Here is a 258,700-nt window from a genome sequence, read left to right on the forward strand (position 1 = left end):
CGCCCCCTAATTTAAATATGACCCACCTCTTCCTGTTTAAGACACGCCCTATCATCTGTAAACCACACCCCTTCGACTTTAGGCTCCACCTTTTCCTGTTAGAGCTCCGCCTCTTCCTCTCTGTACATTAGCACACTCACGCACCATTCACTCCATACGTACATCAATCAATCCAGTTGGCTCCTGTCTAAATTGTTGCCCTTACCATGTGTATGTATGAATGCGAGTTAGGGACTTTAGCTTGTAAGCTCCTTAAAGGGCAGGGACTGATGTGACCTCTGTACCCTCCCCGTACCTCTGTACCCTCCTCGCACCTCTGTACCCTCCCCGTACCTCTGTACCCTCCCCGCACCTCTGTACCCTCCTTATACCTCTGTACCCTCCCCGCATCTCTGTACCCTCCCCGCACCTCTGTACCCTCCCTGCAAGTCTGTACCCTCCCCATACCTCTGTACCCTCCCCGCACCTCTGTACCCTCCCCGTACCTCTGTACTCTCCCCGCACCTCTGTTTATGTCTGTACCCTCCCCGTACCGATGTACCCTCCCCGTACCTCTGTTTATCTCTGTACCCCCCCCCCCACACCTCTGTTTATGTCTGTACCCCTTCCTCTCGCACCTCTGTTTATCTCTGTACCCCCCCCTGCACCTCTGTTCCCACCACTCCCCCCCACACACACACACACACACATCTGTGTTCCCCCTCTGGACCCCTCCCCCAATATCTGTTCTCTCTGTACCCGCCTCTGGTATGACATGCACCCGGTATGGCCAATCACCGGCCGTTTAATACGGGTGTCAGTCGCTCCCTCCCTCCCCCTGGCCAAGTACGCCCATGTATGTTGCTAGCGCAGGTGCCACGCTACAGGCCGCCGCGCCGGGGGCTAAATTTATGGTTTTCAACATTTTTTATAAATAAATATGTGTAAAGTGTGGCGTGCATTTGTATTCGGCCCCCTTTACTCTGATACCCCTAACTAAAATCTAGCAGACCAGACAGGACAGGGATAAAGTTGGGGAGAAGTTTAAAGCAGGGTTAGGTTATAAAAAATATGCCAAGCTTTGAACATCGCATGAAGCACTGTTCAATCCATCATCTGAAAATGGAAAGCAAAAAGTGTAGCTGCTGACTTTTAATAATCGGACACTCACCTGTCCCAGGTTCCAACGATTTGGGCGTACAAAGAACTGCTCTTCTCCTCTCTGCGGTGCCGGCATCGTGGCTGCACAGCCGGGCACGCACTGTGCATGCGCGAGCCGTGCTGCACTCAGTGATTGGCCGGGCAATCATCTGGGACCTGTGATGTGTCACAGATGAGTTCCAAGAGGGAGGGTGGAGAGGTGAACTTCCTTCCGGTGCTGCAGAGCCCTGGGAGGAAGTGGGAGCCTCTAAAAAGAGGGTCCCCCTCCAAAAAGTGACATGCCAAATGTGGCATGTCAGGGTGTCACCTTCCCTTAAAGCAGAAGTTCCATTTTTGGGTGCAACTCCACTTTAATGCAGCAGAGAACAAAGATTATATGACCGCGTATGCAGAGTGGACACTGACACAGCCCACTATACTTTTTTAGCAGATCGTATAGGAGGTAGGACACAAGTTTGTTTACGTCTTCCACTACATAGAGGTGAATGGAGGGTCCAATTGGTCGGAATGTCGGACTGACCGCGTGAAAGGGGCCCAAGGCTGCTTTCACACTAATGCGCTGTGGTTTACCTGCACTGCGGGTGCAACACAGTGTACCTTTGGCTTTCCTGCACTTTGCAATAGACTTCTATTATATTCTGTAGGTTTGGTGCACTTTCAGAAAGCTCACCAAACTCGCAGGTAATAACAGAAGTCTATGGTTCAGTGCAGGTAACCCGCAGGTAAACTAATCTGCACCTGCGGATCAGTTTTAAAGTGGTTGTAAACCCTTACAGACCACTTAGACCTACAGGTAAGCCTAGATTAATGGTTACCTGTAGGTGCAACAAATATCTCCTAAACCTACACAGTTTAAGAGCTATTTGCAAAAGACATGCACCGATGTCTACGGCGCATGTGCCGTAGACAATGGCGCACTGAGCGTGGCGTTACTAATGGCGATCATGCCGTTAGTGGCGGCACGGGATTAACGTCATAACGTGATACGAGGAAGACACTCAGGGAAAGATGGCGGCGATGGAGGAGAGGAACGAGTATCGCTGTGGGGGCTTCGATCTCAGGTAAGTAATACATAATGAGCTAGTATGCTATGCATACTAGCTCATTATGCCTTTCTCTTGCAGGTTTTTTTTTTCAGAATTTTATTAAAGCGGGGGTTCACCCTATAAAAAAAAAAAAAAATAAATAATTCCTCTAGCATAAAATTAGGCATAGTAGCGCGAGCTACAATATGCCTGTATTTAATTTTTTAGCCCGGTACTCACTGTGCAATCGTATATTGAAGATTCCGACTCCCCGCTGGGAATGGGCGTTCCTATCCAGAGGGAAGGTGATTGTCGGCCCGCTCTGGCACGTCACGCTTCTCCGGAAATAGCCGAAATAGGACTTGGCTGTTCACGGCGCCTGCGCATAGTCTGTGCACAGGCGCCGTATAGCGCCGAGACCTACTCCGGCTGTCTTCGGGGAGCGTGAAGTGCCAGAGCCGGCCGTCAATCATCTTCCCTCTGGATAGGAACGCCCATTCCCCGCGGGGAGTCGGAATCTTCAATATACGATTGCACAGTGAGTACCGGGCTAAAAAAATAAATACAGGCATACTGTAGCTCGCGCTACTATGCCGAATTTTATGCTAAAATGTTGTTATGGAGGGTGAACCACCGCTTTAAGAGGGTTTACTTCCTCTTTAAAGTGGTTGTAAACCCTCTCTGACATGTTTTACCTACAGGTAAGCCTAGATTAAGGCTTACCTGTAGGCGTTTGCAATATCTCCTAAACCTACACGGTTTAGGAGATATTTGCCACAAACAATGCACCGTTGTCTACGGCGCATGCGCGCCATAGACAATGGCACAGGCGCACTGAGAATGCTGGTTTTCTGAATGGATAATGCCGGCTTTGACGGCTCTCGCGCATGCGTGGAGTGACGTCATCGCCGCTCCAGCCAATCAGAGCGCCGGAGCTGCGATACCCAGAAGTAACCTCCAGCAGAGATGTCTGCGGCCAGAGGGGAAGACGAGGACGGCTTCGGGGGCTTCGATCTAGGGTAAGTAATGCATAATGAGCTAGTATGCTAGTCATACTAGTTCATTATGTCTTTGTCTTGCAGGGTTTTTTTTGGGGGGGGGGTTTACAACCACTTTAACCTCCTGAGACCCGCGCTATAGCCGAATGACGGCTACAGCGCGGATCTGAATATCCAACTGGACGTCAATTGACGTCCGCCCCTTTGGGCGTTTCCCGCGCGCGCTCCAGAGCGCGCAGCAGGGAACTTCTGTGTTGGCCGTGTCCCTTGGACACAGCCAATTACAGATCGCCGTGAACGGCCAATCAGAGTGGCCGTTTGCGATGCGATCTGTGCGGCCAATGAGAGATGATCTCATATGTAAATATATGAGATCATCTCTCATTGCCGGCTCGCACAGAGACAGCGTCCTGTCTCTGGAGAGGAGACCGATCTGTGTCTCTTGTACATAGGGACACAGATCGGTCACCCCCCCACCTACAGTTAGAACACTATATAGCGAACATATTTAACCCCTTCCTCACCCCCGAGTGTTAACCCCTTCAATGCCAGTCACATTTATACAGTAATTAGTGCATATTCATAGCACTGATCGCAGTATAAATGTGAATGGCGCCAAAAATGTGTCAAAAATGTCCGATGTGTCCGCCATAACGTCGCAGTCCAAATAAAAATCGCAGATCGCCACCATTTCTAGTAAAAAAAAATAATAAAAAAAAATAATTCTGTCCCCTATTTTGTAGGCGCTATAACTTTTGCGCTTATTGCGATTTTTTTTTTACCAAAAATATGTAGAAGAATACGTATCGGCCTAAACTGAGAAAAAAAATGTGTTTTTTTTTTTAATTGGCATATTTATTATAGCAACAAGTAAAAAATATTGTATTTTTTTTCAAAATTGTCGCACTTTTTGGTTTATAGCGCAAAAAATAAAAACCGCACAGGCGATCAAATACCACCAAAAGAAAGCTCTACTTGTGGGGAAAAAAGGACGTCAATTTTGTTTGGGAGCCACGTCGCACGACCGCGCAATTGTCAGTTAAAACGACGCAGTGCCGGAAGCTGAAATTTCACCTGGGCAGGAGGGGGGTATATGTGCCCAGTAAGCAAGTGGTTAAAGCAGCCCAGCAACCACTGCAGAAAAGATATGCCCATATATACACTGATTTTTGTAATAAACTGACCTTAAATAACAGTATTCTATTCTATTCCAACCCAGAGCAGGAGGTCGCGGGCCACATCAGAGGGCTCCCCGGGCCACTGGTTGGGCACCCCTGTTTTACTAGGTGAGAGTTCACATATGCTTTAGTCCTGTTTAGACAATAATCATATTTATGTTTTATATAGGCTACCCTACAATCTGAGCAGAGGATCTTAGGAATTACAGATTATTTTACAGGGATCCTCTACACATGTGTATTTACATTACAGTCCTGAAAATATGGAGCAGAAGGCATGTCAAATCCCAAACTTCTGGATAACTCAGAATGTGTGCTCACATTTATGACCACAAGGTGGCGCTCTTTTATAGATGTCCGATGGCCCCAACTTGACTCCAATACATGCAGATCCAAACACAGGAATGATCAGCTAAAATGTGACAACATACAACACACCGGGTCATGTAAAATGTACCAATGTCAGCATAAATCGTTAAAAAAAACAAAAAAAAAAAACGAATCGGACATGTTTTTAGTACCGCAAACTTTAGCCTATCCTGAAATAAGTAAAAATGTTTCCTAATGAAATCGTGCCTGCTGAAGTTAATGGTGAGGATAGTGTGATCTCAGATCGTGTGTTTCCGATCATTGATCCCCCTGTACAGGAGACCCCATGTTTACACTCTTACACAGATGCTTTAAGAAGTCCCCTCCCCCTCCTCCTCGCCGGACACGCCCCCACCTGGAGAGCTCTCCCTGAGTCTTGGCTGAGTGGAGGATCCGGGAGAGCTGAACCTGGAATTGACGGGCTGATTGTTAGCTCCTTTGCCACACTCACCCACCGGATTGTACAGGAGGATCGGGGGGTCCCACCCTGAACCCCAACAGGTAATCTTCTCATAGATCCCAATCATGGCCATCCCTTATATACCGACCACTGTCTTCTGATGGTCCTTTCACTGACCATGGTCATAGATCAGGACCCCCAGTCCTATGTATAGCAAAGGGGGATTCCTCTCCTTTAATAGTTCCTATAGTACAGGTGGGGGGGTCACATATTGGGACAACTTTGCACACTTGGAGTTTGTATTCTATGGCTGGAAGTGTTGGCCAGATGGCAATGGAAGTCAGTGGAAGCCCCAGGTGATCGGCTTATCTTTGCTGGGGGGGGGGGGGGGGACTCTTTTGGCTGTTTGTGTAGTTATGCTTTGTATTTGTTTGTTATAGTAGGATGTTTATGTTATAGCATATATTGTAGCAAGGTTTGTGCTGTGCCATGGGCTTGTTTGCTGTGCCATGGGGCTTGTGTTCATGATTTGTATTGGCTATCAGTCTGTGCTTATTTGCTATGGGTGGGTGTTTGTGTGGTTGTGTGTTTTTTTTTTTTTTTTACTATTATTATTATTTTTTTTTTTTTTTTTATGCCTAACTTTTAGCAAATTGCAGCTAATTATCACGACTTAGGTTAGTAAACTTGTAATCCATTACTTAATTGCTCATTATCCATAGTAGTTTTGCCATTATAAATGCTCATTTTCATTGGACAGTAGAGTTAAAAGGCAAGATGATTCACTCTTCTGTGTGTAGAGATAAAGCTGACCACACACATTACAATCCTCTTTACAGCTCAGTTTTTATGCCTTGCAGAAAACATTGATGCCATTTCACCATAACAAACTTTTAGCTGTAAAAATAAATAAAAATAATGTAAGGTGATGAATATGCATTGAGACCTGACTGTACACTGCAACTGCCTGCTATTGATAACACTGCATTGAATTGTACAATCACACCGCAATACAAGTATAAATCTAATGACGCATGGCAAATTCTACGTTTCTGGCGGGCAGATGTCTTCACCTGGCTTTTCCATTTAGAATATCTCCTTTGGGTGATATCCATCTAGAAGGAGAGCAGATTTGACCTAATCATCACAGGCTGGAAATCGGGCGCTGTTATTGAGCCGGTCCTGTGCAGCCTTATTCAGTTTATGGATTGGTGACCCCCTCCCCCATACTGTACAATGCCAGTACAACCACCTTAAACTGGCCATAGATTAGTAGAGTTTTTAAACAAAAATTCTCAGGGGGGGGGGTTCTAAGAAAGTTTGGTTGTTTTTCTAACCGTTAGTGGCGGTCAAATTGACATTTTATTTTAGACAGTAGTGATGAAAAAATTGGAAGGCGCAGGATGGATGGAAACTTTCTAACAGTGTTGTTTGGTAAAGTCCATTTACTGCCAAAATATAATGTTTTAATGCAAACATCTTTCGAAGGACAAACGAATGTTCATATGAAATTCTATCTGTGGCCAGCTTTAGTTTGGTAACCTTTACAATCTATCTATTGTACCGTCCAATTGTAAACCTGACAATAAATAGCCCAAAATTTCGACTTTTTGGTTCAATATAAAAACATGCTATGATCTCTTGTTAATAAGCAGTGATATGTAAACGAGGACTCAACTGTGGCCCGGGGGCTGGATGCAGGCCTTTGCTTGCCTTTTATCTGGCCCTTGGGCCACTATTCCTTCCGCTGCCACCAATGACAGGCCACTATTCCTTCCACTGCCACCAATGACAGGCCACTATTCCTTCCACTGCCACCAATGACGGGCCACTATTCCTTCCACTGCCACCAATGACGGGCCACTATTCCTTCCGCTGCCACCAATGACGGGCCACTATTCCTTCCGCTGCCACCAATGACGGGCCACTATTCCTTCCGCTGCCACCAATGACGGGCCACTATTCCTTCCGCTGCCACCAATGACGGGCCACTATTCCTTCCGCTGCCACCAATGACGGGCCACTATTCCTTCCGCTGCCACCAATGACGGGCCACTATTCCTTCCGCTGCCACCAATGACGGGCCACTATTCCTTCCGCTGCCACCAATGACGGGCCACTATTCCTTCCGCTGCCACCAATGACGGGCCACTATTCCTTCCGCTGCCACCAATGACGGGCCACTATTCCTTCCGCTGCTACCAATGACGGGCCACTATTCCTCCTCCTCCTAATACCAAAGATGTGGCACTCCTGGATTAAAGTTTACTGTTCTAAACTATACATGGGTTTCATCAGATCTGCAGCTTGTAATTGTATTAGTCTTGATGTTGGATAAGTATTGTACACTTATGTGATAAAGTGGTTTTTGATGAAGTATCATTTTAAGAGAATAGGATAATGGGATCTAAATTAACTGTGTGTTCCAAAATGTCTGGTTTCCATATTGGAACCCTAATAAGTAAGCTGGTGTTCTTGTGGATCACAAAGAATACTGATGGTCATTGATGCTGTGCTGAGCCCAGATACATCTACATCTTGGCCTATGTGTGTGTAAAAAAAATATATATATATATATATATATATATATATATATATATATATATATATATATATATATATATATATATATATATATATATATATATATATATATATATATATATATATATATATATATATATATATATATACACACACACACATTTTTTTTTTTTAATGTCTCCCTGCCTGTTACCGCAGCGGCGTGTGGACTGTGCGAACACGCCGGAGCTCATCCCTAGTGGCCATACACTATACGAAAAATCTGCTGAAATTCGGTTTTTTAGACTGTTGCTTTGTTTTTTGAACAGTTAATGGGCACAAAATCGATAAACGTTGGGACGTTTTTGAGCCGAAAAACTAAGGACAAGTTTGGAAAATTTAAAAGGTTAATGTGTTTCCGTCCTATCTGCACTATGTATATGTTAAAAATATTTTTTTTTTTTTTTATGTCCACTGAACAATTTATTAGTCATTACATGATGGCACTATCGTTTGCGCTCACGGCCGAATGTTCGTTTATTCGAAAAATGGGTTTGACCGATTTTTCGTATAGTGTATGGCCAGCATTAGTACTGGTTAGGTTTCAGGTTTTAACAATTTGCACGCTTGGGACATAAAGAACTAGCAAGTTCTCAAATAGCTTCCATGGATACTTTATTGCATAATTGAACTGATCTTGTTTTATTTGTGTGTCCCAACTGCTTATCAGATTTGTTTTTACAAGGGAACTTTCCCTTCACTTAGTGAATGCAGTGAAAATTTAGTCGCCAAGAATATCTCATCGCCTCCAGGAAAAAAATAAATAATAAAAAGAACAGGTTGTTTTTTTTTTTCTTGTACATAATGAAATGATTTCAGTTTGAAGAACTTCACATGCTTCCTTAAGTTAAAGCTCAATTCTCTTAAAAAGTCAAAATTCTCTTGCAATGTGAGGATTCTCTACACAACCTATGTCAAACACAAAGCCAGTGGGCCGAATCCATCCCACCAGGCCTTATGTGGCCCTGGCTCTTGCCCTCCACTCCCTGCTGTCACTTGTAAACACAGAAGCCTTTTGTGTTTACAAACAACAGCTTCGCTCTCAGGGGCTTCCTGAATTAACAGACCCCCCCACGCATACACTGAAGGGCATGGCAGGGACAGATCTCCAGAATCTGAGAGAGATCAAAAACTCCTTGCAAGGAGAAGCAGAACCCCTCACAGGAATGTACTAGAGCTTGACCAGTAAGGTAATGATGTGAGGAAGCTTTTTGGGGGGGGGGGGGGGAGTGCGCACTCTTGAACTCTGCACTCTGTGTACGTAGCGCACTCTTGAACTCTGCACTCTGTGTACGTAGCGCACTCTTGAACTCTGCACTCTGTGTACGTAGCACACTCTTGAACTCTGCACTCTGTGTACGTAGCGCACTCTTGAACCCTGCACTCTGTGTACGTAGCGCACTCTTGAACCCTGCACTCTGCGTATGTAGCAACTAGCCCTTTGGGGACAACCATGCTGCTGATGTGGCATGCAATGAAATTGAGTTTGACACCCTTGCTCTACTCCTTTTGAAAGTCGGGGTCAGTACCAAAAATGCACAAAGAGGCATATTTATGTGCTTCTGGTCACAACTGAAATCGGGGGGTCTTTTTTTTAGGGACAACTCTCGGTTGTCCCCAGAATTCTGGGTTCTTTGGGAGCTATAAACTTGTATTAACGTACCAAAGCAAATAAGTTGTCATTTTATTGTATACACATTTGTGTTTGTATACTATGTAGTTTTGTGTTTTTGAGACCGCTTAGTTAACACATTCTGCTGATGTTTATTGTTTGGTAGATATTATGAAACTATTTCCAGGTTTTTCTTGAGTATTTTGTGTTTTACATGAGAGTTGGTAAGATATATTTCTGGGCCTTCCTTCTAGCCCTTTTCGTGTGAGGTTTACTTTTCTGAAGTTTTGTGATTTAATGTAGTTTATTAGGTAAAAATGTTCCCAATATTTTAGCAGGGTTTGACAAATTTGCTTGGAATCTAGGAGCCAGCTAAAAAAGTTAGGAGCCAGAAAACGCGCCCCGACGAGCTTGCACGCAGAAGCAAACACATACGTGATTAGCGCCCGCGTATGTAAATGGTATTCAAACCACACATGTGAGGTATCGCCGCGATCGTTAGAGCAAGAGCAATAATTCTAGCTCTAGACCTCCTCTGTAACTCAAAACATGCAACCTGTAGAATTTTTTTTAAACGTCGCCTATGTAGATTTTAAAGGGTAAAAGTTTGTCGGCATTCCACAAGCGGACGCAATTTTGAAGCGTGACATGTTGGATATCAATTTACTCGGCGTAACATTATCTTTCACAATATAAAAAATTTTTTAGATAACTTTACTGTCTTATTTTTTTCAATTAAAAAAGTGTATTTTTTCCCCAAAAAAGTGCGCTTGTAAGACCGCTGCGCAAATACGGCGTGACAAAGTATTGCAACGATCGCCATTTTATTCTCTAGGGTGTTAGACTAAACAATATATATAATGTTTGGGGGTTCTAATTGGAGGGAAGGAGATGGCAGTTAAACCAGTGAAAAATTACACATTAGAACTGGTTTTACTTGTAATGCCAATGGCCACCCCCAGATGGTGCCAGGTCACAGAAGGAAGCTTGGGACTTCACAAGGCCGCAAAGCCGTGGCCTCAATTCCCGCCGGGTGCGGGCGCCAGGTCACAATTTCTTGTCGCAATTGCGACCTGGCGCCCGGATTTTGTCGAGCCCTGTTTTATAGCAAGATGGGCCTTTATGTATGAAGTTGATCTTTATTTCCCATGCAGTTCTGATATTGATAATCCAATTTCAGTGTGCTCATCTGAGAAATGCAATGTTGTTTACTTTGTCATAAATATCGGCCTCCAAGCATTTTACTGTAAATGCATTTTGTGCAGTCTCTGGATTAAAAAGTGCCCTAGATATGAGGGTAGATGCCCATACAAACGCAGATGTCGGCCAACATTACCATGAATATAAACACACGGCTCAACCAAGCCTTCTTGTTGATGCTTACGCAGTGGGGAGGAGAGATCAGGTTTTGTAAACTTTGTAATTGACTGCAAAATGGAATGCAGGCGCAAAGTCAGTGTCTGGTGGACCCATAAACATTAGATTGCCGTTCAGTCTGATCGCGTGTGTGTGTATTCTGATTGGTCTATAGCAGTGATGGCGAACCTTGGCACCCCAGATGTTTTGTAACTACATTTCCCATGATGCTCATCTATACTGCTGAGTGTATGAGCATCATGGGAAATGTAGTTCCAAAACACCTGGGGTGCCGAGGTTTGCCATCACTGGTCTATAGTGTCCTTTTGTGAAAAAAACATGCTTTTTTTGCTGCAGTTAGTTATAAAACATGTGTCGGCCCCATTGGACTTTTTCTGTCTGCATTTCCGACAGCGGAAATTTGAGAGCTGTTTCTCAAATTTTCCTCAAAAAAACACGCATGCTCGGATTCAATTCGACACATGCTCGAAATCATTGAACTTAATTTTTCTCAGCTCGTTGTAGTGTTGTACGTCACCGTGTTCTTGACGGTCGGAATTTTGTGTGACCGTGTGGGTGCAACACAAGTTTAAGCCAACGTTTGAAAAAATCTCCGGTTTCTTGTCGGAATTTCCGATCATGTGTACGCATTAGGGAGTGGCCACCAAAACCTTTTGTGCCCATCACTTCTCACTCTTAAGAGAACTATCTCGGTGACAATGGTTATTACCAACAAAGTGATAAATCTTCCATAGTAGAGACTCAGACGACAATAGAACTTGGCAGAGGGTCTAAACCTTTCCCAATCTATCCAAAGAAAGTTTTGCCTTTCCAAGCACTTCAAAGTATATTTAAACCCAATTGAAAAAAATCTACAGGATACATCAACCCACATTACGCAGGCATGGTCATCCATAAAGAAAAAACGCACAGAAAATAATGAATAAAGAAAAAGTGTGGTGTGTGTGTGTGTGTGTGTGTGTGTTTTCTTGACAAACACACCACACCTTTTATTTATTATTTGTGTTTTTTTTTTATTTATTTTTTTCCTTCCTTGACAACAAATATATTTTATGTGGAATTTTTTACTTTTCATAGTTGACACTCAAGTTTGTCCTTGACCTGATAAGGGAGTCTCTTGACCTACTTTTAAGTTTCCTTCAACTATTACTATGTTATCTCATACAAGCCACTTCTAATTTTGACCATTTTTTTTTAAAAAAACTTTCTAAAATCAGGTTTCTCTTCAGTAATCTTATCTGTATCTGAAACTATTTGTTTGGTTTGGTTAATGAAAAACACATTTTAGTGGTCATATTGTTTCCAAGTTCTGGAGGCACATGTTGCTGAACAAGTCAGCTAGAGACTAGTTTTTTGTTTCAAGGCTTCTTTACTTTCAGCTTTTTTTTTTATTTTTATTTTTTTTTATTTTTTTTATAATGGAATATCGTAAAGGAAATGTTTGCAAAGAGGATTTTAAAGCAATTGGTGGCATCTCTTTCTGGAAATACTACTTGCCTGGCTCAATCTAATGAACCTCAGTGACTCAACGTGCTCATGCTAGAGAATAGCCACAACTTCCGAATGGCTATCATTTCCATGAGGAACTTCACAACATCCCCCTCTACTTCTTCTAGCCCCCCCCCCCCCAACACTTCTGCTTTTGGCATTTTTAACCACCTCTGGAGCCTATAACAGATTTACTGCTACGGGGCAACCCTCGTGTGTGTGTGTGTGTGTGTGTGTGTGTGTGTGTGTGTGTGTATATATATATATATATATATATATATATATATATATATATATATATATATATATATTTTATTCTGCACTTCTGCCTAGGGGGCACGTAATGCTTCTGCTGTGATCAATCACAGCAGAAGCCGATCTGCGTGTGCCAGGCACTGGTTTTCCACCGGCATCCGCCGAACGTCGTTAAAACGCACAGACTGGACATCAGCCTGACTGGGGAAGGGATGAATTTTGTGTCCCTGCAAGGCAGAGAATAAATTCCATCTTTTCTCCTAGTAAAAGCAGCACATGCAGTACACCCAGTCACTGGCTAAGCACACAGTTAACCCTTTGATTGCCCTAGATGTTTAACTCCTTCCCAGCTATGTCAATAGTACAGGGTCATAGTTTTGGTGTCAAAAGTGTCAGTGCCGATCACTGCCATTTTCTATTATTTAAAAAATCATAAAATTCCATAAATGTATACCATAGTTTAAGTCGGTGGTTCTCAACCTACCAGTGCCGTGACCCCTTGATAAAATTTCCCAAGTTGTAGGGACCCCTAACATTAAAATAATTTTTGTATGGTGGGTTCTCATCACCCAAAGCAAGACGAGTTAATTTGTGCCCCTAACCTATGGACATTTGGTAAAAAAAAAAAAACATGTAGCAGGATATGTATTGGCCTAAATTCATGAATAAATTACATTAATGTTTTATTAATTTTTGGATATGTTTTTGTTCTAAAAAAAATAAAAAATGCAGTGGTGATGAAATACCACCAAAAGAAAGCTCTAATTTGTAGGGGGGGGGGGGGAGGAATGACATAAATTTTATTTGGATACAGTGTTGCATGACCACGGGACCTCACTGCCCCTGAACTCTCCTCTGTTATCTTATCAGTACATGTACACAGGGTCGTTTATAGGCAGTTGATTTCAGAGGCTTTTTTTGCAATGCAAAAAAATGGGTTCAGAAGTGTAATTTAGAGGCATTTTAAGAGCCAAACGCTTCTCAACTTGGCAAAATACGGCAACTCGCATTTAGACGCGTTTCGTTTTTAATGCGTCTCATTTCATTTTTTTTGCAAAAAAGCAAAACGCTGTTAAACATCCATGTAAGCGCGGCAAAACAGACGTTTTAAACATGGGTTAATATCTGTCAAGTTAAAGCATTCAGGAAAGGTTGTAAAAACGTCCTGTGTACATGAAATCTAACTGTGTGTAAAAAATGGCCTGGTCATGAAGGGTCAAGTGGTTAAAACCTATAGTTTATTTGCATCTGGCTTTACACTACGCCATGACCATCCTTGAATCACATGCTACTGTGCAATTTTGTTTTAATTCGATGTCATAGGTAAATTACTGCCAGTAAAGAGTTTAATCGCTTAGTAATCTAGGAGCAGTGGTGGCCTGTGCATAGGGGGTGCACAGGGGGAAAAAAAGGGTCCTTTTTTCAGTGCACTGTGTTTGGGCACCAGACATGGTGCTCTATGGAAATCGTGACGTCTATGCAATCACGTGATTGCAGACGAGACGCTTCATTTGCAGGGTTTTGACCGGCCATGTGATGCAATGCATTGTATCAGAATACTTCTGACCCTTAGTATTACTGTGGGTGCCTTGTTTGTTTATTGGCACCGCCCTAGGACATGGGCGGTGTTTTCCCTCCAAGCTGCGACATCACTTCCGGCTTCCCTGTGCCAGTGATAAACCGGGAGTGACGTCGTCGGCTCCGTGGAACGCACAGCCCAAGTGGAGTTTTTTTATTCACAAATTGTTAAGACCGCCCACAGCCCTCCCTCCTCTCTACACTAACACCTCTGTTCCAGCCTGGAGCACGGGCAGCTATGGTTGGTTGCAGGATGTCCCTGAGCTGCTGGAGAGTCCAGACTCCGGACTCGGCCCCCCAAAGTCCTTGTCTTAGCCCTCTGATCAGGTGTCCGGCCAGACAGTGCGGGTGGTGAGTAGAGTCCTGTCTATGTACTACAGGTCATTGGGCTGTCTCATAAGAGCCTGCATAGATATAACATCATGGACTCTAGGAGGCACAAGGTGTACAAGGACACACTGTGTTACTGCAATATGATGTTCAATGATGATGTGATCATTGGTGATCAGTGATGCTATGATGATGATCAATAATGTGAACAGTGTTAAGTACACTGTGTTGTGAGTCTGGGGCCATATACTACTGACACTATGGGTGGAAGCAAGTTAAATACAGGGGACTGAGTGGGTGGATGCTGTAAGGGGTGGGGCTTATAAGTGGGAGGGATTAAAAAGGAGGGGTGGATCTGGCACCCCCCCCATTCTAAAACTTCACCAGCCGCCACTGTCTAGGAGTACATTTGCTTATCTAATTTAGTTGTTAGATTTTGATTAGTAAATGCTTGTTTTTTTTTCCATTTCAGTGAACCTTTTAATAAAGATTTATATTATTATTTTTATTTTTTTACACGTACACGAGATACTTGGGCAGATCTATTATTCTTGCAAAAGTTTAGCATTGAAATGCTGTATCGGCTTACAAATCTTTGTACCTTTTGGCCAGAAATAAGCTGAGCTGTCTGTCTGGTGTTGTCCAGAGGCGATTTATTTGATGTGTTTTTAGCATTCAGTCCTTCCCTTCTTTTTTTGCAATGTATTTTTCAGGCCTTGCATAAATATAATTCTAAAAATAGTTGGAGCAGAATGACCTTATAAGACTTCTGCGAAATCATTTTAGAAAAGTTTGGAACACGAGTTGTTTTTAATTGGAAGGCATTTATCCGTAGAGAATTGAGTTACATTTTGTTCATGTGTTTTAAATCCTTTCTTACGTGTCGGATGTGCCTTCAGGACAGTCCTATTGATTGTTTTATATACCAGTCAGATATTTTTGATCAATTTTTGTATGCTGTGTTGCTGTGTTTAAAAGAAAACAGCAATGCACATCCTGAGTAGCCGATATCTCGGCTGTCGTTAAATCCTAATGCTGGCCATAGATGAATTGTGCCAGCAGGCCGAATGGAAAAAAAAGAAAATGTTTTTTCCTTTTTATCCTCACAATCAAAGTGGCTAGAGGAATCCTTCTTGCTGAGATATTGGAGTTGATTTACTAAAACTAGAGAGGGCAAAATCTGGTGCAGCTGTGCATGGTAGCCAATCATCTACCAGCTTTTTTTTTTTTTTCAACACTTGAAGTACATTTAACGCAAATTTGAATGTAATTCTCCTGTGGATTGCAGGAGTGCCGTTCATTCTGCATTCAAGTGACCCTATTTTCAGCCGACAGCAGGCTAAACACCTCTGTCGGCTGATGTCAGAGCTGGTCCAAGCTCGGGAAGGACTGCTAAGAACCTGAGCCAGCTGCCCCCTCCACAGCCAAGCAATCCTGGGGGCAGAGCAGAGAGCCTGCGACTGACAGCCACCTTCTCTCTTCTCATGGAGCTGTGAGAAGCAATTGGCGGTGTTTGATCATTTGGACCAATGGTGCATCCACCTAGGTAGGTATGTTTCTTTAACCACTTGCTACCCAGGCCAATTCTGAGACTTCGCTCCTACGTGTAATAATCTTTTATTTTTTTCAGCAAAGACCCTAGGGAATAAAATGGTGGTCGTTGTAACTTTTTATCTTGCACGGCAAAAGTTGGCCCAATTGTTTTGCATAATTTAAAAGATGTTATGCTGAGTAAATGGATACCAAACATGATGCGCTTTGAAATTGTGCACACTCATGAAATGGCGCCAAATTTCACTATTTAAAAAATCCCCATAGGTGACACTTTAAAACCATTTTTTTTTTTTTTACAGGTTAACTGCTTAGAGTTACAGAGGAGGTCTAGTGCTATAATTATTGCTCTACCTCACATGTGTGATTTGAATGTTGTTTACATGTGGGCTAGACATGTGTATGCGTGAGCACACGTAGACAGGGGTGCTTTAAATGGTTTATTTTTCTATTTTGACACTTTTTTTTTCATTTATTTATATTCATTTTTATCACTTTTATTCCCATTACAAGAAATGTAAACATCCCTTGGAATAGTGCATGATGGGGTCCCCTTTACACCAATATTTGGGGTCAATAAGTCACCACATCTCGCCTCTAGGCTGGTAAAAATATATCCTAGCTTCCCAGCTGAGAGGGCGTCATTGTTTCAAATGCAGAGGCCAGGTGTGATGCCATAACATTGCGCCAGGCCTCTGAAAGATCATAGGACCATCTTCCATGTTAATATTGTTAGAAGTGGTTCTGTCCAATGGATTTGGGAAAACCAAAGAACTGCTGCCCCTACAGATACAGCCACCTAGGTCGAGTACAAGAATTGGTTTAAAAGAGATGTAGGCGTGGTGCTTTTCGTATGAGGTCTGGACGTTGCAGTCTGATTAAAATTAACCTGGAAGGTTTTATAAGGATTGGAGTGATCTGAAGTGACAAATGTTGGCACTCGACAACAAAATTAATGGATAATATTATACAAAATTAGATGGAAGTAAACGTGATGTGTATTTGTTGTTGCGTGCTGCAGCTTTGAATGAACCTTAACGTGATAAGTGCTTCAAGTACATATGTGTTGCACCCCCTGCAACACTGTGTATTTGTTCTTATGCTCCCAGTGAAGCAAATCTGTTCCTAAACCGATGGGAAGAAGAACAAATAAACAGTGTGAGAAGAAAAAAAACTCAAATGATACCGGAGGTACATAGACGACATTGTGATAATATGGGGAGGCACGGAAGAGGAACTACAGGCCTTTTTTGAAGAAATCAATCAAAACATCTATGGGATTACTTTAACAGGAAATTGGAGTAGACAAAGTATTTATTATTAAGACTTGCAGGTATAAAAAAAAAAAAAAAAATGGACATTTTGACACCAGGACAGTTTTTAAAACCACAGACAGGAATGGCTATATTCCCACTAATAGTCATCATCCACAATGGATAGGGAATATCCCAAAAGGTCATCTTATGCGACTGTATAGAAATTTTAGCAACCAAAAATATTATGAAGAACAATCAAACGTAATAGTTAACAGGTTTATCGAAAAGGGTACAAGAAAAAAGAACTGATGGCTTTAAAACAGAGATATGATGATAGAAATGAGCCATGACTAAGCACTGATCTATAGTGTGAAACGCGTAGGCTGCTATCCCCAATTTTTTTTTGCTTTATTTTGTAGTGCATTTTCCATCAGTTTTACAATAAAGACAACCTAAGGGTTTTTTTTAGAGTGCGGCTGTCCATTTTTTTAGCCTCAACAATTTGCCTTGTGCATTGCCGGCACCCTTGATCTCCTGAGAAGTTATTGATTGTTCAGCATACCCACCTGGAGCGGTAACTCCCTTTTCATGATAGAAATGAAGACTGAGAAAAAGAAAAAGCATATAGATATGTCTTTTCTCACGGGATATAATAAGCAATATAAATCCCTGGAGATGGTAATAAAGAAACATTGGCCAATCCTACAGTTTGATAAGGTCCTAAAGACAAACTTTCATCTATAGGAGAGCACTTTCCTTAAGAAACAGATTGGTGCATAATGCCCTAGATCCACCAAAACAAATAAAGATATTCAAGCACCTGAAAGGATTTTTCAAATGTGGAAAATGCCTCCCATGTAGAATTAGCAAGAAGAATAACAGAAAAATAACACGTTTTGCATCTACAACAACAGGAAAGGAATATAGCATTAGAGAACGCATAACATGCAACAGTACTCATGTAACTTGCATCATAGAATGTCCATGCCATAAACAATATGTTGGTAGAACGACGAGACCCCCTTTTTGTCAGACTCTGGGAATACATTAACAGACACTTCAGAGATTACCACAGAATGGATCCATCATGTATGTTTTTTTTATGCCATAAATAAAATATAAGGCCACTGCAAAGGTGAGAATAAGAAAATGAAAATCTCACAAAATGAGACTAAATGAATTTTCCAATTAGACACTCTTCAACCGGCAGGGTTAAATGTAGATTTTGACTTCAACGTTTCATCATCACATTTTTTAATACACCAACAGAAAATCACCTGTGGCTACATATACAGAAGATGTCATTATTGGAACACAGTTGGTATGTTACCTATAATATCCCTTGTATATTCACACACATGTAGAACTGGTAACATATTGGTTCTCAATAGATTTAAAAAAATGTATAGATTTTTTTTTTTACTTTGTTGTTATTTTAATTACATTTTAATCTCTATTTCTTAATGAAAAGTTTAACATCTAACATTCTGGGTTCCACCAAGTCCTCTGAAAGTGGAATATATGTATAAACATTTAAGGGCACCATTGCACATACGCTGGTACAGGAACTCGTAACCTACAGAAACGCACACTGTATATTGGACAATTGATGAGTCCACAAAAATAAGTGAAATTTCAAGTTCACATTAATTGACAGGTATAAGTCTTTGTTTCTCTAAATATATGCTGTACACCCCTCATTTTTAAACTCTGAGTAAACTACTCTCTTTTTTCTACTCTGGAAGTAATTTGTAATACATAATTTATATACAGTTGTGCTCATAAGTTTTCATACCCTGGCAGAATTTAGGCTTTTTTGGCCATTTTTCAGAGCATATGAATGATGACACACTTTTTTTTCACTCATGATTAGTCTTTGGCTAAAGCCATTTATTATCAATCAACTCTGTTTTAGTCTTTTTAAATCATGAAAACGGAAACTACCCAAATGACAATGATAAAAAGTTTACATACCCTGGTAATTTTGATCTACACAAGTTGACACAAAGGGGTTTAAATGCCTGTGATCTGTTTGCTTGTAATTGGGGGGTGTGTGTGTGTGTGTGTGTGTGTGTGTGTGTGTGTGTGTGTGTGTGTGTGTGTGTGTGTGTGTGTGTGTGTGTGTGTGTGTGTGTGTGTAATAAATATATATAGAAGGTCAATGAGTTTTTGGACTCCTGACAGACCCTTGCATCTTTCATCCAGTGCTGCACTGACGTTTCTGGATTCTGAGTCATGGGGAAAGCAAAAGAATTATCAAAGGATCTGCAGGAAAATATAGTTGAACTGTATAAAACAGGAAAGGGATATAAAAAGATATCCAAGGAATTGAGATTGCCAATCGGCAGTGCTCAAACTTTAGTCAAGAAGTAGAAAATGAGGGGTTCTGTTGAAACCAAACAGTCAGGTAGACCAACAAAAATATCAGCCACAACTGCCAGCAAAATTGTTAGAAATGCGACGAAAAACCTACACATAACTTCAGGTGAAATGCAGGAAAGATGGGCTGCATGGTCTAGTCGCCAGAAGAAAGCCATTAGTACACAAATGCCACAAAGTATCCTGTTTGCAATACGCCAATCAGCACAGATACAAGAATCAAAGCTTTTGGCACAGTCATTTGGAGTGATGAGACCAAAATTGAGCTTTTTGGCCACAACCATAAACGCTACTTTTGGAAAAAAGTCAACAAGGCCTATGATGAAAGATACACCATTCCTACTGTGAAACATGGAGGTGAATTGTTGATGTTTTGGGGATGTGTGATCTACAAAGGCACAATAAATGTAATTAAATTGATGAATGCAGTATGTTATCAAAAAAACAAACCATTTGCATTCATCAGCCAGGAAGCTGCGCATGGGATGTACTTGGACATTCCAACATGACAATGATCCAAAACACAAGGCCAAGTCGTCCTGTCATTGACTACAGCAGAATAAAGTGAAGGTTCTGGAGTAGTCATCTCCATCTCCTGACCTCAATATCATTGAGCCACTCTGGGGAGATCTCAATTAATTAATTTTAATTGTGCTAACATTTGTCACTTCAGATCACTGCAGTCCTCGTAAAACCTCCCCAGGTTAATTTTAATCGCACTGCCAACGCCTAAACTTCCGGCATGGACTGATTCCTTTCCCCTCTCATCAATCATATGGACGAGCCCGAGAAGGACCCAAGCGGCTGAACAGCTGTTATAATTCTTATGGTGCAGGAAATCACTGGCTCTAAAAAAAGATGACTGTAGCTGCAGGCATCATTCAGATATCCCCACTCAAAAGTCAACGACGTCATATGTTGTTGTTGGGCAGGAAGTGATTTAATAATAATAAAAAAAATAAAAAAATCCAATACTTCACGTTTAGGCCAAGTTCATATACGTGCGACCGTGGTTCCCAGCATGGGGAGTGTCCCTGTTCACCGGTTCAGGTGCAATTCATGTTCAACGTTTTGCTTGAATTTTCAACCTCAACTGAACCCAAAAAATAGTTTGCCCAGCTCTCCTGGATGCTTTTTCCTTCTGTTTTTATGTATATGGACGAGGAATCGTCAAACATGTCTTTGCATACTTGCCTTGCAGTTATGCTTCATACAAAGTTTCAGAACCCTTTCTCCTTTTAATACATTACCAGGGATGGAGGCAGATGAACTACCCACTCATTGCCTCAGTCCCAACTTCCTACCCCCCCCCCCTTGTTTCAACAGCAGATGGTAAGTCACCCACATTGCTTCAACACAGAGATGATGCTACATATAGTTTATACAGTGCTGACAGGAGATAAAGCAAATAGGTTGTGTAGCAGAATCTCTAACCTCTTCAGTCTAATGAGAACCTTTGAGGCCACAGACCGCTGACATCCTTCAATATGTAGTGGGTTGTGAGGCTTAGTGGGTACAAAGATGGTAAAAGTCATTGGGCGCAAGTTACTTCTTGGATGCAAAAGAGGTTTTATTTCTTTTAACGGTCCTTATATATTTTGCAAGGGAAAGAGGGTTATGGCCAAGACACCCTTAAATCGGTTGTATACCCGCAATAATTTTTATTTATTTTTACACCTGCAAGGCAAAAGGCATAATGAGCTAGTATGCACCGCATACTAGCTCATTATGAAATACTTACTTTGGAACGAGGTGTAGAGAACTTACCTGGTCCACGCCGAGCGAGATGTCATCTTGCCTCAGTGTGTCTTCCGGGTATCGCCGCTCCAGCGCTGTAATTGGCTGGAACGGCGATGTCGTCGCGCATGCGCGCGGGAGACTTCATTCCGGCAAGGTCCGGCGGCTGCCAGCCCTTTAGCCGAGGATCCCCGCTGCGAATGCGCCCCTGCAATCAGCGGCGCATTGCGAGGGGAATATCTCCTAATCCGTACAGGTTTAGGAGATATTTATACCTACAGGTAAGCCTTATTATAGGCTTACCTGTAAGTATAAGTTGTAGTAAAGAGTTTACTACCACTTTAAGTAGTTGCAATTTCCAAAGGCAGACTTCAACTTCAATAGGAGGACAGCCGTACAGGGAAAGGCCCCAGCAAGGTGCCACTTGTGCACATGCAGGTTTGCTGTCCCCTATGGCTAAAGTACTTGACAGTTCCTAAGGCTTTTGCGGTGGTATCTCCCTCAAGTGCCACCCATGCTTCCTCATGGGTCCCTAACTTGGCACTTCAGATACCTTCAAGGTTCACCCCTGCTGACCGGCTTGGTCCCTAGCTTGACACACAAGGCTGCTCTGCAAGCATCTCCTCCGCTGGTTAGGTCCCTGACTTGATCAACGCCTGAAATTTTCCGATTCTCCACCATGCCCGTTTGAGAATACTGCTCTGGTACTTGCTTCAGTTACTCACTGTGGTACCTTGTAAAGGCAGTTGGTCCCTTAGTGGCGACAGCTTCCCTTCTACGTCTGACCACGACATGTTCTCCGGCCGACGAAACCGTCACTTTTCGTTTGACTGCAACCCTGAGCTGCCCTCTTATTTCTGGATAGACCCTCACACAGCCTGGCAGCCAGTTCCCCTCTGGATAAGCCTAATCTCGGGTCTAACGACACACGTCCACCCAGACGGCAGTCCAGGTGACACAGAACAGAGATCACCCGACTCCACCCAAATATATAGGCTCTCCCAGCAGGCCAAGGGATTCAAGAAAACCCCTGCCCATTGGCTGAGATACTGCATATACCCATAACTTGACCTTGAGTTGTCCTTCTCATATCTAGTACCACTAAGTGCCCGGCCAATTAGTGGTAGAAAAGTACAACGAGGCCAAACATGGGTAGAAATTAATGGATCTCTAACAAATAAACAACGGTAGCTACCCCCGACAAGGCATTTGGTGAGGAGCCCCCTGACTAAACCCCGGGGCGCTATAGTTGTTTGCTCCATTGAGCAGTGTTGCTTATCCTACAGTTTTCTGCTGTAGAGGTAGGGATATAAAGGTTTACTTGAAGTCAGATGCCCCTGAAAGTCCCTTTATGCTCTTTATCTTTCTGCTGACAGGTGGTGGGGTTTTTTTTTATTTTTAGAGGTACCTGTGTGAAGAAACAGATTCACATAACACCCCAGCTGTGTGTACTTGCCATCTCTAAATTCGCCTTCCAGTTTGTTCAGCCACTGGGTTCTTTGAGAAATACCTGGTACTTCTGGGTATGGGTAACATGTGACTTGCTCTTCTTCCTGTAACATGACCACACTAGTGTGATTGGCCACTTGGGTAACCCTGTGGGGGTGGCAAGAGACTACTTGCAGTATGCCTGTCAGCGTGCACACAGGTCTTCCTCTATTCACTTCTGGCAGCCTAATGAAGCCATAGGAAAACAAAAGGAAGTGTGTGCAGCTTTGGCCTGCTTGGGGTAGACACAGCTTTAATAGATGGAAAGAAAATGACTCAAGTTCCGCTTTAATGAACATTACAGAGAACACAGTATTCTTCACTTTGTGATCAAATGAAGATATTAATAATTAATCGAAAGGATCTATTAAATAGCAGATTGATCAGAAGCAATGAATTCTACCACGGTTTTTGGGTTGTGATTATTGTTCAATTCGATTGGTCCCATTGAATGATCCATTGTATGATCACACTGGTTACGTGTATGGCCACCATAACTTGCATTATCAACATTTTGTCTGGTTAACTGCAGCTCTACTTGATAGTGTAGCTATGCTGATCTGACTTTGCATATGGGAGATGTTCTGCAGTGTCTGCTATAATAAAGATGCACAATAGTTACTATTAAGTTACACGGTGACAGAGTGTAAAAAATCGTGACCATGGACTTTAAATATTGCTTGGTAAGTTTTTTTTGCTTTTGACATTTTATGTTATTAAATCTTTTTCCTATAGACCTTCATGTTAATTAGTAGATGCTTGCAGTTGTCAGTAACGACAAATATTTTTAAAGCTTTTAGTAAGTGCTAATGCATGGAACAAAGGAAAATTTCCCATTGCTGCCGCACCCCAGAGCAGAGGCAACCATCCTAGGACCTGAACTGTATTGGTCCTTTTTAAAAGGAGCAGCTGTCTGTCTTGGCTGATCACATTACGTGTCTGTGAAATAGGTGACAGTCTGTTTGCCTTTGGGAATTAGAGATTAAGGTGGGGGGGGGGGGGGGGGGTTGGGCTATGAAAGGTCAAAGGTTCAGCCTTTTGTGTTTCCAGAAAGTACAGTACCCTGTTGTGTACATTCAAATTCTTCTCCCAAATGTATTTTATCAAGTATAGTACAAGTTAATTTCACTGTGTCATTTGGCGTTGATGTACGTGGTCAAGGGCCAGCAAGGCTGCAGGGTTCATAAGTGGTCATGGATGGATAGAAGTTCAGCAGGGTCCAGCCGACTTTCGATTCTTGTATGAGCGGGCTGGTTGTACACATGCTGAGCTATCGATTTTGACTTGTGTATAACCAGCCTGTTAAGTTTTCCCCGAATGATTAGTGGCACTGGCAACACTGATCAGTGTGTTCTGACAGCAGGAAAGGCTCCCCGCTGTCAGAATACAATAACTCAGTGGCGCTGATTTCCCCCCCATCCACACACTCTATATGGATGGAGGAAATTGGGTCGCCTTTTTGCAATCAACCCACTGAATGAACGAAAAAAAAGATAAATGTATGGCCTCCCTTTTAAGCTAGATACACACAATACAATTTTCTTAAGGTGTTTTTCCTTTAGTTTTACCAAAACCATATGATTTGAGGTCAAACGCTTCAATTTGTGTATGCAATCAGGCAGGCCCTTGCACTACATTGTTTTGGTAAATCTAAAGGGAGTCGAACAACAAAAGTTGTGTAGTGTATCCAGCTTTAAGCCTGGTGCACACTGTGTTTGTGTTTTTTTCTTTTTTTTTTCATTCAACCCAATGGACTGAAGAGCTCAGGAGGAGCTGCTGTACTAAGATCCAATGTTAGTACAGCGATCTCCCCTTCTGAGCTTTTTGTTTTCTGTCAGGGGGATGGCCCCCTGCCAGAACACGCCTGTCAGTGCTCTCAGCCATGAGCTGACTTTTTTTCAGTCATGCCTCTTCGACATAAGCTGGTCGAATGATCGCTTTCTGTCGAACTGGCTGCCCTACACACGGAATGAATGTCTGCCAGTTTTAATTGAACCATTTGCCCCATATGTACTAGGCTTAACTTGGGTGGTTCCAGACCTGTACTATAAAGACAGATTGACCAAATCTGCAGCAGAGGACCAGGACGGCCAATATCCATAGTGAGGATCAATGCGCATTTGGCTTTAAAGTTTAATTTCCACCTTTTTTAAGCCAAATTTGAGAAACCTCTGCTCTGTCTGTTGTGTTTCCATTCGTACAGCCTGTGTGTGTGTCATCCTCCATGAGCTACTGAACCTCTTCTTCTCGACCCCCCTTCCCCGCCTATTTTTAATTATTTAATCCCCCCCCCCTTCTCGCATTTGGAATGACCTGTGCGCAATTACGGTCATGTGCACTGATCTATGCATGCTATAAAACCCAAAGTTCCAATCCATCTTGGGAGTAAGCAAGAGAGGGTGGCTATGTTCCTTCACACAGTGGGACCATGGAGGACAAACCTAGCCATCCTATTTTGAGTAAAGAATCTATGCTCTAATAGAATTATTTTTTAAACCAGGGTTTAGTGTCTAAGCTCAGAGTTTTATATAATCTAGAACAGCCTTTCTTAACCTTTTTACCATGGAGGTACCCTCGAAATGACTACAGCTCATGGTACATTTAGCATGATGATTAGTAGGAAGAATGCCCCTTACATATAGCTGCAAAGATCATTGGTGTCAGTGATTACTTATCTGAGGGGTAGAAATTGCTAATTGTGCAAAGAACCCCAACAACTTTTGGAGAAACCCTAGAATTCCACAGAACCTTGGATGAAAGAGACTGGTCTATAACCATTGACGGCTGGTGCTCAAATTTTTTTGGGGGGCACAAACGAAAAAAAAAAGATTGCAGCCTCACTGTGCCATGCCATCAAACGCAGCCACTGTGCCATGCAATCAAACGCAGCCACTGTGCCATGCCATCAAACGCAGCCAATGTGCCTTGTAAAATGCACACAACCCCCCCCCCCCCCCCCCGCCCGGCACTTACCTTTCTGGGGCCAGCCATAATGCTTCCACCGTCCCTCGATGACGCTTCAGCCAATCGGGTTACCCGTAACCAGAATCGGTGAACCTGATTGGCTGAGACGCCTGTCGGTGTTAGCCAGGGAACGCACCCCCCCGTGTGACCCCTGGATAACTATTTGGAAGCCGATTACAGCCTATCGGAGCCGTAGGCACTTCCAAAGCCAACAAGCTGCCGTTACTCAGATGGCCGACGTTCACCAGGGGGCCGACCATCTGAATAGTGGGCGGCAGCGACAATACATTCATGCAATGCATGAATCTATGTATTGTTGAAGTGGCGGTGCAGGAGAGGGAGGGGGCGGCACTCCTGCGCCCTCTATGGATGCACCGCCACTGTCTATAACATTATTATTTGCCAGTAGGTTTTTCTAGCTTGCATAAGATATGAAAACTGGCTGGTGTCTGCCAGACCTTTCAAGCAGCGAATTGCTGGGTCAACATAAAAAGTTCCCGTACTGAATTAAGGAGGATGCCAAAAACTTTTATTTACTGAATACAACCCTTTTGTACCTTACTTTTTAGGTGTATCTACTAGAAATACCAGATTGGTTAGTAGATCAACTGTTAAAGGGAAACAAGCACGTTATTGCCGTATTTATCTGGAGGTTTTTTTTTTTTTTTTTCGTGTACCGTTTCTGTATTAAATTGAGAGATTGGTAGATTAAAATCAAGAAGGGATGCTCCTTTTATTTAACTCCACTTTGTTTTCCCTGTATGATAATGATAATAATACAATTTTTAGAAGTAATTAATAAAAAGAAACTTGGGTAGCTTCTGAACAACTGTTAAGATAAATCATTGGCTACTAAGAGAGTGCATTGTTTTAAGTGATGTGGCTAACTAATAGACTTACATTGTAAGTAGTATTTGTATTAAATATGGCTTGTCCCCATGTGCACAGATTGTTACAAACAAAGCTCTTATATATATTTTTTTTTTCAACACGTTGTAGCATTATATGCCTAACACTGATCTATTTTACATGTATATTTAAGAATGAAAGTGAATGTGAACCATTAGCTTGTAAAACACATTCTGTTCTTTATGCGTCATCACATTTGTTTTCAGCTGCACAAACAAATACACTAATCTGGGTGAATGGCATGGTGTGTGTCATGGCCCCTTCAGGACAGGCAAGCTGTGTTCCCAACACAGTTAGAAAACTGACCACGCTAGAATGAATATGTGTTAATGTCTAGAGTGGTCAGTTTTAAAATTAAAAAGCTAAGGTACTGGCCGAAACGCCAGGTATTTTACACAAAGGAAACGACACAAAGTCCCCCTCCTGGATTAGCTCTTTTAATAGACATTGCACGTCCCGGCATTGAACAGTGTGCTCTCTATTAATGGAGCCAGTCCAGGAGGCTAGACTTTGTGTGAGTGAGAGCACCGGGCAATTCAAATCAAAGCTGTCAAAGCGGGCATATGTGTTCTTTGTGATAAACCGGCCTGCTCTAGTCTTCCTTTCCTCTTAGGCCTCGTACACACCATGTCCGCTGCCGGATTTCTGTCTGATGGTTGTACACACCATCAGACAGAAATCCGCGCAGAGCCGAGTGATACAGTCGGCGGCTATAGTCACGGCTGTATCACGGGAGTGCGCCTGCAAGAGCTTTTAACCATGCAGGCTCGCTCGCATGAAGGTGGAAAGCTCTTGTGGGGGGGGGGGGGGGAGCCGAGGCAGCCGCAGAGAGACCCCAGAAGACGTGGATCGTGGCCACTGCGTGAAAAACGATATATTTTTACTTTTAGTGATGCTTTAAGGCACCAGTAGTTGCATTAAATAATAATTACATTTTCATTAAACACAAATCATAAACTGTCAATACAGGCTATTTTAACATTGTGTTCATGCTCACTCATCCTCCAGAGCATTTATTTTCTGCAGACTGCAAAAAAAAAAACACAAAAAAAAAGATTAATCATGCTGTTCATTGTCCTTCACTCCTTGTCCGTGTGTCCACGCTGCAGCCTGAAATTGTGTAGACCAGCTGTTAAAATCTAATGAGCATTCTCTAGTTTCAGTTCCCTTCTAAGCTGTTCATTTGCTCCTTTATTATCTGTGCAGCCAATGTTGGTATAGGAGTCGCACGTGTTGGCGTATACACAGTGGTAAATGACACTCCCTTCCCTCCCTTTTCATATTGCTAAACATTATGGGGGTGGAATGTAAGCTGGTTGTTATTAGAGGCTTCACCTCCCTGATGGTAACAGCACATAGACACAGGCTGGAGGGGTGTGACCTAGCCTGTGATTGGCAGAACCTCCTTACAGTGGGAACAAAGTGAAAGCTGTTGTTAGCCAACCTAAACTCTACCTATACCTAGTTATTGCAAAATAAATACCAGCATATAACACGCACCCCAATTTTAAGAGGAAAGTTTCAGGAAAAAAACATATTTTTGAAATAAACAACTTTGAAGCAAAGTCCTCCAATGCAGCACAAATAAAGTCCTCAATGCCTTTTTGAACTAATATCATTTGCAGTCTCACCATCTCCCACACCAGCAGCCTGAATCAGGAAATCACTGAGCCATCATCTACTCGGCTCTCATGTTACTTACACACACACACACACACACACACACACAGTCCCGCCTCCGCCATCGGCATTGGACCAGCTACTGTGATAGGCAGAACACTGGTCCAATGGCGGAGGCGGGACTGTGTGTGTGTGTGTGTGTGTGTGTGTGTGTATAAAGTGAAAGCAGAGGAGCCTAACGGAGAGGAGATGACAGCTCTGAGGTACGCTATCAGCGTATAACGCACACCCCTGCTTTATCCCCGATATTCAGGGGAAAAAAGTGTGTGTTATACGCCGATGAATACGGTAAATAATTGCTTTTAAAATATAGATTAGTATGAAGCTTAAAGCGGTGGTTCACCCTGCTGAACAACATTTCAGCATAAAATTCGGCATCGTAGCGCGAGCTACAGTATGCCGGTCTTACATTTTTTATCCCCGTACTCACTGTTTAATCGTACATAGACGATTCCGTCTGCCGCGGGGAATGGGCGTGCCTATGGAGAGGGAGGATGATTGACGGCCGACTCTGGCACGTCACGCTCCCCGAAGACAGCCGGAGTAGGTCTCGGCTCTTCACGGCGCCTGCGCACAGGCTATGCGCAGGCGCCGTGAAGAGCCAAGCCTATTTCGGCTATTTCCGGAGAAGCGTGGCGCGCCAGAGCCGGCCGTCAATCACTTTCCGTCTGGATTGGAACGTTAATTCTCTGAAGCCCCTTCTTTTTTTGGGGTGTCATGTGACTGGCACAGCACCAGTCAACATTGTGCAGGCATATATTTATACATCAGCATGTACTGTAAACTCCTCTGTCAGACCTTTCCTAAGGACAGGAAACACCTGAGAATTGTCATCCCAGATAGGATAACTTGCCAATATAAATGATGGCAGTGTTGAATTGTAAGTCTGTTAACTTGCTGCACATTTTCACTGGCAAGTTGTGCACTTGAAGTTCTAGTTGACGCTTTCCCAATTTGTAGCAAATTTGCATGGCAAGTCTCTAGCAAGAGCAAAGTTGCAATGGCGAGTCTACAGCAGGAGCTCTGCAAATCTACAGCATGAAAATTCAACTACAGTGACCCCTGTGGTGGGATGACTATTGCACAACATAGCGAACCAGAACTTGCAGAAGGTTTGCAAAGAAAGTTGATCTGGAGTCATGCAATGTGGACTTGCTGCAATTGTGCAACAAACTTGTGAATGTCAAGTCATTTTTTTGGTAGAAACAAAAAATAAAAATAAATTGGCATTAATTACTATTACAATCTTTCTTTTACATGGTAATGTAGATATGGATTTGATTCTATCCCCTATCATATGACGATATAATCCCGTTTCACAATTTAAAGTGGCATTTTTCTTTGGTTCATAAGATTTTACATTTTGTCATGACTAATCCTGGGCAGCTAGTTTTGGTTTGAAACATTCAAAAATTCGGAAGGCCATCTGTCCTGCTTTTTGCTAATTCTCTTAAAGATGAGCTCCAGGCTCCTGCAGAAAAAATTAGATATGGGGCTCAGGTAAGTAATAGGGAGTGCAGGGCAGGGGGGGGGGGGGAGGAGAGAGGGTGTTTGCACACAAAAGGCTTTTTATCTTCATGCATTAAGATAAACTTCTGCCTTTACAACCCCTTTAGGTCAGCAGTTACAAATACTGTAGCTGCTGCTGACTTTTAATATTGGGACATTTTACCTGTGTAGGATTTCAGCAGCGTCTTCACCCGAGCTGATTTTTCAGTCGGCTATCGAGTGATGCCGCTGCCATCTCCACTAAGGGAAATCGGCAGCGAAGCCTTGTGCCTTAATTTGTAGCCGGTTCCCTACTGCTAATGCGTGAATCGTGCTGCGCTCTGAGTAGGCTGGCTGCAGGGGGAGGGGGGCCAAAATGTCAAACAGGTACCCCCCCCCTCCAAATGTACCAAATGTGGCTGGGGGGGGAGGGAGATGAGCGAAGCTTTCCCTTTTGGGTGAAGCTCCTCTTTAAGCTGGCCATACATGGTTTGTTTTTGTATTTTTCGTTCAGCCCGGGACAGAAAAACTGAACTGCTTTGCCCATGTACACATTCAAGGTGTATAGAATACATAGATAGTGCTGCAGCTACTGATTGAGCAGCATTTACCCAACAGGGCAGTTAAATAAAAGTCGATCGGTAGAATGAACTGCAGTTGCAACACCTTGATCCAAATTTGGCTATGCAACCGGATGAATTCCATTCCCTCTATGGCCACCTGTAGTTGCCCCTTTTTTATTGTAATCTAACAATGGCTTCTTAACCTTCCTTGTTAACCACTTCAGCCCCGGACCATATTGCTGGTCAATTACCGGGCCACTTTTTGCGATTCGGCACTGCGTCGCTTTAACTGACAATTGCGCAGTCATGCCACGTGGCTCCCAAACAAAATTGGCGTCCTTTTTTCCCCACAAAGCTTTCTTTTGATGGTATTTGATCACCTCTGCGGTTTTTATTTTTTTGCGCTATAAACAAAAACAGCGACAATTTTGAAAAAAAATGAATATTTACTTTTTGCTGTAATAAATATCCCCAAAAATATATAAAAAAACGATTTTATTTCCTCAGTTTAGGCCGATACGTATTCTTCTACATATTTTTCGTAAAAAAAAAAATCGCAATAAGCGCTTGATTGGTTTGTGCAAAAGTTATAGCACGCGCCCCTATTGGCTGATTCGCGAGATGACGTAGATCTACGTGATCTCGCGCAGGCGAGCCGACCTGCCACCGTATAACTGCGGCGGCTGGTCGGCAAGTAGTTCATCTTGGATTCAAATGAAAAGGGCAGCCTGAAGCAGCAACTTCCCGAAAAAACTCCCAATAATTTACTTTAGACGAGTTTGCAAAGTGAATGTTATGCTGGGTATCCACTACTAGATTTTTATTTTATTTTTTTGTGTTGCAGGGGATTTTGACCGGCTCTCTAAAGAACCGGTTTACATATCTCCGCTGTGGCTTCTGTGTGAATTTGCACAGGAGCCCTGTGCATCTTTTGGTCCATTTCGGGTGCAAATTCAGGCTAAAATCGAACCTGAAACAGTGAACGGGGACCCACCGGGCCCCTGCTGTGAGCCGCAAGCCAAGATAGTGTCAACCTAGTCTTATTTTTTGTGTGTGCTTTTCATTCAAGAAGTTTACCTTCATTTCAGAATCGTTGAAAGCAAGCAAAGTTTTGAACTACTATTGCCTTACCTTTTTTATAAAGTCATCAAAAGTACTGAGAATTTTTGTAAGAATCTCTGAAGTTCAAACAAACTTTTGTTTGAAAATTTGTTACCCCTGGTTCACATCTATGCGGTTTCTGATGGCTGAGCTTGCCCAGGATTTGAATGTGCTACTGTATCTTGTCAAATCGCAGGGAAAATGTTCCTTGAACTTTTTCCAAAACGGCCATGGGAAAACCGCATAGTGCATATCCCAGTACTGGAACCTGCTCTGCGGTTTTTGTGTGCGTAGAGGTGCTATTGGAATTAATGGTACCCCCCCAAATTACACTTTGCTACAATGTAAAGAAGTGAGTGTACAGCTTGTATAACAGTGTAAATTTGCTGTCCCCTCAAAATAACTCATCACACCATTAATGTCTAAACCGCTGGCAACAAAAGTGAGTACACCTCTAAGTAAAAATGTCAAATTTGTACCCAATTAACCATTTTCCCTTCCCAGTGTCATGTGACTTATTAGTGTTACAAGGTCTCAGGTGTGAATGGGTAGCAGGTGGGTTAAATTTGGTGGTATCGCTCTCTCATACTGGTCACTGGAAGTTCAACATGGCACCTCATGGCGAAGAACTCTCTTAGGCTCTGAAAAAGAGTTGTTGCTTTACATAAAGATGGCCTAGGCTATAAGAAGATTGCTAATACCCTGAAACAAAGCTGCAGCATGGTGGCCAAGACCATACCGCGGGTTAACAGGACAGGTTCTACTCGGAACAGGCCTTGCCATGGTCGATCAAAGAAGTTGAGTGCAAATGCTCAGCGTCATATCCAGAATTTGTTTTTGGGGAAATGGACGTATGAGTGCTGCCAGCATTTCTGCAGAGGTTGAAGGGTCGGGGGGTCAGCCTGTCAGATTTCAGACTATACACAACACACTTTATCAAATTGGTCTGCATGGCTGTCGTCCCAGAAGGAAGCCTCTTCTAAAGATGATGCACAAGAAAGCCTGCAAACAGTTTGCTGAAGACAAGCAGACTAAGGACATGGATTACGTCCTGTGGTGTGTGTGTAGTGGCAACCGGGTGAGGAGTACAAAGACAAGTGTGTGTGTTGTCTACAGTCAAGCATGGTGCTGGTAGTGTTATGGTCTAGGGCTGCATGAGTGCTGCTGGCGCCGGGGAGCTACAGTTCATTGAGGGAACCATGAATGCCAACATGTACTGTGACTGGAATGCTAGTCATGTTGCTTTTTCAGATGCTCCTAAACGGCTGTTACAACTGACACATTTTCTTTCTTTTATAGGTCTGGATTTCTGCTAATTGGACCGGTAATATAACCAATAACGGTAAGTAATTTTCAAAACTTTTATGCAAATTCGTTACCATATGCCAGCATTCCATGTGTGTTGGGCGGGGACATTTCATGCCCCTCCCTTCACATTTAATACTGAAGCAGAGCATGATCCCCTCCCTTCGGAGACTGGGCCGCAGGGCAGCATTTCAACAGAACGACCCTAAACGCACCTCCAAGACAACCACTGCCTTGCTAAAGAATTTGCGGGTAAAGGTGATGAACTGACCAAGCATGTTTAGAGACCTAAGCCCCTTTTGCACATCTCTGGGTCATCCTCTAACAGAAGGTGGAGGAGCGCAAGGTCTCTTAACATCCACCAGCTCTGTGATGTTGTCATGGAGGAGTGGAAGAAGACTCCAGTGGCAATTTGTGAAGCTCTGGTTAACTCCATACCCAAGAGGGTTAAGGCAGTGCTAGGAAAATAATGGTCACAGAAGATTTTGACACTATGGGCCCAATTTTGGACATTTTTTACTTAGGGGTGTACTCAATTTTCTTGCCAGCGTTTTAGACATTAATGGCTGTTGAGTTGTTTTGAGGGGCAGCAAATTTACACTCACTACTTTACATTGTAGCATAGTGTAATTTCTTCAGTGTTGTCACATGAAAAGATATAAATTCAAATATTTTCAAAAATGTGAGGGGTGTACTGACTGACTGCCATTTCTTGAGACTTTAAATTGCCAGGACACAGTACAAATCCCCTTCCACAAATAACCCATCTTTGGAAAGTTTGCAGTCTGAGGCATTTAGTAAGAGGCATAGAAAGTCATTTGAAGTTGTGTGTGTTGGTTGGTTGTAGTTTTTTTTTTTTTTTTGTTCCTTGCATACTGTCACCACTGCAGTACAGCATGATCGTATGACTGGTATGGAGGTAATCCGGTACGATATATGGACTGTTGATAGAATGTTTAATAAATATATATAATTACACTTTTTCTTTTATTATTAATGAAGGACAGATGTGGACAGAGCAATGACCTGTTATAAAAATGGCAGAGTTAGAAGTAGATCTGTTGTCCATAGCAACCACAGGTGTATGGGGTCTTCTATGCTTCTATGACTATTGTACACTCCTGCACATTGGTGCATTAGAAAAAGGTCCTTCTTGTTTAACGCTTGTAGCAAACTGCTACATCTTTTAATGAAAATGTGTATTTAAAAAGCATCACAAAACTCGCTGCAACTTTAATTCAAACATGAGATATACGCGTCTTAATTTCCCTGAATTAGAATCTGCAATTATGTTTTGTTTGGGCCAAATTGTAATGCTGTTTTTGTTTGCCAAAGGTTTTTCTAATGTTTGTTTCGGATTCTGCAAGTGACTGTATTTCCTGGACTGCTGCTGAGGAAAATGACATTCCTTTTATACTTGATGTGCTAATTGGATTAAAAACAGTAAGCCAGAATTTCCACATCTTTGTGTTACACGGTCTTCCTCACTGACTTTTGTTAAACATTCCTGGTCAGTTCTAGTTCAACCTGGTGTGGTGGTTTTGCATAAGTAATGAGGATTAGGGGCTGGGATTGCTTCGTGCCTTTTGAGTTCTGTCTTTGTTTTCAAGCTACAAGACCTGCTGAGATAAACACAATCTTCTCTGGACTTACTATTTTCTAGACTGGAGAGCTATGGTAACATCCCCCCCATTGCATCTGCTTGGTTACTAAGGCAACAGGTTCTTAAGAACCTGATATCGTCATTGCAAATGTTTTGGCTCTACTTGTAGGTACTCGCTTTTGAGATAATTATTTGTAGGCTATAGTACATTTTATACGCTGTGTCCCTGAACTATAGTTGGTTCTCCAGCTTAGTTTAGGCTGGTTATGACTGACTCGGCTTTCTGCCCTAGTATGTCAAATGTCTTACTTTTTTGTTTTTGAAACCATTTTCTTACTAATAGTTGTCCCATGATTGTTTTTTTTTAGGACAGGCTAGCTATCGTGAACAATGCATCCGACCTTGGTGCTACACTTTACAAAGGGATGTCTTTCTAACATACAGTATATTCCTCCTAGATTAAAGCCCTGTGTGATTTAATGTACATTGCCCAACGCATGTTCATTGCCATTGTTCACTATAGGGCTCATTCACACTCGTGCACTGTATTACCCATATATCATTGGAAAAAATACTTCAGGTCATTTTTGGCACATCAATATATGCTTTTGGTCATATAGGCTTCAATAGCGGTGCTAGACCGCTCCAAAAGTTTTGCTAGCAGCATCTTTGGAGCGGTGTGTTTACCGCTCCTTCCCATTGAAAGCAATGGGAAACCGCGGTAATACGCCAGTGGTATTAACCCTTTTTCAGCCACTAGCGGGGGGTTAAATCTGCACCGCTAGCGGCCGAATACCGCTGCAATTCCAATGGTATAGCGCCGCTATACCGTCGGTGCACCTCCCGCCCCAGTTTGAAAGGGGGCCTTACTAGTAAACCACCATTTACCACTTTGTATAATGTCAAGACCTGCACATTTGCTTTGCTTCAATGCTCGTGGTGCTCCAGTAGGATGCATTAAGGTGAAAAAATGCAAGGGTTTACAACCCCTTTAAAAGCGCCTCTGCCAAGGCGCTTTGCAGGTGCTGGCCATTAACAGCGCCTCAAAGAAGTGGCTTGCAGGACTTTATTTGACGACCTGCAGTCGCAGCGCCCGAGTGTGAAAGCACGCTGACTCTAAGGGACAGTTCACACCAGACGCAGTTCCGTTTGCTTTTTTTCTGCACAAAATGCACGCACAGTGTTTTCCATGTATTCCAATGGCTCTAGTTCACACCATGCAGTCAGTTTCTGCACCAGAAGCTGACCGCATAGTGTGAACTAAAGCCATTGGAATACATGGAAAACCCTGTGCATGCATTTTTAGTGCAGACAAAAGGCACACGAAACTGTACGGAACTGCGTCTGGTGTGAACTGGCCGTAAAGCCCAGTACACACTATAAGAAAATCGGACGGACGATCATCTGTGTTTTTCTCTGTGTCACAGCAGGTTCGAATTTGAGGATGGTACTAAGTTTACAAAAATTCTCTAAGCTTTTTTTTTTGTTATTGTTGTGTTATGGTTTCTGATCATGTGTTTTTTCTCATACAAAATCAGTACACATTAAATGAAAATTGGTGGTTCTGTTCACATACGAGAAATTTTTGAGTTTGTCCCATTTTCAATTTGGAATGGCTGAATCGGACATCGAAAGTTGTGTACACGCTATATGAAAAACAAGTTATCGTGCCTTGTATGGAATTTTTTATTTGGATTTTCTAATGGTGTGTACCCCACTTAATGCCTAACCCTTCTATCATCCAAATCCTAAAATTAAGCCCGAACCACAAAAATAAATTCTTCAGGTAAACCTGTCGCATTGGCTTTACCCATGGCAAAATAAAAGGTTCGCCTTTACCGAAGTTTTCACCACAGAGCAACTTTGCAAATAATTTTTAGGACTTTGGAGAACTCTTATTAAAACCAGTCAATTTTATTTCAATAAATTAGTGGTTGGTAGGTGTAATGCAACCCATACAGTGGTAATCAGAATGCCACCCTTACAGAGAGCTAAAATTAAAATTGGTATGATGCTGCTGACTTTGCAAAGGGACATGACCCTGGAACAATGCAGGCATCAGTTAGGTCAATCAACTACCACTCAAAGAATCCCTAGCAACATCTGGAGGAACTGTAGGATTCTACAGAACCCTGATTTGAGAATGGCTGGTCTATACCTTCCAACCCCACTTCCCCCTTTTTTTTGTTTTTTCTTGTAAAATATTTGGTACCTCCAGGTAAGTAGGGGGTGTTATTTGACACTGTCCCCTTCCTCTTAGTGATTGTTGACCTACTAGTGGATAGCCAAAGCTTATTAGTCTCTCTCTCCTGCTCAGATCTGCCAGGCCCAACATTTCTAGGCTGAGAACCACTGAAATATGGTGCCCTGCTCCCTTTGAGGCTCTCCTTACATAATGCTGACCCAAATAGTTATTTGTATTTTTATGTCCTGAAAAACATCTTGCTCTTTTCCCCAGAATCTCTTCAATTGCTGTTCAACCACAAACGAAAGCGACTACACTGGGAAAAAATGTGATTCAGTTCATGGAAATATATTTAGAGACGACTTTTTTTTTTTTTTTGCTAGTCGGTTATTGGTACAAAGTATAGTCAGAAATCACAGTTCTTATCAATCGACTTTGTTGCTCTTTGAAGCCTTGGCTAGGATACTGCAGCTTCACTCATTCAGAGCTCACCTGGCATGCACTCCATTCAGAGCTCACCTGGCATGCACTCCATTCAGAGTTTACCTGGCATGCACTCCATTCAGAGTTTACCTGGCATGCACTCCATTCAGAGTTTACCTGGCATGCACTCCATTCAGAGCTCACCTGGCATGCACTCCATTCAGAGCTCACCTGGCATGCACTCCATTCAGAGCTCACCTGGCATGCACTCCATTCAGAGCTCACCTGGCATGCACTTAAATCAGGGCTCACCTGGCATGCACTCTATTCAGAGCTCACCCGGCATGCACTCCATTCGGGGCTCACCTGGCATGCACTCCATTCAGGGCTCACCTGGCATGCACTTAATTCAGAGCTCACCTGGCATGCACTCTATTCAGGGCTCACCTAGCATGCACTCTATTCAGAGCTCACCCGGCATGCACTCCATTCGGGGCTCATCTGGCATGCACTCCATTCGGGGCTCATCTGGCATGCACTCCATTCGGGGCTCATCTGGCATGCACTCCATTCGGGGCTCATCTGGCATGCACTCCATTCGGGGCTCATCTGGCATGCACTCCATTCGGGGCTCACCTGGCATGCACTCCATTCGGGGCTCACCTGGCATGCACTCCATTCGGGGCTCACCTGGCATGCACTCCATTCGGGGCTCACCTGGCATGCACTCCATTCGGGGCTCACCTGGCATGCACTCCATTCGGGGCTCACCTGGCATGCACTCCATTCGGGGCTCACCTGGCATGCACTCCATTCAGGGCTCACCTGGCATGCACTCAGGTACACAGTGTATAGACTTGTCCACAGCTATTGTGTGGGCTGAACATATTATTTCGTAATACATTCATCTTTCACTGTGCAGGGCTAAATATGTTGGTGTGCTTGGCTCCGCAACAAGCTTACATTTTTTTTTTTTTTTTGCTGCTTTGTAAAAAATGAAACCTTTTTAGTAGGTGTAACGCCCTCACATTTCATGCTATTCTTGTAGTCAAAGTGATAAACGTAGAGTTATATATGTGTATAGATAGAGCAAGCGACCTATACAGTACACAACTTGATAAAAAAATGTAATTTTTGTTTTCTACTTTACATTTCACAGAAACTGACTTATTTGTGTGTGTGTGTGTGTGTGTGTGTGTGTTTTTTTTTTCCAGTGCAGTTGAGCTTGCCTTGACAGAAGGCAATGGCAGGTCTAGGTGGCTTTTTCGGTCATTTCTTTCCTTTTGGCAAGGAGGATAATTGAAGTGTGTGAATAAAGATGGTAAAATTGCTAGCTAGCAGTAAATATCTGTCATGGTGATTTAGCATTATCAAGTTCTATCGGGATATTTTCATATGTATTTTTAAAAGGGTGACCCCACTGTTGGAGTATTTGTAAAGGACGGGCGAGGGGTTTCCCACTGTTGGGCTATTTGTAAAGGAGGGTGGGGATTTCTTGGGGTAAAAATGTTGGTTTCCTTTGTTGTAAACTATATAAAATTCAATAAATTGTATGTGATTTAAAAATAAATGTAGGCACTTTACAAAGAATCTAAAAAGCTACCGCCAAAATTAGAACCGCAAACTAGTAGGAATTTGTCTACAAATTCCTTCAGGGAAATTTAATTTCTCAGTGCATAGCAACAAAACCAGTCATATAAAACAAATCTGGTCTAAATATTCATTTGAAGGAAATTTTCCATCTGTATTGTAGGCTGATTGACGCTAACTTAAAAAGTTTAATTATGAAGTCCAGAGAAACCATGAAATGTACATATATGAAATACAAATTTGGGAACGGTTTTACTTGGCAATAGCTTTATATTAATCCTGTTCCAGTTTTGAGAATTATACAACTCAACTACCCAGTACAATAATCTCTGGCCAGGCAAAAGCATACTTTCCAACTTTCTGCTGTAAGAAAAACGGTGTGCACCTTCTAGTACCTATGTATATGAATATAAAGGTTAAATGTAAAGCAATCCATATAGAAGCTCATTAAAGGTCTATAAATTGACAAAAAATACAAGGTCATTAATGGGTTCCGCCCATAGTGTTGGTTATACCCAGAAAAGTTTTTATATATATTTTTTTTTTTTCCCCAGCTTTAATTTTCTTTTTAACTGTAGGTTGTGTTTATGTTGAACAGTGTAGCTCAATGCACATGGTATGAACGAACCCTTATGGATTGATCTTTGCAGGTGGTAGCATTTGAGTTTTTGTGCTTGTGGTACTTTTGCTATTTGTTGCCAACATTTATATATATATATATATATATATAAAAAAAATTTGGTACAATTTTTTCTAGTCTATATTACTATGTGATGTCCTTGGTGAAGAAAAGCTTTGTATTTTTTTTTTTCTTACTATTTACGGCTTTCTGCCTCACACCCTGCCATTTTATACATGTTTTTTCTTTTTAAATTGTTTGCAGTCTTTTTTTCCACAAGAGGGGGGGGGGGGGTTTAAAAGATTGATTCTGGGATTGTTTAATATCTTTCTAGTGTCAAGCCAGGCTGCACTTGGCATCACAGGTACAGCATGTTCCAGTGTGATAAGAGGTGAAGAGATCATATACAAGTGGACTTTATTTTTTAGCTGACGTATCGGGCAGGATAATTCATCCTTTTTTCTCCTTCTTTTTTTTTTCATATTTTATGGCAGACAGTGAAAATATAAAGTACATTGTACAAAATGTACCTCTCTTTAGATAAGGGTTGCGTTTTCTTTATAAGCCTGTATCGTAAGAGAACAACATGAGCTGAAGTACAAATTAATCATTTTAAGCATAACTTGGCTGTGTCAGTAGGATAGATGGAGTCATTCTTGCCTCAATATGCTGCTAAAATTATTTTTGGAAAGGAACACTCCTGTGTGGGATGGACAGTTTCATTCATAGGGTATTGCAACACTTTAGAGCTTAAAATATAGAGGGTGTGTTTTTTTGTTTTTTTTACCTGTGATAAAGAATGTTTCACATCATGCAAGCAGCTTGATCCTGTAGATGTCCTATTTTTGGGGCCGCCCAGTCCTCTTCCTATGAACTACTGGCACTGTGGGGGTTAAAGGATTTGGGATCTAGCCGGAGCTGCTGTTAAAGTTCTTGATGAGGATCTGCCCTATTCTCATCCACTAAAAAAATCTTCTTGTTCTTCTTTCTTTTTTGTTTTTTTCTGCCTGTAACATGAACATTGGGGTAGAGAATCCTGAAAAGACTGTCCCCCACTTACAGATAGTGTTATAGGCCGTGAAATCAAAACTTTCACAGTGGAGGAGAGGGGGTGGGTCCTCGTTTGGAATATGGCAGCTCGGCCAAGAGCCTAAAGTTGTTGACTTCATGTAGTACAGAGAGCCAGGAAGAGGACCAACATCCCTTCAGTAAAGATTTCACAACCTAGGACATATTTCATTATAGGGAAGTAATGTGATTAAAGCTGTAAACAAAAAATAAATAACTGTAGGCTCTAAAATTATATGTAAACCTTTAACAACTTTTCTTATTTGATCCCTTTTTGCTCTGTTGAATAGAACAATGAAAATGCATCTGTTGTACAAAAACTAGCTGTTGATCATGTCAGAAATTCTGAGTTGTCCTGTGTTATCTCAAGAAGTTGAATTGGTCCTACTTTGTTCTAATTTTGAAGTGCAAAATACTTTAAAGACTTTACACTTAATATTCCTGATATGTGCCTGCTGTACCATGTACTTGTATGAGAAAGTATCCTGTTCTTTGTATGGTTTTCTTTGTGGGAAATTCCTGATGTTCCTACTAGTCCCCTTGCTTCCCTATTAAAAACTGACTATGCTAAGCAGGAGAGCACACTGTGGTCAGTTCTCTAGTAGGGACGAGCTTCGTGTTCGAGTCAAACTCACGTCCTGGACAACGTGTTGCTGAGGCTTCAGTCACAGAAGGAGCAGTGGAGAAGGTGGCCGTCTGAGCGATGCGTTCAGACAATTTTTTTTAGTCCGCAGCCCCAAGGTATGACCGGTTCCAGCAACCATCGCCAGCGTCTGTTTTACATGGTGCAGGAATACCTAGGGGCAAGATCAGACTTAGACACCTTTCCCACCGAAAATCCTCTGGCTTACTGGGTCTTGAGGGTGGATCACTGGCCAGAGCTTGCACAGTATGCAATTGAACTACTGGCTTGTCCTGCAACCAGCATTCTTTCAGAACGCACATTCAGTGCTGCTGGAGACTTTGTAACCGATTCACAGGGTGCACCTCTCCACCGACTCAGTCGATCGACTGACCTTCATAAAAATAAATCAGGCTTGGATCACCACCAGCTACCAAGCACCTAATGCTGATGTAACGGAATAATTTTTTTTGACATGTAAGATCCTTCAAGACTGCCTATGCTGAGTGACTATCCTGTTATGCTGAGTGACTATCCTTTTCCTCCTCAATGATCATGCTGATAGCTTGTAAGAACATTTTTGGTTCTGGGCACCAGTGCCTAAGGCCCATTGTTTCTGCCCCTGTTTAACAGGGGCGTGTAATTACAATTTTTTGATGCAATACTTTGCAGGGGGCTCATTCCTGCGCTCCAACTAGAGTATCTGTGAGGGGTTGCAGTGTTGTGGCACCACCACCACCAACAAAGGACCATTTTTTTGCCCCTGTTCAACAGGGGCATGTAATTACAATTCTTGATCTAATATTTCACAGCAGGGCCCATTCCTGCGCCCACCAAGAGTAACTTGGTGGCAACACCAACACCTAGGGCCCAAATTTATGCAGAGTATATATGGCAGGCCCCTACTTTCAAACATCCAACTTACAAATGACTCCTATTTGCAAACGGAAGGAGACAACGGGAAGTGAGAGGAAATCTACCCCTAGGAAGGCAAATTCTCTTCTGTAAAAGGTGTCTCCTGTCCACTGATGCTTAATCAACAATCCTTGTTTCACTAAAAAACCCAAATTTTCAAAAAATCATTTGTCATTGGGACAGAAAGTGAATTGCAATATTCTGAACAGATGCACACAGACAGCAAAACAAATGTTACAGGGGTGATAACCCTTCTCTGTTTTCAGAAAAGCTTAAAAATAGATTTTATGGCTGGAGCCATGTAGCAGTTCACAAACAGATTCTACTTAACAACAAACCTACAGTCCCTGTCTTGTTTGCACCGCCTATATACTGCTGTTCAAAGTATATAGGACCAAAGGGGCTTGTAATGACCTGGGGGGGAGTTGGGGGAAACCCATGCTATTTTTCTCAATGATTTTCATCCATATTGCAGGGACCAGACATTACATTAAAGCCACAAGCAGTTTTAAATTACTTTTTTCTTATAGTAATCTCATTTTGTGCAGGGACAGAACTAAACACGTGCCACTTCACAGGAATACTATAGACACCCAGCAGGTACGATATTTAAAGGAATTTTTTATTTATTTTTTCACTTTAAGCATCCTTAAAATCACTGCTCCGTTTTTTAAAACTTTTTTTTCCATTGGTAGACGTCAATGGGGTTCTAAATGTTCGCGCACACGTTCGGTCCGTTCGAAGGTTGTGGTGCGAACCAAACGGGGGGGTGTTCGGCTCATCCCTATTCTCTAACTATGCTGGGGACTCGGTGTACTCAACTCCAATGATTAGACTTGACCTGACGCGCCCCCACTGCACAGCCATTGACTGTGAACCTCAGTTCACTGCTGCTTCTCCTCTCCCAGCTCTTATGCAGCTGGGAACAGAGGGAATGTGATCACATTTTATTTCACTGAACAATAGGAGAATTGCTCAGAGCTGGATTAACTCTGTGTGGCAAGACTGGGCACAGATGATAGGAAATCTTGTACTGTACATTGTGACAGCAAAATAAAAAAAATTAAATTTCGGGTTTACATCCACATTTTTAAAAAAATAAATAAAAATTCATATGCATTACAGCTTTGTCTGTACAATACAAAGTGACCCTTATTTTTGATGCTGCTTCTACTGTTGGCTCCCATTCTTTGTGCTGCCATGAGATGCATGGCCCTAACACCTCACCAACACTCATTACATAACCATGCGTGTGCAGTCTTCTCTTTAACTCAGCATTCTGCAATTTAATCTTCTGAAGTGAGGGAGTGGACTGTGCTTACATGATTAAAAAAAAAGTATGGGAATTGGAAAAATAAACCTTGTACTCCCCTAGATAGCGGCAGCAACAATCGCAGTTGCAGCTGTCACTCACTGCTTCGAAGACCAAGAACTGAACAATAAAACATTGCTGATCGCTCAGCTCTTGGTCTTCAGCCTGCAGAGAGCTGGTGAGTGTCAACTGGAGTGTTGGGCTGTGCAGAGGGCATGAGCAGCTGGCTCAGGCTTTCAGTGGCTCACCAAGAGGCTGTGTCAGCTGCTGGTCCAGGCCTCCCTTTTTTTTAATCCAACACTTTTTTTTTAATGAAAGATGCATCATCATGCAAATGTAAGACTCGGCGGGAATACACCCGTCCCCAAAGTCAATGTTAACAAACCATTAAGCTTGGTGATACAATAGACAGTGCCGTTTTAATCTAACCAGCAGAAAGTTTTACTTGTTGCAAAAAGACAAGATATCCCTTCACAATCAGTCTAGTAATACACCATGCAGAGATGCACCTAATCCGCCGTCATTAAGCCAAAGCAGTCTATTCATGGGTAAAATCCACCATGGTGCCCATAGACTCTCAGATTTATGCTTGTTTACCCCATGTTGGTATATAAGCTTTTCCAGTGTTAACAGCTCACCACACTCCTTCACAGTAAGGGGAGCATCTGACTTCCAGTGAACCCTAATCTGTTTGCCTGCCTGGAACAAAACTCTGAGGACGGCCTCCCTAGTACACACTTCCCAGTCATCCTCATCCACCACGCCCATTAAGCAGGCTTTTGGGTCTATGGGAATGGCCACCTGAAATACAGAATTGATCCTTTGTACCACCCCTGACTAGTAGGAGTGTAGTTTCGGGCATCGCCACAAAAGGTGTATTGGGTCACCATGGATATATATATATATATATATATATATATATATATAATATTTTTTTATTTTTTTTTACCCCGACTTACTTTTAAAGTGGAATAGGTTAGTTTGTTCCCATTCATTGCTGAACAAATTTGCCATACAATATTTTAATCTGCTGCTAATGTGTGCTCCCTTTTTTTATTATTATTTATTTATTTAATATATGCTGCTGGCCCCCATTGGCAGGATTTCTACACTTCTTTTTTTCTAGGTACTATTTCTCCCATCCACAGAAATGTACTTCTTACTTTAACCTATCTCTGGTAATTCATAATATTGGGTAAACCACTTTGTGGTGCTATAGTCAGGGCTCAAAATTTCAAGTCCTGAGCTACTAGCCAGGCCTCAAGAGTTACTCGCCACCAGTTGCCCCACCTAATTCATACACTGCCCTGCGCCTAATTGCACCTGTAAACACGCCCTCATAGATTATCTCATAGAATGACAATGTTTTATGCAGAATCAAGTTACAAAATTAAATATTACCAACAACAACTTTAACAAAATGGGACAGGGCACTGGGGGCAGACCAGAGGGGCAGGGCACTGGGGGCAGATCAGAGGGAGAGGACACTGGGGGCAGACCAGAGGGACAGGGCACTGGGGCAGACCAGAGGGACAGGGCACTAGAACTGGGTCTCTCCCCCATTCTCTTGCTGTCTCCTCTGCAACTCCCATCCATCCTCTCTCTCCCATTCATCTCATCATCAGGAGCCTGTGTGTGCGGCTCCACGCTTGCATGTCCCCACTTCCCCCTTTTATTCAGGCTGGCAGAGAGGAGAGGAGCTGCAGCACAGCGGAGGGAGTACAATCCAGCGCTGAGATCCACACAACTGCACAGCCATTGACACCATAGCACAGCGCACACTGACAGCGCACAGCACACATTGAGACCAGTCTGTTCACAGTGCTCAGGCTAAACTGTTGGACACTTACATAGAGCACAAGGAGAAGAAAACGGCACAAACTAGAAGGCTGCCGCTCTCATGTCAGGGCAACTTTCAGTGAGTGCTGCACCGGAGTGGTAATTTTTGCAATCCTCCACCTCACTCATTACTTTCTGCTCTCCAGCTACATTGGTCGGGGCCCGGGGGAGGGGGGCAGGCTCAGAGAGGTCATACTGTTGGGTCCCATGGCTTAATGAGAATTGTAAGTAGAGCACCTGTGTACTGCTCTGCCTGTGCGCGGCTCAACAGACTACTTTTCCCGAGCATGCACGTTTCCTCTTCGGCCGCCAATCTCATCGGGACTCTAAGTGTAGGCACAGATTGGAGGGAGATTGGTCATGCAGCCCTGTCATCACTCGCCCCCAGCTTAAATCCACTCGCCAAATGCTAGTAGGCGAGTGGAAATTTTGAGGGCTGCTATAGTGAGTCACAAAGTAAGAGGCTACATCACAGGCTGATCTTTGGACATTTTGTGACACAACCCGTGGTTGAAGGAAAGGGAACCGAGTCACCTATGGGCTGCTTTACCCTATGAATTTAACTTGATGAGTGGATATTGGCTCCAGCATCTAACCCCCGGAAACATGGCTCACTACATAACCCTATATTTATTTTTTCGTACTCTTGAATTAAGCTCAATATCTTATAGTTGCTTCTTTCTTTTTTTAAATAAACATTTCATGAAGAAAAAAAAAAAGGCCCACCATTGCTCACCTGTTCTGAAATGCTAGGTGAATGGCTACTATGTAGACTTGCTGATCTGGTATAAACATGCAATAACGAGTCTAAAGCCAGAAGACCTTATCTGCATGCTTATTCTGGATTGGTGGCTTTATTAAATCCTACAAGGGTGATCTGATATGTCTGTCTGATAATGCTTGACAGGCAGCTTGCACATTTAATTTTGTCTTCACTCTTTATCCCAATAATAACTTTCCCTATCAGATCTGTCTGTGGCAATCCCCAAGCAATAGAATAGCTTGTTTTTGTTGTCTTTTGTATAGATATGTTAAACATGTAGAAGTCAGTGGTTGTGTGCACGTGCGTTTCAGGCCTCTAATTCTTTATTTTTTTCTTATATCAAAACATGCTGCTTTATATTTCCTTGATTCGTATTTCATCTACCACTATGTAGACTTTTCCTTGGTGCATGGACTTTTCAAACCTTGTGGGGTGTGGTTTTTTTTTGCCTTTTTTTTTTAGGAATAAGGCATGCACTCGCATCTGGTCATAAGAGGGCTTCCTCTGGGAACCCACTAAAATATGAACCAGATCTAAAGCCCATGTTCTGACACAAATCCAATTGGACATTTTATTAAATGCAAATGTATTTTGAACTATACAGCCTGCAGTCTGATGTGTGTTCCCTTATAGAGCACATGTGTACAAGCTAGGTTCTGTATCTGAAGTTCCATCTCCAGCTGAATGCTCTTGGTTATAAGGTAAATAGTGCTGGCGTACTGATTGCAGTTATAAGGCGATAGCCTTGCATTGTCTATAATCACTGGAAAGCTCTGTTTGTTGGCTATATCTTCAAACATCTGTTATCAGCCCACCTGTCCGTTGTGGGATCTTGCATGAGATAAGAATTTTTACAAAATCTTTCATTTGTTTTCTCCTTTCACTTTAATCTATGTTGGAGGATCTGTGATTTGAAACGTGAAATACAATAGAAAGTTTTTTTTTTATGGTATAATGTATACGTTTCAAGACACCAAGCAATGATAAATTATGCTGCATGGGTGGTTTAATGCAGATTTACAAAAATGTCTTGTGGCACTATCAGTGCATTAAAGTGATTTTTTTTTTTTTTTTTTTTTAATTTTTTTAATTTTTTTTTTATCCAAAGGTTATTAAAGTGATACTAAATGCACACTGTTTAATTTACATTGGCCTTTTTTGTCTGTATGTGGATAATGGCACTGTAATTGTAAAAAAAAAAAAATGGTGCCTTTCATAATCGATATACAGCTGTCACATGTCTTCCCCTGCTTGTTTGCAAGGCAACATAAGCAGGAGCAGCTTCTAGTCCTCTACTGGTCACATGTTTAAAGCGGAGGTCCACACAAAAAGTGAACCTCCGCTTTTCGGAACCCCCCCTCCTTCAGTTTCGCATTTGGCACCTTTCAGGGGGGAGGGGGTGCAAATACCTGTATAATACAGGTATTTGCACCCACTTCCGTGCATAGATTCCTGCGGGGGTGACTTCCCTTACCCTCCCACCCACTGTCTTCTGGGAAACACAGGTCCCAGAACACAGCGGGGACATGCGCAGTGCGACTCGCGAATGCGCAGTAGGGAACTGAAGCCGCAATGCTTCACTTCCTGATTCCCTCACCGAGGATGGCGGCGGGGGCAGCCGAGAGATGAGCGATTTGCTTGGCTTTGGCTGCCGACATTGCGGGCACCCCGGACAGGTAAGTGTCCATTTATTAAAAGTCAGCAGCTGCAGTATTTGTAGCTGCTGGCTTTTAATATTTTATTTTTGTAGGTGGACCTCCGCTTTAAGAATACAGAGTAAAAGTCAATAATACAGTAAAACCTTGGATTGCGAGCATAATTCGTTATAGAAACATGCTTGTAATCCAAAACACTTGTATAACAAAGCGAATTTCCCCATAAGAAATAATGGAAACTCAAATGATTCGTTCCACAACTATTTATTCATAAGTCCTTCAGTCTATAGTCCATATTAAAAGATGTGGTGGGTTGTGTAACCATAAAATGTCCATCCACAAGGGGATTGGAAGGAAAAATCATGGGATTCCCCCCCCCCCCCCCCCCCCAGAGATCTGCTTTAAACATTTTTTTTGTCTTGCAAAACACTCTCAAGCCACAGGTTTAATGTATAAATAAACTGTTTTAATTTTGTCATTCAAATATATATTTGAAATCAAATGTTTATTTTGTGGCATTAATGTGGTGTGGGCGAATTTTTGCCAGTCACAGGCTGTGGCACGTCCCTCCAGCTTGTGCGTACGAATAAGAGGAAGGTGAAGCCTCCATTATCTACATGTAATATCCCATTCCCAGTGTGTTTAGCTGGTCAGTGGGCATAGAGGAGGGAAGGAGTGAGCTTTCATTTACCACTGTGTCTATGCCCACATGTTTGACTCTGTAGTCACATGGGCTACTCGTATGTGATAGGGAGGATATGTTCAGCATGAAAACTCGCTGAAAACTGAGCATGGGCAGAGTTGCTGCCACAGCTGAAAAATCCCTAGCGGAATTGAGGACATGGAGGGGGTGATGGAGAACAGCAGGATCAACCAGTTTTTTTTGCAGAATATAGAAAACAAATCCCATAGTGACTGAGCATGAACAGCATGCAATACTCCATTTATTGTTTTTTTTTTTTTTTTTTTTTTTTTTTTATGAGGAGGTTTGGTTTAGTGTGACGCCTTAACCAGGACTTCTGCCTTTTTGGAGGGTGTTGTTCCATGAATGGATTTTTAAGCATGTTGAAAAATCTTTGCCACCACCTTTTTGTTAATGAAAAATAATATTAAAATCATTAGTGTCATAAGCTTGTACAGACAGGTGACCCTGTTGTATAGCCCGGTACACACTGCAAGTTTTTTTTTTTCTTTTTCATTCTACCCAGTGGATTGAATGAAAAAAATCTGATATATTACAGTACCAACACGAGATATTGGGGCGACCACCCCCCACTATGCTATTGTTGGGGCTGCCCCCCCACCAGAATACGTTGATCAGCGCTTGCAGCCATTGGTTGCAAGCACTAATCGGATGCTGATTTTACAGCATTCCCCTTTTAACAAAACCGATTTATTAGACTGTCAAACACATAAGAAAAACTACGCTGAACATCAAAGGAGCAACTCTTCTGTGAGATATGGCACATCCCCAAAGCAAATGTTAAATGTTATAAAAAAAAAAAAATTGTGCTGTATTTAAAGATAAAACTACTCCAAGCACCAGTGATCAAATAAATCCAAATATGAAGCATTTGTTCTTCTAGCGATAGCCACACCATCCACCACCGTAAAATTTGTGATTCTTCAGATGGAGTGCTCGCTTGCCAGCTTGACAGACCTCTTATCGCAGAACGTCGGTGACACTTGTGGCTTCAAACCCAGCCAGGGCCTTTACATTCTCCGGAGAACTCCTTGTAGACATGCGGCCCACCCGTCCAGGAAACAATAGGGTCCCAAAAATACAAAAGGCTCACCATAGCCTAAAATCTCCAACTTTTATTAGAGTATACAAAGTATTGCATGTGCATCAAACGAATTGTATATGCGCCTTAAAACGAAATTTGGGCTGGCCGAAATATCAGCATCTGTCCTTCCGGGACTCGAGAGTTTCAGTGACATCAGCACATCGCTCCATGTCACCCATCCCTTTAACAAAACCTGTCATTTGTCATTAGACTGCCTTTTGTCAAAATGCTGTATGCGTGGACCAAAAGTCGACTGTTTTTTGAGTCATTTGTAAGTGCTGTAAAAAGTATTGTAAATAATATAGAATTGCAGTTATTTTTTTTTTTTTTTTAAGAAGTACCGTACTTGTTTTCACTCTCTCCTTGCATCTGTGGTGCTGGTCCCCTGCAGCCTCATTCTAGCCACTTCTTGTCTACACATATGCACTTTATTGATGGTTGCATGACATTTCTTGGGGGAGGTTTTCTGATGGTGCCAACAGTGTGACAAGTCTTTATAATGTGTGCAGTATTGAAATAGTCACTTGTAGTCTCTATAGGGCGCTCATGACACTGTATGAGTGCAGTGGAGAGATGGGGACAAAGCGTTGTCACCTTGTAACCAGAAGTGCCTGAACAATGCCCTTTATGTCAGGATTACAGAGTATTCTTCAAATTAAAACTACATATTTTGAAGGCTTTTAAAATGACTTTACCATGTTAAAGCTTGTATGGGAATTTGGTAACTGGCTGTAGATAGACTTTGCACTTAATTTGATTATACCTGGAAAAGAAAAACTTGATCTGACAGTAAGGCCCCGTACACACGGTCGTTCCAAACCGATGAGAATGGTCCGACGGGCCATTTCCATCGGTTCACCGATGAAGTGGTCTGATATGCGTACACACCATCGTTCCAAAAACCGATCGGGTCAGAACGCGGTGACGTCAAACACACGACGTGCTGAATAAAACGAAGTTCAATGCTTCCAAGCATGCGCCGACTTGATTCTGAGCATGCATGGGTTTTGAACCGATGCTTTCTGTACTGACCATCGGTTTGGACTGATCGGGCATCGGTTCGGTTTTGAAGCATGTTTTAAAATTTTGGACCGAAGGAAAACAGACTGATGGGCTATACACACGGTCGGTTTGGACCGATGAAACTGAACCTCGGTCCATTCTCATCGGTTTTGTCCGACCGTGTGTACAAATGTGATCAGTGTTTTATGTGGTTCTATCCGCTGTTCATGGCTTTCTATACTAGCAGCATCTGTAACCTATTTGTGCAGAAAATAGGTGCCGCTGAGGCAGATATCTACCGTACTTCTAAAATGTTAGTTACTTAGATGTAATGCTGTTATAATTAAAGTTTGGCCAGTAAAGGTACATAGAGGTCCCCTGCATGCCCTTTGCACTTTTCTGCTATTACAGCAATATTTTGTCTCCATTGCTTACTTTAACATCACTGATTTGGCTTTAGCCCTCCCCACGTGCCTGTTTACCTGTTCACACGCAGAGCAGATTGACCTAGCAGTGTGGGTCATGTCAAAAAAAATATTTAAGGTCAAGATTTTAACTATTAGCTTTACTGTAAAATTTCAGATCACTTTTTAAGTTTGTGTGTAAAAAAAAAAAATATATATATTTATATTTATATATATATATTTATATTTATATTTATATATATATATATATATATATATATATATATATATATATATATATATATATATATATATATATAATTACAAACACTTTTTTTTAAACACATAAGATTAAGGTGAATCAATTAATTGAAAGGAAAGACACCTTAAAGCGGATGTGCCATGGGAACAAAATATTAAAAGTCAGCAGCTACAAATACTGCAGCTGCTGACTTTTAATATTAGGACACTTACCTGTCCTGGAGTCCAGCGACGATCGCAGCAGAGCACGAGCGATCGCTCGTCACTCTGCTGCTCCCCCCGCCATCCACGCTGAGGGAACCAGGAAGTGAAGCGCTGCGGCTTCACTGCCCGGTTCCCTACGGCGCATGCGCGAGTCGCGCTGCGCCCGCCGATTGGCTCACACGCTGTGTGCTGGGAGCCGAGTGTTCCCAGCACACAACGGGCGACAGACGGGATGTGACGGAATGCCCGTCTTTCGCCCGTAGCGTGTGGCCGGAAGTGGGTGCAAATACCTGTCTTTAGACAGGTGTCTGCACCCCCCTCCCCCCTGAAAGGTGTCAAATGTGACACCGGAGGGGGGGAGGGTTCCGATCAGCGGGACTCCACTTTAGGGTGGAGGACCGCTTTAAAAGCTGCATGAGGAGAGTAAAGCCAGCCATAAATAGTGTGATTTTTATTTTTTCTCCAACCACGTTCTGTTGATGGGGGAATCCCTCCTGTAGAGCTATTGTGTACTCCCAGCAGGGAACGGCTGTCCCGGCTGGGTGAACACAGAAATTATTGCTAACGGGTATAGCTGCTGGCAAAAAATCGCATGAAAAATCTAACAGGCTGGTTGTACCCAAGTTGTTCAATCACGCCCAGTCGCTGCTGAACGGTCTATGGCCAGCTTAATGCTTAGCAAACCACTTGTAGATTTTTTTTTTTCAGCCCCCATCCATGCTAAATGGTGTGGATGGATGAATCTGCACTGCCAGCTATTGTACACTGCTCAAAAAAATTAAAGGATCACTTTTGGAAAACATATCAGATCTCATCAAAAATCTCATGCTGGATATCTGTACTGATATAGACTGGGTAATGTGTTAGGACTGAAAGGATGGCACATCCTTTGATGGAAATGAAAATTATCCATTCAAAGACACTCCGAAAATCAAAGTGGAAAAATTATGCAGCAAGCTAGTCCATTTCGCTGAAATTTCATTGCAACAACTCAAAATGGTCCTCAGTAATTTGTATGGCCCCCAAGTGCTTGTATGCATGCCTGACAACATCGGGGTATACTCCTAATGAGACGACGGATGGTGTCCTGGTGTGTTTCCTCCCAGATCTGGACCAGAGCATCACTGAGCTCTTGAACAGACTGAGGTGAAACCTGGTGGCACCGGATGGACCGAAATATATCGTCCCAGAAGTGTTCTTTTGGATTTAGGTCAGGCGAGTGTGGGGGCCATTCAATGGTATCAATTTCTTCATCCTCCAGGAACTGGCTGCATGCTCTCGCCACATGAGGCCGGGCATTGTCATGCACCAGGAGGAACCCAGGTCCCACTGCGCCAGCGTAGGGTCTGACAATGGGTCCAAGAATTTCATCCCGACACCTAATGGCAGTCGTGGTGCCATTGTGTAGCCTGTAGAGGTTTGTGCGTCCCTCCATGGATATGCCTCCCCAAACCATCACTGACCTGCCACCAAACCGGTCATGCCGAACGATGTTACAGGCAGCATAAAGTTCTCCGCTGCTTCTTCAGACCCTTTCATGTCCGTCACATATGCTCAAGGTGAACCTGCTTTCATCTGAAAAGCATGGGGCACCAGTGGTGGACCTGCCAAATTCTGGTGTTCAATGGAAAATGCCAATCGAGCTCCACATTGTCCGGCAGTGAGCACAGAGCACACTAGAGGATGTCTGGTCCTCAGGCCACCCCCATGATTGTTTAGTCGGAGACATTCACACCAGTGGCCTGCTGGAGGTCCTTTTGTAGGGCTCTGGCAGTGCTCCTCCTGTTCCTCTTTGCACAAAGGAGCAGATACCAGTCCCGCTGATGGGGTAAGGACCTTCTACGGCTCTGTCCAGCTCTTCTAGAGTAACTGCCTGTCTCCTGCAATCTCCTCCATGCTCTTGAGACTGTGCTGGGAGACACAGCAAACCTTCTGTAAATGACATGTATTGATGTGCCATCCTGGAGGAGTTGGACTGCCTGTGCAACCTTCATAGGGTCCAAGTATCGCCTCGTGCTACCAGTAGTGACACTGAAAAAAGAGGATATGTGGCGCATGATCCAATAGAGCAAACACAATGGGCTGAGGTATATAAAAGTCTAATAAAAGAGTCCAAAAATAATGTCCATGAAAGTCCTGGATTAAAATAATATGACTGGCTGTAAGGGACACTTGGCGGCAGCACCTAAAGCAGAAGCGATGCTCTGAAAGATTCAAAGAAGGGACAAGATGCGCCAATCTAAGTGCAATAAGCCCAAATTTAATGGAGAATACAAATAAAATAAGTATACATGTGCAATGCCTATTTACAAACGGAGGTAGATAGTAGGCACAGAACCGGAATGGAGAGATGCAGATGATCGGTGATGAGATGCGTGCCTGGAGTCATTCGGTAAGCACGACTAGCGGGTGTCCAAATCGCGGGCAGCAGCAGGCTGATGATATTCGATGTCCGGGGATAGGAACACTGGAAAGGCCACAGAGATTCGGCGTGCGCTTCACCGTGGAGCGCAGCGTCCCGCCGTCGCACCGGAAGTGACGTGGGAGTCCAGGCCAGCCAATGGGATTACGCGTTTCACAGCGTCAGCTGTTTCTTTAGATCCATCTAAGTAGTGACACTGACCCTAGCCAAATGCAAAATTAGTGAAAAACGGTCAGAAAAGATGAGTAGGGGGGGAAAAAAATGTCAGACACCTCCTCCTGAAAAAACATTCCTGTTTTGGAGGTAGTCTCATTGTTGCCCATCTAGTGCACCTGTTGTTAATTTCAATTAACAGCAAAGCAGCTGTAACTTTTTAACAACCCCCTCTGTATACACCCCTCCCCCTCTGCTACTTAACTGACCAGATCAATATCCCAGGAGTTCTGATTCAAAAGTGTTCCTTTAATTTTTTTAAGCAGTGTATTTATACAGCTGCAACAGCATTGGCTGTCTAAATACTCAGTTACGGCCTCTGAAGTTTTTTGAGCCAGTTGGTGCTGACAGGATCTGCCTTGGCTCTAATTTTGTCTAGTAAGGAATAACAGAAATAAAAAAACACCACTCCTAATATTAGAGGTGCACCGAAATGGAAATTTCAGAACCGAAACGAAACTGAAATAAAAATAAGTCAGGCCGAAACCAAAAATTACCCATACCAAAAATGACAGTATATATTTTAAATAAAATGTATCAAGGCTTTTTACCAGTGATCTAAATCAAATCCACCCCACAAGTCGCAGCCTATTGCCGACAATCGCACTGTTCAAATTGGTGCGACACCGACTTTGCGGCGGCACACCGATTTGAGAAAATAGTTCCTGCACTACTTTTGACGATTTCAGGTTAGTTACAGAAAAGCACTTTTTTTTTTTAATTATTTTTTTTAGCACTTTTGAAGAATATATATTATAATCAACACCATAAGGACCAGTAAAATTGTATGGACATACATAGTAAAAGCAGGGAAGGCACATCCTGACCTCATTTTTATAGGTAAAAAGACCAGGTGAGCATATAGTGGTGAAGAAAAGTGGCACATGAGGTGATTCACAGTCTTAAAAGGTGGAGCTAGCCTTTAAGACACCTATGGCATTCCCTGTAAAGATCACAGTGGATGTGACAGCAAAGCATGCATCTATATACAGCACTGCACAGGACAGTCCATCCATATACACACATACACTACCCCTCCATACCTGGGCAGAGCCGAGCACTCTCCCACCTGTCAGTCACAGAGGAGCCCCGGGCCACACACACCAACCTCCGACCCAGCACTGCCGCCATGATCACCCGATACACAGGTACAGCACAACCCTCCAGTGACAGCACTCAGCCTTGTCCTCTGCACAAGCATGAGAATGTCACTAGCCGCTTCCTGTACGCTAGCTAAAGCTTCCCTCCAGAAACATTCCGTGTAACAAGAGTTCCGAGTTCAGCGTACGGAACGCTCTCACTCTGAGGGGCGCGCCGGGATAATACACGTGCGGCACCCAGCGGGATGACCCGCCCCTTTTTCGGCACCATTATCGGCAACATTTTCTGTTTCGGCAAAGTGGAGAAAACACAATTTTCGGCAGATATGTTGCGGCGGCTGAAGTTTCGGTGCATCCCTACCTAAAATATATTTGCATTTGCCAAGAAAAGACAAATTGGAATAGTCAGGAACTAGGTTTTAACATAAGCAACCAAATTTGGTTTGCAGACTTTGTCTGGATACTTGTTTTGGGTCAATGGCCCACAGGAGCTCTCCTGCCTGTTACCTGCATGTTTTGGGTGAAAAATCCAGCTGTAAAGAACTCAAAGACCAACACTTCTCCATCTCATCTGCCAGCTGCCTGAATTGGAAAAAAAAATTAGTCCATGGCAATGGCTTGATCTTGCAGATATAGGCCCAGATTCACGTAGGAGGGCACATCTTTGTGCAGGCGTAACGTATTCTATTTACGTTACGCCTCCGGAACTTTGACAGGCATGTGCTGTATTCACAAACCAAAGTTGCGGCTTTGTAGCGTAAATAGGCCGGCGTAAGCCCGCCTAATTCAAATGTGGAAGATGTGGGCGTGTGTTATGTAAATTTAATGTGACCCCACGTAAATTACGCTTTTTACGAACGGCGAATGCGCCGTCCGTGAAAGTATCCCAGTGCGCATGCTCCAAATTAACGCGCAAAAAGCCAATGCTTTTGACGCCCAGCCCTATTGGCGCAAACGACTTGCGCAAACGACGTAAAACGTAAAAAAAAATTGACGCTGTTCCGACGTCCATACCTAACATTGGTATGCCTCATCTACGCTTCATAGAGCAGGGGTAACTTTACGCCGGAAAAAGCGTTACGTAAATGGTGTACTGCGACGGCCGGGCGTACGTTCGTGAATAGGCGTATCTAGCTTATTTACATATTTCTAGGCGTAAATCAGCGTACACGCCCCTAGCAGCCAGTGTAAATATGCAGTTAAGATACGACGGCGTAGGAGACTTGCGCTGGTCGTATCTTATACAAATTCTGGCGTATCTGATTCTTTGAATCAGGCGCCAAGATACGATGGCTCAGACTATACGACGGCGCATCTGGAGATACGTCGTCGTATCTCCTACGTGAATCTGGGCCATAGTGTTTAGTGTGGGTGTGAATTATTATTGCAAAACGTATAATAATTGTACGTATGAGGCCTTGCCCATCTATTTTTTTAGTTATTGCAGCCTTGTGACGTCCTTTCAAATTATCGTCATTCACAGGCCAACTATCGGTTTCTAGAGTATATTTTTCTGCAGAGAATTGTCACTTCTATGGGCACGTTAAGAGCAGATATTAAAATAGTATGCGATATGCTGCCCTTGGTAAGATATGATTGCTCAGGTTTGTGTTTGCTTCTATTGTATAAATTCAGAGTTTAGAAAGACAATGCTGAGCAAATATTTTGTGTGGGAGCATGACGGTAACTGGTCAGGGTCAGAGCAAGGCTGATAAACACTCTAGGTCATAGAGTCCCTGGCTCTAGGATTAAATGGAACTTCCCGGCATACAGCACAAAGTTCCTTAAATTCAGTGGCCTTTAAAAGCCAACACTTATCAAAAGGTTGCACTATGTTAAATTTATGTGTGGCATGAGATGCATTTCTATGTCATTAATATACAGACTATGCTGATAATAAAAAAAAATAATAACTTTTAAAGGGTTTTTTTTGTTCAAGAAATCCCTTCTTGCATAATGTTGTGTTCCGAGTTAAGTTTCTAGTATTCGCCATGTGTCAAATCTATTCACCACACTCTACTGCCTCACCTGACCAACAAATGCTGAATACCTGAAAATGTTTTACTTAATGGCTGACAGTAGTGTTTAGCATAGCGAGCCAAACAGGGGGCAGGATGCTGCCTTTCTTTTAAAAAGGGACGAAGATATGGGGGTCCTGCTTTAAGGCGCTGGAGTCGCGTAGCCCTGAGTTCTCCTGTTTCCCTGTGCAGAAAAGGAACTCTGGTTGCATTGGCAGTTGGACTTCGACCCTGCCCACTGGAAAGGAGGATGTTCTGGGAACAATGTGTGACAGGAAGTGACCAGCAAAACCCACAGTAAGCAGAGAGAGCTGTTGGGGAGACCTTGGAGAAAACGGCCCCCTTAGATGAATCATGCAAGTGGTAAGCAAGGCTCTCCTAAGACTTTTAGTTTAGTGCCACTGCTGCTGACCTCTCGTGTGTGTGTGTGTGTGTTTGTTTGTTTTTTTTCTCACATGAACTGTTATTTGGTCTCCTACACATAATCGTATGAGGCCATGTACGATGTAAATATGGCAGATGCCAGAAAAGTGCAGGTGTTGCATTCAACTTCCCAGACATGAATGGTTGTGAGTGGCTGGATATTTGTGTATGTTGTTGACTGTGACATATGTTACTGTGTAGGCTTAAGTTTAAGTCACTCCCAATATTCGCACAGTTTTTTACCAGACCTATAATTTTCAGTGGAGCGTACCATCTTATAGTTACGCTTTGGGTGCCCAAGGATGGATCCCTGGCCACAATAAAATTAATGGTATGATGGACCTATAAGCTTCAAGGGCTCAGTTCTTGGATTCAATCCCATGAAGTAGGTTTTTTCTTCTTGTATTTGCATGAATTGCTCCCAGGTGATATAGTTTCCTTCCATGTTCCAAAAACATGCTACTAGGTTAGTTTCCGCCCACATATTTCTGGGTTTGTTTGTCTGACTGGTTTAGACAATAAATAATCAGTTCCTGGGTCAGAGATGGACATGAATATATAATAAAGTGTTGGTGAGGTATAATAAAATACATTATCAACACTTGGTTTGGTGGCTTTAAAGGGGTTGTAAAGGTTTGTTTTTATTTTCTAAATAGATTTCTTTAAGCTAGTGCATTGTTGGTTCACTTACCCTGTCCTTCGATTTCCCTTCTAAATGTTTTTTTTCTTTGTCTGAATGTCTCACTTCCTGTTCCTCCTCGGTAAGCTTGATGGGGGCAAGCTTACTGAGGAGGAACAGGAAGTGAGAAATTCAGACAATGAGGGGGAAAAAAACCTTTTTAAAGCCTCACCCAAAATGTTTATTTTTTCGCCAAAGCAAAAGGTGTGTGTTTTTGTCTTAATTTAGATGATTTTATCTGAGTGCATGCAGTACCTAACTAGTTTTAGTCCCTCTATCACAAACCAGCAGGAATTCTTGAAGATTTCTGGGAGCACCTATACATTAAGTCATCGTGACCTGAACTTGTATGGAGTAAAACAAGATCATGCTATTCATGTTATCTGGTTAGAGAGGAAATGTCTTTATGATTTTTATATTGGTCTTTGCTTTTATAAAGTAGGGAAAGTGTATTATGCCAGCAGTGTTTATTGGATGTGCACGCAAATCTTATGTAAATGCCATTGACAAGGGGCCAGTGGGTTTTATCAAATTTTGATGTTAAACCTTAATGGAGAACCTGACACTCGTACAATAATAGGAGATGACGCAACATGCTCCGAATACTCAGCGTTCAAGAGAGAAATTCAAAGGCTTTCTAAAGGCTTTTTTTAAATTGTCAGGTTGTCAATGTATACTCAGTTTTACCCTGTTTCCTTGTCTGTGCTGATCTTAAGGATTTAAATTCCAAAATGTAAATTTTTGTTTACCAGCCTTTTAAAACCTCTGCATTTGCTTTAATTGTATTAAGAATGTGAACCACCCTTCTTTTGATATGCTAATTGACTATCTGTAAGAACAAAACTAAGCATTTACTGTTGTGATGAATGACTGGCCTACAGTGATGGATGAGATAATCAGGATGGCTTTACACTGTAAATCTTCATGAAGGTTAATTGCCATTTGGGAGGCTAATAACGTACAATGATTAGCAAATATCTGCTAAAAAAAAATACTTTTAGAAATGAGACTTGGTTCAAAATCTATGTAGCAAGCCAATGGTTAATTCCTTCATGTTTAATGCAGGAAATGTAATTTCACTAGAAGAACTGGCCTTCCTCCTAGCCGTATATAAAGAAGGTGTTGCCTTTTAAGAATACTACTTGCCTGGCTGAATCTGACTTGCATACTTTCTTAGTTATTGACTTAGAATTTGAATGAAGATCACAGTGAAGCTTGAACTTCAGATCTCAAACATTAGATCAGTTATCATAACATTTTCAAAATGGGTCAGAAATTGTGGCTAGTTGTGATTTCCCCTTTCTTTTAAAGCTGTGTGTTTTGTGGGAATTTACTGTATCTCCAGTAGAAGTTCTGTTTTGAGCCATCAAAGACTTATGAGGCTGCACTCTGGGAATCTCCAGTCTTGGAGTACTGTACCATACAAGATAACTTAAAAAAAAAAAAAAAAAAAATAAAAATAAAATAAAAAAAAAAATATATAATATATATATATATATATATATATATATATATATATATATATATATATATATATATATATATATATATATATATATATATATATATATATATATATATATATATAATGTGTGTGTGTATGTATATAATTTTTTTTTTTTCTCATTTTATACCAAAAAAACTAAGGTTCCAGATGCTTCACCAACTAAACTGATTTGCAGGATCTGTAGAATGAGCATTCACCTATCGACCTGTTAAATTAGTTGGAAGAACAGATATTTTTTTGGCTGTTACAATTACAGAAAACTGCTGTGAAATGCGATTTTGTTATTTTCAGGACCAGTGATCTATTCAGTATTGTACAGTGGACAATATTTTTCAGGTTCCTGAGTAGCTGTAGTGTTTTACATTTTCCTTTTTGGTAAATTTGCTACCCTTAAAGTTTTTTTATATTTTTTGCCTTTAAAAGTGTAAGATGTAAAATTTTACTTTTTTACCTTTTTTTATTATCTAAATCTTTCATGGTTTATTTCTCTAAAAAAAATTAACGTGGCTTTAAACTATTTTAAAGGCAAAAATTCAACTTTTTTTTTACAAAAGATTATCAGTTTTGCTGCAGTAACAGTACGTTTTGTAAAGCCGCAATTGAACTGTTTCTAGAAGATTTATTTCGGAGCATTTTAAAGCTTCTAGGAGATCATCAGAACATTTCTTGGACTTTATTCCTTTTTCTCATAGCACATATACTGTTATCAATTGTTTTACGAACTTCAGTTGCCAGAGCTCACAGTGAATATTTGAGGCTCATGGCCGCGACTTGACCCCCTTTTTGTAGGTGTGCTTTCTTATAACGTGCAATGACTCCATTTTAAGACTTCACTTTCATTACTAAATGACTTTCACTGAAGAATAGGCTATTTAGATTATCTTAACTTGGTCACAGGCTCATCAATGCTTTGAGTGTCACTAATTTAGAGATGTTTTATAGCAGGCCCGTAACTTAATGATTATGGCTTTTTCATATGACAGAATAAGTGTTTTTTTTTTTTTTTCTTTTTCCTCCCCTCCTTTCAGCCTAGGGCTGATCTGCTATTTAGCCTCCCAAGCCTAGAGAATTTTATGGGCTAGATCTAGTAATGGCATTCAGATGGAATGTCACCGTCTTTTGTTGACTGGGAATGAACTCATACAGGAGCACTCTGCAGGTAGTCAAGATGGTAAAGGATTTAGGACATGACCTCACACCCCAGTGCCTAATTAACTCCCTGTAACTATTTTTGCTATTTTGAGAGAGAGGGTAACCTTTGCTAAATGGGGGTAACAGATTCCTGTGGTATAGTTCCAGGAGGATTTGGAGTATGGGTCACATCAGTTTTGTGGTAGTTAAGAATAATAGTATTCATTGTTTTAAGAATTTGTATGGGCTAATCATGTATTCAATTAAATTATAAATCCTGTTTTTTTTTTTTTTTTTTCATAAAAGGAATTTTAGGAATCAAAATGATCATCCTCAACCAAATTTAATCAGATAATTGCCCAAATGCTTTATACAAAGTGTTGGACCAATGTTCTCCAAATTTTTTTTTTTTGTTTTGTTTTTTGCTTTTTATCATATATTGTGTTTGGAAGAATGTCTGTCTGAAAATTAACTAGAACAAAACATATATGGTTCTTTAAGTTAAAAATGATCGCTACGCCATCTAAACCATTAATGTGAATTTATGTAAACATTTTGATATCAAGCTTTGGTCAACAAAATAAAAAAAATCTGTTGTGATGGAAATAGAGCTGATCTAGGCAGGAAATGCAGGCACTAATTGTTTTTTAGGTTCCACTTTTGTGATCGATATGTGCACCAATGTTGCTGCACCGAGCTAAAGATGCTTCTGGGCTTAATGAACATTTATGACTTGGTGTAAGTTAGACTAATGGAGGATACTGGTTTGCATTTACAGTGTCTTAAAGTTTTTGGGTAAATGTTTATCCTACAGAGTAACTATATGGTTGTAATATTTTCTCTTCTTATTTAGAATAGTTGGTGTACAGCAAACTAGATTTTGACAATTTTATATATTTTGCCTTTTTTTAGGCCTTAGTGTCCCTGATGGCTTCTTGACCTTGGCCAATCAATAAATCAACTTATAGTTAACAAATAACGATTGATTTTGAAGGGCAAACAAATACGTTATTTTAATAGTATCTAACACACCAATATTGATTTTAAGTCTGAAGGGTGTGTTTTATGGAAGAGCGCTGAAACTAGGCTGGATTAATACAAATAATTGTATAACTAACTGAATTTTAGTGGTAGGTTAATAAGACGGTATCAAAACTGACTTTGTGTATATATCAGCATTGTATCAAATATTCCACACCTACTCTATTGCATGGCAGTCTATTTTCTTATAGCTAATAGTAATTTAACTTACTCAGAACTTTAGTAACTGACACGAGTACTCGGACATTAGATGATCAATTGTGTTGGGGTGGGATTATATGTAAATTGCCATAGGGCATCATTGGATGCTGTATGACCAGTCATTCACACAAGAGAATAGTTCATCCACTGAGTCAAATATTCCAGACCTGTGGTTACTCTCTATATACAAATTAGTTGGTTATCTGTATCTGTATAATTATCACAATTGACCGCCCTGTTGATCAAAAGGTGTAGTTTGCCAAAAAAATGTAATGTTTTCCTTCCGTTTGAGAACTGTTCGAGCGATTTATTCGCAAATGGAAGAAACCTGAAATAACCATCAATCGCCCTCTTTCTGGAGCTCCTTGCAAGATTTTGCCTCATAGGGTAAGGATGATCATGTGAAAAGTGAGACATCCGCACAGAACTACACAGGCGGTGCTTGTGAATGATCTGAAAGGCAGTTGGGACCACAATCACCAAATCACCAAGTCACAGGTAACGCCATACACCACCATGGACTGAAATCCTGAAGTGCCTGCAAGGTCCTCCTCAAGAAGGCACATGTACAGGCCCCCTCTGAAGTCTGCCAATGAACATATGAATGATTCAGCGAAGGATTGGGAAAAAGTGCTGTGGTCAGATGAGACCAAATTAAGCTCTTTGGCATTCATTCGACTCGCCGTGTTTGGCAAAAAAAAAATGCTGACTATGACTAAAGGTACATTTTGACTTTGCCGCATTTAGGGGCCATGTTTTGTAAAATCTTGGCTGAGAACCTTCTTCCTTCAGCCAGAACACTGAAGATGGGTCGTGGGTGGGTCTTCCAGCATGACAATGGCCCAAAACATACCACCAAGGCAACAAAGTGGCTCAAGAAGAAGCACATTAAGGACATAATGTGGCTTAGTCAGTCTCCAGACCTTCATCCTAAAGAAAATTTATGGAGGGAGCTGAAGCTTCGAGTTGCCAAGCGACAGCCAAGAAACCTTAAGGATTTAGAGAAGATCTGTAAAGAAGAGTAGACCAAAATCCCTCCTGAGATAAAAATACACCTATGATAAAAATGATAGACCCTTTTATTTCTTTGTAAGTGGACAGACTTACAGAATCTCCAGGGGATCAAATAATGTTCTCCACTGTGTGCTGCTTTTGTTTTTGATTAACAAATCCAGACCGCAGTAAAGGTAGTTTTCTTTAGGAAAGCTGTTACCTATCTCCAATCTGGCATTTTCAAGCTACCACTGCAGAGCGCAACTTCTGAAAGTTAATACGCATGTGTGAAAGGGGAAGATTTCAACGTCCAGTTTTAACAGTTCAGTCACTTTTCTTTATTTATTTTTTTTATCCATCAACGAATGGATGAAAAATGGCGAAGCAGGGGAGGCCGTCCCAGCTGGGAGAACACACACTGATTATTACTGCTGACAATAAATGCTTTAAAAATCTGACAAGCTGGTTGCATCTAAGTTTATTAGTTTGATGAACTTGAGATTTGAACCACGTAAGGGCAGGCTGACTGTACTCATCTGGTCCCTGTTGAACCGGCTGAGATTTGAACAGTCTTTGGCTGGCTTAAAGCGGAGTTCCACCCCAAAATAGAACTTCCGCTTATCCCACTCCTCACCCCCTTACATGCCACATTTGGCATGTAATTTTTTTTGGGGGGTGAGTGGTGGTTTCAGGAGGAGTGGGACTTCCTGTCCCACTTCCTCCTTCCGCCGAGGGGCTGGTAGGCGATCGCCTTCTTGCAGCCCCTCCCTGTAGGCGATCGCCTAGGACACGTGACAGGTCCTAGGCGATCGCCTGTCCAATCAAACAGCGCAGCGCTGGGCCGCATGCGCAGTTCCGCTCGCGCACGCGCAGTGGGTTGCCCGGCCGTGAAGCCGAAAGCTGTCACGGCCGGGTGCCCACAGTGACAATGAAGATGCCGGCCGGGGAGGGGGGGAGAGGAGCGGAGCCCCGGCCGGTGCGTCGCTGGAGCAGGTAAGTGTCTGTTTATTAAAAGCCAGCAGCTACACTTTTTGTAGCTGCTGACTTTTAATAAACATAAATATTGGCTGGAACACCCCTTTTAAGTGTTATTTCTGACTGCTGCCTCGTTCCTTTGTTACCTGCATGAATCACTTCTGACAAGTTTTCCTGACACCAAGAGAATAAAGGTGACAGGGGAGGGTGCTCCAGCTGATTGACAGCCTTCACTCTGTTCCTGTGTGCTGTGTAAAGGGGGGGTCTCTCTCATCCTCCTCCCCCTCCAATCCGCTTTCAGAGCACTCTTCACTGAGCTCTGCAGCTCTCCATCCCCTTTTTTTCTGAACGTTGAGACCATTTTATAGATTCTGAACAGATTTAGAGATGAGAAGACTGCTGATACAGGTACAACTTATGTAGGAGGATTTGTTTTACCTCCATGCATCACCTGAGGCCAGTCACTTCACTGGGTATATGTAAGGGTTTGCAACTACTTTAATCACTGATCTGGTCAGTTCTGCTGCCATGCAATGCAGCATGTCCAGAAGAAGGGCAGCCTGCATATTTCCTTTAGCACAGGTGGAATCACTGATCAGTCGGCATTGTTGCTAGGCATTTAGTATTTTCAGATTTGAGAGCAGCTTGCATATTTCTTTTTTAGCACAGCTTCTCTTTCAATACAGCTGCCAAGGTCATGTGGTCGCTGTAAGCAGTAACATGCATGGCTAACCCATAAATGATGGGAACAGTATTGGGTTGAGTGTATTGTACTTGGTTCTGTGTCAGGTTGTACTGACATGGCTGTGACGCTACACCGAATTTCTATTTAAACACCTTGTCTGTTAATGGATATATCAGGAGATTTTTTTTTTCTTTTCTTGCTTTCTCAACAGTTTCTGTGCACTTATTACAGAATTATTCAGTTCTTGATCTGGTTTGATGTTCATTATGCATCTTGGTTATGGAGATACTGCTTTCTGAGGCTCTGAAATGTTTTCTTCTTTAAACTATCATCCAAAATGTTTAAATGTTTTAATTTGAACTCGCTGAAAGGGAAAGGATTTATGAAGGCTGTAATGTGAACTTTTTTTTTTTTTTGAGGATGGTAGATATCTGGCTTTCTTGCTGATTCTTAAAGCGGATGTTCACCCGTACAATATACTTTTTCCCCTTAGCTTCCTGCTCGTTTTGTCTGGGGGAATCGGCTAGTTTTAAAATATGAGCTGTACTTACGGTTTACGAGATGCATCCTCTCCGTCGCTTCCGGGTATGGGCTGCGGGACTGGGCGTTCCTATTTTGATTGACAGTCATCCGAGAGGCTTCCGACGGTCGCATCCATCGCGTCAAGATTTTCCGAAAGAAGCCGAACGTCGGTGCGCAGGCGCAGTATAGAGCCGCACCGACGTTCGGCTTCTTTCGGCTACTAGTGACGCGATGGATGCGACCGTCGGAAGCCTCTCGGAAGACTGTCAATCAAGAAGGAACGCCCGCTCCCGAAGACCCATACCCGGAAGCGACGGAGAGGATGCATCTCGTAAACCGTAAGTACAGCTCATATTTTAAAACAACTAGCCGATTCCCCTAGACAAAACGAGCATTAATCTAGGGGGATTGTTTAAAAAAAATAGATTAATGGGTGAACTCCCGCTTTAAGATTCAATACTGTCTGAGTAGCCAGCAGCGAAAAGGCATTATTCTGGGTGTGTGACTCCAAAAGTACTGCAGACAAGCAAGCAGGCTGGTGATGGCAGCCCATACTTCTTATGATACGTTCACTTTAAAAGGAAAATCTGCTGTTTTATTTGTTATACAGTGTTCCACGCCACAGTGTACCAAACAATATGAGTCCAATTACTCAATTTTTTTTAATGTTTTTGTTTTTTTTTAAAGAAAATCCAGTCACTTGATCAAATAGATTTTGTTCTTTTATGCAAATTGTTTGCTGTTGAGCAAAGGATCCCTTAAAATGCAACTACACTGCATCGAAGCACCAAAAAACAAAAACGCAATTTCATTCATTCAAAGTTAATTCATCCATCCATGTATCAATGCTTTATTTTTCTGAGAAAACATTTTGAAAGAATACCCTCTAGCATTTATGATTGTCGGCATCTTGAGTAAGGATAGATAAATTGTGTAGCATTTACTTCTGGAATTCATCTGTCCTTAACTCACGCATGCAGAGAGGAGGGTTTGCTTAGTGGTGAAAGCTCCACCTTCTCTCCTGAAGACTCCTGGGATGCGTGACGACATTTGCCTAGGCCTGGAAACCAGGAAGCAATTGAAGGAAAAAAAATAAAAGTTTAAACCAGTAACTATGATATACTAGACTATCTATTTACTGATGCTAGCGGCATAAGGACTAAAACTAATAGTTGCGGATTAAAGGTTAAAGGGGTTGTAAAGGTAAATGTTTTTTCACCTTAATGCATCCTATGCATTAAGGTGGAAAAACATCCGACTGTACCGGTACCCCTCGAAAGTCCCGCACGCGTCCGTGTGATCTTCTTCGGTTCCCAGCCTGGCCGTTGATTGGCTAGGCTGGACGGATTGATGGCAGCGCAGCCATTGGCTGGCGCTGCTGTCAATCACATCCAATGACACGCCACGCCGGGGGCGGGGCCGAGTGATAGTCGGCAGCTATGCCCCCGCCGCTGGATCACGGGAGCGCGCCCGCAAAAGCTTTCCACCATGGCTCGCATGAAGGTGGAAAGCTTTTGCAAGGAGGAGCCGAGACACAGCCACCGAGGGACCCCAGAAGACTGGATTCGGGGACACTCTGTGCAAAACGAGCTGCACAGTGGAGGTAAGTATAACATGTTTGTTATTTAAAAAAAAAAAAAAAATTCTGCCTTTAGTGTCCGTTTAAGTTCACCTTTGGGAACATGTTGCACCCGATTTTAGGCTGGAACATGTTCCCAGTGTTGCAGCTGCTGCCCTACTTCCCTGTGGTAGCATTATGGGGAGAAGTTTCCCCATACCAGCTGTCACTGTTGAAAAGCAGCACAACCATTTGGGGGCTTCGCCCACATGGCCGTGTCATTCATACGCACAGCTGCATGTGTGAATGAGCTTCAAGCCCCAACATCCTTTGTGGCTGTCAGCTTGTAGTTCTCTATGAACTACCACAGCGCTATGGTAGTTGATGGAGTCTTCCTGTCATTGAGTCTTTTTGTCAGCGAGTATCGGCTTGCCCGTACGGGATGGACCGGGAAGAATATACATGGACGGTGTACAGGAAAGCTGCATGGCATCGGTGATCTGCTGATCACGGATTCAGTGCTTTACAGGCCCCTACTACAAAAAATGAATCCTCTTAACCTGCAAAAAGATGTGCACTTATTTTTATTAAATTTTTTTTCCGAGAGGGGAACATATAATTTTAAGAGAGTGAAGTTCCACTTTAAAAATTATGGACCAGACCCCTTCTTGCTCTTCATTCCCTTCTCGCTGCTCCCTAGTAACAATCACAGTAAATTAAAAATGTTATGACCCAAGAAGATGCAGTAACCAGAAGATCCTTCCTGTCAAATGGACAGAGAAGCTAATGATGACCAATGTAGAGATGCCTCCCTGCACTTGATCATGTGACATAACAATTCTCATGACATTACCAGGTGCAAGGGAAATGCAGTGAAACATTGTCTGTGCTTTGTGCCTGTCGTCAGCAGCTATGCCATTGGATATCCATGGAGCGGAGTCTCCTAGCCTAGTCACTTGAAAGATAAAGTAACTTTAAAGAACAGTAAAAGCTTAGGCGGTGTCCCCATAAGTCTACTGCAATTGGCTGCAGGCCAGATGAGTGAAGATTTCACCTGGAAACTTTTTGAAGATTCTTGAAGGCTTTGTTTACCCTCAGCTTAGACTAACCTGAAATAGATAGATGGTGATGAGGGAGAGAGGTGTGGGGGAGAGTGGTGTGGGGCGTGGGGGAGATTTGTACTACAGCCCAGGAGGGCAAGGCCAAAAAAGATGACTTAATCTGAAAAATGTTGTTTTTAACTTGCGCTTTACAAACTGACATGTACTTACTGAGCATATTGATTGTCAAAGCAATTAGTAGATGCAGATATTTTAGACAACTGATTTGCTAGGAGGAAAAAAACTACCAAGATTAACATGTCAAAAGTTGTTTGGCCTCACCCTTCCCTTTTCATCGGCCTCACTGTCGGTCCTTTTTATGTGGTTAGTGGCCTCACTAACCAGTAGGGAGGCTTTTTAGAGGTGGAATGGGGCTGGACCAAACTAGACTTTGACAGAAATAGAAGATATACATATACTTCTTCCAATATCTCTAGATCTATCTATTACTGACAAGACCATGTCATAGCTGGTTCATAGACCTTAGAGGTTTGCTGCCTGTTCCAGCCAATGCCTGGAGCTTATGGCAAACGTTCCTGACTGACTTAATTAAATTGGGGGGGGGGGGAATGGTGATTCTGTGTGTGTGTTTTGGTACATTTAGTTTTCTGTAAACTGGTGCCAAAGAGTATTTACCTACCTGCGTTGGGTTAAATGCTTGCTCCTTGGCGATCCAAGAGGTTTTTATTTTATTACATTGCATCTAATGTTTTCTAATTTTGCCTGCGTATTTGGCCATCCTTTTTGTCTGTGTAATGTTTTTGTTTTATTTATTTTTTTAGCTTTTGTAACAGTCTGCACTGGAGCTTTTGTTAGATCCTGTGTGCATTCATGGGGTTTTTCTAGGAAGTTGACCTTCAGTTGAAAAGTGAGCTTGGTCACCCAATAGTCTTTATCTGGCCTTGATTTGTGATAGGGTTCTGTCTTCACCATTGTTTGATTTCTGCCTTTGAAAGGTTTATGGTTGCAGTGTCAGTCAGGACACCCTCTGAAGGCAGTTCCTGGAGATGTTATCTGGTGCTCACTCACCACAGTATATGTTCTCTTCTATGAGCATCTGTCACTCCAGGCTTTACAAGATGGATGAGTCTTGAGTGAACTGCTGCTGCCAGCAAATGGTGATACAGGAAGCATTGGTGATTGGTTGAGTGGCTGTGGAACAGACAAGGCTATACTGTTAGAAATCAAGAGTAGGCAGTTTAGCTTGGAAAAGAACAAAGATGGATCGCGTGTCCTATTCTAAAGGTCATGAAAAGTGAGATAGTCATTTGCTTCTTCTGTCAAGGTGGTCCTTTTCCATTATTTTCAATTTTAGGTTTTACAGTTCACTTTTTTTATTTTTGTTTTTTTATTGGGGGTTCTCTTTAAAATTTGTGCATATAGGATGTTTTTTTTCCCATTAGGGTCTTATGCATGTCCTCACACAGCTAATTTGAGAATCATTATTTTTTTTTTTTATATTAATTTTTTTTGCTGTATTTACATATTCTTTTATAATTGGTGTTGTAGCATTATTTACAGTTTCTTAAATTTAGGTTAATTGATTTATTGTGTTCTTAATCCTAACAGTCTGCTTTGATGTGGTAGATATTTGCTGTGTATTGTGTTACTAAGCAGCTTATACCCCATACGCGTGGCAAGCAATGCCACACAGATGTCTGGCTGCCCTTTTTAAATGCTGTGTTCAGAATGAATGAAACACAACTAAGGATTTGCTGCTAGTATAATGCTTTAAATAATAGATGAAAGAGCAAGTGACAACAAAGGGGATCCGGACATTTAGGAAAATGTGCTGTCAATGAAGCCCTGTGGCCCAAGGGCCAAAGGTCATTGTGTATTTTCATCTGATTACACCGAATACTAATATCTCCACTAGCAGGTGAAGTGTGCAGCACGTGTCAAGGGGTAAAAATGCTCATTTAGGCCCCTGAATGGCAGGATTGGATTACAGTTGTTGCAGATTTGGAATCATTAAGATCTTTGTGAAAGCCCACTGTTTTTTCTAAGAAGCAATATACTTTTGACCTTGTTGGCCATCTGTGATCATCTTCATGTTTGTAGAGAGGCAAGACCACCCATTGCATGGCAGAATGCAGGTCTACAGAGAATTCCACGAATAGATTTTCCTTTTTTATTTGAGGAATTGATTTAGGTGCATTTGGTGCAGCTACAATGTTTTTTAGCTCTTATTTGGCTAATTTGTTGTCACCTCAAGGGGTTGGACTGCTTTCTAGTTGTGTGTGTGTGTGTGTGTGTGTGTGTGTTTTTTTTTTTTTTTTTTTAGATTAAGAACTGAGAAAAATGTCCACCTATTTTTTTTTTGCTCGTAGAAGGATACGGGCTAAAAAAAAACAGTTGGATTATACTGTTGCAAAAAAAAAAAAACTGCCATTGGCTAAAAAAGGTAGCAGTTTTTCAGGATTTCGTGGGCCAAACTGCAGCCTTGATTGCAGACTCTGATCTTGGCGGCCATAAGCCCAGTGTTCGGCACAAGTAGGAGGCAAAGATGTGGTCAATAAACAGAAGGGCTAGTCCAGACAGACAGAAAAGGTTGTCCAAAAGACCACAGTCGGTCCAGGCAGCAGGCGGAAACCTGGTCACCAACAGCTTGCAAGTTGGGGTCAGGCAAAGCAGTTAGTGAGGCACATGAGTCCAGTAATGGGGTGTGGTTTAAATTGGGCTCTAACAGAACACCGGCTAATGTGCAATCTGGAAACATGGGCTGCAGTCCTTAATGGAAACAGGACTCGGCATGCATGACCTGTAGTGTCCACAGTGGAACACCATGAAGTGAGCTGATCAGCCTGGGACTCTGCAGCAGATGAGTTTGACAAGTTAAAGCAGTAGTAAATCGCCACAGAAAGGAAAAAAAAACAAGACTTTATTTTAAGTCAAAATGTACTAGTATGCACCGGATACTAGCACATTTTGGACCGACTTACTTGCACATTGATCCCTCAAGTGCAGCGGTGTCACTGCTCCCCGGTGCTTCTATCTTCATTCTGTCTGTCCAGGTTTGTGGGCTCCAGCTCTATGAATGGCTGAGGCCGCAATGACGTCGCTCCAATGCATGCAGAGCACAGTGTATGCCTTGAAAGCAGAGCATCAATGTGCGTGCACAGATGATGTCGTAGGCTATTGCCGAGGTGACTTTCTCCTAAACGATGTACATTTTAGGAGATGATCATTGTACCTACAGGTAAGCCTTGTTGTAATATGACCTGTAGGCAAAAGTTAACAAAATAGTTTACTACAAGTTTAAGTCTTTACACAAACTGCCCCACCTTCCAGGGCCAAGAAGAATTCCTTTTTGAGAGAGAAGATCACCGCTCAAGGTAGGTCTATTGTAGGGTCGTTTCAAAAATATAGGACTCCAAGGGTGCAGGCAATGCACTAAGGCAAATATTGGTAAAAAGATGAGGGATGGACAGCCGCACTCCAAACCAAGCAGGTTGTCTTTATTCAAATCAACAGCAAGAACACAGCAGATCACAGCAATAGGAACAGGAGAATACCGACGTTTCGCACTGGCTTCAGTGCTTATTCATGGCTCATGAAGCCAGTGCGAAACGTCGGTATTCTCCTGTTCCTATTGCTGTGATCTGCTGTGTTCTTGCTGTTGATTTGAATAAAGACAACCTGTTTGGTTTGGAGTGCGGCTGTCCATCCCTCATCTTTTTACCAAGAATTCCTTTTTGTTCCTCAGGTCTTAACCTAACTGTGTGGTAAATGCGCCCCAATCTTTGAAAATAGGTCCTTTGCAAACCCTAATATGTCTGAGTGCCTGACCTATCAATTCCTAAATTCCATTGGTAATTTTCTTTATATTGGACTAATGTGGGCTTACACTGGCTGAAAATTAACAGCATATTTATAATTGGTGTTTATGTGCATATGAGACCTGAATCTGCTTTTTTTTCGTATATGAAAGCCAAACGCCACCAAAAACATTTTGTTTTGGGCAGTCTTTTATTCATGAAATTGCTTCTGTATTTTTATTTTTTTTAACATAATGGTATGGCAGAACTTGCTAATATGTATACTCTTGCCACTTTTTTTTATTCTCAGGGCATGACAAAGAGCCTTTAGCAAACCCAGAACTAAGGAATCATGACAGTCCTTTTGCTCAAGTGAAACCACAAAGGTAGTTATAAAATTAGATATTGTTGTATATCCTGTATTGTGACCCGTAGGTTTATCGTTTGTGAACATGCATTGTATATTATAATAAGCACACTTCGTAAACTCTTTAAGACATTGGCATCAGGTAAAGCTTTAGGCCTCATGCACACTTTGGGTTTGGCCCCTCTTCCTCAGATCCCAGCATTTCTGTGTGCCTGAAAGGCAGAGGTGCACTGTCCAGCTTCACTACCAGCAGCATGTAAAAATCTGTTTTACTATTCAGTGGCTGGAGGTTGTGCTGTGCGGTACAAATGTTTAGGGTCATGTCCTTCCAGCTATAATACCCAGATCACTGCATGCATGGTCACAAGATCAAAAGATGAGGGTGAATAATCTGATGGGCATAAAAGGTTTTCTTGACAGCTGTGTAGGGCTAGGTTCACGTGTCCCGTGCACATTTCCCCTCAGTTTCCACAGCAAATCGCCAAAGCAGCGGTGCAGCTGCAATTTAGATGTGGTTCAGATGCAAAACTTTTTGAACAATAAAAAAATTGTAAAAAAAAAAAAACACGTGGGAGCAACCCCCACATTATCCATACCAGGCCCTTTCGGGTCTGGTACAGATTGTAAGAGGAATCCCACAGCAAAGTGAAACCCCCCACCCAAAATCCTTACCAGACCCTTATCTGAGCATGCAGTATGGTAGGCCAGGAAAGTGGGGGGGACTAGCACCCATCCTCCACCCAAAATCACCTGTCCCGATGTTGGGGACAAGGGCCTCTTCCCCACAACCCTTGCTGGTGGTTGTGGAGGTGTCAGAATCTGGAAGCCTAGATCCTGGCCCCCTTCCCCCTATGTGAATGAGTACATTGTGTCCAAAAAGAAAAAAAAACTGCCTGTTTTTGACAATTCCTTTTATTGAAATGATGTCCCCTGGTATAGATCCAGCGTCAATAACTATGAACGCTGCCGCTGACCCCCAAAAAAATAAAGAGCTATGCAGCTGTCGCTGGCTCTTACCATCAGCCCACACTGCTGTCTGACATTTCTTAACAAGCTGATGGGCCTTTTTCAGAGTTTATGCAGTGGTGCCCCTGTAGGGGCTGTTAAATATTGTGGTCCACCTGTCGCCCTGCCCAGCCTGGCATTCACTTCCCAGTCACTCTTGAGAAAATGAACAGTCCGTATGTTTGTTTTGGTCATATTGAGGGATTTTGAACTTGGATGGTGTAGGGAAAATTATGGGATGCCCAAAGACAAAGCTCCACCTCTTTCCCTCCTTCCTTCTAGAATTCTCTAGAAGCAGAGCTTACAGCTAGGCCAGATTAAATTTACCTGCATTTACAAAAACCTACTTCTAGCACGTACCTAATGTAGAGGGTGCTACAGTTAAAACATTTTGCAAACGGGTAATTTTTCTCCTTAACTGTGGCTGCACTGGTAGGTAGAAACGATGGGCACTGATAGGAAGCACAGTTGGGGCTGCACTGATAATCAGTTCCTTGACTATCAGTGTGGATGTCCCTTTCACAAAAGCTGGTTATTGTCGCTCCTCTGCTCGCGCTGTCAGCGCGAGGAAGGGAATGCAGATAACAACCAGTTTGTGTTTACATCGTGATCAGCTGTCAATGGCTGATGACGCGGTAAATTGCCGATGTGATTGGTCCTTTACACGGATCTGTGATCAGCTGTGTCCTAAGGATGTAGCAAACACAGAGCGCACTGCCAGACAGCACATTAACAGGAGGACATCCATGGACGCCCTCCCGGCAATGGATGGACGGTAAGCCCACACTGTAGCCATCTTTCGGCTATAGCGTGAGTGGGAAAATGTTAATGACTGTAACCCCCAGATATTAAGTCTGTATTAAGCCTATCCTCCTATAGTGTGTACTGGGCTCAATCCAGAGCTCTCATTTTTGTATTGTGAAATGCTTTTATGAAGATATGCTATAATGAAGGTAGTTTTATCAGATGTACGGCTAGACAGAATTTTTTCTACACTTTAAACACTGTTACGGACAGGGCTAGCACCTTGTTGGTGTGATAGTAAAGGTGAAACAGGAGACCAAGCTGGAGAGTTTCTAATCTTTCTTTTGGTGACAGATTTGTTTTAGCTTTTTCGCGAGCAGATCATTTTTTAATTATGTTGTTTGTAACCCACTAGAATTAATTTTTATTTTTGCATTTGTTGCTTCAGGGGGTCTCTTGATCTGAAATGTTCATTCCCCAAAATCTTTAGTAGCAATAGCAATGAGGGCACATTTTTGGTTAATCGTAGCTGCAGACATCTTTGCCTTCTGAGAGAAGTCAGTGTTAAAACAAACTTTGTCCTATCTTTTCATTTTAACCTCTTCATTGGCTGGTTTCCCATTTTGATGTGTGTTCTGTATTATCTGCTGAACAGGATCACAGTGTCCTTGGGTCACATACATTCTTGGTCTACACATTTGTAAGAGGGTTGAAGGTTGTTTGCTTCAATAGATTCCCTCTCGCTAATCCCTATGATGTACTTTTTTTTTTTTTTTAAACGGTTGTAGCCCCCTAATTATATTTAGTTTGTGTTGGTTTGGAAAGGTTGTATCAGCATGACTGGCTTATGATTGGCCATGTAACCTGAATCCTAGCCATGAATAAACTTATTTTAGTCTGTTATTCAGCTGACTAAACAAAATACCCATTTTCCTAATACATGGCTTGGCACATGGGATGTTTGCAGACATTTTTGCTGACGAACTTGTGAATTTTTTTTGTGTCTGCTGCGATTTGATATCTTTTGAAATATTATTAAAAGTAATCCTATATACCAGTGGCGGCTTGTGCTCTTCTTTTATTTTTATTTTTTGCAAACCTAATGAGCCTCTCTGTTGCTCGTCCATTCGCCTGCCCACCAGCCCCGCACTTATGCCATCAAGGTAGCGGGCAGCTTCGTAGCTTCCCCCTGTGTCTCCTCCTTTGTGCTTTCCCCCCTGCTTCTGCTCCCAGTTGGCCAATACTATCGCTTCTCCTCTTGGCCAATCGGGTCCTAAGACCCGCTTATTGAATGGCCGGGGGAGAAGCAGGCAGACAATGGCGAATATTAATTCTATATTATAATTCTATTAATATTAAACTGGGTGGGCTCTGCACACTGAGCCCGTCCTTTTTTAAGCCAATTAGAGCTTCAGGCTCTAATCATGTGCTTAAAAAATTAATAAAAAATAAACATTTGAAATCCATGTGTCTGACACCCTGCATGTAGAATGGTGGCCAGAAGCATGGATTGGGAGGAAGACACCACTAATGGAGCGCCTGCCACTACAATGTACAGTGATCTTATGACTCTGCTATTATTCAGTACTGGTTTTTATTGAATTTTATATGCTCCGTGGCCAGAAAAACAGAAACCCTGCAGAGGTGGACAAAGTGGGTGCTGAAGTTGAATTATATTTTCTTTTTGAAGGCAGAGAACATTGTTTTCTCATCAAATTCTTTGATCTATACTGATTATATTTGAGAAACGAAAACATTCTCCATCTATTCTAGACCATCCTTTGTCAACCTTTTCAACACAGAGGAACCCTTGAAATTTTCGGTCTCAGTGAACCCCTGCTATAAATTGGTAATCGCTACAACTCATGATACAATAGTGTGATGGTCAGTGTAAAGAATGCTTCTTACACTTGTGGTGAATTTCCCACCTACAGGTCTCTAAAAATCAGTGGTGTCAGTGGGAACTTATTTGAGAGGCAGACATTTCCTATTTGCTCAAGGAACCCCTACTAACCTTGAGGAACCCTAGTTGAGAAACTCTGTTCTATACCAACCTTGGTTAATTTGCTTTCTGTGTGCAATAGCAACCTTTTCACCTTCTTGATGATAGCCCTAATAATTCTCATTTTACTAGAGTTTAGAACGAAAATGTAAATCCACAGTAGTACCATGTTGCAGGGGAGAGTCCAGGGCCATGTTACTAGAGTGGTGCTATGTTTTACGTGTGATACCTTTTGTTGAATGCTGTACATTATACAGCATCACATAGATGGCATGATGTAACATTGCCTGTGGTGTACAGTGATTTTATTTATTGCAGAGTCAGGTCACTTGAGCATTGATGCGCTACCCCCGATAGGACAATAGGTAGTCTGCTTCCACTAGTAGAGAAGTTCTTCGGAAAATGTCATGTATATGGCCTACTGTTGGCTTCTGATTGTTATATCAGTTATATCATCCAGTTGTCATAGTAGGGTCAATTTGCCATGCATTCTCTTTAACGTTTGATTGTTGAAAATGTGATTTCAGTTTACTAAAGGATTTGTTGCATTGGTCAGAAAAACTTATTACAGATGTAAATCTCCCATGCAGAGGTAAACGTGAACGTTTCCCTGATGCAATCTTGAGGGGCCATGCATTTGGCATGTATGCTGAAAGTTGGCTTTCATTTCTGCCCCCCTCAAACTATCTGTGATTCTCTTTTAGTTTGACTTGGTTTCACATGTCAAAACTGAACGTCATCAAAACTGCTGAACCAACAGGACAATATAAAGTGGGTTTTGTTTAGTCCTGAATTCTTTTGTAGATCTTTTTGTGAAAACTTTTACGATGCTAAGCTATAAGCACTGATTTATTTTAGTCTTTCTTTTTCTGTTTAGAAACCGATAAACTTTTGCCAAATATCCTGCAGTTAATATTGTGCTCTTGATGTAGAATGCAGCAACAGATGAAAAGCAAATCCACTTTCCTTTAGCCAATTTGGCTGTAGTAATTCAGTATTGCCTAATGTAATGTTACTGAATATTCCAGACCTTCAGAACTGTAAGTTCTGGACAAGAACATTTTTACTTGTACGGCTTAACTGTGTTTTTTTTTTTTTTTAAAGCAAAATGATTCTACGTGTTTGTTGGAACATTAAACCAAGTGATGCCTTTCCCACTAAGTTGTTTTGTTGATTCAAGAAGTAATCATAGCAGCTGTTGCAAACTTTGACATCCGTCCTGCATTTCCAGCTCAACTAATGCCTAGAACTTTGGAAATCTAGAATTTTATGTTCTCTTTTTAGCATTGACTGACTGAGGAATCATTGTCACGGTCAAGGGCTGCTGGATATAAGAATGGAAGCAAAGGTCATACCCTGTAGCAGGGAGGCGGAAGAAAGTATATATTGTGGAAATGCTTTTTCAACAGTCTTTCTGAGGTTTCTGCCACCGTGACCCCTTGTTCTTATCTGGCCAATCCCTAGTGCATTAGTCAGATATTGTGCAACATAGTGAATAAGTAACACAATGGCTAGAATGACAAAACCCAACAGTATAAATGTTCTTCGAAGCTCGTATTTGTAGAACTTTGTGATGTTTCTTAGAAACGGTGAATGGACTCCTAAGATGGAATATATTAATCTAGTCGAACACTGCATACACTAAAATGCTTCTTCAGTCTGTACCTGAATTCTGTGGGCTTTTATATATTAATCTGTGTCTGCAATACACAAGCATGGAGGGTACTTTGTTTTTCATTCATCAGAACTGGCACCTCATTGTCTATTGTAAATGGTGTTTATGTCTAAAGCTTCTATTGTCACACTCTCTGTACTACTGCAACCCCCTTTCTGGTCATTTCAAGCAGGCTGTCAATGCTTGTTGTACAACAGGTTTACTGTACATGTATGCATGCCTTGTAAGTGTTTTCAAATTATTAAGGCCTCATGCACACTGGACGTTTTACAGCTGCTCCTTAGCATCTGGCATTTTTCTTTTATTATTTTTTTTTTTCCCCTGCCTCTAAACACCCCTGCAAGTTAGCTTGTGTCCATGCACACATAGGCTTTAAGCAGCTTTTAGGGGCAGGAGCTTTCGGGTGAAAAAAATCCGCCCCACTATTAGTGCGTCCATGAGCAGCAGAGTCTGGGCAGAAGAAACGCTCAACACTGCTAAAAGATGTTAAACATGCCTAAAAGCAAAATTATTTATTCTTGCCAATGAAATGAATTTGCGCCCAAGAGCTTGACATCAGTAAAAAGCTCCTAAAAGTTTGTAAAAGCTTTAGACCCTTTTACAAGAGTCAGGCATTTTTTTCTGCAAAAATGCTGCTGGCTTCTAGAAGAGTTAAACGTCCTGCATGCATAATGTCTAATACTACAAACGCAGAGTACCTACGGTAATTGCTGTACATCATGTTTTTGCAATTTGAAACAGTAAATTGGTGGCTTTTAAAATATGCAGTCAAAAGCAATATCAACAGTTTTTTTTAATAATTCATAATTGGTAGATGTATGATCTCTACAACAGGCTTAAGTGGGGATTTGTCAGAATGTTACTGTGCCCCTATGAGAAGGTATAGTAAGAGTTGAAGTAAGAAAAGGCTAGACTTTTTTTTTTTTGTGGTGAGGTATTAGACCCACAATTAGATCTTTATTGCTCTGTGTCCTTGTTGGGGAGATTTAAACTGATCGTAATTTGGCCAGTTTTTTCAGCGACTAGCACTGATCATTCTGCAAAAACCCAACAGACTGGTTTGTATATAAATTGATTGATCGACGTGTGTACAACCACCTAGCCCATGCATGGATTGTAATTTGGCCGGTAGCTGCTAAACTGGATGAATTTCTATCCATGACTTGCATGCAACCAGTACGCTCCCCTACTCTTCTGCTCTTGTCTCCTCCCTATACTTTATGTATACTTCATGTAAGGGACCCATGTCTTACGGTACCTCTCATCTTGGTCCTTCAACGTCAGAGTGAGATTCTCCATTTGTTGGATATCTGCAATTCTTGCTAACCACTGTACTTTTGATGGGGAGCTCTCACACTTCCACAGAACAGGGATGCATGCCCTCGCTGCCACCAGCAGATGTCTCAATAGGGAATTTGTATATTTCTCCAGTGACATAGGGATATCCAGCAATAAATATACAGCCGGGTTCTCTCCTAACGCTACTCCTGTTATCACTTTAATTGTTTCTGCTACCATTCTCCAGAATTACTTTATTCTCACACATTCCCAGAAAATATGCATTATAGTCCCTTCAAATTCCTTACATCCCTAGCAGATTTCTGATATATGCAGTGTAAAACCGCCGGTGTTCTATACCATCTGGTGAGGATTTTATATCTCCCCTCTTGATATCTGCTCGCTACTGATGCTTTTTGATTGAACACCAGAATCCTTTTTATCTGTTCTTGGGAAAATCTTACTCCCAGGTGCTTCTCCCATTCCCGTAGGAAAGAAATCTCTTGCAGCGTTTCCAATTCCGTTAACGTCGCATAAAAATGTGAGAGTGGATGCTTTAGTGTTTCCCCTTTCAGGCATGTCTCTTCGAACCTTGTCAATGCCCTGACTTCGGCATATATATATTTAACTTCTAATAAAAGCATCTAGTTGAATCCTCCTTAGGAAATCTAAGTCTGGTATTAAATCTCTCTTAATCTCTTTTATTGTCATTAACTGGTTATTTATGGAAACATTAATTATCCTATTGATGACTGTTCTAAGAAGGGTTTTCCCGAACATTGGAAAGATATCCTCCAACCAGTTGGCAGGAAGGACCGGAAGTGAAGGGAAATCTTCATAATGGGACACAGATAATTAGGTGGGGAAAAACCCCTTCCCTATGTTCTCTAAAAATGGGGGGGGGGGGGATTTGTGTCTTCTTTTTTTAGAGATACTTTAAGGCCACCCTCATCATGTTTGAAAGTGTTAGGTTTCTCAATCCAGACTTAACATGTGTGCAGCAAACTGGGGAAGGTAAAGTTCCTTATCTTCCTACTGTGCTTTTCGCTCTTGTTGCATTACGGCTGGTGCAAAATACCAGATTTGTTACTTTTAAAGCTCTAATTGCATAAAGGGGTGATTAAAACAGGTGGTTGAACCATGCTTTTACTGACCACCTAAAAGAGAATATTGAGCTAGAAGGGGCTGTAAACATCCGCAGCAGGGGCCACGATTACCTAGCCTGTCGTGTTAGACAGGTGCCCCTGCCTGTCAAACTTGCCCATAGATCTTGCAGTTGCAATGTGATAATCCCATTCAATATCCTCATTCTGGGGAAATAAAAACAACCAAAATGCAAACCAGCATTTGGGAGCATATCGCCTCCTGAAAGCCGCTGTTGTACCCCTTCTGTTGAATAATCCTTCATGCTGATGCATATTTTTAAAGGGCCATTTTGCTATTTAAATTAGACCAGTATGATCCTAAGACTGTTGAAAGTGGGGCATTAAAGCAAACCTGTTGCTTTGCCCTTCATGTGTGAAGCACAAATTTGCTTTAAGGCAGAATATCTTTCAAAATTGGATTTGTCCACAAAATGCGTTGAGGTGCCCTGGGCCTCCTACAACTTGATTCATATCTGATTTGCACAATAATGATACAAGCACAATAATATACCGGTTATAAGATATATGTTCTGATGGGCTCTTTATGGAGGTTTGAATAAAAGTAAACAACTTTTTTAATGTCAGTTATTTGCACCATTGTATTTATCATGAAAGTCCCACTGTGTTTAATTAGTTTTTGGTTAAAATGTTTCCATTATTGGCTCTGCATCACTGTATAGAATAGATTGTTAATGCGCTTGATGAAAAATCAGTTAAGACCCCTTTTTAAAATGGGCTCTATTTTGTCTTTATTAGATACAAAGTTGTGGTGTAAGGCGTGGTTCACCTTTTTTACTTAGTACAAACCATAATGTACTCTATAGTAGCCTTTTAGTTGTCCTACATTCTACAATCCTGTCAAGTCACCACTTCATCAACCTAGCTACTATTTGGTCTCCTCTGTGGGTTAGGTCATGTTTTGTTTAGGAAGGTTAATGGTTCAGTCCCTTTGCCTCTGCATGTTTATTTTGACACTTCCAGTTCACATTGGCCTTTATGGTACGCTGGATTTGGCATGCCAAGTGCCAGCAGTTAGCACCAGGCTCTGTACATTCTTGCCTGTGCGGTTTACTTTGCAGAAGAAATTATGGTATGTCATTTTTTGGACAAATAATTTTTTTTTGACCCCTGGCATGTGACGGTTTTGTAAGGTAAATGGATTTATTTAATTGTAGCACATTCATAGCATACATATAATGTATTAGGCCAATTAGCCATAGATTGGATGGCATCAAGCAATCTTTAACTCCAAATGCTCCTTTGACGCAACAAATATAATTTATTTGAATTCGGTTGGGTTTTCCATTTAGACTGGGTGCATTAGATCATGATGTATGTTTTCACAAATATATATATTTGCGGCTATCATATGTAGCCAATTATATTTTATATATACATTTTGTGTATGTATTGTGGTGGGTACCATTTTTTTTTTCTCTCTCAAGATTTTGGCATACGTTTTGTTTCTATACACCCAGTTTGGACCATGTTGTCTTTTTTTTTCAGTATTACTTTTTATATATCATTTCATAGTAAGCTATTACTAGGCAATACATTGAGGTCATTGGCCAGTTTTTTTATATACATATATTTATTCAGAAACATTGGAAGATCTTTTCAATCAGCCTGTAAAGTATTACAGCATCTATTTATTTTTTATTTTTTTACAGAAATATTATATACCTATTTGCTGTACAACCAAATCTGCAAGACCTGGATATTGGGTATACAAATGTATATAGATAGGTCAATAATCAGAACACCCTATTTTTTATTTATTTTTTATTTTTGAAGCAATCTTTGATTCCATATTTTATGTGATTAGTTCCATGTGATCCAGTGGCATGTTGAGGTTTGATGATGGCTGAGGCCAGCTCCTTGATTGTATGCCACGTGGCCTGGTTCACACCCATGACCTTTTTTAGTGCACCATGCAGCAATACGTTACTGTCTATTTAACATGGTTTTCTATAGGATACATTCACATCTTCCTTTTTCTTTCTTTTTTTCAAACTTAGCCGCTACATTTTTTTAAAGGGTCAGGGAATTTTTACGTCTAGGCTCACACCTGTGTGGCCATGTGGGATGTGGTTTGTGTGGGCACAAGGGCCCATTCGTTTAAATGGACTGCTGTGCCCCGCAGGAAAGAAGTCCTTGCACTCTTTTTGAAATCTCAGCCCACATGGGAACCAAGGTTCCCAGTACGGGTGCAATTTCCAGTGCGGATGGCGTGCCATTAGGATTGATGGCACCCTCCTGCGGTTCCCCCATTTTCTGTGTGGGTTGTTGCAACTGCTGGTATTCAGGTTCTGCAGCTGCACCACCTGCACAGATGTGAACCTAGCCTTTAACAGAAAATGGTCCTTTTTCGATTCAATATTGGTCAATGGAGAAGCTGCAGAAAGACATGTAGTGCGATTTGTTTTTGTTTTGCCATGATTTTGCTCCATTTTTGCACAAGAAATGCAAAAAGCACTGCAGAATTTGATCAAAAGCAAACTGCATAGGTGTGAACCAGCTTTAAAAAGATTCTAATCGCATATCCTGGATCCACCGCTTAGACACCACTGTCAAATTGTAATAGATGGACTTTCTTCCAGTAATCCAGCCTCAAGTGGGTGACTCCCCCCCCCCCCCCCCCAGACTGATCTTTGACATATCCAGTCTGCAACAGCCAGGTAACCATCATGCCTCAGTGAGCATCCTGTCAGATACATTTGGAAATTAACTGATGTATTGTGATCGAACATTCTTTACAATCCAACAAATTCTCAATCTGCAAGCCAGCACTCGCACATATTCAGTTGTAAATGCACACCTCCCCTTTTTGGTTCTTAGGAACTTTGGAAGGATAACTTTTCAAGGTCCAACAAGCCCAACGATTCAATGTCTTAGATAATGGACCAAACTGGAAGTGTGATTAAATGAATGGGTGCGAGCGCAGCTGCGATTTTCCTTATTATGACAACGTTGTTTTTTTAATGTTGTTTTAGAAGGTTATTTACTGAATTTTTTGTTGTGATTTTGAAGGTGCATTTTTTTTTCTACAATAATTTTTCTTTTATTTTTATTCTGTGGTGTGCCACTGAAGTGACCTTCTTGGTAGGCTTTCCTCCGTTTTTGTTTATAGGTGTGAACCAGGGTTGGTTCACGCAGTTATGTGCACGTTCCTGTGTGATTCCAGCGCATTTCCCTGCTTTTGCAGTCTGACAACTCCCTGATATGCAGAAAAAGTAGTGCAAGCCCTAGTTTTTTTTAACATTTTGTGAAAGTAATTTGCACTACAGTAAATATTCAATCTACAAGCACATCTAGTGTGTATGAAAATCAGAAATTGTGTGTGCAATCTTGCTGCGCTAACCATTTAAATCAAAGGACAGTATGCATATACAGTACAAAATGTCTATTAGGAAACAAAATGTATATCAAAATAAATATAAATAAATATATATATATATATATATATATATATATATATCTATCCTAAACAATCTCTATCCTAAACAAACAATCTATCTCCACCTAAAAAATGCACTGCAGCCAACTGTTCACACAGTTCATGGCTGCGGTTTAATTTCTAGGACAAAGTGACAATTGTATGAGTTTCAGTCAGAGACTTTACCAGGGTTATAAGTTTTGCCCTTCTACTTTGTGGCTATGACAGACCTTTTCAGATTATTTATATGTTTATTACAAGTGTATCAGGTAGTGGGTTGTCTGACGCCCGGTGTTTGCCTTGGCAACACTGGCTGCTAAAGACAAATTGCCAACAATCGACTGCAGCAAAAAGGCTAATGCCCTGCTACACATGGTAACTGAGGAGGTTGCTGTGCTAACTATGTGATACTACAGCGATCTCCCCACTGTGCTATTGTGTTCTAACAGGGGGACCGCTTAAACCCCATCCGCCCCTCAAACGTACAGATCAGCCATTGGGTGCCAGAGCTCATCTGATGTCGATTGGCTGCTGTTTTTCAAGCATGCTCGTTCGTCCCAAGCTGGGCGTGACATCGACTTCTGTACACATGGGTTAATTTTTACTGTACCAGATTAAGTAAATAGCTGTAGCTACTTTTTTTTTATTTTTCTGTATGTGGAGTGAAAACAATTTATCAGGTGAACTACTGACCCAAAGTCTGTGTTTTTTAGTGACCAAGCAGTTGAAATCCTACATCTGTTGTAAGTTGATTCTGTTAAAACAGATCATTTTAGAAATGGATTTATCCACATTGAGCTGTAAGGTATAGATTGGCCAACATCTGCTGTTCATGATGAGGTCTGACAGATTACCTTTGTGTCTAGGCAGTGATGGAAATGTTTTTATCATGACTAGTTGGATCTCAGTGTAGGTTATTTTTTAGTTTTGTGTTTTATAAAGGAGCATACATAGAGCATCACACTGATATATTGTCATTTAGCACAGTAATGTAGTGTATCAACAGTGTAAAGCTCTACAGCCAAGAAAAGCTCCAGTGTGTTTAGCTCAGTCATTGCTGGAGCTGTTGGAGATCTTTAAGAAGTCATGACATTTATGTAAATTAGGCTGGGATTTGCGAACAGCTGTGCAACAAAAAGGTTTGAAGAGTTTTCTGACAAGTCCCCTGTGATGCCCTTTACCACATCACACGTGCCTCCTCCTCCGTACTTACCAAATCTTTGTTTGTCCTGTTTAGCTTGGATTCATTATCTCGCCTTGTGTTGCTCATTATTGTGACATATCCCCTGGCTTCTTTTTGCTGACCACCTGCCCAGTATTAAGAAACACAATTCCCCATCTCCACCTACAACTAACAGATGGGGCTCGATGCAGAGGGCTGACGTCTGCCTGGGTAATATGATTTATTTTATTTATTTATTTTTAAAACTTTGCCAACCTAATTTTCAGACTTGCTGTAGAAATTGGTATCGACATTTAATTTAATTAAAAAAAGACCCTTTATAGTGCCTTGATTTTCCACACTTTGTCATGTTACAACCAAAAACGTTAATGTATTTATTGGGATTTTATGTGATAGACCAACACAAAGTGGCACTTGGTTGTGTAGTAGAAGGAAAATGATAAATGGTTTTTCGTTTTTTTTCCTTTCTTTTTACAAATATGTGAAAAGTGTGGTGTGCATTTGTATTCAACCTCACTGAGTCAATACTTTATAACCCCCCCCTCCCCCTTTTCGTTGCAATTACAGCTGCAAATCTTTTTGGGTATGTCTCTACAAGCTTTGCACATCTAGTGTGAGATTTTTTCCCATTCTTATTTACAAAATAGCTCAAGCCCTGTCGGATTGGATGGGAGTGTCTGAACAGCAATTTTCAAGTCTTTCCACAGATTCTCAATTGGATTTAGGTATGGATTTTGACTGGGCCATTCTAATCCAACATGGATTCTCGCAAACTGAAAACGGGACTTCCTATGGCTTTCTTTCAACAATGGCTTTCTTCTTGCCACTCTTCCATAAAAGCCAGATTTGTGGAGGGCACGGCTAATAGTTGTCTTGTGGAAAGATTCTCCCACCTGAGCTGTGGATTTCTGTAGCTCCTCAAGAGTTACCATGGGCCTCTTGACTACTTCTCTGATGAGAGCTCTCCTTGCCCGGCCTGTAATTTTTAGGTGGACGGCCATGTCTTGGTAGGTTTGCAGTTGTGCCATACTTTTTTCCATTTTCAGATGATGGATTGAACAGTGCTCCAAGAGATGTTTAAAACTTGGGATGTTTTTTTTATAACCTGTCCCTGTTTTAAACTTTTACACAACTCTATCCCTGACCTGTCCGTTGTGTTCCTTGTCCTTCACAATGCTGTTTGTTCACTAAGGTTCTTTAACAAACCACCTGAGGGCTTCACAGAACAGCTGTATTTATACTGAGATTGAATTACAGGTTGACTCTATTTACTAATTAGGTGACTTCTGAAGGCAATTGGCTCTACTAGATTTTGGTTAGGGGTATTAGAGTAAAGGGACTCAATACAAATGCACGCCACACTTTACACATATTTATTTGTAAAATACAAAAGAAAACGTATTTTCCTTTCACGTCACAATTATGTGCCACTTTGTGTTGGTCTATCGCATAAAATACATTTACGTTTTTGGTTGTAACATGACAGAATTTGGAAAATGTAAAGGGATAATGAATACTTTTTCAAGGCACTTTAGATTAGAGGTCAGAATTTGAAGTGTATCAAAACCCCAACAGGCTGATTGTACACAAATTGATCGATAAATCGACTATACAACTAGCTAGTCCATACACAAAATTCGGATGAATCCTCTGCTGAACTTTTAATCCATGTATTTGACATGTTTGTTTATTTAATTTTTTACATGCTTTAGTGGGGAGTAGGGACAAGCAAATCTATCCAGGCGGTTTGTCGACTCTTGTGCACAACCTGAGCTTAAAATTGAACTCTATGGGGCGCGTCTTGATACTATTGCTACAGTTTTCTGGCATTGGATATTTTTAAGATTGACTTGTATATCAGCAGTACCTCAATCTGATCAATTACAACTTGGCAGGAGAGGTAGTTTTTGCTGTGACACCTGATTTTTTTTTTTTAAAGGATAAAATTGAATGGTAGAACTAGCAGGCAAAAAAATCTAAAAGTTTTAGAGGAAAGAAAAATTGCTTAACTTTATAGAGATTGGCTAGTGTCACCAGTTTTTAGAAGTATAGTTCTAAAAGGGAGAGTATAGCCTCAATTAGAACTGATAAATAATGTATCAATGTGCCATCATCCCGAATATATGATTGAAAAAGATGTATAGTTCTGTTGTGAGCTTCTTTTTTCACTGTCGAAAGACATGGCAGGTTTTGTCTTGCAATACAAATTAGAGTGTATTATCTGGGAGGCAATAGGCACAAATATTGTTCAGTGGCTAAATAATAAGTTACAGCTTGTCTGGGTTGCAATATAGGAAATAAATACAAGGCAGTTTTTATCTTGCAATAAATATTAGATTTTATTATTTTTGAGACAGTAACCACAAACTTTGTAAAGTGGCTGGACAGTTCAGCTTCAGATGGCAGCAGTTATCAGCTGCCATATGTAACTGCAATAAAAGCTACATTATAGCCATTGCCGAATTTGGCAGTCTGAGCCCCACTTTTTCAGAATATGAAGAGTAGGAGCAAATGGGTTAGGTGTCAAATTCAGTATTTTTTATTAATTTTTTTTCATTTCAGGGGGATAAACCCTATGGCCATTGGCTGCCTGCCTTTCTACAACCGAGGTGAGGGCGAAAATAATATCCCAGGGGAAGAGCGGGCAGCTGCAAAAATTTAAAAGAAGAATCTTTTGGTCTTTGGCTGCCCACCCTTCCCAAATAGTCGAAGTATGGGTGTTACCTGTTGTTAAAACAGTGCTGGATTTGGGGGACCTGGGACACGTCAAGTTCTGGGGTCCCTCAACATAGAAATTGAATTATATGACAAAAATGCAACTGAAATGAATAATCACATTTGTTATATTAAAAAAAAAAAAAAAAAAAAAGATGGATAGGAAGAATAAACTTGCCCCCCCCCCCCTTCATTTTATTGAATGGAAGAATACACTTTACCTAGGTAATTAGAGCAGGCAATTCGAACATCAGTTATGCATCACACTACAATATTTACAAAAAGTCTTTCTTTCTGCACTTTGTATCTACAGAATCTTTAGAGGAGCGCCAGTCTTCCCCAAAAAAATTAGTTGGCAGATTACAAATACTGTCGCTGCTGACTTTGAACATTGGGACACTTAACCTTTTCAGGGATCCAGCGATAAACAATCGGCTCAATTGCCGACAGTCGGCTTTCGGTGCTGGTGCCAGGGAAACACACTTAAGCCGTGTACACACGATCGGTTTGTCCGATGAAAACGGACTGTTTTCATCAGACAAACCGATCATGTGTGGGCCCCATCAGTCTTTTTTCCATCGGTGTTAAAAAAAAAAAAAAAATAGAACATGTTTTAAATTTTTCCTATGGGTAAAAAACCGATCGTCTGTGTGGAACTCCATCGGATAAAAATCCACGCATGCTCAGAATCAAGTCGACGCATGCTTGGAAGCATTAAACTTCATTTATTTTCGGCTCGTCGTAGTGTTTCAAGTCACTGCGTTTTGGCACGGTCGGATTTTTGACTGATGGTGTATAGGCAAGACTGATGAAAGTCGGCTTCATCGGATATCCGACGAAACAATCCATTGGATTAGATTCCATCAGATATCCGATCTTGTGTACAGGGCTTAAGTCTTTCATGGGTCATTGTGCTTCTCAGATAATTCTTTATCAGTGCCAATTGCTGAAAGACCTTTCCCCTGTAGAACTAGTGACAATTTCAAACATGTTCTAAGAACCACATTAACACCTGGAAAAGTATCAGCAAGCCCTTCATTATGTAATAAAACTGCCTATTGAGATGGAGAGAGACACGACTGGAGCTTGGTAAAGGCTGCAAACTGGACTATTCCCTCAGCGAATATGTTACAGAAGTCTCAAGTGCAAATAAAATGGGTTTCATTTCTAAAAAAATAAGTCTAGGGCCCACTTTGGCATGGGCGCCCGGGGCAACTTACCTTTTCCCCCTTATAAATTTGGCACTGGCTATTGTTGAACCTATCCTATATCACACTGCAGAGGATAAAGCCATGTAAAAGTGGCCAACATCAGGGCAATTTTAGTCAAAATAATGGGCCTGACTAGTGTTTCCCTGACTGTCTATAGTGATGTAATGTGGTTAAAGTTCATGTCCTTGTTTGAGAACTTTATTTTATGCTGTGACAACGCTCTGCCCCATTCCTCCACTGTGTTCATTGTCAGAGACTGGGTGTAAAGCGGCTGTGAAAAAGTTGAAAGCAGTCAAAATGATTGAGAAAATTTGCCCTGTGAAACGCATGCAGACTGTTATCGGCTTTGGTCATGTGGAAAGGAAAAGGTTTTAAAGGTGTAAAAAAAAATTCAGTTGCAGCCAGCAACAATTAAGAAATGTGCCCTTTGAAAAAACACATGCAACCTGCTATCCGTGTTGGAGAACACATCTGACTGTCCAGTGAGTTTTATGTTTACTAAAACTGACCTGCAGATATTAATAACCTCACCGGTCGCCAGTATAGCAGCACTAGAAGTGGGAGCTAGTGGGTCACAGCTCGTTCTTAATCACTCTGCTGTATGTGCCAAACCATTAAAACAAATCTAACAGAAGAAAGTCAAATCAGCAGAAGAATGACATTGTTGGCTTATTTTTGGCCAAAAAAAAAACACTCCTAGCCTATTGAGTTGACTGTTGCAGTAGTAGTTGAGGACCTGACTATTTTTTTATACAGTGATGCCTGGATCAGAAAACAGGGTGCTCAGAATGAATCCCATATATGTAGTCATGCTTTGTATTTAGCTACTTTACTGTAGTTAAAATTCATTTTTAAATTCAGATTTACATTTTGACAACGTTTCTTCTAACAGGTCATGGGGAACTCATATGCAGGGCAGCTAAAATCTGCCCAGTTTGAGGAAGCTCTTCACAATTCCATAGAAGCCTCTCTAAGATGTAACAGTGTAGTACCACGACCAGTGTTCTCACAGCTTTATCTCAATGCAGACAACTCCACGTTCACTCCAGAAGGTAGGTACCAAAGAGGGGTGTAGCTATGCAGTCGTTTATTTACTAGCATTCAAAGCATTACTAGTACGGTTTGTGCGATTTTGAAATAACTTTAAATCAAAGAGCTGATTGGCATCAGGTGGTATATTGTAACTAGCCCCCCCCCTTCCTTTTTTAAAGTATTGGGTAAGGAAGGGTTAAAACATTTGCCAGTTTGTTTTTCTTTGTGTCTGTGTGTCCATTGTTGACATTTCCTTTTACTTCCTCTCCCAGTGACCACAATTAAGTGAGCCACAGTTGTCAATACAATGTTTTGGTGAATAATCTGAGTCTTTTTTACTGTTTTAGCTTCATCCTATTCCATGTGGGCTGCTACTACATAAAAATGTTCCAGCACTCCTGATAAGTGTACCATTTCTGTTAAAATCAAGGTTTTTTTTTTTGTTTACTTTACATTAACATTCTCCTTTAAAATTTGTAAAAAAAACATATATATAAAAAAAAAAAAATTACTTCCCAGAAATGCCTGTTGCTAGGCAGTCTTCCTAATCTGCCACTTCCTACTCCACAGAGCCCCTTGTTTTCTTTTGTGACCTGTGTGTGTCCCAGAATACAGCCGGACATTCACAAAGCGTTGCGCGACTCGCGCATGCGCAGTAGGAAACGGGCAGTGAAGCCGCAAGCTTCCACTGCCTGTTTACCTTAGTTAGGATGGCGGCATCGGCACCCGATCCGATGGACGGATCGGCCTCGGGGGGGGGGGGGCGACATTGCGGGCTCTCTGGACAGGTAAGTGTCCTCTATACAAACACTGTAGCTGCTGACTTAAAAAATGGGGCCTTACAGGGACCTACATGATAAATTAAGTGCTCCTGCTGGAAAAACAAAAGGGGTAGGAAAAAATTACAGCTGATTCATGGTTATGGTAATATTTAATTGGCTCATCCCATACTTCTATAAATTACCCTTGTAGTATTACAGCAGCCAAGTATGCAGGCTACGATCAAAGCTTCTAAAAGTGTGTCAAATCCTCTCCAAAAAATGGGTTATGTTGTCTGAATAATGGTTTATTATTTATTAATAATATAAATAATTAGTAGTAGTAGTAGTAGTAGTAGTAGTATGTTTTTTTTTTTTTTTTTTTTTTTATGAAATCGTTTTTTTATAATCCGTTGTTTTTGTTCGTCATAAGGTGTTGATGTCAAGCCTAAATTGGAAGAACTAGATAAGGATTATGCCCAGCGGTACACTCAGAATGGTAGTGTTGATTTCTCAAACAGCCAGACCGTGTGTGAAATGGAAGATGACGATGATGATGACATATCTGATACGAATAGTCCTCCATTACCTTACATCCAGAAGCCACCTCCAGAGGGTTCTTGTACTGTAGATGGTAAGGTCCTGTCTATCAGAAGATGTACTATAATATATGCTGCTCTCTCTGTGGCCTGAGCGTTCTGTAACCTAACAGATGTTCTACTGCTTCTTGCTTGAATTCCATTTTAATCCCATTGTACTGATTTTAAAACTCCTGCCTTTTTTTGTCACATTTGCTGGGGGGCGATCCACTAGCATGGAGGAACTGCATAACTTGACAGTTTTTCATAATTCTTTAAGTGTTTGCATGGTAATACCACGTAATTAGAGTTGGCTCCTACCTACGCCCGGAGACCAGCTTGCTACTCTAGGCCCCATACCTGAATAATTATTTCTTCCCACCAGTGAAACTTGTCCTGGCACTGACTACAAAAATATTTTGAAAGACATAGCCTGAAACATTGATCTTCCTCCAAAAAATCTTAACACGTTACATGTTAAAATTTATTCACTTATGTACTTGTTGAGGTCTTGCGCACCCCAGCCCATAGGAGGTTTCTGCTACTCAGCAGGCCCTAACTTACGTTCTCTACCGCTAGAAGGGTAGCCGATACAGCTACTAATCTACTCCTCAGACAGAACCTCTGTCACCGGCCTACACAACGAAAACCAATGCCTCCACAGACCAAACGGCAACTACACTAAAGCCTGCCAACCCCAGCAGTTCCACGCAGAAACTCACAACCGCAGTACACCACTATTACAATTGGCACATGCCTACATGTTGCTTATGTGTCATGGTGGTTAAGTTGCCTTTATTTTATAATATACACCCCATAGAGTTTAACGCTTTGCAGCAAGCTTTAGTCTCTGTTGTGTTAAAGCATAACCCTCTAAGCATGATTTATATTTTATGCTGGTCTCATAACACAAGGCCGATACTTTTTTAATGAAAACACTTATATCCAGTTCCAATGATTAGGAATTTGGAAAAGTGTTAAATTAGGACCCATTCAGTCTAATGGCTGAGCTGGTCTAAACCAGATAACTCTGCTTTCATAATGCAGTTGGAGATTTCCTTCTTTTTCGATATACAGCTAGGTTGTCCACATAATTTGGATGCTAGACACCACACTAGCAGGTTGTCCGTTTGTTAAACTTGATATTGCTAACAGTAGGTAAAAGTGTTGGTTTTACCTAAAGCCAGTTTATGTTCCTTTTTATAAGCACTGTGACATACAAAATTATTATTTTTTTCCCCCACATCATACAGTTTTTTTTTTTTATCATCTCTGTGCTATGGATCTTCTCCAGCCTCTTGTATTCTTTCCCTGGTTAGATGCACTCTCTCCATGGTTGACTGCACATCATTGCTCAGGCCCAACTTCCTGATTATGACAACAGTGAATTATTCCAGCAAGGTGTGTTTACCTAGCCGCTTGCAGTTCCAACCAAGGGTGTTTGTGACAGAATGATAACGCAAGAGCATTGGAGACCATGACAATAAATTACTAAATGAGGACGACGTTGGTAGATCATTGGTATTTCATGAAAACTGAAGATTTAGATTGAAAACAACTTTTGATTATATTAAAGTGGTTGTAAAGGCATTTAAAAAACAAAAAAAAACTGTCCTACTTGCCTGCTCTGTGCAATGGAATCGCACAGAGCGACCTCGAACCTTCTCTTCTCGTGTCCCCCGCCGGCACTCCTCCTCTGTCCAGTGCCCTCTGTTAGCGAAATCAGGCTGTACGCAGAGCACACAGCCAAATCTCCAGTGCTAATAAGCACATATTTTGTCTTCATAATATAATGCATCTTGCCAATCATTTGATTTCCCATTCATTCAAGTAAAAATACGTCACCATCCTATGTTCTCGGTCCCGCCAACATGATTGTCTCAGACTAGCCAGCTTGGGCTTTTTATTCCCAAATCACAGAAGCTTTCCTAAACAGGAAGTGATGGCTCCTCCATGGGAAGTGAGGTCACAGGGTGTGACCTCCACACAGAAAATTTACCATATAAGAATACCCTGCCACGGGATGTGTTAAATACAGCTAAAGGATTCAATACAATACAATAAATGAATACTACAACAAAAGAAGGTGGTGTCTTCACAGACAGCCAATCAAACATTTGTATTCTTTCAAAAGAACCAATCGGACATGAATACACTCAAATAGACTAGCAGTGACGTGTGCAAACGATCATGTGCAGGGCTATGCTTTCTGTGAGACAAAGGAACACTAGATAGCTGGCTCTGCACAAGACCGTGTGCAAACCAACTAAATGCTTCCAATGGCACAAACTATCGTGGCCAAGTGGGCCATAATTTTCGTATGGTTATGCTATAGTTCCCATGAATGCAGATCTGTTTTCTTGGAGTCCATTAATGCAGTCGACAATAAGTGGCCAGTCTCTTGGTGAGGCATAAATGAACATCCCTAAAAAGAGCGAGCAAATCTGCTGTATCCACAGGAAGGTTTTCGCGCCACCGGTCTTCCACCAACGTCTGTATGTGCGAATACGCTCACATGAGCGCATTAGAGCAAAACCGACACTGGGGGACATCTGACAACATACATTTATAAAAGTTTCGACAACACCTAATAGGAATCTGCTTCTCATGGGGGGCACTTGTGCGTGCTCGCACCTGAGCTTCACTGCTACATCCATTGACAGTGGGACTCATCCTCGCCTCCCGCTTCCTCATTACTGGCTTTGATTGACCGCAGTGGGAGCTACCCCAGCAAGGCCCCTCAGACCCAGAAGTGACAGAAGAGCTGTAGAAGTGCACAGCACTGGATCAAATGAAGGGCTCGGTTAAGTAGAAGGGGCCAAGTGGATACTGATGCCAATTTTTTTTTTTCCATAATGCACGAAATGGTAAAAAAAAAAATTAAGTATTGGAACCACTTTAACATGTTAAAGCGTTAAGATTGGGTTTAGATGAATTATAATAAGACTAACTATATTATATTATACCCCTTTTCTTGCATGTCATGTTGTTCTCTGGTTAATTTGTTTTAAAGTTTTGTGTCTGCATAAATTAAAAGAAACTTTGTGTGTGTATATATGTATATGTGTGTGTATATGTATGTGTATGTGTGTGTGTATGTGTGTGTGTATATGTATATATATATATATATATATATATATATATATATATATATATATATATATATATATATATATTGTGTGTGTGTGTATGAACTACAGCTTTCTATTCACTAGAACTGAGTGGAATGATCACTCCCAGCATAGACCATACCCCTGTACCATATTGCTCTGATGTCTGGGGATCCTCCTGATATTTTGAGTTTGTGTGGCTATGTATCATATCAGTCTGGATGTAGACTGAGTACCTTACAGACGCTTACTGAAACATCTCTAGCCTAGAACACACCTCTCTATAGTCTTTCAGTCTGTGCAAATGATGTACAGTGCTATGAAAAAAATGTCATACCCCTTGAACTTTTCCACATTTTGTCATGTTGCAACCAAAACTTAAATGTATTTAATTGGGATTTTATGTGATGGACCAACATAAAGTGTAAGGAAAATTATTAGGCCCCGTACACACGACCAAACATGTCTGCTGAAACTGGTCCGCGGGCCAGTTTCAGCAGACATGTTCGGTCGTGTGTAGGCCCGAGCGTGCAGGATTCCAGCAAACATTTGCCCGCCGGGCCTTTTCCCAGCGGACAAATATTCCTGGACTTGTTTTAAAACAGTCCGCTGGAATCCTGCCCGCTCGGACATGTTCGGTCGTCTGTACAGACCTACCGTATGTCCGAGCGCCCGCCATCCCTCGCATGCGTCGAATGACTTCGACGCATGCGTGGAAGCATTTAACTGGCAGGCCCGCCCACGTCGCCGCGTCGTCGCGGCGACACCGCGGACACGCCCCGCGTATTGTTTACGCGCGGATTTCTGTACGATGGTTAGTACAGCCATCGTACAGAAATCCCCGGCCAGACGTGTACGGTGAAAACGGTCCGGCGGACCGCCTTGATCGTACATGTTTGGTCGTCTGTACGCGGCCTTAATGTTTTTCAAAATTTTAGAAAAAAAAAATCTGAAAAGTGTTGTGTGCATTTAATTAAGCCCCCTTTACGCTGATACCCCTAACTAAAATCTAGTGGAACCAATTGCCTTCAGAAGTCACCTAAGTAGTAAATAGAGTCAAATATGTTAAACAAAAATAACATAGATAATGACCAAATGACAGTAGACAGTACAACGCAAGTCAAGTATCCAGTGCATGTTCACATAAAATTCTGGGTGAAATACTAACACATGGCTATCTTTTGAGATCTAGAGGGTAAAACCTTCACATTTTGTAGTGAGACTTATTAGAGTTTGGGAGTAAAACATCTGGGTATGGGATGAGCAGATATAGTGGTGGAATAAAGAATGAAAGGGAGAGGAGGAGTAAAGAGGGGAGGAGGGGGGGGGTTAAGGTGTAGTGTAGGATGGGAGAGGGTCAGAAGGGAATTGCGCAAATCTTGGTGCAAAAAACCTGTGTGATGGATCAGGAGGTGTTTCAGAGTTGGCTACGGGGTGTCAGAATAGCTTTCAGGGAGTCCCAGGTAGAGTAATTGATCCAAATGAGCCATAGAACCATAGATTTTTCAAAGGTGTCATTGTCTAGGGCTAGCATCTCTTTCATATGCAATAAGTCATTGACCACTGAAACCCATACGGACAAAGGGTGGGTGGTAGTTGTTTTCCAAAATAGGGGTATAAGCTGTCTGGTGGCTGACAAGAAAAAGCTCAGTAAAGTGCGTTTTTGGGAGGCTATAGAGCCTGGAAGCAAAGATAATAAAGCTATCTCCAGGGTGGGTGCTTGTGGCCATTCAAATAAGCTGCTATATATGGTAAAAACCTGCAACCAGAGGGGTTGTATTCCCATACAGTTCCACCAAATGTGTAAATGGCTGCCCTCGGCCGAGCCGCATCTCCAACACAAGGGAGGAACTGATGGGAATATTTCATGTAGAGATTGAGTGTCCCTGTACCATCTGGAGTCGAGTTTAACGTTTTTTTTTTTCCTGGGTGTAGCAGGATATAGAGGATTTGTGTGTGAAGTGGAATGACTTTTGCCAGTTGACTAAAGAGAACTTGATTCAGTGTGATTTTTTTTTTCTCTTTTAATCTCTGTATAAATACAGCTGTTCTGTGAAGCCCTCAGCGGTTTGTTAGGGAACCTTAGTAAACAAACTGTCACGAAGGCCAAGGAACACACCAGACAGCTCAGGGATAAAGGTGTGGAGAAGTTTTAAAGCAGACACTGGGGTTGTGATTTATTTACATGCACAATGCATCTGTTTTAGGGAGCAAAAGCTGGAGTTCTTCTTTAAATAGTGTTGTCATCCTTGCCTGAGCTCTTCCTTGCTTTTCCACAGAACAATTTCTCCGAACATTGTGGAAATAAGGAAATGGTAGTCAAGCACGGAAAGTAATAGAGTTGATAATACTGCTTAGAATTTTTAGTGCAGTGAAGGCACGATGCTGTCAGTTTAAACGGGCATGTAGGAGAACACTGGATTTTTGGTGGATCAACAGATAAATAGATATTTTTCTTTAAGCGCATATATTTCAAAGGAACTTTTTAATGTGCATGTATTGCAATGATGAACTGATTTAAAAAAAAAAAATTGGCCAGTTATACACTTTAATAAAACTCATTTATGGAACTTGTCTTAATGTTGTTCTCTGATGAATTTCAGGGTTCTGCCAAGCAGGGAAAGATTTGCGATTGGTGTCACTCTGCAAAGAACACGTTGAGCTTCCGACAGGATTTCTATTAGTTGGGGTGAAGAACCCATCTCTGCCTGATCATATACTTGTCTGTGCAGTAGATAAAAGATTTCTTCCCGATGATGATGGCAAAAATGCACTTTTAGGTAGGTATTGCTGAGGTCCAGGTACTACAGTGTGACACAAACCAAAAAATCTGTTTAATTTATTTTTAATATTCAAAGTAAACCACGTGTCTGTTTTATTTTTTGAGAAATAACTTTGAAAAACACCCCCTTGCTTTTCTGGTCTTAAGAGCAGATGATGTAGCTTTCACTGTACTTCCTGTAATCCATCTGCCATTAGCTTAGGCATGCAGAAAGGAGGGTGTGCTTAGCTGAGAACCCCCCCCCCCCTTTCTGAAGAGGTCATTAAAACCAATGTTTCACTTTAAAACTTTGAGAAAATAAAACTGTAGACCACAATTGTCGGTCCGGTTCTGTTATACATTTCTGTGATACAGTTTAGAATGGCAAGGGAGCCATCTGACAATAAGTGCATGGTGCTTAGGTCCAGGGGGTTAGGTTTGGCCCAATATTGCCAGGATTACTGAGACAGGCAAGGATAACATAACTAGAGGTGCTTACTGGTAGGCAAGGTATTTAATTTATAAATTTGAGACCTACATTTATATCGTAACAAGACCCCCATGCCTCTCCTGCCCTATGCTTACCTTTTCCCCCCCAACTCTGCAACATATTAGTGGCTAGATTGCACAACCAATTGTCAAAATCTTCCAAGATGTGCAGTGTAAATGTGTGGGCTCAGCCAAGTGGATTTTGACAAATGGTTTTGCAACCTACATAACAATAACTTGGAAGCAAATATAATTGCAGTTTCAAAGTCTCCCTAGTTTGGCCTAATACTTTTTAAAATTTCAGCATACTAATGTCATTGCAGTCTCCTAAAATTAATGATTTGTCAAATGTTTTTGTTGCATGAAGGACTTGAAATGTAGCCAAATTATACTGAGCCTCTGGTTTGCTATGGCTATAGTTAAAACCTTGGATTACTGAGTCTTTGTAGGTTCTCCTTTTTACCTTCAGCCGTTCATTATATTTTTTTAACCAGACCCAAAGTAAATAAAAAAGTAGTTGCATGTTTTCTGGTAGATGTTTATTGCATATGTATGTGTTTTAAAGGTTTCTCCGGAAATTGTGTTGGATGCGGAGAGCGTGGTTTCAGGTATTTTACGGAGTTTTCAAACCACATAAACCTGAAACTTACAACTCAACCAAAGAAGCAAAAGCACTTAAAATGTTACCTAGGGAGGAACTCCCAGGGGTTACTCTGTAAAGGACCACTTATATGCTGGAAAGGTAAGTCCAATGTTTGTTTTAGATAATGGGTAAAGCCTAGTAGACACAATGAGATTATCGGACAAATGATCGTCTTTTTTTTTTTTTTGAATGCTAGTTTCCATATCAAATGTGATTAGGTTACTGTGATGTATTTGTGTTGTATTTTCAGACAAAAATTTTACTGAATTAAGTGACAATCGTACGAGAATATTTGTGATTTTTCCCCTCGGAACATTTTGGATGGCAGCTGTGTACTAATGATCAGATTATTGTACGCTCGCGTCGAAAGTGGATTTTTTTTCTCATTGTGTGTATGAGGCTTAGGGGTTAGACTTTGCTTTATTACTGCCTTTATTGGGAAGTTTGGGGAAGCAGGGAGTCACAATGAATATAAGTGAGGGATAATCCGTAAGCCGTAAAAACATGACTGAGGTTTTATGCTTTTTGCAATCTATTAAGCCCCCATTCACATCTAGGCGTTTTAACGCCTGTAGTCCTACGCCGCCGCCGCCAGAGGGATGAAAACACATGTCCCTCTATGGAGATGGTTCACATCTCCACGCTGAACGCCGGACGCCTGCCGCCTGAAAAAAGGTCCCGGACCTTTTTTTCAGGCGGCGTTCGGCTAGGAGATGGGAACCAATCTGGGGCACATCTAGGCGGACAATACCGGCGTTTTGTCGCCGCAAATCGCGGTACAAAACGCCGCTATTTGTACCGCGATTTGCAGCGACAAAACGCCGCGAATTTGTCTGCCTAGTTGTGAATGGAGCCTTAAAGGATGCTTTTGATAATAATTATATTTCTGTTGGAATAATTTTCCACCATTCCCTGTCCTAGTGGGCAGAAAATCCAAAAGTGGTCCTGTCCCTTCACTACTCTATCCAAGCTAATGTTTTCGGTGTATTTCAAATTTTATAAGCTGTCCTCAGTCATGTATGTCATATTAGAACTATTGTCACTATTATCTGAATATTTGTCATGTAGAACCTCGAAGTCGACCATTTTCTGCTCCAGTTGTTAAGCCAATCACTCCCATCTCAGAGAACGGAAACACTAATGGATACAAGTCCAGATTCTCTCCTTCAGGTAAACTAAAAGATAATGAGATCTTTGTAAACTAATCTTCTTGCCCTGATTTTCTTTTTTTTTTTAACCTTTTAACTATCAATGTATTTCATTATGGATCACTTCAATCCTGCTCGTAATATAACCATTGATGAAGTGTTTCATAAGTGAAGTATTATTGGTGATTAAACCTCTCTAGTGATGGCCATACGCACTTCGATTACGATCACGTGTATCGTTTTTAAGAAGTCTTCTGTTTTTGCAATTTGCAATAACTATTGGCTATGCAGCACACATGATAGAAACTCATATGCCACGTGCACACGATCTGGCTTTTGCCCGGCCAAATCACATCGAAATTCCGACGGAATTCTCTTGGAAAAAATAGAACATGTTCTATATCTAAACTCCGATGGAATTCATCGGAATTTCCGATAAAAAAACTCTGATGGGGCTACACACGATCGGAAAATCCAATGGAAATAGTCCATTGGACTTTTTCCATCAGAAATTCTGATCGTGTGTACAGGGCAATAGAACTGTTGTTGAAGCACATCCAGCACACCAAGTACAACTGGGACAACTGTAGCTATCTAGAAGCAGTGTCTCTTCTGCTTGGATTGCAGCTCTGTTAACAATACCAAGTATTGTTAGGCTTCGTGTACACGGGACGTTTTTACAACTGCTTCTAAATGATTAAACTTGACGGATAGTAAACCATGTTAAAACATTAGTTTTGGCGCTTTTACATGCCGCGTTTGCATTTAGAAGCGTTTAAAAAAAAAAACCTGTGTTTTTTTTTTTTAAATGGGCAAAAAACGCCTATAATCGAAACATGGGTTACCGTGTTTAGTCGCGTTTGGCGTCTGAAGCGTGGAAATCTTCTGCGTCTGAACCCATTTTTTTTGCTTTTAAAGAAACGTTGTTAAGCGCAACTGCCTAAAAACTTCAATAAACGAGACTGTGTACATGGTCACATAGGATAACATTGAATGAGTTCAGGGTCAGTTGAAAAAATCGTCCAACTGCCTCTGAACGTACGTTTAGCAGCGTCCCATGTACATGGGGCCTAACACATGCGAATGGGACAGCCGTGCAAAACTTGCATTATATTAAAAAGAAATGACCACTCTTGGTTAATTCAGTTAGAGCGAGAATAATTTACCACATGAACCACTTGTTGATCCAACAATTATTTGCTTCCGCTTCACCTAAACCTTGGACTGATGAAAAATTGCATGGAAGTGATGAACAAGGAAGATGAAGGTCTTTGTTATTTCAGACAGATGTTTCCAAGAATAACTGATGCCAAGATTAAGGAAGGAATTTTTCTTGGTCCATAGATCAGATACATTAACGACCAGCAGTTTGATCTGTTAGTGGAAATCTCCTGGAAAGTATTTAAGAATGTCATTGAGAATTTTCCTGACAACTGCAGTGGACCAAACTACATTCAGCTGGTTGCCAAACTTTTTAAAGGGACACTAAAGGTTCCTTGTTATTTAAAAAAAAAAAAATGTATACTTGGCTCTTGTTCTGTGCAGTAGGTTTTGCACAGAGTGGTCCCAATCCTAATCTTCTGGGGTCCCTCTGCTTTTGCTCCTGGATTCCCCCCGCACTGAGTGAGCCCTCGGAGAAGCACTGTCCTTCAGGGTACCTGCTCCTGTGTCCTGCTTCCATAGACACTTTGGAGTGATTTCCTCCCACTTCCTATTTTGGTTATTGGACAGGAAGTGAAGGAAAATTTCCCCAATGAGACATAGATGGCAAAAACAAACCTGACAGGGGTTATAACCCTCCCTCATGCTATCCAAAATGGGGGGGGGGGGTTGTCTATAGTTCTACTTTAATTTCAGATTTCTATGATGGGCGGTCAAAAGGATCCTTTCCTGAACACGATTCTTTCTCGTTCAGGAGAGGGACGTTGAACCGCGCCTAACTGCAGCAGCTCATAAACACTGGTAAATGCCTGTACATTGACACATTGACGCTTTTATGGAGTTGTTTAGAAGCTTTGGAGAAAAGAATGCCAAAAGCTAAAGTTTAGGAGCTGCTAATGTACATGAAGCCATTTGACTTATGTACATACAGACTAGGTTGCTGCAATTTTACTGTGACTTTGCTGCATTTTGCGGATAAAACGGTCCTATCCTGAATACTGTAGGAGTTAAGACTCAATGCAGGGACACACCAAGTGTCTTTAGGAAAACACGTTTAATGCACAGGATATTTCCAAACAGATGAAAAAAGGGCATCTTGCCATCAACCAAACAAAAATAAACTTCTGCTCTACCGAGCCTTACTGACCAATTCCATGGTTTTGTAGCAAGTGTCCTTACAATCGCAAATACTTATATCCAAAGTCAGGGATAAGCAGCCATGCTAAAATATGCCTCCTCACATGGAGTCTGTCTGTTTGTCCCACCCAGATCTCTATCAGACTCCCAATAAAAGCAGCACAGGGTAAAGAACTATTCATCTTTACCCTGAAGTCTCTGATGATATTATCTTAGATTATAAATGTAAGAATTTGTGGAGGAACATATATCCCATCAATTACTTTTCCTGTCATTTTAACTTGTTTCACAGGCAACCCGCTACAACGCGATCTTTCCGCGTTCAGAAGAGGGAGGTTGAGCCTCCCCCCTAACTGCAGCAGCTTCTAAACTCTTGTAAAAGCCTATGTGTGCATGGGCACATAGTCTTTTATGGCATTGAGTTTAGGAGCTTTTGCCATTTTTTTTTGTTTTTTTTGCCAAAGCTCCTAAACTCAAGTTTAGAAGTTGTAGTGTACATGAGCCCTTCGTGTGTTTATAACGATGTGTTTGCACATTTTCTATCTTCAGACATACAGTCTTTAGCCTTTGCCAAAGCTCCTACTGCTCTTCATTCAAGTACCCCTCAGGATCTGTCTCGAAATAAGAGCATCGTTAAGCCTTTGCCACTGCCAGTGCACCCCTTGGGAAAGTCCTATCCTGGTAAGATCATAAGTTTTCATACAGTGTGTTCATTGTGAAAATAATACAGTATATTCAAACATTTATATCTCGATCCATTTCTTTCAGCACCTATTTTATTTCAATCGCCAGAAACCAATGGAACCACAAGTGTAGCAAGGGGCACTTTGCTAACTCCTGCACCTTCTCAAACTTTTTCTCAGTCAACTTCAAGTCCTAGCAGCAATAGTGGAGAAAATGGTATGTAGCTACCCCACACTTAAATTCCAGGTTTGGGGTCTGAAATGCCCCATGATTCATGTACTGTTAAAGTGACTCTTCATAATCAGGGTTCCCTTTATTTTAAACAACTTGTGAAAAGCTGGACAGAAATATGATTACTTGTCCTAACATTTTAAAATTAAATGAGAACTAAGTCAAATGTAAGGGGTTGAGTAGGAATTTCTTCTTCCCTTTGTTTTTTTTTTCTTTTTCTCCAATACTGCTTTTTAATTGAACATTATAAACAATGTAAATATAGCATACACAACATGCCATTGGAACAGAATACAATTCCAAGATGTCAAAAATCTATTCTTGTCACCATCCCAAAGTTAACATATACATAGAAGTAGGATAACACCGTGGTGTATTTTTGGTTTTGTGGTGCCCTAGGCAAGACTAAAATCGGGGCCAGCCAGGGTACACCGTTCTGGTCTTGGAGTCTGATGGGGAAGCTAGCCGTTCAGTGAACAGCTGCAGCTTCCTCAGACCCTCCGTGCCATATATAGAATTACTGCCCATGATGATGCCTCACTTGTGTGGTATGATCACTGTTTGCATGTGTGCGAGACTGACACGGGAGGACGGCTGCATTTTATTTCTTTGCTTTTTATTAAATTTTAAAATTTATTTATTTTTACACTGATTTTGTTTATAATTTTTTATTTTTTTAATCACGTTTATTGCTTTCACAAGGAATGTAAATATTCTAGTGACAGAAAATAAGCGTGAGACAGGTACTCTTTATGGACAGATCTGGGGGCCAGATCCCTTCTCTTCACTTAAAAGCATTCAAAACGCCAAGATTGATTGTTTTTGAATGCTTTCGATTTTTAAAAACTGGGGCCAATGGTTTTAAAGTAAACCAAAATGTCATGATCAATTTGGGTTTACTGTTACAAATAGCCTTTGCTTTGTTGTCCGGCCAGCCAGCAGGAGATCTTGAGAGAGCTGCGGGAGGGGGGGGATCATCCCCTCCCACTACTTGCCATAGCAATTGAGCAGCTAGAAGACTGCTCCTATTGCTATTACAAGAGAGCCGGCTCTAAAACAAACAAAAAAAAAAGCTGCAGGCACCATCCTAGTACAGCCATTGAAAAGGCGGGAAGTCGTTGCTGCCCCCCTGTACACTGTAATACAAATTCCCCTTTTGTTGGAGCCCTTACAAAAAAAAGAAAAGTGTTCTCCACAAAGCATCTGCGTGCGGTAATCCAATGAGTATTTGCTACAATGAGCACATAATGACACAAGAGAAATCTATGTAAATTCTCTGCCTTATAGAGAACATATTCCTCTGTACATTGGTCAGAATCTTACAGAACGTTATAACGCAAATGGAAATAAAACATGAGGTCTCGGGTAACTCACAAGTATTGAATAGTTTTGAATGTATTGAATAGTTTTATTCCAGGGCCCCAGATTTTATAGAATTTTATGAGGGCATTGCCTAGCTTCATATGTCGGCTTATAAAGCGGAAAAACATGATCAAATTCTTCCACAAGTTATTCTGAATGACTTCCTGGTGTATCCATTGTAACATCACAAATCTATTTCCTCCAACACTCCTAATATGCACCACTTTGGAATACAGATGTTGGTAAAGTCAAAGCGTGTAGCAATAAAATGAGTTACTTTAGACCTAAAGGGACCAATTTTGTTGCAAACCCAAAGCATATGGAGCAAATCTCCCAAATATGTATTACATTTTTGGAGATCAGCCCTCCTACGCATCTTACACAATCAAAGTGGTGTATAATATATCCCATGAAATACACATTTTTGAAATAAGCATGAAGGATCTCATCCCAATTTCGGCCGAAAGATCTGGAATATCATGCGACCAGTTAGCCCTTAATTTACTTCTCATTTACAGATATGTGGGGTTGCCTTGTTATAGTATTTATAGTAGTAAACTATAAAAGGAGGAGATTGACTTGGAGTGTATGGGATATAACGGGACCTTTTTCAAGTACAGAGTTCTGGGGGTGAATTTCTGTAGTCCCTAGCTGAGCTGCAGCTGTGTGTTTCTTTTTTTTTTTACATAAATAATTTTATTCATTTTTTCACAAAACAATACAATTAATACAACATAAAATCAGTATACAGACTGACATATATGGTCTCGATATGTACCCCTTTCATTAAAAATAATGAAAAAACAAATACAAAAAGAAAACTGTATCTTCTTCTACCAATACTATATACCACTCCTGGGTTTCTCCACCACGTTCACCCCAGGGCCGATCCTTCCCCCTCCACTCTCCCGGGGAGACAGGGTCACACCACCTATACCCTATACCCACAGTGAGTGGAGGGGGGGGAAGAACATAAGGAAAGAGAGAGAGAGAGAGGAGAGAGAGAGAAGGAGAGGGAGGGAGACAGAGAGAGGGGAAGAGAGAAAAAAAAAAAAAAGGGGGGGGGGGGAGGCTTTCCCCTATGAAAACCAAATGAAAAATACTGAGTCCTACAAAAATATAGTGAAAAATATAGGGGTTAATTCCCCTTATTGTGTATTTACTTAAATATACAAAAACACCAGTGAATATATGAAAGAAAAAGAAAAAAAGTGAGAAATATAGGGGTTAATTCCCCTTATTGTGTATTTACTTAAGTGTACATAAACAACAAAAAAAAAAAAAGCTGCGTGTTTCAATTGGAGGCATCGAAAATGTCAGGAAGTCGAGATATTAAATTCTTGTTGGAGATGGGAAAAGGGTTTAAAAGAGCCTCGGTCATACAGCTGATAGATGTATTTCAGATGTTTTTGCACCCAGAGGCAGGCATCAGGCAACATAAAAAAAAATGGACAAAGATGGGGTTAAACCAAATTGGTTGATTGGGGCAGATAGACTGGGAGGAGTTAGCCAGCAGGGATAAACATTGACTTTATATTTTCAAGTAAACTTTAAGGATGGTTACCCCATCAGTAGGGTGGAGAGACCTCCTATAAATAAAGTTGGTCAAAGTTTTAAAGGAAGAAACTAGGGCCACAACCCTGGCTACATTATTTAATTGTGGGAAAAGCCACCAATGTATGTATCTATACCAGTTGGGAGGCATAATAATACAATCAATTTGGTAAAGCTAAACCACCCTGGGAAGTTGGCAACTACAGAGTAGAGATGAGCTCCGGCGTGTTTGCTCAGTCCATGTGCAGAGCTCACCAGGAAGTCGGCACAGCGCTGCGCTAATCACAGGCAGTGCGACATTGTCCCGATGCTCGGCTGCAGAGATCGGGAAATGTCTCCCTGCCTGTGATTAGCGCAGCACCGCGCCAACTTCCTGGCGGGCTCTGCACATGGACTGTGCAAACACGCTGGAGCTCATCCCTACTGCAGGGTAGCTAAAACGTTTCTTTGATTCTAAAGCTGGATACACATGATACCATTTTCTGTAGATTTTTATTCTTCAAATTTACCAAAACCTTATAATATGAGGTCAAACCTTAAGAGTTTCACTTTATATGCAATCGGGCAGGCCCTTGCACTACATGCCACCGCTTGGTAAATCTAAAGAAAATGGGGCAACAAAGTTGTATAGTGTGTATGAGGTCTTAAGCCCCATACACAATATTAGATTTTCTACAGATTTTTGTCTTCAGATTTACTAAAACCTTGTAGTGCAAGGGCCTGCCTGATTGCATACAAATTGAAACTCCTAAGTTTTGTCCTCAGTATTATATGGTTTTGGTAAATCTGCAGAAAATCCAATAGTGTGTATGGGGCTATAGAGTACCATAAGTTGTGTGGGTATTTCAGTGATCTGGTGTGTAGATACCATTTAGCATGCTTCCTCATTTTACTGTATAATTTTCTGTCCTTCTCCATCTTCTCAGTTAGGATATCGCACATTGGCTTTAGACATTTAATATTCTTTGTTATTGAAGCTGTCTTAATAAAATATTATTTACGGTACTTTAGAAGATGTGATCTATTTAACGTTGTGAATTAAAGGGGAGTTTTTTTTTTTTTGCATTCCAGCAGTTATTACATTTTCTGGACCACCAAAAAAACGACATCGGGGATGGCCTCCAAGTTCACCACTTCAGACACCTGTTTTGGCCTTCCCTGCACCTCCTATGCGCCCTATAACAAGACCAGGTATAGAGTAAAATCTGAGCAATTCTATAGGTTTTTAGCATCTGCAGACCTTTAATAGATTTTTTTCTTGGAACATTCAGTGGCTGAATTACACATAGACAGCTAATGGTTGATATCTGTATCCAAGCATGTTGCCTGTAGCAACTAATCAGATTTTCTATCGTACCACTGAACGTTTTTAGATATCTGCAACATATTTTACAGTTTTTTTTCCTACCTTGATTCTTCTGCTATGCATATATACTGTATTCTGATACATTGTATAATGGTATACTGTCCCAGTCTATTATGTCTGCTTACCTAACCAAAATAAAGTTAGGGCTGGTCGTGGTGTGACCCCTGGGCAGCGCGATGGGCAGTCAGTTTACATTTCGACCCTAAAGGATAACTAAAACCATAAACAATGTTGTATAGATCGGCTTACCAGTTTTGTAGTAGCTGCAATGTATACAATTTTAGTTCTCATTAGTTTTCCCTTTTTAGGCGAAGAAGATTTTTGGCAACTACCGAAAATGCCTGTTGATCTTGACTCAAATGCAGTGTTCTTGTAACTTGCTATCAGATGAACAGAAGGCACAAGCAAATGTCTTTCATTTGTTACTGCCAACTTTATCAACTCCCATGGAGTTACAAAGGCAGACATGTTTGAAGTCCAGCCTGGATGACAACCATGGCTCTCTCCATAGATAAAGTTGAGAAGTAAACCTAGCCACCAAGGGAGAGGAAGTGTTATTTGCAGGATTACTAGGTTAAAATAAAGAGATAATAGGCAGAAAAAAAGTAAACTGATGCAACAGCCACCACAAGTAAGATCTGTTAAGCTGCAATATATTAAATTTTAATTTTTAAGTATGTAACCAGTGGTCATTGACTCAAAGCAGCATGATGATCAACTAGATTTTTCAGTGAAATCAACCATGGCAGCCTGCAAATTTCTTTTAAAACAAGTTTCCTTTTTAAAAGTAAAACTCCAGGATGCTACATTTTAATTCAGTTGTGCACGCCTTTAAAATAACTACATTTATTTTTACTTACAAATAGCATTATTACCTGACTTGTATCCACTTTTGTCTTCTCCCACAATTATGGGGGAGCTAGAAGCGATGACCTCATTAATCTACTGCTGCTCCTTCTCTGTCCAGTCAGCAGGCTGGCTGCAGAAAGAGGACACCATGGTATTCCTTAACTATAACCGAGAAAGTGGCATCACCCTCTTTGCTTTCTTATCTGACCGAGGTGCAGGAAACACAAAAGTGGCTGGAAAGAAAAATGACCAAACTTTTGGCAATTAAGACAGGTTTATGTGAACCATCCCTGGCTGAAGCCTGGGAATAATTTAAAAGCTGCTGTCAGCAAGTGATGCGTTTAATCTCAGTTATGTAATAAGATGTTGGACTATATTTAGGGATTGTTCACCCAATCAATACTGATCAGTGCAGCTCAAACCATTTGGTGTGAACAAGTTAATATGCAAATAATTTGAGTTGTGAAAGTTGAATTTATTTGTTTATATACAAAATCTGTAAATTGATATTTCTTTATCGTTACATCACGGGACACAGAGCGGCATTCATTACTATATGGGTTATATGGAGTACCTTCAGGTGTAGACACTGGCAATCTTCAAACAGGAAATGCCCCTCCCTATATAACCCCCTCCCATAGGAGGAGTACCTCAGTTTTTTCGCCAGTGTCTTAGGTAGATGGTCACGGAGGAGGTGTTACTCACCTCTTTAAATGAGATGCAGAAAAGCATGGGAAAGATGATTGCCGCAGCTATGCGGGGTAGTAAGCGGAATAGATCTCCGTCACCCGTGCGCGGACCCTCGGAAGAGGAGGTCCTTTCCTCTGGGGAATTGGACGACCTCTTGGACAAGGACCAAGTAGGTTCAGGGATCGATGATCCGGATACAGAGGAGTCTGGGGCAGTCTCCCTGAGGGAGAGCTGGTGGATTCAAGACTTGACGGACTTGGTCCATAAGGCATTCAACCTGCCTGTACCAGATCTCCAGGTATCGACGGTTTCAGCTTTGGGCTCACTGAGGGCGCCTCAAAGCAGTGCTGTGTTTCCGATCCATCCTCTATTGGAGGGAGTCTTGTTCCAAGATTGGAACAAACCAGACAAGGTTTTCTTACCACCTAAGAAATTTTCTGTCTTGTATCCTATGGAAGAAAAGTTTTCCAAGAGATGGGCTTCTCCTGCAGTAGACGCAGCCATCTCATGTGTTAACAAATCGTTAACATGCCCTGTAGAAAACATACAGGTTTTCAAGGATCCAGTTGATAAGCGCTTGGAAGCACTACTTAAGAACTCCTTCACTGCTGCAGGGGCAGTAGTACAGCCAGCCGTGGCTGCGATTGGAGTCGCTCAAGCTTTATCGGATCAATTTAAGCAAATGCTTGAACTTATTCCTGCCGAGCAGGCAGAAGAATTTTCGGATGTCCCTAAGGCCATTTGTTTTACGGTAGACGCTATCAAGGATTCTATCCAGCAAGCGTCACGTTTATCGTTATCCCTTATCCATATGAGAAGACTCTTATGGTTAAAAAGCTGGGAGGCTGAGCCCCCATGCAAGAAGCTCCTGGTAGGGTTCCCCTTCCATGGAGGTCGGCTCTTCGGAGAAGACCTAGATAAATACATTCAGACCATTTCAAACGGCAAGAGTACTCTCTTGCCAACTAAGAAGAAGGTTCAGGGGCCTGCGTTTAAACGACAGTCCTCCCCTGGACAGGGGCCCTCTAATGCCAAGCAGTATCGACGGCCCCCTGCAAGAACAAACTTCGGCTTCAACAGCAGATCACAAAGACAGGCTGTTAGAGGCAAGAGGCAGTGGTTTCGCAAACCAGCAAAACCAGCCCCCAAGTCTACCTTATGAAGGGGCGCCCCCACCCACGAAGGTGGGGGGAAGGCTGCGACTCTTTTCGGAGATTTGGGAGGCCAGCATTCCCGACGAGTGGGTACGGTCTTCCGTGGCCACAGGCTACAAGCTAGAGTTCCTAAGGTTTCCTCCTCCTCATTTCCAGGAGTCGAGGATTCCAAACGATCTGGAGAAAGGAGCCGCATTAAGATCGGCTCTAGATCATCTACTTTCCCAGGAAGTAATAGTAGAGGTACCAGTCCTGGAACAGGGACTGGGTTTCTACTCCAACCTATTCATCATCCCAAAGCCCAATGGAGATGTCAGGCCAATTTTGGACCTAAAGATGGTAAATGCATACTTAAAAGTCCGCTCATTTCGGATGGAATCCGTGCGGTCAGCAGCTGCCACACTCCAAAAGGACGACTTCATGGCGTCCATAGACATAAAGGATGCCTACCTTCATGTTCCAATTTATCAGCCACATCAAAGATATCTACGCTTTATGGTGGCTTCGCGTCATTTCCAATTCGTGGCGCTTCCCTTCGGGTTGGCTACGGCCCCCCGCGTGTTCACGAAGGTTCTAGCTCCAATCCTAGCCAAGCTAAGGATTCAAGGGGTCACGATCCTAGCATACCTGGACGACCTCCTAGTCATAGACCACTCGTCTCCCGGCTTGGAGCGAGCAGTGGCCCTCACGGTCCAATACCTCGAGAGGTTCGGCTGGGTCCTAAATCGGGAAAAGTCAGCATTCCAGCCCACAAGGCAATTGGAATATCTCGGCATGAGATTAGACACAGAACAACAAAGAGTGTTCCTACCTCTGAGGAAGGTCAAAGCCATCAAGGAATTAATCCTACTGGTTCTAAGCAAGAAAGAACCGACTATTCGCCTATGTATGAGACTACTAGGCAAGATGGTGGCTACCTTCGAGGCGGTGCCATACGCCCAGAGCCACACTCGCATCCTGCAGGCAGCCATCCTGTCAGCATGGAGCAGAAGGCCACAGGCCTTGGATATCCCGTTGCCACTCTCATCAAGAGTCCGGCAAAGTCTGTGTTGGTGGTTAGACCCTCAGAACCTACTGAAGGGAAGGTCTTTCAGCCCAGTGGCTTGGAAGATAGTGACCACAGACGCCAGCCTGACGGGCTGGGGAGCAATTGTGGAGGGTTCCACTCGCCAAGGTATTTGGGCAAAGCCAGAGAAGCTGTTACCCATCAACATCTTGGAGCTCAGAGCTGTTCGACTAGCCCTCAGGGCTTGGACGTCGAAATTGCAGGGGTTCCCGGTGAGAATTCAATCAGACAATGCCACGGCAGTGGCATACATAAATCACCAAGGGGGAACCAGGAGTCAGGCCGCTCAGAGAGAAGTGAGCTTGATTCTCCTATGGGCAGAGGCTCATGTGCCCTGCATATCGGCAATATTCATTCCCGGAGTGGACAACTTTCAGGCGGACTTCTTAAGCCGCCAGACTCTATGGCCGGGGGAATGGTCTCTGCATCCACAAGTCTTTCAAGCACTCTGCCAAAGATGGGGAGTGCCGGACGTGGATATCATGGCATCGAGACTCAACAAGAAGCTAGACAGGTTCATGTCCCGCTCAAGGGATCTGATGGCCTGCGGAACCGATGCTCTGGTTTGCCCTTGGCATCAGTTCAAACTTCTTTATGCGTTTCCCCCGCTCCAGTTACTACCCCGCCTGCTGCGCAGGATCAGGGTGGAGCGCATACCAGTCATCCTGGTAGCTCCAGCATGGCCCAGAAGGGCATGGTACTCACTAATCCTAAGGATGGTAGTGGGAAGCCCTTGGACTCTGCCTCTAAGGCCAGACCTGCTATCGCAAGGTCCGATCCTCCACCCTGCCTTACGGCATCTAAATTTGACGGCCTGGAAGCTGAATCCTTGATTCTCAGGGGTAGAGGTCTGTCTCGGAAGGTAATCTCTACCCTAATCAGAGCCAGGAAACCGGTCTCTAGGGTGATTTATCACAGGGTCTGGAAGGCCTATATAGGCTGGTGCGAGTCCAAGCTATGGCTTCCTCGCAGGTTCACCATAGATAGAGTTTTAAGTTTTCTCCAGCTAGGAGTGGATAAAGGATTGGCATTAAGCACAATCAAAGGACAGATTTCTGCCCTGTCAGTGTGGTTTCAGCGGCCGCTGGCCACCCACTCGCTGGTTAAGACCTTCCTTCAAGGGGTCTTACGTATTAAACCTCCAGTTAAATCCCCGCTTTGTCCGTGGGATTTAAATCTTGTTCTGTCAAGTTTACAGAAACAACCGTTTGAGCCGTTGGCTGAAGTTCCTTTGGTTCTACTGACAAGGAAGTTGGTATTTTTGGTTGCCATAGTTTCCGCAAGAAGAGTTTCGGAACTGGCAGCCTTATCCTGTAAGGAACCATATCTTATATTTCATAAGGACAAGGTCGTTCTCCGCCCTCATCCTTCCTTCCTACCGAAGGTCATATCCAGTTTTCATTTGAACCAGGATTTGGTATTACCATCCTTCTTCCCTAAACCTACTTCCAGAAAGGAAGGGTTGCTGCATACCTTGGATATTGTCAGGGCCATGAAGGCCTATCTTAAAGCTACAGAGAAAATCCGAAAAACAGATGTGCTGTTTATTCTACCGGATGGGCCCAAGAAGGGGCAGGCAGCTGCAAAGTCCACCATTTCTAGGTGGATTAAGCAATTAATCACTCAGGCCTACGGCTTGAAAGGGTTGCCTCCTCCAGTATCATTAAAGGCTCATTCTACTAGAGCCATGGGCGCCTCCTGGGCAGCACACCACCAGATCTCTATGGCTCAAGTTTGCAAGGCGGCAACCTGGTCTTCTGTCCACACATTTACAAAATTCTATAAGTTGGACGTAAGAAGGAATACTGATACTGCCTTCGGGCAGGCAGTGCTGCAAGCTGCAGTTTGAGACCCTCGGATTCCGGGGGCTCCTCTTTTTTTGAGTTAAATTTAAAATTTAAGATTATTTTTTCTCAAATAAGTTGGATTTATTATGATTTGAGTATATCTCTAAATTGAATCCTTTTGTCTTGGAGATGTTCTCCCTCCCCTCATTGTAAGCATTGCTTTGGGACATCCCATATAGTAATGAATGCCGCTCTGTGTCCCGTGATGTAACGATAAAGAAAAAGAGATTTTTAATACAGCTTACCTGTAAAATCTTTTTCTTGGAGTACATCACGGGACACAGAGCTCCCACCCCTCTTTTTGAGGACCATTTTGGGAGGCATACTGCTTGCTACAAAACTGAGGTACTCCTCCTATGGGAGGGGGTTATATAGGGAGGGGCATTTCCTGTTTGAAGATTGCCAGTGTCTACACCTGAAGGTACTCCATATAACCCATATAGTAATGAATGCCGCTCTGTGTCCCGTGATGTACTCCAAGAAAAAGATTTTACAGGTAAGCTGTATTAAAAATCTCTTTTTTGTGAATTTGATCATTTTATTATTCTGTTTCATGCTCTAGTTACTGTGCCACCGCCAGTTTTGGGAGCAGTTTTCCAGCCACAGCCGATCCCAGCAGGCGAAACTGTAATTGTGGCAGAAAACCTATTGAATAATTCTGGAGTGAGGCCTGTTATTTTGATAGGTGAGCATTGCCGTTATTAAAATGTTTGCGCTTATTATATTACCCCCCCCCCCTTTACCCTGTAGCGCAGTGATGGCGAACCTTGACACTCCAGGTGTTTTGGAACTACATTTCGCATGATGCTCATGCACTCTGCAGTGTAGTTGAGCATCATGGGAAATGTAGTTCCAAAACATCTGGGGTGCCAAGGTTTGCCATCACTGCTGTAGAATATTAATGCAACACATTAAAGTCTTTCGATGTATAGTAATATTCCATTACACTAACCAATGTGGTTAACACTATAAAAATATGTTCAATAAACCTGAAGATTTTATGATCACTTTCCCAGATAGTCCTTCTCGATCAAGGAAAGGCTGATTGTCCAGCACACTTCAGCTAAGCATGCATACAAGTACTGAAACTAAGCCAAGCATAAGTGACAGTCAATTACATCTATGTTGGTAGTAGAGAAATAACTCTTTACATAATTGTATGAAATCTTCAAGTTATATTGTATATTCAGCAAGGGTTTATTTTTTAATGTTTATGTATTTTTTTTTCTTCAAATGGTATTATTTATATCAAGTTGATTTTTTAAATTGTATTCTAAAGTGGAATCTTAGTTATAAAACAAAACAAAAAAGACATACAGGCATGATTTTTTTTTATTTAGAGGAGACCTACTATGCCTCTTTGGCATTATTGTTTCTTTCCTGCCTGTCACTCTATACTGAGCTGCACCCACAGTGTACAATTTCTGCATTCACCGAAATGAATGCACTCCCGAACAACTTATGATCAGGAACCCAGAAGAAGACCGGCCAAAGATGTTAGTGGCCGGTGAAGGAGCTCTGAACATTGCTGGAGTGGAGGGAATATAGTTTTGCTTAAAATGTAGATAAGGTTTTGTGGAAAAAAAATGTAGATAAGGTTGCACATTAACTTTTAAAAAGTTACTTTAAAGCCAGAATCTCCATTGTCACCGTAACTGAAAGTGATGAGAGAGTCAACTTTTTAAGTTGTCACCAACTGGAATTTCCAGGAACTTCCAATGGGAAGACTTGTTCCTGTGACAGTTGAAGGAACCAACATTAATTTCTTGACAGTGAGGTACATATAACACAGAAATGTGTAAGGGCTTGCTTATCAACTTGGATTAGGATTTTTAGTATAAAGAGTTTTGATAGAGCTGCTGTACATAAACTGTAGTAAAGTACTTGCAAAAATAGACTAATCATGGCAATAGAAGTGATTTGCCAGTGTTTATTGTCCTTCTCCAGGGCTTTGACTCTAAACGGTGTTCATTCAGAAAGCAGGGCTTGGAATGACTTGAACGGCACCATATGAATGTCTTTTCTAAAAAATATGTTTATGAATCTGTGTGTCTTTGTATTGTTTTTGGCATGCATGTACACAATTTGATCTTTCAGTGATTATACCGTTGCAGTTGCCCTGTTTAGTACATGTCACTGGCTCTTCAGACACAATTTATACAAAAAGCATAACATTTTACCTTTTTTTTATCTTTTATTGTTAACTTAAAGTCTTTGGGCTGTTTTCTGTTTCTGAAATATTGTTCTAGGCTATGGTGCATTGCCATATTTCTATGGAAATGTCGGAGATATTGTTGTAAGTCCAATGTTGGTGAATTGCTACAAGTTACAGGAGTTGGAAAAGAAGGAACTGGATCAGATGGGAGTGGCCAGCAGCCAGTTCCTGAGTGTCGAAAACCTCATTCTTCTGACAATACAATATCTTGTGAAGCTTGGTGAGTACAAATGGTTTTGAATATTTGAAGAAAATTTTTTTTTTTTTTTTTTTATTTCTCCTAAGAAATCTTGCATGTTACTTTTTGATAACTTTGCCACGAAATGCTACTTTTTTGTAATGTAAATATTTTACCTTTTTAGGTTCAGATCAAATACCAATTCGGGAAGTGTTTGAGAAAATTGTGCTGAAAGCTCTACAGGAATTTACCTATAAAGAACGTTCTTTGCCTATGACTTCTGCCATGTTGGTGACACCAGCTCAGTTACCTTGGTTGGCTCGTTTGTCAGCCAGTGTTTCTCAGGATTCGGTTCATGTTCTCGTTACCCAAAACTCTCTTGCAGAGGGAATATCTGAGACTCTTCGCTCTTTAGCTGATATGAAACCTCTGCAGAAGATTCCAGACTATGTAGTAGCAATCTGTTCCTCAAAAGCCAGAGGAAATGAGTTTTGTGTTATTGCTCTTGGTAAGTAATAAAATATGCAAATTGTAAGCTGATTAAATTGGCAACTGGCTCTCAAAATAATATCTATACAATGTAATTGATTTTTACATACAAATAAAAGATTCTAAAGGTTGTTTATTATTTAAAAAAAAAAAATATGGTTTTGCACAGAGCAGCCCTGATCCTCTTCTTTTTGGGTCCCCAGCTGGCTGTCCTGGCTCCTCCCTCTAAACCACCCCCCCCCACCATAGCTTCTTGCTATGGAGGTTTTCTGTCAAAACAGCCATCTCGTCAGTCTCCAATTACGTCACTTCTTGTGACTCTCCAGTATCAGTAATTGGACATTTGGACAAGTTGGCTATTTTGACACAACACCGGCAGCGTATACACTTTGGTAGACGATATAATGAGTGGAAATTTTTAGTCGGCCCGCTAGTTCCTCCTTAGCCGCTGTTCTATCACAACAGCCAACTCGTCGGGTACCTTAGTGTATACGCTGGTGATGTTGGCAAAATAGCCAGGTTGTCCAAATGTTAAATTACTGATGCTGGGGAGTCAAGGAAGTGGCGTGGTTGGAGATTTCGACGAGTTGGCTGTTTTGACAGAATGGGGTACTCGAGCAGGCTCACTCCTGAGCCACGCTCCTGTAAATGGACACTGTCCATTCACACAGCGTGGCTTTGCCCCACCTCTGCTCTCTCCTCATTGGCTAACTGACTGTGATTGACAGCCATTGGCTGTCAATCACAGTCTGCTGTGTGAGCCATAGAGGAGAGAGTGAATTGGGAGAGCTGCTGCTCTTATGCACAACGCTGGACACCCAGATAGAATGCATTAAGGTAAAGAAAAACTGCCTTAGGATGATCTGAGTCTGTTGTATAGGGCAGGATGTATGGGACCTTTTTAAACTTTATTTAAAAAATAAATAAAATAATTTTGGTTTAGTATGAAGATGTATGCAAATTTTAAAAACCTAAAGGGATTTATCCCTTTATCTGAAAGCTGGCTTGTCCAACACCCATTCATATGCTACTTGCCCGTCCCTGCCAGCCAGTAAATGGCTCTCAAAAGATTGTGCACAGTAGTTGCAGTAAATCCAGGGATGGTGTTTTTGATTCTTCTCTACATGGTCTACAACTTTTTCAGGAAATGAGTGAATTACTTGGTAGACCTTTTTTCCGATTACAGCTCAGTACCACAAGATAAAGGGAGGGTTTAAGGCATTAATTTGAAACGTGCTTGACTTGTCTGGATACATTTACAAGAGATGATCTAGTTTAAATATACATGTACTGTTTTTAAATTATTGTGCTGCTTAAATTAAAGCATTGTGTTAGAACTATTTAGGGATCCAATGAGTTTGTCACACCCGAATCATTACATGTCTTTCTCAAAGCATACTAAATAACACTGGTCCAAAATTGTGTCATAGATCTGGTATTACTGCCATGATAATGTCATCAGACTGGGTCAAGTTATGCAACAGCACTAACAGCTCACAGACACACAAGACTAGATATCGACAGACTTTTGCTTAGCACATGACCTTCATTTATATTTAAATGTCATGGCACCATGACTTATGCTAGAAAGAATTGTACCAGTTAGGTGTTCCTTTTTGTTTACTTTGGAAGACCATTCAAATTTACCCAAGGCAGCTGGAAATATACTGTGTTTTAGTAAGTTGGTAGTACAATTGATTGTGATCCTTATCTTCAATTATTTATTTTTATAGGTAAATATCAATCCCGGGTTCTGGCAGAGAGCATGCTGACAACCAGTGAGTTTTTGAAAGAGATCAGTTATGAGCTTATCACAGGGAAAGTTAGCTTCTTGGCCTCCCATTTTAAGAACACATCCACAGGTAAGCAGTAATAAGTATGTCGCCTCAATTTTCATGAACGTAAGGCCTCATGTACACTGCTGCTGGTAAACGGACGTTTAGAAGCAATTGGGCATTTTTTTCAACTGCTCCTGAACTTTCCTCTGTTATCTTATCAGTACATGTACACTGGTTCATTTATAGTTTTTTCTAGGCCGTTGTGTTTAGAGGCTTTTTCTTGAACCCAAAAAATGCGTTCTGGGCCAAACGCGGCTTAACACGGCAACTTGTGTTTTTAGCAGCATTTCGTTTTTTCAACTGCTTCTAGACGTAAACGCGGCTAAAATGCAGTTTTTAGACACTGATTTTTAGCTGTCAAGTTAAATTGTTCAGGAGAGGTTGAACAGCATCCCGTGTACATGAAGCCTAAGGGTTTACTTCTGACAATTTATAGCTGTATTTTATAATGGCAATTTATCAGGGCTTCTTTAACAAGTTGAGGACATTGGACATGCTACATACCCCCCCAAAAATGTAAATTACACAGGTCATACATAGTTTGCTGTTCTCCCCTTCTGCTGCTCCCTTCAAAACTATTTCTGGCAGTTCCTGGCTGTCAAAAAGACAGCCAGAAGTTACTATGTCATACAGCAGTTATTGAATTATTACTTTGTTTGCTCTTTATTTTTAATGTGAGTGTGACACCTAAAAAATAAACAAAACAAAGTTTAAATAATGGGTGCATAAAAATTACAGAAATAACAGCTAAGGGAACAAGGAGGAGATATTAGAGTTGTTGAGGGTAAGCTGACGGTTAATCCTGCTAGGTTAAATAAGACTACATTTTATCAAATAAAATAAAAATTTAATTTGCACTTTGCACTCCAGAAGCATATTTTAGTGTTATTAAAAACCAACAAGTTTGAGAATAAGATTATGCTTTTTACATTTTTTTTTTTTTGTCTACGGTTGACATTGCATTGAAAAAAGTAACGAAATAAAATAAAATAAAAACAAAACTATCACCAAAAGAAAGCCTTGTTTTGTCTTAAAAAGTTGTATTTGTTTTTTGTTTGTTTTTTCAAAATATGTATTAATTTTTACCAATTTAAAGTTAAAGGAGTTCTCCAAGCTAAAACTTTTAACCCCCGCTGTGCCCGGGCTGTAAAACTATACAAAATAAACTTTCACTTACCTGCCTACGATCCCCCGTTGTTCCGATATCGCCGTCCCGTTCTCCGGTCCCGGTCTCTTCCACTTCCTGCGGGTCGGTGACTCACAGTGCGCTCAGCCTATCAGTGGCCGCGACGGGACATTGCTGCGGCCGCTGATAGGCGAGTCACCGACCCGCAGGAAGTGGAACAGACCGGGACCGGAGAACGGGACGGCGATATCGGAACAACGGGGGATCGTAGGCCGGTAAGTGAAAGTTTATTTTGTATAGTTTTACAGCCCGGGCACAGCGGGGGTTAAAAGTTTTAGCTTGGAGAACTCCTTTAATGCCAAATAAGCTCATGTCAGATGTTAAAATTTCTCTGGTCTACCAAGTAAGCTTTACAGTGAAATCCTAAAATGTGTAGTTTATTAAAGAGGGGGCAGTCCTGGTAAAACTGGTACCCATGGTGACTTACACTGGTATATACGGTTTGTGTTTTAATAATTTGGCTTTTACACATTGTTCCCTGTATATTTCCTAGGTGATGACTTGGACAGATTGCTGGAAAGAATTCAGAGGAAGAGGGGAGATAATGTAATCATTCCTTTTCATGGCGATGTGAAAGAATGCATCTCTTCCCAGGAAGCGGCCTGCATGATTCCTGCACAAGGCAGAGGTAGATATTACGGAATTACCTCCATCAGACTGGCACGTTTATTTACTGCTGATGTTACTGCTCTCTTTATTTTCTTGTAGTCCTTTAATGTTTTTTTTCTTCTGTTTATTGGTATTAGCAATCAGTTATATATATTCATCGACTTGGTGTATAACTATCAGTCCACCGCAGTGCACGGGTGGCCACTTCAGGGGTCTGAGTATTACAGCGTTTTTGTAGTGGCAGTTAACAGCATTTTTTTGGCTGTAGCATTTTTCAGCTTTTGCTTAAAAAAACAAAAACAAAACTATACTCCCATAAAAGCTAATGGCATAAACGCCAAATAGACAAGTTTCTTTTTTGTGGTGTTTTTTTTTTTTTTTTTAACCCGTTTTCAGCTTTTTGCAGAGTTGAAGCATTTTTACAGCTGAAAAACTCCTCTCAAAACCCACTAATTCTGGGGTTTTTTCCAGCTGGAAAACGCCCATACAAAAAAATGCTGATAACAGCCTATGTGTTGCATGGACACGCCTAGGATAACATGCTGTGGAGTTTATTAATTTCAGAAAAAAAATGTCTGAAGCCAAAAACAGCAGCTGTAAAAACATTCAGTGTGCATGAGGCCAACCAATTGAAATGTTTTCTATTTTCTTTTGTGAATAAAATATGGGTTTGAGATTTGCAAATCATTGCCGTTTTCTGTTTTTATGTAGATTTTACAGTGTCCCAACTTTTTTGGGAATTGGGGTTATACAGTCAGAGAATTTGGACCACCACAACTTTATGCCAACTTGGCTGGCATGTAATTGCAACATGTGTTTGAGAAGAGTTAATTGCCATTTTAAAGGAGAGCAGGGAATATTCATTGAACTGTAAGATGTTCCAATAAGCTGGGAAATATGGGATAACAAATGGTTCAGACCCAGAACTGTTGATGTCTACAAGCAAATATTGGGCAATGCCAGAGCCCAGTGTATATAGTTGCATCAACATTTCTGTCCGCTAGCAGTGTGAGTTACTAAATCAACAGGCTCCTAGTAAATTTATATCAGCTTGTAACTTGCCACTTGTGCAAGCAATGAAATGTGATTATTCAGTTTCTGCAATTTTATAATATTATGTCTGTTGTGTTTCTTCTGGCTTGTTTTATTACACTTAGTTAATTCAAAAAACGTCATCATCAACCTTTTAACCTGGGAATTGGTGGATATTGCAATCAGCCGTGTACTTCTGATAACAACATTTTATTTATAACATTTTATTGAGGGTCATGATTCATTGTGGTTTTCCTAGCACACCTATCAAAATAATGATTAAACTGTGCCAGAATAATTGAAATAAAAATCATGCGGTTAAATGGTTGGATAACTATAGTAACCAAAGCCTGTTGTTCTAGATGAGAATAGCATTTTTTCCCCCTATCCCCAGTGCAAAAGCTAAACATAACTTTTTATTCCCAACTTCTCTGCAATAGGCAATCACATCTGCAGGCAATTGTCTGTCTCCCTGTAAAAATGTGCATCTGCCACAGTTCTTCCGCCAAGAGTGAAAAGAGCAGAGGGCCAGATCCACAGCCAGCCGCCGTAACTTAAATATTCCCATTTAAGTTACACTGCCGCAAAATTTCTACCTAAGTGCCCGATCCACAAAGCACTTACCTAGAAATTTTCGGCTGTGTATCTTAAATCCGGACGGCGCAAGGCGTTCCTATTCAAATGGGGCGAGTCCCATTTAAATAAGGCGCGCTCCCGCGCCGGACGTACTGCGCATGCTCACGACGTCATTTTCCCGACGTGCTTTGCGCGGTTTTACGTTGCGCCGGGTTTTGACAATCGCGACGGGCGTAAAAAAAAAATACGAGTTGCGGCGGGAAAAAAAAAAATTTGAAAAAAAAAAAGACGGCGACGCGGGATAGAAGGGTCTACTTTTACAAGGCCTAAACAGTTTAGGCCTTGTAAAAACAGCCCTAATTTTGCGTTTGCAAACTAATACTTACGGAGAAAAAACGAAGCGTAAAAGCTTTGTGGATCTCCGTAAGTGCTAATTTGCATACCCGAAGCGGCATTTCGACGAGAAATGCCCCCAGCGGCGGCCGAGGTATTGCATCCTAAGATCCGACAGTGTAAGTCCCTTACACATGTCGGATCTTCTCCCTATCTATTGGAAACTGATTCTGTGGATCGCCGTCGTATCCCTTTTGTGGATCTGGCCCAGAAGGGACCTGAGTTGTTTGGTTCACATGTGCTAACGTAAGACATAAACAAAAGCCCCAATCCATCCCAATGTCTGGACAGTTGAGAGACACTGGACACTATAAAACTAGCAGTCACAGAAAAAGTTGTGTTCTAGTAGTTGTTAACCCTAACTGGATGCAATTTATTTTGCCAAATCTCCACGTATCATAAGCAAATTGGCTTTTTATAGCACATGCAGTCCCAGGGCGTTTTTGTTTTCTGCATGGAAAGTAGGTTATCTTGTTTTTAATGGCATAGTTTACACCAGTGCTTGCAGTTCCAGTGCGTTCCAGTTCCAAGAAAAAAAAGTAGAACGTGCTACATTTTTCCTTCACTGGACTGTACTGGAACGCTGTAAAAAGCATCAAAAACACACTGGAACACACATGTCCTTATTTTAGGGTTAAGGAAAAGAGGGGAGAAAATGCACTGGAATGCATCAACAACGCACCAAAGAAAATGCATGCAAAAAAGCATCTGGAACACCTCCGATCTCTGTTTCTATGGTGTGAACTGGCCCTTATACTTTTAACCAGAGGTTAAATGTGACAGGGTGACAACATAGGAAAGACATTGGACAGGGACAGAGCCTTGTCACCCTGTGACATCAAATGCCTTAACAAGGACTTTCATGGCAAAACAACCATACATTTTTTTTTTTTTTTGAAAGATTAAAAATGTCTTTCAGAATTATATTGACAAGTTAAAGATTAAATGAGTTTTATATGTACTTTAAACAAGAGCTTGGAAAGCCGCATTGACTGTTCTTTACTGCCTGAAGGCTGTACAACCAAGCCAAATAAGAGTATATGCATCTGTGACTTAGTCTTTCTTTAAATCTCATGGAACATTTTTTTTTTCTGGGTTCTAGGTTGTAACACTGATAACTTCCAAATATACCAGTCTCAACTGATGGTTGCTCGGAAGCTCCTCTCCCAGGTGTGTGCAATTGCAGACAGCGGCAGTCAAAGTCTGGATCTAGGACGGTTCAGCAAGGTGGATTTCCTCATTGTTGTTCCTCGCTCAGAAATACTGGTACAGCAAACTATTCAAAGGATTAGACTGTCTGGTAAGATAAAGATTACTTTCTACTAACAAATAGGTGAAATGTTACAATGGCAATAAAAGGTTTGATCCTCCTTTTCTGCGGCAGCTCTGTTGAAATTTTTGACCTTTACCCACCTGCAAGTCATATTTTTTAATTGTTGAGATCTAGTTGGTATTAGAGCTCAGCATGGGAATGGTAGCTTTTGGCAAGTCTGTTGTTGTGGGTGTTAGTTTTGTGTTAGGTGAACCAGTGGTTTTCCCATGCATGCCGAAGCAGCAGGTTAACTTTACTGGTAGTCCACATAAGCTGTCTTGCTTGACTTTCCTTTGCACCCCCCGCCACATGTCCTCCCAAGGAGAAGGCAAGGAGTTTGGGTGTATGAAGGCTCAAGGGTCAGGGTCTGCGTAACAACTAAGAATAAGTAAGAAGTTAAGGGTACTGATCTTGTATAAAAGGCACAATCCGGTTTATAACCCCTGGGTGACGCATGGGAGCTAAAACTACAGAAGGAAAAAAAATAGGCTGCCCAAAAGTAATAAAATAGATAATTTCAGTATGACATATATATATTATTATAAAAAATAACAAAAGGTCAGTTTCCATGACAGACAACAATGATGGTAATACATAAACCATTGGGCAAAATACAATAGTAAGCATCAGGTGAGTAAAATTGTGATACAAAGAGGGAATAGAAGAGTCCTAGTCCGTGTAGACTATCTATGAAGTGGCAACCCGGGGGAAAGTTGCTATGGACTCCCTTTCTATAGACCAGGGATGGTGTAGATCCAGTCACTGGGGGGAAAAAAACTGCCCAAATTGTAGATGAGATGAAGGAAGGCTGGGGTGAAGAGAAAACAAAAGAAAAGAACGTAGAGTGGTAGAAAAACAGAAGAATTTTCTGCCTGTATAAAGACACAAGAAAATGGATGCATACTGGGCAAATTAACGGGTTCAATGTACTTGTAAGGGATCCTTAAGATTTACTTGACACTCTACCCTGTCACCCTGATTTGAATACTACAAAATCTTGTGTCATAAGCAGACACTCTCACACAAGCTATGCACGCACCCTTCACACCTTCATGACATCTGGAACCTGTCATTTAACCACTCTGGCACCAAGCAGTGCATTGTGGGAAGAGAGGGTGTACATTTTTTCCCCCCAATTGTTTGATAGTAAACAAATGCTTTATGTATTGATATTATTTCTTCAGACCTTGTGATATTTTTATAAATTCTTTTGGTAGGTGTGTTGACTGATTTGGGTTTAGAGGAATTGGCATTTGCACCTCAGCGAGCAGAAAAGTATGTGCTTCGACTAGATGGAGATTTTCAAACCAAATTTGATGCGTTTATAAAAAAAGTGAAACAAAATCCATATACACTCTACGTTCTTATCCATGATGATAGTCATGTAGATTTAACCAGGTAAGTGCACTAATTGACAAACATATGTACACATCTGCCCTGGGTTGCTGGTAGGATCTTATGGCATTGCAAGCTTTTATACAAGCTTTTGCGCTACATTTTTTTTACAAAATTCTTTATTGGAAAGAGATGTGAAAAAAAAATAAAAAACGTGCATTAAGTACCATTACAAAGGGAAAACCAAAAGGGTGGATGATTCCCATATAGAAACATAAAATCTGTGTAAAAAAGCATAACTGTTTGCGTACAAGGCAAACCATTAAAAAATAACAATGTGTAGTACCTATAACCATACAGTTCAGTATTACAATAGCATACAGACAGTCTGCAATAATACCAGTTGATAGTTTGTGACTCATGGTAGTATAAATTAAGTAAATGCAGAAGGTAATGTACACATGAAGTAGACACATGCGTAACACAGAATACTCATCTATGCATGTGGAGGTATGGTCTAGCCATTTGTCCCAGGTCGTATGATATTTAGCTGGGAACACTCTATGAATGTAGATAAGTTGTATGGCAGTGTCAGGTTGACAGCAGACATCCAATTCTGGACTGTCCGGGGTGAATCCCGTCCCAACCCTAGCAATAAAAATTCTAGCCACAAAAAGGGTTTCTTGCAGGGAAATGTGGAGATGCTTGTCAATGTCCGGATTTGGGAGGAGAGCCTATTTAATCATGTAGGGAACCACCTGCGACCAATAGCCTTGAATGGCAGGGCATGACCATATCAAAAGGTAAAAAGTGCAAAACCTGCGGCAGGAGGCACTGCAGGGGACAGCACTGAATAGAAGGAATATTGCAGCTTGGGCTATATTTTCATTTTAAGCACTTAAGGCCCCTTTCCCACGGAAGGATAGAATGGTGCTTTTAGCTGCGGATTTTCTAGTTTTCTACTGCAGCTAAAAGCACACAGTGCTTTCCTATGGCCCCATTCACACACAGCGTTTAGCTGCGATTTCGTTACATGCGGTTTGGTGTGAATAGAAAAAATTGAATTGAATGCATCCAGGAGCGATATATGCACATAACCGCAGGTAATCACAGTCTTTTGTGTCAACTGCATATAGAAGCGTGAGAAAAAAAGAACAGGAAGCACATTATAATAAAAAAAAATAAAAAGGGTTGCTATGGGAATGGCTACCGCAGCTAAACGTGGCCGCATGTAATCGCAATGTACAAATGCAGCTAATTGCAGTGCCCGGAGCCTTGAATTTCACAGAACATTTACATGCTTTTAACTGCGGCAAAACAACCGTCCGTGTGAAAGGGGACTAAATATAAAATACAGGCTAAATGTTGGGGGTTATTTTTTGGTTTTGGATAAAGAGTGTGTGTGTGTGTGTGTGTTTAATTGCGATTTTGGTGAGGGTAGGGTTAAGTGTAAAGATTAGATGTATGATTAGCAAGAGGTTAGAGGTCAGGGCATTTAGGTACACAATTGCACTCTTGCGCCCCTGGAGCAAATTTTTCTGCCCACTCATATATGCAAAATGTGTATTCTGACATCATGTTTTCCTTTCTAGTGCTATGTCAGGAACTTTGTCTCATGGAGATTCCTCTCAGGGCCTTTCTGACCGGATTGTGAATTGTCATGAATTGCAGGAAGCCCTAAATCTCATAGTGCTGCAAGTCAGTGCATTTCCATATGCTTTACAGACACAGCAGTCCAAGATCAGCCCCAACAATGAGGTGCACTGGATTCAGTCTGACATGGTAGTAAGGAATTTTATATCCTATATCCTTTGATTTCATTTTTTCATAAAATATATATATATTTTCCAAATGTCTCTTATACTATCTTGCATTATGGCGTTCAGCTCAAACATGTGGCTTAACAAACACTGTTATTGTTACTAATTCAAATCTGAAAAAGTCAATTTTATGACATTGGTTACATGAGTAAGGTGACAATGAAGGCACTAGTGGGAATTGTGTTGTCTTTTACTGTATTTATACGTTTGGCCTTTAAAAATGTTAACAAATTCTGTGTTTGTTGTGCTTTTTGTGACTTAGGAGTGTGTAACTGGAGAGGAAATGGTTTACTTTGGCATTAATGAGTACAGCAAATCTCTACAGTGGGGTATTACAAGTCCTTTATTGAGATGTGATGAAACATTTGAAAAAATGGTCAACACACTTCTGGAAAGGTAACGTTTATTTTTATTTTTTTCCAAGATTCATCCCCCTTTGAATGTCGTACATTCATTTATTGTAATCTGGCACCTTGTTCTGTCAAATTACCATTCTCTTTCCTTGTAGGTACCCAAGGCTTCACAGCATGGTAATTCGATGCTACCTTCTTATTCAGCAGTATTCTGAAGCTCTTATTGCTTTAACCACCATGACCTCGCTCAGAGACCACACCACACCAGAGACACTTAGCATTGTGGATGACCTGCTTAGCTTCCCGGCGAAAGACAAAAGTGCCCAGGGACACATGCTCATAATCCGGGTGCCATCGGTACAGTTGGCAATGTTGGCAAAGGAGCGACTGCAGGAAGTGCGAGACAAACTAGGGTTGCAGTATCGCTTTGAAGTGCTCCTTGGTAATCCTGCTTCTGAACTGTCTGTTGCCAAGCACTTTGTCACTAGATTAAAGGTAAGAGAAATTCTCAGACCATAGTCAAAACATATTGGGTACAGATTCTACTATGGTCATAAACCTTTTACCCAAAGCTCTGTTTTTCCTAGCATCTCCTCACTTCTCAGACCGAGGTCATGAGGGTGACTGTTCTCTGTTGACCTTATGCCCATCTGGACTTTGATATCAAGAGGCGGTTTTGCATGGGCCTGAAAAGAAAAAAAATCCCAGAATAAATGCTTATGATTACAATATAACAATTTCTTTAAAAATAGTTTAATGTAGATGTTTTATATGTAAAACCATGCTGCCTCTACAAGAATAAAACGCAACCATTTTGATTCTGGTGTCATAGACACACCAGTTTGGGATATATCCCCCACTCACCATTAGCACATAGCAACAACCCTGAAGGAGGAGTCTCTGTTCCCCCGAAACAGGTTGGCTTGGTCATTTGTTGCTTCTTTCAATAAAACAATTATACATTCACCTTTACTCTGCTTTTTATTGGATATCGGGCAATCCTTTCACCTACCCTTAACTATATTTGGAACACGGAGCAGATGCTTCTCCTAATTGGCAAAGGGGTGCAAGCCCTTTTATTAATAACAATCTGTTCTCTGGCTGTGACAAACTGAATGGAGAGATGCAGCTGCATGCTCCAATCTCACAACTGTCCCTACTCACCTCAGAGCAGATGGAAAAGGAGGTTGTCAACCATGTGCCATCTCTGCTCATGCTGTGTAATCACTGCATAGGTAGAGATAGTGATGTGAGTCTTCTGCTTTCTATATGAAACTGCCGTATTACTTCTGTTAATCGGGTGCAGACCCAGCACCAGTTTTTATTTTTCTCTAAAATAGAAACTGGGTTAAGTGGCGCAGATAGACCTAAAACAGGTCTATCTGCTCTGTTAATGTTGCTCATGCCATTATAATGGTACAGGAAGTTTAGTTAATTCTCTGGAATATGTCACTAAACTGGGTTAAGCAATAAAATGTAGGTCCAGCAGCCCTTGATCCTGGGGAACTCCTAAATTTGCAATTTTTAACATTATATAGCTGTGTTGAGAACCCTTCTGTCCTCTCCCATGCTTTCTTGTTAGTCCACTATTTAAGGTGGATGATTAGAGGGATAAAAAAGTATGTAGTGCCAATACTAGATATGTGTGTTCTTGCCAAAACCAGCTTAATAACTTGAGGTTTCTGGTGACAGTTGGCTTTCCATTGATGCATGTGTAATACTAGCTTTTCCCTTGCTTGTAGACGTAGAAGCACAATATTGATGCCTCAACATACTGGAAAAAACTTTGCGAGTCAGTTTTTAAAATGAAAATTTAGAAAGTCCAGGTATTAATGCAACTTGCCCCGAAAAGAGAGCCTGGATCTGTTTAAATACTACCTTATACACTAGTAGTTTAAAATGTATTTATAAAACCTTATGCTGTTTTTTTTTTAAACTATTTCTGCATATTTAACATTTATTATTCCTAGAAAAGAAAGCAATGACTTGTATTGCTCTGAAATGCCTCCTATTGGATGGGTATTGAAATGTTTCTTTGTTGCAGTTTAAATACAATATTTCTTTTGTGTTTTTGTTTGAAGATATGGAGTGGATGTGAACAAGAAGACTGGGTTCCTAGAACATTCAAAGACCTCGAAGGCCTACCTTGTATTGTAGTTCTTACCGGCAAGGACCCTCTTGGAGAAACCTTTCCTAGGTGCTTTGGTTATTTCATTCAACTCCTGTTTTAATGGAAATGTTTCCTTTCTGATTTTTAATTTTGCAACAGCTATTTTCCTAGCTGTCATTCTCATTCTCTAGCTTAAATTGTATGCAGATAAAAACGTTTAACTTCACTCTAAATTCTGATTTGCATGCTATTGTCAGAAAAAAATCAAAGCCAGAAGGTCCGTGACTGCAGTTCCCATTTTAGGTTTAGTGTACCGCTGTGATTGTTAAAACTTGATGTACGGTACATGCTTGCTACAGAATTCTTTTGTAATAAGGTTCTGGGGGGAAAAAAACATATCTTTCTATTTCAGTCTGCATCCAACTTTTATTTTTTATTTTTTTATGTGCCTGCTATAGACACAAGAAACCCTATATTTAACTGACAACTTAGATAATATACTGTAATGGCTGACTGCCCGCTCACATACTATATTTTAAATTTACCTGACTCCAAACACTTTTAAAATGCCTATCCCGCTCAGCACTTGGGAAATGGATGTGGGGAAAAAGGAAGGGAGTTTTTTTTTTTTTTTTTAAATTCATAAAATAGTTTATTTGTATCTGTTGTGTTTTTTTTTTGTATTATTATTTATTTCAAAAAGTCTTGTGAACTTAAAAGAAATTTATTGATAAGTACAAAGTTTACAAAATTCCTGAATGTACAGGCATCAGTGACATTGTTTACAGCACACAAGAATAGACTACCTAGTCCAACTTCAATTGCGAATATTATTCTCAAACAGTTAAGATGTCAAACCATAAGGGTAGAATAAACATCCTTTAGTTTAAAAAGGAGCTCCAGGCTCCTGCAGGAAAAATTAGGTCAGCAGCTACAAATACTGTAGCTGCTGACTTTTAATATTAGGATACTTGCCTGTCCAGGGATCCAGAAGTATCTTCATCAGGTGCTACCGCCACCAGCCTTGCGGCTTCACAGCTGGTTCCTTACTGCACATGCACAAATCACACTGCACTCTGTGATTGAGCCGGCTGCGGTGAATGGAGGAAGGGGGCCAAACTTCCAGCTGAGTTTGTGGTGGCGAACTCGGCCAGAAGTGGCAGCGGGTAACTGTCAAAACCAGGTACCCGCTTCCCCCCCCCCAAAAAGGTACCAAATGTAACAGCAGAGGAGGGGAGGAGGCATTTATCCTTCTGGGTGAAGCTTCACTTTAAGAACATAGGTTGATCATGGTAACCGCTACATTAGTCTCTGAGACACCAAATCAAATGGGGCAAAAGCGGGAGTGTTCAGAAAAATATCTCGTTCTCAAATTTCAAATATATTGGGGCAGCCTTGCTGTTGATAAATCAGGCGTTCATATCTAAAGGTTGTGCATATTATACGTAGCCACTCCTCTGGAGCTGGAGGATGTTCTGATTTCCAGTGGTAATGAGTTTAAAGGCTTGAAATAATGCTCTAGAGATGGTCTCTCTGGTATGTGTCTCTGAGACCTTTTGTCCTTAAGTATACATATACACTGTTTGGGATCTTGTTTAATATCCATTATAAATTCACCATTATGAGCACTAGTGACTGTTGCCCAATATCTGTGCAGCTTGGAGCAACGCCAGAATATATATATTAAGTCGCCGTTGTCCCTGCTGCATCTACTGCAGGTAGGGTTCTGCAGTAGACCCATAGTATAGAATTTGGAGAAGGTGTAGTGTAATAGTATACAGTATATGATTGGGGAAGTCTCTGAGATGTGTTCAAGGAGCTCATCTGGATAGACTACAATGCCTCCTCCTACTGGTCTGGCCCTAAAGCACCCATGTCCTTATCCCAGCTTACCAGGGCCCTACATGTGTAATCCTCGAAGCATGTGTTTAAAAGTAGAGCGTACCATCAAGAGAACACCCTTAGCTGTGGTGGTATACTGCATTAAAATGGTTAACCCACTCTAAGGACTTAACATAATCCGCTCTGTCTACTAAGGATATGTCGCCTTGTGTCTGTGTTGTAAAAAAAATATGATTATACCTAATTTCTATGCGCTGCTCACGTGGCCCGCCAGCTCTCTCCTCCCCCTATCTGACATATGCAGTGGGCGGGGATGATATTCACCACTGACTTCAGTCAGGGTAGGAGTAGACAGCCAGCGGGTCACGTGTTCGCCGAGCTCTGCTTTGAAATGATGTATAATCGTCTGTGTTTTTATATAAATAAAAGACACGGGACATATCTTTAGGAGACAAAGCGGATAATGTAAAGTATTCAAAGTTATTTCAGCAGCAGGAGGGGGATTTGCCCTGACACAGGAGCCAACAGGCAGGGAGCAAGGAGGACATGAAAGCTGTGGATGACGGAGGCCCGTAAACTGACCATGGTGTCAGGGCTCTGCAGCCATGATTAAACATGGTCAGTTTACATAGGGGATGGCAGAAACTGGCAGGATCAGCCCGGTATTTCAGGTGATAGAGAGGGCCAAATTATACAGCACAGAGAGATGCCATGTGGTAAAGGGCCTCTGGGATAACGCAGCATGTTTAAGCTGCAGATTGCATATTGTGCTGGAGATTGTATTGGGACTGCAGAGTATATAAGAGTACCAGTGTACATTTTTGAAAAATTTGATTTTATAAGCAAGTCATACCATGTGTCTGCCATCTACCAACATACTGCATTTTGGCTAATTCAGGGTAGGTACTATTTAAATGACATAAGGAGCTACGCTCGCAAGCCATAGCTCTAAATAAAAAAAAATGGCATATGAAACCAAAGTGCAAGTAGATAATTATAGTGACAAAGTCTGAAAAATAAAAAAATGAAACAATAAAAAATATTTCTAATAAACAGTCCTGAAAAGTCCTCAAAGAAAAAATAGGTGAGTGATTGTATCAACACAATATGGTGACGGTCTCTTCGGTGACTTTATTAGATATCATTAATCATTTAATATAAAATATTTTTTATTGTTTCATTTTTTATTTTTCAGACTTTTTTTTTTTTTTTTACTATAATTATCCACTTGCACTTTTTAGTTTCACATGCCTTTTTAAAAAAAATTATTTAGATATATGGTTTGTGAGCGCAGCTCCTTGTGTTATTGTATTTGTGTGTATTTGACTTTGAGTTGCAGCTTTTGTGATAGGTTAATAGGTTAATATATATATATATTATATATATAGATCATAGCTGGGACTCCCAGGACTGCCATCGGGGTTTTTGTGAAATGTATAATGACTGTACCTAACCAGCTCTTAGACCCCACACTTGCAGTTAAGGATGGTACCATGCCTTTAATGATGTGCTGCAATTCAGCTTCTAGGTAATATAGCCAGGGGTTCGGAAGAGCTACACCTTCCCCATCCTTTGACCGTTACAGATGTTCCAACTTAATCATGGGAGGGTTATCTCGCCATAAGAGAGATCAGAATATAGTGTTAATGACATGAAATTTCTTTAGTGGAATCACCAAACAGTATATTGTGCAAAAGGTAGAGTAGTTGAGGCAAAGTTCACAAGTCTTTAAGCTTCTGTTTAATTGTCTATATACAGTCTTTGTTTTACAGATAGACATTTAATGCATTAGAGGGCTTTCAGAGCATTATGTCTTAGCTATAGACAGCAGAGCAGACCAGTTTGCTTTGCAGCTCCCATTTATCTGATGGAAATCTCCAACGTCTGATGAGGGACGAGTCACTGCTTTCATGGCTTAGGCTGGCCGTATGTTATACAATTTTCTTGTACATTTTACTTTAGATTTTCCAAAAACCATATAAGGAGGTCGAACCTAAACACTTTGAATTTGTATGGCATCAACCAGGTCCTTGTGCTACATAGTTAAAGGTAAATCTAAAGGAAATTGAATAAGAAAATTGTATTATGGGTAGCCAGCTTTGAGTTCCCTAAACAAGGGACTTTACACAGTGCAAAATAATAATGCTAATGATGTTAAATGCACGCTAAAGTTCCACCTGCTAGCTGGATAGAAGACGGTATAATAGTCCTGACTAAAAAAAAAAAAAGTGTTGAAAGCCTCTATGCATATTCTCTAACCGCCGTGTTCACAAGAAGCCTCTTCTGTGTTCTAGATCCTTGAAGCACTGTGACCTCCGACTAATCGACTCAAGTTTCCTAACACGGACAGCGTTGGAGCAAGAAATAGGCATAGCTTGCGGTTATGTATCAAGGGATGTTATTCGAGAACCAATGACTGCCTTGGACCTCAGTGACAAGGAAGTTGACAAGGCTAACAGCATTGCAAATGATTCTGATGATCTGTTTATTGACCTCGACAGACCACAGAGTAATGGGAGTGCAGTCACTGGGACGTCGGGTTAGTACATTTTGTGTGAAGGATGGATATGTTTTGTGACACTTCCAGTGTTATGGACTTGGCTTTTTTTTTTTTGCCATGTTTTGTCTTTCTTTTCCAATGTCTGAGAAAAATTTCAGTAAATCTACTAGCTAGCCCCCCCCCCCCCCAAATCTTCAAACAATGATCCCCTCTCCCTTTTACCTTTTTTTTATTTTTTATAATTATCTAATTTGTACAAAAGTAAACACACAATTTTTTTTTTATAGAGGTATAAAATGAAGACCAATAATAAAATGACAACAGAAAAGATGCACTGTAATGGCTAACTACCATCTGAAAAGCTGTTAAAGCAAGTAAAGAGGATTTTGTAATTTAAAGGGTTTTAATCTTGTTTGTTTTCTTTCGGCACAGGTTCCATAGCAGAAAATGGAGTCAGTTCATCAAGCACAGCTGAAGAAATACAGAGACCGTCATTAAACGCTGACTCTTCAAATGTAGCGAACAGCTCTCTGGATGAAGTCACTTACCCCAATTCTACAGCCAGTGAAATAAAAAATGAATGTGACGCTCTTGGAGCACAAATGGCCAGCAGCACAACTTCAAAATTCTCCTCCACTTCTTCAACACAAACTCTTCAATGGACACACCAATCAGGAAGAAAGAGCAGGACTTTGAGTTTAACAATGCCACGCATTGTGGTTCTCTCACGAGCTACTTACAATCTCCTGGCTACACATAAAAATGGACAGACACTCTCTACCGTTTCACTCTTACCCCATGCTGATGTGAGCTGGTTGAGATCACTCAGGCCTTCAATAACCAAAGACTTAAGCAGTGATGAGCAATCGCTTTACTATCGACAGTGGACAACAGCCAGGCAGCACCATGCTGACTTTGTAAACCCCAGTGAGCATTTGGGTACAAGGACTGTTCATCCACGCCGTCTTCTTCTGAATGGTCCATCGCAGGTCATTAACCTTCTGATTCTTTGGGATGGGATTCAGTCCAATCCTCCTTTTTTTTTCTTTTATTAAGTCATGGAGGAAATAACTCCTACACCTGGATGAATAAGCAGGAACACATTTCCCTTTAGGATAATGTGTATAGGAGATATGAACTTCTGTGTAGAGTGAATGATTTTGTTTATGGTATATTCCAGGGGTCTCCAAACTGTGGCCGGGGGCCGGAAGTGGCCCTTTGCGTGTCTTTATCTGGCCCTTGGGACACCTTTCCTCCCCACTGACACCATGAATGTGGCACTATTTCTTCCCTAAATAATTGAGCATTGTTGTTCCCACTGATCCCAACAATGGTGTGCTTTTCCTCCCGCTAACACTGGGAACACTTTCTGCCACTGGCACCATCAATGGGGCACTATTCCTCCTCCCAATACCAGAGATGGGGCATTGTTTACTTGCGCTGATGTCAGTACAGTTTCTACTTCTGCTGGCCACGCTCTGGCAGCCCTAAAGTCAGGGGAGGACACCGCCCCTAAAGGACAGTAAACTTGGCCCTTTGTTTAAAAAGTTTGGAGACACCTGGTATATTCTATGATTAGACAATAGCATAACCAATGGGGCAGAGATGCATGTTTTGCTATAGAAATTATGATTTCAGTAATGCATGTTTAATTGTCAGAATCAGTAAATACATAAAATTAGCCTGCGGTGATAGGATGCTGACATGCTACCAAAAGAATGTCTGTTTAAATACAGTATATAGTTCCTGAGTATGCTAAAATATTTGATTATCTTTTTCATGGCTTATAACCATGGACAGATTTACGCTATAGAATCATTGTGAATCCATGCTATCCCTATTAGTTACTGCTGGCTGTGTGCATTCATGCTAGTTTCTTCATTTTTTGCAAAGTGTTTCTTGTCCTTAAACCAACCAATGAAAAGGCATGCAAGGTGTATTTGGTAACAAGCATTCTGGCTCATAGCCGAGAAATGAATGCAATAAACACTGCTTTCAGTTTGCATTCCCAATGATCACTTTCAGTTGGGAAAGCTCAAAAACTGCACTGTGAGTATGGGAAAGAGCAGCTATGCTCTGCTTTGAGACTGTCATACACACACACCCCCCCATGTACTATCCCAATGCCCAACTTCCAACACATGCTTGATACTTAAAATAATAGTCTCTATCCTCTTAAAGCTGAACTCCTAGGTGAATGTAAAAACCAAAACCCAATGCATTTGTGTATTCCTTTTAAAGCTTGTCTCCCGACAAACCATTAAATACACCATTATAGCCATAGGAGCGTTTTTACCTGCCAAATGTTTAGTTCTTTGTTTCCTCGTGATATACAACTTAAAAAATCGGATTTCTCTGCATGCAATTAACATCTTACTATTGCGTCTGAAATTGTAGACCAGTTTTGTGCAGAGGTAGGATAGAATCATTGCGTTGTGTTGGGAGCCCATTGAATTAAAGTGGATGCAAACCCTCCATACAGTGAAGTGAACAGCCTAAGATGATACACAGATATGAACCAAATCTCCCTACATAGGTTTTACATGTATATCTGCTGCCTTCACATTTATATACTGTTTAGAAAGTTAATATTGTTCATGAGAGAGCTATGAGACTTGGCGACATAGAGAGATAACAAAATACTGAAGATATGTGCCCAGCTCAAAGTTCATGAATTGGGTTTACATCCACTTTAAGTAAACATAATGACTGCATTTAACAGTGGACAAACGATTTTAAGAATTTGTGACCATACTTGTTGCAATCAGTCATACAGCTAGGTGGCCTCCCCTCTTTCAGCCTGTGACTTGACAGTGATGAAGCAGCAGTAGACTTTTGAGCTCATCCCTCTGCTCGCTCTCCTCAGTGTTGCCAACCTACCAGATTGAAATTTACTGGCACGACACCCAAAATTTACTGGCGCAGCCACGGTTTTTACTGGCATTTCACAAAAGTTACTAAATTAAATTTTTAGGTGCAAATTTCAGTATTTAGGCTACAAACAAGTACGCTAGGGAAACAGCAATGTGATTTAAGGTAGATATTAAGGTAAAAAAACATATTGGCAAATTATTTAGTCACATCACACCCTGCCTCCATCCCCGTCTGCCACCAACACCCCCTGCCTTCACCCCCCTCTGCGGTGCCACAATCTCCCCCTAGCCCCCTGCCTCCATCCCCCTCTGAGGTGCCACCAACAACCCCTGTCTCCATCCACCAACCTCTGCGGTGCCACTATCCCTCTCTGCGGTGCCACTGCAGCCACCATCACCCCCTGCCTCCAATCACCCCCTGCCTCCAATCTCCATGCGCAGTTCCAATCCGAACCGATCTCGGCTATTTTTACTGGCACATTCCCGCAACCACGGACATTTAGGAACAGGGGGGGGGGGGGGGGGAGTGCCAGTTTTTACGAACTGTCCGTAAAAATACGGACGGTTGGCAACACTGGCTCTCCTCCTGTCAGCATGCTCCTATTATGCCAATGTACATGCATCACACCAGACTGGCTCTTAATGCTGTCGCTCCCAATCCAGTCTATGGTCTACTGTACAGGGCGCTACAAGAGGCTGAAGCCAAGCCAGATTTGAATACTTTGTCTAATTAAAATCATCAATATTTTATATTGAGTACATAACAGCATTCATTACTGTTTTTATGTGCCCAAACTTTTTGGCTTTAAAAATAAATAGATTTTTAGATGCACACTTGAACTGAATCTGCCTTGATATCAACCTCTGGAGATCCCCCTAACCAGCAGCGGTCAGACTACTGGAGGCGCAGAACAAGGTGCTAAGAAGTCTCCTGCTGTGCTGTCTGGTAGACATGTAGGAGTCTCTGGTATTTTAAGGAGATGTAATTTGATTTGTTTTGAGAATGCTTTCTTGCTATGAAAGTATAGTTTTGGGTTGTCTGTGTTTAATGGTCTTCTGAACAAGTTTTCATTTAAATCTTTTCTTTCAGTAAATCTATAGTATTTATGCTAACATGTCCTTTATTTTAAAGGTAGGAAAGACTGGTGCTTACCTGCAGTTTCTTAGAATACTATATCGCATGCTGATTCGGCTTTTAGAGGTCGATGTCTACGACGAGGAAGAGATCAACAAAGGTATGCTTCTTTGTAATTTAAAATGTATCAGAACAACTAAAGCAGGCCACAGATGATGCGATTTTCCTTCCTACAGCCACGGAGCTATTGTGTTGTGGTGGTGGTGGGGGTGCGCGGACGGCTGTCGCTACTGGAAGAACCCAGTGATGCTAGCGGCTACAACATGCTGGTTGTACCCAATTGATCAACTTGACTACAATCGGCCACCCTATAGATGGTTGGAATCTCGGCCAGTGCATGCTAAACCGGCATGAGATTTGATCTATCTTTGACCGGCTTTAGTATCTTTATCGGGTGTATGACTATGTACATAATATTAGGTCATTAAATGTACAGTGTAACTATCAGATTGCAGAATGTGTTACATTGATATTTCATGATTAAAACCTGGCTTTCTTTTAAATTGATATTTCAAAGGTTGACATAAAAATTGGTCAGCATAAAAATTTTGGGGCTGCCAATGTTGACTTGTTGGCAGTGAGAGCCTTTGGTCTGTGTCTTTTCTGCAATACAGTGTGAGTAACTGACCAGAATGAGTATGTGTGTTTATCAGAATTTTTTTTTTTTTGGGAGGGGAGGCAGCAGAAAACGATTTACCCCGCCAAGGCACGCATCGCTTTCCATGCATCACCACATTGCATGTGTCTCCTCCCTCCTAGGCGGCCAATAGGATCGCCTGTCCTTTCATCCGATCTGGTGATGGGTCTCAGGACCTGCTTCCTGATTGGCCGAGAGGCGAATCAGTCTGACAATAGCTAATATTAATTTGCTATTGTCACACAACTGGGTGGGCTCTGGGCACAGTTATCTGTGCCCCAAGCTCACCCTTTTTTGAAGCCTATTGGAGCTTCTGACTCTAATCGCATGCTTAAAAAAAAATTCATTGGAATCCATGCGTTCGGTGCCCCACGTGTAGATTAGGGGGTAGGAATGCATGGATGGGGGGGGCGCGGCTCCTGTGCGCCCCTAATGGTCAGGACGCCACTGATCCAAACACTTCACTAGCTACATTCTTGTTCTGGGCCAGTGACTTATGACGAAAGGGGATTTTACTAGACATGGTAGTCTCAAACAGTAGGTGTTACCCCCTTTGACAGAGGCTATAACTGTTTTTTATTAATAGCTTTTAATGATCTATCATGACGGCTTTATTACATTAATCTGCTTGAAAGTAGTAATGCCCGATTTGTTGCCCTCAGTTGGCATCCATCATGCAGAAATATGTTATACTTTCTTCTCTTGCAGTTGAAGGAGGACCGGAGGAGCCGACAACAGAGCTGTGGCCAGATATTGAAGTGTTCAGCAAAATCCCGTTTGATGTCACAGTACATGATCCAAAATATCGGAAAACCAGTCCACTCTACACTGTACACAGTTCACAAGTCAAGCAAGGTATATTTCTATTAATGTTGCCATTTTGAAACAAAATCTGTAACTGTGCCAATATGACCTGCTTACTGTATATTTGAATTAAAGAGTCTATGTGCCAAATATACTTGTCCTAAAAAATGTAAGCTAAAAAAGGTTATTAAAGAACTATTTTCAAGTAATGTGATGCAAATATAATATAAAATAACATGTTTTTTTGCCATATTGATCCAGTTCTGGAGCAGTCATTAGGGGAGATTGTGAACTGCTTATACTGCCAACTGCTCAAATGATATATCCATACAAGGACTGCAACATTCCAGGAGTATCTGCTTCTTCGAAGATATTTTTTTCAGTAATAGCTTTACAAATGCTGTCGGCCAAATCTTCAGGTTTTTGTCAAAGCTAACCAAGTAGCCCGAGAACAGATTCTCATTCTATGCCAACAGAGAAAATACGGCATTTATACTTTGTTACATTGTAATCATTGCTAAAACCGAGGTTGTATTATCCCCCCCCCCCCAAAACCTTTTTTTACATAATTTTAGATCAATTGCATGTCAACTCGAGCAGAAGCCTTTAGGCCCCTTTCACACATAGTGGACTCCACCCTGCTGATCCCCGCTGAGCAGGTGGATGGCTGGTCTATGTCTGCTCTAATTATGCAGAGTGAACGCAGACAAAGCCCATTCTCCTCTATGGGTGGTCAGATGTAAACGGACCACCTGTCTGTGTAACCCCACTGTCATCCAACCCGATCCGCTAGATGTATGGGAGGTGGCTCCCCATCCGTCTGTTTTTATTGGATTGGATGATGGCGGGTGTAAATGGACAGGTGCGTTTTACATGTGCCGCTCCATAGAGAATAATGGAGGGACTGATCAGATCTGGCTGAAAATCTGATAGGCGAACCCGATCAGTACGCCAGTGTCAAAGGGCCCTAAACCTCATGCAGAACAAAAGATTACAGCGCACACATACAAACATTTTATATAAATTCTACAAGGCTATTTAAAGCACCAGAACATAAAAAGCAAATATGGGGATTTGGTTACACCATATGGCCATACAGTGCTTAAGCCCACTACTGTGTCCAAGTACCCCATTTTCAGTGGGTCCTACACTATTCATAGAATGAAAGATCCCACTTCTCCCATAAAGGGGAGAGTATTTCTCCCATGGTTGAGAACTAAAAGGACTCCCTATAACTCAGGTGGACACTGATTAGAAGTACTGGTGGGGAGTGATCCATCCCAAGGGGTCTGGTTAGGACCATGTGTAACAGACAAACCCTAACTATGCATCACATTGCTGCTATAAAACCATACAAACAGAACAAAAGATTACAGCGCACACATTGTCTGTTATGGGTCCTGGCCAGACCCCTTGGGATGGAGTCACTCCATCACCCCCCCCCCCCCAGTACTTCTAATCACACGCTCTTATGAAAAAAGCAGCATTTCTTTTCTGCCAGAATTTGTGCGTATGGCGTTTTGAACGTAAATGCATTCTACTGGCCAGATATGAATTCATTCTGGGCAATTGAATACATTAACTTGCATATGCAGGCATTTACAAGGTTTTACATTTTTTTCTTTGCTCAAATCTCCTCTCAAAATGAGCGTTTACAGGCAAAAAAAAAAAAAGGGCGCACCTTAAAATATAAATCGGTGGCAGTGATGTGAATCAAACACAAATTTATAAAGTTGTAAAAATTAATCTAAGAGTCCATAAATAATTGTAGAAACCTTGCGTGACCCAACACTTGACGGTGCAATGGATAGAAGAGTGAACCTCAAATAATGACACCATTAACACACGTGTGCCACCACCACCATAAAAAATTTCCCAGGGAGGCTGACGTCCTCGCTCGTGGACGAGTGTCTGCATGCCGGCCGGCTCTTTTCTTTTTATAGACGATTTTTTATCCTCGTTTGTGTAAGTGTATTTTTAATTAATAAACCCTCATACATAGTCTGTATTACACTGTGAGTGTTCTCTAATTTCTGGGGATACGATTGCTGGTTTCCTGGTTTGCCTGATGTATTGAGTCCATCCAGTCCACTGTTCTGTCTACCATTGCGAGTTGGAGTTCATTTTAGACTCGCAGTGAGATTTTTTTACAGGCTTCATACAGCTTGCCTTCTGGTAAGCAGGAAATTCTTATGGTGGTGGCACACGTGTGTTAGTGGTGTCATTTGAGGTTCAGTCTTCTATCCATTGCACCGTCAAGTGTTTGATCGTGCCAGGCTTCTACACTTATTTATGGAATCTTAACAGTCATGATAAAAATCGCTGATCGCCGCTATTGCTAGTAAAAAAATAAAATAAAAATGCTGTAAAACTACCCCTATTTTGAAGACGCTATAACTTTTGCGAAAACCAATCCATAAACGCTTATTGTGATTTTTTTTTTTTTACCAAGAATATGTAGAATACGTATATCGGCCTAAACTGAGGAAAACATTTTTTTTTTTTATATATATATTTTTTGGAGATATTTATTATAGCAAAAAGTAAAAAATATTGAATTATTTTCAAAATTGTCACTCTATTTTTGTTTATAGCGCAAAAAATAAAAACCGCAGAGGTGATAAAATACCGCCAAAAGACAGCTCTATTTGTGGGGGGAAAAAAGGACGTAAATTTTGTTTGGGAGACATGTCGCACGATCGCTCAATTGTCAGTCAAAGCGACACAGTGCCAAATCGCAAAAAGTGGCCTGGTCATTTAGCAACAAAATGGTCCAAGGCTTAAGTGGTTAATAAACTTCCAGGGGGTGCTGTTGAACGCTCTAGGTAGTACTCTCTCTGTGGATCTGCCCCAAAGGGTCTACCAAGGGTGCGCAACCTGTGGCCCTCCAGCTGTTGAACTACATGTCCCATCATGCCTCTGCCTTTGTGAGACATGCTTGTAACTGTCATCCTTGCAATACTTCATGGGACTTGTAGTTCCACAACAGCTGGAGGGCCACAGGTTGAGCATCTATGGAGCCATTTCCCATTCCAAAACTATAAAAAGTGCCTTAAAATGCACTTTAATTTTAGAAAACTAAAAAGTAATTATCTATACCAGTGGTCTCAAAACTGTGGCCCGGGGGCTAGATGCAGCCCTTTGCTTGCCTTTATCCAGCCCTTTGGGGTATTTTCCTCCCGCTGACACAAACAATGGAGTAAGTTTCCTGTTACTGACATAAACAACAATGCACTGTTCCTCCTACTGACACCAACAATGGGGCTCTATTCCTCCCACTGATACCAATGATGTGGCACTATTCTTCCACTGACACCAACAATGGGGCACTATTCCTCTCACTGGCACCAATGATGTGGCACCATTCCTCTCACTGGCACCAATGATGGGGCACTATTCCTCCCACCGACACCAACAATATCTTCTCCCTAATGCCGAAGATGCATTGTTTACTCTCCACTGTCACCAATACCGTTTCTACTCCCAATGGCCACAGTCCAGCCCCCCTTAAGTCTGATAAGCAGTAAATTGGCCCTTTGGTTTAGAAAGTTTGGAGACCCCTGATCTATACTATCAGATTTAACTATACTAAAATAATAATAAATAAATCAACTGTTTTAATCCTTGGGTTTAAATTTTGACGTATTCTACCTTGCTTTTTTTCCCCTACTCAAATCATATCCCACATATAGAAAAACATAACACGGCACCTGGAATAAAGGGATGCACAATATATTGGTAGGGAAAGGAAATATGCTCCAGTCCTTTAACCTTAAGTAGTTAAATTGAAATTGCTGCCAATATTCAATTTTACTGTGTAAAGTTCCACACGTGCTATGTTACTATATGATCTGATATATAATAATGGAACAAAAGGTTTTGTGGGGGAAATCTGACCCTAAACTTAGCTTTGGGGATTGTTTGATGAAATGTCACACAGTATAAACATTTAATGATTGGGTGTTAGATAACCCCTGCCTTTTTTCTGATGCGCTGCAATGATCATGTGAGTTGGCTGGCCATGCTACTTAGTTTGATTTGTAACGTGCAATTAGCACTTGAGAAAGGCCATGGGATTTGGCTGAAAGGTTATAGAAGAAGATTATTATTTTTTATTTGGGCACCAGGCCAGCAGAAAGTCTTTCTTCAGAACCCTTTATTTGCCCTAACTCGTAGCTTTGGTGTACAGTCACTGTGCTCAGCAAGCCATAAATGGAGAAAACGTCAACACAAGTGAAGAGCTAGCTTGTACAAATTTATCTGAATGTAATTCTAGTTAAAAGTGATTTTACTGGGTGATGCCTCAAACACAAGCAATTTGCTGTACAGTATGTGATATCACAAAAAACAAACTTATGTGAATCCTTCACCGTGCTCTCTCAATTGGACTCGCCAGATGAATAATTGGATATATCAACTGGAAGAAAACTCTCTCCACAAATGGTCATCAATCAGTTTGTCTTTCAATGATTACAGCATATCATGGGAAAGACGAAGAAAATGGAAGGAGGCTTTCATACAGTAAAAAAACATTGCACAGGCTTGTTAAAAACAATTTGCATTCCAGTCGCATTTAAAGAGTGCCTGCTCAACACTAGGGAGCAACGCTCCGCTATGTATAGCCGTTCACCTCCAGACCTGTCATGTACTGCAAGTGTGAACTAGAAATCGCGATGTCCTGGCCCTGCTATACGTGATTTTCGTTGTGCAACGTCTTCAAAAAAGCAGCAGGGATGCTGCTGCTCCTTGAAGACGTCGCACAACGAAGGGATCCTGCTGCTCCTTGAAGACGTTGCACAACGAAGGGATCCTGCTGCTCCTTGAAGACGTCGCACAACAAAGGGATCCTGCTGCTCCTTGAAGACGTCGCACAACGAAGGGATCCAGCTGCTCCTTGAAGACGTCGCACAACAAAGGGATCCAGCTGCTCCTTGAAGACGTCGCACAACGAAGGGATCCAGCTGCTCCTTGAAGACGTCGCACAACGAAGGGATCCAGCTGCTCCTTGAAGACGTCGCGCAACGAAGGGATCCTGCTGCTCCTTGAAGACGTCGCGCAACGAAGGGATCCAGCTGCTCCTTGAAGACGTCGCACAACGAAGGGATCCAGCTGCTCCTTGAAGACGTCGCACAACGAAGGGATCCAGCTGCTCCTTGAAGACGTCGTACAACGAAGGGATCCAGCTGCTCCTTGAAGACGTCGCACAACGAAGGGATCCTGCTGCTCCTTGAAGACGTCGCACATAAAGGATCCTGCTACTTCTTGAAGACATCACATGACAAAACCGATGTAGAGCAGGGCCAGAATGCTGAGGACATAAGCGATTTTCAGTTCACACTTGCAGTCCATGACGGGTCTGGAGGTGAACAGCTAGCTAAATGCATAGCTGAGTTTATTACTCCCTATTTTCGGGCAGACACTCTTTATATGTGAGTGGAATGCAAATCGTTTTTAACAAGCCTGTGAGATATTTTTTACACTATGGAAGCCTCCTTCCATTTTCTTTGTCTTTCCCCTGATATGCTGTAATCGTTGAGAGAAGAAATGTGATCATTTGTGGAGAGTGTTCCTTCAGTTGATATATCCAATTATTTATCTGATGAGTCCAATTGAGAGAGCGGTGAAGGATTCACATATGGGTGAATTTTTTTTTTTTTGTGATCACACAAGGAAAATACTGTTCACTTATTTGGCATATTTTGTATTTTTTTAATGTTGATATTCATCGTTGCATGTTTTTTTATATTTTCTGCATCTTATCGCAGCAACTTTATAGTATGTTGCATAGCGTTTATATTATGCACTAGATCTTTATAGATATTGAATTGGGTTTTACACATATGTATACATGTAAATGTTGAGCAACTGGTTTAAACTGTTATATACACGTTCTGATTTGTAGTATTCACCATTTCAAATTGTAAAGTGTTTTTTTTGTGTGCAGATTAGCTCTGCGATTAAGAGGAATGTTTAGTTGTTTATATGTATGATGTTTATTCTGTGTCAACTGCCTTTTTTGTATGTATGTGTGTGCGGCTGTCTACTTTTTAGCCTTCCTCAACATCCAAAGAAATGAGGGCTACACAAAACACCTACACCCACTCACATAAAACTTTAATATATCCAGAGATCAGCCTTGAATCTGCTTGGGTCCCTCCCTGTCATGCGTTTCACTTTGTGGTAGAGTTACAATTACGCTCATTCCAGAGTAAATTGTGGCAGGTGGAGTAATCGCTGGCCAAAAAAACACTGTATTTTTCCCTTTTTAGATAATCACAGCTTAGTCTTGAGCAGGGCCGTTTGAAGGAATATGGGGGGCCCCCAAGCACCCCCCCATGCAAAGCCTATGTTAACGCTACACTATATTTTTTTCTATTCTTACCTCCCCTTCTTCCCTGTAGGCTGCCGCTGTAGCATGGCCGAGCTCCTCTTCCCCAGTCCCCTATCAGATAGTGCCCAGGCCGGGTATCGTGTGGTACAGGAGAGTCCGTTTCCTGTCTTCCTGGCCGGGCTGAAAGGAAGTGAGCACTCAGTGTGCACGGTACCCGGCCGGACTGACAGGACTCCAGGAGGAAGGAAGAGGAGCTTGGCCATGCTACAGCCTGGGAAGAGGAAGTTGGGGGCCCCAGGCCAGCTCGGGGCCCCAAGCAATTGTTTGTTTTGCCTGTCCTGTAGTGATGGGCCTGGTCTTGAGCCCTATGCTGCTAATATGACATTGTGTAGCAGCAGCATACCAGTAAGGTCATCCTTCTGCTCTTTCTTACTGTAAGCTTGCTTAGAGAGGCTACTTTGCAAGGCAATGGAGCCCAGTTGCCTGGGAAGGCTGCCCCTTCCTCTCCAAGTGTCCTGTGTAGTAGGGTATTCTAGTTTTCTACAGTGCATACATAAAAAAACTGTACAGTTTTGAAAGAATGGAAAACAATTTTTTTTTGATTTTTAAACCTGACAAGGTGCAGTTTCATTTTTATCTTTTTAATTACGGAGTGGACATTTTAGGAAATGTTTGCATGCATTGCCTTCGCTTTGAATAAGTAGCTTTGCATGGAGTAAGAAATTTGGAAAATAACAGTATCTGTGTCTGCTTCTACCACCTGTATAAATGTTGCCACAATTGCAGTGGTTTTTAAATATATCTGTGTCTAAACTGTGTCATAATCAAATTCTAGAATTATCTGGTATTAGAATTTTCCTAATTACTTTTGTTTTTGTGCAGAGTCCTCTGGAGGTCGCTCTGATGAATCTAGGAAACGTGAAACCATTTCTATGATGCTGACCAAATTTGCATCATACAATACTTTTCACCATTGTGAGCAGTGTCACCAGTACATGGATGTCGGCTCTGCATCACAGGTACCAACGCATTTTAGGACACATGTTGAGAAAATGTTTTATATCAGTCATGGGAGTACATAGCCCATAAAATCCTGTGTTCATGTGAACCTGTGCTTTTCACAAAAACTAATGTTTACCCTAAAAAAAATAATAATATTTTTACTTTTCAATTTAGAACACTTATTTAAGTTACTGTATTACTATTATTTTTTTTATTTTTTAGTATTATTATTCCCTCTGGCACCTCTAGGACTTAACTCCTTCATAGCAACAAAACCTGGGGAATGCCCAGGGAAAAACCAAGCCTACTAACCGCCCAGCTTGAAGAACAACCAATTAACCTGTCTAACAGTATGCGTTTAAAAACAGGGGTTTTGTCCGCACGCATTTGCAAACGCATGCGTGAGCCACAGAGCCGTGCCAAGGCACCCTGTTATCTGTGGTCCTAACAATAAACAATGAGTGTCCCCACAATGGAGGCACATGCATTCTAATGGATAGATGAGGGCAGGTGGACTGAAGGGGAGCCACCCCTCAAAGGGGCAGGAGCACAACAAACACCCAGCATGTAGCACAATGGCTGCAAAGGTATTGGTGCGCTCCTGGACCAATACAAGCACCACAGGTGAAACATAAACGTGTCCACCGCTCCATCTATAGCTGGCCATAGCAGTAAGTAGCATTGGAAGGCTAAAGCGGATAACAACAAAACCTGGGGAATGCCCAGGGAAAAACCAAGCCTACTTACCGACCAGCTCGCAGAACAACCAATTAACCCGTCTAACAGTATGCGTTAAAAACAGGGGTTTTGTCCGCACGCATTTGCAAACGCATGCGTGAGCCACCAGAGCCGCGCCAAGGCACCCTATTAACTCCTTCATGCCTTAGGGTAAAATAAATGTTATTGCCTGAACACAATTTTGTAACTTTGACATGTGTTGGCAAAACCGTACATATTGTCACAACTACACGTGTACATATATATATATATATATATGTGTGTGTGTGTGTGTGTGTGTGTGTGTGTGTATATGTATATGTATACACACACACACGCAGTATGTGGAAAGCCCCATCACCTGTTTAATATGTTGCTGTAAAGAACGTATACATATAGTGATTTCTCCTGAATTCTGTCTTCTGCTACTTTTTAGATGCTTGAATCTACCATACATGCCTTTACTTTTTCATCCTCGATGCTTGGTGAAGAGGTTCAACTTCACTTCATCATCCCCAAGTCCAAAGAACATCATTTCGTCTTTAGCAAACAGGGCAAGCACCTGGAGAGCATGCGGCTCCCCCTGGTGTCCGATAAAGTAAGTAGCTGTTTCACTTGTGCTCTTCAATATAAGACAAACAGTAAGGAAGTGACTATTTCGACTTCTTTCTCCACAGAACCTCTACATTAAGAGTCCAATTTTTACACCTTCAAGTGGCCGACATGAACACGGACTGTTAAACCTATATCATGCCATGGAAGGTAACAGTCACCTGCATATTATGGTCGTAAAGGAGTATGAGATGCCACTTTACCGAAAGTACTGGGCCAACCACATCATGCTGGTTCTTCCTAGCATGTTTAATAATGCTGGAGCTGGTAAGTGATTACATACATCCATTGTGTCCTTATCCTCCTAACACTTTACATCATGTTAGGTGATTGATTTTGGTTGTTAAAGGGGTTGTAAAGGTAAAAATGTTTTAACCTATAATTGATCTCTGTTATACACAGATATCGAAATTTTTTATCACTTACATTAATTTTTTTTAAATCCTCGGAAAATAGTAGGTGTTTATCGTCGTCCTGCTTCCCTTTATCATTTCTATGCTGTATTTCCGGGTTTGCGGTGCCCGTGCATTACATCGACGTCACGGCAACCACGGAACTACATTTCCCATTATGCTTAGCAGCATCGCGCATGCGCATTGCCGGTTTTTATTAATCTCGCCTAACGAGAACGAGCAACGTTCTCGTCCACACGCCGCCCACTAGTAAACGCCCATCCCCAGCCTACGCAGCACCAACTTAAATGTAAACAAATTTATATCGTTTTTCTACTTTGACTCTGAAGGCAGCAAGGGGGCGGAGTTAAGGCGGGGCAGTAAAGCTTAGTGCAAAAGAAAACCAATGCACAGGAGGAGCTACGGCATCGTTCACGCAGGGCTGTAGTCCAAGGGAGGGGGCGAGCACAATCGCTTTCCACCAGGCATAACGGCTCGGATGCTGGTGGAAAGCTCAAGGAAGAGAAACAGGAAATAACTTTTTTTAAAAAGGATTAATGACATTTTCAGGGGAAATCGAAGGAACAGGTAAGTGAAATAGCAATGCAATAGCTTATAGCAAGCTATTTAGCCATTAAAAAATGTACCTTTACAACCCCTTTAAATCTGTCACCACTCACAGGCTATGCATTTAGATACATTCATCCATATGCATTGCTAAATTAGTTTGTATAGTATATCATGAAGGTCCACACTCTGCCATACCTCATTTTTGCTACCCAGAATTCAAAACCGCTTTTAGGAAAGGCAGATACTTCTGATCCATGATGAGGTGATTAACATTAACTAATATGGATGATTAACTACTATACGTGACACCATCAAGGCCCCAAAAAATGACTCCTTGGTAGCAGCTTTTATCAGGTTAACGTTTTTATAAATTCATATTAAGTTCAACAGAAGCTATAAAACACAATTTATTCATGTTGTGTTCACTAAAAAATAAATATATAATTTTCTTTAGGAACAAGTATTCATACCTAAATCTGTCAGCAACCGTTCTACCCGACGGCTGCTGGGTTATCAGCATGCTCGTCTGGTAGAACGGCCATTAAAAATAGAGTGACTGAGCATGAGCAGAGTGAGTGTATTACTGGATTATAAACAATATAGGCACTTGTCTTTTATGTTTTCCATGGCAATACCTGCAAAAGGGGCCATTCTGAAGTGATCTAACAGGACTTAACTTTCTGATTAAAGTTCCACTTTTTAAGGGCAATAGAGAGAAAACTAAGGGCCTGACATGACTGTCATCACAATTACATTAATAGTTTTAAAAGCTTTATGTAAATATGCATTTTAAATGTGTATCTGGTTGTTTTCAGGAAGTTTTACTTCAAAGTGGTTGTAAACTTACATATACACAATGAAGTGACTGCCTTTGTGTAAGGCACAGAGATGAAACAAATGCTCCTACATAAGCTGTAAATTTTTATCTGCAGTCTTCTCTTAGTTTAAATTCTAGTATTTTAAAGTTTGCGGGAGAGTTTAGAAAAAAGGGGGCGGAGAGCTGAAGCTACACTCTGCAGAGCTCAATGAGGAGAGGTCTGAGAGCTGATTGGGGGGGGGGGGGGGGGGGGGAATGGACACCCCCCCCCTTCACACAGCACAGAGCTTAGGCTATCAATCAGCTGGAGGTCCCTCCCCTGTCACCATTTTTCTCTTGGTGTTGGAAAAACGTGTCTAAATTGATTTATGCTGATAGCAGATGAACAGGCAACAGACATGAATGAATGAATGAAAAATTTATATAGCGCGGCACATGCGAACTGAATCGCCTCTGGGCGCTTGTTGTTTGTGTCTCATGCCTTTCAGAAAAGCAGGGTTTTGATCTGCCTTCTGAAGGACAGGTGGTTTTGCTCCAACCGAATGCTGGTTGGTAAAGCATTCCAAAGCCTGGGGCCCTGGAAAGCAAACCTTCTTTCTCCTTTGGACTTGTATTTGGTTTTAGGAACCTTGACCAGATTTTGGTCGGTGGATCGCAGAATGCGGTTGCAATTGTGCGGTTTGATCTTGTCGCATAGATATCTAGGAGCCTTCCCATGGATGCACTTATGTGTCAGGCAGAGTGCTTTAAATGCAATTCTGTCTTTCACTGGCAACCAGTGAAGGGATCTCAGTGAAGGTGAGATTGATTCCCAAGATTTTTTCCCAGTCACCAGTCTAGCGGCCGTATTCTGTACGACTTGAAGACGAGCGATTTGGTACTTGGGTAGCCCGAGGTAAAGGGCATTTGCATAGTCCAGTCTGGAATTCACGATTGTTCCCACCACGACTGCTACGTCTTCTTTGGGGATAAATGGAATCAGTCTGCGTAGTAGGCGCATCAAATGGTGCGCCCCGCTGACTACTGACCCTATTTGTGCGTCCATTGTCATGAAGGTGTCAAACGTGACTCCCAGACTTTTGACTTTGGAGCTAGGGGAGATGATTTGTCCCAGGATGGGAGATGGTGTCCAGTTTGTTGTCGGTTGTTTCTTCCGACTGGCATCGAAGATAAAGAGTTCTGTTTTAGCGCTATTGAGTTTGAGATAACTCTTAGTCATCCAGTTTTCTATTGAAGAGAGACATTTCTCTAATCTGAGATGATGATCCTTTTTATGGCAGATGCGAAAATACAACTGCGTGTCGTCTGCATAAGAGTGATAGAGTAGTTCTTGGCTACTGATAATATCAAAGAGAGGACGAAGATAGATATTAAACAGCACCGGTGACGGGGGATCCTTGGGGGACCCCACATGGCACCGCGCGTTTTTCTGACGTGAAGGATCCCAGTTTCACTGTTTGTGATAGGTTTCCGAGAAAAGAGGAGAACCATGGTAAGGCATCTTCTGAGACTCCGGCGACTTCTGTTAGTCGTCTCAGTAGCAATTTATGGTCTACTGTGTCAAAAGCTGCGCTTAGGTCCAGCAGAACCAGGAGACACGATTCTCCTTCGTCTGCGGCCTCGAGCGCATCGTCCCATATTTTCAGTAAGGCCGTTTCTGTACCGTATCCGGGACGGAACCCGGATTGAAATGGATCGAGTAGGTTGTGGGTGTCCAGATGCTGTTGCAGCTGATTTACCACCACTTTCTCCATTATCTTGGACAGAGCATTTAGACCTGTTATGGGACGGCGGTGAGTTGGGTCCATAGGATCCAAATTAGGTTTTTTCAGGATCGGCAGGATTGTGCCCTCTTTCAGCAGGGAAGGCACTATGCCTTCCTTAAATGACTGATTTATAAGCTGCGTGATCGGAGGCGCCAGGATGTCGGCACATTCCTTCAGTAGCTTGGTGGGAATGATGTCATTGGGTGCTGTGCTGTTGCGCAGCGCACCAATGAATTTTTTTGTGGTATCGATGGAGATGGGTTCCAAAGTGAACTTAGTTGATTGTAGAGGCGTTCCGTCGGTGTTTTGATTGAAGAGGGGGCTGAGTGGAGTATTGTTTTGCCGAATACTTACCCGAATTTTTTCAATTTTGTTGATGAAGAAATCCGATAGTTCATTGCAGAACTCTTGGGTGTCTGAAGTGGGGACTTCAAGACATCCCGGATTCATGGTCTGGGTGACCATCCTGAAGAGTTCGCGTGGGCGATTCATTGCGCTGTTAATCACCATGGAAAAGTGAAGTTTTTTGGCTTTGAAAATTTCCTTGTGATATCGTGTTGTTACTGCTTTGTAGAAGTTGAGGCGGTCTTCTGAAGGGCTTCTTTTCCAGGCGGCTTCCGCCCTTCTGCGCTCTTGCTTCAATAGCGACAGCTGGTTATTGAACCAGCTGGACTTTTTTGCCCGGCTGCGGAGTTTGCGCTTTGGTGCTGCTAAGTCGGCTGACTGTAGCAGAGCTGCATTTATGGCATCCAAAGTATCTGAGGCTGCTAGCTGAGGAGGAATAGCCCCAATTCGGTTTCCCAGGGTAGATCTGAAGAGTTCCGAGTGGAGCTTCTTCTGAGATCTAGCCCAGTGTATTGTCACCGGCTTGGGTACTTTCATGACTAGTGGAGTTCTGGGAATTATGAAGCTAATTGCATGGTGGTCTGTCCATGGCAAAGGTTCATTTCCCAAAATGTTTATTTTCAGATTTTGTCTGAAAATTAGGTCGAGTGTGTGACCTGAAGCATGCGGGGGTCCGCATATAAGTTGCTGAAGTCCTAATCCTTCCAGGTGGTCGATGCAGGCCTCCGCGATGGGATCCTGTGAGGAGTTGGCCCACAAATTGAAATCCCCGAGCAGCAAAAGATGATTGCTGTTAAGGGAGTAAGTGGAAATGAACTCCGTTAATGCTGAAATCAACTGCAATTTGGGCCCAGGGGGCCTATAGCAGAGGAGAATGTGAACGGTCTCCTGAGAGTGAGCTTGAAGTTGAAGCGTAAGGGTTTCCATAAAAGGTAGAGGATTTTGAAGGACCGGTTTAGTGATTGCAATATGAGACTTATGAATCACCGCCAGGCCTCCTCCTCTTTGCCCTATTCTATTTTCCGTTAGGATGCGATAATTTTCTGGCACCAATTCTCCGAGAATGGTGTTGCAGTCGTCTGACAGCCAACTTTCTGTAATAAAGAGGCAGTCTAGATCGTTTTGTAGTAAGAAATCATGGATTTCTGAACGGTGTTTAACTGCCGATCTAGTGTTAAGCAACGCACATGATATGTGCTTGAGCTGTGTTGAATGGTTGAAATTTTTGATGATCGATCGTCGATCGATTCTCAAAAGTTGATCTGATTTTAAGGCTTTTGTGGTGACGGCAGGTAATATTGTTGCGAATTGTCTCAGACCCCAAATGGTTTCCGCAGAGTATCGCAATTTAACCATTGTTGCCAGTCACCATGAGGGGGGGTGCGGGTGTTTGGTGAGAGAGGATTCGGAGAATCCTCGCTCTCAGCAATCCTTGGTCCAGAGGAAGGCAAAAAAACCCTGGGCAAGCTGGCCAATGTGCTGCGGCAGGGAAAAAAATTCCTTCCTGATCCCTAAAGGCGATCGGCTCAAGCCCTGGATCAAAGACTGATGACTTAATGAGGGGAAAAGGGGGGGGGGGATGCTGGGTGTCACTGTTGCTGGGGTGCACCAAGATGGCCGCCAGGCAAAGACACAGGACCCAGGCTGGGGGGGCAATCAGGTAGGTAAGAAAATGATTCCACCGATCTGGTTGCTAATAGGGGGGTGGAGGGGACCTCTAGGGGTGCAGGGGCGATAAACAAAGAGAACTGCACTGTTGGTGGTAGGTGCAGGGAGAAACGGTCGGAGCGCCGGTAGGCCGCGGCTGAAGCCGCGGACTTTCCTGAGGCGCGGCGGCCGCGAAAAGTAGCAGGCTGGCGCGGGCGTGTAAAAACGCCAAAAAGCGCCGAAAATACACCCAGGGGGGGTGTCTGGGGGCCACCACAATCGTGGGTGGCCGTGCGAGTGAGGATGCCGAGCAAAAGACGGAAATAGAGAGCCGCAGTGTGGGGTCTGTGTGACGGCTGCCCTGAGAAGGACGGCCGTCAGTGGTTCCCCAGGATGGTAGGCCCTGAGAGACAGGGTCTTACCTGCGGAGAAAGAAGGAGTCCATAAATGGCACTTGGTGCTCCTAATTGGTGCTCCTAATTGAGACAAGTACACGTTATAGAAGTACATGCTTTGTTCATATTTCATGTCTAGGATTAGAACCACTTTATTTTTAGAAGGTAAATTTATTCATAAAGAAATCTAAAAAGACCTTTCTTTACATTGACAATAAACTAAATATGTGGATACATATGTGAACATCACAGATGATGATTCAAAGTAATTGATTTCATTGTGGAAGGATGAAGTGAAAAAAAGACTTTTCATAAAAAAAGTTTTCTGTGAACACACTGCTTCTTCATATACAGGGGCTTCCAGATTTCTTATCAAAGAGCTTTCTTACCACAACCTGGAACTGGAGAGAAATCGTATGGAGGAAATGGGAATCAAACGTCAATGTGTATGGCCCCTCATTGTTATCATGGATGACTCCTGTGTTTTGTGGAATGTACATGGTAAAGTTACAGAGCAGTCAAGGTATGTCAACAAAATTTCATATTAAACTGAACTTGCTAATGTCTCTATTAAATATGTAGTCCAGTTTTCTGTGGGAAGCGCACAAGCAGAGTGGAGGGGGGGCACTTGTATTAGTGCATGTTGTTGGACCTGACACTTTCTACTCTAATCAACTACAAAAACGAAGAAACAAAGTTGTTATATGGATCATTGATCGTTATTAGGGCTGAAACAGCTCATTGACATCGATTCATGAAAACGGTTGTCAACTTTTTCATTATTTTGTTGATTAGTTGGCCTGCATACAGAATTCATTATTTGTTACATATCAGAAAATACAGAGCCGCACACATACAGCACAGTACACAGTCTGTACATGTTTGTATACACAGTGCAGCACACATTTGGTTAATTTCACCATCCATACATGTCAGTAAGTGCCTGAGAACTTGTGAATGTGTAAGGAGCAATGCCTCGTGGGTAGGGACCCTTTTTTTAAAATTATAGAGTATGAGTACTGATGCTTTTCGGTCAACTACTTGCCGGTACAAAGTACAGATACTTTGCAGTGTGTTTTGCATCCATACAAAATTAATACAAAGAATTGCATGTGTTTTGAACAGGCATGCAATGCGATTCCTTCCTAAATCACGTGCGGTTTCCCCACCGCTCCTGTGGGAACCCAGGCTTGTTGGCGATTTCAGTCCGAGTTTACAAAGAAGCAGGGCAGAAACCCACATGTGTTTTGGGACAGTAATCGCACAACATTTCTGTTCATTAAATTCTTTGCAGTGTGATTTGCACCGATTAATTTTGTATGGACGCAAATTGCATCGCTAATTATTGGTTTCAGTATCGGGAGCATTTACTTGTAAAATGCTCTGCATCCCTACTTGTGGGACATGTAGTCCTTAGCAGGAGGAGGTGGTGATGTAAAGTGATTATAAAGGCAGAAGGCTTTTTGCCTTTCAATAGGGGTATTTTTTTTTTTTTTACAAGGAGTTTAATGTTTACAATCATTTTTAAGGGTTCTGTGCAGTAAAGATCAGCATCGGAACCAGCTGGGGGTAATATAAGGCATTACAAGTACATTTAGGCCACTTTCACATTGAGGCGCTATAGCGCCTGTAAAGTGCCTCTACTGTCACTCCAGTGGAGCGGTGCTCTTGCGGGACATTAAAGTCCTACAAGCAGCATCTTTGCATCACTTTTTTTTTTCTTGTACTACTTTAAAATGAAATATTTATATCCCCTTTCCCCATTTACCCATCATATAGCTTCATGGCTGACTCCCAGTAAAAAATACTACTACTTCTAGGTGTGTGTATATATATATATATATATATTATAATGTGTGTGTGTGTGTGATGGAGATATATATATATATATATATATATATATATATCTCTCAGAGATATAACTCATAACTCTTACACACTTTCATTGTTTCACAGTATATATAGGCCGCTTCATGCAAAATATTATATTAGTTCTGTCTGAAAATCTGCAAAACTCTGTTTTAGGTCTTCTTTTTTTTATCTTTAAATAAAAATGTTCATCTGAGTCTGATATGTACCAGATTGAACTTCTAATAGTATATACATCTCTTCTGTCTTTTATTCTTAGAGGGGATTAGATATTGTGTTCCTCAACCATATACAGGCGGTCCCCGGGTACAAAAAAGATGGGGTCTCTAGGTTTGTTCTGAAGTTGAATCTGTAAGTCAGAACAGGTACATTTTTTTTTAAGTATAGCTCCAGCCAACAAAATCTATTTTTAAGCTTTTTGGATAGCATAGGGAAGAGTTCTTACCCCATGTAACGTTTGTTTTGCTGTCTGTGCCCCTGTTCAGAAGATTTCACCTAACTTTATGTCCCTATGACAACTGGATTTTGAATATTTTGGGTGGTTTTGGAAACAAGCCTTGTGATGGAGCATCGGTGAGGTACGTTTTCCCATAATAACTCTTACAGGAGTGAATTTCCCTTTCTAGGGGTAGATTTTCTCTCACTTCCTGTTGTTTGTAAGTAGGCGTTGTTTGTAAGCAGGGGACCGCCTGTAGCTGGTTTTTTATATTTACCACTGCATATAGATATTCAAGAATAAATAGTCTTTTTTTTTTTTTCTTTACATATTAACCAATTTGCATACCACACTTTGTTTAGAATTTTATCCGATCAATAATCGGATAACTAATGGCTTATAAAAATAATTGTTCGTTGCAGCCCTAATCATTATCCATAACTCTATGAATAGACAGAAGTACCACCAACAATGAAGGATCTCTAAATGCCCAAGACAGTGCCATAGTAATATACTTGAAGCATATCAACTGTACGGAAACTCCTATTAAAGCAGCTATTATGAAGATAGGTTAATTTTAGAATACATTTTAATTTTAGTGACTATATAAAATGTTACTTTCACATTTTCACCAGATCTCTAAAGAACAGGAGCTATGGCACTATAGTTTAAAGTCCCGCAGCTTTATAGATGTAAGCTTGGTACACAATATAAATGTGAAGAAACATGAGTGGGTTTGGCAAAGTTGATTGTGCACCACACTTTTACAGCTCTGTGGTGTTCTATACTGATAATGAATTACAATACTGCTATGCTGGCATATTCTAAAGCTGGATCTGGGTATTTCTAGTCAATTTACAGAGACGGATTCCGGTATCAAGAATGTCTCTCTGAAGTTTGTGCTACAGCACATGGAAGCTACACCAAAGATCACCAACTATGCAATGCTGGGGATCCAGAAGTGGAACAGCAGGCTAAATTCCAGCTTCCCCAAGCGTTCCTTCTCCAGGTGCCATGTTCATGACTTTATAATGCTCAACGTGGACCTGACCCAGAATGTGCAGTATGATCTTAACAGGTACGTTGGCTTTAGGGTTATGTATATTCTCATAAGGATGAAAAAGTTCTTGGACTTGACTGGTCCAGGTAAGAGGCTTTGTTCTGACAAAGGACAATGAGAATGGGGTACCCATAGACGCAAGAATGACAACTTAGGACAATTTAGGATGGGAGTTTAACCATAAATGAGAAAAAGAAATTGCCTAGGAAAATGAACAGTATTGACCTGTGCCCAGGTGTGCTATCTAGCCTACATCTGTTGTGTACTATCCAATAGGGATATATTAAAACTTGCTTGAACACAACACATCTATTAAAATAATGCCTGGATAAAAGAAACATGAATACATTTGAACTATGAGAATCTGTATGGATATATATATAATGCCAATAAACACATAAAACAAAAATGATAAACAATATTAAACAAGTGTAATCTTAATCATCAAAGTGCAAAATTGAATCTATAGAAGTGTTTTTACTGATCCAGAGGCAGGTAGTGGAGGGTTTTGCTACTATAAGCACTAAAGGTGCATTTAAAAGCCAACGGACATTTTTATTTTTATTTTCTAATTGAGTTTTGTGGTAAAGAGGTAGAAATGTCCTTAAAGAGGAGTTCCACCCAAATTTGGAACTTCCTCTTAACCCACTCCTCTCCCCCTTACATGCCACATTTGGCATGTAATTTTTTTGGGGGGGGAGTGGGGGCTTCAGGAGGAGTGGGACTTCATGTCCCACTTCCTTCTTCCGGGTAGACGATTAAGCCTAATTGCCTAGGCGATTAAGCTTAATCACCTACAGGAAGGGGCTGCTGTAGGCGATCGCCCAGGACACGTGACAGGTCCTCGGCGATCGCCTGTCCAATCAGACAGCGCCTCGCCGGGCCGCGCCGCCCGCGCATGCGCAGTGCCGCCCGCGCATGCGCAGTGGGTGCCCGGCCGTGAAGCCGAAAGCTGTCACGGCCGGGTGCCCACACTGAGTATGAAGACGCCGGCCGGCGAGGGGGGGCGAGGAGCGGAGCCCCATCCGGCGCGTCGCTGGAGCCGTGGAGCAGGTAAGTGTCGGTTTATTAAAAGCCAGCAGCTACACTTTTTGTAGCTGCTGACTTTTAATAAACTTACAAAATGGGTGGAAAACCCCTTTAAGGTCTCCTCCTTCTTTTTATTTCTGCGCCCCATCCTACAGACAAAATTGGTGGTGGGCACAGTCGTTATGGGATAGGAAGACACAGCTGGCAAAAGCATTGTCAGAAATCTTTCTCCCTTTCTGTTGGCCAGCAATTTAACATTTCTGTTAATTCTTCCCTCTAGCTTCCCACTAGAAAAATAGATGGCAATTGAAACCTGACAAAGAATCCAACCCTTCCCTGCTCTGACAATACCTAAATATGTTTTGGTTAGATTTGAGCATAAAATTATATTAAGTAGTAGTGATCAGACATAGGATGACCCTAGACCCAAGAGTCATTAGTGAAGCTGGCACAGGAGTACCCTGCATCCTTCAAAAGTCTCTGGGTATCACAAGCCATACCTTTACACAGACTTATCTACCGTATTTATCGGCGTATACCGCGCACTATTTTGCCCTGAAAATCAGGGCAAAATCGTGGGTGCGCAGTATACGCCGATACCCGATTTCCCGCCATGAGTTTGAATACTGCGCCCGCATATAGCGAGCGCAGTACACTCGTGAATCTTCGGCCAGTCTCGGCGCCTCTCGTACTGACGTCCTGACGTCCTGAGCGTACAGGACGTCAGTGCGAGAGGCGCCCGAGCCTGCCCGAAGATTCACGAGTGTACTGCGCTCGCTATATGCGGTACTTATTTCTGCAACCAAACTGTCAAACCATCAGACTAGTCAGACTAATCATTCTAAACTGTTCTTACAGGGACGTGGTGAGTTACAAGTCGGTTTCCCTTACTCTGTGTAAGCTCTTTTATGATGGGAAAAACTGTCCTTTGATTTCTACAGGAGGTACATTTTTGGTGATATGGTTTATTATTCCAGGTACTTCTGTGAAGATGTGGATTTCAACCTTCGAACAAATAGTGGGGGTTTGCTGATTTGCCGCTTCAACAACTTTAGCCTAATGAAGAAGCATATACACGTGGGAGGACACAAGGACTTCATTGTCAAGCCCAAGGTCATGGTATGTCATGCCGGTAATTCCATAATATCAAGAGATATATGCATTACTAAGATTTGTAACTTTTTGTAAACCTTATTAGCACTATGGTGAATAGTTCCTCCTACAGCGATGACTAGTACTTTCGCAACAAGCACAAATATTTGGAGAAGTAGTAGAACCAAAGACAACCCACAGTAACACATCAAATCATTAGTTTTTTCTGTTTGTTTATAGGCTAATGGTAGGGATCACAAAATGGCCTAATATTCCTTGCTTCAGGAAATTGGGCATCACTGAGCCACTGGTGGTCAGCCTGGGACTTTTGTCAATGGGCAAATGCAGCTTGCTTTCAGGTGCACGTCAAATGCAATTGACATCAGTTTAAGATGCTTCTGAAACCTTCAGTTTGGGAGGTGTATTTGACCTACAGTTGACTTCTTTCTGACCTGCTTTTGACCTTATAAACTGCATCAACCTTCTTGCTTCAGGATGCTTTTATGTTCCCTTTGGCTTGTATAGAGGAAGAAGCATTTTTGATGTGAACTAAAACAGAAATGTGAGTTTTTTTTTTTTTTTTAATGCTATTACTAGAAAATCCTATCATGTATGCCTTTAAAGACCTCTAAAAATCACACGTTTTGGGTTGGCAGAAATGCAGCATCCAACCTCCCAGGGTTCGGTTTTGGACTGACCACACAAGGCAGTTTTGTGACCCGAGTGGTGTGGGCCTTCCCAGTGTCTCCCCAGTGTCTCTTGCTAACCTACCTAACCACTCTTACTCTCATATCTCCATAGCAAAAAGGCTCAAGGAGAGCTCTTTGTGATAACACAGGAAGTATGAAGAGGACATAAGCCAGCTCTGAATTTTTGACCAGATCAACAGCAAACGGATATCATAAAACATAGTTCAAGGGGTTGTAAAGGTACATGTTTTTTCACCTTAATGCATTCTATGCATTAAGGTGAAAAAACATCCGACAATACACCCCCCCCCCCCCGTTTACTTACCCGACCCCTTGGAAGTCCCGCGCCGTGAACGCACAGGCTTCTCGGGTCATTCATTGGTTGATTGAAAGCAGTGCAGCCATTGGCTTGCGCTGCTATCATATCCAATGGCGCGCCAGGGGCAGGGCCGAGTGATGCAGTGAGTGGCCAAAGCCACAAGGCTGTATCACGGGAGCGCGCCCGCAAGAACTTGCCACCATGCGAGAGGTGAAAAGTTCTTGCGGGGGAGCCGAGACAGCTGGCGAGGGACCCCAGAAAACCAGGTTCGGGGCCTCTCTGTGCAAAACAAGCTGCACAGTGGAGGCAAGTATATCATGTTTGTTATTAGAATAAATAAATAAATAAAAATGTCTCTTTAGTGTTCCTTTTTAAAGGAGAAGTATAGCCAAAGCTTTTTTTTGGCTGTACTCTATTGGATCACAGGAGTGCAGTCCTGCATGCCTGTGATCTGTTTTCAACCAACAGTGGGCTGATGTCACAGACCCGGTCCAGGCTCTTAAAAGATCCTGACTATGTGCGTGGGATTCACCAAGTCTGGACCAGCAGCTGGCTCATCCCTTCAGTGGGTGGCTTAAAACCTGATACAGATGCTCTTGCCTCCTGCACAGCCCAGTGCTCCAGTGAGTGTTGGAGGGGCAGAGCAGAGATCCGGTGACGGTCAGTCACTGGATCTCTGCAGGCTGAAGACCAGGAGCTGGACAATCATCATAATCCCATACTTTTAAGCAGACCAAAAAGGGGCAAATAAGAGCTTATTCTGGTGATGTGCCTACACTTTAACCACTTAAGGACCTAGCCTCTTTCTGAGATTTGTTAAAAACATATTTTTTGCTTGAAAATTACTTGGAGCCCCCAAACATTATAAAAAAAAATTCTAACGCCCTAGAGAATAAAATGGCAGTCATTGCAATACTTTCTGTCAAACTATGTTTGCGCAGCGGTCTTACAAGAGCACTTTTATGAATTAAGAAATAGGACAACAGTAAAGTTGGCCCAATTTATTTATTTTGTGAAAGATTTTGTTACGCCGAGTGAATTGACATCCAACATATCACGCTTCGATATCTTTGCTCGAGCAATGGCGACAAATTTTACCCTTAATCTCCATTAGCGATGTTTAAAAAAAATCTACAGGTTGCATGTTTTGAGTTGCAGAGGAGGTCTAGGGCTAGAGTTATTGCTCTCGCGATACCGATCGCGGCAATAGCTCACATGTGGTTTGAGCACTATTTCCATATGCGGCGCTGCTCTCCTATGTGTTTACTTCTGCACGCAAGCTCGGTGGGTCGGGGCGCATTTAAAAAAAAAAAAATCTTTTTTTTTTACACTGTTCTTTTAAAAAAAAATGTCACTTTTATTCCTATTACAAGGAATGTAAACATTCCTTGTAATAAAAAAAAAGAAGCATGACAGGACCTCCTAAATATGAGATTGGGGGTCAAAAATACCCCAGATCTCATATTTACACAAAAATGCAATAAAAAAAAGAAATAATTAAATGTAATTTAAAAGAAAACAAAAATTTGCTTTAAGGGCTATGGGTGGAAGTGATGTTTTCATGTCTCTTCTGCCCTGCAATGGTATGGGGACGTGTGGGGGCCATCTTCCCCTCACTCGTCTCCATACCTAACAGGACACAGGACCCGATCGCATCCGCCGCTACCGCTGGCTCCGTTAAGCGGCGGAGGGCACAGGAGGGGGGAGGAGGGCCTCTCCTGCTGCCGATTAAAAGTGATCTTGCGGCGAATCTGCCATAGAGACCACTTTTATCGGAAACCAGACCACTCACTGAAGAGGATACCGGGGTTATGGCAGCTAGCCATAACAAAGATACAGTCCTGATCAAAAGTTTAAGACCACTTGAAAAATGGCAAAAAATCATATTTTACATTGTTGGATCTTAACAAGGTTCCAAGTAGAGCTTCAACATGCAACAAGAAGAAATGAGAGTGAGAAAAAAAACATTTTTTGACCATTCAATTAATTGAAAATAACGAATAAACTGAAACAGGCTGTTTTTCAGCTGATCAAAACTTTAGGACCACGCCTCCAAAAAAAAACTAAACCCCCCCCAAAACAGAAATCCAACTTCCAAACATGAACTCAGTAATGAGTAGCTCTGCCGTTATTGTTGATCACTTCAAAAATTCGTTTTGGCATGCTTGATGCAAGCCTTTCCATGAGGTGAGTGGGAACATTTCTCCAAGTGGTAAAGACAGCCACATAAAGGCCATCTACTGTCTAGAACTGTTGTCCATTTTTGTAAACTTCCCTTGCCATCCATCCCCAAAGGTTCTCAATTGGATTTAGATCAGGGTAACATGCAGGATGGGCCAAAAGAGTGATATTCTCCTGGAAAGAAGTCCCTTGTCCTGCCGGCATTGTGTACTGTAGCGTTGTCCTGTTGAAAAACCCAGTCGTTACCACACAGACGAGGGCCCTCAGTCATGAGGAATGCTCTCTGCAACATCTGGGCATAGCCAGCGGCCGTTTGACGCCCCTGCACTTCCTGAAGCTCCATTGTTCCACTGAAGGAAAAAGCACCCCAGACCATTATGGCCCCCCCTCCACTGTGGCGCGTAGAAAACATCTCAGATGGGATCTGCTTGTCATGCCAATAACGTTGGAAACCATCAGGACCATCAAGGTTACATTTTTTTCTCACCAGAGAATACAACTTTCTTACACCTTTGAATGTCCCATGTTTGGTGCTCTCTTGCAAAGTCCAAACGAGCAGTTCTGTGGCGTTCAAGGAGACAAGGTTTTTGAAGACTTTTTTTGTTTTTGAAGCCCTTCAGTCTCAGATGCCGTCTGATGGTTATGGGGCTGCAGTCAGCACCAGTAAGGGCCTTAATTTGGGTCGAGGATCGTCCAGTGTCTTGATGAGAGACCCTGCTTATGCAGTTCAGCAACCCGACCATGTTCAAAAAGGGAGGTTTTTTTTGCCTTTGCCATCACAACGTGTGACTACCTGACAGAAAATGACAATGAATCCACATCTTTGCACGGATTTGGCCTTTTAAAGGCATGTGGTCCTAAACTTTTCAGTTTATTCGTTATTTTCAATTAATTGAATGCTCAAAAAATGTTTTGTCTCACTCTCATTTCTTCTTGTTGCCTGTTGAAGCTCTACTTGGAACCTTGTTAAGATCCAACAATGTAAAATATAATTTTTTGCCATTTTTCAAGTGGTCTTAAACTTTTGATCAGAACTGTATATCCCTCTTCAAAGTGCCAACATCCAGAAGTGGTTAACAATCTGTACTGTACAGTGCATATTTGAGACTCCCTGGTCTTGGGCCATCTAATAACTAGAAAGAGGATCCTGGTCCTTTGGGATTATAGCATGTAAATTGTACTGGAGGTCTGCAACCAATGAACCCTTCTGGAGATTTTTTTTTTAAAGCAGTTATGTTCAAATTTGAACGGTCAGCTTATTTTGTTTGTATATAGACAAAGCGGCATTCTTATGTTGTGTTCCTTCTCTATTGTGTAGATAACAGAAAGTGCTGGTCTCATCTCCCCTTTGCAGTACGTGTGTGCTCCAGACAGTGAGCAGACACTCCTGGCAGCTCCAGCTCAGTTCCTGCTGGAGAAGTTTCTTCAGTACAGTGCTCACAAATTGTTTCCAAAGGCCGTAAACAACCCGAGGAACCCACTATTGGCTGTAGACTGCTACCTGAACCTAGGACCTGAGGTAAGCACCATTCTATGTGCCTTCTTTCTATATGTTTTTAGGCCCAATTCACATGTGGCTGGATCCACCAGGTGCTGCATGCGGACAGCCTATGTAAGTCTGAGGACTCTACAGACCAGGCTGTTCATCCTAATTTTACAGGCATGTTGGTGAGCTGCTTACTATCGGCATTTAGGGGCCACTCGCCTGCCACCGTAGGCTCGTTGGATTATGACGAGTGGATCTGTCCATACAGCTGCTGTGTCCCCATAGCCTTATAGACTTTCTGCAGGCAGCACCTAGCAGCTTCAGTCCCACAAATGGCTGATTCTTGTGTACAGGCCTCAACATCCATGTGAATGAGGCCTTGGGATGGAGTTCTTGAACATGTTATGGTTTTCCATTTTCTTGTGTTACACATCTTTATTTTTATACATATTTTCAGTACTCTAAAATTGGCATTAATAAACAATTTTAACCTTTTCTTCTAAATCAAATTGCATAGTCTGTGTTTAATGTGGATATCTTCTGATAAAAAATTACACTCTAACGTTTCATTAAGTCTTCATATAAAATTAACTGTTGATGTTCCACATTTCAGGTGACGCTGTGCTATGTGAGCTCCAGACCACACTCTGTAAATGTGAACTGTGACGGACTGGCATTCAGTGGACTTCTGCTTTATTTGTGTGACTCCTTTGTCTGTGCAGGGATGTTGAAGAAATTCAGGTTTCTTAAAGGTACATGCTTCACTTTTACCACTTACCTGGACAGGTTTATACTTCAGTATCAAAGCCACAGGGACCAGATGGCTTACACCCGAGGGTCTTTAAGGAACTCAGGCGGGTGACATATAAAATATTCTGACCTATGAATACAGATAATGTTCGATATCAGAAAATCACCGCCATTTTTGCACATGCGCCAAAACTGCTGCAGGTCTGTGCCAGGATCCAGATACTCGGAATAGCCCTGTGGCATGTCTAAATTGTTGGTGGCATTGAAGAGGGCAAAGGAGGGGTGGTGATGCCAATTTGACGATTACAGGACCTTGCAGTTTTTTTATTTTATTATTATACATAATTTTTGTCCAGTGCAATCTCTCATGCTGCAGTGTGTATGGGGGTGAGGTTTTTGGTGGCCAAGAAAAAGGGTTGTGCATTAAATCAATCATACACACATGCACACTGATCTGTATCGGACCATTCAGAAAAATAAGACTATCAGCATCTATAGGTAGTTGGTTGGCTTATGAGCTAGGGACATAATATGAATGCTGGTGATTTTATGCTAAACTCATTGTATTCCTCTTACTTGCAGGTGCTACACTCTGCGTTATATGCCAGGACAGAAGTTCTCTTCGGCAAACTATTGTACGTTTGGAGCTGGAGGATGAATGGCAGTTCCGACTGCGAGATGAGTTCCAGACTGCGAACAGCATCGATGACAAACCACTCTATTTCCTTACTGGACGACACATTTGAATGTTGGGAGGCTTTAATTTATTTTTTTTATTTTTTGCAATGACGTGCCTGAAAAGTGGCTGTGAAAGGTCATTTTGAATCAAGTGCAAAGAAATCGGTGGATTCAGATTCACTTGCTTCTGATTAATGGAAGGACCATGACCATGCACGTCTGAGTGCTACTGTTGGACAGATGAAGACTTCAGTGCTTTTTTGCCTTTTTTATTTTCATTATTTGCTTTACTCTCATGAATTATCATCCTGGGTCTTTGGACCAATGCAGTTGCAGGCTGAGTATCAACTTTTTATTAGCACAAAAATGACTAGTGGAGCAATCTTTCTACTTTACTAATGATGATGTTTTTAATGCATTGAATAATGCAAATTGTGGCCAAGCAAGACTTCTGCGAGACACCATGCTCAATGACAGCTCTATCTGTCAACAACATTTAAATGTGTTTCCAGATCCTTTACATTTGTGAAGAGAGAAGTGTGCCAAATATATTTTTAGAGTTCATTTTTATTCTTGTATTCTCAGTATCGCTGATGAACCGTACATGATCTAAATGATCAATCTATACATAAAACTGATGATTGTGTCAACATATAAGGACCTATTTTATTGACATCCTGTCCAGCGTGTGCACTTTTCCTTTTTTTTCAGACAAAGTGCATGAATTCGAACATTTTATCTAGCCATTTGTTGCGTTCATCTATTACTATATGAGTGCTGTTTACTAAATGTAAAAAAAACACTGGGAACATTTTATTCCTGTATAGGGCTACGGAATGTTAGGATTCCTTATAGTGCCGCCCTAGACTGTTTACTGCTACTCCGTAGGAACGGGTTTTTCCCTTCCCTCACATAATGCTAGATAAAACCAGCACAGATTCTTAATCTTAAAAGCCTCATTGTAATAGACATAGGTTAAAAGGTTCCGTTTTGTTCCCACACTTTGAATGCGATTTAAAGAAAAGTAATTCATTGATATTCCAGGCAAAAAGAGAGATCTATATTTTTTGCATGCCTTTCTGATATGGATTTCTGCTCAATGAAATCGTATAAACAAACGAACGGTGAAACGCATATTCGATAGGCCTGACTTGAGGCACTAATTCGTTTTTATATAACCGTAAATGCACAAAAGACAAGTGTACACCCCTGTTAATTTGAAACTGAAGCCTGACATTGAAAGGTTATAAAGAAATCGTCTTAATAGGAAAAAAGTATGGTGTATTCACAATTTTTTTATTTTTTCCTTTACTTGTCCAAATATAAGGTGCACACGCTCTTTAAAAAAACACTTAATGTAAACCTGTCAGGATAGAAAAATATGGGCACTGCTGACTTGTTTTTTTAAATACATGTTCAAGGACGAGCAGGTATGTCCTAGCTTTGCTGTCTGGGGAGTTGCTGGCCTAGAACAAAGAATGTGTGCATCAGGTGTCTGCCACAAGCTGTTTCTGAGCCAGACTTGCCAGTTGGCATAGGCAAGATGAGATGGAGGGTCCTGAAAAATGTGCCGGTATGGCAGCATCTACGTGTCAGTCTTTTTTTTTTTTTTTTTTTTTAAAGACCAAAGCGAAATGGGCCAAATGTTTGTATTCCATTTTACACGCTAAACATGCAGGTAACCATCTATGTTCTTACTACTTCACTTTTTAGGTAACGTTTTTAGCTTCAGTTGGAAATGGTGTTAAGCTATTGCAGATGAAATGTTTACAAATTAGAACAAAATATTTAATATATAAGAAAAGAATTGCGTACTTGTAATATATGTCGCATTGATTGGTGTTGCACATATTCGTGTTTGTTTAGCTTTTTTTTTTTATTTTAATACTTTACTTTGCAAAATAGTCTTGCCTTTGGCGCACTCCTTATTGTGTTTTTGGACTGTTAAAGAACAATGGGGGTCGCCATTAGTTTTGGCAACAAATTTCCAGACTGGGATTTTTCCTAGGATGAAATGCGCTACATGGACCAGGTATGGCAAAGATTAAAGAACGATATTTAAAATTTCTTTCTGTATTGTGAGCGTATACTGTGTTGTATTGCATCTCGCTTGGGCCCTTTCTGCTAATTGTTCCACATAGTTGTATGTTTTTCCTCCAGCCTGTTAGGTTTTCAATTTGCACTAAATTACTTCATTTTTAGAGTGAGGAAAAACATTCATACTGTGGGCCTGTTGTAACACAAAATGGCATAGAGATCTTTGTAACTTTATACCCATTTTTCTAATTTTATGATTTGTAAAAAAAAAAAACTTATGTCAAACAATTTATGTAGTGTTTCATAAACAGATCTGTCACCAAAGAGAGCTTGGACATACAATATTTTTAATGGTGTTCTCATGCTTTTCACAAAACATGGCTAATACTATGCCAAGGTTGCCTCAGTCATGAATGATGCCTATATTGAATGTAATCAGAGTCAGTTATATCAGCACCAAGCTTATTTTGTTATAATGTATACAAATTGTTTTTATGTGATGATAAATTTAAATATGCTGCTTAAAAAGGGACGTTATTGACCAAAAACTTGGTGAATTTGGCATCACTAGTCTACCTCATGCTGTATTGTTTGCATATTGGTTAATTTTATCAGTTAATTGAACTGTTGTTGTTATTAAAGTTATTTACCAAAATGTCTGTGGAAATTCTTTCTGTGCTGATAGTCTGCTTTTATTTACTTGCTTTTGCACCACTTTACTAAAAACAGTGAAGTGGTGGGCAGAAATTACCTAGTGCCCTTTATAAATTGCACTGGATAAAGCACTATTGGTCCGGTAGCAAATACAAATAATATATAGCGCTTACAGCCAAAAAAAAATGAATATACTGGTTAGCAGTGAAAACACATAAGAAAAAGTCCAAAGTCTTATTAAAAAATTTCCATATAAAGTTCTCCATGCTCCCAAATCCTTCAAAAAAGTGCTGAAGTGCTTCAAGAAACATGCTGAGTAGTGTACCGCACTCCCCTCTTGTATCCCCACTCACCAGAGTTAATGGACCCACAGTTTCAGTCGGGTTCAAACATGCATATATTTGGTGTTGGGAATACCAGGACTCACAGGCATCATGTTCAGGTCTCCAATACTGCCCTTAAGCAACCGAAATATCCACCATGCTCAAATGGAAGAAAGGGGTACTGATGGTCAAGTACCGTAAAAAGATTTTAGTTGCACAATAAAAAGAATCCACTTACAAAATTTTAGCATAAAAAACAATGGCGTGAGTTCCACGGAGGGCGGCAGTGATGTCTTGGGTCTCTGAGCCAGAAATTACATCAACGCATTTCACCCCCTCCCATAGGGCGTCGTCATGGACATTGTTACTATTGGTCAGTTGTTGCACCAGTTAAAGTAGAAGTAAACACTTCAGTCTGCCAGGAAGCTGGCATCTTAGCCTCTGTTTAAACTTCAACTGCCATGATACTGCATGTGATTAGTTATAACATCAGCTATTTGATGACTTGACCGTTTGGTTAAGAGCATAACCTATATAACCGTTACATTCCCGACACATTTTTTTAAACTGTTAAATTGATGGGTTTACTTCTGCTTTTAATGCTTGTGGTTCAATGTGTATATCTCAGTCAATCAGAGGCGCTCTGTACCTTGTGATTGCTGTGATTGTATAAGAGACTGATCACAGATATAAACTGTGTAGTATTTACACCTGTGAGCCCGCCGCTTCTATCAACCATGGAGGAACTAATGAGTAACAGAGTAATTGTCAAAGCACCGGAGCACTAAAAATTGAATGCTGTATACTGTAGCTCTGTGTAATTTGGGATTTTTATTTGACTATTAAAATTATGCTTTTATTTAAACAGCCTCAAAAAGGTTTAGAGATTAAACACATACATACATTTAGAGATTAAAAACATACATTAAAAAAAAATTAAATGGTCACTGGGACAGAGACCCAAGGGATGTTTTTTTTTTTTTTACTAAGAAGTTGTAACATTTGCTCCAATCAGCCAAAGAAAGCACCGGCAAACCTGCTGGTTTTTCCCAATACAAAAGGCAAGCAGTGCTCTACGCCCTGAGCCCAACCTCTAATCATGTGCTTTGCACAAATAAAAATAAAACCCATAGAACTCTATGCATCCGACGCCCTGCATGGAGATTAGGGGCCAGCGCATACAAACTAGGGAGGCGGTGCCCCTTATGGCTGGGCCACCACTGCCTTTGACCCCCCCATATTATGATGTAGTCTATGCATGAAACTACTACTGTTTAAAGTAAGCTTGTCCAGATCATGCACAAAAAAGTGTGTGTGTGTATGTATGTGTTTGTGTGTGTGCGTGTGTATATATATATATATATATATACATATACATATATTAGTGCCCCCTTACTTTCAGTATGGGCACTACGCTAGAGTTAGTGGGGAATGGCAGAGTTTTTTTTTTGCTCCCATTCACAATTTGCTAAAATTGGGACTTCTGTCACTCCAGAAACGTCCACTGGGTCAGTCTGTGCTCCAGGGATGCAATACCATCCCCAGCAGCCAATTAGAGGAGCTTCTCCCTCGCGGGGCATGCTGGGGGGGAGGGTATATCTGGGACAGGTGTCATATGTGCTAGGCAAGTTTCACGGGGTCCCGGTTCCAGGTGCGGCATCCACCTTCAGGGTGCGCGCATCCATGGACCCCGCCAGCGCAGCCCACCAGGCCAGAATTGCAGTCTACACAAACCCTCATCCGGAGGTAAAAGGGGACTCAAGTGACTTTACTGGGTCCCCGGTTCTATTGAGAGGATCCCAGGCTGGGCCCCGTTCGATTGGGAGGTCGGCTTGAGGGGAACCCGGAGGCAGGTTGTCCAACAGGGCTTGAACGAACCAATCGGGAATCTGGTGACCGGAATGTTGACAGGTTTGTTTTGCTGTCATCTGGTGACCTATGCTAAAACCTACTGGGAGGATTCGCTCCATTTATCAATCTAGCTCACCTAAAGTAATTGGCCTGTGGCAGAGGCCCTAGAGCCAGGTCTCTGAGAGAGATCTGTTCCTCCCAGCAAATCCTAAGTGACACTTCGGCTGCCAGGTTTGTGAGAGGGGTCTGTCCGGGGGCACTTTACCCACTCCAACTAGAGTGGCGACGAATAATAATTTGGTACTCTATTGAGCTAAGACTGCTCAATTAATATCTGGGCCTGACACTGCAAGGTTCTCCTTTTTCTTCATCACCCTGCTCTTCCCATTTAATGTTGGCCGTGTTTAGCCTGGAATAAAGCATTGGAAAACCCTTTTATTCACTGTCATTTGCGCACTGCTTTGTTCGCCAACCGCACCCATACGCCACACTAAGGTAACTCAATATGCCGATCCCAATAACAAATCAGTGGCTTCTGCGGGGGTAGAGCTACATATATAATATAAAAAATACGAGAGCAAGGTTCAATCTCTTAATCCTCGCTGAGCAGGTGGATGACAGGTCTGTCTCCACTCACTGGGCAGAGACGAACCTCTCAGACTCAGAGCCCTGTAGTCGTTTTATGAGGAAAACAGACCGCCTGTTCTTTTTCATTCGATCAGCCAGACGGATGGAAAATAGGGTTTCCATCCATCTGGATTTCAGACAGGATCAGATGGCAGTGGGTATCAGTGGACATGCCATTGCTTACATTCACTGCCCCATAAAGGAGAATGGAGGCTCTGCTTATGTCCACCTGAAAAACAGCAGACCTAAGTGGAAAACCGGTGTGAAAGGGGCCCAAATGTTGGGAGCCAACCTGCAGGTGTTTTTTTTTTTTATTTATTTCATATTCTTTATTAATTTTCTTCATCTTATAAAAACAGATTACATCCATATTAAACCATATAGTTACTTTCTTATTTCACATATATCATAACCTTTTCATTTTCCCCTGTTAATTCTATTTCCTTTCCACCCTCCCCACCCTTTGCTATCCAGGTTAATACATTTTCATTTCACATAGGATATCCCATTTTTTTTTTTCCAGCCAAGGGTTCCACATTTTAGCAAATTCCCTGATATTCCTTCTCTTAGTATACAACCTTCTCCTTCCATATTGTTTCTGTAACTGCGTTGACCCACTCTCTTACTGATGGGGGATATTCTGCTTGCCATCTTTGAGCAATTTGTTTTCTTGCTTGAAAGAGGCACCTTTAATACTGCTTTTATTGTACTGGCTACTCCACTTGTTTCTTCCCATATGTGCATGTTCTAGGGTCCATCTCCAACTTTGTTTTATATATCATATTTATAACATCAAGGATTCCTAGCCAATACCTAAACAATTTCGGGCACCTCCATAGCATGTGTATCATGTCCCCCGTATCTTGGCACCTAGGGGATCTTGTGTCTACTCTCCACCCAAAATTAAATATTTTAGGTGTGTAATATGTCCTATGTATCATCTTCAAAAATGAGAACTTCTGTGCGGGCGAGACTGTTACCATATGTCCTCTCTCCAATATCTTCCAACCTGCAGGCGTTTCTAAACAGACTGAAACCCAACTCTGCTGTGGTTAAAAAAAAAAAAAAAAAATTCACAACAAAAGCCCCTAGAAAGGTCAAAGTGTGTTTTATCTCAGCCGCCCTGATTGCACCCTCACATTTCTTGTTGCATTCTTTGTAAAGTTGGAATGCTGATGATTCCCTCAGCCTTGTTTTTTTTTTGAAGGCCTTCACCTTTGCTTTTTATGTGCATTTTTATATTGGAGTTAAGCCGCCCACAACTTTTATTAGCGCTTTTAAATTTATTTCCTATTGGGATGTCCTGGCTATTGCCCTTATTATGCTCTTAAAGCATACCCATTTTTCCCTCCCTGTTCTTTGTTCCTAAGATTTTTTATTTTTTTTTCCCCAATAAGTATCTTCTAGCAAGGATCGTAGTTTAGGGAGGTTGGCTCTTTTGAAATTCAGTATCTTTTATATTCCTTTTAGTGTAATTTTATACTGAAATGAATTGACCTGTGATTGCTGTTTCCTAAATTGCCCCATATTTCTACATCTGTTATCAGGTCTGTATTGTTAAAAATCAGTAGGTCAAGTAACGCTTTGTTTCTAGTTGGTGTGTTTACCAGCTGACCCATGAAATTGTCCTGCAAGACATTTAGGAACTGGTAAGCCTTAGATGAATGCGTGGTTCCTTCCACCCAGTCTGTCTGGATAATTAAATTCCCCATTATGATGACACTTCCCATCCTCACCACTAATCCAAATTGTGATAAGAGGTCTGCCTCTGATCTCTGATGGGGGGGGGGGGGGCGCCTATTGCATACTCCCAGTATTCCTTTCCTTTTTTGTAGCTCTACCTATAAGGCTTCCACCTCCTCCATTAGTGATGGAGTTCTTCATATGCACTTGTACATTTTTGATATACAGGCATATCCCCCTTTTTTTTTTTTTTTTTTAACCCTGCGATATATGGAATATCTTTGAATGGTTGCCAGCCAATGAAGAGAGCTGTTGAACTAAGTCTCTGTAGGTCGCACTTGCTTTTTGGAGGCGCCTTTCTGGAGTGTCGGAGGGCTGGGAGGTTGTTGGATACCTGGACGCACTTTCTCTGGCGGAGCTCTGATTGGAAGCTATGTCCACAACACACAGCTAATTGGTAATTACACATTATGTATTTCTTACCTTAGGAGATACATCCAGGTAATGAATCTATACTCACCATATGATTTTTTTTGCAGCAAATTATTTATCCTCTGAAGAAGATCCTTTGTGATCGAAACATATACAGATGCATATAACTGTATAATAATGCTGTGCTTGCACATTTTGTGTGTGTATTTATATAATTCCTTACTAGAGCTTCTAATTGACTGTCTGTTCATGTACATATTTAATAAATTATTTTACCTATAATCTAGTTCATTGCTTTAACCCTGCTACCTAAAAACCCCACTGGGGGGCCCTTACTTTGTTCTATCATTCGGGGTGCGCAGCGCCATTCGTTCTCAACACATGTGTCTTTCCATTTCATCAACAGAAAAGCAAGGTGGTAAAAAAAAAAAAAAGGAGGTGCTTTAAGACACTCACCCAGTTACCCAAGACATATTACTTGCAGGCCCTGCTTCTTTTCTGTAGAGTCTGGGCACAGCTTCCATGACAATGCTAAGGATCAGCCAATCGGGAAAGCTGCAAAAATTTTGCTCCGTCTCTGTATGGGCTAAAGAAACTTGCTAGACGTAAAATAAATCTTGATAAAACTAGCAAGACCGTAGCAAAAAAAAACAAAAAAAACGAGGCATGCTGAGCAAGAGGGATTATACTGGGGTGTCCTTTGTGTTGCCTGAAGGCAGCAGCATAACCCTTATTTTACATTATATTTTAGATAGCTATTCAGAGAACAGGAAAAAATAAAAAAAGTACAAAGACACCAAATGTAAGGTTGAAATAATTGGTTTAATTACAGTTAATCAAGCCAAACTGTCAGGGGGAAAAAAACAAAACACATTATTCTACACATTTACAGAAAGGCCACAGCAGTTTAACAACATACAGTATAAAAACCCTTAAAAAAAAGAGTGACTGTGAAGCAGACAAGTGTCACTCTGAAATCCTCATAGGTATACATACATTGCACAACAAAATCATACATCTGAACTGTAAAAGGTAATTTACGGGGAAAATAACATGAAGAAATGTACCTATGCTGGAATCCTTTGTGGTGGTGGAAGTCAGGGAATGGCCGTTTCCATCTGAGCTCCGGGGAAGTGACATTCAGCCAAACGGCATCACTGCCCTAGCACAACCAATTCCACCAGAGAACTCCGGTAAAGTACTTTGCTTCATGCCACATTCCATTTGAATATTTGCATTAGTCTAACCATGAGAGGCAACTATGATGCCTCATATTCAAGGCCCATGCCAGTGTAACGGGTCTGTACCGACTTACAGAATATTCTGCTTCACAGTAACCAGTTTTTTCCTTTTCTCAGCAGTAGGTATAGAGAGGTTTTGGTTGCTATGGGCAACAACATAGCTCTTCCTTCGATAAATAAGACCCATTCTGTTGTAGTGCGTTAATCGCATATTTATGAGACATACGCTAGTTTTCCTGGGGAATAACAGTACATTTAAAAGCTCAAAGAAGAAAGAAAAGAAATAAAAATCACTAAAGTGTAACTCATCCTTTCATTTTCAAGCCTAGAAAAATGAAGGGCATAAGCTGATTGTTGGATGCAGACAGTAATGACATTTCCATATGCACGGTCCCTCGTATCAATGTTCCTTCATAAAACAAGAGCAAAGTAAAATGTACAATGGAATAGTTCACAGATGAAACAGGACTGATGATTTTATGCAATACATAGTCATTTTTTTTTCTCATCTATGCAATGCCCTGGTACTTTTCCTCTCAGGTAAAGCAATATTTCGTGCCACTCATTCTTGTACTAAAATAACAACCATGGAAGCGTCTCTTTTCTACGTACAATACTGTTTGTTTGTTTTTTGCACAAGCCTTGCATCCCATTCACTTCTATCTGAGCATTTAAGCCTCAAGGTGGAATCGGTGTCATCTCGGGGCAGACCCATCCAGTCTCCTGGTTAAAGCCTGGTACACACTACTACAGCGGGCTGAACAAAGAAAAAACGGAACAGCTCAGGAGCGCTGATTGGATGCCCATCGGCAGACTTTTTTGGTTGGCCTGGCTGCAGTACACACGGGCTGAATGTCGGTCATTTCTATTGAACCGGCCGATGCCACCCGACCCCTGTGTACTAGGCTTTAAACCAAATGCTCTGTGTAGTGCCAGCCATAACACTAAAGGAAGAATATTCTCCTAAAGCAGTGGTTTTCAACCTGGGGGTCAAATGACGATTTGCCAGGGGTCACCAAATCCTTAGCTGTTCCTGAAGCCCACACAGCTCTCCCAGCCTTCTCGTGGCTGACCAGGAGGGCCGTCCCTGGAGACCGCGGCTGCCCACTCAGCCTCTTCACAGCAACCAGCATAGCTATGACTAAGCACTAGTTCCAGTGCAAAACACGTCAGTTGCCAGGTTTTATTAAAAAAAAATTCTGTAACTTGTAGTGCTGTCCTTATTTTAATAAAGGCTACCATTTGTTCAGAGTGCGGCTGTCCAGAAACACCTTTTGTTCCTGCCTTGCCGAGTGCATTGCCTGCACCCGAGTTATCTGCCACAGTGGATTTTCATTTGGGTTCCCACCTGGAGCGGCTACTCCCTTTCTCCTAGCATGATTGGGGGGCAGAGACTAAAGGTCAGCTGACTGGTGAGGAATTGGGAAGGGCTGAAAGAGACTATCTTCTGATTTCAGCATAGGTGTCACTGCTGTGTGACACCACAACGTCAGAAACACAGTGAATAACACTACCTGTGATTATAGTTGCCATTAAAAGTCCCCACTACAGTTCTGATCAGCCAACTTAGGTGCTCTTGATCAAGGTCTTCTGCTGATCCGAGAACTACCCCCAGCACTGCCACTGATTCCACCCCCCCACCAGCACTGCTACCCCCCCCCCCCCCCCCCCCCATAAGGAGTAAGAGAAGGAATACAAAAATCGAGAATACATGGAAGAGGGAGGAATAAAGAAAAAAGGGAGAAAGAACAAGAAAGGTGGCTAGAGAGAGGGATGGGTGGGGGGGACAAGAAATAAGAGAGATAAAAGGAAAAGAACGGAGAAGAGCAGAAGTGATACATCCTAAAATGTATCATAAGGGGTTTTAATATTGTACAAGTGGAAGCAACTCGGGGATAGCTATAGGTCCGTGGGTTAGGGGCGCAGATTACTCGTCTTACCTTGGGTGCTGACAACCCACGCTACGAAAATTTTATTGTTAGGGGTCCCTACAACTTGGGAAATGTTATCAAGGGGTCACGGCACTAGATAGATTGGGAACCACTGTCCTAAAGCCATTTTGCACTAGAGATGAGTGAACTGAGTATACCGTCTATTTCAGATATTTTTGATTCACATGAATAATGTATAAACAGTATAATAATCTTTGGGGGGAAAAAAAATTTCAACTGACCTGTTTGCTGAAATTGGAAAATCTATGATTATTTTTAAACTGAACAAATCTGCATGCACACATTCAGGCAAATCTATAATGTGCTCGGATCCTTCCTTTACATGAACTCTAAATTCTGACAGGCACCAAATATAATCAGGATCTGTACCCATAGTGGTGGGCTTCCATTTCTTTTTGAGATACTAAACAATATACTTTAGCACTTAAAATGAATTTATATATGAGAAAGGGTTTTTATAAAACAGATGTAAAATTGGTTATAACGAGGCTGAATTTGACATACAACAAACCACTGCCAATATCGCTTTAATTCAGGTCTTTTTACACCTTACCTTTCCTAGAAACAAAACAAAACACACCCCACACACAGAGCCTTCCCTATAGGTTTTGGCAAGTTCATATCCATTAAATGTGTGCCACTGAGGTTTACTGACTGAGTTCATAGTACACTTACTGTGGACTAACACAGCCCCTATGGTAGGGGTGCCCAACCTTTTGAAGAGCGAGGGCCACTTAAGCGACTTGGTAACCAGTCACGGGCCACAATGAGCAGATGACAGGTCTGCGTATGCAAAGCGGACACAGACACAGCCCACTCTACTCTATGGGCCCTCTTACCTGATCAAATGAAAGGGGACGGATCCGATCTGTTTTTATTTTTTAGCAGATCGGATGGGAAGTAGGCAGGTGTAAATAGACACAAGTCCGTTTACATCTGCCACTCCATAGAGGTTAATGGAGGGTCAGACAGATCATGTTAAAGGGGTCGACCCACACCGTGGATGCAGCGCAGTACACCTGTGGCTTTTCTGCAGGTTAGCTGTACTTTGCCATAGAATTCTATTATATCCTGCAGGTGTGGTGCACTTTCTGAAAGCACCCCAACCCGCAGGTAAAACCAGAAGAAGTCGATGACTCAGTGCAGGTAAGCCGCAGGCACTACACCTGCGGATCAGTTTGAAAGCAGCCCAGTACCACTGCAGAGCAGATATGTCCAAATATACACTGTGATTTTAGTAATAAACTTGCTGTCCCAGGCAGAGTGCATTTGGTATCACTCCACCTATGACGGGAGCCAGTGCTATACAGGCTTTGCATTGGCTTATGCGGCTTTGCTCAGGGGCCGCTTGCTTTCTCTACCACTGGCTTCATTTACAACACGGATGCTCTGGGATGGTGGGTAGGCAACCTGCAATCTGGACTTGCCAACCCACCATCCTACAGCAGGAGGTGGCGGGCCACATCAGAGGGCTCCACGGGCCCCAAAAATAATGCGTCAAGATGGCAGTATAAAAGCTACTACCTTAGCCTTTAGACAGCCACAACCCAAATCCCAATAATTGTGCTACACACAATGATGTATATGCCCAGATCTAGAAATACTTCAGGTAATAGCAGTCATCAGCAATGTAAAGGAGTCCTGTTTTGGTTAACAGCCATCCGATACGTTCCCTTTGAACTGTGCACCTATTCCACCTGCTGGGGCAGAACTCGGAATGTTAGTTCTTTCCTTCCTGGAGATTATACAGGCATTTTTATTTTCACCAGTCCCAGTGGCCAAGAAAAGGCAAGTATCTGCTGCTGGGGAGGAATGGAGTTTAGTGACCCTTTTGCATTGCTCTACATGGACAAAAAAGTTCAACACACAACTGCTGTGTCTCTGCATCAGTTTTTTATGCTTTTGTATATAAAAAGCCTTAATAAAGCTGGCCACTGACTTTTCTTTTGAAGGTGCCAAATAAAATTGCTACTCTCGCGCTCACGTCCTGTACGTCCAGGACGTGAGCGCGAGAGGAGCCGAGCCTGCCCGACTATACACGAGTGTACTGCGCTCGGTATATGCCGACGCAGTACACTCGTGTATAGTCGGGCAGGCTCGGCTACTCTCGCGCTCACGTCCTGTACGTCCAGGACGTGAGCGTGAGAGGAGCCGAGGCCTGCCCGACTATACACGAGTGTACTGCGCTCGGTATATGCCGGTGCAGTATTCAAACTCGGTGCGGGAAAGCGTGTATCGGCGTATATCGCGCACCCACGATTTTGCCCTGATTTTCAGGGCAAAAAAGTGTGCGGTATACGCCGATAAATACGGTACTTCAATATTTGTCCTACTGATTAATTATTTAGGAGTGAACTTATCTGCTAAAAACAAGACTTTTCTGTCTTTAAAACTTACAGAACTGTCACTGGTCTAAAAACAGAACAAGAGAACACACAAGTCACAGACAATGCAGTCTGCAGACTCATCATACGCTTCTGTATATACCCACATGAGGACTTCAGTTTACACTCATCAGTCTCTTCAATCTTTACAATTAGGTTAGTCCACTATGAACAAACTCATTTGTTGCATGTAAACATGACTAAAGTACAGTATAGAAAATACTTGAACCATAATTTCTTGGAAGAAAAATATTAAAATACTTGCTTTAAAAAATCAAGCTTTAGTGAATCCTTTTATTCCAGTTAAAAATAACATGTGAACAACCCTTGGGGTGTTCACATCCTGAGTTCATTGGTAGGGGCATCTGAAAACATACAGGCTTTGTCTGTAAACTAAGAAGTTATGAAGTCCAATCTTCAACTTGATGGAGAAGATCCGCTGATAAAATTATATACTAGAAACTGACTGGTGCCACAATAGTTCGTTGCAAACCACTTGCCATCTGGAGTTGGGTCTGAGAATGCAATTTCATCCTTATTCAGATGAGAGCCATATATAAAATGGTTTCTGTTAGGAGAAAATTAGAACCATAAATGGATGACCATAATAGCAGCATACATTTTTAATTCATTGTGGAGTGACTGTGGAAAGTTGGCATTCTTCTTGATACAATCTATAGCCAATCTAAAGTTGTTTTAAAGCCTAAATCTTTTTTACCTTAATACATTCCTTGCATTAAGGTAAAAAATGTTTAGGCATCAGTATTCCACCTCATCTCCCCTTTTACTTAAGCAAGCCCTCATTCAATTCAGTGCTGTGCACATCTGCAGCTCTCCCCTCCCCCTCCATGCCTAGTCTTATTCGCTTTGCTGAGGCAGTGGTTAGCCATTCACAGGAAGCCTTTGTATTTTATGAAGGATTACAAGGCTTCTGCCCACCTCTCTGCCTAGGCCAGTCAGAAGTCATCCTTGTATTCATTCATAAAATACAAAGCTTCCTGTGAGAGGCTGAGCAGCACTCAGCCAGACTCAATTTTGTTTCGGGAATGAGACACGAAGTCCCCATCCCACTTCTGTAACAACGCCAGTATACTGTATGCAGCTGACGATATATACACAGTTTATACAGTGCTCCTCGTGGACACATCAGTTAGTGAAGGAAATAGTTCATTCGGACCAGCTTGATCCAAATCAACCATTTAACCTCTTCCCGTGGGCTTGAACACTGAGGGGGGTGCATATTTGTGGCCCTCTGCACTGAGAGCGCGCTCCCCCCGGTACAGGGACCGGAAAACTCCTGATGTATACTTGTGATCGGGAGCTTTTCAATCATAGCAGTCACATGATCGGAATACCAGCCTTCCCAGCATTTAGAACAACTTTAAGGGCGCGGGAAAAGGGTTAAAGCACAAGAAACTTAGAGCATTAGGTTTTGAAGACCTTCTTAGCGTTATACTACAAAATGGGCAGGCCCCCCCAAAAATACTGTAGATGCCGACTTTTAATACAAGTACACTTACCTGTCCAGGGATGTCCCCACCCGAAGATTCAAACAAGCGGAACTTCCCCTTTGGGGTGAAGTTCCACTTTAGGCAGAAAAAAATGTCTTTGTCAATTGAGGGACACAAGAAGTTTTAAACCATCAGGACATCCAAAAGCAGTCCAACTGAGGGATAGGCAACAAAGCCAACAGGCCCAACAAAAACCAAAACAGGGACTGCCTGCAGATCAAAAGCCACTTGAATGACCTTACACCCAAAGCTGGCTGTTAAAAAGCTCAAAAGGGAGCTTACTGCCCTAAAGGAGCAATTCATAATTCTTAAGTGGGAAACCTGATCTTTGCACCACCTAAAAATGGTGGAACAAGAAGCCAGGGCACCCTTCCTGGACCTAACCAGGATGACCATAACAATCCCTCTTTCTGAAAGAAGCAGTAGCTAAACCACATCTAAACCAGGATAATTTCCCTTTCATGAACTAAAGTCAGACATATCAAAGGGCAATGGCCTGGTTATGGTGCATAACAGACAAAAAGAAGCCCTGGGCCTCAATACCACCTTGTACCTAGGCAAGACCAAACAGGGTCCTTGCAGGACAAGGTTGTCAGCTCAGGCACTTGCACTGCCGAGGTAATAGGAAAACTGCCGAGGTAATAGGTAATCTGCACTGCCGAGGTAATAGGAAAACTGCATTGTGAGTAAGATAAGAATGAAATCTCAGATAGGTTCAAAGAGAGGCTTCTGAAACACTTCAAATTCCAGGGAGTCAGAGGGGATTGGATTTGGAAAGGCAAGGGGGATAATTCACATGAGAACATGTGCACAAAAGGTTTAAATTTACAGAGTGGGAGGCCAATGGTCTCTGAAGCAAAATGGGAAGGTCAAAAGACTTGTTTCTCGATGGTGCTAAAAGCCTAATGGTCCAGACCCAAATGCAGGAAAGAAAGGATTCATTGCACAGAGGATATCCTGTGGGAAAAATCCTTTAGACTCGCACCAAAGTATACCCTCCATTTCTGATGGTAGACTTTGTGGAATATGGACTTCCGAACATTCAGCATTGTACGAATCACAGATTCAGAGTTGATTCTGTCCCTTTTCAGCCACCATGCCACTGAAGCTAGCAACCAAGAAGTATGATGGTGACTAGGTCCTTGAGACAGCAGACCTGGACAGTCTAGCAGAGCCCATGGAGTGACTGTGAAAAGCGTTTGCAACCTCAGTGGCCTTTTAAGATCAGAGGCCAGGAACAGTACTGGAAGAAGCAACAGGTCTCTGCAGCCGATAGCTCAGATATCACCAAGAATGCAGGTAAAGCAGATAATCAATCTGTTGGAGAGGGCATGGTTACACCTCTGCTATCAGTCTAAAACCTACTAATTCGGGTAATTTTAATTAAAGTTCTGTATGACTGCAGTAAAAACCTCAGACAATAGGATAAAACAAAAAAATACACCCATAAAAGCTGAGGAAATTTACACCAATATGACATAAGGATTGAAAATCCATGCGGCTCTTTGCAGCAGCTGGGAAATGCTTCTTTGACAGTAGAGATCAGATTGCACGCATGACGCTCCAACCAGCAGAAAGAGATGTGTGCTCTTTCCCATAGCATCAGTTGTGCAGGAGAAATGATTATGGATGGCCAAAAACTTGCTCAATTAAGAAGATGAAGACTTTGTAGGTTAATTGAGAAAAAAAAACTATTGATTGGATTAGATACTCCATCCACATAGCTCCACTAATTCTAAATAGTGCACTAGCATACCTTTCCTCTCATGGTCCTCTAGCACCATGTTGTCACTGTGTACTATCTCCAGATTATTCCTGTGCAAAAGTCGGCTTCTGATGAACCTTAAAGCAATGAAGGTCATGTGTGTAGGCCTCCTCTACCCTTCATCAGCAGCGGGAAAAGGGGATTACAGATAAAATCTCATGTAGCCTTTGATTCCTTAATAGCCGGACTGTCTGCAAAAAGCTTAGCAACTGTCAATTACCAATAATCCTATACAGCCTGGTTATAATTACCTTAGACACTCCAGCATCCTGGAAGCAATCTTCTGCCTCCTCATCATTGAGAATACCCAGATGCGGCTTACTCCACAGATAGCCGGCTCGGGAGTAGTAGCACAGCACCAAGCTTTCCCTCTCTCAGAAAATAACTTCTCTGTGTCAGAGGATGGATTACCTGGATTAAAATCCTCAATTACTCTGTAACCCTATAAAAGAAGGAAAAAAAAAAAAATCACATAACATGACGGATAGCCAAACAGAGGGCAAATAAATACATGTACAGTATATGATTTGTGGACAATTCAGACTAGTATATACTCAATGAACTACCATAAATAGCACTTGCTCCATAGTTTTAAGATTGCCGTTGGAATGAGGATTAGCAGAAATAGCCTAAAGGTGGGATTTCAAATGATGTGGCTACAACCCACATTTCTACTTGATTAGCATTTTCTCCATTGTGCTCCAGTAACCAGCTTTTCAAGCTATAAAAAAAAAGGGGTAGGCCAGAGACAGTAATAGTTGGGAGGAAAGGGCTTGATAATGCTGGATGTCTAGGCAGGAAATAAAGGCTCCATCTGACCTGAGAAGCTCAAAGTGTGCAGTGAAATCAAAGTAATTTCAGTACAGAAGAGGTATAGATACAAAAAAGATGCACAAAAAAACCCCCACTAAATTGGTAATCAACAAGCGAAAAAATTAATCAGAATTAATGAATAAATTAGCTCAAAAACAATAATCAGAACTGATAATTAAAGTGAAAAAAAACTAATTATTTACGGATTAATCATTGAAGTGCAAAGCCACTACCAACAAAACCAAGAATTTATCATTTGTGATGATCAAGTGAATAGTTAACCAGTTCCCTACCAAGCCATAATAATATGACGTCGGCAGGAACTGTCCGTCCTTCAGAGTGGACGCCATATGACGTGCTGTGTCTCATCCCAGGGCAAAGCTTGCTACCCGATGTGCGTGCCCGGTGGTCGCCATGTCTGCCGGGCACCCGCAATTGCCGGCAAACGCAGCAGGAGTGTGGATCTGTGTGTATAAACACACAGATCCACCTCCTGTCAGAGGTGAGGAGACCGGTGTGTTCCTAGTACAGAGGAACACCGATCGGTCTCCTCCCCTTGTGAGTCCCCCTCCCCCTACAGTTAGAAATCACTCCCAGGGAACATATTAACCCCTTCAGCACCCCCTAGTGTTAACCCCTTCCCTGCCCGTCACATTTACACAGTAATCAGTGCAGTTTTATAGCACTAATCGCTGTATAAATGTGAATGGTCCCAAAAAGTGTCAAAAAAGTGTCCGATATGCCCGCCGCAATGTCACGGTCACAATAATAAAAAAAAAAAAAAAAAAACGCAGATCGATGCCATTACTAGTAAAAAAAAATGCCATAAATCTATCCCCTATTTTGTATACGCTATAAATTTTGTGCAAACCAATCAATATACACTTATTGCGATTTTTTTTTTTTTTAATATATGTAGAAGAATACGTATTGGTCTAAACTGAGGACATTTTTATTTATTTTTTCAAAAAGTAAAAAATATGGTGTTTTTTCAAAATTGTTGCTATTCTTTTGTTTATAGCGCAAAAAAATAAAAACCGCAGAGATGATCAAATACCACCAAACAAAAGCTCCATTTGTGGGGGGAAAAAACAAAGATTTCATTTGGGTACGGTGTTGCATGACCGCACAATTGTCATTCAAAGTGCAACAGCGCTGAAAACTAAAAATTGGTCTGGGCAGGAAGGGGGGTAAAAATGCCTTGTATGGAAGTGGTTTAAAAAAAAAAAAAAAAAAAAAAAAAAAAAAAACACATGATATGAAAGTGCATCGAAAACTCATACAAATGCTAATCTAAAGGTGCGAAAATACAAAAAAACTCAATGGTATGTTAAATAAAGTCCCAATGCGGTTATTAACCCATCAGATTTAAAATAAAAAATAAAGAGACACAAAATTCCCCCCAAAAAATTTATTCAAAACAACTCAGGGTGATCCTGTGGGCCCTTTCGTAATATCGTTATCCACAGATTGCAATGGAGATGGGTCAGATGTTAAACACCATTCGGGAGAGTAAGAAAAGCAGCCAGATGGCCTCTTACCAAATGTGAGGGACGCCTAATATCCTTAGGGGTCAGCTGCAGACTTCCACTTGTCCACTTCCCAAGGAACTGGTCAGACACCTCCGTGTGATATTACCAGGGATGGATAATCAACAGAATATGTAATTTTTTGAAAAAAAGAAGCAAAAGAACTTCATAGTGCGATAAAGTATTGGTGTTTTATTCCCAAAAATCTTTCCAAGCACAGCGAAAGAAAAGACATATGAAACACACAGCTGCAAACTTTCAGGCTGCCGGCTGGTGCGTGGTGACGTCACAAGATTCTCTCCAACCGACGCGTTTCCCTGCAACAAGCTTGTGCATTCTCTTCTTTTTTTAAAAAATTACATACTCTGTTGATTAAATACTGAGCGGGACACTTGGGAAGTGACATATCCATCCTGGTAATATTACACAGAGGTGTCTGACCAGTTGATTCTGAAGTGGACAGAGTGGAAGTCTGCAGCTGACCCCCAAGGATATCAGACAAGCCCGACTCCTGTAATAATTTGGAGTCCATCACATTTGGTAAGAGGCCAAAGTTTTGAGACCCTCCCCATATACCAATAAAAGATTTACTTTGAAAATCTTTTTATTGCAAATGTGGAAAATTTGCGAAGAAGAAAATGCAGCATAGGCAAGATCCAAACAACGATCAATAATTACCCATTGTATATGTTCTGCAATTAAACACCCAACAACTTTCTTGTCGGAGCTAATAAACATAAGGGTTTTTGTCCTGGAATGCAGCCGAAGTGGAACTTGTTGGAACCCCAAATCATTATCCACCATTTCTCTGATCTCCTCAACCTAAAAAAAAAAAAAAAAAAAAAAAAAAGGGAAAGAAGTGTAAAAAAGGTAAATTTGATTATACTTTACCATTTTGAGGCAATAAAAGTGAAAAATATTGAAGTTAAAAGTTGCAACTACCTTTTTAAGTGCATATTTAGGGTCATCTGGCAACACCATTATGATTTTCCCATCTGGATATTCAGCCACAATCCTTTCCTTCTTCCAGCCCTGCATAACATAAATCAAAGTTAAGAGGAACTGAATCCTAGAAGCTGTGCCCAAAAGAACGGCAGAAGGCAAAGAACTAGTCAGTAATATTGCTGTGGACACTTTGCACCTAATGGTTTTCCTATATGCCATACTCTGCAAGTGTCAGTGGGTAGGCAGCCATCCTAGTAGAGGTGTTTTTCTTCCTCATGTCAGAGACTCCAAGAAAGAAACCAATGAGCAGCACAATAGTGACATCACCAAATCTCACTTCAAATCTGGTAAGACTAAAGCAGCAGTGCCTTAAATCTCACACAGCAGATATACAACTATGAGGCTTAAAGCGTATTTAAACCCAACATTTCATATTCCTGATATGCGTCTGCTTTGCCTTGTACTTGTATCCTATTATTTCTTCCTTTGTGTGAAATTCCTGGTGTTCCTGCCAGTCCCTTTGCTTTTTTATTAAAAACTGACCACACCAAGCAGAACTCAGTGCTCTAGACATGCTAGGAACTCAGCCTGCTCTCCTTCAAAGATCAGACTTGTTCTGACACCCCTCCCACACACACCTTAACAGCCATTTGATAGAAAGTTCAGTGTGCTGCTGTTTCGCCCCCACAGCTCTTATGAAGTTGAGAACAAGGGAATGGAATCACTTTAAAAAATTATAAAATACTTTTTTTTATTTTTAATCTATACACAGAGGTTTTACGTTGCATTTCTATTTTAAACTCAATTGGCTTTTTTACAAGGTGAGTTTACAATCAATTTAAAGCAGAATTGCTATTTTTCACTTAACAATTATTGAGCTCCTGATGGTACAAACCTCATGTAGTACTCTGTCCCATTATCCTAGGTGCCCTGTAACACTAGCTGCAATGTCGGACAGACTCTTGGCGCATGGCTCTCCAACATCGCAGCTAGCAAGGAGGTCACTCTAACAGTGAGTACCTGTGTCCGGCTCCCAGCACCTGTGCAAAGCAAGCACCAGCAAGAGAAATACAAAGGAATGCGAGGTGCATCAGTCTCTGCAACAAGGCAAATCTTTACTTTTTTGAGCTTAGGTCCACTTCGCGCGCGCACACACACACTAAGTTATACAGTGCATCTGGAAAGTATTCACAGCGCTTCACTTTTTCCATTTTATTATGTTACAGCCTTATTCCAAAATGGATTAAATTCGTTATTTTCTTCAAAATTCTAAAAACAATACTCCATAATGACAAGATGAAAGACGTTTGTTCGAAATCTTTGCAAATTTATAAAAAAATAATGATTACATGTACATAAATATTCACAGTCTTTGCTCAATACTTGTTGAAACACCTTTGGCACCAATTACAGCCTCAAGTCTTTTTGAGTATAATGCTACAAGCTTGGCACACCTATTTTTGAAAAGTTTATCCAATTCTTATTTGCAGGGCCTCTCAAGCGCCATCAGGTTGGATGGGGAGCGCCAGTGCACAGCCATTTTCAGATCTCACCAGAGATGTTCAAATCGGATTCAAATCTGGGCTCTGGCTGGGCCACTCAAGGACATTCACAGTGTTGTCCCATAGCCACTCCTTTGTTATCTTGGCTGTGTGCTTAGGGTCGTTGTCCTGTTGGAAGATGAACCTTCACCCCAGTCTGAGGTCCAGAGCGCTCTGCAGCAGGTTTTCATCAAGGATGTCTCTGTACATTGCTGCATTCATCTTTCCCTCGATCCTGACTGGTCTCCCAGTTCCTGCCGCCGAAATAAAAATCTCCACAGCATGATGCTGCCACCACCATGCTTCATTGTAGGGATGGTATTGGCCAAGTGATGAGTGGTGCCTGGTTTCCTCTAGACATGCCTGCCACTGAGGCCAAAGAGTTCAATCTTTGTTTCATCAGACCAGAGAATTTTGTTTCTCATGGTCCAAGAGTCTTTTAGGTGCCTTTTGGCAAGCTCCAGATTGGAAGTCATGTGCTTTTAACTAAGGAGTGGCTTCAGTCTGGCCACTCTACCATACAGGCCTGATTGGTGGAGTGCTGCAGAGATGGTTGTTCTTCTAGAAGGTTCTATACAAAGAGAAATGCTGGAGCTCTGTCAGAGTGACCATCTTGGTTCTTGGTCACCTCCCTGGCTAAAGCCCTTCTCTCCCAATTGCTCAGTTTGGATGGGCGGCCCACTCCATTTATGGATGGAGGCCACTGTGCTCATTGGGCCCTTTCCATGGACTTCATGGCTTGATTTGTGCTCTGATATGCACTGAACTGTGGGGCCTTATATAGACAGGTGTGTACGCCTTTCCAAATCGTGTCCAATCAACTGAATTTACCAAAGGTGGCTCCAATCAAATTGTAGAAACATCTCAAGGACGATCAGTGAAAACAGGATGCACCTGAGCTCATATTTTGAGTGTCATGGAAAAGGCTGTGAATATTTATGTACATAGGATTCATTTTCCTTTTTTATTTTTAATAAAATTTGCAAAAAAATTCCAACAAACTTTTCACGTTGTCATTATGGGGTATTTGTAAAATTTTGAGGAAAATTAATTAATCCATTTCGGAATAATGCTGTAACATAACAAAATGTGGAAAGAGTGAAGTGACATGATTACTTTCTTGATGCACAGTAATTATATACAGTCCCTGACAAAAATCTTGTTGCTTCTCTATTTTGTAGAAACTCCTGCTATTATAACCTGACTTTTAATTAATCAATTGGTGTTAGAAATAGCTCATATGAAAAGCTAAAGCCCTCCCAAATGATGTTTAATGCACTGAAATAAATTAGTTTCACTGAAAAAAGATTTATCATTTAATCAAGACAGAAAGGTCAAATTTTGTCAAGACAAAAGTTTTGTCGCCTATACAGAAATTGAACAACTTTACTGAAAATCCTAAAATTGTCAGCAAATTAAGTCGTGGTGCTGTGAGATCCAAATTTAATATCTTGTATGACTTCCATGAGCTTGAAGGACAGCATCCATGCGGTTTGGCAAGGATTCATACAGTTTATTGATGAAGTCATCAGGAATAGCAAAGAAAACAGTCTTGCATGCCTCCCAGAGTTCATCAATATTCTTTGGTTTCGTCTTCCATGCTTCCTCTTTCATCCTACACCACATATGCTCAATGATGTTCATGTCTGGTGACTGGGCTGGACAATCCTGGAGCATCTTGATCTTCTTCGCCTTAAGGAACTTTGATGTGGAGATGGAAGTATGCGATGGAGCACAATCCTGCTGCAAAATTTGGCCTTTTTTATGGTTGGGAATATAAGAGGTAGCTAAGATTTCTTGGTATTTTAGACTATTGATGTTGCCTTCCACCCTGCAGATCCCTTGCACACCCCCATGGATGTAACCCCAGACCATGATTTTTGCCTCCACCAAACTTCACTATTTTCTGGGTAAATCTCGGCTCCATGCGGGTTCCAGTAGGTCTCCTGCAATATTTTCGGCGACTGTGGTGTAATTCAACAGAAGTTTAATCTGAAAAATCCACCTTCTGCCACTTTTCCAGAGTCCATCCTTTTAGCAGGCTGTGGCCCTTGGCAAATGCCACACGGTTTTTCAATTGTCTTTTGTTTAGTGCTGGCTTATGGGCACTGATTCGACTATGGAGGCCATTTTGAGACAGAATCCGACAAACTGTTCTGGTTGACACAGGGACTCCAGGTGACCAGGTCTCGTAGAGCTCTGCTGCAGTGGAAAATGGGCCGGCCTTGGATTTTCGAGCAGTTGTCTTGCGGGGTCGGCCTGACCTGGCCTTGTCCAAAACGTCTCCAGTCTCTTCAAATCTTTTTTTATCCTCTGAACTTGACGCTGAGACACATTAAAGGTGTCTGCCACATCAGCAGTGGATCTGGTCTTCAGCCTCTTGATAATCAACACTTTAGTCTCTGGGTGAATCTTAGGCATGTTTGCAGAGGTCTAGTTGCAGTTGAGAAGGTCTAGTGTACTGGTGTTCTTTTTATACACACCTGAGACCTAATTGATCCATTATTAGTCACAGGTGAAGCTCATATAACAAGGCGACAACACTTATGCCTTGGCAAAAATTGACTCAATGGGCTTTACCAAGCTGTGAATATTAGAATACTTTTTGTCAGTTTCGTTTTGCACTAAAACATTATTACAAAAGTGCTTACCACATACTTTACAGCACTGATGAACTGGTTATGAAATAGAAGGTGCTGTGTCTCATCTTCAGGATTTGAGGCAGTATACAGCATGCCACACACACAGCAAGATATGGCACCAAACCGTTTCTGTCCAGCATCCTGAAACAAGAAAGACAATGACTTTCGGTATGTGGTAGATAACGTGGCCTTAAAATGTTTACAATATGCCTGTTGGAGTGTTAGTTTTAACTTCTGAGTGATTTAAATAAACACGCTGGTATACATACAAGGTAATCACACAATATTTGGGCTGCATAGGTATTATTTGGGTACAGGAGGCGGAGAACAAGTAGATCATGAGGTGGTCACAGACCACAAAGTTAGAAGGGGAAAAACACACACACACACACACACAGACACACACCTGAAATTGGGTGGGTGGAGGTAGAGCAGGCAGAAGGGAAAATGCTTGTGGACCAGGCAGCAGGCAATTAGAAATAGATGCTGACCATGAAGCAATGGGGGGGAGGCAGAGATGACAGAACAGTAGATGATCAGAGAGGTGAAAAAAGGGAGATGAGGGCAGAATATGAGCCAAAGTCAGTAAAGAGTGAATAAAACCCATAAAGCAGATAATCCAAGACTGATAGTTGACAAGGGCTGGAGGGGAGAGAGGAACGGCAGCTGGGAAAAGATGCAGAGCGGGAACTGCTCATGGACTGGGAGGTTGAATAGACATGAGGCAGAGGAAGACTGATGGAGAACTGGGGAAATGTGTGAAGTTGCAGCTGCTTGCGCCAGACATGGCACAGTGGTGGGTTTAGCCAGAGAGGTGATGCTCAGTTGGAAGAATCAGAGCTTAGCACCCACAGGAAACCTGCATACTTATGAAATGTCATGCGGTGTTAGTCATACAAAAACATACTGCAGACATGATAGCATGGAGGACAATAGAGAGTGCACAATATCAGGCACGCTGTAAAACAAAAATTGTGACAATGCAGCATACAAGGGACTGGCACACATGGTAGGGTTGTCCCGATACCGATACTAACCATTTCCCCGAGTACTTGTACTCTGGGAAAATGCTCCGATACGTTACCGATACCTGACTTTCTCTGTATCCTCCTCCAGTTCCCCCATCTGTTCTGCTCTCTCCCTCCATGCTCCTGTGTCCTCCCTCCGTGCCGCTGCCGTTCTGCTCTCCCTCTCATTCATATGACTGAGCATCGTAAAGCTTCAGTTTGTGAATGGATAGGAGCCTCTGTCTCCTGTCCATTTCATTTCCAGTGCAGCTGAGAAAGGGACTGGGGAATCTGTGTCCTTAGTCCCTTTCTCTGACTCAAATGTGAGATGTCAGGGGTCTGTTATGACCCCTAATATCTCACCAAAGCCCCCAACAGGGCTAAGAAAAAAAATGGCAATAAATAATAAAAATTATAAATTGTAAAAAGTAATACATATTAAAATAAACACACTGGAGCACTGCATGTGGTGTGAACTGGCCCTCATCTTTAATATCCACCCCCCCCACTTTTAAATTTTTTATTCAAAGTTTTTCAACACTTCAAACATACAACAAACTTAACATTAGTATATCAAAATGTATAATTATATATGCCTTTACATACAAAAAAGTATTTTTTGCTTTGATGAGCTTTAGGTCACAGGTGGGGCTTCGGAGAGGATATCCTGCCATGATTTTTTTCAACATTAAGTTCTGCCAGACCTAATTTTTTTCTGAGGACATTTGATCTGGTGAGTTTATATTGTTCACAGGGGGTGGAGAGGCGCAGCAGTGGATTTCAGCAACACATTCCGTTTTGACTTGACACCTTCACATTATTGCACAGTTTTGCTGGAATTTGTTTCTTCCTTAAAAGTTTAGGACTATTTCGGAGGACTTTATTTTTCACAGTGTTTATATGAAACTCTGTTTTAACTTACATTTTGTGATGGTTAATTATAACATTTTGTACCCAATATTCTTAAAAAATGTCCTAATGGAATGGTCTCTATAGTAAATTTATTTGTGATACACACATTTCAGATGACCATTTCACCGTGTTTTGGAACAAGCGCTGTTGAATGTAGTTTTTTCATTTGTAAACCTATAGTGGAGCAAGTGTGAACATCTGCTTTAGGGTTTGGGTCTCTTAATTAAAATTCACTATGTTTAGCAGCGGTGTCTTTATAACACAGTAGTGAAAGGGAAGTTACCATCTCTCATCATATAGGGAAACACTAAAGCCCTGCACACAACAGAATGTTGGGCTGGCCGGCTTGAGTCGGACGAGCATGCTGGAAAACCAGCAGCCGACCCACTCCGGATCAGCACTCTCAGCCAATGGCAGAGAGCGCTGATTGGAGTCTTCTGGCGGGGGGGGCATCTCCCTTTACTGAATACAACAGCTCAGCAGGGGAGATTGTGGAACTAATCTTGCATTGTTAGTACAGCGTTTTTAAACTCATGTGACGTGTAAACAACCATCATGTCTATAGTAGTGTAAAATGGCTACATTGAAGTTATAGAAATCACTTAGAAGTCACTAAAGCATTTTAGTTTTTGATACATTAGATATCCTACCATTACAACACATACTGTAATGTACATGACCTGAAGCCCCACACTTACTATAATAGGTTGCTTGTTGCTATCATTGGTGGCCTCTTTAAGTTTTCGGATTTCTTTCTGAATGCTTACATCAGGGGCTGGCTTAGTTGATTTTGCTTGTGGTACATCTGGTTTTACTGCAACCCTGTAATAGATGCAATACACATAGCTACAAACAACTGCAAAGTAATGTTTGCTAGAGTTCATTTGCGACGTATAGCCATTTCGTTAAATTCCCTAAACAGACACAGAAAAGCTTCTGAAACTCAAGCAAAACTATATTTTTTCTTTAGCTTTGGATAGAATAACGGTTAAATCGAGGCAAGTATCTGCATTCTTATGACATTAAATGTCCAGTGTGTACTGGCACACATCTCTAGAAGGCAGACAGACACACACACACTGGCAAAAAAATAAAACATTACTACCATCAACGCTTATAAGAAATCTAATAAAATATGCAGATTATTACCTTGTGTTCTAAACTTCCCCTTGTCTAGGTTTTTGTATGTTGTATATTGAAGTTTAAAGAATACATACAAATATAGCTATTAAGTTATGTACCGGTACAACATTACCAAAACTACCCAATAAAACATTTTTTTAAAGAAAACAAAAATGCATCTGTATGTATCCAGATAAATATAGCCCATTTTTTATGATGCCTAGCTTCATCGTTTGCCATTCTGCGACAGCAACACCCGCGTATCACAAGTGCAGTACAGAACCATTAAATACAGACTTGGCACTTACCCTTTCCCAGCAGATGCAGCCATCTGGTCTGTCAGCTGCTTGCAATCACTGCCTAAAATAGATTTCAATATCCACATCTCATTTATTAAGCACTTTCATCGATTATACAAATCAGCATCTTAAAACCTTAAAAAATCTGCGATTAACTCCACAGTGCCTGCCACCTACTGTGTGAACTTTCATAAAAGCTAATCAATTAGGTATGCTTTCTTTTATACGCAGTGTTTCCCAACTAACAGTACAACCAAATAGGGGGAAATTAAAGAATAATTCAAGCTGGACCAGTGTAACTATGTATATTCTAGGGCCGAAACAACTAATCAATTGACAACGAATCGATTATGAAAATTAAATCGATTACAATTTTCATAATCGAATAATCGGCCAGTAACATAATGGGGTTAAAACAACTAAAATGAGACCTTTATAGTACAAAAAAGCAAATCGCTACTGTAAATATTACTGTCACACAGTAAAAAAAAAATGAACCCCTTACAGTAGCGATTATTTGCTCTTTTTTTTTTTACATCTCAGGCCTGGGTCACACCTCTGTTTTTTGGTGCTTTTTGCAGAAACACACCACAGTTCATTTACATGTTTTCCTATGGAACACGTTCACATCCATGATTTTTTTTCAGCTGCTGCGTATTTGGAAAGGGCAAGGACTTTTTAAACTCAAAACGGTGCCATTTTGTTTTTTTTAACCAAGACCATGGGAAGTTCCCAAACAATAAAACTGAGGGGTGAGCAACACAGCATACAATGCCAACAGGCCCATAACAAGGGAATCAGGTTTCCAACTTTAAAGCGGAGGTCCCTTGAAAAAAAAAAAAAAATATATTAAAAGCCAGCAGCTACAAATACTGCAGCTGCCGACTTTTAATAGATGAAAAACTTACCTGTCCAGGGTGCCCGCGATGTCGGCAGCCAAAGCCGGGCAATCGCTCGTCTCTTGGTTTCCCCCCGCCGCCATCCTCGGTGAGGGAATCAGGAAGTGAAGCATTGCGGCTTCACTGCCCGGTTCCCTACTGTGCATGCTTGAGTCGCGTGTCACGTCCTCACTGGTCCCCGCTGTCTCCAGGGACCAGTGTGTTTCCCAGAAGACAGCGGGGGGCGACGCAAAGGGGCGTGACTCTCACAGGAGTCTATGCCCGGAAGTGGGTGCAAATACCTGTATACAGGTATCTTCACCCCCCTCCCCCCTGAAAGGTGCCAAATGTGACACCGGAGGGGGGGGGGGGGGGGGGGAGTTCCGAAAAGCGGAGGTTCATTGTGTGGACCTCCGCTTTAACAGGATGAAGAACCCTATGGCCAAAGCTGGAGTCAGCACCTGATAAAAACCATGTGAACAGAAGACCAGATGGTGGCCTTGTACATTTGAGAAACAGATGAACCCTTAACACACACACACACACACACACACACACACACACACACAGGGCGAGTTTGGGGGACACAATGGCTGTGTCCATGTGGCAGCTGTGTCCCAATAGACATCAATGGGACTGGCTGCACAGTATGCATGTACACCTGTGCATTCCCATATGACTGTAAACAGCCCTGCAGGGGCTTACGGTATTGTACTCCCTGTGTGAATGAGGTCTTAACACCACCACCACAAGGGACGTTTTTACAACCTCTCCTGAATGATTTAATTTGACAGATAGTAACCCACATCTAAAACAATCGGTTTGCCGCGTTTACATACCGCATTGGAGCAGTCAGGAGATATATATATATATATATATATATATATATATATATATATATATAAAAACAATAATTGCCAAAATTTAAAAACGACTATAAAAACGTGGCAAAACGCGAGTTACCACGTTTAGAAGTATTTGGTGCTTGAAATGCCTCCAAACTCAGCTTCTGAACCCATTTTTATTTTATTTATTTTTTTGTGCTCCAAAAAAAGCCTCTAATCTCAGCTGCCTAGAATCTACTATAAACGATCCTGTGTACATGTACTGATAAGATAACAGAGGAGAGTTCAGGAGCAGTTGAAAAAAAATGCCCAACTGCTCCTAAACGTCCGTTTACCAGCAGCAGTGTACATGAGGCCTAAAAAGCCATCAAGTGGATCCCTTCTCACGTCAAATATCTGGGCATTTAATAGCCCAACAAACTATCTCATCATGCACAATTTTGCTGCCCTTTTAAATGAACTTCAAAAACAAAAGTGGCACAATGGTCCGAAACAGAGATTCTCCTGAATGGGGAGATTAACCATCATTTAAAAATAAAAAAAAATAGGATCGTTTAAAGTGATTTTAAAGTCTCTATTTTAAATATAAAAACAAACATGTTATACTTACCTGCTCTGTATAGTGGATTTGCACAGAGAAGGCCCAATCCTTCTCTTCTCGGGTCCCTCGTCAGTGCTCCTGGCCACACCCTCCTGTTAAGTGCCCCACAGCAAGCCACTTACTATCGGGGCACCCCAGTCAAGCTGCAGCTCCGTGTGTCCATTTAGTCACGGAGCTTCAGTTAAGCCCCACCCTCTCTCTCCTGATTGGCCAACTGACTTTGATTGACAGCAGTGGGAGCCATTGATGCCAATCAGGAGGGAGAGATTCAGACAGCTGAAACACTCGTGGACATCGCTGGACAGAGATGGGGCTCCAATAAGTATTAGGGAGGATGCTGCACAGAAGGCTTTTTATCTTAATTTATAGAATAAAAAATAAAAAAAAGGACTTCTGGACTTTACAACCCTTTAAGCTTCATTTACACGCCCGTGAAAAAACGCATATACACAAGTTTTTCTTTTATTACGGATCTGAATACAGCTGCATGGTTTTCAAGGAAGCCATTTACACGGGTGCATAAACATGAGCTACTTTCAGATCCATCACGAATCAAAACATTTGATTCTAAGAACATGCGCATAAACACATATGTATATGCATTGGTGGGCTCGCAAATTGAGTCTAAACAAAGGGGAAAATAAAGAATTTATTTTTATAATGTACACATACTCGTCTATACTCAATTAAAACGCATCTATACGCAAGTATTTTACTGATCATTACGCAGAAATTTTTCTCCTAGAAAAAGCAAAAAGTGCAGTAGCTTGGTCCTACAAACCCACCAACCTCAAACATATATTCCCCTCGCTACTTGTTTTGCTGGTGATATTATCAGATGTAACCCAAACAAATAATATATATTTATATTAGTTTAGTAAAGAAGTAAAACCGGTTAGGCGCTCTAATCCTTCCCAACTTTAAGGGGAAATGTGGGAATCAACAGCCCGAGAACTGAGTGATCACGACTGCTGATCGCTCAGGCTTTTAGTGGCGTGCTGAGAAACTGGGCCAGCTGCCAGTCAGGCATCTGGGTAGATCCGGTCATTGTCGGGATCCTTCTTGGGCCTGGAACTGCTCTGATGTCAGCAGACAGACTTAAGCCTGCTTTTGGCCAATTCTGGGGCCCAGGAGAGCACAAGTACACTCCTGTGAGCCAAAAAACAATAAAAAAATAAAAAATAAAGTTTGGCCATACTTATCCTTTAACAATATGTTTTCAATATGTATAGTTAAAAAGAACTTACTTTGAGTGACTGGTGGCTTGAGGTCTGGCAAAGAAGTTCTCTTCATTGGAGAATTTTCAGGACTTGAATCCAAATGTAATCTGAAACCCTATTAAGCCAAAATGGACAACTCAAATTATTATTTAAAAGCACAAACAATTCAAAGTACAGTTCACTGAAAAGGGGAAATGGCCGACTGAGGCCACATTCACCCACATATTCATGCACTGGGTCAGTGAGCGGTGTCCCTTCCTTTCTCTGATGATTAACTTCTACTCTATGTACTCAATGCATAGAGAAAGAAATTGAGTTTTTAAAGACGGTACCATTTTTTACCCGCACATTTTTTGTAAATGGGAAGGGGTAGACTAGGTCTGTACATGTTGAATGTGTCCAAGTCTCAGTCCACCCACCACAGCAAGCGGAGCTGAATTACATCACTGCTTCCTGGAGAAAGAACTACAGAAGGGATGTGCCAAGACCAGTGGCTGGGGGAATAGTAGGCATAGCAGCCACAGGTCTTACAAACAGGAAACCAAAGAGATTAACAGTTTGAGTTGAAATTGAATAGGCCATTTCAGAGCAACTACTGAGTAAACCAGAGGATGGATGACAATCAGTGAAGGTAGGTAATTGGCAACAAGGACATGTAAATACGTTTTTGCCCAGAGTTCTGCTTTATCATAACAAACATCAAAATTATGTAGGTTGGCAATTAGCAATGTTTGAAGGAAGGAAGGAAGGAAGGAAGGAAGGAAGGAAGCTTGTTGATTAGCAATTCATAACTCCTGGTCTGCGTATTTGTTCTGGGGAGTGACTCAGAAATGACAAACTGAAAACAACTTTTGATCAGCATGACAGCCAACTGGCATTTTTGTAAAGAGAAGACTAGAAACATCAGCTTATATATCTTCTCCCCATGTCTTCTTCCCACCAGGCCGCGTCACACATTCACAGCCCTCTGTGAATGCAAAACTACAAGGGCCTGGCAGCCTTTGCGGCTGTCGGCTTGTAGTTTTCAATGAACTACCACAGTGCTTTGATAGTTCATTGAGTCTGTCAGAATGCATCGGCTTCCTCGTACGTGGTATGAGCAAACCAATACACCAACAGGGCTGCATGACACCTTCTGATCACTGGTTTACAGTCTCCGAAAAAAAAAAAAAAAAAAAAAAAAAAATGCAAATTTTTTTTACTTGGAAAAAATTTGCATTTTATTTGTCAAGTTTTGCGAACCTATCCTTTAATGTAAATACACAGGAAAACGCCTGTAAAATTCATGCACGCTGGTACAAGATGCCGTCTTTACTGCATAAAATTTCTCTAGCAACCACAGACAGTTGTTAGCAGTCCTTCACATCTGGTCAACATGCCCTAGTCTGGTTCCCTTCTGCACTAAAGTAGACATCACAGCCCAGGTGGCAGCGGCTGCTGTGGAGTTCACTCAAGGCCAATACTTGCTTCACCACTCCATGCTCTCTGAGCGACAATACAAGAAACCCTTGTTGTTACATATGATTAAGGCAGCGTGGTTGTACATTCCTATTCAGAGGCCAGACACTTCTAGCATGAGATTGGTTAATTTGTCTGAATAGATTGGAGGAGATGGAGGAACGGATTCTCAGGGCCCATGACAGATCTCATTCTTTACCAATACCTGGGTGAGTTTGTTGCATTTGGTAGGGAGATGTGGCTTCAAATGGAGTAGACTCATGGCTTTGGTCTTCAATGCCATACCCATTTACAAACACTGGAGCATGTTTATATATCCCTTTGTGGATATACATGCTATGGCATGCTGGCAGTAGAGGAGGGAGTGGTTTAGTCGAAGGTGTGGCGCCTCCTAAACAGTGGAGCGGCACTCACTTCCACTATCTAAACCACCTTCCTCTCACCCCTACCCCTTTTCTTCCTCTTTTGCCTTGGAAGCGAGTTACCTCTGGCTTATTCACTTGATTATAGCTCCTGCTGACATTGGGGGTAATAATTATATTTGTAATTTCACTTATGTTGTATAGGTAACCTTTTGGAATTATTGCTGCTTTAATAGTTTTTGGTTTTGATTATTTTAAATTTTCCATAGTTTACCATTGGGGCATTTCATTTTGCTGTACTGTTGCATTTGTACTTTCCTATAATTTTCAATTAAATGATTATGGAAGAAAAAATACATTTTAAATCTGCACCATCTTACAAAGCCAAAATATCAAGTACGAGTGGGCTGACCTTTATACAAAATATAAGACAAGTCAGTTTCCTAATTGGAAGAAAGTGGATCTTTACCAAATCTACTTTACAATGTTATCTAGGAGTAAAGTCATAAATAACCACATTATTACCTCATCAAGTGCTGCCTCAAGCTCCTGCTTTATATGGTTTTCCAAGAAGCCATTCTCTGCAGATGTCTTCTCCAACATATCCCCACTTCCAGCTATCTGGGTATTATTGTCTTTTACCTTTTGAGACACAGCAGGTTTAGTATGCTTATTCTCCATTGCTGACGTATCAGATTTTCTGGCGTTTACAGAAACAGGGGAACAAGGTGCCGACTGTCGTCCTTTCATCAACTCAAGGCTGGGAAGCACGGCTCGTTTTCGGAGTAGATTATTTTGAGCAAAGCTATTTTTTAATTTGATTTTTATCCACTTGGAATTCCTTGTTCCTGGACTTGTTTTCTTCTCCAGTTTACATCTGATATTCTGTGGCTTTCTACTGGGGAAAAAACGGTTCAGTTGGCAAACTGGACTTTTTTCAGCAACGGGTGGAGAGACATCTGCCAGGATTTGTGCGCTCTCATCTTTAGTCTTCTCGTCAGTGAGACTAGTTGGAGAACTTGGGCCTTTAACGACTTCTACTGTGTCAGACTCTATTTCTCCAGCAATTTCATTGCACAAATCCAAGATACTAACTCTCTTAGATTTCTGGTCATCTTCAGAGGATGTATCCTTTTTCTTATTGGTTTCAGACTGGACAACCTTTTGCTTTTTTGCTTTACTTTTGGTTGTGCCGTCAACAGGTTTTGTGATCCTCTTACGCTTTAATGGTGCTGCGGATGGCAAAAGGATGGCTTTGCCTTCACTGGATATTCTTTTATTTAAGGATGAATCCAACATTTGTTTAGAACTACTACTGCAAGAAATGGATGGGTTACCAACTTTAATCTTTTTCTTTACAGTACTGTTTGGGACAGACACAGATTTTACAGAGTTCTTGGTGTGGTTGACAGGGCAAGTTCTCTTAGGCTGTTTTGTTTTACTTTTAGCTTCTGAAATTTTTATCTTTTCTCTAGGTCCTTTAGAATTCTTTGGAGCAGTTTTTGCAGATCCTTGCTTAGCATTGTCTTTAAGCCTTTTTTTGGACACCACCGGAATTATTGTTTGCTGTGAAATTGGCACTGATGGCTTTAACCCCTTTTTGCGTGTTCCAGTTGCCTTTTTAACAGCTTGTGCTGGCTTATGTGCTTTTGTCTTGGGTTCCACGTCTGATTTTTTAACCGTTGTTTTCCTAACTGGGGTTTTCTTTATATTGATGACCTTTTTAACTTGTTTATTGCATTTTGGCAGCATATCACACTTCTTTGCAGGTTTGCTTGGAGTGCTATGGTTTACATTCTTGACTGTTTTCTTTATACCTGCAGGCTTTAAATCAGATTTAGGTCTGGTTTTTGTGCCAACACTCTTTTTCACACATTTAACAGTTTTTGTTACTCTCAAAGCAGGATTTTTGCTAGTGCTTCTTGTTATTTTGTTACTTTTATTTTGCGCAGTGGATTCTTTAGCCACAGTTTTTCTGACATTTGACGGATTCTTTTTCTGTGCTTTTGAAGCACTGCTGGAAGACTTTTGTGTAACCTTTTTTAAAGGAGTCACCTCTTTGGCTTTACGTAGGTTTTTACGCTTTGCAGGCACAATTTTTACAGCACTTTTTTTGGTAGCTTTTAAAACTGTACTTCTCTTTTGACCAGCTTCTGCCTTGGATGGTTTGGAGTTCTTAATGGCTTTATTTGTTGGTGTTTTTGAGTTTTTTTTCTTCTGTGCTGAAGACAGATTTGTTTTAGCTTTGCTAGAAATACCAAGTCTCTTTTTAGGAGTAACAGAATGGCTTTCACATTCTTTAATCTTCTGACGCTTTGTAGTGTTCTCTGGCAAGGATGACTTCCTTTTCTGTGATGTCATCACTGAAAGAATAAAAGTAGTCATAAGAATATAACCATGGCCAGAAATTTCAACTAATGTCATTTGAAATAAGAAAATACATTGTGTGCACAATTATTAGGCAAGTGAGAAATTTGACCAAATAATAATTTTTATGCATATTGTCTAACTCCAAGCTGTACAGGCGTGAATTCTTATTGGATTTAAGCATATCAGTTGATGTGTATTTGTGAAATGAGGGAGGGTGTGGCCTAAGGAGATCAACACCCTGTATCAAGGTGTTCATAGATTCGTTAGGCAGCTTCTTTTCCTCAGGCAAAATGGATCACAAAGAGATTCAGTCAAAAAAATGTAAAAGTCTTTCAGAGGGATGCAGCACTATTATATTGAGGTGTGATAACAAAAGCATCAAAAGCTTTGTTGCAAATAGTCAACAGGATCGCAAAATGAGCAAATGAACTGCCAAAGATTTTAGAAGAATCAAACGTGAAGCTACCAGGAACTTATCATCCTGTCATATTCTAGAACTGCAACCTACCTGGGAGTGCCCAGAAATACAAGGTGTTCAGTGCTCAGAGACATGGCCAAGGTAAGGGAGGCTGAAACCCAACCACCACTAAACAAGACACATAAGTTAAAACGTCAAGGACTGGGCCAAGAAATATCTGAAGACAGAATTTTTATGGACTGATGTAGGGCCGAAACAACTAATCGATCATAATAGTTGTCTGCATACAGAATGCATTATTTGTTTACACATCAGGAAATACAGTGCAGCACAAATACAGCTTAGTACACCATTCATACATATCGGTAAGTGCCTGAGAACTTGTGAATGTGTGAGGAACAATATCTCATGGGACATGTAGTCCTGGGCAGGAAGTGAGTGGTTCTAAAAGTCAGAAGTTTTTTATATGTTTAATTTTTCTATACAATATATTTCATAAATATTTTATTCAAAAACTTTTATACTCTTTACGTGCCTTAAAAGTCCACCACAATGGGTTTTTGTTTGCTAGCTTCAAATACTGGATGTGGCACTTAAAAAAAAAAAAAAAAAAAGTGCATTAAATTGCAGCTCTCTACGAAGTTTTTTACCTTGCTATAGGGGCACTCTGTATATTACACTTTGCAGCTTGCTATTGGGGCACTCTGAAGGCAGGAGGAGCCAGAAGTGTCAGTGGGGGACCCCTAGAAGAGGAGAAATCTGGGCTGCTCTGTGCAAAACCATTACACAGAGCAGGCAAGTATGATATTTTTTTCATTATTTATTTTTTAATTAACACTTTACAGACTCTGCAGGGAAGATCGGAATCTGAACCCAGAGAAAGTGGCGGAGGATAGACTGGAGGCAACATAAGGCATTACATATACATTGAAAGTAAACTTTTACCAGTATTGTGCATTATATATAAAAATGATCATATCCATGAAAAAGAAGAAAAAAAAATCTATTTACCATTGCATATAGAAACTTAAGACAAAAAATGCCTTTTTTTTAAAAAAACTTTACATATTAACTAAGATTATTATTCGATTAATCGAAACAATAAAAAAAAAAAAAAAAAACGGCCAACTAGTCTATTATGAAAATAATAGTCAGTTGCAGCCCTAGACTGATGAGACGAGAGTGACTCTAGACAAACCAGATGGATGGGCATGTAGCTGGTTCGGTAACGGGCACAGTGCTCCACTTTGACTCAGATGTCAGCAAGGTGGGGCACTGGTGTGGGCTAGTATTTAAGATGAGCTAGTTGGACTTAAAATCCACCAATATATTGACTAATAATTGTGCACACAATGTACATCAAAATGATGGGAATAGCAATTTAGTGTAGTTCTGCAATATACAGTGAAATAAAATATATCAAAGAAGTGCTACCAAAAGTCAAGTTGCCTGATCAACACACCTAAACACATAGACCAAGGCTCAATCACCAGCTTTTACCACACCTTGACCACCTGTGTGAACAAGCCTGGAGTGACATGGGTCTAAGTTGAAGCAATATGTAGGTACAGATTAAAGTGGAGTTCCACCCATAAATATAACATTACATCAGTAGTTTTAAAAAAAATGTCATTAGTCCTTTACGAATTTTTTTTTTTTTTTTTAGATGCCTTCAAAGTGTTGTTGCTAGGCAGAATAGTTAATCTTCCCACTTCCTGCACCTAGGTGCTTAATGCTTCCTAACCTACACCGCACAGACTCCTGGGAATGTAGTGGGTGTAACTTTCCAGGAGTCTGTGCACTCCCCAGTCCCAAAGAATCATGTGACTTGGACAGCACAGGTGCTGAAACCTGATCTGACACTGCTTGTGCAGCACTGAGCATGTGCGAGATCTGCAAGGCTGAAATCCAGGAAGTCATACAGTCTGGCTTCATGATGCCCACACTTAAGATGGCCCCAGTCAATTTCTATTTTATAAAGTGCCTAAATACTGTAACAACCTAACAAAACGGACCTTAGTTTACAGACTAACTTTACTAGAATACATTAAGCTTGTGTATTACAGGGGTATTTATATTTAAAAAGTGAAATTGTGGCCGGAACTCCGCTTTAAGCTGCGCTGGAGGCAGGCCTTAAAAAGGGAATAAAAAGTCTAAAGACTAGACATTCTTAGAAATGTCCCCTCCTACGAAACCTTTATAAAAAAAATAAAAATAATAATACGTTTTTATTAAACATATCAAAAGACAGCAAACACAAGTACAAAACAGTACAACAACCTTTCCTTAGTCCTTTTCTGCACACAATTCTGGTGAAACATTATCAAAACTGTTGAATTTAACCCATGAGTAACCTATTGTTACATCAAATAAAAGAAATGACAAAACCATGTCCAAGCAAGTATTATCAGGTAATTAACACCAACCTGATGGAAACCATGGACCCCTTTTAAAATCTTCACCAGTTTATATGATAAAGAAGCTACACCCGATCAGGAATAGAAAACGTGCACCCTCTATATGTCCTACAAGTAGCCCTCCGTCCCAATCAGAGGGGAACCGAAAAGCCATTTTATCCAGGGATTCCAGGTTTTCTCAAAGTAGGCCAGCTTATCCCGGAAAATAGCTGCCATTCTCTCAATGATCATAAATCCATGTCAATTTGGCCTTTAAAAGGTCAAAGGAAATTGTGGGGGACTTCCAGGTCCATGCAATAGATATCTTAGCTGTAGTGAAATTAAATGCGATCAGGCCCCTCAATGTCCCGGTGTGCCCTCCAGCGCCCTCCCCAGAAGGGCCTGCTGTGGGGTCTTGGGTAGATTCACTTGGGTGAGGGAATAGATAAAAATTATATACTGCCTTACTTTGCTGCATGTCCACAATGTATGGAGGACTGTTCCCTCCTGACCACATCCTCAAACATCTGGAGGAGACCCCCGAGACAGAAGACACCAATTGAGCTGGTACTTAGTACCAGTGGGGGTTATTTACGAAAGGCAAATACACTTTGCACTACAAGTGCAAACTACAAGTGCAAAGTGCACTTGAAATTGCACTGAAAGTGCAGTCGCTGAAAATCTGAGGGGTAGATCTGAAATGAGGGGAAGCTCTGCTGATTTTATTATCCAATCATGTGCAAGCTAAAATGTTTTTTTTTTATTTTCTTTGCATGTCCCCCCTCAGATCTACAGCGACAGCACTTTGCACTTGTAGTGGAAAGTCTGTTGGTTAAAAAAAAAAATGTAACCAACAGAAAGCATGAATTCAACAGACAGCATGAATTCATGAAAGGACAGAAGTTGTCAAATGGGATTTCTTATGAGGAGGGAAGTAAAACCTTTAGGCCCCTTCCACACAGGGCAGACCCATTGCAGCGGAGTCCGCCAGCCCAGCGGGAGATCTCTCCGTTGATCTCTGCTGAGCCGGCGGATGACAGGTCCCTCTCTGCTCACCGAGCAGGGAGGGGCTTGTCGAGTGACACTGCTTGCTTTGGAGAGGTTGGACGAAAACAGTATGTCCGCTTTCATCAGATCTCACCCGATCCGATCTGCCAGGACTGATGGGGAACATATCGCAATACGTATGATTTTAGCGGATCGGATGTCAGCTGACATGGTCACCACTGACATCCGACGCTCCATAGACTTACATGGAGCACTCGTTCAGGTCCACCGAAAAAACTGACCTGAATGGTCTGCCCATGTGAAAGGGGCCTTAGACAAAAAGGAGTGGTTGTGGTATAGTTGGATTTTGCCAAAGCATTTAACACAGTTCCCCACGCATGGCTAATGTGTAAGGTAAAGTCTACAGGCTTTGAAAAATAAGTTTGTAAATGGATAGAAACCTGGGGGGCCCCCCCCCCCCCCCACAGCACATTCACATTCCGAGAGTAGTGGTTAAAGGGTAACTCCACTTTTGTGGGGAAAACAATAGCAAATTACCGTATATAAGCAGAGTTTTTCAGCACAAAAAAATTGTGCTGAAAATGCCCCCCTCGGCTTATACTCGAGTCACCTTTTTGCGCCTGATCTCCCGGACTTTGGGGACCCGGTACCGGCCAGCCGTAGGTCCCCTAGACCAGGGCTCGACAAATCCTGGGCGCCAGGTCGCCATGGCGACTAGAAATAGGGTCCTGGCGACTTGGCTTGGAAGGGGGGGCAAAAAAAAAATAAAAAACAAACAAGTTAAGCATTACAAGTTAAACAGCAATTCTAATGTAATTTTTCACTATTTTCACTGCCATCTTCTTCCCTCTAATTAGAACCCCCAAACATTAAATATATTTTTTATCCTAACACCTTAGAGAATAAAATGGCGATCGTTGCAATACTTTGTCACGCCTTTTTTGCGCAGCGGTCTTGCAAGCGCACTTTTTATTGGGGAAAAGGTTACACTTTTTTTAATTAAAAAATAAGACAATAGTAAAGTTATCCCCATTTTTTTTTAATACTATGAAAGATAATGTTACGCCGAGTAAATTGATACCCAACATGTCACGCTTCAAAATTACGTCCGCTCGTGGAATGGCGTCAAACTTTTACCCTTTAAAATCTTCATAGGCGACGTTTAAAAATCTCTACAGGTTGCATGTTTTGAGTTACAGAGGAAGTCTAGGGCTAGAATTATTGCTCTCGCTCTACCAATCGCAGCGATACCTCACATGTGTGGTTTGAACACCGTTTACATATGTGTTCGCTTCTGCGCGAAAGCTCGTCGGGACGGGGCGCGTTTTCTGGCTCCTAACTTTTTTAGCTGGCTCCTAGATTCCAAGCAAATTTGTCAACCCCTGCCCTAGACCCCAAACTTGGCACATGTAGCCCCAGTTCTTCTCTACAAGTGTGCAAAGTTTGCTGTCTGGGGGACAGAATGTGTACTGACCACTCCCCAGAAACATAAATTTCCAGCTTGTGCAATTGGCTCACCAATTTTCCCAGAAGTCTGTCTAAGATACAAGTCAGATTTCAAGCATCCCTTGCAACAAAAATTTCATTTTTTGAGAGATACTTTCAATAGGAAAATGTCTAAAAGGGATGCAGGCCCAGCAGATTTCCTTATTAGTGCCCTATAGCTCCACACCTGACAGTTAATTCTGAAACCACTCCCACTAGACCTACTTAGAGGCGCAGACAAACACACATGGATTTCTTCAGAAAAACAAAAGGTAGGAATCTGCAACAAAGTTTGTTATAATCCTTGCAATGTACATTGATCACCCAGAGGGGAAGGTTTCTTTCCTCAACAAAAGTAGGGTTACGCTTTAATGATTCTTACTCTGAATGGTCGAAGGTTATCAGTGGTGTACCTCAATGTTCAGTGTTTGGACCATTACTTTTTAAATATATTTATTAGGCTTGTTCCGATACCACTTTTTTAGGACCGAGTACAAGTACCGATACTTTTTTTAATGTGAAAGTTTTCAAATTTAAGAATGTCTCTTACATTGGTGGTCAGTGGGAAGGTACTGGGCACAGGGTATGGGGCACATCAGAGTACTCGGCACAGGGTATGGTGCACATCAGAGTACTGGGCACAGGGTATGGTGCACATCAGAGTACTGGGCACATCAGGGCACAGCGGGGTACTGGGCACATCAGGGTACTGGGCACATCAGGGCACAGCGGGGTACTTGGGCACAGGGTATGGTGCACATCAGGGCACAGGGCACATCAGGGCACTGGGCACAGCGGGGCACTGGGCACAGCGGGGCACTGGGCACTATTTTGTTTGTTTCCTTTTAAATGCAGAGTAGCGCAGGAAGCGGCTCACATCTGTAATAAGTGGCTGTAATAAGTTCTTACTGTCCTCTATCATGTTGCGCTATTCCCCGGCGGCCCCTCCTCTCATCCATCTCAGATGATGTCACAAGCGTACAACGAGAGAAGAGAGGAGGGGAGGGGCCGCCGGGAACAGCACGACATGATAGAAAACAGCAAGAACTAATTACAGCCACTTATTACCCGCCTGAGGACTGCTCTCCGCCCCCCGCCCTCTTGCAAATGCAATAGAGAAGTATCGGGGGAAGCATCGGCAGCATTTGCATGAGTACAAGTACTCGCGCAAATGCTCGGTATCGGTCCCGATACCAGTATCTGTATCGGGACAACCCTAATATTTATAAAGTATATAGGGTCTGTGATTAACAGTACCATTTCAGTGTTTGCAGACACCAAGCTATGCAGTGAATGAACATTCTTACAGATTGTATCCAACTTACAAGCCAAGCGCCACTTACCGGAGCTGTCGGTAGAGGCGGGGATGATCGTGCCGGCTCCCCTTATTGCCTGGATGCAGAGTCAGGGGAAGATGGCCCCCGCTCGGCTCCATGGCATTGGGTGGTGGAAGTGACGTCAAACGTCCCTTCCGCCCAAAGCTCTTAACCACTTGCCGACCGCTGCACGCCAATATACGTCGGCAGAATGGCAGCGGTGGGCAAATGGACGTACCTGTACGTCCCCTTTAAGAAGCCGTGCGTTGCAGACCCGCCACACTCTCTGATCATGCCCCACAACCTCGATGTTCGCCGGCGACCTGCGATCGTGTCACAGAGAGGCAGAACAGGGAGATGCCTATGTAAACAAGGCATTTCCCTGTTCTGCCTAGTGACAGGACAGTGATCTACTGCTCCCTGTCATAGGGAGCAGTGATCACTGATTCAGCCACACCGTTAGAATCACTCCCTAGGACACACTTAACCCTTCCTCGCCCCCTAGTGGTTAACCCCTTCCCTGCCAGTGTCATTTACACCGGTCGCTGTGAAAACGACAATGGTCCCAGAAAAGCGTCAAAGTTATCTGATGTATCCGCCATAATGTCACAGTTACGATAAAAAAAATTGCAGATCGCCGCCATTACTAGTAAAAAAAAAAAAAAAAAAAATTTTTTTTATATATATATATATATATATATATATATATATATATATATATATATATATATATATATATATATATATATATATATATATATATATATATATATATATATATATATATATATATATATATATATATATATATATATATATATATATATATATATATATATATATATATATATATATATATATATATATATATATATATATATATATATATATATATATATATATATATATATATATATATATATATATATATATATATATATATATATATATATATATATATATATATATATATATATATATATATATATATATATATATATATATATATATATATATATATATATATATATATATATATATATATATATATATATATATATATATATATATATATATATATATATATATATATATATATATATATATATATATATATATATATATATATATATATATATATATATATATATATATATATATATATATATATATATCTATCCACTTCCATACCAGGTACTTACGCAGCTTCCCGCCCAAGCCAATTTTCAGCTTTCAGCACTGTCGCACTTTGAATGGCAATTGCGCGGTCATGCTACACTGTACCCAAACAAAATTGGCGTCCTTTTTTCCCCACAAATAGAGCTTTCTTTTGGTGGTATTCGATCACCTCTGCGATTTATTTTTTTTGCGCAACAACTAAAAAAAGGCTGAAAATTTGGAAAAAAAAATATGTTTTTATTTTTTTCTGTTAATTTTTTTGTAAATAAGTTTTCTCTTTCAATTACGGGCACTGATATGGCGGCACTAATGGGCACCGATGAGATGGCACTGATGGACATCGATGAGGTAGTACTGACGGGCACAGATGAGGTGGCACTGATTGGCGGCGCTGGTATGCGACACTGATGGGCACACATAGGCGGCACTGATGGGCACACATAGGCGGCACTGATGGGCACACATAGGCGGCACTGATGGGCACACATAGGCGGCACTGATGGGCACACATAGGCGGCACTGATGGGCACACATAGGCGGCACTGATGGGCACACATAGGCGGCACAGATGGGCACTCATAAGCGGCACAGATGGGCGGCACTGATGGATACTTATGGGTGGCACAGATGGGCACCGATAGGTGGGCACTGGGCATGGATGGGCACTGTGGGGTGGCACTGATGGACACTGGGGTGGCGCTGATGGACACTGGGGTGGCGCTGATGGACACTGGGGTGGCGCTGATGGACACTGGGGTGGCAGCACTTATTTTTGCCAGGTTGCCAGTCAGTGCCCATTTGTGGGCACTGACTGGCATCTTTTTTCTTTATGCTTTTTTTTTTTTTTTTGCCATTTTTTTTTTTTGCCCACCCTGGTGCTCCAGGGTGGGCATCCCTGGTGGTCCAGTGTGGCGATCCGAGGGGGGGCTGCGCTGATAAACAATCAGCGCTAACCCCCCCTGTCAGGAGAGCCGCCGATCGGCTATCCTCTACTCGCGTCTGTCAGACGCGAGTGAGGAAGAGCCATCGACGGCTCTTCCTGTTTACATCGTGATCAGCCGTGGTTGGACACGGCTGATCACGTGGTAAAGAGTCTCCGCCGGAGGCTCTTTACCGAGATCGGAGATGCAGGGTGTCAGACTGACACCCCGCATCACCGAGCGCGCGCGGCATGAAATCCTGCAGGACGTTCTAGAACGTCCTGTCAGGATTTCATAACCACTTCCCGGACGTAAATCGGCCATAGGCCGGGCGGGAAGTGGATGGATATATATATATATCCCCTATTTTGTAGACACTATAACTTTTGCGCAAACCAATCAATATACGCTTATTTACCAAATATATGTAGAAGAATACATAATTGGCCTAAACTGAGGGAAAAATAAATGTATCGATATTTTTGGGATATTTATTATAGCAAAGTTAAGTTAAAAAAAATTGCTCTTTTGTTTATAGCGCAAAAAGTAAAAAATAAATCGCAGAGGTGATCAAATGCCACCAAAAGAAAGCCATTTGTGGGGGACGCACGACTGCGCAATTGTCAGTTAAAGAGCCGCAGTGCCGAATCGCAAAAAAAATGCTCTGGTCAAGAAGGGGGTAAATTCTTCCGTGGCTGAAGTGGTTAAAAGGGAGAATTATTTTTTATTGCATTGAAGTCTAAAATATGAGATTTGAGCTCTTTTTGACCTCAGATCTCACATTACAAGGGATGTTTACATTCCTAGTAATAGGAATAAACAATCCAAATTAATTTGAAGTGCAGACTTTCAGCTTTAAATTCAAGGTGCTGAACATAAATATCAAGTATAAATTTTAGGAACGGCAACCATTTTTATACACAGTTCTATTTTCAAGGGCTCAAGTGTAACTGGACATAAATAAAATGTTAATTTTTAATATTTTGTTGATAATCCTTTACTGGCAATGACTGCCTGAAGTATGGAATCTATGGACACCAACAATCACTGGGTTTCCACCCTTCTGATGCTTTGCCAGGCTCCAACTGCAGCTGCCTTCAGTTGTTGTTTGTGGGTCTTTCTGCCTTTAGTTTTGCCTTCCGCAAGTGAAATGCATGCTCAATTGGGTTGAGATCAGGTGATTGACTCCACCATTGCAGAATATTCCTCTTCTTTTCCTTCAAATAGCTCCTGGGTTGCTTTTGCAGTGTTTTGGATTATTGTCCATCTATACTGTGAAGCACCGTCCAATCAACTTTGCTGCATCTGGCTGAATCTGGGATGACAGTAATCTCTAAACATTGCAGAATGTTTATAGATCTGTCGGAATTTCTCAAATTTTCCGACAACAAAAGTTGTTGTCGGAAATTCCGACCGTGTGTACACAATTCAACGCACAAAAATTCTATGCATGCTCGGAATCATTGAACTTAATTTTTTTCTGCTCGTTGTAGTGTTGTACGTCACAGCGTTCTTGATGTTCGCAAGTTCCGACAACATTTGTGTGACGTGTGTATGCAAGACAAGTTTGAGCGAACATCCGTCGGAAAAAAATCCATGGTTTTGTTGTCTGAATATCCTATTGTGTGTACACGGCATTAGAATCAACTTCAGACCTTTTACCTACTTAATTGATGAAGAAATAATGAAGGAGTAGCCCACACCTGACCATGAAACAGCATTTGTTTCAATTGTCCAATTACTTTTGGCCCCTTGATAAAAGGGGGGATGGCTGTTCTTAAAGCGGAGGTTCACCCAAAAAGTTAATTTTTAACATTAGTTTGAGGCTCATTTTGTCAAGGGGAATCGGGTGTTTTTTTTTTAAATCGAAGCAGTACTTACCGTTTTAGAGATAGATCTTCTCCGCCTCTTCCGGGTATGGGCTGCGGGACTGAGCGTTCCTATTTGATTGACAGGCTTCCGACGGTCGCATACATCGCGTCACGATTTTCCGAAAGTAGCCGAACGTCGGTGCGCAGGCGCCATATAGAGCCGCATCGATGTTCGGCTTCTTTCGGCTACTCGTGACGCGATGTATGCGACCGTCAGAAGCCTGTCAAAAAAATGTCAGGTGAACTCCCACTTTAAGAGCTGTAATTCCTAAACCTTCCTCCGATTTGGATGTACATACCTTCAAATTAAACCTGAGAGAGTGCACTTTCAGCCCATATCCATTAGAGAAATATATATATATATCTCTATCTATCTATCTATATATATCTATATATCTGTATATTCACATCAGTCCCTGCCCTTAAAGAGCTAACAATCAAAAGGTTAACTCACAGTCATACATTCACATAACTAGGGCTAATTTAGACAAGAGCCAATTGATCTACCGGCAAGTCTTTGGAGTGTGGGAGGAAACCAGAGCAAATGGAGGAAACCCAGGCATATGTAGTGATGTGGTTGGAATTCGAACCAGTGACCCCAGTGTTAGGTGGAAGTGCTACCCACTTAGCCACAATGAATATACACTCACCAGCCACTTTATTAAGTACACCTTGCTAATACGGGGTTGGGCCCCCCTTTTCCTTCAGAACTGCTTTAATTCTTCATTGCATAGATTCAACAAGGTGTTGAAAACATTCCTCAGATTTTGATCCATATTGACATGATAGCATGACACAGTTGCTGCACATTTGTCGGCTGCATATCCACGATTCGAATCTCCCATTCCAACACATCCCGAAGGTGCTCTATATGGCGACTGTGGAGGCCATTGGAGCACAGTGAACTAATTTTCATGTTTAAGAAAGCAGTTTGAGATGATTTGAATTTTGTGACATGGTGCATTATCCTGCTGGAAGGAGCATCAGAAGACGAGTACACTGTAGTCATAAAGAGATGGACATGGTCAGCAACAATACTCAGGTAGGCTGTGGTGTTTAACCACTTAGTAACCGCCCTATAGCCGAAATACGGCTACAAGGCGGTTCCCTTACTCTGGGAGGGCGTCAATATACGTCCTCCCGGAGAATCAGACCCGCACGCCCGAGCGGGCGCGCACACGCGATCACCGGCGCTCGCCGGGTCCACGGGACCCGCAGCAACAAGGATTGCGGTAAGGAGCCAATGGAAGCGGCTCCTTACCACGTGAGCGTGTGCAATTTTGAAGGGTGACATGTTAGGTATCTATTTACTCAGCGTAACTTCATCTTTCATATTATGCAAAAACATTGGGCTAACTTTACTGTTTTTTTTTTTAAGCACAAAACAAACAGTTTTAAAAAAAAAAAACACGTGTTCAAAAAATTGCTGCGGAAATACCGTGCAAGATAAAAAGTTACAACAACAGCCGCCATTGTATTCTCGAGGGTCTTTGCTAAAAAAAGCATATATAATGTTTTGGGGTTCTATGTCATTTTTTAGCAAATAAATGATGATTTTTCCATGTAGGAGAGAAATGTCAGAATTGGCCTGGGTGCTCCAGAACGCCTGATGGTGCTCCCTGCATGTTGGGCCTCTGTATGTGGCCACGCCGTGTAAAAGTCTCACACATGTGGTATCGCTATACTCAGGAGGAATAGCAGAATGTGTTTTGGGGTGTAATTTGTAGTATGCATATGCTGTGTGTGAGAAATAACCTGCTAATATGACAGAAACTAGAATTTTTTTTTCCAGTCTTTTTTTCTTTTATAACGCAAAAAATAAAAACCGCAGAGGTGATCAAATACCACCAAAAGAAAGCTCTATTTGTGTGAAAAAAAAGGACAACAATTTCAGATGGGTACAATGTTGTATGACTGAGTAATTGTCATTCAAATTGTAAGAGCACCGAAAGCTGAAAATTGGTATGGTTAGGAAGGGGGTTTAAGTGCCCAGTGGTCAAGAGGTTAAATGATGCTCAATTGGTACCCTACCATCTGAATCTTGCAGCTGAAATTGAGGCTCATCAGACCAGGCAATGTTTTTCCAATCTTCTATTGTCCAATTTTGATGAGCCTGTGCAAATTGTAGCCTCAGTATCCTGTTCTTACCGACAGGAGTGGCACCCAGTGTGGTCTTTTTCTGCTGAATCCCATCTGCTTCAAGGTTCAATGTGTTATGCATTCCAGGATGGTATTCTGCATATCTTGGTTTTGACAAGTGGTTATTTGAGTTACTATTGCCTTTCTATCATCTCTAACCAGTCTGCCCAATTCTCCTCCGACATCAACAAGCTATTTTCCTCCACACAACCTCCACTCACTAAACCCTAAAGATGGCTGCGCATGAAAATCCCAGTAGATCAGCAATGTTTGAAATACTTAGATCAGACCGTCTTGCACATTCAAAGTCACTTAAATCCCCTTTCTTCCCCATTCTGATGCTCGGTTTAAACTTCAGCAAGTTGTCTTCACCACATCTAGATGCCCTGAGTTGCTGCCATGTGACTGGCGGATTAGCAATTTGTGTTATAAAGTAACTGAACGGGTGTACCTAATAAAGTGGCCAGTGAGTGTATATGGGGTGCTAGAGACGAAGCCTCAAAGTGAAGGTTGCCTGAAATTTTTTTGGAAACAAATGACAGCAATAAACAATTATGTGGGTCAGCTTTTCAAGCAGGAATCTATAAAACAGAACGGACATGTGTTAATCCAGTACAATATACAGAACTGGCCACTTTTCAAGCTTCACAAGCTGTAAAGTACAGTACATTTGGAGAGATAATGTTCAGCTGAGCTTGCCAGTAAAACACAGTGCAATCAAGGCTGAATTCCCATCACGGGAGCCTGTAGGCATGCAACCTAAGGAACCCAAAGCAACATCCCTCGGCTCGACCCTTACATAGAAAATATTTGGGTTTTTTAAGGGATATTCCTTTATTGGCCAACATAGTGGAACTAAGGGCAAAAAAAATTAGACGCTCCCTCAAGTTATTTAACCACTTACCCCCCGGACCATATTGCTGCCCAAAGACCAGAGTACTTTTTGCGATTCGGGACTGCGTCGCTTTAACAGACAATTGCGCGGTCGTGCGACGTGGCTCCCAAACAAAATTGGCGTACTTTTTTTCCCACTAATAGAGCTTTCTTTTGGTGGTATTTGATCACCTCTGCGGTTTTTATTTTTTGCGCTATAAACAAAAATAGAGCGAAAATTTTGAAAAAAAATGAATATTTTTTACTTTTTGCCATAATAAATATCCCCCAAAAATATATAAAAAAACATTTTTTTTCCCTCAGTTTAGGCCGATACGTATTCTTCTACCTATTTTTCGTAAAAAAAAAAATAAAAAAAAAATAAAAAAATCGCAATAAGCGTTTATTGATTGGTTTGCGCAAAAGTTATAGCGTTTACAAAATAGGGGGTATTTTTATGTCATTTTTATTAATATCTTTTTTTTTTACTAGTAATGGCGGCGATCAGCGATTTTTTTTTCGGTACTGCGACGTTATGGCGGACACTTCGGACACATTTTTGGGACCATTGGCATTTTTATAGCGATCAGTGCTATAAAAATGCATTGGATTACTATAAAAATGCCACTGGCAGTGAAGGGGTTAACACTAGGGGGCGGGGAAGGGGTTAAGTATGTTCCCTGGGTGTGTTCTTACTGTAGGGGGGTGGCCTCACTAGGGGAAACACTGATCCTCTGTTCATACATTGTATGAACAGAAGATCAGCGTTTCCCCCGCTGACAGGACCGGGAGCTGTGTGTTTACACACACAGGTCCCGGTCCCCGCTCTGTAACGAGCGATCGCGTGTGCCCGGGCACACGCACGGGAGTCGGGGGCGAGCGGGGGGGCGCGCGCGCCCCTAGTGGCGGCTCAAAGAGCCGACGTAGAATGACGTGGTCTCGCCCAGGAGAGCCGACCTGCCGCCGTAGAATGACGGCGGCTGGTCGGCTAGTGGTTAAAGGACTTTAACCCCCCCCATTGAAATCAATGCAGACCAATTAGCTCTGGTGTTCAAAGACGATTTTCAGATTTCATGTGCGGCTTGCCGACATCTGTGCAACTTCACTTAACCACTTCTGGACCGCCTACTGTATATATACACGTTGGCACTTTAAAAATGGATATCTGTTATGGCAGCAGATAGCTGCTATAACCCAATTATCCATCTTTTCAGTGAGCGGTCTGATTTACGATAATGGTGGTCCCTGCGGCGGATTCGCCCTAAGATCACCGTTATCGGCGGCGGGAGAGTGCCCCCATTCCCGCCGCTTACCAGAGCCGTCGGTAGAGGCGGAGGGGATCAGGTCCTTGCTGTGGCTGGGTATGGAGACGAGTGAGGGGGAAGATGGCTCCCACCCGTCTCCATAATATAGCAGGGCAGAAGCAACGTCAAAACGTCACTTCCGTCCATAGCTCTTTTTTTTTTTTTTTGACCCCAGATCTCATTATATTTAAGGAGGACCTGTCATGCTTTTTTCTATTACAGGGGATGTTTACATTACTTGTAATAGGAAAAAAAGTGACTAAAAAAAAAAAAAAAAAACTTTTTGGGTCACTGTCAAAATAAATAAAGTAAAATAAAAAATATATATATATATATATATTTTTAAAGTGCCCCGTCCCGACGAGCTTGCGTGCAGAAGCAAAGGCATACGCGAGCAGCGCCCGCATATGAAAACGGTGTTCAAACCACACATGTGAGGTATCGCCGCGATTGTTAGAGCGAGAGCAATAATTTTAGCCCTAGATCTCCTCTAACTCAAAACATGCAACCTGTAGAATTTTTTAAATGTCGCCTATGGAGATTTTTAAGGGTAAAAGTTTGTCGTCATTCCACGAGCAGGCGCAATTTTGAAGCGTGACATGTTGGGTATCAATTTACTCGGCTTAACTTTATCTTTCACAATAATATATATATATATATATATAATATATATTATATATATATATATATATATATATATATATATATATATAAACATTTGGGCTAACTTTACTGTTGTGTTATTTTGAAGTGCGCTTGCAAGATCACTGTGTGACAAAGTATTGACATGACCGCCATTTTGTTCTCTAGGGTGTTAGAAAAAAAATGTATAATGATTGGGGGTTCCAAGAAATTTTCGGGCAAAAAAACGTTTTAACTTGTAAACAACATATTTTAAAAAAGAGGCTCGGTCCAAGTGGTTAACAGACTTCAGGGGCAAATCGCAAAGAAACAGTGCAGGAACCTTTTTCAAAGTTGCAGCGATTTTGAACGGTTATATTGCCACAGATGGGGTGTGACTTTGAACTGTTAAGTAACATGACAAGTCACACCGATGTGAACCAGGCCTTAGAGAACATGTAAATGTAAAAACTGTACCTGCTGCTTGCACCTCTCTGACGCCACGTAATGGCAGAGGAAGGCGGGGGTCACCCGTTTAAGTCACCGAGTGGCCCCGCCCTCAGCTATATAACAGCTGCCATTGAGAAGAAGCGTCACTTGGTGGGAGCCTCCCATGGTGGTGGAGCTGTTGTGGTTTTTTTTCGGCTCGTCAGGCGGCATGAGATGGATTTACATCGTGGGACATTTTTAAATAAAGTACTTGTCCCAAAGTGTCTCCTGTCTTTACTATTTTTGACACTGTTGTGAATTGGTAGGGGTACATTGCTCCCGTTACCAATTCACATGGGGGGGCGGGATCTGGGGTTTTCCTCATTAAAGGTGGCTTCCAGATTCCGATAAGCCCTGAAGGGCCTGGGATGGATTTTAGGGCGACCCCCACGAAATGTATTTTCAATTTTGGTTCGGAGTTCCCCTTAATATTCATATCAGACCCAAAGGGCCTAGTAATGGACTGGGGGGGGGGGGGTTCATGCCGTTTTTTTCAGTGATTTTTATCTATATTGCCGGGACCCAAAAATTCATTACAGCCGCGATCAGTTTCAAATTAATTTGTTTTCCCCGGGACTTTTCTAAACACGGGAAAAATGCACCACTTTACAGGTATACTATAGACACCCCCAGGCACAATAGTTAAAGGAATAATTTTTATTGTTTCACTTTAAGCATTATTAAAACCACTGCTCCTGAAAAAACACCTACATGTCCCCTGGGGCAGGACCCGGGTCCCCAAACACTTTTTATGGCAATACAGTAAAAACCTTGGATTGTGAGTATAATTTGTTTCAGAAACATGCTTGCAATCCAAAGCACTTGTATATCAAAGCATTTTTTTTTAAAGGGTATAACAGAGAAAAGAGGCACCTCCAAGTGTAGCAATATGTTGCTAAATGTTGTACCTTCATTAAATGTAACCATATTACTACACTTAGAGGCTCGCCGCTCCTCTCTTGTTTTTTATACTCAGTTGTGACACGACGCTAGTCTTATATCAAGACATCGCTTGTATATCAAGGCAAAATTTATTAAAACATTTTGCTTGTCTTGCAAAACGCTCTCAAACCAAGGTTTTACTGTAACTTGCATATAAGCCTTTAAAATTAGCACTTATTGGTTTTTCATGTTGGTGTCTCATAGACTTTAATGGTGTTCTGCAGCTTTTTCGAAATTTGCCGCGAACACTGCATGTCAGCTTTTCAGCGAACACCCAATGTTCGAGTCAATGAACATCTGGCTCATCCCTAGTAGGAATCTGTAACAAAGTTTGTTAAAAATCCTTGTAAGGTGCATAGATCATGTTTTTTTCTCAACAAAAGTGGAGTTACGCTTTAAAGGAATACTAAAGGCTTTCTTTTGTTTTAATATAACAAACATGTCATACTCATGCTCTGTGCAATGGTTTTGGATAGAGCAGTCCCAATCCTCCACCAGCACTCCTGGCTTCACCCACTCCCGCCCCCCACTGTGTGATTAATCCAGAGCCCAACTCTGAGTGTCCATCAAACACAGAGCAGGACTTAGCCCTGCCCCCTCCTCATAGGCTCTGATTGACAGCAGCGGGAACCAATGAGGAGTGAGAGACCTGACAGTGTCTCAGCTCGTGTGCACATCACTGGATCAGGCAAGTATTTAGTGGGGCTGCAGGGGAAGCTGCATGCAGAAGTTTTTTTTTTGTTTTTTTACCTTACTGCAGTAAGGCAAGAAACTTTCTGCCTTTAGAAATACTTTGAAGCGCAGTTCCAGTCTTTTTTTAAACTTCCAATGCCCCCCCACCCCCAGTCAGTGCACAGGGCTAAATGTAGATTTATTTTTTGTTTGTTTCTAAATAAAATAAATTATATCTTCGGGCGGAACTTCCTGTCCCGGCCATCTAGGCAATGACATCATTAGGCGATTCCCATTGGGCTCTGCGATAACTGCGTCATCAAACCCAGAAGCTTTTGGGTATGGCATAGTAAAGCCTTTTTTTTTAAATAACAAACATGTTATACTTACCTGCTCTGTGCGGTGGTTTTGCACAGAGCAGCTCGAATTCTCCTCTTCTCAGGTCCCGCGCCGGCGCTCCTGGCCCCCCACAGTAAGCAGCTTGCCATGGGGGCACCAAAGCAGGCATGCTCCAGACCTGCGGCTCTGTGTGTCCATTTACACGTCGAGCCCCAGGTCGGCCCTGCGCCCTCCATCTCCTTATTGGCTCACTGGCTGTGATTGACAGCAGCGGAAGCCAAGACAATCAGGAGTGCGAGTCCTCGGAGAGGCAAGGCTCTCGTGGACATTTCAGAATTGAGAGGGGGGCTCGGGTAAGTATGGGGGCTGCTGCAAAAATAAGGTAAACCTCATGTCTTTACAAACACTTCTGGGAAGCCTAATAAAATCTTGCATTTTTTTTAATATGACATGACAGTCTACAATCCACTGTACCATGTGGTGTCCTCACTGCTGAGGTGTGAGATTGGGAGGTGCACCAAATCCCGGGAAAAAGACACAAGCCGACTTCAGATGCCCACATCATAGATGGCCACCTGCCTGCTTCCGAGATCAGGTACATTTTGAAAAGCTTAAAGTGGAGTTCCACCCAAAAAAAGTCATTAATATGCATGAAATAAATACAAATTTGGAGATTTTATTTTTTTTACTCACCTTTAAGTAGCTGTTGCTATGCGGCCCCTCGAAATCTTCCTCCATCATCACCTAGGCTCCTTTCGTCACTTCCCTTTGCGCCTCCGCTTGCTACTGCTCCTGGGAGATGTGTGTCATCATTTCCCAGGTGTCAGTGGGCAGCGACGAGGGCTAGATTGCCATAGCAATGGGGCGGGCACTTCCGAAAACCCTGCCCGTTGTTATGGCAACCTGTATACTTTACAGCGCCGCTACGGCCCATTACTGCGCATGTGCGAGAACGGGGCGGTGCATGCTGGCCGCTCAGTTGCGCCGTATCCCCGGAAATAAATGCTTGTGGGCTTCACATGCCCATAAGCAAAATGAAAAAGTTATTTTAACAGATGAAACCGGACATCGGGGGACAATTGTTACAGAAGACGTGAGTTTTATAATGACATTTTAAACGCTTGTGAAAGGGTATAAAGAAAAAAAAAGAAAAAAAATTGTGATTGTAGTTGGAACTCCACTTTAAAACTAACCAGCATGAATACTATTTTGATTTAAAAGGTACAAGTAATAAAAATCATAGGGGAGCTTTTAAAAATAAATTTGATTACAGGGATTGGAGCTCTGCTTTAAAACAGGGGTCTCCAAACTGCGGCCCGGGGGCCAGATGTGGCCCTCTGCTTGCCTTTATCCAGCCCTTGGGGCACTATTCCTCCTACAGACACCAACGATGGGACACTATTCCTCCTACAGACACCAACGATGGGACACTATTCCTCCTACAGACACCAACGATGGGACACTATTCCTCCTACAGACACCAACGATGGGACACTATTCCTCCTACTGATACCAATGATGGGACACTATTCCTTCCCTAATACTGAATATGGGTCACTATTCCTCTTACAGACACCAACGATGGGACACTATTCCTCCTACAGACACCAATGATGGGACACTATTCCTCCTACAGACACCAATGATGGGACACTATTCCTCCTACAGACACCAATGATGGGACACTATTCCTCCTACAGACACCAATGATGGGACACTATTCCTCCTACAGACACCAATGATGGGACACTATTCCTCCTACAGACACCAATGATGGGACACTATTCCTCCTACAGACACCAATGATGGGACACTATTCCTCCTACAGACACCAATGATGGGACACTATTCCTCCTACAGACACCAACGATGGGACACTATTCCTCCTACAGACACCAACGATGGGACACTATTCCTCCTACAGACACCAACGATGGGACACTATTCCTCCTACAGACACCAACGATGGGACACTATTCCTCCTACAGACACCAACGATGGGACACTATTCCTCCTACAGACACCAACGATGGGACACTATTCCTCCTACAGATACCAAAGATGGGACGCTTTTCCTCCTACAGATACCAATGATGGGACGCTATTCCTCCTACGGATACCAATGATGGGACGCTATTCCTCCTGCAGATACCAATGATGGGACGCTATTCCTCCTACGGATAACAATGATGGGACACTATTCCTCCTACGGATAACAATGATGGGACACTATTCCTCCTACGGATAACAATGATGGGACACTATTCCTCCTATGGATAACAATGATGGGACACTATTCCTCCTACAGATACCAAAGATGGGACACGATTCCTCCTACCGATACCAATGATGGGACACTAATTCCTCCTACTGATACCAATTATGGGACACTATTCCTTCCCTAATAATGAATATGGGTCACTATTCCTCCTATTGAAGCCAGGACATTTTTTGCTCCCGCAGTCCGGCCCCCTGAGGTCTAAACAACAGAAAAGTGGCCCCTTGTTTAGGAAGTTTGGAGACCCCTGCTTTAAAGGATCTGCTACTGACAGCTTGGTGCCAAATACCACAGCATACCTTGAGAGGTCTAGTGGTGTCCATGCCTTGATGGGTCAGGGTGTTCTGGCAGCAAAAGGAGACCTACTGAATATTAGGTGGGTGACCCTAAAGTTAGAGCTGATCGGTGTATGTAATGGAGTTTACCAATGGAATGTACCTGTATCCCGAAGCTCGGCTTCAGGGAATATCTACTCTGAGATCTTTCCGAGTGGCATGATCTACATTCCTGGAGGACCAAACCACCAGGCCACCATGAGAGCTGCAGGAAGCATGGTGAACATTGGTGACACATTCCAGGAGTGGAGGATTCTAGGGGACACCTCATAGAGGACTACATTCCCCTACTCCTCCAATCCAGACATGACTCATGTCACCCTAGCCCCCCCTTGTACCCCACACTCTACATCCCCACACTGACTGAGACAAGACATACACCTCATAGCAGTGACACTAACCGGACTGATGGGGGAGTGCTCGAGCCGTCCACCCTCTTCGCTCATCAGGTTCTTCTCCCTTCACTCAGAACCTCCTATGGAACAGATACCCGGAAGTGTCGAGTTATGAGGGCAGCGCACAGCCCTACCGTATGAATGTACACACTGAGAGATCACCGGCTTCGGGCAGACAGGAGAAACTTCCCGGGAGGAGCAGTAAAGCGTCAGTAAAGCCGATCAAAGCATGCGCACACAGCTACTTCTGTCGCCCCGCCCCTTACTGCGGCTCAAGACTCGTTTTGATCCTGTCGCCGCTGCTGGGATTTTCCATGATACTGTGAGCTCGCCCCCGTGTGTTTCCCCGGTGCTGATCTTGCAGAGCGCGCTCCCGGTCCTCTGGCTGATGGTCATGTGATGGGAGGGCTGTGTATTTTTATATTTTTATAATAAAAGCAGTCCTGTCATAGTTCATGATGTCTTGTCCTATGTGAATGCTGAAACCAGCCTCATGCTGTCAGAAACACAGCAAAAAAAAACAGAACCAGCGCGCTCAAAAAAAAAGTGACGTCCACGCGTAAGCACTAGGTGCGTTTAGCGCTTGAGCGTTCATATCAAATGCCTGTATAAATGAAACACTTCAGCCCCAGAAGGTTTTACCCCCTTCCTGACCATGCCATTTTTTTGCGAATACATTGCGTTATTTTATCTTACAATTACACAGTCGTGCGACGTTGTACCCAAATAAAATTGATGTTCTTTTTCCCCCCCCGCAAATAGAGCTTTCCTTTGGTGGTATTTGATCACCTTTTCGTTTTGTTTTTTTGTGCTATAAACAAAAAAGACCGACAATTTTTAAAAAAATATATCTGATTTTTTGCTATAAAACACATATAAAAAATGTAAAAAATAAAATGTCTTCATCAATTTAGGCCAATATGTATTCTGCTACATATTTCTGGTAAAAAATAAATAAAAATCAAAAAGCGTCTATTGATTGGTTTGCGCAAAAGTTATCGCGTCAAACTATGGGATATTTTTTCTGGCATTTTTATTTATTTTCTTTTACTAGTAATGGCGGAGATCATCAATTTTTAGCAGGACTGCAATATTGCGGCGGACAAATCACACATCCAACTGACACTTGTTTGGGAACCAGTGACATTATTACAGTGAATAGTGCTAAAGAAATGCACCGTTACTGTACTAATGACACTGGCAGGGAAGGGGTTAACACCAGGGGCGATCAAAGGGTTAAGTGTGTCCCTAGGAGGTGCTTGCTAACTGTGTGGGGGATGGACTCACTGGATGAACACAGAGATCTGTGTTCCTGCTTAGCAGGAACACAAGATCACTGTGTTCTTTCCTGTCAGAACGTGCATCTGCCTTGTTTATGTAGCGCCTGGCTACTTTCATAGCCGGTGCTGTTGTAAATTTAGAGGGTGGTCAGAGAATTACCGTATTTATCGGCGTATACCGCACACGTTTTTCCCCTAAAATCAGGGGAAAATTGTGGGTGCGCGATATACGCCGATCCCCGCTGTCTCTGAGCCACTAGCCTAGAGCCGAGCCGAGTGTACTGCGCACTCGGCTAGGCTCGGCCACGCTCGGCTCCGCCCGCAGCCATGCGAGAGGACACACAGGAAATCCGTCTCCTCTCGGCTCGCGCCAAATCCAAAAACGGACACGCTGGACGGAGACGGACACATGGATGGAAGCCGCAGACGGACACCTCCAAAGCCACAGACGGACCCCGCGCAAGGAAGCTGCAGATGGACACCCACAAGGCTGGACGGACCCCGCGCAAGGCTGCAGACAGACGCCGGATAAGGCCACCGATGAACGCAGGGCAAAAATGTAAGTTTCCTTTTTTTTTTTTACCTTTCTAAGCTTGGGGTGCGCGTTATACGCCGTAGTTGCCTCTGACCGTGTTTATTTTGCTAAATTAAGGGCTTCTGTTCCAGCTTTGGCTGTACTGTGTGTGTACACTGTCGTTGTCTGGGGAGTTGGTCTCATCACAGTTATACTTTAATGCCTTAACCACTTGCCGACCATATACAGTCAGGGGCGGACTGACCATTCGAGCACTGCCCAAGGGCCCCATGCCTCTAGGGGGCCCCATCAGGGTTGACAGCCTCAGTAAAACCAGGGACAGTATGTAAAAATCTGTGTTTTTTTCCATCTGTTCCTGAAATGTCCCTTACTGACATCCTTTTGGTCTAAAAATCTCAAGATTATAGCTGCCCCACGCCTCTCCAGGACCTTTTCAGTGTGTGTATGTGTATTCTATGTGTATGTATACTGTGTGTGCATACTGTATGTGTGTGTGTATACTGTGTCTATTGCCTGGGGGCCCCATAATCTCCTATTGCCTGGGGGCCCCATAATCTCCTATTGCCCGGGGGCCCCATAATCTCCTATTGCCCGGGGGCCCCATGAGTTGTCAGTCCGCCCCTGTATACAGTACATATACAGTGGCAAGGCCGCTCTTCTGCGCAGGATCACGTATCTAGTATGTGATCCGCACACCAGGTTGGGAGTGTGCCCCCGCCGCCCTGGCTGTGCACCCAACAATCAGCTCTGGACATTACCGAAGAGAGCCCTGTGTAGGTAAACAAACACAGGGCTCTCTTCTGACATCACATTGCTTAGTAAAAACAGCACACAGCGCACACAGTAAAATATGTTGGCCGCGCATTTAACCCCTTGATTGCCCTAGTTGTTCCCTGCCAGTGTAATTAGTACAGTTATGCCACGTACACACAATCAGAATTTCCAACAACAAAATCGTGGATTTTTTTCCGACGGAATGTTGGCTCAAATTACAACAAGCCGAGAAAATTTAAGTTCAATGATTCTGGGCATGCGTAGGATTTTTGAGCGTCGGAATTGCATCGTGTGTACGCGGCATTACAGTGCATATTTTTAGCACTGATCACTGTATTGGGGTCACTGGTTCCCAAAAAAGTGACAGTTAGGTGCCTGATTTGTCTCCCGCAGTCTCGCTGATCGCCACTATTACTAGTAAAAAATAAATTCCATAAATGTATCCCATAGTTTTTGGATACTATAACTTTTGTGCAAACCAATCAATATACACTCATTGGGATTTTTTTACCAAAAATATGTGGCAGAATACATTTTGGCCTAAACTGATGAAGAAATGTTATTTTTTTTATTTTATTGGATGTGTTATATAGCAGAAAGTAAAAAATAATATTTTTGTTTTCAAAATTGTCGGTCTTTTTTTGTTTATAGCGCAAAAAATGAAAACTGCAGAGGTGATCAAATACCACCAAAAGGAAGCTCTATTTGTGGGAAAAAAACGTTGCGCAATTGTCAGGTAAAATAATGCAGTGCCATATCGCAAAAATTGGCCTCGTCGCAAAGGGGGTAAAACCTTCCAGAGCTAGAGCGTTTAATGCTGATTTTTAACCACTGAAAGACAGGAAGAATTTTCCCTCTTAATGACCAGGCCATTTTTTGCGATTAGGCAATGCATCGCTTTAACTGACAATTGCATGGTCGTGCCACACTGTACCCAAACAAATATTTTTTGCGCTATAAACAAAGAGTGACAATTTTGAAAAAAATTACTTTTTTTTTACTTTTTGCTATAATACATATCCAAAAAATATATAGAAAAAAACTAATTTATTCATTAGTTTAGGCCGATATATTCTACATATTTTTAGGCGTATATTGGTTGGTTTGCGCAAAAGTTATCACGTCTACAAACGATGGGATAGATTTAGGGACTTTTATTTTTTTATTGTTTTTACTGGTAATGACGGCGATCTGTGATTTTTAGCGGGACCTCTACATTGCGGCGCACAAATCTGACCTGAATTTACACTTTTTGGGGACCAGTAACATACGTTGATCAGTGCTATAAAGATGCAGTGTTCAATATAAAAATTACGCTGGTGGGGAAGGGGTTAACACTAGGAGGCGATCAAGGTGTTAACTGTGTTCCCTAGGTGTGTTCTAACTGTAGGGGGGATGGACTGACTGGTAAATGACAGAGATCACTGGGCCAGATTCACAAAAGGGATACGACGGCGTATCTGCTGATACGGCGTTGTATCCCTGTTTCTATCTATGCGACTGATTCATAGAATCAGTTACGCATAGATATCCCTAAGATCCGACAGGTGTAATAGTTTTACACTGTCGGATCTTAGGATGCAGTACCGCGGCCGCCGCTGGGGGGAGTTCGCGTCGTAAACCAGCGTCGGGTATGCAAATTAGCAGTTACGGCGATCCACAAAACTTTTTCCCGTCGTTACGTCGCCGCAAGTGTTAGTTTGCCGTCGCAAAGATAGGGCACCTTTTACAAAGTGGAAAATTACTCCACCATGTAAAAGTATACCCGTCTTTCCCGCGTCGCTTTTGAATTTTTAAAAAAAAAAAAAAATTTCCCGGCGCAAGTCTTTTTTTCACGTCGCGATTCACAAAACGTTGGCGCGTCGTAATTTCGCGCAAAGCACGTCGGGAAATTTGCGTCGGGAGCATGCGCAGTACGTCCGGCGTGGGAGCGCGCCTAATTTAAATGGTACCCGCCCCATTTGAATTGGCCCGCCTTGTGCCGGACGGATTTAGGATACACCGCCGCAAATTTCCAGGTAAGTGCTTTGTGGATCGAGCATTTAGACAGAAAATTTGCGGCGGGGTAACCTAAATCGGTTACGTTAAGCTGCGCCCGGGCTACATGAATCTGGCCCACTGTTCCCGATGACTGGGAACAGTAGACCTCTGTCATGTCATCTGTCAGAATGGGGATCTGCCTTGTTTACAAAGGCAGATCCCCATTCTGTCTAGGCGATCGCGGGTCGATGACGGACATCCAGCTCAGCGAGTACAACAGAAGAAAAACTCTTTTATTTTCCCATGCAGTGGGACTGTGCCTGCACTGCATGGGTTAACTGCTCGTTTTTGCCTAGGGAATTGAAGAGCAGAGATATACTTACCTAATCCGCTGATCCTCCGAAAGAAAGACCGGTCCCTGCTGCTCCTGCCCTCCCTGCGCTCTAGGGGTCTTGTGAATGGACTGTTCCTGATGTCATCATGCCCATAGACCAACATAGAAAGTCCACCGCTGAACATGGGGGAGCGCGGTTTTCTGGAGGATAGAAGAATCGGGTAAGTATAGCTTTTCCTTGCGCCCCTGGACAAAACGAGCAGTTGACCCAAGCAGTGCGAGAAAAAAAAATGCCCAGAGTTCTTCTTTAATATACACAACTGATTTTCATGGTTCTTGGAACCTATTAGGTGGATTCAGAAAGACCGCCGCATCCTTAAGGCGGCGAGGCGTAACGTATTTACGCTACGCCGCCTTAAGTTAGATAGGCAAGTACTGTATTCACAAAGTACTTGCCTCCTAACTTACAGGGGCGTAGCGTAAATGTTGCCGGCGAAAGCGCGCCTAATTAAAATTAGGCTGAGGGGGCGTGTTTTATGTTAATGGGGGGTGACCTGACGTGATTAACGTTTTTTACGAACGGCGCATGCGCCGTCCGTGTACATATCCCAGTGTGCAATTACGTCCAGCCCTATTCACGGACGACTTACGAAAACAACGTAAAATGTTCAAATTTCGACACGGGAACGACGGCCATACTTAATATTGGCTACGCCACCTAGGGGACATGTTTATCTTTAGGTGGCGTATCTCTTACGGAAACGGCGTATCGTTACAGCGACGGGCGGACGTACGTTCGTGAATCGGCGTATCTATGCATTTACATATTCTACGCCGAACTCAACGGAAGCGCCACCTAGCGGCCAGCCTAAATATTGCACCCTAAGATACAACGGCGCAAGCTGTCGTATCTTAGATAGGTTTAAGTGTATCTCAGTTTGAGAATACACTTAAACTTAGGACGGTGCAGATTCCGAGTTCTGAATCCACCTATATGTGTAAAAATAAAACTTTGCCTGTTTGCCTGTTCACACAACAGGGAGGGATATCTGGATGGTATGGTTTTGGGTTTCTCACCTCTTCACAGCATGTACAAGTCCTGTCTCAGTAGTGAAACACCCAATTTCACTTCCTCTATTTTGATGATAAGATTCATCTGGCAGGTGGCTGTAGTGTCCAGACTTTTAGCTACATTTTGGTGGTTTGGTTAAGGGGCAGATTATGGTGCTGTGGGTACTCACACTGGAATCTCTCCATAAATGGCACTTCTGCCTAGCAGCACTAGGGTTCGTTGGTTCGAATCCCAACCACGGCACTACCTGCATGGAGTTTGCATGTCCTCTCTGTTCCTGCATGAGTTTCCTCTGGGAACTCCAGCTTCCCCCCACACTCCGAAGACATGCTGGTTGGTTAATTGGCTCCTGTCTAAATTGGACCTATTGGCCCGGATTCACATACATCGGCGCATATTTATGCCGGCGTAGCGTATCTAATATAAGCTACGCCGACGCAGCGCAGAGAGGCACGCACCGAATTCACAAAGCCTCCGCTGCGCTGGGTTTCCTCGGCGTAAGCCGGCGTAGGTGGAAGTGGGCGTGAGCCATGCGAATGAGGCGTGACCCCATGTAAATGATGGGCCGAGCGCCATACAAGTACTTAAAACGAACGGCGCATGCGCCGTCCCAGTGCGCATGCTCAGAATCACGTTGGAACTACTCCCTAAGATACGTCGAATCACTGTCTACGACGTGAACGTAACCTACGCCTAGCCATATTCATGTACTACGTAAACGACGTAAAATACGACGGCTGTGTTCCCTGGTGCAGCCATTTGCATGGATGGTGCTGACTTACACCTGCTTTATGGGGCATAACTTTACGCCAGACGTAAGACTTACGCAAAACGCGTATATTATGCGCCGGGGCGCAAGTACGTTCGTGAATCCGCGTATCTCCCTCATTTGCATATGTGAATAGGAAATCAATGGGAGCACCACTTGCGGGCAGCGTAAATATGCGCCCACGATACGCCGGCGTAGGAAAGTTACGTCGGTCGGATGAAGCCTATTTCCAGGCGTATTTTGTGGGCACGGCGCACAGATACGACAGCGCATATTTACACTTACGCTGCGTATTTTGATATACGTCGGCGTAAGTGTTTTGTGAATCTGGGCCATAGTGTGTATGTATGAATGTGTGTTAGGGATCTTAGACTGTAAGCTCCTTAACCACTTAAGCCCCGGACCATATTGCTGCCTAAAGACGCAAGGTGTTTTTACAGTTTGGGACTGCGTCGCTTTAACAGACAATTGCGCGGTCGTGCGACGTGGCTCCCAAACAAAATTGGCGTCCTTTTTTCCCCACAAATAGAGCTTTCTTTTGGTGGTATTTGATCACCTCGGCGGGTTTTATTTTTTGCGCTATAAACAAAAATAGAGCGACAATTTTGAAAAAAATTCAATATTTTTTACTTTTTGCTATAATAAATATCCCCCAAAAACATATATAACATTTTTTTTTTCCTCAGTTTAGGGCGATATGTATTCTTGTACCTATTTTTGGTAAAAAAAATCGCAATAAGCGTTTATCGATTGGTTTGCGCAAAATGTATAGCGTTTACAAAATAGGGGATAGTTTTATTGCATTTTTATAATTTTTATTTTTTTTTACTACTAATGGCGGCGATCAGCGATTTTTTTCGTGACTGCGACATTATGGCGGACACTTCGGACAATTTTGACACATTTTTGGGACCATTGTCATTTTCACAGCAAAAAATGCATTTAAATTGCATTCTTTATTGTGAAAATGACAGTTGCAGTTTGGGAGTTAACCACAGGGGGCGCTGTAGGATTTGGTGTACACTGTGTGTGTGTTTACAACTGTAGGGGGGTGTGGCTGAAGGAATGACGTCATCGATCGAGTCTCCCTATGTAAGGGATCACTCGATCGATGCAGCGCCATAGTGAAGCACGGGGGAAGCCGTGTTTACACACGGCTCTCCCCGTTCTTCAGCTCCGGGGAGCGATCGCGACGGAGCGGCTAAAAACAAATAGCCGCGCCGTCGTCCCGGATCGCTCCCCGAGGGGACCCGAACGCCGCAAGTCGCGGGGGGGGTCCCGATCGGAACCCCCGACCCACGTCTAGGCAGGGACGTACAGGTACGCCAATGTGCCTGTACGTGCCATTCTGCCGACGTATATGTACATGCGGCGGTCGGGAAGGTGGTTAAAGTGGAGTTCCACCCTGAAAAAAAAATTTCCTCCAAAAATCAAAAAAAAAAAAAAAAGTTTACTTACTCGAAATAGCTGTTGCTATGCGGAAGTCCCGAATCTGCCTCTTCATCCTCTGCAGTGGATTCTCTTCCTCCTCCTACACTCGGTTTCTTCTTGTGAATGGGGGCGCGCTGCATTCTGGGAACTGTGTGTATCCCAGAAAGCAGCCGGCCCATTCACAAAGCGCCGCGCTGCTCGTGCGGCTTCACTGCCTGTTTCCCTTACTGTGGATGGCGGCGCCTGGAGCTGCCAGGATCGAGGATCGGCCTCGGCGGGGGCGACATCACTGGCGACAAGGACAGGTAAGTGTCCTTCTTAAAAGTCAGCAGCTACCGTGTTAGCAGCTGCTGATTTAAATTTTTTTGTTTTTTTTTACCGGACCTCCGCTTTAAGGGCAGGGACTGATATGAATGTACAATATACTGTATATGAAAAGTACTGTGATGGCTTTATATAAGTGCCCGTAATAATAATGGAATGGTGCTGCAGGAGCAAGTACAATAGTTCTGAGCAAGATACCATTAGGTACCAAGAGTCTGGTTAAGCGGATTCGTGTAAGGAATTTCCACTAAGCAGGAGCCAATGGCAGGGCATTTTATTCAGTGGTAACATGCCTCCTTACATTGATAGTGCTGAAGTGCCCTCATAATGTTGGTTGTTAGTGGTCAAGTGCCATTGATGGTCAATGCTGTAGTCACTCTCCATGTTGGTGGAAAGGGGTGAAGTTCACCCTTACGTTTATAGTGGTGAAGTACCCTCATTATCTTGGTGGTTAGTGGTGAAGTACCATTGATGGTCATTACTATAGTGTCTCTCCATGTTTAAGGACAGTGGTGAAGTTGCTTGTTAGGATGACAGTGGTGAAGTTCCCCCTTATGTTGATATTGCGCTCACCCCCGGGGGGCGATGAGAATATACCCAGGTCTCCCCTACCCGTTCAGAGGCTGCCAGGCTTGTACAATTGTTCCACGCACACCAACAAACATACTCAGTCTAGGGGTGTCTTTTGTATAAGCTTATTACAGAAATATTGAACAAGAGAAGGATAAGGGTGCAGAATATGCCAAACCACAAACAGATGTACAGTAGAGGGATAGTCTCTTAATCACAAGTCCTCGATCAGCAGCCTTGATTGTAGGTACAGGAGATAGCCAGTAATCTAGGGCTCCTTATGAGCGTCATAGTCCGTACAGCAACTTCTAGCATGCAACTCCTAAAGCACATGCACACCTGGAGTCTTAAGCAAGGGTCCTACTCACAATGTCCAAGGACAGCTGTCACCTACCAGCTTCCATGCAACATTCTCCTGTGATAAAAGAATCCCTCTTCTGATAATTCCTTGCAGGTGATGCTCTCTGGCCAGTATCTTTCAATTCAGATTTCTTCAAGCCCTTAGCCGAGCCTATGCTGAGGCCACAAGCTGCATCCAAGGGGCAGCAACCCCAGGACAAATCTCTTTTCTATTTATCTAGTCACCTCTTGTTTGTCCTTTATAGTAGAAAGTAGTGGTATGGAGAAGTGACAATGTCAAAAATGGCACCAACATCCCTGAAAATGGAAATGGACAAGGGAAGTTTTTTAGGGAAATGTTTTTCAGTTAGAGAAGTAGAAAAGAACATCTTGACTTCAAAACAGATGGAAATTGGCCACTCAACAATAACATTGGAGTGATTGTCCCGACATGTTTCGCCGCTCAGGGCTTCCTCAGGGGATGTTTTAAAGACAACAAGATGTAACACCACATGAAGATCTTTTCGCCTGCGGCTCGATGTAAGGCAGAAAGAATTACCGTCACTGGAAAACGCACATGTCACATTTACACAGTAATCAGTGCAGTTTTATAGCACAAATCGCTGTATAAATGTGAATGGTCCCAAAAACGTGTCAAAAGTGTCCGATATGTCCGCTGCAATGTTACGGTCACAATAAAAAATCGCAGATCGCCGCCATTACTAGTAGAAAAAAAAAAATGTCATAAATAAATCCCCTATTTTGTAGATGCTATAACTTTTGCGCAAAAATATTTTTTCAAAATTGGCGCTCTTCTTATGTTTATAGCGCAAAAAATAAAAACCACAGAGGTGATCAAATACCACAAAATGAAAGCTCTATTTGTGAGGGAAATAAACATAAATTTCATTTGGGTATAGTGTTGCATGACCGTACAATTGACCGTACAATTGTCAACTAAAAATCGGTCTGGGCAGGAAGAGGGTGAAAATGCCCTGTATTGAAGTGGCTAACTATGTCTTGTATGTAATAATACAATATTTGTTATTTTATATATATTGTAGTATCTGAATTACTTATTTTGCTGGCACCCCCAAAAATCCCCCTAAAAAACTTCCCTCGTCCATTTTCTTGTTTGCCCTTCCCAGGGACTAGCTGAGGATACATAAATATGTATAACTTCAGTTTTCTATTCTCTGGAAGGCTTTTCCAGAAGCAGGCAGGAGTAATCAATGACCAATCTTAGGGAAACCTGATCAGATCTAGAAAAAACAAATCCCTACTCCACTGAGTACAGCAGGGCCAAAAACTAAGTTTAGCCTGACAGCCTGCAATGTAAGACCCCTTCATCTTGTTAGTCTCTGGGAGTTAATTTTTTTTTATAGTGGTTCTTTCCATTCCCTCCAAGTGAAAGAATATGAAAGCCAGTGGGTGGCAGTGTAATAACATGAAATCCTGATTCTTGGTTGACAATGTTGGTGTGGCTTATGAAAGGTATACATTGTAAAGGTCACATTGAGCTAGCAGTTTTGATTCTGTATTTAAGGTGAAAATGTGTTAATAAGTGAAAATCCTTAAATGAGAGAATATCTAGAAAAATAGATACAATGTCCTAAACAAGCAATTAGGGATCCAAAAAATGATCGGAGTACATAAATATAAAAATGCAAAAATACATAACAATTACATATCATTTTTATGTATTTTTGCATTTTTATATTTATGTATTTTTTATTATTCATTGTTTCTTATATGGTAATGTTTTGGTATAGACAGGGGGATGTAGTGGCGCTTGCAAATACTAAAAACCGACAATAATTTAAAACAATAAATTATTCTAAACAATGATTCCTAAAGTATGAGAGTGAGTCCGTCCTCTACTGGGGTAAAGTTGTGTTCCACTCGAGGTCTATGCCCAAAGAATACCATCCAGCATCAATAATTAGATGTGGAAGGAACTGCGAGTGAATAAATAATGAAATCCAATGGATAAAAGTGCCTAACTGGCCGCACGGTGTACATGGGATAATAATCCTTTTTTAAAAAATATGTGTCATAAATCCTTAAAGTGCTTGATAAAAAACAAGTGCAAAGTGCTAATAAATAAAACAATAATAGCAGTGAATGAAAGCTCCAGCTCTCCTGGAAAGTGGTTAATTACTAATTAGCAAACACATGCAGGAAAAAGCAACAACTAAAAAGAAGTCCAAAAATGCAAGTGTCCTAAAAACCTAAACGGTTCAATCATAAAACTGTTGTTTTTTCTGTGCGATGAAAAAAATATAATAATATAATAATAAATAAAAAATAAAAAAATCATAAATAATAGTCCAAAAACAGATAGTACAATATCACTGCAGGATTAGTGATAGTGAATAAAACTATATCCAGTGCACAATCAAGTGATAATGATAATATTAAAAATAAAGTCCAAAGTGCAAAGTGCATCTGTGCTCCATTCAACAATTCAGATGATCAGTGGTTAATTCAGTGAAGACTTGTTACATTGTGCTCATTCAGTGAAGACTTGTTACATTGTGCTCATATGTCTGTGAATCAAAACAGCCCGATTTTCCTCAGTGTGGGGATTATTTTTACTAGCCTCTTACCTTCCTGAGGCTTTTACCAAGCCTGTAACAGGAGCTGCTCTGGGATGATTAAGCGACGTAGGGCTGTCGCGATACGCGTGAGGAGGACACAGAGGGCTTGCTGGTGAAGTCACCTGCTTTGCGGCCGCAGAGCGGTGACACTCGATTCTACACACGCTGTTTAACACAGCAATGTTTGTGAGTGTATTCGTTTTTCTTTATTAAACTGATATCCTGTGGTTTTATGCTATGGAGGCATTCCTGTGTTTCTTTTTGAGAGCCTGAATGGGGAGGAGTGTGAGTCGTTTTTGGATCCTGGATTTTATCTATGTGACTGCAGAGCAGCTCCTGTTACAGGCTTGGTAAAAGCCTCAGGAAGGTAAGAGGCTAGTAAAAATAATCCCCACACTGAGGAAAATCGGGCTGTTTTGATTCACAGACATATGAGCACAATGTAACAAGTCTTCACTGAATGAGCACAATGTAACAAGTCTTCACTGAATTAACCACTGATCATCTGAATTGTTGAATGGAGCACAGATGCACTTTGCACTTTGGACTTTATTTTTAATATTATCATTATCACTTGATTGTGCACTGGATATAGTTTTATTCACTATCACTAATCCTGCAGTGATATTGTACTATCTGTTTTTGGACTATTATTTATGATTTTTTTATTTTTTATTTATTATTATATTATTATATTTTTTTCATCGCACAGAAAAAACAACAGTTTTATGATTGAACCGTTTAGGTTTTTAGGACACTTGCATTTTTGGACTTCTTTTTAGTTGTTGCTTTTTCCTGCATGTGTTTGCTAATTAGTAATTAACCACTTTCCAGGAGAGCTGGAGCTTTCATTCACTGCTATTATTGTTTTATTTATTAGCACTTTGCACTTGTTTTTTATCAAGCACTTTAAGGATTTATGACACATATTTTTAAAAAAAGGATTATTATCCCATGTACACCGTGCGGCCAGTTAGGCACTTTTATCCATTGGATTTCATTATTTATTCACTCGCAGTTCCTTCCACATCTAATTATTGATGCTGGATGGTATTCTTTGGGCATAGACCTCGAGTGGAACACAACTTTACCCCAGTAGAGGACGGACTCACTCTCATACTTTAGGAATCATTGTTTAGAATAATTTATTGTTTTAAATTATTGTTGGTTTTTAGTATTTGCAAGCGCCACTACATCCCCCTGTCTATCATATGCTGTCAGTGCGTGAGCACTATTAGTTGTGGCTGCTGCTTGATTGTAACTTTTAATTTATTTGTACCATTATATTTTTTCCCGGGTTAGGCTGGTTTGCGCATTAGTTCCCCCCTTATTTTATAATGTTTTGGTATACATTGTCGTATTTAGACTCTACTAATGTGCGTTTTTATATGTGCTCATTTTGTTAGATCCTTTTTGAATTTTAAAAGTCAGGATATTAACATTGAACTTTTATACCTTTTTATTGATATTTTCTGATTTCTAACTTTGTGATGTGCAGCTCGGATCCTTATATGGTGAGCCCTAATTATTTGCTTATTTGGATCCGACTACACGCATTTGTGTATGGGGCACACCGGTGACACAATTGCATTTACTCCTTTTGTTGTTTCCTGTGTCTCTCTTGTGGTCCACACCCTCTTTTGGTATTTAAATGGTGTGGTGCTTGGTGTCTGGATATGATCTCCTTTCCCTGAAGAATCCTTATGTGGGGAAATGCATTGGGTGGAGTCACTATCCTAGACGCTATCATACTTGAGCCAGTCAGGCTATGTGCTGTGGTTGTGCTTTTTTGATTTTTTGTGTAATAAATCTTTTAAACGAACTGCACCATGAAGCCTTTCTCTTTCTGCCCCTATTAACAATACCGGTATGGTGAGCAAGTTTGGATATCCATTTGATGTGCAAAATCCATTGAAAAAGGAGTTTTGCATAGCTCGGATGGGATATCTGCACCTTCATTGGAAACTTCAGATGCTGATCCCTATCTGGCTGATGGTGTTCTGACATGCCTATTTGAGCTCTATTACCTGAGATCCAACAGATTTGGTAAGCGGCAGTGATTGCCTTATTTTCTTTGATGCGGACAAGTTGTCATTCTGTTGTAATTGTGGATACCGGGAATTTTGAAGCTACTCCGATCATTTTTTGGATCCCTAATTGCTTGTTTAGGACATTGTATCTATTTTTCTAGATATTCTCTCATTTAAGGTTTTTCACTCATTAACAAATTTTCATCTCATTTATGTGGTAGCGCACTATTTTTGTTTTACACTTTTATGGACTGAATATTTAAGGTTTTTTAGTTGCTGCACCACTTCACTTATGTTTGTTTTTTTTATACCATCTTGATCATCATTAATTTGCAACGCATTTGTTCACTTGTTTATTTATTTATTTAGTTTTATAGGGTTTAGCGCAGATTTTTTTCCTTTTACATTGATTCTGTATTTGCCATACATAGATTGATATATAAAATATTAGGGTTGTCCCGATACCACTTTTTTAGGACCGAGTACAAGTACCGATACTTTTTTTCAAGTAGTCGCCGATACCGAATACCGATACTTTTTTTTAATGTGTCCCCAAATGCAGCCATGTCCCCCCCATATGCAGCCATGTCCCCCACATATGCAGCCATGTCCCTCTAGCCATGTCCCTCACATATGCAGCCATGTCCTTCTAGCCATGTCCCTCACATATGCAGCCATGTCCCTCACATATGCAGCCATGTCCCTCTAGCCATGTCCCTCACATATGCAGCAATGTCCCTCTAGCCATGTCCCTCACATATGCAGCAATGTCCCTCTAGCCATGTCCCTCACATATGCAGCAATGTCCCTCTAGCCATGTCCCTCACATATGCAGCCATGTCCCTCTAGCCATGTCCCTCACATATGCAGCCATGTCCCTCACATATGCAGCAATGTCCCTCTAGCCATGTCCCTCACATATGCAGCAATGTCCCTCTAGCCATGTCCCTCACATATGCAGCAATGTCCCTCTAGCCATGTCCCTCACATATGCAGCAATGTCCCTCTAGCCATGTCCCTCGATGCGGCGGCAGCGGCGGGGGGGGGGGGGGGAAAGGGGGGGGAAAGTATTCTATTTAGGTATCGGGGGTATTTGCGCGAGTACGAGTACTCCCACAAATACTCGGTATCGGTCCCGATACCGATACTGGTATCGGTATCTGGACAACCCTATAAAATATAATAAGGATCTAGGGAATGTAACAGAAATCTCTAAATAGTGGCTTACTGAAATTTGGGCTGGTGATTTATGCAAAGGCTGTCATTGTAGATCTATTCAAATTTTGTATACTTTCTTCACTACATGGTGAGTTATTCACCTAGAATTACAGTATATGTGCAAATTTAACAGCCTAACCATGCCACTTTTTCAGTTCTAATGAGTGTCAGGAACATACCCCAGCACTTATATCCAAATAGGTGGCACAGTCACCTTATTCCAGGCACCATAGAATGTGTCAAGGCAGACGCTGATTGTGCAAGAACAAAACAGGATATTTGAAAATTGTGCCTTCACCCTTTTTTCTAGGTATATAATTTATCCCTTGTTGTTAGGATGTCTGCATAGGTGTTAACCCATTGATTTACATGGCTAAAGGTGCCAAATGTTGTCAAATCGACAGGGTAGAGAGGTTAAAATGACAGATACAAATTCTTCTATACATAACAACCACATATATTAATGGAAGAGGCTTAACAACTCCATCTAAGGGTCTCGGAGATCATATCCAGTGCCAAAGCAACTCTTTCCAGCTTGACCCTAGACTCTCTAGACTCTACAACTTCACTAGAGAGGAGGCTAGGGTGATCACATGTGACGAATTGCCCGGGACAGTCCCGCATTTTGCAGGTGTGTCCCAGGTCCCGGGCACCTTCATTCCAGGACAATACAGTGTCCCGGAATGAAACTGACACAGCCACCCCATGAGCCGACAATGGAAACTGTCTTGTTTCCCAGCCCAGGGGGTTGGCCCCGCCAAATTCCCTGCAATGCACTGCACCCAACCAGGGCGCAGTAAAAGCTAGTTGTTAAGGAGCAGGGCTGGGAAGGCGGCATCCTTAACAACCGATGAGTCATCAGCTGGCAATGGGCTTCCCCGCTGACAGCTTAATAATAATAATAAAAAGCTGCCAATAAAAAAAAACTAAAATAAAGAAAATGGCATTGGGTCCCCTCCCCTAGTCAATCCCAGACCCTTTGGGTCATTTGGGGGCTTCCAGATTCTGATAACCCTCCTGCCTGCATGCCACCACAACCACTGGCCAGGGTAAGATGGTGACAAGGTTCTTTGGGGTGGGGTGGCAGAGCCCGAAGGGTCTGGTATGGACTGGGGGGACCCCACTACTTTTTTTTCCAATAGTCGGGTGCCGGCAATTGAGTCTACTTAAATGTGATTTGACTTCTTTTTTTTTGTTCGAAATTTCATTTTTGCTGCAGCATGTTCTATACATGGTACAGATGCGCCACTTTACAGGCAGACTAAGGGTACCCCTCAGGCACTATGTTTAGAGGAAAAAACTATTATTTTTAAAAACATTTGCATTGATAAATGTTCCCCAAGGCAGTACCCATACCCATATTATGGCCAATTACTTTAATATAAGCTTTTAAAATTGTCAAAATAAAAAAAAGGATCAAAAAGCATATTTTTTTGTGAAGGACGGAGGTGTCCCTGAATGGCAGTTTGGAAATGTGGTCAACCTAGAGGAGGCTCTTACATCAATTAGTAAGGTTCTGCGCATTATCATCCCGCCAGTAGACAAAGGGAGATGCACCATGGTCATGACTACACTAAACACGAAAGATCGACCCCATTAGCTGTTACAAGAAAAAGGTGGTAGAGTTTTTACGACTGCTAGAAAAGGTTACAGGCTTTGACTGGACCTTGCACCACAGTGGTTATTCCAGGGAAACGACATCATGCCTGTAGGGACTACTTAAGATTCCCGAAGAAGGTGCACCTATAAAAATACAGTACAGACCAAAAGTTTGGACACACCTTCTCATTCAAAGAGTTTTCTTTATTTTCATGACTATGAAAATTGTAGATTCACACTGAAGGCATCAAAACTATGAATTAACACATGTGGAATTATACATAACAAAAAAGTGTGAAACAACTGAAAATATATTTCATATTCTATGTTCTTCAAAGTGGCCACCTTTTGCAGCAGACACATCTCTAGAACTGTTAAGAGGAGACTGTGTGAATCAGGCCTTCATGGTAGAATATCTGCTAGGAAACCACTGCTAAAGAAAGGCAATAAGCAGAAGAGACTTGTTTGGGCTAAAGAACACAAGGAATGGACATTAGACCAGTGGAAATCTGTGCTTTGGTCTGATGAGTCCAAACTTGAGATCTTTGGTTCCAACCCCCGTGTCTTTGTGCGACGCAGAAAAGGTGAACGGATGCACTCTACATGCCTGGCTCCCACCGTGAAGCATGGAGGAGGAGGTGTGATGGTGTGGGGGTGCTTTGCTGGTGACACTGTTGGGGATTTAATCAAAATTGAAGGCATACTGAACCAGCATGGCTACCACAGCATCTTGCAGCGGCATGCTATTCCATCCGGTTTGCGTTTAGTTGGACCATCATTTATTTTTCAACAGGACAATGACCCCAAACACACCTCCAGGCTGTGTAAGGGCTATTTGACCAAGAAGGAGAGTGATGGGGTGCTGCGCCAGGTGACTACCTCTTGAAGCTCATCAAGAGAATGCCAAAAGTGTGCCAAGCAGTAATCAAAGCAAAAGGTGGCTACTTTGAAGAACCTAGAATATGAAATATATTTTATTTATTTTCATATTTAGTTTTGTTTCCTTCAGTGTGAATCTACAATTTTCATAGTCATGAAAATAAAGAAAACTCTTTGAATGAGAAGGGGTGTCCAAACTTTTGGTCTGTACTGTAGTTGGTGCATTCCCCTGCCATTGTCAAGACAAATGCTTCCTTGAGGTCTGCAACTTTGTTTGTTCTTCCCAAACACATGGAAGCTATCTTACTTTCTTCATTCCTCCATTCATTGCCAACATCACTTCCTGTTAAACCAGCATTTTTTCCAACAAGCTAAGAAAGCCTGACTGCTAAAACTGACTGGGAATGCAATGAACTCTTTATCTTCCAGGTGGTAGTCAAAAACGAATTTGCTATTTAAAAAATAAATAAAATGGCCATAGCAACACAGGCTACTCACTGTACTAAGTGGTACTAGTGTTTAGCATTCTATGCGTAATGCAGAATATCTGGAATCCGTGTATACATCTATGTACTCATACGGCACTAAATGCATGTAATGTTTGGTGCAGCATCCAGCTTCATCCAGCCGCAGCGTATTTCAGCCTAGCCATAGAAGTCTAAGGCCCCGTACACACGAGAGGATCTATACGCTGGAATTGATCTGCGGATCAGTTCCAGTGGATTTTTTTCGGGCCGACCGATTTCCAGAGGATAAAAATTTCTTATGCCGGGTACACACGAGAGGATTTATCCGCGGAAACGGTCCTCCGAACCGTATCCGCGGATAAATCCTCTGGCGGATTTTGACCTCCTGGTTGTACTAACCAGGAGATCAAAATCCCTGCGGAATTCCGTCCGCAGTGACGTGTCGCGCCGTCGCCGCGATGATGACGCGGCGACGTGCGCGACGCTGTCATATAAGGATATCCACGCATGCGTCGAATCATTACGACCCATGCAAGGGAGGGAATCGGACGGATCGATCCGGTGAGTCTGTACAGACCACCGGATCGATCCGCTGGAGCCGATTCCAGCGGATAGATTTCTTAGCATGCCCGAAATATATCCGCAGATAAATATCCGCTGGATCGTACACACCAGCGGATCTATCCGCTGAAACCGATCCGCGGATCAATTTCAGCGGATCGATCCTCTCGTGTGTACGGGGCCTTAGCATGCTAAGAAATCTATCCGCTGGAATCGGCTCCAGCGGAATCGATCCGGTGGTCTGTACAGACTCACCAGATCGATCCGTTCGAACACATCCCTCGCATGCGTCGTAATGATTCGACGCATGCGTGGATATCTTTATATGACAGCGTCGCGCATGTCGCCGCGTCATCATCGCGGCGACGGCGCGACACGTCACCGCGGACGGAATTCCGCGGGGATTTTGATCTCCTGGTTAGTACAACCAGGAGATCAAAATCCGCCAGAGGATTTATCCGCGGATACGGTCCGGAGGACCGTTTCCGCGGATAAATCCTCTCGTGTGTACACGGCATTAGGAAGGTTTGAGGAACAGTTACAACAATTGGAATCAGAAAAAACAGACTGAGTATTCTGAGTATTTATTTCGATCTTGGAGGGTTTGCCTTGCCCAGAACAGCCCCGATGCATAGCAATTTGCCTTGTTTCCTATGGTGTTAGGTTATACCACTGACTTACTGTGGTGTGTGGTAAAAAAAAGTACTCCATGTAATACATTTTTTACAGTGCCGAGGAGTTTTGGCACTGTGTGTGTCAACCCACAGTGCTTGTTAAAGTGGTTTTAAAGCCTAAACATGTTTTATCTTAATGCATTTGGTAAAAAATATTTAGGTAACAGCATCGGCCCCTTACCACCCCCCCCCCCCCATATTTTCCTCGATCCAGCGATGTGCCCATCTGTAACAGCTCTTTTCACTCTCAAACGCATTGCTGAGGCAATGGAAGCCATTGGCTCCTGCTCCTGTGAGTCAAATCTTAAAAGGAGGGAGTGGGGGGTGATGTCTGTCTATAGATGCAGCCAGGACAGCTTTGGAGCGAGCCCCCAGGTGGTACCCCATAGAAAGTTGCTTCCTATGGGGTACCACAGAGAAGGGGAGGAGCCAGGATCGCCAGAGAGGGACCTGAGAAGATGAGGTTCAGGTCTACACTGTGCAAAACCATTACACAAAGTAGGTAAGTATTACATGTTTGTTATTTAAAAAAAATAAATCACTTTACAATCACTTTACATTTTTGCAAATACGTTAATGTCCATAGTCTGGGCACAGATGCACTTTAATTTTCCTTTAAATCTAAAATTTGTAAAATGTAAAAAATAAAATGTTGCAGTTCCCAATTACCTACTCTTATCTTTATTTTGTGCATGTCTTTCTTATTTCTCTTTTCTATAGATTTGCTTACTTTCTTTGTTTTGCAAAAAAACAAAGCACAACGAAAAAAAAGACTTTAGAGAGGAACAAAATGAGTGGCTTCTCATGTGAAATTCCAGGTGCAAACAAGACACTTATTCAGCTGTTTCTTATTTCGGAAAGTATGAGCAAAATCCAATGTTTTTATAACATTTCTGTCTACTTTCTACAATTATCTTTTTTTTTTTTTATAAATCTTTTTATTGGTTTTCAAAAAACAAACTGTAAAACATACATTGTTCTTACACAGTATCAATTCAATTCAATATCACATCAGTTCAACATCAGATAAACGAAGCAGAGCGTGCAATAAGGAATATAGTAATGGTTTAAACAACGTGGCTCCTGGGGTCATGAGGAAGTATAGTTCACAACTGTACAGTATCAGGCAACACAGTATGTACGTATCAGTGTTCACCTAGCACCCAGTGGGTAGCAGTTTAGCGAGCTGGATCATTGGGGGGCTCCGGAGGTCGGGGATGGAACCGCCAGCCATTTGGACCAGACCTTGTCATATTTGTGTGGGCAGCCTCTGTTGGCATAAGTGTCCTGGTATAGCGGTAGGCTATCGCTAATTAGTCGTTTCCACAGGGAAAGAGGTCGGGGGTAGGTTTGCGCCAGCTGAGGGCTATAGCTTTGCGGGAATAGAATAGGAGCAACCCTATCAGGGTGCATCCTGCCACAGTTGGAACCAGTTGTTCTACCAAGCCTAGCATGCAAGTCGTCATTAACGTTTGCACCGAGATAGAGGTGATTTGTGTTATACAGGCTAATATTTCTTTCCAATATCCAACAATTTCTGGACAAGTCCAGAAATACAATTATCTTTTTAATTGTAATTCAGATTACAGCACTCACATTGTGGCCTATGTTTCTGGTCTGGCCCATGATCGATTGGCACCAATCACTCCATGTGTTCATTCAGGAAGGGGCTGGTGAACATGACATGTTTACCAGCTCCCGCCCTTCATCCTAACACAGGCGGGAGAGGAAGGTGGGAAGGCTGGACAGCAGCACGGGGTGGGGGGCATGGCGACGATTGATGTTGCTGGGCGTTCAAGTACAGGATGAGCGGGGTCGGAACAATAGTGGGGGCATTTATTTACAGTCCTCCTGTGGCTCCCCTGCAGCACCTGAAGCCAGTGGGAGGGGAGAGGAGGAGAAGCTGGCAGCGGGAGAGTCACAGATAAATCGGTTCTGGGGAGGGGGAAACGGAGATGAGGGGGGGGGGGGCAGAGAAGAGCAGTGGGGGGGGGGGGGGGGAATTGAAGAGGGTGCATGGAGAGTCAAAACAGCGAGGAATGGTGCAGCCACTGGGAGAGAGAGCAGACAGGACTGTCCCAGCAAATCCGGGACAGTTGGCAACTATGTAATTATGCCCAAAGCTTGGCCACATTTCTCATTCAAAGTTTATGTATAGCCAAACCTTTTCTGTTTTGGATAGTGTAGGCAAGGATTAAAACCACTGTCATTTTGTTATTGCTATCTGTGTTAGGGCTTATTCACACGTACATCTGGGGGCAGCAAAATCCCACGGTTGAGCTGTGCTTTTACCGACCCCCAACATCTACCCACTTTTGCTGCAGAGGAAGTGGTTATGGGTGTACACATGCCACAGCTATGATACCTTGCTTTGCGGCCATGGCAGAAACGATATCCCCTGTCACTTAGAAGTAGAACCCACAGAACGAGACCCAATTAAGTGAATGGGGCCACTTTGCAAGCGCTCTTGGCTTGGCATGTTACTGTGATTCAAGGGGTTAAAGCGATATTCATTTATAATCACAGATATATTGAGGGGAGAGAGTGAGATAGAGAGAGCGAGCGCTCTGTCCGCAATTGGTTTACTGGCTATAGTAGTGGGAGTGGGAGCCAATGGCTTTTGCTGCTATCTCAGCCAATGAGGAGGAAGAGACCCAGGAGAGCTTCTGCTCTAATGCACATCACTGGATTGAGATGGAGGTCAGGTAAGTATTGGGGGAGCTGCTGCGCACAGAAGTTTGTTTACCTTCACGCAAAGAATGCATGGAGGTAAAAATCCTTGAGCCTTTACAACCACTTTAAAACAAATGTCTGTAACATACACTGTCACCACAGACAGGCATATCCAGAGATTGACACTATAGTATCGGAAAGAGGAAGGTGCGCCAGTCTAAGTGCAGTATTAGAGGGTGTTTATTATAGCAGCAATACAAAGAGCCAAATGGCTACTCACAAGATGATGAAAAATACAGGACATGTATAGTGGGTGGTCCAGTGTCACACAACAGTCCGTGGGGTAGATGTAGAACCCAGATGTGAAGCGCTGGAGGATGGGGCAGCGATCCGGTGTCTGCAGGGGAATCCTCGGCATGTAAACATGCTGGCCGTGTGCGATACGCAACCTCCTGGAAGCCGGGAACAGGAAGTGCGCCCCGGCTTGCGCCTCAGCGCGGAACGCAGCGCAGCGTCGGACCGGAAGTGACATGGGAAGTAAAACGGACCAATAGCTAGTGCTTTTTCATATTGATTATTGGACAATTCTTTAGACTGTGCCAGAATAATCTTTGCGCCATTTACCTTTTTTTCTGTTGACACTATAGTAGTGCTCTTCATTATACAGTGGGGCAAAAAAGTATTTAGTCAGCCACCAATTGTGCAAGTTCTCCCACTTAAAAAGATGAGGGAGGCCTGTAATTGTCATCATAGGTATACCTGTAATTGTCATCATAGGTATACCTCAACTATGAGAGACAAAATGTGGAAACAAATCCAGACAATCACATTGTCTGATTTGGAAAGAATTTGTTTGCAAATTATGGTGGAAAATAAGTATTTGGTCAATATCAAAAGTTAGAGCAGTGGTGTTTTGGGGCTGTCGCTGGGCAACACAGACTTTCAACTCCCACCAAAGGGTTTCTATGGGGTTGAGATCTGGAGACTGGCTAGGCCACTCCAGGACCTTGAAATGCTTCTTACAAAGCCACTCCTTCGTTGCCCGGGCGGTGTGTTGGGATCATTGTCATGCTGAAAGAGCCAGCCACGTTTCAGCTTCAATGCCCTTGCTGATGGGAGGAGGTTTGCACTCAAAATCTCACGATACACGGTCCCATTTATTCTTTCATGTACACAGATCCTGCGTCCTGTTCCCTCTGCAGAGAAACAGCCCCAAAGCATGATGTTGCCACCCCCATGCTTCACAGTAGGTATGGTGTTCTTTGGTTGCAACTCAGCATTCTCTCTCCTCCAAACACGACGAGTTGTGTTTCTACCAAACAGTTCTACTTTGGTTTCATCTGACCATATGACATTCTCCCAATCCTCTTCTGGACCATCCAAATGCTCTCTAGCAAACCTCAGACGGGCCCGGACATGTACTGGCTTAAGCAGGGGGACACGTCTGGCACTGCAGGACCTGAGTCCCTGGCGGCGTAGTGTGATGGTAGTCTTTGTTACGTTGGTCCCAGCTCTCTGCAGGTCATTCACTAGATCCCCCCGTGTGATTCTGAAATTTTTGCTCACCGTTCTTGTGATCATTTTGACCCCACGGAGTGAGAACTTGCGTGGAGCCCCAGATCGAGGGAGATTATCAGTGGTCTTGTATGTCTTCCATTTTCTATTGATTGCTCCCACAGTTGATTTCTTCACACCAAGCTGCTTGCCAATTGCAGATTCAGTCTTCCCAGCCTGGCGCAGGTCTACAATTTTGTTTCTGGTGTCCTTCGACAGCTCTTTGGTCTTCACCATAGTGGAGTTTGGAGTGTGACTGTTTGAGGTTGTGGACAGGTGTCTTTTATACTGATAACAAATTCAAACAGGTGCCATTAATACAGGTAATGAGTGGAGGACTGAGGAGCCTCCTATAGAAGAAGATACAGGTCTGTGAGAGACAGAAAACTTGCTTGTTTGTAGGTGACCAAATACTTATTTTCCAACTTAATTTGCAAATGAATTCTTTCCAAATCAGACAATGTGATTGTCCGGATTTGTTTCCACATTTTGTCTCTCATAGTTGAGGTATACCTATGATGACAATTACAGGCCTCTCTTATCTTTTTAAGTGGGAGAACTTGAACAATTGGTCGCTGACTAAATACTTTTTTGCCCCACTGTATGTACCCCTAAAGTTGCCCCGAATCCTGTGGAAAAAACGTTTTTTTTGTACTTACAGTTTTGGTGTCTTGCGCGGCGTCCATCGGCGGCCTCGTCGGGTCCAGCGTCCATCTGCGGCTTCGGGTGTCCTCTTCGTCGGGTCCGGCGTCCTTCTGCGGCTTCGGGTGTCCTCTTCGTCGGGTCCGGCGTCCGTCTGCGGCTTCGGGTGTCCTCTTCGTCGGGTCCGGCGTCCTTCTGCAGCGTCCTCGCGTCCTCCCCACTCGTTTCCCGCGCCGAGTTTGAATACTGCGCCGACATATACAGAGCGCAGTACACTCGTGTATTGTCGGCAATGCTCGGCTACTCTCGCGCTGACGTCCTGTACGTCCAGGACGTCAGCGCCAAAGGAGCCGAGACTGCCCGACAATACATGAGTGTACTGCGCTCGGTATATGTCGGCGCAGTATTCAAACTCGGCGCGGGAAAGCAGGTATCGGCGTATACCGCGCACCCACGATTTTGCAATGATTTTCAGGGCAAAAAAGTGCGCGGTATACGCCGATAAATACGGTATGTGTTTCACATACATCACCAACATTACATTAAAGACCAATTTATAACAAAATTGTAAATGTGTGTGTTTGTCTTTTATATTTATATATTTTGGTATAAATGTTATATATTCAGGCTCATTTTAGCTAAAAGTAATTCACTTGAAAATATTTGGATATACCTCATAAAGTGCTTTCAGCTACTAAACCTCCCAAACCATGGTGATGGTACCGTATGCCGGACAGTATTTGCATCGTTCATGATATGTACATTGTATATTTATGTGATTTTCTTGATATATTTTTGTATGTGTAATTTTGTAATAAATTGATATATTTTTTATATATATTTTCAAATTATTTTGCGTGTTGCCTACACAGTCCCACTTTATGAGGTATATCCAAATATTTTCAAGTATTATGGGATGACGGCAACCACATGCTGTCATATATGAGTTGGTCTTTTTTCAAAAGTAATTCACTTTAGAATACCAGCTTGATCCTACTGGATGGTCACATTTTACCTAAATGCATTGTATAGAATATAGTTTCACAAGTGTAATGATTGCATTAATAGTCTTTTCTATGATTCTTTAGAGGCAGAACTCCCCAGCAACAAAGTCAAAGTGGAATTATGCTTTTTACTCACAAAATGTACTCCCGTTATTATTCCAATAGTAATGCCGAACACTAAATATCATGCTAAAAGTAATGATGTCAGTAAAGTGGTCCTATTGCCATATATAGCCCTTGCTTACTCCGGCTAATGAGGCTGAAGTCATGACCATTATGTTCTCTAAGGGTCACCTGCAGCTGAAATTAGCAACAGAACATGCTGTATATAGTTCCAGGAAACAATACTACATTCATTTGTGCTTCATCCAGCATTATTTAGAGGCTGCTTTATGGTGGTGGAAGGGGGAATATTACGGCTCAAAAAATAGATTTCATCCTTTCAGGGTTGCAGGTCTTGGATTGGCTGCTATTTATTACCTAAAACTGTAGTCGTCTGTGTTATTTTTGTATTTGGACAAAGTGACTTTCATTTAGGAAATATAAGGAATAACAATACATTCTATATTGTAACTAAAGTACTGTATATCTGCTAATTAGAGCATGGATTTAACATTATCTTTGTAAACAGATTACATTGTATGTCCTATGTAGTTAGTTGGTGAATAAAAAAATAAATTTGTATACATGCAAACAAAGGGAAATGTTGTAAAAACAGCCGTATGTGACACACCTGGCCACCCCTACCTACAAATGGCTGGTCAAACGCACACCTCGCTGTCACTAGTATGCGGCAATGCCACTCTCAGCCTCACCCTGCACAAGGATTTTCCAGCTTGCAGAACCAAAATTTAAGTGTCAGCAGACTGATAGAGCCACACTGCTCCTGATAGGGTTCGGCCTCAAAACGTTCATAACAGTAGCGATAGCACTTATGATTTAAAGAAATATTAAAGAGATATTAAAGCCAGATTTTATTTCATCCTAAAAATAACAGACACGTTATACTTACCTGCTCTGTGCATAGGTTATGCACAGGTCCCCTTCCTCCTGCCGAGTACCCCCACAACAATCAGCTTGCTATGAGGGCACCTGAGCAGGCTTTCTCCCGAGCCACTGCTCTGTGTGTCCATCCACATACAGAGCACTTCTCGGTCCCGCTCCTGCTCTGTCCTCATTGGCTTACTGGCTGTGATTGACAGTAGTGGGAGCCTGTGGCTCCCGCTGCTGTTTTGGCCAATGAGGACGAAGAGACCCAGAAAAGCTTTTGCTCTCATGTACATCGCTGGATCGAGGCAGCTTGGGCGGCTCCGGTACATGGAAAACGGATCGCGACAGGCTTGGCTGTGCTGGGCAGCAGCACAGGGGATGGAGTGAGACACAGAGGAGAAAGAGAACACATGGCAGGCACGGCCGTAGGGCTGGAGATGGGTTTCCGACTGAAGAAAAGAAACTGCCAAAAAGCAGTTTCCTCCCCCTCGGGATGGTGTCACCCCTGTAGCGGATGGCTCCCGGTTGTGGACCGCACCCCCGCCCCCTAGCAACGGCACTGCTTCCAGGACACTTTGTTCTTCCTTATGCTGATGATAGTTCTTAAATGCATTAGCTGTATGTTTAAGGGGCGTTGTTCTGCTGCATAATACATATTAGGCCAATCACCCACCTTCCTGATGGAATGGGATGATGGATAAAGTGGTTCTAAAGGCTCAAGGTTTTCTAGTTTCATGCATTTTATGCATGCAGGTAAAAAGAACCTTCTCTGTGCAGTAGTCCCCCCAGCCCCCTCTATAACTTACCTGAGCCCTATCTCGATCCAGCAAAGTGCACGAGAGCAGCAGTTCTCTGTGACTCTCCCTGCTTGGCTGAGACAGCAGAAGGGCCATTGACTCCAGCTGACAATCACAGCCAGTGAGCCAATAAGGAGAGAGAGAATTCTCACACAGAGCACACACTTGGGAACGAGCCTGCTTGGGTGCCCCCATTGCAAGCTGCTTACTCTGGGGGCACTTGATAGTAGGGAGGAGCCAAGAGCACCAGCGAGGGGGATAGAGACGGCTCTGTGTATCCACTGCACAGAGCAGGTGAGTATGACCTATTTGTTATTTGTCTTAATACAGAAAGCCTTTAATATGACTATAAGTATCTGCCTGTATTTCTAAGCATTGAGTACACCATTGACTGAGAAACGTTGAGGACTGTAATTGTTATATTTATGATAGTTGTGTACAAAGACCATGTTTTCTAGGTCCTAAATGAAAAAAAATTTTTTCACAGACTTTTAGAAATCTTGGGACATCATTATGTCTTTCTCAAATTTGCTGTTATTTGATCTCCTTTACTTGTAACTTATTTAACATGCTAAAGGACCCTTCATCTTCGTTGTATGGGCTTATCATAAAAACTAGCTACATCTATGACACCCACTGACCTACAGTTCATAAAATATTGCCATATCCTCCTTGAAATTGTGATGAATAATAAAGAATTTTGTTGTTTGCTTGACATGCTTTACCATGCCTGTAAGGGAATAATCTCTTTCCGGGGGGTGGTAATCACATCTGAACAAGTCCTCTGAGAACACATTACCAAGGAGACCCCTACCATCTTTTGTATCCTGCTTATTGTAATAGAGTATGTTACAAGATTAATGTAACCTTTTCTATATGCTTTCTAAAAAAAACATCAAATCTAAACACCAAAACAAAAATAATGTATTACAGCTTACCAGTCCTTAGATTGGGTGGCTGCATTCATTTTCTTTTTTTTCGTGTTTTTATCACCTGGTTATCTATATATGGAGCCACAGTTATCACCCTAGGCAGAAAGCCCATGTGGGAACCCTTGGGTAGTACAAAAAGAGAATTCAATTGCTTAAAAAAAGCAGTCGTTAAGAGGTAGACTCTTGGAGCACATACTACATCAAAACAGTGGTGAAAAATTTCCCAAGAAGCAGGGCATAAGAGAGAAAGGACAGAATTCTCTTGGAAGGAAAAGACCACCTTAGGAAGAAAGAAGGCTTTAGGCTTTCTCTGTAAGATGCCGTGCTACCTCAAAAGAAGTAAACCATAAACATAAATGTGCAAATAGTGATTGACATAAATTACATAAAAGTTTATTTTCAAATACCATAAAAAGTGAAAAGTTCATTAAAATCATGCACACAAATGGAAAAAGAAACCCTATTTTTGTGGATGATTTTTACTTTTATGGATTTTTAACTTTATATGGTGTTTGAAAATGCATTTTTCATGTTTTGTGTCATTTATGTTATTTATGCCAATCCCTAGTTGCTGTATGTTTATGGTTTACTTCATTTGAGGTAGCATGGCATCTTACAAAGAAAATAAATAGAGTATTAAAAAAAAGAGCAAAAAATGCAACAGCAAAAGAAAAACTATAAAGAATGAAAATACTTAACCACCTTCCTACCGTAGGATGTCATATGACATCCTGGACTTTAGGGGGGGAGGGATATATGAATGATGCCTGCAGCTACAGCCATCATTCAAATATCCTTCTTTTCAGGCGGCCACATACAAATATTGACACTTTGGGCCCAATTTGGACATTTTCACATAGGGGTGTACTAACTTTTGTTGCCAGCGGTTTAGACATTAATGGCTGTGTGTTGAGTTATTTTGAGGGGACAGCAAATTTACACCGTTATACAAACTGTACACTCACTACTTTACATTGTAGCAAAGTGTAATTTCTTCAATGCTGTCACATGAAAAGATATAATAAAATATTTACAAAAATGTGAGGGGTGTACTCCCTTTTGTGAGATACAGTACTGTATGTGTGTCTGTATATATACACATATCAATCATAAATAGGCACCAAAGTGTTTTTTCATTACGCTGTATTGCAAGGTCTCTCCAATCAGCTCCAAAACTGTGCTAAACTTCATTCAAACAACCCCATGTATTCTACATTGAACCACCACAGCCATGATGCACTTAGCAATGGTTGTTTATCACATTGTTTATCATCATGTTTATTATGTAGGTTAAAATGTGTTAAAAAAATCTCATCCAGGTCAGTTGTCTTCATACTCCCCTTCTGGGCCCAGTGGACATTAAAAAGTCCAGAGGTCATGGGCAAATTTAGCTGTTCTTATATTATTTATTATTATTATATATTATTTTACTAATACATAGATATGGTTTAGAACTTTTTTTTTAATATAAGCAGACACATGGACAAAAATGTAAACAAGAGAACTATGCAAAAGTTTTAATAAGGTGTCAAGAAATGCTGTAAAGTAAGAATGCTTTCAAAAATATATATTTTCATTGTTTCTTTTTATCAGTTCACAAAATGCAAAGTGAGTGCACAGAAAAAAAACGTAATCAAATCAATATTTGGTGCGATTACCCTTTGGCTTCAAACCAGCATCGATTCTTCTAGGTACACTTATGCCGCGTACACACGATCCTTTTCCGGCATGAAAAAAACGTTGTTTTTAAAAAATGTCATTTAAAATGACCGTGTGTGGGCTTCACATCATTTTTCGGGTTCTGAAAAACGACAATTTTTTTTTCCCGAACATGCTGCATTTTTTAACAAGGTTTTAAACTATGTCGTTTTTCGGGTTGTAAAAAATTATCGTGTGGGGGGTAAAACGACGTTAAAAACCCGCGCATGCTCAGAAGCAAATTATGAGACGGGAGCGCTCGTTCTGGTAAAACTACCATTCGTAATGGAGTAAGCACATTCATCACGCTGTAACAGACAGAAAAGCGTCTTTTACCAACACGGAATCAGCTAAAGCAGCCCCAAGGGTAGCGTCATCCGCATGGAACTTCCCCTTTATAGTGCCGTCGTACGTGTTGTACATCACCGCGCTTTGCTAGAGCATTTTTTTTAAAACGATGGTGTGTGGGCAACGTCGTTTTAATGATGAAGTTGGAAGAACATCGTTTTTTTCTACTTGCCGAAAAATGATTGTGTGTACGCGGCATTAGGATTTGGCAGGTAAGTTGTTGCAAACATGTTGGAGCACTAACCACAGTGGATGTGGGCTGCCTCAAATCCTTCTGTCTCGTCAGGGCTTTGTGGGGGCCAAACCATCACTTCCAGGCAGTGGAGTCACTAGGGTTGGTGTCGCCCGGTGCGGTAAAACATGGTGTCACCCCCCCCACCAACCGCAGTCGCCCCACAGTACAGACCCCCTCCACCAAGTATTGACCCCTCTCAGTCAGTGAAAACCACCCACCCCCCAAGAAAAACCACCCGCCCTCCTCCAATAGCACAAACTCCCCCTCAGAACAAACCACCCCTCTTCATTAGTATAGACCCCCTCAGGAAAAAACCACCCCCCTCCATTAGTACAGACCCCCCACAAGCCAAACCACCCCCTCCATTAGTACAGACCCCCTCTCAGGACAAACCACCACCCCTCCATTAGTACAGACCCCTCTCAAGCCAAACCACCCCTTCATTAGTACAGACCCCCCCTCAGGACAAACCACCCCCTCCTTTAGTTCAGACCCCCCTCAGGACAACCCCCCTCCATTAGTACAGACCCCCCTCAGGTCAAACCACCCCCTCCATCAGTATCGACCCCCCTGAGGAAAAACCACCCCCACTCCATTAGTATAGACCCCCCCTCAGGACAAACTATGCACCCCTGCATTAGTACAGACCCCCCTCAGGACAAACCACTCCCCCGCCATTAGTACAGACTCCCCCTCAGGAAAAACCACCCCCCTCCATCAGTATAGACCCCCCTCAGGACATCCCACCCCCCCTCCATTAGTACAGACCCCCCTCAGGACAAACCCCCCTACATATAACTGTGTCCAGCAGCAACCCCCCTTCACCTCACCTCAGGCAGCGAAGGACATCCCCCCAATTGCATGCCCGTTACTGCACCAGCTCGGGCGGCTCCGGCACATGGAACACCCGGGTGGCTGCTGGAGAGGAGAGAACAATGTGCAGTCACATGGCCCGGGTGGAAAACGGAACGCGACAGGCTTGGCTGGGCAGCAGCACAGGGGATGGAGTGAGACACAGAGAGGAGAAAGAGAACACATGGCAGGCACGGCCGTAGGGCTGGAGGTGGGTTTCCGACTGAAGAAAAGAAACTGCCAAAAGGTAGTTTCCTCCCCCTCGGGATGGTGTCACCCCTGTAGCGGATGGCTCCCGGGTGTGGACCGCACCCCCGCCCCCTAGCAACGGCACTGCTTCCAGGACACTTTGTTCTTCCTTATGCTGATGATAGTTCTTAAATGCATTAGCTGTATGTTTGAGGGTCGTTGTTCTGCTGCATAATACATATTAGACCAATCACTCACCTTCCTGATGGAATGGGATGATGGATAAAGTGGTTCTAAAGGCTCAAGGTTTTCTACTTTCATGCATTTTATGCATGAAGGTAAAAAGAACCTTCTCTGTGCAGTAGTCCCCCCAGCCCCCTCTATAACTTACCTGAGCCCAATCTCGATCCAGCGATGTGCACGAGAGCAGCAGTTCTCTGTGACTCTCCCTGCTTGGCTGAGACAGCAGAAGGGCCATTGACTCCAGCTGACAATCACAGCCAGTGAGCCAATAAGGAGAAAGAGAATTCTCACAGAGAGCACACACTTGGGAACGAGCCTGCTTGGGTGCCCCCATTGCAAGCTGCTTGCTCTGCAGGCACTTGATAGTAGGGAGGAGCCAAGAGCACCGGCGAGGGGGATAGAGACGGCTCTGTGTATCCACTGCACAGAGCAGGTGAGTATGACCTATTTGTTATTTGTCTTAATACAGAAAGCCTTTAATATGACTAAGTATCTGCCTGTATTTCTAAGCATTGAGGACACCATTGACCGAGAAACGTTGAGGACTGTAATTGTTATATTTATGATAGTTGTGATAGTTTATGATCTATGACACCCACTGACCTACAGTTCATAAAATATTGCCATATCCTCCTTGAAATTGTGATGAATAATAAAGAATTTTGTTGTTTGCTTGACATGCTTTACCACGCCTGTAAAGCCCCATACACACTATCAGTTTTCCTGACAGTTTTCTCTTCAGGTTTACCAAAACCATCTAATATGAGGTAAAACCTCAAGAGTTTCAATTTGTATGCAATCAGGCAGGCCCTTGCACTACATGGTTTTGGTAAACCTGAAGAGAAAACTGACAGGAAAACTGATAGTGTGTATGGGGCTTAAGGGAATAATCTCTTTCCGGGGGGTGGTAATCACATCTGAACAAGTCCTCTGAGAACACATTACCAAGGAGACCCCTACCATATTTTGTATCCTGCTTATTGTAATAGAGTATGTTACAAGATTAATGTAACCTTTTCTATATGCTTTCTAAAAAACGCCAAATCTAAACACCAAAACAAAAATAATAATGTATTACAGCTTACCAGTCCTTAGATTGGGTGGTTGCATTTGTTTTCTTTTTTTTTCCGTGTTTTTATCACCTGGTTATCTATATATGGAGCCAAAGTTATCACCCTAGGCAGGAAGCCCATGTGGGAACCCTTGGGTAGTACAAAAAGAGAATTCAATTGCTTAAAAGAAGCAGTAGTTAAGAGGTAGACTCTTGGGGCCGGATTGAGATACAATGGCGTATCTGTCCGGCCCGCGTAACGTATCTCCGATACGTTACGCCGCTCTAACTTTGGCCGAAAGTTCTTTATTCATAAAGAACTTGCGCCCTTAGTTACGGTGGTGTAACGTATCAGCTGCGGCGTAAGGCCACGTAATTCAAATGTGGAAGAGGGGGGCGTGTTTTATGTTAATGTGTGTTGACCTGACGTGATTGACGTTTTTTACGTCACTGTGTACATATCCCAGTGTGCATTGCTCTAAATGACGTCGCAAGGACGTCATTGGTTTCGACGTGAACGTAAATTACGTCCATCCGTATTCGCAAACGACTTACGCAAACGACGTAAAATTTCAAAACTCGGCGCGGGAACGACGGCCATACTTAACATTAGCTATGCCTCATATAGCAGGGGTAACTATACGCCGGAAAAAGCCGAACGCAAACGACGTAAAAAAAAAAAGCGCCGGGCGGTCGTTCGTTTCTGAATCGGCGCAACTCCTCATTTGCATATTTGTTGCGTAAACAAATGGAAGCGCCACCTAGCGGCCAGCGTGAGATTGCAGCCTAAGATCCGACGGTGTAAGTCACTTACACCTGTCGGATCTTAGGGAGATCTATGCGGAACCTGATTCTATGAATCAGGCGTATAGATACGACGGCCGGACTCAAAGATACGACGGCGTATCAGGAGATACGCCGTCGTATCTTCTTTCTGAATCTGGGCCTTGGAGCACATACTACATCAAAACAGTGGTGAAAATTTTTCCAAGAAGCACGGCATAAGAGAGAAAGGACAGAATTCTCTTGGAAGGAAAAGACCACCTTAGGAAGAAAGAAGGCTTTAGGCTGCAAGACAACCTTGAAAGGTTTAGGAAGGGCTCCTAACAGGATAAGGCTGCTTACTCACAGACCCTTTGCTCAATGGCGATAGCAAGAAAAAAGTCCACCTTGCGAGTGAGGTCAGACAAAAGAATATTCCGAATAGGTTCAAAAGTCAGATACTGAAGAGATGAAAGACCCAGATTAAGATTCCAGGGAGACAACGCGGAATGTACACAGGGATACATGTGTGAGAACCCCAGAACAGAGCGCTCAACCAGGTAGTGAGAGACCAAGGGTCTCTGAAATAAAACAGCAAAGCCTGATTTGTCTCAAAACCAGATGCTATGCTAGAGCAGACTGGAATTACATAATGCGTCCTAGATAGGGCACCTTGGGACCAAACATACAGATGATCTGGAGGTGCCCACAGAGAGTCTGTGGGTGTATGTTCCTTTTAATCCTGAACCCCCCCCCCCCATTCCTGTACCATCAGAACTGCTTTTGTAGGGCTTGTTTGTGATAGCAGCCAGGACTGCTGCTCCTCTGAAAAGCAATCCATGCACAGATCGCTTTTGAGAGGCATTTGACAGGCGGTAAAGAGGCATTATGTTGCCTCCTCACCGCCTGTTTTAAGACCGTAAATGCAGCATCACTACACCGCAACAGTGCAATGCAGTTGCGGTGTAGTTGCCGTGCAGCCCCATTCACCCTGGGTATACCTCCAGCTGCAGCCACAGCATGTGTACACCCCCAGCTGCTGCCTCTGCAGCTAAAGGGGAAGAAGTTGGGGGTGGTAGAAACAGCTCAACCATGTGGTTTTACCGCCCCTCCAACCTGACGTGAACAAGCCCTTGGTTCACATCTGTGTGGCTGCGTGCTGTATGTAGGGCAGCCCATTAAATTCAATGGGCTTCCCTACCCACGAAAATGCAGGGAAGGAAGTCCCTGACATTTTTTTCTTAAAGGGTTAGTAAAAGGAAAAATTATTTTTCCTTTAAAATAACAAACATGTCATACTTACCTCCACTGTGCAGTTCGTTTTGCACAGAGTGGCCACGATCCACGTCTTCTGGGGTCCCTCGGTGGCTATCTCTGGTCCTCCCTGCAAGTACTGACCACAGTCATGCGAGAGAGCTTGCATGGTGGTGAGTAATTGCGGGCGCGCTCCCGTGAGCGGCCATAGCCGCTCACTGTATCACTCGGCCCCGCCTCTCGGCATGCCGCGTCACTGCATGTGATTGACAGCAGTGCCAGCCAATGGCTGCGCTGCTCTCAATCCATCCGCCCTAGCCAATCAGCGGCCAGGCTGAGCGGCGAAGAGTATCTCGGGACCGCGCGCGGGGGACTTTCGAGGGGTCAGGTAAGTAAAACGGGGGCTCGGCGTCAGATGTTTTTTCACCTTAATGCATGCAAAATTTAAACTCCTTTAAATTGCACTGCACCAAAAGCACCCCACATTTTCCCAAGTGTGGGGTACCATTGAGAATTAATGGTACCCCCTAAAGAGCAGAGCGTGTTCCGCGACACACAGTAACCTGAACCAAGTCTTGGACTGGGGTGCCTCAAGACTGAAAATACTTTTTTTTTTTTTTTTTTTATAAATTCTGGGCCAGATTCACAAAGGTTAGCGGATCTTTAGATCCGTGTAACCTATGTGTTTTAAGATCCGCCCTCGCAAGTTTGTGAGGAAAGTGTCAAATTCACAACACACTTACCTCCAAACTTGCGACGGCGGATCCTAACTCCCCCAGCGGAATTCAAATTCCGCGGCTAGGGGAGTGTCATATTTAAATCAGGCGCGCTCCCGCGCCGATTTAAATACAAATGCGTCGTCCGGGGAATTTCCCGGCGTGCATTGCTCCCACTGACGTCAATAGGACGTCAGTGGTTGCGACGTGAGCGGGACTTGCGACGCGCGTGTTCGTGAATCGGCGTACGCAAACGACGTAGGAAATTTCAAAATCGACGCAGGAACGACGGCCATACTTAACAATACTTACCCCTGCTCTTAGCAGGGGTAAGTATACGACGGGTACCGCGCTACGGAAACGACGTAAGAACACTGCGTCGGGTCCGCGTACGTTCGTGAATTTCGCGTATCTCGCTGATTTACATATTATTCAGTGCAAATCAGCGGGAACGCCCCCGGCGCCATTTTTAAATAAAAAAAAAGATCCGACAGTGTAACACAGTGTGAAACTGTCGGATCTCAGCCCTATCTATGCGTATCTGATTCTATGAATCAGGTGCATAGATAGGACTAGTAAAAATCCGAGATACGATGGTGTATCTGAGATACACCGTCGTATCTCTTTTGTGAATCTGGCCCTCTTTGTTTATTTCAAGAATTACATTACAGGATAATACACTTCAGCTCATCTACTTAAACTATATCAGAGAGTTAAGAGAGCGATGGCAAGAAAAAAACCTCACCGTCCCCCCTTCCTCCTCCATCCTGGTTTCGTAATACTTCTCGTTTTCCTCTCTTTCTTTCTATCTCTTATTGCCCTCCCTTCCCCCCTCCCCTTCCCAAAAAAAAGGGGGGTTCATTCTGGCTATTCCCCACCCCCCTCCCCAACCCCTCCCTATACCTCTCGCACAGAGCCCAAATCGCCTGGTATCTCTTATCCTGATCTTTCAATGCCATTGTTAAATTCTCCATTTGTTGGATCTCTGCCACTTTTGCGAGCCATTGTGCTCTTGATGGAGGAATCTCCTGCTTCCACATAGCTGGGATACACGCTCTCGCAGCTATGATAAGATGTCTTATCAGCGAGTTTTGGTATTTTTCCATTGTCAGTGGAATATCTAGTAATAAGACAGCCGATGGTCTATCCACTAAATGAATTCCTGCAATTTTATCAATTGTTTCCGGTACTGTTTTCCAGAATTCCTGTATTTTTCTACACTCCCACCATATATGCACTAATGTCCCTTCCGCTTCCAGACATCTCCAACAGACATCTGATGTCTCTGGGTATATTCGGTGTAATACTGTTGGTGTTCTGTACCATCTTGTTAGTATTTTATCTCCTCCTTCCTCATATTTACTTGCTACTGATGCCTTGTATGTAAATCTCAGGATCTTATCTCTTTGTTCTTGAGTGAATGTTAGTTCCAGGTCTCTCTCCCATGCTTGTATGAATGTAAATTCTTGTGGTATGTCTAGATTTACTAATGTTGCATAGAAGTAAGACAGACAGTGTCTTATTGAGTTCCCTTCTAGGCATATCTGCTCAAATTACCTGGCAGGGGAGACACCATGATCATGAAGGTGGTTCTCCCAGGGCGAGGCACGGCTATTGCACACTCTAGGCCGTGCTGATCGTGGTTGTCTTCCCTGCCGCTTCTCGGCCTTTTGGCTAGGACTGGGTGTGGTATCTGTCCTTATCAGTTGTCAGCGGAGCGCTGAAGCACCTCCTACATGGGGAGGGTGGATGCAATCCAATGACGTCATTGCACCTGGAAGGATGGTTTCAGCAGGGACTACGCTGTGCTGCCCGACAGAATACTGGGGGCCGGCCCATGGTTGAGTCTGAGCCATCTGGAAGGGTGCTCCTGGTGAGGATGGGTGCTGTGCTTGGTCTTGGTCTTTTTGCCGAGTTCTAGTCTGGCCTTCTGGCTGGCTGGTGTAAGTGCTATCTCTGTCAGCGATCCAGTAGGAGGAGCTGGTAATGCCCTGGGATATGACGGGGTAGGACCATGAAAATCCGCTGGGTTGGCTGGCAGGGGTGGATGGCTGCACTGGCCGGTCGGGGGGTCGGATATGGAACGAAAAGCCTATGGTGCATGTGCCCCTGGAGTGGCAGTCCAGGGGTATCTGAAGATCACTGTGTGTGAGGGACACAATGATTTAAGATACCACGGTCACTGCACCAAATACACACTTTTTTTAGCACCTGCCTCCTGGGCCGGGCCTTTTGGCTAGGACCGGAGGAATTTTTTATTCCTGGCCGGAGGGCCTGGTCATTGTTTCACCACAATGGCCACTTTTCACTCTCCTCTCCACTATCCCTTCCCCCACTTTATTTTATTTAAGTCTGTGTTTGTCACTTTTTTGTCTTTTTTTGTTGTGCACGTTTTGTCACTGTGTGATTAGTAGGGTGCAGGTCCTCGGGCCAGCCCTGAACGTCTTGGGAGTGGGTGGACATGGCCTTCTGGCTTAGTTCGCCTGCTCTCATGGGGTCTCCCTTCGGGGGAGCCCCACCTAGTACTGGGAGGGTTCTGTTTCGGCAGTCCCTCCGAGGAAGTTGGGTCCGTGTCGGCTTCGGTTGCTCGGACCACAGTACCTCAGTCCCCGTCTGGAGCCTAACGCCCCGGGGGATCAGGGTTTGGGTCCCTCTTCACAGGAGGACCACTTGACGTTGCACCCGTCGGCACGTTTTTGTGAACACTCTTTATGTGTGTGCACATTTTTTCTGCACCGGGTGGAGTTTTTTGGGTGTGTTCACACGCAATAGGCTTTTCAAAAAAAAAAAAATATCTGCTCAAATTTGGACGGGGTCCTGACTACTGTATAAGCACCTGCCTTTGTCCGGAGAAATGCTTCTAATTGCAGCAGCCTCAGGAAATCTAGTTCCTGCATCCCTTCTCTTTCAATCTCTGCCCTTGTCATTAATCGGTTATCTTTTGAGAAGTGAATGATCCTGCTTATACCCCTCTGTCGCAGGGCCTTAAACCTTGAGTCTGTCATTCCTATTTGAAAAGCTTTAGTGCCCAGGATCGGTGTGAGTGGGCTTGGATATTTTGACAAATTCGTTTTTTCAAAGATCTTTTTGGTAATCCGTATAGTGGCTCCTACAATTGGATGTTTCTTTGCATCTGCTGTTATTTCACTATCTGGGGTCCAAGCCCTTGGTCCAGTCCTTCTAGTGGTACCTCTACTGTCGCTTGTTCCATTCTTATCCAAGGCTTTTTATTCCGCCCACACCACTCCACAACTTTGGCTAAGTGTGCTGCTTACTTTTTAACCACTTAAGCCCCGGACCAATATGCTGCTAAATGCCCAAAGGCGTTTTTACAATTCGGCACTGCGTCGCTTTAACAGACAATTGCGCGCTCGTGCGACGTGTCTCCCAAACAAAATTGGCGTCCTTTTTTCCCCACAAATAGAGCTTTCTTTTGGTGGTATTTGATCACCGCTGCGGTTTTTATTTTTTGCGCTATAAACAAAAATAGAGCGACAATTTTGAAAAAAATTCAATATTTTTTACTTTTTGCTGTAATAAATATCCCCCAAAAACATATATACAATTATTTTTTTCCTCAGTTTAGGCCGATACGTATTCTTCTACCTATTTTTGGTAAAAAAAAAAATGCAATAAGCGTTTATCGGTTGGTTTGCGCAAAATTTATAGCGTTTACAAAATAGGGGATAGTTTTATTGCATTTTTATTAATTATTTTTTTTTACTACTATTGGCGGCGATCAGCGATTTTTTTCATGACTGCGACATTATGGCGGACACTTCGGTCAATTTTGACACATTTTTGGGACCATTGTCATTTTCACAGCAAAAAAATCATTTAAATTGCATTGTTTATTGTGAAAATGACAGTTGCAGTTTGGGAGTTAACCACAGGGGGCGCTGTAGGAGTTAGGGTTCACCTAGTGTGTGTTTACAACTGTAGGGGGGTGTGGCTGTAGGACTGACGTCATCGATCGAGTCTCTCTATAAAAGGGATGACTCGATCGATGCAGCCGCCACAGTGAAGCATGGGGAAGCCGTGTTTACATACGGCTCTCCCCGTTCTTCAGCTCCGGGGAGCGATCGCGACGAATCGGCTATAAACGAATAGCCGCGCTGTCTTCCTGGATCGCTCCCCGCGGGAATCCAACCGCCGCATGTAGCGGGGGGGGGGGGGGGGGTCCCGATCGGACCCCCCACCCGCTAGA

General features: G+C 42.1%; 2 protein-coding genes and 1 non-coding gene across 4 annotated transcripts; 2 read left to right on the top strand and 1 right to left on the bottom strand.

Moving 5' to 3' along the window:
• Nucleotides 1–4,431: 4,431 nt before the first annotated feature.
• Nucleotides 4,432–165,825, top strand: GREB1L (GREB1 like retinoic acid receptor coactivator). Of its 2 annotated transcripts, none has more exons than XM_040354049.1 (37): nt 4,432–5,211; nt 32,749–32,791; nt 71,643–71,718; nt 84,222–84,377; nt 86,730–86,776; nt 88,986–89,145; nt 90,317–90,517; nt 96,175–96,351; nt 97,387–97,563; nt 98,533–98,634; nt 101,460–101,591; nt 101,679–101,810; nt 105,813–105,932; nt 112,276–112,398; nt 113,963–114,148; nt 114,291–114,614; nt 116,329–116,457; nt 118,113–118,247; nt 121,332–121,529; nt 122,759–122,939; nt 124,469–124,661; nt 124,959–125,092; nt 125,205–125,544; nt 127,131–127,246; nt 131,296–131,540; nt 131,934–132,490; nt 135,507–135,609; nt 136,855–137,001; nt 144,164–144,300; nt 145,437–145,598; nt 145,678–145,879; nt 151,899–152,067; nt 154,700–154,927; nt 156,916–157,057; nt 161,538–161,738; nt 162,319–162,457; nt 163,038–165,825. In XM_040354049.1, exons 6-37 carry the CDS (start codon nt 88,989–88,991, stop codon nt 163,199–163,201), a joined length of 5,853 nt encoding a protein of 1,950 aa, XP_040209983.1. In that variant the 5' UTR covers nt 4,432–5,211; nt 32,749–32,791; nt 71,643–71,718; nt 84,222–84,377; nt 86,730–86,776; nt 88,986–88,988; the 3' UTR covers nt 163,202–165,825. The 2 variants fall into 2 exon arrangements, with proteins under 2 accessions (XP_040209983.1, XP_040209984.1); XM_040354050.1 differs by having other exon boundaries at nt 4,433–5,211; nt 124,469–124,658.
• Nucleotides 165,826–176,591: 10,766 nt separating this feature from the next.
• Nucleotides 176,592–219,421, bottom strand: ESCO1 (establishment of sister chromatid cohesion N-acetyltransferase 1). The gene is made up of 10 exons (XM_040354051.1): nt 219,124–219,421; nt 196,293–198,130; nt 193,975–194,062; nt 190,413–190,464; nt 189,681–189,804; nt 187,073–187,204; nt 182,878–182,967; nt 182,614–182,757; nt 179,845–180,035; nt 176,592–176,885 (listed from the first exon to the last, which is right to left on the bottom strand). The coding sequence occupies exons 2-10, from the start codon at nt 198,126–198,128 to the stop codon at nt 176,735–176,737; spliced, it is 2,808 nt and encodes a 935-aa protein (XP_040209985.1). The 5' UTR covers nt 198,129–198,130; nt 219,124–219,421; the 3' UTR covers nt 176,592–176,734.
• A 36,621-nt stretch (nt 219,422–256,042) lies between these two features.
• Nucleotides 256,043–256,201, top strand: LOC120942174. Its single transcript, XR_005749948.1, has one exon. It is a non-coding gene; the product is annotated as a U1 spliceosomal RNA (small nuclear RNA).
• The last annotated feature ends 2,499 nt before the right edge of the window (nt 256,202–258,700 follow it).

Source organism: Rana temporaria, chromosome 5 (assembly GCF_905171775.1).
Source record: "Rana temporaria chromosome 5, aRanTem1.1, whole genome shotgun sequence".
Taxonomy (NCBI): domain Eukaryota; kingdom Metazoa; phylum Chordata; class Amphibia; order Anura; family Ranidae; genus Rana; species Rana temporaria.

Coding starts and splice junctions, on each gene's coding strand:
- GREB1L (XM_040354049.1), top strand. CDS start 88,989: ATGGGGAACTCATATGCAGGGCAGCTAAAATCTGCCCAGTTTGAGGAA. Junction 114,615..116,328: donor GTTTTGTGTTATTGCTCTTG/GTAAGTAATAAA, acceptor TTATTTTTATAG/GTAAATATCAATCCCGGGTT. Junction 157,058..161,537: donor TTGTCAAGCCCAAGGTCATG/GTATGTCATGCC, acceptor TCTATTGTGTAG/ATAACAGAAAGTGCTGGTCT.
- ESCO1 (XM_040354051.1), bottom strand. CDS start 198,128: ATGACATCACAGAAAAGGAAGTCATCCTTGCCAGAGAACACTACAAAG. Junction 194,063..196,292: donor TTGAGGCAGCACTTGATGAG/GTAATAATGTGG, acceptor TTGGCTTAATAG/GGTTTCAGATTACATTTGGA. Junction 180,036..182,613: donor TTGCAGAACATATACAATGG/GTAATTATTGAT, acceptor CTTCTTTTATAG/GGTTACAGAGTAATTGAGGA.